At 42.3% G+C, this 250,985-nt stretch overlaps 1 protein-coding gene and 1 long non-coding RNA gene across 7 annotated transcripts; both read left to right on the top strand.

Moving 5' to 3' along the window:
* The first annotated feature begins 24,621 nt into the window (after positions 1 to 24,621).
* LOC132329258 (uncharacterized) lies at positions 24,622 to 30,026 on the top strand. The gene is made up of 3 exons (XR_009487002.1): positions 24,622 to 25,474; positions 26,010 to 26,110; positions 26,314 to 30,026. It is a non-coding gene; the product is annotated as an uncharacterized LOC132329258 (long non-coding RNA).
* Positions 30,027 to 36,956: 6,930 nt separating this feature from the next.
* On the top strand, positions 36,957 to 243,241 carry FOXN3 (forkhead box N3). 6 transcript variants are annotated; one of them, XM_059850126.1, is made up of 9 exons: positions 36,963 to 37,067; positions 74,942 to 75,066; positions 78,646 to 78,939; positions 112,237 to 112,793; positions 141,071 to 141,207; positions 171,828 to 171,892; positions 216,719 to 216,784; positions 226,141 to 226,249; positions 235,812 to 243,241. In XM_059850126.1, exons 4-9 carry the CDS (start codon positions 112,251 to 112,253, stop codon positions 236,359 to 236,361), a joined length of 1,470 nt encoding a protein of 489 aa, XP_059706109.1. In that variant the 5' UTR covers positions 36,963 to 37,067; positions 74,942 to 75,066; positions 78,646 to 78,939; positions 112,237 to 112,250; the 3' UTR covers positions 236,362 to 243,241. The 6 variants fall into 6 exon arrangements, with proteins under 6 accessions (XP_059706110.1, XP_059706109.1, XP_059706111.1 ...); XM_059850128.1 differs by lacking the exon at positions 78,646 to 78,939 and having other exon boundaries at positions 216,719 to 216,781; XM_059850124.1 differs by lacking the exon at positions 78,646 to 78,939.
* The last annotated feature ends 7,744 nt before the right edge of the window (positions 243,242 to 250,985 follow it).

The following is a 250,985-nucleotide window of genomic DNA, read 5'->3' as shown; positions in this document are numbered from 1 at the left end:
AATTGTTTCTGAATGCTGCCATGCAATAATATAACAACATGAAGGATAAAGAAAAAATAAGAAAAGTAAATTTCATCCAGTTGTCTCTGCCTTGTATTTCTGTTCTTACTCCACCAAAAGCCTGAGTCTTTTCTCTCTGTGCAGAGCAGCATTTTGGGAACAAGAACTTATCTGTGATGCAGCCCTGAGCCAGGCATGTCCCTCTCTTTCTTCCAAGTGTGTGAAAAAATATTGGCACCATTCAGTCCTTAGATCTCTGTCTTATTTATATAATATTAAAATAAGCCAGGATAACCTTTTTCCATAGATAAACATAGCTTTCTGACACCAAATGAAGCACAATGTTTGGGAACCTGCCTCCTTCCTGCTCCCATCTCCCTGCAGGGTACCTCCTTCCTTCAAGCCTGGCTTTTCCACCCTGTGGTTTTCAGTGGGCTGAGTAAGTCATGAAACTCTTGCCATTCCTTGAAGAAACCTGCAGCTCCCTGGGTCCCCAGAGCTCCAGGTCTGCTCCCTCCTGCCAGCCTCCTGGTGTACCCCAAGGCCTTCCCCATGGCCCCAGCCGGTGGTCCCAAGTGGAGGAGGCCCCCAGCAAGCTCTTCTACCAACTTGGATAAGGAAAGCAGTGATTTGTTAAGAATCCTGGTTTGATCCTGTTGAGTAAAAGACAAGACTTGTGTTTTACCCATTGATCTCATTGGGGATTTTTTTTCTTGGAGAAAGAAGTTGGCTGGCAGTTTTGGTTGTTACTAATGATGTTTTGGTTGTTAATAATGATATAAACTGTTCATTACATGATATGTGTTAATTTGTTGAAGGTTAGAAAAGGCCTTTTAAAAGAACGCCAGCAGATTTTGGGGGGTTATTAAATCATATGGTAAAAGGATGGATCCATACCTGATTCTAAATGGCAAGTTGATTCCAGGTAAGCTCCAGAGAAAGTGTGCAAAGAAAATGAAGGACACTTCTTACTTTTTAGGGGAAAAAAGCTGCATGAGAACAGGAAACCATTGCAAACCATTTAAATAACTTAAGCATTTTTTTCTAATAAGACTTTGATAATTGCAGTTAATTGTCACTTTTTCATAACTGTGTCTGAGTCCCTTTGCTGATCTGAGTGTTGTACCTCACACAGGGGGTCTTGTGTCTCATTTGTATTAAGATAAAAACTCATCATTTTCTCAGATTTATATAGAGTTTAGTTATAATGATGACTATCTTCTAATTATAGTTTTAAATAAGCCTGATTTTATTTAGGTATTTATTGGATCTTGTCACCAGAAATAGTGACATAGTAAAACCAGATTTGATGATTAGCTAAACCTTTGACAATATAACTCAAACAAAAGATAAGTTTTCTCTTTGAGTTAAGCAACAGAAAATGCAATTTCCATTCTTTTAGCCAGCACAATAATTTTAATTTGAAAACCTTTTGGAAATGTTCTTTTACAAGATTCTGACCTTTTTTATTCTCATATCTTTTAGGGACAATGTGAAAGAAGTAAAGGAGGAAATTCAAGTGCAGGAAGCAAAAAAAGGATGAAACTCAGGGGAGAGTTTTCTTTTTAGAGAAATGAAATTGGTAAAAATCTAACAAATCTTTTATGGGAAGCTGAGTAAGTAGACATTGTTTATTTCAAAAGTACCAATAAAAATAATAGTATAGATGAAAATATTTGCCATCATTACAAGCTGCCCATAGGCAGCCTTACTGTAATTATCTTACTCTGTGTCTAATGCTGAAGTGTCACACCATGGGGATAGGTGCTTTAGAGGTGCCAATAGACAGACTTTTGATATTAAATCACATAGTATTACCCCACAGGAATCAAAGTGAGAAATAGTACAATGGCAAGGGAATTACCTTTATTTGAGAGCTGGGAGCACATGTCCATAGCAGAACTGAGGGCAAAGCAGAGCATGTGCTACACAGCCCGTGTGTCCTTTCTGCCTGTGCTGTCCATGAGCAAAGCAGAGAGCCTGGCTGAGGTGCTGCTGGCACCCAGGGTGCTACCCAGCATCTGCAGTGCCCCACACCTCTGTGGGTGTATCAATAGCTCAATCCTGTACAGACAGGGCACTTTTGTTCTCTAATGCTTTCCAGGTATAATTTCAATGGGACATCAATATCCAGTTTCATCCACACCTGCATTCGTTCTGCTTTAATTATCTGATGAACATGGTAACTCCATTTATTTCATAAATTTTTCAAGTTATCAGGAAAGTAAAATCTAAAAGATATGTCCAAAGAACCAGAAAATGTACAACATAGACATCTTTATAAAGCTATATTTGTGAAACAACTACAGAAAATTATCTATCACAACATTTACAAAACAAGACTTAAACCAAATAAATTAATACTGAAAGACTTTACAAGCCTCACAGTAAATCTTAGTTTTCAATACACAAAGGAAATGTAAAAGCATTATCATACCAAGTAACAAATTCCCTTTTCCTCATCACATAACAAAATCTCTGACTGGAGCTGTCCCCCACAAGAGTCTGACATTATCTTTGTTTGTTGTTCACATTAAATCCAGTACCTAATTTTTTGACTTTTAAAATTAGGTTGACATTTTATTATTAGTGTCAGTGAGCAGAAAATATAATCAATAGAGTTTACCTTAACAGTTACTTACATTGTCCCACATGATAATGAAGACATAGATTTTTAAATATCCCTGCATGAGTGTATTCCAAGAAACAGAACGTTTGGAGTTCCAGAACTCTGTTCCCTTTCTTAATGAAAGATGTTGATGAACTGATCTCCAAATAAGCCAAGTCACTTCAATGGTTTTACAGTAAAGGTGGGTTACAGCTTCTTCTAATCTGATAAATCCTCTAAAATGCTGAGGAGATGCAAGACCACTCACTAGACTGAGGTAAGCGCTCCAAGGAATGCGAAACTCAAAAAAACTTACACATTTCTGTGACAAATGCTACATACTTTGTATTTGCTAAATTAATAATAATAACAACAGAATTATTAGATTGATTTTATTAGATATACAACTATTTTTTTAAAACCACCATTTTTAATATGCTTCAATCACTAGAACTAAATGTAAGCTGTGCTTAGGCATGTTTCAAAACTTACCTGTAATTATAATATGTGGAGGATGCAGGTTCCATCCCCCTTAAATTGCCTGATCACTGCACCACGTAATTGAGGGCAGAAATGGACCAGGATCCCTCTGCTCATGTATGTCAGCAAGGAATTATCTATAATGATTTTTTGCCCATTTATCCTTTGGTAGAAGGTTTTGCAATAATTTCTTCAGCTCTCTTGCATGCCTACTCCACAGCCACATTTGCAGTGTGTTTCTGTGGCATGTGTTGAAAACAATTATTAGCACGTGCTGAAGACAATCAAATGAGATGTTTGCAGCTGTCATTTCCCAGGATTATCTTTTGCCTCCCATTTGGGCTGATTATGTCTGTTGTCAACAGGCTGTTGGAGGATCATGTAACAGGGGCCAAATGCAAGACTCTTCTCATAAGACAGCACTTAGGGGTAAGAAACCCAAGGGAAATAAATGAAGGGGACATAAAAAGAGAAAATAAGCACAGAGAAGGAATAACGGAGTTTTGTTCATAGCTGAGTGATGTTTCATAACTTGAGCATAATTTGGCTTTTCAATGAAGCTAATGCTTCATTCAATGCAATTTTATCCTGAAATTACCTACAAATTCAAAATGATCTTCTGACTACATCATCTGGTCTGACTCAGACATGGCAAATACAATACAAGCAACTTCATGTCACTAAGGCACTGGAGCCTGCAGCTAGGGAAGCCTGAGGCATTTCCTCAAATTCCCATTGAAGTTGCTAGAAGGTTTTCCTAAATAAAGAAAGTGAAGTGCCTGTGATCAGACTGTGTTCCTCACAGGATGGGGATGTGCTGGGAAAAATTCCCTGTATCTAAAGGCTTGTCAAAAATACAACCCCCAGCACACTCAGCATTTCACAGCTGAGAGCCATATGGATGGTGGATACCCTTCACCCAGTCCCCTTTCTCCACCTTTTCTTTTTTCATATTTTTAAGGCAGAGAGAAGTAATTAACGATACGTGAGCTGGGAGAAGCGTAGGGTTATTAGACTCTAAGAGCTGAAATGCTCACAGGTGCTTGATGCCTTGCTGCACTGAGAGCTACTCACAAGTTGCTGCTCCCAAAGTCCAGCCATATGTGTTAGAAAAACTAGTGTTAATGTGCAAGTAGATAGTTGGGCAGGCGCATTAATATTTCATGGAGAATTGTTAGACTCAGATAAATATGCAAGAGGCTTTTGTTCAGATCCAAATTTGCCTTTACTCAGGCATTGAATTCAGTAGACAAGGAGTTCAATATTTGACACTTGAGTGTAGGTATCCATATAAATTGATACTTCTCAGCTGGACAGTGGGTGTTTCTCAATCAAATAAAGGCTGAATGTCACTGGCACACAGGATGTGCCGCAGGTAGGAGAGCTGTAAGACAGGTATGGCTCTGCATAGCATGCATTTTATATGTTGTACTCTTCAGATTGTGTCTGCAAGAGGAGTTTGATGCAATGTCACAACTCTTACAAGAATGGCAGATACACTAGTTATCTACCATAAGACAGAGCTTTGTACCACTTCTCCATTATCTTCCCCTCCTTGTCTGGCAGAATGAGAGTGAACATCAGTGCAGGTTCCTGTGGGGAGTTGTTTTGGCTCAAACCTGGCAGGCACAGATGGACAACAATCTGCAGTCCCTGGTCCTACTTGGCTGAACAACCACACTGGGTCATCTAATGGATGCTCAGAGCCATGAGAGCACTTGTTTGCTCTGAACTGCAGCTCCCCCAGTTTCCTTGGCTTGACAACTGGCACACTGTAGTCCCTCTCAAAAAAATTTCTCTCTGATGCCCATTTTAAGTCTGTGACAAGCCTTGTGGCCTACTTTTTCTCTTCCTTCTCCCACACACAGAGCCACGAGAAAGCCTCTGCCCTTGGTTCCCACCACTGAGCTTCAGGCACTGGTGCTCTATGCAGGACATGGTCATTAGGCTCATTCCTGGGCCTCTGGCTGATGATAGAACCTGGTCCTAAGAAGCCCAGATTGGCAGCACAGGCACAGGACGTGGTCAGTGTGGGTGCCCCAGGCACTGCTGATGCTTCCAGCCCACCAGATGTCCCTGTTACCACCTTGTTGGGTGAGGGTGGCTAGAAAGGAAAAGCCATGGGATAAGGGCAACATAGAGAAACACAGGGCTCCTGAATTAGAATTAACAGGATGAGGGAAATGTTGGCACTGTGGTGAGGCCTTGAGTATGGGCAGCTGATGACAGAAGAGGAATAGCTGGAGAGAAGGGCATCAAGGCCATTTTGAGCATGGGACATCTGAGCCCAGGGTAGGCCTCTGCTGTAGTGGCTGTATCTGCTCCTGGTACCTTCTTCTGCTGTCCCAATGGTCACACGAGCCTGCTGGTGTCCTGCAGGCCCCAGTTGGCCCCTGTTCTACCCTTTCTCCTGGGGCTACATCCCTGCTTTGTCCCCTCCTCTACACAGTCCTTGAACCCTGCTAGGCCAAGATCTTTTTCTTTTATTCATTCCTGCAATCCCACTTATTGTATGAAGTGAGACCAGTTTCCCTGCTAGCCCCCATGAAACCAGCAAGGCTGCATTCATCTTTCTCATCCTTGCAATCTCTAGTCCCCTCCAGACTGACAACATTGCTTCTGCTTATCTGAATTCCTTCTGTGTAGTCTGACACCAGGGTGTTAGATGAGTTTCTGGGAAGACAGGCTTCCCACTCCCAATGCCCTGAAGAAAGCTGGTCTGAGGGTACACCTTTCAAGTATGCAGTGTGGCTCCTCTAAAACCCATGATAACCATGGGTAGTCAAAGCAATCACATCTAGAGAGTGGCTAGCATTGTAGGTGCTTGGGCTCTTCCACAGTATTCCTTTTTTCCCTTAAATTTTTTTCTCCCTCCCTCTTTTGTACTTATCTCCCCACCATATCTGGCCCTTCACTCTCCTTGCCCATACTAGAAAAATGAGAAAACTATTACAATAGCACAAGAGTGTCTTGTGACTATGACACAGTGGTAGATGGCTCTGACAGCACAATTATGTTGAAGCCAGTGGAATTGAGCCTTTTTTATCCTACAGCTAAGAATCTGGCTACTATTTTCAAAAGATTAATTCTTTTCAGATTTACTGAAGTCATCCAATGTCTGCTTCTTGCTGCTCCTTCTTCTTGTCAAGAACTTTACTTTTCTGTTCTCACAACAATCTATTTTTTGAAAACAATGAATGAATTTTATAAGAATAATGGTCTTGTGTGTGAAGCTCAATCAATCCAATTTTCAAGCCTTTTCAAAGTTTGCCAAGCTCTACAGCTTAAAAATCCACACTTCAGCTTCTCACAAGTGTGAGATGCTTCTTAAATTTCTGGGCAGTTGGAGCATTTGCTGTCCTCAGGCAACATCAATTTGTACATTACCACAATGAGCCCAAATTGCTCTCCATGGTTTGATTCAGTTCCAGAGGCAAATTATAAGATTTAGGCACAACTGGGAAAATATAGGTGAGAATTTCAAATGTTCCTTCCAGCATATACAAGCTCAAAACTGCTAGCACTTGTGCTGCAGGTCAGTCTGTATTCAAGGTCTGCTCACATAACACTTTATTATAGCTCTGTTAAGGTGTGTTAGGAGAGCCCAGCAGGCATACTTCTTATTTCTGAATTGACTGCCAGCTAGTGAGCAGATGTGATTCCCTCCCTCCACTCTCCTGAAGAGCCATGCTGGTAATTTCACCTGCAGACATGCAGATTTACTCAGTGCAGGCAAACTGCTTACATCTGCTACACTGTTTCTTTTGGTTATTTTTCTGACATTGTCAGGAAGACCTTTACATTTCTTGGCTGAGGCAACCCAAACAATAACTCTGTGAATAATCTGAGAATGGACAATGAACTCTCCTGAGTGATTTGTGACCATGGCCTCAGTCAGACTAATGAGAGTGCACATTTTGCCATGTGGCCATTGCTCATGTATGTGTATATTCTTCAGAGGTACTCAAAACCTGGGTTTTGCAATTAAAAAACCCAAACCATTTTGGCATAAAACACATTAAAAGGAACAATTCATTAAGGTTTATGCAATGAAAATAATAACTAAATAAAAAAGGTACTAAACAAAAAATAAGAGTATGCATGAAAAAAAGGATAAAAAATAAGTTACAACTGTTAAGCAGAGGGATGAGGTACTGAATTTTAACCCAATTCTAAAATGGAGATTTCTCTGTATTTCTGTGAGAAATAATAATATTAGACAACATAATTTAGAGTTCCTATTCTCTTTTTCTTGTGACACTGCACCTTAGAAAACTGAGATTGGGTCTTTTACTTAACCCTTTATTTTTTAGTTTTTCCATTTTTGCATTTAGTAATATTGCACCTCTGTTGTATCTGTTCCTTGTCAACGTTACTTCTAGGCTCTCACATTTCAATGAAATAATGTTTTCATGTTCAATTAGAAAATGCTATCAGGACATACTTGTGTTTAAACACATTTCAGAGGAAGGAATTATAAAAGAAAGCCCCTAAAAACATGCCTGTTGATCTCTGATTATGTGAAGCATCTTCTATCTCAATTATTTGCTAGATTTGTCTCTTTAGCATTGCTTTTACAGGAACAGGAAAGAATACTATTCAAAACACATTAAAGAATAGAAAAAGAGCTGATATTTTCTCTTATTGTTCAAATGACATCTCAAGCATAAAACAAAACGTGAGGAGTGAGTCAATATCTTGAAAGCACAAAAACACAAAATTAATCTTTTTATTTGAAGTGGTTCCATGTGTTGAGCTGAAGTGGGAGTCCCAGACACTTTCCACTTAGGAAAATCAGACCACATCAGTTTAACCTAAATACCCAGGAGTGGGTTTGGTAGCTTGACATCTTTGAAAGCTCAGCAGTAAAGTTCAGCCCTCTCCCCAGAAGGTTCCATGGAGGAGCAGCACTAATTAAGGTCTTCTCACCCTATGCTTTTGCTTTTCCTTGTTCTCATGCACGTCTTTGCCTTAGGAACAAGACTGAGATTTGGTGCATTGAGCACATTTCATCCCTTGGACAGCAGCAGCTGGGGAGCAAAGCAAAGCCATGTAGAGACTGAATTGCAGGACATGCTGCATGGCCTGGGAGCCCCATAGAAGCTCCCCTAGCACCCCAGAACCAGGAGAGGTCTTCCTCCTTGCCAAGGAAGGCTGCCATGAGCTTTTCTCTTTCTAATCTGACTTGTAGATGTCCACTGTAGGGAAAGGTGCAGGAAAGAGATATCCCAAGACACACCAAACACCGATGGCAGTGATGCTGAGTATGTGAAGCATGACCTGGATACCCTGCAGAAGCTGTGCCCATGCTTTTAGGGAAGCAGCTGCCTTGTGATACCCAGAAGCACCAAGGTGGGTTCCTCCAACTATTCACATCTTCCAAATTGCCTTCAGAGGCAACTAGAAACACCTGCCCTGTTTGTGAGGTGTTGAGTGTTCTTGCTAATGTGCTGCCTCTTTAGCGGGGCACTCAGGATTGAGCTCCAGCCAAGGTAACTGTGAGCACCTTGTACACTTTAATTATTAATGCTGTTGCTGTTTGTTTTCTTATTTCATTGCTCTTTTAAGTAAATTGTTCTTATCTCAACCTTTGATCTTTGCCTTTTGTGATTCCAGTTCTCCTCTCCAGCCCCAATAGGGGTGGGAGAGGGGAAGGAGGGAGTGAATGGAGTGGTGCATGGATTGGAGTCTTGATGGGAACACTAAATGGGAGAATACCATTCCCAACATGGCACTGGATTCCTCTGGGCAGCATATAACAGACCACTGATAAGTGCATGCTGCTGCTAATGGAGTTTGCAAAGCTGTAATCAGTGTAAACACTTTGTGTCTGGCAATTGCCTACTCTGGGTGGAATGGTGTGTCCCAGACTTTCAAAAGCATCTTTTGCAATTGTGATGGGGTTCTTCTCTCCATGCTGGGTATTGCCAACTTAAGGGTAGCTGTGTTGTCTAGGGCAATAGAGTCCTGTCTAGAGGAGACACGGGAATGGCTTATATGCTTAACCTCTTTCAGGAAAATTGCTCTGAGCTGACCTCTCAGTTGGGCACCTTTGTGTAACAGGGAACCTGTTTGTATGGGAAGGGCCATCTGTGTAATGAGAGCCCAATATGAACAGCATGCTTGTCAGAGGCTATGCTGGAGATCTGGGGCATTACACATGCTGGCTGCATGTCTTCAAAGGCTCCTGCATGCAGAGACAACAGGTATGGGAGATGGGAGCCACCCTGTCAGAATGCTGAATGCACCAGCTGCCAGAGTGTGTGGCTGCCATGGGCTTGGGCCCTCTGATCCAGTGATCCTGAGTCTGAACTTGGATGATTTTCATAGCCAGAAGAGATGTAACCTGTGGTGTTTCTAGGCAGAGATGTTTGCTGATTAACCTTGATGACCTTGGATTCTAATAATACAGTATTTTAAGGCTAATGTAGCAAATTTAAGCAGTGAAGGCCTTTCAGGTGACACTTGTGTAAAGATTACACTTTAAAAATAAAGTAGGATTAGAAAGAACATATTAGGTAAAACATTTGCTGGCCATTTTGGACTTGACATCATAATTCTTGTGAATTAATGAGAATTATCTGTAATATTCTGGCAAACCTTTCCTTCTCTGTTCCTTGTTTATCAGCTCTATTATCCCTTGTCATGTTTTTAGTCTAAGCTGAGACTAATCAGAAGCCATATAAAATAGCCTGAAAGATCGCTGCTGATTTCAGACATCTCTGGAGCAAACTCTAATGCTAGTAATCTCTTAGAATATGAACCCAATTTTGAAGGTATTTATACTGATGGAATAACTGCTTGCTCCAGGAAGTTACTCTGCATTTCCATCATTTTAACTCTTCTCCTTTTATTCACCTGTGCACCACCAGGCAATGCTACTGTGCTTTATAAATAACAGTGAGTAACGGACAGTGATTGTATCCTCATGCCCTCTTTCTATTAAGTTTTGAGCAGATTTGGATGGGTAAAAGCTTTATGCTTCAGATTCTCCTTTTATTTGTGCCACTTAAATTTTTCATCTATATAAAGTTATTTTCCCTCTTCAGTCCTTCCCTGTCCTCTCCTGCCTCTGGCTGCTCCTCAGCATTTTAGTCAATAGGAGCTTCAATTGGTGCAAGCACATTAGGAATTAGCCCAAGAGCAAGTGTGTTATGAGAAAGTTTCCTATTATTTCCTAAGAAAAGATGAAAGCAAAGGAAAGAACCAAGTATACTGAGCAAAACAAGGACAACAGGCAAGTACAGGATCAAGGAGGGAAGATCTATTAAACTTGCATTCAACTCGGTGGAAAGAGTAGGCATGTAGTGTGTCTGCAATTATCATACAGTGCTTTGGGACAGTGATTTCCAGTATGCTCTTTCCCATTTTGTTTAATTTTTAATTCAAATTGTGTACTAAAAATAGGAAGCATTTTAGAGCTGAAAAGATTTGAATGGCATAGGAATAAAAACCAGAAACTGCAAGAGGAATGCTGCTGTAGCTGAAACAGCCCTGCTGGGATTTTTATCTTTGTGTCTCAGTCAGTTAGAGTTACAAAATGCAGATTTGCCTTATCTGGGTCATTTTGGCTGAGAGAACACATGGTAGTCCCTTTGTGAAATAAACAATTAGCCAGAGCAAGTGGTCATCTGTCTAATTCTCTTTCTGTAGCTACTGCTGTACCCTTCTCTTGTGTGAATTTGTTTGTACAGATGATTATTGATGGCAAGAAGCTTTTAATTTTTGCAAGTTTTATAAAAAATGCTGGAGCCTTTAGTTTTCAATTTGCATCACTGTAACATGGCTTGTTTGTCCAGAACCAGAAGGTCAAAAGACTTTTATCTAGATAAAATTATGAAACCTTATGCTTATTTATTAGCCTCCTCTCCAGAGAAGACTGGAGAATTTTTTGCCTGAAGTCCCTATTCAGCAAGTGCTCTGAAAAGATCCCTTTAAAAAGCAAAGCTATTCCTTTTCTAGGCTAAGGGAAAAAAAAATAATCAGAAAGCAGTTTCATCTAATTCTTAGGCAGCTGTGCTTTAGAAGCCTCACAAGTCCTCTGCCATGACTGTGTGCACATGGTGTAGGCACCACTGGAGGTGGTGCTGCCACCTCTGCCTTTGGGTGTCCATTCCATTGAGACTGGCATTGGTGACTTCTCATGAAACAGCTGATTTCATGTGATAAAGACACAAACCAGGAAAACTTCCACAACTTCAGCTTTTGTTTTTTGTCCAAGTTACATGTTTTTTGAATTATAATATTGGTAACATAATCTCATATCTTTGTTTAGATTTCTGTGGACTTCTGTTTGAAGGATTAAATGCATTTGCCTAATTCACATTTAAACCTTACACCCAGGGAAGCTAAGAAAGAATAATTACCCCGAATTTTACAAAATCACATCCTTCTTTCCAGAGCTTTTCTAAAATTCTCTAACCATGTCCAACTGGAAGGATTGTTACATCCTAATGAACCAGCTTCTCCTTTAGAAAATACTGGTTCCTTCAACTAGAGCAGAGGGTATTTTAGAAAAAAAAAAAATCCATATGTTTCATTTTCTGCCACTTTAAAATCTAAGAATCAATTATGGTTCAGAGTAACCAAGGCCAGTTAAAGGGCTTTAAGTGCTTAAGTCAAGGTGGTACTGGAGTTTTCTGTTTGGACTTACAATGGTATTGGTAGAAATTGGCTACCAAGTGATACCACCAAATATACCACCTGATGCCTGCTTCCAGATCCTGTTTAGCTATGTAGAATCTGCCCCATTGAATGTTAAGAATTAGGGGAATACTTGAAAACCTTCCATTGCACTGCCAGTCAAGGAATTTGCTTGCTTTTCCCAGAAAGCTTAGAAAACTGTTTTGTTTTGATTTGATTTTATGTTCTCCCCCTCATTTTCTTTCATCAAATGTGGCTCCCAGTTTCTAATAAGCTTTGGAGCTGACAGTTGTTCTAGAGTTACAACCAATGTTAAGCATACAGAGGTGAATGGGGATTAGTTTAAATTCTTAGAGGAGAATTTCAGCTCAGAAGTGAGCCAGGTCAGATTCCAAAAGCAGTGAATTGTATCCAGCCCCAGTGTGGTGGATGACTGGCACCTGAGCTGCAGCTTACATGTTACAAATAGTTTGTGATTATGTCTCTAGGAAGGGATACTGCAGATAGGTACCCTTATCATTCTCTAAGTTTTTATAGATCGTTATAGATTAATTGTTTGCCAGACCTGAAAACCTCTCATTTTCTGTTGCTGTTGGGGAAAAGATACTAGAGACAACTGAAAGAAAATTACTGTTGTGTGGCATATGGCTGGACCTGAGCAGTAAACCACAAACCAACCTCATCCCCCATAAGCTGCTTCACAGAGATGTCTGTTTGGACTAGTACAATATGTAGTTGCTGTGGAAAAGGAAGGCAGGGCTCGATGTCCTGCATCTGCTTTTCTTGACAACCCAGCAGTGTGATTTCTCCTGCAGTAAAGTGTGTTGGAAAGCTTAAATAAATCTTTTAGGAGCATGGCTCATGACACAGGCTTGGGGCAGTGGGGAAATAGCTCCACTGTAAGTGGCGGGAGCCTGGGATGAGAAAGAAGACTCTTGCATCTCTCACTGAAATAATTCCCCAAACAAGTTTTAAGTTTAGAACAAGTGGGAAAAAGTAGCTTGTGTGGGATCACCTGAATGACAGTGCCTTGCAGAGGAGGATATCCTTGATTTCCTGGTGATACATCAGGACAACGGTTCTTTAACACTTACAGAGTATATTTTATCTTCAAAGCTTCACTAACATTAGCTAATTAATCCTCATAAAGCCTGAGGGAGTTACTTATGTATTGTTACAAGCCACGGACCAACAAAAGACTTCACAGTTATCACCATGCCTCAAGCTGTGGCTACCGCTGGCATCATCCAGGGCAGGAATTAAGATGATTTTACTAAAAAGCATTCCCCTTCCCACCCCCAGCAAGTGGCAGTTCAATGAAACTGTCAGCAGTGATTTAGAAGTTGTGATTCAGAAGCTGGACTACTTCTATCTACCACAATGTAATACAGCCATTCACAGCTAATGAATGCTTTAACCCAGCAGGCTGCAGGGTGCAGCCTGGGCAGCTGGGGCAATGGCATCCAGGGGTGTACTCAGTCAAAATCACAGCAAGCCAGTGCCAGCTCTTGCTCTGCTGGAGCTATGCTATAGCCCTGAATGTTCCTCTTCACACCTCAGGGAAATGAAGTAGATCCATCTGTGTGCATCCATGCACAGAGAAAGGGAGCAGCACTGTAATTCTGCACAAACTGTCTGTAGCTGTATAGATGTATGTATGTGTATATAGGTACATAGTCCTGCTTCTCTTGCTGCTTCTAAAGCCATGATACCAGGGGTGAAACAACTTTTTTATCCAAGCATCTTGCTGCTTGGATAAAAAAACACCTGTTCCTCCTTAGCATAGATAAGGCCATCTGTGCACAGCTGAGGTGAGATAATATTTAGGAGCCTTCCAGGATACTAAAGACTGCACTTTCTTTGACATCTTATGCTGTTCAAGCTCATGGCAGTGCTCCCTTTGAACTTGCTTACTTGTTATGTAGCTCTCCCCACTTGCCTAAATTGAAGTAGAGTGCAATTAATGTAAATTATGTAGCCCAGGGAGGGCACAGGTGACAGAATTCATGCTGGTAGGAACCACCTGATGGTTGGGCATCACAGGTCTCTGCGCTGTGTACCGGCAGGTTTGACATCCATCAGTCAATAAAGCCCACACTGCCCACCTTTAGAGGGTGAGTTACATGTGAAAAACTGTTTTCTCTGTAGTTACCGAAAGAGACCACTGGGATTGTGGGGACCTGCATGAAAACTGCTGTGGTAGATATGCCTGACAGAACAGAGATAGATGTGGCTGCAAGGCAGCAGTTTTCTGCTTGGCTGAAAGTCAGACCATGCACCCTGAAGGATGTTTGCTTTTGGCCTGTTGTTAAAGGCCTACTTTAATGGCAATTCCACTGCCATCTCAGTGAATCTTTTCTAGTGAGTCTATATCCTCTTTATGTTTTTCTAATATTTAACCTAAATCTTTCAAATTGTCACTGTTGCAATTACATTCTCATCTGTTACTTCTCCACAATTACTTCCTGTCTAGTCCATCATGGACATGGAAATTATTTACTTTCTTTGTGTGACAGCTTGGTTGTACTTAAAGAATGCTGTTGTGTCCCAGCTGGGACTTTTCTTTGATTTAAACAACCCTGGGTCATTCAGCCTGTTCTTGCAGACTGTGGTTTCTAGAGAGCTGAGCTATTTTCATCCTTCCATCTGGTATGTCCCTGGTTGTTCCAGGTCCTCCACGGGACATAATGGCGCTGTGACCTCATCAGTGCTGAACCAACAAGCAAGAATTACTTCACTTGTTTTTAATGTTACCCAGTGAGAGAACTCTGCTTTTTGGGTGTGTCAGTGTGTACCGGGGGCCCAGGGTAGGCACAGACCCAGGTGTCACAGAGGAACAGCATTTCCCAGTGGTCCAGAAAACAGCTACATGATATATTAACCTGATTTTCACTTCTTCCCTTTTTCATTGTACCAAGAGTAGTAGTGAAGGAAACTTATCTCTCTTAAAAAAATTCTTCTCTTGTAACTTCCTAATTTAGGATTGCTAAAACACAGTAGCACTGGTGATATCACAGCTGTACTAGAAAATTCATTCCAAAATTAACATACCCAAGACTCGACCAAGTGAAGCAAACTAATTGTAATGGGTGAGTCACGATAAACTGTAGAAAAAAAGAAGTTCAGAATATTTAGCAGACACAGCAAAGGTCACATGAGAAAAAGGCAAAGGTTAGTATGAGAATTATTATGTTATTAACATCTTAAGTTTTGCTTCTTCAGAAACTGAGTCATGTAATCCCAATTCAAAGTGAAATACATCTATTCTTGTGAAGAAAGACAAAACAAGTCAACTAGAGAGACATAGAAATGTAGGGGGATACATGATGGGTAAATGAAAGTGGTATAGAAGATAATCCTATCCCCCAATGAGTTGCAGCTGGACCAATTACTAAAGATTAGAAGCAGGCCTGATTTTAACAGGCCACACCTGTAGCCAATAAGAACAAGTGGTATAAAAGAGTGGATTGGTGGGCTGTGGAGTCAGATGACTGCTGTAGGGACTAGGAATAGTCAGAGCTTAGAGGAGCTGCCTGTGAGAAACATTGAGGTGATATGAAGCTCTGGTGATACAAAATCCTTGCACTATAATGATGTTAGAACTTGTGCTAAGACAACATAGAAATACATAATTTTTACCAAAATACTGAATGTGGCCTAGGGGTATTGCACAGGCAAGTGGCCGTAACTTGACCAATGTTGATTTCCATGTGAAATGGAAGCACATTTTGATGAGAAAATGTAAAAAGGAAAATAAACATCACTGTAAGAGAGAGGGGATTATGTTTCATCAAAAGTGGTGACCAGAAAATTTTCTACTTTGGAAACAGTAAAGGGGGGGTCGTCTTAACTGTGGGTGAATGACCTTCATGTTTCAGCTACTTCTTCCCCTTCCCCAGTCTTGACAAAGAGGCTGATGAACTACATTCGTTATGGCTTCTCCCTACATTTGTCACTATGTGTTGCAGGAAATGAACGTAACAAAATTTGGTGCAGGACCCTTTGAAAAGGAAAGATGATTTATTTATAAAAAAATCTAATTCCAGTCCTTCAAGTTCATTCTTACAGATTGTTCATGTATGCACACACACATTTCTCATGTGTGTTCACACTCACTCAAGAACCTTGTGCTGTCTGTGGTCATGGAGGCAGGGACAAGAGATGCTGAGACTTGACCACTCACCATGTCTCAGCTTTTTCTTTTCTGGTCATGACAAACTCCTCTTTGGCTAATCCTTTCATACTTTCTAGGAATTGAGAAATTACTGTAGTGTAATAGATTGACCTCAAATCTTGCTCAGTTCTTGCTCCAAGGATGTAAAGCAGGGTTGCTCCCCTTTGTATTTGTTTCTGTTCTAAGATTATAATCCTATTTCCTGTTGAGACAAAAGGAGGACAGTGGCAAACAGCTGAGGTACATCCTTGCTCCCATCTTGCTGTTACCCAAGTGCTTGATTTGCACTGATGAACTGTCTCTGATGGGTTTTATTGCAGAGTAGACAACTGGTCTTCATGGGAATGCACTCCCCAGCATATACAGCTCAATTTTTGCCAATCATATCCTTGGTAATCAGCATGGGTTATTCTTTTAAATCTTGCTCTCTTTTCTTATAGTGTTCTGACACACAGGAATTTCTATTCATAAGTCAGCTAGGTTAATCTTAATGTGTCACAAATGTCCAAAGAGATGATAGCCTGCTGCCAGGACCTTGTAACTTGAGAAGTATTCCTCTAGACTTCCAGAAGCTCCTAACTCAGCAGAAGCTGTCAGATGGAGAGAGCAGGCTGATGCAGCCCAAACACACCTCTCATCCCAGTGAGGAAGGAGATTATTGCTGCCATAGTAGTCACAGTTAGCCTCTGCATAAGGTTAGAGAAGAAGGGCATATGTTTATTTGATTTAGATACAGTAAGGGCCAAAACGTAGGCTGACAACAGTGAAAGTTCTTACTAAAGAAAAGAGCTATAGGAGAAACCACAATTCTGTGTTATCACTGATTAAATAGTTTCATAATTTCCTGGTGCAGAAGATTTGCCCCTGTAGCAGCCCACACTGGCCAAGGACCAGTGTGGCTTTCTCAGGGCCGCAGCTTTCCCCTCTGCTGCTGAGGGTACCTCACCCCCAGGCAGGCAGGTGAAGAGGTGTCCCTCTCTTCTCTTCCCCTTCTGCAAGTCAGGCTATTTTGTCTTTTCTCTAGACTTCCAGGCTTCTTGTGTTAAAGATACACTGGCAAAACTTTATAAATTGCAGCCCTTCAAAGAAAAGACATTTTATAATCACTTTATTAGAGTTATGCTATCCATCCTACACTGAGCCTTTCTTAAAGATCAAATATGATGTGGCTGTTGGAAAAAGCATCCATCTCTGTATACCTATATAGTTGATTTTAGGGTGACACCCTTAGTCAGGTTCATGAGGAGGAAAAGGATAATACACTAATAAAGTTACAATTATTGTGTTAGGACCAAAATATAAATCCATGTGCCAGTAGCTGCAACCTAGCTAAAGAGGGGGTAGGAATCCATCAAATTATTTTTCTGGAGTTTTATACAGCTACTCATAAGAGTTAAATGAAAATGTGTGTCTCTGTGTGTGTGTGTGCACTAGCTAGATTTATAGACTCTCCTTAAAATGTAAGTATTTCAGGTCCTGCGGACAGAGCACAGAAACAGAAGCCAGGATTGTTCCACCCACATAGCTGGTTTCAACTCTCATTTATTTGGATGTATTTGGCAGTACTAGAGGGACTCATGCATGCTTCACACAGCCATTTCTCAGGACACTTGTGAAAATTTGGAGATTTGAGCCTTGAAGCACCATGAAGCAGGAAGGAAGCTAATGCTGCAAAAAGCATTTCCTTTGGCAAGTGCTACCCCTTCCCATGCCAAGACCCCTCAGTGAACCAGAGCCTTCAGGCCACCTCCTAGCTACCACACAAAGCTCTGGTTAATAGCTGTGTATTTTCCATGTATTTTCTTTCCCCTGTTAGATATTTTTTGCTAGATCTCTAGCCAGGCCAAGCTAATGTAGCTTTGCTGGTTTGGGGTACTTGAGGATGTAACCCTCAGCCAACAGAAATGAAATCCCTTATTCAGCTGCCAGTACATTATTCAAGCAGCAGGACAGTGTATACCTGTAAGTATGCACAACAAGCAAAATAAATCACAAATGCACTGAACTTCATTATCTGGGGTGGCAGAGAGGGAAAGGAGAGCTTTTGGCCAGTATCATGGTCCACCAGAGTCCTCAGCGGAGTAGGCATTGCAGAAGCATTTCTGTCTCTGCAGGAATCCCTGGTGGGCTCTGCAGGGCTTGCAGCTCCGGCTCAGGCACCACAGCCTCTGTGCCAGGTGCCTCCTCCCAGGCTGCACAGGCTTAACAGCACTCTGGGGACTGCTGCCTGCCATTGTCCTGTGCACCCTCCCTGGGGGACATGAAGTCTGCTTGGGCTCAGCGAGACCAGTGGCAGTGAGCCCCATCCTGAAGGGCTTTTCCTGCCTCCTTCATGCAGTCCTGCTGGGTCTGGGTGTCATTACCTCGAGCTTTGACCCATGCAGGACTGATTTACTCTAATATAATGAATTCCTTCAGTGCCTTCATATTTCCTCACTGTGTTCATTCCTCCCAGCCTTGCCTTTCTCTTAGCAAAGCCATTCCTTCTCCATGGACTCCCTGTGCAGGACAGGCAGTCCTTGGGGCCTGGCAGAAATCCCTTCCCATCTGTTCAGCTTGGAATTCCTCTGGTGTGACACCCGCTACCTGTATGGTGCAGAGCTCCACAGGGGGCCCTTCTCAGTGGCTGTGATGGGATGGCTGTTTCGTTGAGGATGAGAAAAATAATTTCTGAATTCATTTACCACAGTCTAGGAGTGTGTATGATCATCTTTTAGAAGTGCTCACCCTACAGCTGAGTACCCTGTGATTTTATCATCTTTAATTAATTTTCAGCTCTCCATCTAACGGCAACAGTTTTGTTACCAGCCTTTGCTTTTCCAGATAAATTCAGCCTCCTTCTGTTTTTCAAAGTAATCGAGGTCTTCCTGCATGACATTCCAATCCTTTGCTGTGCTAGCCTTCTTCCTAAACTTGTGACATCAAAACATTTATTGATATATATTTTAAAAATATATATTGATATAACTTTCTTTTTCATAAATTGCTCTGATGAAGTTATTGTACAAGAACAGTCCATGAGCATTACTCTCAGTACTTGCCTCAGCAGAAACCTCTTTCAGCACAGCCTCTCCTCCTTCAGAAGAATGTTATTCAGTAAGCTCAGGTTATATTTTATCTCATTTACTTTCATGTTCTCAAATTTTGTTTTATTTAGAAATTGTCCTAACAAATTGCACAGTACCAATCTCAGAAAAAAATTACATAAAATTGTCCGGATTACTTTTCATTTTCTTCCTAGAGGTGCTACCAGTGCTGTTATCCAGGGAGACAGTGCCCCTTGACAGTGTCATTTGGTGTCATGGTTACTCAGAACTGGGGAGGGACATCACCTCCTCTTGTTCCCTCCCTCTGCACTGAACACACCTTTAGGTTTGGAACCATCCTTGAATTACATTTAATCTTCACATCATTGCCACTTCAGAGCAGTTCTGCTTTTTCATTGTTGTCTTTTTACTGATATAGCTGAGGATCTATCTGTTATTTTAATTTTCTTTGCAACTGTGTTTCTAAACTCTGACCTTCTGTTTTCTTTGCTGATCTCTTTTTCCATTTCATCTAAGTGCTTTGATTACTTAGACTTCAGGTGATTAACTCTGCTTTGTTTTAAAAGGGACATGGGGTCTTGTGGCAAGAGACATGTCCCATGCCTTGGAATGTGTGACCTGGCAAGGGGCTGAAGCTGTCCCAGTCTTTCTGTTGCAGTGGTATTGTCTCTCTTGCTGCCTGGAGTGGGGAAAGTCCAGAGCTCCAGGGATTTTTTGGCAGGATACCTATAGGATCTATAGGATCTCTATATTTCAGGATGGCTGTGGTAATCTGGGATGTCTGATCTCCCTATGAGAGACAGCCATTTTGAAGTTATTATTCATACTGTTAGAGCTGAAGCATTTCATTAGAAGTTGGTTTTTTCCCCAACTTACTAAATTTCAAACCCTCTCCAAGTCAAATCCCTGAGTTATTTGGTCAGCTTGTTTCCACTAGTTGTGTCCTGGTAGTTAGTTCAAGAAATAGAAGCAGGTCTATTTTTGTTCATTATTTGATTTAATTTTAACGGAGCCAGCCCATGCCCATTCACTGCAAAATTTTGTCTATGATTAGCTCTTGTGTGATGCATTCCCCTGCTCACCACTGCATCTTGACTCAGTGTCTCTTTGAGGAAATCTGGGTCTCCTGATCCACAAGTATTTGGGCTGTAATAATGATGGTGGTGTTTGTTCTGCAATTGAGGCATGGGATGGGACATTTCTGTGAGAGCATTCCTGGGTATTAGAACCTTTCCTGGTGCTGTTCCCGGGGGCCGTCAGGGATTCAATAGAACCAATCTTTACTGTCATTCCTCAGATTTATTTTAGTCCTAGCAGATTTCCTCTTATCCATGCTGCCTATTCTCTTTCCTTTATGAACAACCACATCATGTTAATCTGCCATGATAATCTTTATTTCCTTGTTTTCTGAACAGCATGTACCTTCCAAGGACTTGTGAAATTTAAGTGATTAAATCAAGTCATTTTTAGGATAGCTTTTCCTTAGGCTTTTCAAGTCCTTTAATCTGCACTAGTAAAGACTAAGTAGTCCTTTCACTAACTTTTCTTAGCCTTATCTTCTGCCTTAGGCTGACAGAGAATAGAGGCACATACTTTCATCTGTGAATCATGCAGTGTTTCAGTTACACCCTTTCTTTTTCTTCTTGCACTGAAGTTTACAGGGAGATCTCAACAAAAACAACATTAATCATTCCCCCCACCCCTGCCTCTCTTTAAAGCTTGTTTTACAAAATTAAAAAAAAAAAAAAAAGAAAGAAAAAAATCAGTAAAGTCCTCTCTTGGAAACCTGTTTGCCTTGTGTGAGGAACAGGTATTTCTGGGTCTTTACTGGGAATCTGAGCTGTACAAGTACTATGCTAATGATCACCACCCCTTTGGAGGAAAGGAGTGCTCTTAGCACCTTTTCCACATATGGCCCCTGCCTGAGGCATGCCAGAGACACCAGCCTCCTTGGTTTTTCCTTGTCCTTTATTATCGACTCCACTATCCATCTTCTATGAGTCACTCATAAACATAACCTAATCGTGACAAACATGTGAAGAACTAATCTTCAGTTCACAAGATGAACCAAAGTGGATTAAATAATGAAGCATTGATGCCACTTACTTGTTTTGATTTGTATGTGTTTAGACACATTTTGAAGTCAACAGGGAAGTATACACAACTTGTTGAGCTCAAATATTTCCTGGTTATTATCTTTTCTTTTCTAATAAGTAAATTCATTTGCAAGTAACCACAATCAAGCAACCCAAGAAGAAAATATTTATGCCATCTTGGCAGTTGAAACAGTTATTTAATTTGTGATGGGTGTCTGTTGTCAGGTAGATCCTGAACAGTGTTTCTCATTTTCAGATCTACTCATTTATGTAATCTTTATGATTTACCATGTCATAGAGAAGAATCCATTATAGTTTCTGCAAGTAAGTGAGATGCTACATTAGATAACCAAGTTCCCTGGAACTGTTAGCAATATATATTCTAGGTAAATTGTTTTTCTTCTGTTGTGAAGTGAAAATAAACCTGCTAAAGCAATAGCAGTATTTGTCAATATTCTAAATTTCCTAATAAGTTCTCTTTGCCTGTAGCTCCTCCAGCTGGGGCGAGGCTGAGTTGAATGGCTCAAGAAAGTAACATTTCTAGAACCCTAATGCAAAACAGTGCAATATTGTAAAAAACAAAGCTCGTGTGTCATTAAGAAAGTTTTATTGAATCAAGAACTTGATGTCAATTGTGCTTTTCAGTTGTGGAAGCCTGTTGTTTATTGCAGCACCACATTTTGGTTAAGTTCCTTCCTGATTTACAATAATTCACACTGATAGACTTCTAGACTGACCCTGCCCCCACAAACCATAATTTACAACAGCTTCAGCTCTGGTCTTTCAGTGTTGGTTTTCAAGGACTAGAGCCAAGATCTATTCCCTACAAGTAAATCTGCGAGAAAGTTTACTTACTATGAATATTAATGAACGTTCACCTACTAGGGGTTAATTTGTTAAACAGAATTTTGGGGTTTTCATAACAGGTCAGTTTATATGACACTAAGTCTGCTGGCAACAGAGGGTGTACACCTGTCTCAAAGGGGCAAAAGTTCAAGAAAGACATTGAGTTGCTGGAGTGAGTCCAGAGAAGGGCAACAGAGCTAGTGAAGGTTCTGGAGCACATAAGGAGTGGCTGAGGGAAGTGGGATTATTTACCCTGGAGAGAAGGAGACTCAGGGGAGACCTTATTGTTCTCTACAACTACCTGGAAGGAGGTTGTAGCCGACAACCTTGGTCTCTTTTCCCACGTAATAAGTGATAGGACAAGACAAAATGGCCTCAAATTGTGCCAGGGGATGTTTAGATTGGACATTAGGAAGCATTTCTTCACAGAAGGGGTGGTGAAGCACTGGAACACGCTCTCCAAGGAACTGTGGAGTCACCATCCCTGGAAGTGTTCCAAAAAATGTGTAAATGTGGCACTTGGGGTTTTTGTGGTGAACATAGTGGTGTTCAGTTGATGATTGTACTTGAAAATCTTGGAGGCCTTTTCCAACCTTAAGGATTCTGTGATTCTACGATTTAATTCAGAACATTGAAAATGATACTATAGGGGTGAAAAGAAATGGCAGTCATTCTCAATTAATTTCACAGATAAACTTTGTTCTTTATGGTGAAACCTGAAAATAAGGAAACATGGCAGAATGAAGAGTGCATAAGCCAATGATAAGTGGTGCTTCTCTGCTCTCACTAATAGTGCAGTAAAGAGATATTCAGCTTCACCTTGAAGTCCTTCTCCTGCATTGCTCTTCCTATGCAATGGAGTGAACCTCTTCAATTTGCTACTTTCTTTTTATTCAGACTAATATGGAGATACTAGTGGAAGTGATTGAGACTAAGGGGTGTAGCAGCCTCTTGTCACTGAAAAGCATTCATGGAAGCTGAGTGCATGACTCCCCAGCAGAATGAGAGAATACACAGCAGAATCATATTTTTCTTTGAGTGTAAGAAAAACAGGAATAGCCAGGGCATTACAGACTGCTGACATCTTCCAAGTTATAGCATATAAATGTATTCTTTAGTTTTCCGTTTTGTTAATACAAAGCCTGCACTACTCTTGCTTGTGATCCCTGAAAAATATGTGGTTTGTGAGATTGTCTCTCAAAAGCACTCACATAAGGTCATGATGTGAGCAGCAACACCATTGGTGGAGTGGTAGGCTCAACAAGTCTCTTTTCTGGTGCCAGCTCTTCCCTTCCTGAAAGTATAACCTTAAAGGCCAGTACTCCTCCTTGAAGAGGGCTGAGTGGGAGTGGGTGATGCTGCTGCCCCCCTGCACCAGGGGCCTGTGCTGCCTTTGCAGCTGGTTTGCACTCCCCAAGCAGCACAGCTGCTGCTTCCCCAGCATTCATTATGGAGAGGTGTGGCAATGCTGCTGGAGAGCCTCCCTCTCTCATGTAACACCAGGTGTGGCTGGCTTTCTCTTTCCTCAGGCTGCTCCACAGAGTCACATCCTTGCTGGACAGCACAAAAATTCTGTGCTCACACAATGCAAATAGGCTTTCAGCCTAGCTCCTGTCCTCCTTCACAAGCCAGCCCCAAGTCAGAGTCTGTACCAGACAGTTCCCAAGGCAGGCCAGTCAATAGAGCCTGTTGGGCTCAGGCCTTCTTCACAAGAGGGTGAAGTAGCTGCCATCCCCAATAGGTGCTGTTGTGCTGAGATGCCTCTCTTCCCTCCAGCCCATGTTGTGCTGAGATGCCCTCTTTCCCTCCAGCAAAGCACAGCCCCTCCTCAGCCAGCCCTTTACAATTGGTTTTTCAAAGGGCCTCTTGCTTGCTGCTGCTCTCACCCAGCAGGCACAGCAGCCTAGTGAGGCCTTTCCCTGCAACTTCCATGCAATGGTGTATGTTAGAAAAGCCTTAAATAGACTGCACCTACTTCAGTAAGTAGCTTGAAAGTGTAGCATACCACCGAAAAGAAAACCCTTTTTGCCATTAAATTAGATGTTAGGCATAATGCAAGCAGCTTTCTCCTTCATCTACACTCAGATTTCATCATGGAAGTCAATTGGAGCTGCACCTTAACAATTAAGAAAATAATTTGACCCAGCTAGGTGTTACAGAACAGACTTCAGTGGATTGCACAGACTGAAGAGAGAGCAGAATGTTACCCATTGAATTTACTATCATGTTTGTTTTGGGAGCTAAATTATTCTTCCTAATTCTGCTAGCAGTGTAATATGCTGTCTCAGTAATGGAAAGCATATGAAAGCAAGCAGATGGTGAAAGCAGAAAAAAATCCCAGCATGTCCTGATAATGTAGTAAGCAAGTTCATTTTTTTGGCATTAGGCTTTCATAACCAAGGCATGGTGATAACAAGTACAGACACATTTTTAGAGCACAGTTCATCAAAAAATACAGCCAGTTTCATTGCAGGGCAATGGAAGATTACTTTTTGAGACTCCTATATAGATAAAACCTAGATGTGAATGTTGTTGAATTAGACCCATCATCTATTATTGCTAGAAGATGAGTGACAGAAGAGATACTGGTCACTGTGATTCCATCACAGCTCCTGTGTTCTCTCATATTGCAAATATAGAGTCTTTTGCCCATTGATTTGCAAATATGCAGCCAACCTGCATTACAGAAATACCACAGACCCTTCAATATAAGTTGTGATCACAGAAGGCACTATTAGAAATTAAAAATACTTTATTTTCCTCTAAAATTTCAACCTATCTAGGTTGAAATTTTGAAGTATGAGGATGTTGCTTCTTGGATATTTGTGTGTATCTGCAGTACATGAAGCTCCCAGTCTGACTCCAGCAGCCTCTTGCTTCTCCTACCCACATGTCCCACTCTTTCAGAACAGAAGGCAAAACAGTCTCAGTGGGAAAAACACCCATTTGTTTAGCAAGTCTGAGAAAATTGAGACAACCTTGACTCACTGGCTGAGCAAAAGGCCTGAATGTGCTTTCTGGGAAGGACACTATCCAGCCCGATGACCTTCAGACTACATTTTTAAGTCTCAGGACAAAACATGAACAGAAACAACACCAGATTCACCACTTATCATTTTAAGATTTGTCAAAGAAGGGATAAATTAATCTTTGTTATGATTTTTGTTTGAAGCAATGAGACCACATCTTCATATAGCTGCAACCTGGACCAACCTTCAGCTTCCAGGAATTTGTTTCAGACAGAACAAGTGAGGAAGAGACATGAAAACCACGGCTGCAGTGCTGAGTTCGAATGCCGGTGTACAGTTGTAGGGATAAATCCAGATCTGACCTCACTGATCTCTTCTGTTGGGAAAAGGGGTGAAGAGAGACAACCCCATTTCTCATTAAAGTATCTAGTTGGTTACAATCCTTTTTTTTCCCCACCTTGCACTAGTACAGCACATTGAGTAATGTGAAGATTTCATTGAAAAAAAAAATCTCATATGCACCGGTTCATTCCAGAGTTGAAGAAAAAAAGGCAAGATGTGGTTTTGATTGTTTCATCCACCGGAGAAGCCTGTGTTTTCTGCTTCCTGAGGTAAGTTTTCTCCCATTATAATTTTAGTAATGGCTTGCTGTTTTAACCTCTCAGGAGGTTTCTTCCAGATTGCTTTTAGTATCTTTGGGACGTGGTGGTGACAAAATTCAGATTTCTTTGATGCCTCTATGTCCCCTTCATTCCATTACTTGGGCAGGACATGGAGCAGAGAAGAAATTGAATTGACAATCTTGTCCTCAGGTCACAGCTGTTTTCCTGTTCCTTTGCCTGTGGCACCACTTCTCCTGATGTCACCTCCCCTTTCCAGGTCTTGGAGGCATGGTAGAGCAGGCAGGTGACCTTTGCTGCCAGGGTCAAGTGGCTTTGACAGCCTTAGCTGTCAAGCTGAGTATTTCTCCTGGCAGAGCCTTGGGCAGGGACTGACCTGGGGATGGGCCTAAAACACCTGCTCAGACCGCCATGCCAGGGCAGGGATGGGCTGGGCAGAGCCCCTGGCTGAAATGGCAGCAGGTCATGTCAGAGTATCACCTTCCTCTGCTGTGCTGGCATTCTGTAATCCCTGCATCTCTTACAGGACAAGAGCCTGAGGTCCCTCCTGCAGAGAATTGAGACCTTGATCCCAAATTGCTTAGGCTGAGCTCAGCAAGCCTGTTTTCAAAGCAAAGCCTGCTCTCCGTGAGTAAATTTCTCTTTCAATTTTTCCTTGAAAATCCTGCAGCAAATGGCTTTAAATGCAGTGTCTGTGTGTAACTGCTCTTTTTGGTGCGTTTCCCGTAATGAGCCATAACATATGTGTGTGTCTTTACACACCTCGGAACAATGCTATGCAAGCATTAGGGGATTTTTCTAACAACTACTGAATGTGCTGCTTTTCACAGCTCACCCAAACACTCCTGCCTGATAAGCCTGCCTGCAGAGGGACGTTATCTGTATTTCTAGGATCAGCAGAAAAGAGAAAAAAAAAGTGGGAGGCATATCTGAATATTTTAAACTGCTAATTCTGATGCAAGCAAGTTGCATAGAGGACACTTCTTGGATGGGGATGCCTGAGGAGGTGTGTTTGTGGAGCTGCAACACTGTCCAGAGAAGGAAGTTCAGTGAGAAGTACAGAACCTAACTCTGTTGTTTCCTATCTTTGTACATCCTTGAGTGAACTGTTCTGTTTCTCCTCTGGCAAGCACAATGCCAGTATATCCTCCAGGATAACTATCCCCAGATATTCTAATGCACAGTAAGTGAATTAAAACCACAGCAGCACCAGATGTACCTTGCACATGAGTATAACAGTGTAGGAGCAGTACTTGCCCCAGTGATGTCCTGTCTTCATTAGCACAGGGAAGTGCAGCATGCAGATGGTCAAGAGCCATCACTCACCACGGCACAAGCAGCACCTCCAGAGCTGTGCAGGCAGGGTGCTTTCCCTGAGCCCCTGACTCCTGAACTACCCTAGTCAGAAATGTTCTAGCCCTGGGGCTCAGAAAAACATCTTTCTGAAGAGTAAGAATTTTGCTGCGTTTCTGAATTTTCCCTGAAGCAACCCAGCCTGCGCTAGCTAACAGGCATTTTTCAGATGGATCTTTAGGCCAAGTCCTTCATATTTCAATATAGAGCTGCACTGTTACTCAACACATTGCATTTTCCAGGAACAGACATTTCCAGGAAAATGTAGCTGGATGTTTTTGCCCAGCGGTGGTTCTTCCATCTTTGATTACTGTCAAAAGCAAAAGATCCGGCTGTAATCCACCTTCCTGGTGAGGATGAGCCTCTGAGAGTTCCTGCAGGAGAAGTGAGGCAGGAAGCAACACTTGAGAACAGAGGATTGCATGGCTGGAAGGCATGCTTGCTGGGCAAAATATCATGTGCATCCTTTTTTTTTGAAAAATCATCTAAGTCCAATTCTAGCTTCAGCAGTCACACAGCACCAACCTCCTGTCCATGCCCAATGCTAGCACCAACTCTACAGCCCTGCCCCACTCTCACCCAGACCATGTTACTCTCTGCAGAGATTTTTGTCTACACTAAAGTCAGGAAATTCATTTACATTTCCCACAGCAAACATAAATCCAGGTATTCTGAACAAGTACTGTAAAACAGGTAGTTAGTTGCACAAGTGTTTCTCAGTAGATGCATGAGAGATCCAGTGGTACAGCAGGCTTGGAGATGCAGTCTGCAACCCCCACACCTGCCCCGGCAAAACCTGAGCACAGCTGCAAGAGGGGCTTGGGAGTAAAACCTTTTGACAGCTGATGCCATGCACCAGATGTTCTGGGGTAGCTGTGAAGTTTCTGGTGACTTGAGGATATAATCCTGGTATTGGAGAATGTGGCAACCACACTGTGTGTCAGAGCCAGTGAGCAACAGGTGTCTGCTGAACTCCACAGCAATGCAGACTAACCAGCATCCTCACACAGCTCTATTTGGTGCCCTTAAGTGGACTTCATTTTGGTAGCTGAGGGCTTCACACTTGTTAACATTTATCTCTGCAGAGGCTCTGTGAAGTAAGGAAGAACTATTATCCCCATTTCACAGGAGAAGACTGAACCAGCAGGAGGCCATACATCCACCCCAGGGTCTCAGAGAGTCTGCAGCAGAGTCTGTGCCTCCCAAGTCTCAGGGTCATAACCTCATTTTCCAGTAGTGACAGAAAAGATACAGAACCAAAATTTCACAAGTTAAGAAGTGCCAGGACCTGCTGGCTGGAGTCCACAGGCTGTGGCCTCCTGTCTCCAGCAGCATTCACATTCTCCTCTGTTATTTCAAATATTTTGTTGTAGCATTATCTTGTCTAGTCTAAACAATGGTCCCACTTGCTCTTGAGAGTTGTACTCTATGAGGGAGAAGGTTGAAAATTGTTATTATCCCCAGTGTTTGGGCACAGACGCAGAGGGGTGGATGCTCCACAGTCAGGACCCTACCATTCCTTTGCTACCCCAGCCTCCACTCTGTCTGCAGTTGCACAGTGCAAGAACCACCACTAGCCCCCCAGTCCCTCCCCACCTGTTCCAAGGCTGTGCTCCTTTCCCAAGCACAGGGACACTCATATCTCTCGAGTGACAAGGACGTGTGTGGCGTCAGTGGCATCAGTCCAGATATATATTAATGGCAGAAGACAGAAAAAACTGTGTCCCACATTTTGAGATGACCCACCACAGAGAAAGATCTGAGCTGTGATGTTCCTGCCTCTGGATATGCTGTCTCTTGAAGCAGGCAGGAGTTCAAATCTCCAGCTCTTTTTCAGTCTTATCCACTAATAAAAACCCCAGGTGTTACTGGGAATACTATCGATGCCTGCTTTGGGATGTGAAGTGTGCATCACTTGCCTCATTGCCTTAAAAACAGTAAATTTGTTTATCTTGCTGGTTACTTAGTAATGAAAAGCAGTGGCCAAATCAGTTGTCTGAAAGGGGCTAAACGGCAACTTGCTCCACACCCTATGTAAGTGAGGCAGATAGTGTCAAAGCCCTTCTTGGCTCCATATGACTGAGTCTATCCAGAGTGGTTGAAACAGGCCAGCACACAGTGCTCTGTCATCCTGGCATGTCCAAGCAATCCTGCTGCTGACCAACCAAGGACACATGGGTATTTCTTAAGTTCCCACTGTGATGAGACACAGCATCCTGTGACAGTTTATGAACAAACAGCAACTGTATTTACTCATGCCTTAAAATTTGGTAGATGTCCTACCCACGTATCTCAAAGCATTTCACAAACCTGGTCCCTCTCTTGACTCAGGAATTCATTGCAGTGGGCAAGATGTCTTCATAGGAATTTGTTGGGAAGAAGGCTATTGAGCCATTTTTGTGAAGGGATTTGGGAACTCTGCAAGGAGGGTGCTGCTTAGGTATCAGATATCAGTAGCAGCCTGTCACACTGAATTCAGCAAGGGAATGCTGTTGCAGCACTCATGGAGGACTCAACTCCCAGATGAATTAAGACTCTCCTGTGTGACTGAATGTTTTTGCATATTCCTGCTTCACTTGTAAAATGGAGACAATATTGTTTCCCTGACTGAATGAATTTTGAGAGATAGTACATTAATGGTACTGAGACCATCACCACGCAACACCATGCAATAAATAATTTTGCAATAGCCACACATACAGCATTCATCTGCATTTGTATTCAGCAGACTATGGAAGAAACTGGACTATTAACACCTCTACTCTAGGGCAAAATGCTTCGAGACCGCATCCAGACATCCAGGTGTCTGCTGAACTTCATGGGATTTGGTGTCCAAGTTTGGGCTTGAATATAGATTGCACAGCTAATTCCTATTTAATTTATAATAGCCTAAACCTCAACATGAATGCCAACCACTGACTTATTAGGAACCTGAATTAGCTGCCCATTTTGTGCCTTGGGTCTATCTCTTGAAATTACTCTATTGTCTGCTGCAATCTACTCTGAAGCTGGAGATTTTTTTCTACAGGAGGCAGGGAAACATTATGTTGCCAAACTACTTCCAGTCTTTTCCAGGATTACAAGTCAGGGAATGGTGGATAGACCTTGTGATTTCCATCCTACAATTTAAACCAGATGGGCTAGCCTTGCAGCAAAAACATTCAAGCAAGAAAAGCAAAAAATTGGCAGAAGAAGTTCTGTTTCCTGAATAACTGTGTTATTATGACTTATATTTTTTAACAAGATGCATATAAAGTTCATTTACAAGATAACTTGATCACTGTCTTTGATTTATCCCAATAAAATGTGGAGGTTTTGTTTTCACTGTACAATATTCCAGCCTTACTGCTTGTACAGGTACAGGTGCTAGTATCTGTGAGCTTTCCCTGTTGAGAAAAAACAAGGTGAAGACACAAAATGCAACAGCTGCTGCATAGCCAGAGCCATTGGAATGTGACTAGGACAGGAATTATTGCAGGCAATGAGAGGAAGGATTTAATCTGAATCAAATCTCAAGACAAAAATGATGAACCCACAAGTCCACAGTATTTTATTGTTTGTTGTCACCATGTTGTTTACTTGCAGTTCCTTCATTTTGATACAGGTATCAATACCTGAAAAGTATTGAATGTGTGGCTGGCATACTGAACTGTTAGAATAATGGTGAAAATCTCTTTCCTTTTCACTTACCCTTTACATACATGAAAGACAAGACAGTATCAGAAGCAGAGGCAAAAAAAAAAAAAAAAAAAAAGAGACACAGATAATTAGATGCCACTCATCTCAGAACTTGAAAGCCAGTAAAATAACTAAGGTGCTGTGAAAAAATATCTACCATAATTAAAATGGCTGATTGGTGAAAGCTGCAGTGAAGGCCAGGGTATGGGGCCATGCTAAAAACATTGCTGGAAGGAGCCAGATCTACATACCTGGGGAAACTCAAAGCCAGATGAATTTATATGGGAATTTCAAATCACAGGCTTGCAGGATGAATGCTTGCCTTCAGTGGCACACAGCAAATTAGCACAACACCAGAGCAGACTTGAAGCTCCTCCTCCACAGCCCTGGGCACCAGCAGAGCTAAAATTTACATCATTTGCCCAAGCCATGTCTTGGGAAGCTCTCAGGAAGAGCCATCATGGCAGGTAAAGCCCCAGGTTTTGACAAAACCCAAAGTAATGGAGATTAAGAGGTTAATGGTCTGATTTTCACTCTTTTGACTTTAATGCATGTGCTACCCAGGTCTGAGGCACTGTGGCAACCCATAGCCTCTGAAGCAGATTTGGGGATGGAGTGGCTGAATTTGCTGAGCTCTGGGAGATCTGTCAGGACAGTTGCAGAAGCCACTTGGAGCAGCATCATAGCACTTTCTGACTGTTCCTCAGCCATAGTGAACTGGGATGCTCTGTATTTTTAATCCATCTCTGTGTTAGATATTTACTTGAACCACCTGAGGAAGCAGTCTGAGCTGAGCAGGGTTACCTTCTGCTGAAGGAGACTGGTGCTGTCACACAGGGCATGATGGTGATTCAGCAGCGTCACCCCACAGGCAGAGCAGAGCTACACCAGGGAGCAAAATCCTTAACCCTGCCCAAGTCAGACACAGGAAAGTGCTGCCTGTGCTCAGCAGCACCGGGGGAGGGCAGCACGGAGGGTGCCACACGGAGAAGGATGAGGAGTGGGAGAACCACAGAGAAAGGAGAAGGCCTGGGAAGCAGATGCTGATGTGAACGAGAAGTTATAATGAGCATTTCTATGTCTCAAGCTAGATCTAGAACAGCCAGAAACACTGACTGAATTTTTGTGGTTGGAACAAAAGCAACAACCTGTTAAGTAAATTCCAGGATGACTGATCAAAGAATTGAAAAGAAAAAGTAATTTTACAAAATGTTGGAGACTACCATGCTTCCTAATAATTCTTTCAGCGAGACAGCTAGGACCAATGCTGGAAGTAGCAGAACAACTTCATAAATGTTTTCTGGTGGTTTTATATTATTCTAAATTCTGATTCTCAATACTTATCAGGGTTTTTTTTCCCCACTAACCATAAAGCATATGCTATCTTGTATCCTGGTTACATGAGATAAACAGATAACCTTATTTTTCACAGTCAGTTTTTCAGCATTTCTGCCATTGAAGATCCTCTTCTACAGCTCCAAGTTGAAAAAATCTTTGTGGCAGATTTGGCATTGCCTGTAATAATTTATGAATGTGATGTGTTGACATGTTTATTGTGTGCATACATTGAGCTACTTCAATAGCTGGATTGTCAAGATGTGAACCCAGGAGAGAGAAGATGGATCCAGGCATACATTTTTGAGGAAACACTTGGGAAAAAAAGCAAGCACTCCTCACTGTGATGTTTTGGCTGGGCCCCTGTTAGGCTCACTGGAGAGTTTTCCCTGGGAGAAATGTGGGTGCCTGCAAAGAGACATGAAAGACCCCAGAGAATTTAAGAGGACCATTTAAACAGACGTTTTTGTGAGCAAGATTCCAAAAGGGGTTGAAAATGCTCAGATCTGTAGATATTTAATTTAGTAGACGTTGGCAAGACTACAAGAAAAAGTGCATGTGAAATGTTTTTTAACCAACATGCTTTATTTCATTGGTTAAGTGGCTCTTCTGTTTTAAAAATGCTTCAGTCATGCAGGAAGGCTGAAGGTCTCTCTTCTCATGTACGTGTGTGAGCTTGGAAAATGCATGGGCAACGTAGGCTGGAGCTTGTGTTTAGTATGGTACAGGGGAATCAGATTATCCCATGCATGGAAAGGTAAAAGCTCAAGGCCAGCTATAAGCAGAAGGCAAGCCAGAAAGATCACTGGCAACTAGGGATATAGCAGTAACCATAAGAAGATCATCACCTTTCATATAAGTCCTTACATATAGTTCTACTAATGGCTTTTATTAAACATTTAATCCTTAGCATTCAAGAGATTCATACTTGTTACAAAAAAGCTGTCCTATTAACACAAAGTACAAGCTGAAACAAAGCTAATGAGCCTTAATACTTGCAGGATAATTCAAAGTTTAAAGGTGGTATTAACAAAAATAAAATAAGGAAGAGTGGAAAACTCCAATTTCATTGTCCACTAGAGAACCTGAAGTTTTTTTCCTTTTGGATCATAAAATTAAATCTATTGCTCAACTCTTACACTGTTCCTAAAGTAGTGCAAAACCACATATATGTGCATAATTAAGTACCCCTATGTGACCATAAAAGGTCTCACTGGCTGTTCAAGGGGAAGGCGAGTGGGATTTGATTCAGCAGCATGAAAGAGGGAATGGCATTACTGTAATCTCCCTGTATTTCTTTGATGGGGCCCAGCCTTATGTGGTAGAGTGATGGGCTGTACAGCAGTGGCAACTGTGTTCCAATGCAGAGTCTGGGCTGTGTGCCCTGTGCATCTGAGACACAACAGCAAATTGTCCTGGAACATAAATACCTGCACAGGTATTTATCCTATGGAAATCATACCTCAAATCAGACACGCAAAAAACCTGAGGCACTGGGTATATTAGATATACCTGAAGAGTTAGGTGAATTTTTTATTTATTTGTCTTCTGGTTTTGCAATGTCAGATATGAATGGTAAATGGTGAAGTGAAAAAAAGTCACGGAGTCCTGCCCTTGAAAACATGATCTATCTTAAAGCAGTGGCACTTCAATTTTTGTGTCCAAATGAAGAGACCAAACAAGTTCAAGAAACAAACAGGGTAAAGAGCACAGCTATAAAATGACATTTTGGAAGTGACAAGTGAGCAGTTGTATGGTGACCAATCTCCTATCACATTTATGCTCAATTTCATGTAGCCCCCATTAGCTACATCCCCTGTCCTGGAAGCTCCCCATACGTCCCAGTCTTGATAAAAAAATTTGGAAATATAAAAAGGGAATGGGTATCAACATAACACAATGGAATTGTGGGGCAGGGCACACACAGGAGCACTGTTCACATCTCATGCAACACCTAGCTCCACTCCTTGATAAATAATCACATCTTGCTACAGCAAGACCTTGAAGAGGCTCAAGGGGTTTTTAGAGCTACTCAGTAGATGCAGTCAAGCTCCTTTTGAGCTGCCTCCCCTGTGAGACTGGAGCCTTTCCCAGGAGGGATCCCTGTGGCAAAGAGCCTCTCATCTGTTTGACCGTGGAGCAAGCACCACATTGTGCTGGCAGCAGAGAGATTTTTTTCCTGAGGTAGGAGAAGAGTCACCTGTGCCCTGGGGCTGCTCTGGGGGCCGCAAACTCGGGCCAAGAGACAGAAATAACCCAGGAGTTGTTAGCTGGAGAGCTTGGATTTACAGATTCTCCAGGAGAACAAGGCTTAATGAAAATCTCCAAGGAAAATTAGATAAAATGGAGTGATGTGGACATCAGAAAACTTCTACAGCATAAATCATAAATTCTCCCCAGTTTGGAGAGAGGTAAGAATTTTATCTCCATTAATTTAATCCGGCAGATAGCGATAACAAAGCAGCCTCTACATGGGAGAGTTAACATGGCTTGGATTGATACAGAGAGACAAGATGCACTTGCAGGCATAGGAAAAATGCATCTCTGAGAAAATTTCCACTATTAATATTTTTCCCTTGCAAATGTGGGTCTTCTAAAACACTCTTTTCTTTTGGAAGGATCTAAATGAGGAGGAGGTGGGAAGTAGAGCTACAAAGCATGTAAGAAAGCCTCAAATACATGAGTGGGAGGAAGGAGGAAGAAATTAAAGAATAATGAAGCTTGCATCACTGAGAGCAAACAACAGAAGAAGGGAAATGCACGCACTTGCGGCTCAATTTTGAAGGAACTTAGGCTGAGGTTAGCATAGATGCAGGCACAGAGTAATTCAGATGATCTGATCAAAGAACAAAGAAATGTTAAAACAGATTTCATTAGGAAAAATACCTGCCTTAGAGTTAATGGGTAAGCACAGGACAAGGACTTGCTTTTGTTGTTGATATGAAGTAGTCCTGAGAGGATTATCAGCACCTATAGCATCCAGGTTCATTACAAGACTTGGGCATTGCTTCAGTGGGGCCAGGATTTTACCCTTCATGGAGTCTCTGCTGGCATCTGTGAGATTTGCTTATGTGATGATGTAGCAAATAGGTATCTATATTTTTAAAAACAATTAATATAAATCTTGTTATTAACATGGTGTCCAGGGTCCCCAGCTCTAGCTGCATCATTAGTTGAGCTCAAATGTTCAGCTACTCTTGGACTGTTGTCACTAAAACCAAATCAGACATTTCTACTTTGAGAGCTTCTCCAGTGACCATCACTCCAACAGTTATCCATCTGAACCAGGAAACAAGCCTGGAAGAGGAGCCTCGGGTTGGGTCCATTCCACACCTTCTGATTTTTGTCAGTGGTTTGCTGTAAGGGCATTCAGCAAGCCAGGCTGATCTATCCCAACACAGTCTTTGAAAATTTTGCAGAGCTTTTGCAGAGCAGTCAGTAGAAAACTTTCAACTGAACTGAATGAGGAACCTGTGTGTCTTACACAGGAATCCTGTGGGATGGGATTGTCTCTGTCTCTGTGTCACCAAAACCACCTACAAAACGAAAACTGTAACTCTTCTCAGGAAACCCCAAGGTTTTATATTCACTTTGGAATAAACTGAGCCCATGCATCCATTGAAGAGGCGAGCATCAGGGAATAACAGGAGGTTTTGCCATCTGCAAAGGCAAGTAATGCTCAGGGATACAACTAGGACCAAGATAGGGGCAGGGAGGAGTTTCATGCCAGCAAGTTTTACAAATGGAAAGGCTACACTGCTACTCCAACCTATAGTGGCTTTTTAAAATTAACTTGGAGACAGCAAGAAAAAAGGGCAGAGGAACAATTTTCCGTTTCCTAGTAGAGCCCTATTTGATACAGATAGAAACCCCTATTCCTTCTCTTTTTTCAAATCTTGTCATTAAAATTCAGAGTTGATACCTTTTGTACATTGTTGTGCAATGTGGTGGTGCAAAATCTGGGTCTCCTTGTATCATGCACACAGCAAAGCATGTTGATCTAAGGTTGGCAGTCCTGTAGAGTAGTGGAATCTGGGTAGGCAGGAAAAAGAATTGGGGGGGGGGATAACAGCTGTCATTCTGTCCTATGTCCAAGCTTTGTGTCCAAGAAAGAATGTATCCCTTAGGGGAAAAGAAAAAATCTCATCCCATCTTGAACCAGCCATTCCCATATTATGATAAAATAAATCTAAAAGGATAAGCCAGGCTTTTGCTGAAATCACCACAGCAATCCCATATACCTCGTGTTGTCCTTCTACAGGGTTAAAGAAAGCTAACCTAAAATTAATAATTAAATGCCCATTACAGGCTTGACAGTCTCCAGGTGTGTGGCAGTGCTGATGGCACCAGCTCCCTCTGAGATCCTGCCAGCCTTTGCACTTGCAGACAGGCCTCCGTTCAGCCCAAAGCTCCCGCTCACCTGCTTTCATGGCAGCAAGGCAGGACAAGCAGCAGGAGGAGGCTGAGGGGGGACTGCAAAGAGGCAGAGGAGTGGGCAGGAGGAGGCAGGTGCACCCTTGGCATTGCAGGCTCTTCTGGAATGGGGAGGTTTCTCTGTTTTCAGCCGTAAACACGATGCAAGGAGGTGTCAGGCCTCACTGAGGCTCCCGGCGGGTAAGAAGGTAAAAAAATAACAGTTTCAGTTCTGCATGTCTCGTTTTCCAACGTGTAAAACACCGGCTCCGGTGGCACGAAGGCCGTTCCCAGTCGCAACGCGACGGCCAAGGAAGGCAGCCGAGGCGTGCGGGCACCCGCCGGGGGTTGTGCCGCGACGGGCAGACGGGCCGGGCAGGCCCGGCCCCGGTGGGACAGCGGCCCGAGAGGGTTCCCCTGAAGGAAAAGGGACAGAACGCGTGGGACCAGCATCCTCCGCTGGAGCCTGCTGCATCCCCGCACACCGGCAGGAAAACACCCCCGAGGGAGCAGCGCCTCTCAACCCGCCCCCGCCAGCTTCCCGCTCCCGAAGTTTTTCCTTCGGGGAAGCCCGGCGCGGGCACCAGCCGCCAGCTGCGGGGGACGGCTCGGCGGGGCGGGGCGGGCGGGCGGCGCTAGGGCCCGGCGGGGCGCGGCGCCGCCGCCGGGGGCGGGCTGGGGGCGGCAGCGGCGGCGCGGGCTGCGGCTGCCTCCGGCTGCCTCCCGCCGCGGGGCGCGGAGCGGGGCGGCCGCGGGGAGCGCCCATCACCCCGCGGCGGCGCGGGAGCCCAGGACGCGGACAGAGGTAACGGCGGGGGCGTTTCGCGGTGTCATCAGGAACGGGTGCCCGCCCGCCCGGGCTGGCCGCTATCGCCGCGCTCCGTCCCTCCCGGGCCAGGGAGCTGCGGCCAAACTTTTGGGGCCTCTGGGCCGGCGGCTGCCGCGGGCGGGCAGCGGCGCCGCCCCGGGGCGTTTGTGAGGGCTGCTCCGCGCGGCTGCCGCCGTCCCGCCGCCGAGCAGCCCCGCCGGCGACGGGCGGCGCGGAAGGGAAGGGAAGAGAAGGGAAGGGCGCCCTGGGGCGAGCCGGAGCCGCGTGCGGGGCGGCTGCCGGGTCGCATCCCGGGCGGGCTGTGCCCCCGACAGCGCGGCCCGTGGGCTCCGGCCCCGGCTCGGCGGGCGCTGGTGGGGCAGCGGCGCAGCCGGCGGCGGGCAGCCCCCCCACCGCTCCCTTTTGTTCCTGCGTGCCGCCGGCGCTTGGATCCCCGCCCGGGAAGAAGCCGCTCGGTACTTCCCGGGCTCCGTCTGTGCCTGCACACCCGCCTGAAGGGCATCCTCCTCCGGTAGTGCTGGCCTGTCAGAGCCGCCGGGAAAGGGATTTTCCCCTTCTCACAGCAGCTCCCCGTTGCTTGTCGGTCTTCAGTGCCGGCTCTTCACTTAACTGGACTTACCGTGTGTTAATTCCTTCACAATGTATGCGGGTGTCTCTGCGCCCTGGAGAAGGATTTCCTTATTGACTTGCCGACTGTGATGCGGCCAGGTATTATTTACATCATCAGAAATATGCCTGTGTAAATCTGCTCTCACGGTTACAGTGCGGCTGCTCTTAGAGCCCAGTTTGCCGAAACTTTAATTGCAGCAGGCGATGTTGTACCGTGAATCCATTTCCGTCAGGGCGGACCGATACTCCGGTGGGATAACGGCCTCGCCGAGGCGATCGCGTGTCACGCAGGGACAGATCCTGCTGTTTCATGGGATGAATCAGAAACAAAAATCAGCCAACAATGACAATGAGTTTGTGTGGTTTTTAAAACAATCGGACATGGTAACGTCTGTTAAGGGTACAGTAAATCGGGCAGCAAACCCCCAGTTTCCTCTGGCACAGCCCATGAATCAGCCGGTAAACAGCGTAAACTGTGATCACTTTGCAGCCGAAAATATAAGGCCTTGCAGCTCTGGCTGCCGGAGCGTTACGTGTCATTAAAGTAGCTCTCTTGGAGGAGAGGGACTGTCCCAGGAGCTACAAAATCTATAAACACTTTTCTGATTGGTTTAAAAATTTAGACACAGGAAGCGGATGGTATCTAATAACAGACAAGTGGAGACACTGTTGTCATGGAAACTGAGAAGACTCCCCCCGCCTCCCCCCCCCCCCACTTATGTATTTAAAAAAAAAAAAATAGGCAGAAGAAAAAAGTCTGCATATCATCAGAAATGCCTGCAGACCGCCTTGGCTGCTGTTGCCTTTCCCACAGCATCTGTTGAAACCTGAGAACATGCCTGTCAAATCAAGGTCATTTTACAATAAAACCCTGCACCGCCGCCTCCCTCTCTCCTCCCTGGACGTTGTCCCACACTTTCCATCCAAGGAGGAGTTGAGGAGATACAGCCACCTGTCCCATGCCCACTGGTGTCCTGCCCCAGGCTGGCCTGCTGCTGGGGAACATGAGAAAAGGCTCAAAGGAGAAGGATCATGGGGCTTAAGAGGCAAAAGTAACAAGGGTTGAGTTTTTTATAATTGGATTATCAGGCCATGTTTCTTTCCATGGGCATCTATGGACCTGGGAAATAAAGCTGGGATTGATTTCCCTCTGTTCCTTTGTATTATGAAGCTCTATTAAGATGTAATGATTTGGACTTGCATATTAAGTCTGTTTCAGAGATCTGCATCACCTATGAAAAAAAAAGAAAGGTGGTGAATGACTTTGGGAAGCCCTTTGCAATGCTTTCAAGAAAAAAAGAAAACACAATTCTGTTAAAGCATGCTATGAGGAGAAAAGCAGAGATATGAGAATAAAATATACTTCATTGCTGCTGAATGCAGCATGAGAAAATCAGACTATTATTGTCGTAAATTGAAGTTTTACTTTGCTGGACTATTGAAAGTTTATTGTGTGTGAAAGGAGAGGCTATTTTGCTTTTGAAGCAGGAGAGAGCTATTTCACAGCAAACTCACAAGAAAGGTGTTAATGTTTTTGCTTATTTTCTTGGGCAGCACCCGTTGATTTCAGATGTTTGTGATTGAGAGAGATGCCTTTGAGTATTCACTGCATTTTCTCCAAAACATTTCCTTTTGTTCCTCTCTTTAATATTCATTTTGTAGTGACCAAGATGAGAAATAGCACTTTAGTGCTTCACCCACTGTATAAATCACCATAATTTTGAAACCTTGAATGACTGGTTTGCTTGCATATTACACATTTTGTATTATTATTTCTTAAGAGAACCAGAGACTGGTGATCAGGTTTTGCAGATCAGGAGGTAAATCTTGCAGGGGACTGAGGTGAAGATGATCAGTAACCTCTTTACCCACACCCTTGGATCTTGCTGTCCAAAAAACCCAAGCAAGGCCGGACTTTAAAACTTGGTTGCAGGCAGAGCAGGCTGAAGGGATGGTAGAGCCAGAGGGAGCAATGCCTGCTTCTGATTGAGGAGTCCCTGTTGGCAGCTGGGCTGGCACCAGGGTGCAAGAGGTGGGACCCCCGCTGTGGTCCCTGGGGTGGGCAGAGGCTTAGGGAGTCAGGCAGTTTTTTAATCCAGCTCACTTCTGGTGAGACAAATGCTGCTTTTAATTGCTGTGGAGTTCAGATGGAGAAAGTTTGGCTTGGTAGCAAAAGTGTGCTTTTGCTTCTAGAGGCGAATTTCCTGTTGTTGGGAGCACCCTTATCGGCAGGAAGGTTCACGGCAGGAAACGTGTCGGTTACTTGTTTTTAGACATTGAAGGAAATGAGCTGGATTAGGTATCTCCTAGGTTGACCCTTCATCACCCTCCATGTCTGTGCTACTTTATTTATCTCTAATGATTTTAGTTTGTGAAAGTTTTATGATGTCAGGCATTCCTAAGGGAAATGCAAGAAGTTAAATGCTTGTGTTGTCCTGTCATTTTTTTGCTGTTATAAAAAACTACCCCACCAGCCTCTCTGGGCTATGTTTTCAGATGTGTCCAATTTGCAATTTTTACCTTTTGAGCCTCATTGCTGATACTCAGCTAGGCTTTTCTTTTTCTTCCCCCATTAAAATGAAAGATCAAAAAATGCACCAGTTATTTTACTAATAGGAGCAGTTCTTACAGTTCTGAACTGCCTTTCATCATGGATCGTAAATCACTTTACAGAAATTAATGTTCTAATATCCACAGAAGTTGTGGGAGCATAGGAAGCTGAAACTTAGCATTTCATATGGACTGCACAAAGTTGCAAGGCCAATTAGGAGCAGAGCTGGGAGTCAAATTAATTGCCCCTTAATTAGCAATTGCTAATGGATTAAAACTTAGAAAATATGTTCGCGTTTCCCAAGTGTACTCATGCTAATGTACCAGTGTGGTGTGTGTGTGTTTGGGATGTGGGGCTGGGGGTGAGAATATAAACAGTGGTTCCAGAAAATGCCAGTCGTTTTCTGGTCTCTGCCCAGCATGGCTGGGATGCCAGGTTGGAGGCTTGTAAGATTAGACACGGCTTTGGATGAAGGTCCAGAGCAAAGGTGAGGGCTGCAGTTTAGGTCTGTGTGTTCTCATAAGCAGGGAGGCTCAGGGAAATAAACATTTCTCTGATGTCAGCTCACAACAGGGTTTTCATGGTGTTAAGCTTTGCAGAGGGTTTTGAGGGGGAAACATGGAAAAGTTATACAAATTTGTGAGAAACTGCCTGGCATGCTGAATAAATTCAAGTGGTGGGTTTTTGTTGTAGGAGATGTCTTGGTGTTAGGAGCTGTTCCTGGCAGGAGAAGCTGCCAGGGCTGTCTGGAAGCCTTAACTGGAGTGGAGTGAGACTGTCGTGGTTGATGCTGGAATTTGCCAGTTCATGACTTTAGATGTAACACAATGCAGTGTGACTTTGGCCACAATTTTGACATATTTTTAATGAAACTGGATTTGCCTTGTTACCTTCTGTCCATGACCAAGCCAAAGTAAAATTGTAACAAAATAATTTAAAAAAAAGGACTCCAACAGAGCAGTGTTTCAGTTAAGTATAAAATTACAGCTGTGTATTTTCAGAAGTGATCAGCTGATTCTGGGAAACCAGCCTGAAGCTCTGCAAGGCAGGGCAGTTTTTGGGAAGTGATTCTGTCCTAGAGTTTGGGAAATTCTGCTCCGTTTAAAATGCCTCAAGTTGAGCTGCCAAGCATGAGAGCAACTCAAGCTCTCCCTAAACTCACTGTAAGACTTTAGATGCCTTTGACATCCTTGGGACTTATAACTGTTCTGAACTGAAGCTGATTGTCTAGCCAAGAGTTTGTACCTTGGGTGTCAGCATAGCCCACGAAGAGTGAGGCTCCCTGTGTCCCGTTTTTTTCCCTTGAGGATGGGTGCAGAGCAGTGGGATCACCCTGTTCTGGAGATGGCTGGTGAAGGGGGCCTGGGGAATGGCTGAAACTCACCATGGCTGGACACACAACTTTCAGGTGGGCGGTATAGGACCACCTGCACATTAGCCCTGGCTCTGGTGGCCACTTGCTGGCTGGGGATCAGTTTTTCCCCACCACTCTTAGGGAGGTACATAGGGGACACATTATGCTCTTACAAAATTCTCCATAAAATGCATCTATTCCATAATGTCTGCGAAAGTTGGACAGGCTAAGTCTACTGGAGGCAAAGCTTCTGCCCATTATGTTGGACAGTATTTTGTTGCTCTTTTATTTCTTTTGTCTGTAGTCTAAGAGTCTCTGCTGGAGATGGTTTTCTCTGTGTCCACACTGACTGCAGGACAGACAGCCTGTGACCTCTGATCAGGCTTGCTAGGTGCCACTGAATGGAAAGATCTGCCTAAATGTTTGACACTGGGATTTTTTTCACAACATTATCAGGAATTTATATCAATGTTAGCTGATACAATGAAATTTCCAACACTGAATGTTTTACATTTTACTGAAAATAGATTAAAGCCAAATAGAGACAGGTATTCCAGGAGTGGGATGCATTTGGCCTACGCCAGTTTCTTCCTTTGCCTGCCTCCCATGTTCTGAGTTGTGGTGGGACCCTGCACTGAACTGTTTGCTCAGGCAAAGTGTGAGATTCCCTAGTGGGATCCTAATGGCAAACTGCTTACCTGCCATTAGCTTGCAGATAGAGCCCGCTCACCATGTCTGGGCATATTTACTTTTGTTGCAAAGAGAGCGCTCCAGATGTCCTAACAGACGGGACTTTATGTACAAGGCAATCCAAGCTAGACCCTAGAAAGCATTTTACAGAATGGCAGCTTCATTGGAAATTGCTTCTTAATACTATGTGGCAAAGCCCTTGTTCTTTTTAGTGTAGCTCTCTGCCAGACCTTTGCCTGCCCCACTGAAAGCAGTGGCCTTGTATTTCCTGTGGCCCTGCTTCTGGTTCCAGGCTCACCAAGGCTCCCCTCTCCACCCCCTGGCACCTCTGCAGGACCCTGCTGCAGAGCTGCTTTCTGGTTTAGCTCTTGGGCTTCACAGTGAGGCTGAACTTTTCCCTGGACACAACTTCTGGCATAGCACACAGACATGAACTCCCCAGCCCAACCCATCCGTAGAGAGCCCTGCTCCCTGTTACTTCCCTCAGTGAGATCTTCCTGAACAATTTAATTGCTGGCTGGGCTTGCTGTGGAGAGGAGCAGAGGCATTAGAGGGGTTATGAGAGGTTATTAGAGATGGGAGGAAGCTGTAGGTCTGACCCATCTAGATTTAACTGATTTATGTCTTATTTTATCCTCAACTCTAACTTGTTTTGAACTGGGTTTTACAGTAGATCATTTGTAGAAGCTACTCAATTAATATGTTAATTTTAACACCAGATTTTGTAAAGCTTTTATGTTGGAGGTGGTGAAAGGATCCAAATGTTTTGATCCTATTTCTATCATTATCTTCACTGTTCTTCTTACTCTGTACTTTGCAGAGAGGAGTGAAATTTTAATAATTCACTAATATACTTTCACTTCATTAACATTTTATCATTTTGGCATGGTGCATATGGTGAAGTCCTTAGTACTCTCATTAAAGACCTGATCTTGCCTCCACATTCTTGCAGCCCTCCAGGTGTGGAAAACCCTAAATGCAGATGCTATTCTACTTTTTTGGAAAGTGCTTTTCTTCTTTTTTAAATAGATACTAATCTGAAAAAAAAAAAAACCCCAACATGTAAGGTGTTTTTGGTCGTTTCTTTTTTTCTCTTTTTTTGATTTTTTTATAAACTGGAAACATTTATACAAAGATAGCTACAGTGGCTAGGTCAGATCCACTAAGTGCCAAGTCTTCAGCCATTACAAAACATCACTGTGTGGTCCAGAGAGTGGGAAGATGCAGGGTGTTATTGTGGTATCCATTGCATCATTTTATACTGTGGCATGTTTGGCTTAAGCAGAGATTTATACTGGTGTTAAATGGTTATGAAACTTTCAGCTCACCTGGGATAGCACAGTGCTTGGTGTTAGGGGGCACAAATAACATGTAATGCTTCATGTAATCTTGGTGATTCACTGCATACATTTGCAGTCGTGCCCACCTCGTGTTAAACATGTGCTTTTTAATTGTGTCTGAATTTGAAACTGGTGTTCAGCTTTCATGGTGGCTCTCCTTTCTTTTTAAATTTCTTTATTAAAATTATTTTTCCCTCTATTATATTGTAACATAAGTCTGTGAATTACTGTTAATTAAATATTGTTAGCATACCAGATTATTTCAGGTATATTTGGATGGCTTAAGAACGCAAGCACTGTCTTAGGAGTGGTCAGTGGGTAGATACACAAGGCTGGAGAGTGGAAGGGAATATTCTGGGTTGGGAACAGTGGAGAGCTAAGGGGTGTGTAAGAATTTCAGAAGGAGTCATGTTTTGAAAAGAATGTGGCTGTTGGGAGTCCAGAGGGCAAGAGATCACAGTAATAAATATGGGAGATGTTGAGGGAACTGGCTGAAGGTTTTTACTTGTCAAATAGAATATATTTGCTTTAGAGGCACCAGGACAGAAACTCATCTCTTGTAAATTGGTATAATGCCATTTGAGTTAGTGTAATTACACTGACATACACCACCTGATGGTGTGTCAGGTGGTATTACAAGAAGAGTGAGGCTGTGAAGAATGGTGGAACTGGAAGAGGTTATAGGCCTGGGCAACAGGGAGGGTGGAAGTTTGTTCAGAAGGGATAGAGAGGCTGGGCAAGCAAAGGAAGTTCACAGGGTCCATTACCGCTATATTGGGTTTGATTTGATGATGAGAGGCCCAGCAAGGCAGGCGGAGAGATGGGCTTGGCTGGAGAGGAGAATCAGTGACAGAAAGTACATTTCACATTGGCACAGTAGGAACTGGTGTCAGAGTGAATAAGATCATGCCCAGGGTGTGGAGGGTATACAGAACAGACCAAGACTAAGGCCACAGAGGAGCTGGGGGAGAGGATGTGGAAGAACAGAACGATTGCCAGACAAGGATCAAGAGAGCCAGAAGACAACATCTCACAAAGCCAAGATTGGACAAATGTCTTTCTGTCTGAAAGGAGGAATAGCAGAATCATAAAATATTACTTTGGGTTAAGAATAGAAAGGGAATGACATTGACTTCTTTAAAGACATGAGCCATGAATAATCTGTACTAGTTAGTAAACTTTGAAAAGCTCAACCATAAATAAGCTACATCTTCACAGGTATGTCTAATTTTTCCCCTCCTCACTTCTGTTACTGCAAAGTAGTCTCATGTAGTGGTGCAGCAGACCTTAATGTCCTGGGGGTGGTCACAGCAGCGTCACTAATGGGCGCTGCGCTGTGGTGCTGCCGCAGCTGCGCTGTGCCGAGCTCTGCACCAAGCTCTTCTGGGGTGACGTGGCCCTGTCAGCCCCAGCTTACCCTGGGGACCCCCAGCTGGGCACTGTGCCTGCTGCCCCTGGGATCCTGGGGCAGGCTGCAGACATGTTACTCGGGAAATTCAAAGAGGTGCTGGGAAGTCAGAGTGCCCTGATTAAATACACTGGCATTGTAGCTGCAGTTGCTGCACCCCATATATTAGACCCCAGGTCAGGGAGTGGTGCAGGGCTGAACCATCTGTGGGTACAGAGAAGCAGGGGAGGCAGCAGATGGGTTCCTGCTGATCTGCTGTGTCTGGCAAGAGCAGGGCTGGGTTGTGATGAGGAAGGTCTGAGGGAAACCTTGCAGTTTCAGTTTGTGTTGTGGCTGAACAGGAGATCTCACTCAGGATGTAGTAGCTTTATGCAAGGAGGAAGAAAACACAGACTGGAAGAAATGAAGTAAAATGTGGGGAAAATGAGATTAAAATATAGGAAAAATGTAGAAATTAGGCATATGTATCAGTATGGTCACCCTTGTTCACGAGCCCATCTCATTACTGGAGCAACTGTAAGCCATTCATGGTCTTGGGGCCCAGTGCAACAACTGCAGCCAGCCTCACTGGAAATGGGACTGACTTAATTGCACCAAAACAAGAAAAAAACACCCTAAACAATCCAGCACAAATTGTGAAAAGTTAAGTGTGTTTTAAAAAATCCTATGTTTTTGCTAAGCCAGGGTACCATTTCTGACAGGTGAGGAAATCCCCGTTTCCTGTTGGTGACTCTGGTGATCTCCCAGACCAGCACCTCAGAAGCAGCCAGCCTGGGTAGAAAAGTCAGTGTCTTTAAAAACAGAAGGCATTTTGGCTTTCCAAGTGGAATGGTTTGTTTCCTAGTTGTATGGAAAGCTGCCATTGCAGCAGTTTGAGAAAATAGGCTGAGCATCTTGAAGCCAAAATGGTTGAGAGGTGACTCCTGGGGAAGGCAAGGAAGGATGTGGTGGGCTTGGAGGCACAGTAACAGATGTGAAGCCTTTCGCTGTGGGTCACTTGTGGGTTCTCCCCAGAAAGCAGTAGTTCCCCTGTTGCAGTGCTGGGGCTGGGAAACTGCTCCTGTTGCAGTACAGCTGCCAGGAGGTGGAGGACTGGTGTGTGCTCCTGCAGCAGCCTTACTCCCGTTCCTAGAGGGCTGACAAGGAGGCCATGCACCCTCAGCTGTCACCCAGGCTGATTAGAGACTGTGGCTGTAGGATCAGGTTGTCTGGTGGTTTGTGCTTGTTCCATTGAAGGAGTGGAGCAGATGAGAGGGCTGGATATGAGTAGCCCCCGAGCCCCTTTTTAAGAGTATAATTTTACAATGCTAGTGGCAAAGACTTTTTTTTTTTTTTTACCAGAAAAGCAGTGTTATCTTCCCTCAAAGAGCTGTGTGAAACAGCCTTCGCTATGCTGATGTTGAGAATAGTATTAGTCTTGCCCACTTGCCCTTTCTCCCTTTGAGGGTTATGTCCCAAGCTGGTGGACTCTACCCACTCCCGATATGGTCTGCACTTGGTTTATTTGATCCAGGCTTCCTTCCATCTTGCCTTTTTTGCTCTCTCTCAAATGAGGATGCTCGATCACTGTGTGATGTGGACAGTTCAGGAAGTGCTTTGAAATCTGGAGCAGAATTTTTTGGTACTAATTTTTATTCTGAGTTTGTGTTCAATCTTGCTTGCTACTGTTAGCTACCGCTAGTTCTGTGGGGATACAAGGTGGGACCACAGAGCAGCAGGGATTCCAGGCACCCTGCTCCCTCAAGGACATAGTATGGAAAAACAATTTTCTTTCCGACCCGAAAAACTTACAGTCGGTATAAAGTATTTGGAGCAAAAATCTCTCTAGTATAGAAGTCTCTATACCAATATAATTATTTGTCCTGCTTTCATGTTTCGCATGCTTTATTTAAGCTCCTGTCACCTGCTAATAACTTAGGGACATTGGGGAAATTTGGAAGGTATGCACGGTGCTATTGGCATTTCTCAAGCAGCTGCTACTGGCCTGCTTATATTCAGTGGATTTCCTACTGTCAAAAACACTTTAACCACATGAATGAATGGGCAGGGAACCACCTAAACATTGATTAATGTTGACAGAAACTTCCCTCCCACCTTTCACTCATTCAAAACAATGATGATGAAGGCAGCAGAATTCTGCTCTAGGGCTATTGGAAAGAGATGGGTTTATTTCAGAAATAGAGCTCTGCTTTGATGGGGTCTCTTGAGTGCTAGTGCTGGGAATCATAGAACAGTCTGAGTCAGATGGGACCCACAAGGATCTTTGGAGTCCAGCTCCTGACACTGCACAGAATTAGCCCCAAGAGTGTGTTGTCCAAACACTTCTTGTAGTCTGTCAGGCTTGGTGCTGTAAACACTTCCCTGGGGAGTCTGTTCCAGTTCTCAGCCACCTCTGGATGAAGAACCATTTTTTAACATCCAGCCTAAACCTCCCCTGACACAACTTTGGGCCATTTCCTCAGTTCTGTCACTGTCATCACAGAGCAGAGATCAGTGCCAGCCCCTCCTCTTGCCCACACAAGGAAGTTGTAACTGCAGTGGGGTCTCCCCTCAGTCTCCTCTTCTCCAGGCTGAATAGACCAAGTGGCCTCAACTACTCCTGGTATGGCTTCCCCTCAAGGCCCTTCACCATTTTCATGGCCCTCCTTTGAAGGCTCTCTAGCAGCTTGATGGCTTTTTCGTATTGTCACACAGGACTCGAGGTGAGGCTGCTCCAGTTCAGAGCAGAGGGGGACAATCCCCTCCCTTGCCTAGCTGGTGGTGCTGTGTCTGGTGTCCCCCAGGACACGCCTGGCTGTCCTTGCTCCAGGGCACTGCAAACTCATGCTCAACTTGCCATTGACCAGGACCCCAGGTCCCTTTTCACAGCACTGTTCTCCAGCCTCTCATTCTCCAGTCTGTCCACGCATCCAGGGTTGCCCCACTCCAGGTGCAGAATCTGACATGGATTGATTGTTTGCAAATGCAAGGGGCAAGAGGTTCAGCCTAAGTGGGACATCTGTAGGCGAGGAGGTAAGCAGCATGACACTTTGGAAAAGCATCCATTCTGGTGCCAGTATGGGCACGAACACTGGCAAAGATTGAAGCTTGTCCCTTCTCATGCCAAGATCTATTGATTGTGATAGTCCTGGCTGATTTCAGTGAAGATTTTGCCTTAGCAAATAGCTTGGCATTTGATCATGTAAATAGCTTATATTTCAATTCCACCTTTGCGTATTCAGGGGGACTTCCCTAGGGATACAGTGGCAGTGGTTTCACGGATGCAGAATTTGGTGCTCCATTGCTGTCACTGATATAGTGATGGTGATAATGGTTATCACTAACTGGTATCCCAGTGGTAGGTAAAGTGTTAGAGCTTGGCTGTTCCTCAGAAATTTTTGCTCTGTCAAGTGCATCTTCCATAGATACCAAAGGTGATTTATGTGACTGTTCCCATTCTGGCAGTGTGAGTGATACACATATGGCTCTTTGGAGCCAGTGGATGAGAGGATCTCTTAATACACAGGTGTGCTGCAACACAGGTTTTTGTTGTTGTAACTGTGATATCTTTATTTTGTTTTGAACAACACCATTACTTGTTTGCACAAAATTCAGCATTTTACTGGCTGATGAAGGAAGAAGCAGAGGGCCAGACCTGGGCCCCTGAGAGCATTGTATTCGTATTTATTGACTTGCAATCTCTTAAGCCCATGGACTGATCTCAGAGTCTTGTGACAGTACAGGAGCAAGTGAAGATGGGCTGTCAACACACTTGTCTTGGGGTGGGGAACTCTGATGTGTAGTAACTGAACCCAGGTAGCAGCCTTTCCCCAAGTCACTGTCATCGAGTTTCTGTCTTGGCCACCATGCTGTACAGAACTGCAAGAACACAGTTGTCTTTATATTTGGTTGGCTAAACTTTTTAAGGAGGAAACAGACAGATGTGGACAGCAGGATCACTGAAGACTTTTTTAACAGCTAGTAAAGCTAGCTCGCCTAAAATGCCTAAGTATTAGTCTAAAGAACTGCTTTGTCTATGAGCTTCAGAAGAAGGAAACATGGTTAAGCTATATAAATGCATCTACAGAGTTTATTACAATATGTTAATTACCACTGCCTTTAGTTATCCATCATTAATAAAGTGATTTACTTCAACATAATGAAATGTGCATTTTCATGTATCTTTGTCAGAAGCACAAGAAGATATTCCTGTTCTATTTGTGGTATAAAATAGTGCAACTCCATTGAAGTCAGAGATGGATAGCTGGGGAGAAGGCAGCTTCCTTTTTTGCTAGAGAGCTTTAATGCAACATTGTTTTATTTCTGCACATTAAAATTGATAACACAGCCAGTGTATTTTAGAGTTAAGTCTTTCTAGGATCTCTATATGGTAAATATCTGCGAACAAACTTTATAGTTGCTCTATAGGCCCTCTCGATATATCATTTTGAGCCGCCTTCTATCTATTACATTTTATCTGCCGGCAAAATCCATTTCTAATTCTGGCCATATCTCCTTTGCGATCACTTGCCAGAAATCTATTCCCAGGATTCTCCTTATTTTAGTGAAATATCTCTGCTTCAGCACCTTTCCCAAGGTGGCTGATCTAATCAGGGCACTATCAGTTATCATTTCTCATTTCCTTTGCTAGCTCTGTCAAATGCAATGCACAGCCTAACAGAGTGACATTCAAATACTCTCAGTAACCAAGGCTATTTCCTTTTCTTCTACCCTGCAAAACTTGGTTTGTATTAGGCTTCTTAAGCATATGCCCTTTGCTCTCTGCATGTGACTTATAAAATGCACTCTGGGAAGAGTTAATGCTAAGCAGATGAAATAGCTGCCTCTTTATTCATCACAGTTAAGTTCCATTGATGGTGACCATCTGGATTTAAAATCCCATATCCACAACTTTGCCTTTTCAGGTATGAAAGAGCAATGCTTCATTCCTGCCAGCTGTGTAAGAGAGCCCTGCTTTGCCATCAGAGAAATGAAATTTTTTACCTCCCTGTTGCAGAAATTTGTTACCTTCCTGTTGCTGCCAGCCTCTCTTCTTGTCTTTTTCCATATACATGTTTCTCTTTTAAATGGGAAGTGACTGTATGCAAAGATCAGAATACACCAAACAGGGTGTTTGTGTTTATCAAATAGAGTCACCTGTGTAGTTGGATCCTCTGCTAAGGTTAAATGTGGTTTCTATAGACACAGGTGCAGCAGTAGCATCCACTTTTGGCCTCTGTTTTTTTTTTTTTTTTTGCCTTGGGTGACAAACCTCTTAGTGTTATCTTAGATTGCTATCACAGACTAAGGCTTGCTTTAATTAGTGTGTGGCTGACTATTCCATCTGCTCTGGAAGATGGAGTTATCCATGTATGACCTCACAGCCCTTCCTTCTTTGCATCATTGCTGTCACATGCCCTGCTTTGCTGCAGACTTGTTTCTCCAATGGTTTTTGTGAGGGTCAAAGCCTAAATCTTGCTTTTCAGGAGAACAGGGAGCAGGCATTCACCAGACTGGCTGGGAGTAGGAAGGGAGCTCTCTATGCACGTGTCCTGTCTGCAAAACACCATGCAGTATGACACTTACATGATTCTGGGAGCTTACCATGAGCTCAGTTCTTGATTTCTTTTGAAATTCATAGAACCAGTTTTTTTGGGTCATTTTTCCCTGCACTGTATGAATGAAACAAACCTGTCTTGAAGTCTGCATCAGACCAACACATGTATTGCCCCTATAGCCTGTTGCGGGCTACAGAATTAAATTTATTAGTTTCAGACAGGGAGAGGAAAAATTAGGAAAATGGGGTTTAAGCTGACAGTGTGATTTGTTATTTATGGCTCAAGATACAACACCAGCCAGGTGCTCTGTGTTCTGGCTCTTTGGCACATCTTTTGGTGAGCCATATCCCAGATTATTGAGCTTCTGGGGTAGGGTGTTTGCAGTCCCTCCAGGCTGTCCCCTGGACACTGTCCCTCTGGTTGGCTATGGAGCTGCAGACTGGAGAGCATGTGCCCTAGCAGGGGATGGCAGAGTGAGCATCTGGGTGTCCTTGAATGGTAATTTCCAGTGTGGCTAAATAACAAGGATGGTGTCTAATGGCTTAAAAAACTGCTCATAGCGGCATTTTTTCTAGCTATTTCTTCACTGTAGGAAGGTAGAGAAATCTGTGTTAAAATAATAATTAAATGCTGACAGTACTAAATTTCTACCCAGCGTGAGTTGGCAGCAGATGCAAACCAAAACATTAGGTCATTAAAGAGAAAAGAAAAACCTGATTAAATACCTCTGAATGTTTTTCTGATTAGGTATTCTTAAACAGAACATGTGGCTGTAAGAGAGGGGTGTACTTGACAGCAGCAATTGCTTTTGAGGGGAAAGGTAAAATACTCTAGTTTTAATGTGCATATGTGTGTATTTCAAAGGATTTCTTGCTGATCTTAGCTATAAGCCACCACAAAATCTCCCTGCCAGTAAACAGTGAAATCGCTTCAATGTTATGTTTCTGGAAAGAACACTTAACAGTGACTAATGTGCTCAGGGTTTTGTTTTGGTCTCTTTTTCCTCTTCTTTGGCTAGACAGAGTTGATTTCACACTTGAGAGTCCAACAGCCATGGTGGACCTTGCTGTAGCATTGGTAGTATTGAGGCACTGTGAGGCTGCAGTGTGCATCCTGCAGACACAGAGAGAAGGGTTTCTGCCCCAAGGAGCTTGCTGCCATGGGGGAGTGGCATGTGAAATCAGGTGAGGATTCAGAGGGGAGAAAGAGTGATATTGGGTTCAAAAACCCCCCTTTACTTCATGGTCACCTCATGGCCAAAGGTCCACTGTTCTTAGAGGTGAGCTGAAGGCTTTTAAGTCAAAAAACCACTTTTATTTAAAGCACTGTTAGCTGAGAAATCTGAAAAGTAAAACTTGTCAAAATGTACGTTTATAGGCTGCCACTTTTTACCTCCTGTTTCTTCCTTTGATGCTCTCTATTATGTATTTGCTCTGTAGTGATGTTTTAGGGGCTGATTCCTACAGCACATGTCTGGTGCTCCTTTCAGATCCTCTTTAAGGAATGTTGGTGGAGATAGCAAGGAGGGGAGTAAGCAGAGTTGCTGGGAAGCTTTGTCACTGTAGCAGAGTTGTGGCTGCTGGCTCTGTGGAAAGCCCTGGAGCTTGAGAGGAGTAGGTGGGATGCTGAACATCCCCTCTCCAAGTGTCAGGAGCACCTCTGAAAACTGTATGACCTCTGTGGCCAAAACACACTTCCCAGGCATGTACTGAGTGTGAAGGATGCTCTGGCTCTTGTGGCTCCTGCTCCCATTGTATCAGAGCAACTCTTTGGTGTGTGTATTAAGGTGCCAGCCCTGTGAGACACCACAGGGTCATCCTTCCCTCTCCCTGCCTTCTGCCTTCCCCCTTTCTCTGCATACTTATATTTGAGAAACTGAGGAGCACAGGGTATGAAAGAGGATTCACAGATTATTTCAAACTGTTCTGTTGTTCAGAGATTTAGCATAGGGTAATGCAACTTTTTCCTGTATTATTAGACTCTTGCCTGCACCCAGAATATGCATATGAACAATGATCTCACAAACATAATTTCTGCTACCTCCAGGAGGTAGGGCAAAGGTTCCTCTGAAGGAGTTTGAAGAAGGCACAGCATATTGTGCTTAAAATTTTGCTCAGCACTTCTACTGGACTTTTTAAAGATCAGCTGGCATAATCATTTTTCCCTTGGGAGCTGTATAAGTTACACTTTTTTTTTTTCTTCACTATGCATTCCAGAAAACAATTTCTCAGGAAGCATGGTTCGTGTTCTATCTCCAGATTATCTGTGGTTTATTTTTACTCCTAGATAAAGGGGCTAAATAATCTAACCATAATTAAGGCACAGCTGGGGTCTCTGTATGGGCACATGTGTGTCCAGATTTGAGAACTACCACTTTTAGTTGCAGTGTTGCAGCTGTATGGCCTCAGCACATCAGTTATTTGGAGGTGAGCACAGGTGCTTCAGTGAGCCTGGCCTCTGCTCAGGAGTCAGGTCCTGAGCCCCCTGGAAATACCCTGGATTTGGAAAGCAGAGCAAAGGGCATATTTCTGCAAATGTTAGAGCAGTGATTTTTTGCAGTGACCAAGGACAGCGGAAGATTTTTTCTGTATTTCTGTCCTGTATCGAAATATGCCAAGCAAAGAACAGATGGGGTCAGGGGACTGCCTGGGGTTGTCTGGGTCTTGGGCTGCCTCCATCCCAGCCCTGGTGGGAGCAGAGTGACCTGCTCTCATGTCTGCTGCCTTTGCTGCCCTGAAGTTCCTGCCTCAGTCACGATCCTGCAGAGAGGCACATGCCAGGGTATCCATCCAGCGTGTGCTGTGGGGGAATTAAACTCCCCCTGCATGGGGACTCTTCCTCATGAGAATTGGCCACCAATAGACCTTAGTGACAGAAAGTGGCTCTGAGAGCTTGGCCCTCATATCTCCAAGTTCATGGGTCTTTGTACTACTAGCACTGGGTTGAGACAAACTATTTCTCTACTGACATTAATGTACTTGACCCTATAGAGTGCAAGGTAGCCAGGCAGTTACAGGCCATTAATCTCCAATTGCTCTTGTCAAGTATTATGTTCATTAATCTGGGGCCAAACAGTGGTTTAGTTGTCAGCATGGACCATGATAAGATGTTTTATCTCCTGGTTAGTGCTGAGTTAGTATCTAGTTAGCAGCTTTTGCAACCCTTTATAAAAATGCCTTCAAATTCCACCAGTTGCTGCACCAAAGCTAAAGCTCAGCATTGGTTCTTCTACTAAATGTGCCTTCAGAACCAGTTCCTTTTCCTGTGCTTGGAGGGCTGGCTCAGGGAAAGCTGGCTGATGCACAGGTACCTCTGGGCAGGGGCTGCCTGCTTTTACTTCTACATGGTGCATCACTTAGTCTGGGACACCCAAGAGGCAGCTCCCAGATGGGCTGCTTTTTCACCCTGTGACCTCTTTAGGACCAACTGGAAAGCAGGTGGGTTGTGTTGTTTCTGTACACAATCACACACTAATTTTATTGATTCGCTTAGCAGAGGAGCAGCACTCCAGGCATCCCACAGCAGAAATTCCCCTTATTCTTGGACACTGCCCAAGGGTTACTTGTCAGAACAATAATTGCTAAAAAATAAGGATGCTGAGCAGCAAGACTTGTGAAGTGCTTTGATAAGCCAGGCTGTGATGATTGTGTATAGAGGGGTGTCCTTTTGTTGCTTGAATGGCTGTAAAAGGCTTCAATAGCCTTTCTCTGGCAAACTGCTGGTGCATGTAGTCGGGAGCTCGTCTGAACAAGTTTTGCAAGCTCAGTGCCACCATACACATACTGATCTGCTCTGCTGCTGAGGTGAAAACTGTTTATGTTTTAATGTATTAAGTTCTGCCTGCACCCTTCTGTATAGAAGTCTTGTTTTGAAAGTATAAGAAAAACAATAAGGAAGAATATAGAGATGTTTTAGCATAGCAAAAAGCATTTTCTTCCTACACAGTGCCATTTCGGAGAGGGAACAGCTTCTCCTGCAGTTCTGTTTTGGTCTAGGTCTCTCTCTTCAGAGATTTAAACATATGCTTATATCAGTTCCTCAGCTGGTGTGTATCTGTTGACATAGTGTATATACTGACATAAAGCATGGTCTGCATTTACACCACCTGATGTGTTTGCCATGCATCTTCAAACTTAGCAGAGTCCTCAGGTTTTAAACGTGGTCCTTTAACAAAGCTGTAGCATGAGGGCTTTGGGGTTTTTTGTTTTTGTGAGAAGAACATTGACATTAATTTCAATAGTAAAGGAAAAAGACTGGGAAGTTGCTTTTTATCTTGACATCTGTAGGATTGTTTTGGGTTTCACAAAGCAATTGCCCTTATGCAGCAGATGGGATCATAATGCTCCAGGTTGAACAGGCTGTGGCACACCTGGGGCAAAATCCAGATGTGCTGCTTGTTTGTGAAGAGTTGTCACTGCAAGACTTGTCCTTCCCTCGGGAAGCTGCTTGCAGGTGGATGCAGGTCCATGCTGGTGGGGCACATAACATGCTCTGTTTTTTCAGCTAGTGCTGCTTCAGGTCTGGGTCAGAGCAGGGATTTTCAGAAGTCCATGAGTAAAGCTGGAGCATAAACCCATCGAAAATCCATGTGTGTCCAGGTAAGTGGCCGCATTCACTCACAAGCCATCCCTCTACTCAGAAGAAATGGAAATTTGTGAACTGTTTGGGCTGCGGTGCCTGGCCATGGGAGGTTTTGCTTTCAGGTTTTATTTGTCTGTGGATTTTTTTCTAGCTGAAGTAACATTTGAGGAGATGGGGTAACAACTTTAACCTCTGTTCAGGCCATCTGTAAAGATCATCAGTGACTGGGTAAATCCCAGTCCTAATGAAGGATGTCAATGACTTTTGAAGATACTGAGATCATCTGTGGTGGTTTGGCCTCATCAGCTCTGTTAGATAGTCTGTAAAAGACTCTGTCAGGCCGCAGGAATACAGTTCTCTAATTTTTGTTCTCCTAATTGCTCCTGTTGCCCTGGTTTTGTTTCTTGTTTTCTCCCCAAATCTAAGCATTTGAATGTTTTCATCCTATGTCCCACACATGCATTCTTTTGCTAATGAAAGAAAGGAAATTATCGTAGTCAGATTTCAGTCTTTAAAAAAAATAAGAGCATCATTTTGATTCTGTTTTATTTTTGTTCAGGTTACAAGGGATAAAGTTGACCTTGTCTGAAGATAAAGGATGCTATTATACTTAAAGTTTACTAAGTGCAGAGTGATTTGGAAATAAGCTTGGAGATTTTTTCCTATAAAATTTAAAGGCATCAAATGAGCTGAAGTGATTTTGGATATGGTGTTTGGGACTCCTTTTTCCCTTCAGTTCTTCAAATGTGTGCTACAGAAGAGCAGGCTTTTCAAACTATTTAGTGGAAATAAGTAATGCCTTAACTGTGTTGTTTGGGTGTAAGACTTCAAGCTAGTTCAGCTGTTAGTAGGACCACTCTTAATAAGTTCTTTAGGCTGATGTAGGTGACTTCCTGCCATAAATAACATGAAGTTTCTATTTTATGTAGTTTGATTTCGTTACAGAATTTCCATTCGTTCATCTGCTCTGCTATGATTTATTTGTGTATTGTGAAAACAACATCCATCACAGAGTTTTTGTGGGCCTGTGTTACCAACTTGCTCCTAAAGACCTGCCCTCATGCCACAGTCGTTCCCAGTCACAGGATAAGGCAGTCACAAAGCATTCCCAGCTCATGGATGCATCCTTTGCTTCTCCAGCTTGGAGACTGCAGTCAAACAAGGGGATTTTGCCTGCGTGGCTCCATAAGAGTCAATGCATTTTGGTTGCAGCATTGAGGACTCTGTAATTGTCAGTTGTGGTGATGGGACTAAGACTTCAGGTGTTCTGCCAAATCTGACAGGGAATTGCCTGCTTGCTTTTTGTTTGGCAATTCATTGTAAAACCACAGCTACAAGAGGATGTTCCTTTTTTTTTTCTATCTTTTTTATTTTTTTGCCTCTTCTAGGCAACCTAGGGAGAGCTTGTTAGAGTCTGCACCTGTCAGTGGCTCATATCTGTCATCATGCTGTAGACAGACATACTCTCTTTTACCAAAGTATGGAAGATTAGTTAGTTGTGTGGGAATTGGGGAGGGGGCAGTATTTTTTCCAAGAGTCTTATGTTCACTGTTCATGCTTGAAGATTTTTAAGAGGAGGATTGATACTTTGAACCCTTAAAGAACAAAATTAGGCAAAGTGGATATGGCTTTGATTGCCAATTTGGTCTATGATGTTGTGCTCTTTTCACTGCACCACAGATGAAAGCCTGTGTTTATTCCTAAAAAAAAAAATAAAAAAATCTGATGCTCACCTGAGTTCATTTATTTACTTGGAGGAAAAAAGTTTCCTTAGACATGAGAAGGCTATTTAAAAATCTGTGTTGGATGTTTTAATTGCAGCGAGTGATGAATCCTTTGAAGTTTTATTACCTATTATATACTTGATTCAAAAGTTACCTTTTGCAATAGCTTAAGGTTTTTTATTTGCCTGAGATTATTAACATTTCTGTTTCAAGCTTTCAAAGAGAAACTTTCTGAGCATGATTATGAACATTAGGTTAATGCATAATCCCCACTCAAAGGTTCTCCTAGATTTTCATGTGCTTGTTTAGAGGCCATTCAAAGGTGCTTAGCTTTAATTGCCATTATGTGAGCACACAGAAGTAAGGACCCAAGAGTCTTATCAATTATTCTGTTCACAAATTCATTTTGAGATTGTCTCAGAGCTGTTCTAAGTTAAATTTACATTGAAGTTACAGGGACTTTTAAAGGTATTTATCCTATTGGGCTGAAGATTCTATTGTCTCCTTATTTAAGTGCTCAATGATTATACCTTTCTCGGTCTTCATGTAATTGCTGAGGATTTATTTTTTGTGACATTGTTTTTGTACGTATTCTGTCTACATGCAAGCTTTTAGCTGCCGACATAGAAATAATACAAGCCTGTTTAGAAATGGCACAAGTGTTTGAGTTTTTGTAGCTTTCAATGAGCTGCAAGATCTTAAATACTTGAGTTGGAAAGGTAAAAGAAACCTTGCCTTTTGATAACCTTCTCAAATATTACTTGGAGGACTATAAATGGGAAATGAAACTGAAAGATAGCTGGACCTACATCTTCCACCATCCAGGAGAAACCTTTTCTGTAGTAACAGCTCCTACTTTAGTGTCTTATCTAAAGATCTGTGAAGTTCACAAGGGAATTCAGAGTGAATTATTGTCAAGTAAAAAACTGGAAATGCATTTCTAGAATGCAGGAAAGGACTGGTGTGTGAGGAAGTCTCTTTGGGGCAGCCTGCCCACTACCAGAAGGTCACAGTGAGGCTGAGAGGGGAAAAAAAAAATCTACCATTCATTACACTCCAAAACAGAGTAGAAAAAATATTTTTATGTGCTTATATTGTAAAATTGAGAATAGGCTTGTAGGAATCATACAGAAGTACCCTGTACTTCATGCAGTGTGCTACTCAAATTATGAACAGCTTTCTAGCACTGCAGATAGTAACACCAATGCCAGTAGCAGTGAAACACAACAGGCTGAATTCTGTTACATCAGAAGATTTCAAGCAGTCCCCTGACCATGCTTGTCCCACTCAGGTGCATTACAGAGCATGGGGCATTCCAGAAGTTGGGCTCTGTGGTCTCTGACCTACCCATCTTCTCATATGTATATTGAAACCAATAACATGGGCTGGTGAGGAGTACAGAAATGCTGTTTTGAGCCCTGTCTCAGCCAGATGTTAAGAGCACAAGAAACATCCCAGTTAATTGGAATTAGTTAGTTGAGCTCAACTCCCTGCTATCAGGCAGGCAGTGGGAGATGCCACCCAGCAGCCTCCATCCCTGTCCCACTGGTGGTCCCAGCCTGGGTGGGGGGAGTTGGTGTCCCCCCAGCGCAGTCACATCAGTGCTGTCCCTGCTGCTGCCTGGGGGGAGCTTGCACTTCAGGTGATGCTGATCTTGGAGAAATAAATAATGCATGTATGGAAGGGTATCTTCATCAGCTTCCTTCACTGGCCTTGCAAGTCTTAAAGCTACTGTGTTGTGCCCAGCTCTTTATTTGTACCTGCCCAAAACCTTGTATGTCACTGTGTCCTCAGCACTGCATTCACCCAATGGCTTGGCCTGACACCTTAACCTCTGATTCCCATTCAGCTCGTCAGTTGTTTTCCACTTTGCCTTTTCATATTTTTTTAAAGAACACTTTTAAACTCAGGGCTTACTAAAACATTTTGTGTTCTGTCTTTTTAACATTAATCATTTTTGTTTAGTTAAAATTCTCCTTTTTCTGACCAAACACCCTGTGTGTGTTTGGTGAAAGAAAGTTGATCAGTTTTACAGTAAAAAAATTCTCTTAGAATAAAGCTTCTCATTTGCAAAAAATACTGAGGTTATGATTTTTTGGATCTCAAGCCCAGTACACATTTCCAGGTTATCATGGAAAGCAGTCTCCCCCAAATTTTCTCCAGGAAAAGCAAATGCAGTTTGTCATGAGTCCCAGCTAATTTATTCCTTGTTCCATAAATGTTATCCCCTACCAGTCCAAAGGCTGTCATTACACTGCTGTCATTAACCATCTGTTTAGCATGTAAAACTCCTCAGGGCAGGGATCACATCTTTGCTTTGTACTGTGTAAAGCTGAGCCTGTGGCTAACACTTGAGAAACAATTAATGATAATGCAGCTCAGTAGGGTACTGGGATACCAAGCTAATAAGAGTGGTATAAATGCTTGGCTGGATGGGATTAGAAGGAACTTCTGTGTCCCAGTGGTGTCTCTCCAGCAGGTGAAGGGAAATAATCTTAAAATATCGTATGACAAGGAGCAGTGAAAAAATAAACAGCATTTCTGAAGGATGTAAAAGAGAAAAGAATGCAAGAGAATCACAGTTTGGGTGTGTGTTATGCTTTATTATTATTATTTTAATGAGATTTTTACTAAATAAATATATTTTTCTCTACCTTAAAATAAGGGACCACTTCAGAACACTGGTATCATTAGTGCCTGCATTGTCCTTTTCATGGTCTTCTGCATGCATTATAAGTCGATGCTTTATTGTATTTTCTTTTGTATCTTAATGAACCCTGTGTGTCGGGGAGAGAGAGAGAAGCTCAGTAGATTTTCATCTTATGTTAATCCATCAAAATCAAGTTAGTTGCAGGAGCTGGAGGAGGTGCGTGTCTGCGTGCAGACGTCAGCGCCCAGCCAAAAGCTTGCCAGTTGCCCAGCAACCTTCCCGGAGGAAGATGGATGTCCTGCCACCCGCTCCCTTTAGCTGAGCTACAGTGTATTCACCCTGCTGCACACAGAGGGGACAGCACCGGCTCAGCTGCTGGGGGGATGTCGCCTCTCTCCATGCCTCGCTCTTGTGCTGGGGCTGGAGAAAATGCATTTCATGCCATCCTCCTTAAAACTATTAATTTGGTTGACTACATCACATTGGTTTGGGAGCAGGTGCTGTGAGATCGTTCGCATTGATGGTATTGCTCTTCCCCTCCATCGGGGTCTTAAAGCTGTATTGCCATCAGAATCTCTCCTTCCTTTCCAGAAAGGTCCTTAGCTGTATTAACAAATAAAATCATGGGCTGTAGGAGATCAGCAAATGCTCTACGTGTCACTGACCTCACTCTCTTTGGTAGTTTCTTTTGTTCCTGAACTGGGCTCAGCTGGCATGGCCAGCTATGACCTCTACATTGGCTGTGCTTCCCTGTCCTGTGGTTGACCAGCATTAGGACACTCGGGCACACACACAGTGCACCCGGCTGGGTTGCAGCCTAAGAAGCGTTTGGAGGAATCAGAGGGCTCTTGCTGTTGAAGAGTGTTGTGCAAAACCAACATTTTAATGCCAAATATGACTTGATGATGTCTCCTTAATTTTATGGAATATTTAATTATTATAGGATGCATTTGTTCACTATTTGGTTTCCTTTAGAAGATGTGTCAGTCTTGTTCTCAAGGATGAATTGAAAATGCTTGCACATTTACAACGGTTGGACTAAATGCTGCTGAAAACCTCGCACAAAATCCTCCCTGTGTAATCGCAGATATCTTTCATGGTCTGCCTCTGGTGCCTTTATTTATGTTGACAAGCTTTTTACTTAGGGTTTGATTCAGGAAAGCAGTTACGAATGCACTTGACTTTAAATCTTTTTATAGGCCTATTGAAAGTAATGAACTTCTCTGCAGGTTGAAACTTGAACGTGTGCTCTGCTGGATCTGGACGTGTGTGAGTGATGTTGAGAAAGCAGGACCTGGGAGCCTGAGGAAGGCAAAAGGGCCATGCTGGCCTAGGTGCTATTGTGTCAGGCTTTTTGACCACTGCAAATTAGGGTATAGAAACATGAAAAGGTATCAGGGAAAGCATCAATTCTCCTAAAGCAAAAACATTTTACAGCCCCTTAAACTGAGAAAATATGCCCCAACCCAAGAAACATTGCTCTGCTTCATCTGTGTTGCTCCCTCTCTTGGACTCCCTGGAGCAGCTGTTTGTGGGCATGCAGCTGCTGTGAAGCTGTTTCTTGCACCTGTGTCCTGGGGTGACTCGATCCATGTGCCCGTGACCTTAGGGGAGCAGGGAGTTCCCTGAGAGATGGTGTTTGTATGGGCAGGCAGGGAAAACTCACAGCAGCACTGAGCTGTATGTGGGAGGGCAACGTGGCTCTTACTCTGGGTTTGTGTATGTGGCACTTATGTGTCATTTCAAATGCACTTTCTGGTGGCAAGCTATTTATCAACTGGCTATTGAACTTGTTATTTCCTAAAGCATATAGTGTGTGGCTCGTGATTGAAAAGCTGCTGTTCTCTTTGTTCTTCCACCTTGCAAGGATTCTTTCTTATTCATTTTGTTAAAGTCCTTCAACTCCAGATTGATAACTTCCATCTCCTGGATGGTGGAGCTTTGTTCAGTGACAGCTGTTAGTTTTCTCTGTGCTGTTTCAAACATGGCTGTGTACAGTGTGGCAGAGGAAAGTACTTGGAAGTGGGGCACTGGGTGGCTGAAGTTCAAAAGAATGAACGTTTTTCAAATGCTGGTGTGCTAATTTCTTGGGAAATGAATAGGGAGCATGAAAAACTAATATTGAGTTTACCAGACAGGAGCCTGGATAACAGTAAAATGCTATATATTAAGATTTTAATTGAGTGATTCATGGGTTGTTGGGGAGAAACATTTCTTGCAGTTGAAAGTGTGATTGGGGAACAAGTGGTTCATGTCCCAGTCTGAGCACAACTCTTGTCATATTTATTCCTAATTATGAGGTTTGTGTCTTGTCATCTCTTTAGCCAAATTCAGCAGATGTGGGTCCCACTCCTTCTGACAGAGATAATGGTTTACTGCTTGTGGGTTCCCATTTCAGGACAGGTCAAGGAAAGACTTTCCTTCTCATGGTTAAATCAGCTTTCTTTTTCCACCTTCACTGAGGAGTCAAATGGGAATGTGCTGTAAGCTGCATACTGTAAAGAATGGCACCTGGGGTCTGGGCAGGGAAGTATGCTCACCCTTACTAGTGCTGGTCCTAAGGAGCACATCATTAATCTGTACTGTGGAGACTCCTGGTGAACCTGATAATGACCTATGATCCTGCCTTTACTCCGTGTTCTAAAACAGAAAGGACTGTTTCCAGTCTTAAATGGATGTATATTATAAGAAATTACCTTGTAGTAGGTGCAGATAAACTGTTGGCTTAGAGCCTTTGTTACAGATGTTGGAAGTGTTCCAACCAAGCTGTGCAGTGGGACTCACCTGGCTGGTGGCTGTGGGTGCACACACCCAGGCAGGCAGGCAGCTCCCCTTCAGTCCCCAGAAAGAAATGAGCATGCAGGGTGACTGCTCAGTCAAAGGAATGCTGCTGGTGAGATAATTGTCTCTAGGAATGCTGCTCTGCCTCTCCCCTGGAACCCAGGTGACCAGTGCAGTGATAGGCAGAGGTCAGCACTTTGCAGCATCTTGGATTATGTGATGCAGGTCACAAGTGTAACACCACAGCAGGCTCACAGTGTCATTTTACATAGCTTGGATATGTTCAGAGCTCAGTTCTGCTCAATGCTGGGTATTTCTACTGTCCCTTAGGATGGAAAGGAATTGAGAGCACCCAGTACAATCCATTGTGTCCTAGAGAAGTGTGGAAGGGTAGAGAAGCGAGGTAGCCAATCACAAAGAGCTGCTAAAGCAGCAACAAGAATATCTTCTCTTTTTTGAGACCTTTTAATCTTTTCGAATGAGTAATACAATATTTATAATATTATAGTAGCTCTAATAACTTGCTTAAAAATTAAAAATAGTTAATGGGTGAAGTGGAATAAGCGTGGTTAATGCTTCTCAGTGATTTGCTGCTGTACCTCCTGCTAGAACAGTTTTATTTAAATGTGTGATTTTCTCCCATTGAAACAACACTGACTGGAGCAAACATGCTGGCTCTGTATTGCCTTGGATGGTATTTATAAAGCTCCCTCTCAGGTGTGTGTCCCAGCTGTCTGGAGCCCCACATCCTTATGTAGATGAATTATCCTTTAGCAGAGGAGGGCTTTTCAGCAAAATGCGTTGATCTGTAAGGTCCCTTTTCAAGATGCAATACTGGGATCTGTTGTGATAGGTGAGTTTTGTGTATTATTTTATGTGTTATTAGATAAGATTCCCTTAATTCCTGGAAGTTAGCCCCAGACTCAGTTCAGCTCTCAGGGAAGTGCTGTTTCCTGCACTGCTTTCCCAACTAAACAGAAAGCTTTGCTGTGCTTGAAGACTCAAACTGCTGATCACAGTCCTCAGCTGGACACTGCTGGAGGTATTGTCAACAGCTTGGACCTGTTGTATGTGGACTTGGTGACTTGAAGACACAGGTCTGGATTTGATACAGTTGGGTGGTACAAAGCTTATAGGAGAGCTCTGTCTTATGTTGCTGAAGATGTGCACCAGGGTGTTTTGTGGCAATCTCCATAGCACTGAAGACTTCATGCCTGGTACATTGCATGGCTGTTGCTAAATGAGAGGTGATGAAACACAAAAAGTTTCAGTAAGGTCACCATCTGTTAGAACAGGGTGGAGATTCCTACCCAAAGTTGATGGCAATATTTTTTTTTTCTCAGAAAGAATTCAGAAGGATTTCTGTGGGATAGTTTAGTGTTGATGTGAAATGTAAGCCTGGCTGCAGACTGGGTTGGTGGATAGGGAAGGGTTGGGAGCAAGACAGAGCATTCCTTAAAATTCCTTAAAATCCTCAGTGTGAGCAGACTCCTTGGAGCACTGTCCGTGTTCCACCAAACTGATCTCAGGCTTTGACTGGTCAGTCTCTGTCCATGGTCTGACCCTGCTGTGCATGGTGAAGTCCAGGCAGAGCTACGTGTTGTCACAGCACCTGCAGTTCAGTCTGTGCAAAATGATGAAGTGAGGTAGTGCTTAAACATTTTCTGGTGAGTGACTATAGATAAGTTATGGTCAAAAATTCTAAAATAAGTTGATACAGAAGATCTCTGGTCTGTTTCTGTTAACTTCTTAAGCCTCTTGGAAATTCACAATGAGCAAACGTGTGCAAGAGGAAGATCCCGGGTAACTGCCAGCAGCTTAGCCTGACATCAATCCCAGGCAAAAGAATAGAACTGAGAGAGGATTTAGAGAATTAAAGGTAGGGAATATAATTAATGCCATTCAACATTCTTTTTTGGAGAATATGTCTTGTCAAACAAACCTGATTTATCTGATAAGATTGCAAGTTTGGGGGATAAGATAACTGTGTAGATATAATATACTTTAACTTCTGTAAGGCGTTTGATTTTATTCCACATGACATTATTACTAAAATATTAGTACTATATACTTTTACTGAAGCATATCTTAAATGTATTAAGAACAAGGTAACTGACAGAGCTCAAAAAGTAGTTGTCAATAAGGAATCTTTACTGAATGTGAACATTTTTTAATGTAACTCTGCAGGGATCAGTCAGAACCCTCATGCTATTCATCATTTTTGGCAGTGATATGGACGTAAATATAAAATGATTTCTGATAAAATTTCTGGGTGACACGAAGATTGATGAAGTGGGAATGAGGGCAGTAGGATACAGTGCTCTTGGTTAATTGTCCCTACTGAAACAAAATTCCAAAATTCCTTTCAATCGAATTAAATAAGGAAGTTTTTGTGCATCCAGAGAGGAATGTAGCACAGAGCTGTTGTCCAGCCTGGAGAGCAGAAGGTTTATGAGAAATGTTTCTGTGTGCTGGCCTCTGGAGAAATGGGGCTTTCCTAGGGAAGAGGCAGTTTGCCTGCAGGATCCCATGGCCTCCATCTGATCATGGTGGTGATCCATGGCTTGGCAGAGCTGCTGTTAGAGGAACCTCTGTGAGGAGGCTGCTGACACGAAATGACTCTTCATCCTCGGTGCTGTGGAAGGTCTAAGAGAAATGTAGATTGGACACTGGTTGCATTTCTGGTTTTGGTTATGTATCTGTGAGATCTCCAGTAACCTTTGTCCACTGGAAGGTTTTGAAGGTGCCCTGCATTTGTATCACAGGAACCAGACGTGGCAGTAGAATTTAGCCTGAATATAGAGCAGGATCCATACTAGTGACACTGGCTTGCAACTCCCTGCTAGCACCTCCAGACATAGAGTAGGCTGCAGTAGCAAAGGCCATACAGCACTGAAATGAGATCATAGATGGTTGTTGCATACCCATATTGTGGCTATATTACTTTAGTGGCTCTTCTTGACTGTACAAGCTCTTTGTACTCACATTACTTGCTCACCATAGGTGCACATTGGTGCAATCTATGTCGTGCCAAGGCTTTTCCTGCTGGCGAGATGAAAGAGAAGTTGTGTACCCAGGTGTCATGCAGTGATTCTATTGGCAACAGGGGCATAAGGTACCCCATTAGGAGGGCCTTACCAGTGCCAAGAGCCTTCAGCAGTGGCCAGGTGTAAGTTCACAGGAAAAGATTCTGTAAACATCTTCATGTTTGTTGTACTTTGAAGAGAGAGACTTTGAAAAGGCAGAGGAGGTAACTACTCTTTGGCTACTGTTTTTAGCTTTGACTCAGGCAGATCTGCTTGTGCATGCAGTGTCAAAACCTTCCTTGTTTCCAAAACCTGACCACAGCATCACAAAGTAATAATTTACGCTGGAAAGGACTTCTGGTAGTTGTCTGGTCCAACGGCCTGCTAAAGGCCAACAAAAGCCAGCTGCTCTCAGATAGAGATTTCACAGCCTCTCTGGCTCATCTGCTCAAACACTTCGCTACTCTCATTGTAGTTTTTCTGGATTTTTTGTTCATCGTCCAACTGGAACTTTCTATGCTCAGCCTGTGTCTGTTGTCTCTTGTCCTGTTCCCCTAGTCCTCCAAAGGAAATCCACTCAGCCTCTTACACCCTCCCATACCCCTGTGGTTGTAAACAGCTCTCCCTGGAGCCTTGTCTTATTTTGACTGAAGAAGCCCTGCTCCTGCAGCCTCTCCATACCTGTCCTGTCCTGCAGCTCCCTGGCCATAGCAGCCCACCACAGGTCTTGCTCCAGTACTTCACTGTCTCTGCACCCAGTGCTCTGAGGTTATCCCACCAGCAGTGAGCAGAGGCGAATGGCCATTTCTGTCAGCCTGCTGTTATGTTTTAAAAGGGAAAAAATGAAGGGAAAAAATTGGTTTTGTTGCTGTAAAGCTTAGCTTTTCTCAGCAAGATCCCAGCATGTGACTGTTTTACCACGCATACAGGGAAAGTGGGGGGCCAGTCAGACCAGGAGAAGGTGCCCTTGAGGCAAACCAACCAGCAGTGAAATGTCTGCTGGAAACGTCCACCTCAGAGCCAGCTATGGCTCAGCCAGCCCTCTGGGATCCTCAGCTGCGTGACTGCCTAGTACCAGAGGTGCAGGGAAGATGGAAAACCCTGTGATGAGACTGACAGCAACTTCAGGCCCAAATAGCAAAGTGCACCAGGCCGTGGTCTGTCCTTCCCTGCACTGCACCGCTGCTTGATGTCCAGTGCACGCAAAGAGCTTCTCCATCGCCGTGTGCAGGACCGGGGGCCGTTCATAAACAGACCAACTTTCAGCATAGCTTTCCAGCCGCAAGTTTGCCTAAGCTAAAAGAAAACAGTGTATCTTACTAAATAAATGATTAGACCTCAATGATTTTCTGCCTTCTAGAGCAGAGTTATTTGGAAGCATGAAAGGAAATAGCTGCAGCAGTATAAAACCGCTGCCCTTTGCACTTGCATCTTTCCCACAGAGTAATCCTTCATTCATTGTTTACTTAATGAGAAAAGAAAGAGGTTAATTTATAAAACCAAATAAAAAACAGACAGAGGACTTTATTTGTGGAACAAAAAACTGAATTAAATGAACAGTCTGTCCATTAATGCTGCTAATTGTGCCATGCTCACAGTGGAAAATACACAGGTCTGCTAGGATTCTGCTCTTGCTGGTGGAGCCCACAGTCTGTCTCCAGTGAGGGTTCAAGCCAGAACTCTGTGGCAAGATTTTCTTAAAAACTTTTCTTACTTGGTGAATTAATGTCATCTCCCAGTCTGTGAAAGGCTCAGCCTCTCAGAGGTTTCTTAAATTTAATAGATAAGTATAGGAATAATTGGCTGAGCTGATCTTGTTGGTGAATGCTGCTGTCTGAATCATTTGCAGATTCTCATGAACATCCGTAGAGAGCTGCGGCAAGGAAGAGAAAGAGGGACTGCCTAATTCATTTCTCCTGCTCCAGAGAAGTCTGTAGTAGCCATGCTAGAATTTAGCAGTTTCTAGGTTATTTCTGTTTGCTGTAGGATATTGCAGAGGTTGGAATTAAACCCAGGTGGGGGGAAGTTTTGCATTTCATCTGTGTGTTTCCTGGTAGCTGTCCCTCTTTGCTAGTCAGTGCATGTCTGAAATCTCCACCATCCTTGCTGGGGGTGGATGGAAGTTTCCCGATGTAGATGGGAACGTGTTAGATCTGCATGGATGAGGGTTACTTGATGCTGAGGCTGGCAGGAGGCTGAAGCTGCCCCATCTCCCTCTCTTTCCTCACTCTGCCTACAGAGGAGGGAGGGAACAGGGAGAACTGGGACAGAGTGGGTCTGTGATAGAAAGAGGGATCAGAATGTGAAGGCATCTACAGGTAGTTCATGAAGACTCCTAAGAATAACATTTGATTCTCCTTGTGAAGCTGAGGATTACTGCAAAGTGTGGATGAGAAAAAGCATGTCTGGAAAAAAAAAAAAGTTGTTTTGCTGGAATTCCCTCTGGTGATTTAGAAGATTGTGTTGGAAAAGACACTTTATTCTGGGCTGTAACTGAAATGAAAGGAAATACATAAAGAAGGGTAATCTATCAACTGAGCTATACCAGCTGCCCTGTGAATGTTGAGGCTTCATCGAGCTTTGCAGTCTCCACCGCCACCCTGCCAAAGGAAGCTTGGGACAGTTCTTCACTAACTTCTCATCACCTTTATCAGCCAGCTTGGTCTTCAGATTGTGATAGCAAGAGTGAAATGCTATTTGTGAAAACAATTAGTGAAAATTTAGATCAAACTGATACCACAGATGATGTGTAGATTTTAATGCAAAAGAAAGGCCTGGAGCAGACATTTTTTCCATTCTTACATCAGGCAGATTAATGACTTTTAAATTTCATCTGCAGTTTGTTTTACTTCTGACACTGTAGAATTCTACTTCTTAATTTTAAGTAAGACTTGTTTCTATATATGTGTATTTTATGTGTATATAAAATACAGGTTAACAAGTATATGTATTTATGAATATAAATTAATACATACTTATTGTAAGTGTGTGTATAAGGAAAAATATGTAGTTGTTGCTCCAACATATCTTACTGGCAAACAGAATTATATGAAGTTTTTGGAAAGTGGGTTATTTGAAATGCCGCCATCTCTTTGTTGAGTATTCAAAGAACAGTGTAATTATTGCTGTCAATATATTTTAAACACTCAGTGGAAAAAGTTGCAAACATTTTTGTTAGAACATGTATTTGTTTGTAACCTGTTCAATACATCACTTATTTGTATGCCAGCTGGCTTCTTTTCAAAAATGTACTATTGAGAAGATACATATGGGTTTTTTATCATATTTTTATGCTGTTGTCACACATTAATAGAGATCCAGCCCCTTCATAATATCTTCTGGAAATATTTGGGAGACATAAGACTATCCCTGTTCTGGATATATTGGCAAAATTGCTCTTGGCTTCAGTTTGGGAATGCAAGTGATTTTTTTCAGTTCAAAGTAAACGTAGTTGTGCTTGCCAATGGTTACATCAACATGGCAGTGTTCATTTGGTCTGGAAGGTGCTAAGCTGTGATGTCTTCATGTCTGAAACTGTGGCTCTGGAACAGATCTGGGTTCTGGGGATGGACAGATGGAGTCCATGGCTGACAGCAGCTCACACAGGGAGCTTTGGGTCAAGGAGCTGCCTCCAGGTGCCATGTGCTTGCTGGCTTCTTCTTGTCTTCCAGTGGAGCAACCTGTGGTCATGGTTCTTCATCTGATGATGCTGCTTGTGCCTTGCTTGAGGTTTTGAGCATTTCAGAGTGCTATTTTCAATATTTGTGTTTCAACACAGGGCTGCGAGTTGGGAGGGAAGAGTAATTTTACAGTAAAATCTCTTTAATTTTCACAGCAATCTCTGTGTGTGAACATCACCTCAAAGGAAGTCAAGGGTTGCATTGCTGAAGCTGAGCCTTCCTCCTAGTTGGTGTCAGCTTCAGCTCCTTTAGGCTGCCTTCTGGCTGTGCAGCCTCTTCCTGCTGGGGCACCACCATGGCTGGGCAAGTCCTTCTTCTGGTGAAGCCCAAATCAAAGTTAGGATCTGTAAGAAATCTCTTCTGGCTCCCCAGCCTGTGGGTGCAAGCAATCAGTGAGTTTGTCCATTCAGTTTTGTGGGGTTTTTTTTTGCTTCCTTTCTGAAACCAAAGGTGGTACATTTTTTTAGTGGAAGTAGGGGCAATCCAGCACCAGAGGTCATTTAGCTGGTAGATTTTCCCTGCTCACTTAAAAAGTGAAGCTGGCACCTCTTGGAAAACATCTTTCCTATGTTGAAAATACTTACCTATGCTTTCGTGCTTTTGTCCTTTACAGCTCTTCAGAGCCATAGCTGAACAGGGATGAGAAACCCACCTCTGTGGTGGGCTTTTTCTCTCCTAAACGCTCCATGAGCTCTGTTGTGATCTCAAGGGGGAGGCATTAAAAAAGGCTAATTTTTTGTTGGCTGTTCTGTTTAAATCTGGGAGCAAACTGTTATAGGTTGAGATGGCTAAAACTGGCTGTCTGTAGTTAGCATGGCAAGGGCTGTGGGCTGGGTATCTCTGGCCCCCGCCGGCCAGGCTGCGTCATCCTGCCACAGCAAGCAGCCAGAGGGAGAAGAGAAACCTGAGATGCACAACATGTAAATACTCCAGAAATACTAGGAATTTGGCAAGAAGGCCAGCAGTGGCTTCCTCTCTCCCTGAAGATACCGCCATATGCTGGGAGATGAATCCAGTTATTTCAGCAGTGTTGGCAAAACTAGTTTTTGACTCCCCACTGCACCCAGGCTGGCACGAGCACTGCCCTGTCTTCTTGGGGCCAGGGGGCTGCAGGGTGAGGAGGAGATGTGGGACACCAGGGAAAAGCAGTGCCATGGGGAATAGCAGGACCTGCAGTGTGGCAGCCAGGGTATGAGGCAGCTGCCTTGGGCAGAGGGCCTCACTTGGGCAGTGCATCTTCGTGCACGCCATCCCCCTGACCTGGTTTTGGGGTGCAGGATTGAGGCTGACGCGGGGGGTGAGCACTGGAGGCAGGACATACCTCCTGCTTGTGCCCTGTGCTGTCTCCCCTGCTTTTTGAGATGTGATGATATTGTGCCACAATATGGAATAGCTGTAGGCAGATCACTTTTGTGATATATTACTGCAATAAAATTATAAATTTATGGCAGTCAGAGAACTAGGCATGTGCCCATAATTTTTCCTTGCTGCTGTGTATTGTCTGGTTAGTTGGCACGTGAACTCAGCTGATCCATGGGAGAAAGAGATGATGTTGGGTGAGCTGCCCCTTCCTGCTCAGTGCCTTGGGCCCTGGCATTCCTCCCTGCAGCCTGGCACTGCCAGTGGTGAGGGGCTGGCAGAACACAGCGGGGCCTTTTGGGTTTGGACAGTAGGAAACAACGTACCACTGCAGCACCTCTTCTGAGAGATCTCCTTTTTCAGCTTGTGGCAGGCCTTGGGCTCCTGCTCATCAGTGGTACCACTTTTCTGGCCTTGTAACTGCTACAAATGGAAGGTGCATGGTAGGTTTTGGACTTGAGGCTTTTTTGTGGGTTTGTCTGTTTGTTTGGGGTTTTTATGTTTTGGGGATTTTTTGGTGGATTGTGGAGTTTGGTTTTAGGGGTTTTTGTTTGTTTTCTTGGGGTTTTGGTGTTGGTTTTTAAATTTTTTTTTATTTTTTAAATTTTTAAAATATTTTCTTCATTTCTAATGGGAGGGGGAGATACTTCACTGTATAGGAATGCCAGGGTCAAGAATTCACATCCAGCTTCTGGTTCCACTCTTCTCTACATAGCCCTTCTCCCTCTATGCCATCTGTCTTTTGAAATTAATGCTTTAATACCCTCTGCAGGGTAGCATTGCTATTTATTTATTCCAATGTTTAAGTTTCTTTTTGACCTTTGAGATTAAACTGGCGTGCCCAGACATCATCGTGGACTGTGAAACTCCCAAGATAGCATGTCACAGGCTCTTGAAAAGGGGGGAAATATGTGAAATGCTGGTTTTAGCTGTGTTTTCCTTGGCTTGCTTTCCTAGCTGTGGCTCCTGGGGCAGGGGAGGGGACCAAGGCCCTAGTTCCTGTGGTGTGACCCAAAGCAGAGAACATTTGGTGTGCAATGCCCCAGAGTCCTGATGGATACCACCTTGCTGCTCCTCTGCTCCTGGGAGCCCTTCCCTGCTGGCTGGATCCTTTAATTCAAGCACAGTCTCCTTGGTATAGCCTTGGAACTGCTAGGCTTCTGACTTGCATAGCTTTTTTCCCTTCAAAGGTAGCCAGAGCCTGAGACCATCCCACAACAGTATTTCTTTAACAGAAGAAAGATTAGATGTATCATAACCTAATTAGCAATCCTGCATTTCTCATCTTTATCTGCCACCAGGAGCATCTCTCAGGGTGGGCTCAGGGTTGTTTGCATCCCTGAACCTGCAGCACATCCTGAACCTGAAGCACATCCTGGGAGCCCTGTTCCTTTCTCTTGCCTTCCTTTGTTATATTCTGTTTTCTGTCTGTGCTTGGGGGGTGTTGTTTGGGTTCTGTTTGGCTCCAGTTTAGTGTGTGACTCATCATTGCTGTATGTTGTGTTCTGCTGCTCCTTACGGCATCCCCCAAAACCTCCTGGTGCTTTCACCAAAGTGTCTTACCCTAAATTTGTGGCTGTGATCTCCCTGCCAGCCACCACCCTCCTTTGCCTGCTGAGGTCTTCCCTTGGCCGTGCCATCCTATGGTGGAGACCATGTTTACCTGGAGATAGCATGCACATTAGCCAGTAATTGCTTTGTGATAACTGCATGGTATCAAGCAGGGTCCTGCCAGTGGGGTAAGCAGATTCCCCTGCTTACCCCACTGGCCTGGCTGCCCTGGCCCTCTGTGGGTACCCACTCAGCTGCTGGGGAGCTCACCTCCTGCCATCAGCATCTGGAGATGGTGCTTTCTTTCCCATGTGTCTGGATAGGATATGTCCTTTTTATTTTGCATCCTGGAGCCTTTAATTACTCCCAACAAGTCCTTTTCACACTTCAAAAATCCTGTAGCAATTTCAGTTTGAATTGCTTTCTCTGAGGCTTTGGTTTAGATGAGTGCACCTGCTCTGGGGTTCCAGTGGTAATTGGGCTGTAATAGTTATGGTCCTTTAAATGCACTTAAGGTACCGTGAGCTTTAAGAACTGATAACTGTGCAATCTGGCATCTCAGCACCAGTTTTGTCTTGTCTCTGAGCATTTGGGTTTAAATTGTATTGTTTTGCCGTTTGTGAAGATTACAAATATTCACAGATTTTGGAACTTGGATGTATTTAATCAAATGCTGCCCTGTGCTCATGTACCCATCCCACAGATCTGGGTCCTGGGCTGCTCCTCATTTCCCACTCTGCCAAACCCCTGCTGAGCTCAGTGGGAGTTTTGCCAGAACAAGGCCCTAAAAAAGAAGTATGACTCATTTGAGCAGTTGTGCTCATTTATGCACCCGTCCAGGCTCACGTTAAAAAGATATTAAACAAAAAATACTAAAGAATCTACTTGTCTTGTCCTTGCCTAGAGCAAACATTTATCCTGGGACTGGTCTAGCAGGTTAAAGATGGCTTTTCCTCTGGTTTGTGTATTACTTAGGATATTGTGGTGTGGATACCATCAGAGCTTTTACAGTTCTCTGCTGCCTTAATTCCCTTCTAAGGAGGCAGAACAGGGAGGGGGGTGAAGAAAAGAGAAATACATCTCTCTCAGGCACATACCATAGCAAGAGGTATGCAGCCTGTAGCCTGCTGCTGAACTCAGAATATAAAATTTCCAAAATTACCAGCTGTGAGTGTGATAATGAACTGAAAGTAAATATGGTTCAGGTTGGTGTGAATCATTCTTGGGGGATTTAATTGGACTTGGATGAGCTGGCATTGTTGCAGTGCAAGAATAGAGTTGTTTCAGAACTAGACAGACGTATCTGCTTGGCAGTGCAGAGCTGCAGCATCCCAGTAGTACAAGGGAAACTTTAACTCAAAGAGGCTTCCTAGGATGGCTTAAGGAAGTTCTCTGGGTGGGGAAGGAGCTCCCACAAGGCTCCAGGACCTGGGAATTCACCTGCTGGTACCAAATGCCCTCAGATGAACACTTGAAGTTAAGGTAGTCACTGTGAGATGGAAGATTTTCCTTCACCAAAAAAGGCCTCAGCTCTCCTGGCAGGGAATAGGGGCCATGAAATTATGATAATGGTAACTGCTCTTATGAGATGTTACTGTAAACAAAAACAAGCCATTTTTGTGCTTTTCCTTCCAGCAGGAATTTAAATTCCCAAAGCAGAACAACCTGTTCAGAATGGCTCAGACAATGTTCTACATCCAGGCAAGGAAAATACTTTACTTTCCTTAGGAAAGTGATTGCAGGTTAGCTCCATGAGAGGTACAGGTGTGGGGTGATGCCCTAACTTGGTGTTTGACTGGAGTAGCTTGACTAACCTGTGAAGTACAGAGAACTTGAAAATGGGAACTGCCCTGTCCTGTAGTGGGGAGACACAGAAATTGCATATTGCCCTCTTTAAAGCCATGATCATGATTATGGGATGAGGCAAAGAGATTTATATAAGCCATTCTCATTAATGCCAGTGGGAATTACCCAGAGCTATACAAGTACATCACAGTAAGAAATGTGCCTTGGCAGTTCACTATTAATATTTGAAGATAGTGCAAGCAAAGTCTCCTTCTCTGAGTCAAGTAGTATGACAAAAATTAGAGATTTGGTGGGGGGTGGGGGGGGGAGAAGGGAGGGGAAATTTTGTTATTTTAGTCCTTGGAGAGGTTATAGAAAGGTGAACCATTCATGCATACAGATCCTCAGATACAAGGAGTTGCACATGTATGTGGCATGCTAGCTGTTCCCATGATTGTAACTGCAGGTATTTAGCTGCTGGCTGCTGGTTACTGATGGGCAGGAGCCCATCTCTGTTTTTAGGAGCTGCTGACCATCTCTGCTGACCCACAGTGCTGGTGCTCACCAGGGGGCAAGAAAGGCTGCTGCTATTCTGCTTGCAGTTACATGCTGTACTTAAACAAGCTGGGGAGACTCTAGGCAGCAGAAACAGTGCATAAGCAAAATCAGAATTTGTGATTTTAGCCTAGTGAAGTATCTCAAAGAGCTTGGTTTGTTTGAAGCGGCCATCGAAGCAGGTAGAAGGGACTGCGTATTTATGTGAGGCACAGTGGAAGGCAGACATTGACCTCTACTTGATGTTTCTGAGTTAGTCATTATTCCTCTGTTTGGTTTGTATCAGTAACAAGCTTTCAAGTTGGTTTCTTCATATTTTGCCTTTTTTTTTTTTTTCTTGAGTTGGTATGTAGTTTCAATCATAGAATGTGAGTTCTAGTAGGAGTAGGAAGTGTTACTGTATTTATGGGTCCTGTCCTGCAGTTTACCCAGTACAGCCCTGCAGCCTTCTTCTCCAATTCACCCTCCTTCTACAGATGGCAGAGCTCGGGCTGCAGCTGGTAGCAGTGTGGTGCTGGGGTGCTTGTCCAGTCCCTCTAAGAACTGTGGCTAATTGCTGCCATGCTGTTTAAACTAATTTTCTTTATTATTCTTAGCATTATTTGCATATTTTTTATGGAAACCCATTCCACTCAAACAAGATAAAATAAAATTTACTATCCCTGACAGATGTTGACAGCTTTGGAGCAATGCAGGACACGCTGATTGCATCCATGCAGTGCCACTGGCTTGGAAGAAGGTTCAGCAAAGCAGACGAGTCCTGCCTCTCACCCTGCGGATGATAAATGCCAGAGGTAACCTTTATAGCAGCACCTTTCAGGTGACAGTCCAGCCCAAAGCCCAGGGTTCCCTTTTGACAGGTCCTTGCTCACGGCTGCACAAGCTGAAATTCATCAGTTTTCACATTCCCAGGAAATGAACCGTGATGGTAGAAGTTGGTGCTATGGATGCTTGGTGCAAATCACCTTCAGGACTTTTAGTAAAAAGTCCAGGGTCTTAGAGATCATCACCTGGTACACATAACACTGAGGGTGGTTGTGTGTACCCTCAAGCTGAAAGCAGAGGATTTAACTAGAGGACAGTGACAGAGAAGGCACATTTCTCTCCTTCAGCTGAGCAGTGGCCAAGTCGTGACCCAGTGTCTGTACCTCTTATCGCCCCTATATGGCAGGAACTCTGATAGGGTTTAGCAGCACAATGGTATGTGCTGTTTTGATACTTTAACAGAGTTAACAGAATGCCTAAATAAATCCTGTTTGATGCTTAAATAAGGATTTCATAGTGCTATGTCTGTAGGCAGATACCAAACAGAGTTTATAATTCGTTGTCCAAGAATTTGATCCTTTTTTTTTTTTTTTTTTTTGCATTCCAACTTGGAGTACTTTAACTAGGTAGTAATTATGGAAAGGAAAGAAAGAACATAGTCACATAATACTCATATGGAATAAAGCTAGCAGATAATTAGATGTTGGAAACTGTGGACCTAGGAAGGTCCAGTTTCTTCCTTAATACTGATATTTAATTGGACATTACAAGTAGAAATTCTTGAATGTTCACTTCTTTCCTGTTATTAAAAACCAGTCAGACATGTGAGGATGCATGTCTCCCATGCCTTGCTCTGTGGCAACCATTACAGGTTAAAGCTACTTGAACACCCTGCCTCTGTTACCCTGTCTGGTGCTTAACAACTGTTAGTGGGCCCAGCCAGGAGCACCGCACTTGTAAGGCCAGAGCAGCTTTTAGACTGCAGCTAAAACTTCTGCTACTTTTACTATTCCTCCTCCTCATAGTTTGAGTGACTGAAGCTGAGCCTAGCTGCAGGATGGGTAAGGCTGCAGGAGGCTGACTGAAGTGGGGTTTCCTCCTGAGTGCAGGCATGGGCCAGTAGTGGGAGCTGGGGACAGCTGTGAGCACCAGGGAGAGAACCCAGGTGAGGGCAGCTCGGTGATTGTTGGAAAGGGAAAAAGATATTTTTATTCCAGCAGCTAAAACCCTTTTGTATTTTGGTTTCTTTTAGCAGCTATTTATCCAAAACATTTGGGAGAAAAGCTGTCTCTTTATTAAATATTTAACACCCTTGCCTTCAGCTGTGGGCTGAGAATGCTCCCAATCCACATGTGAGTCACCAAGAACTCCTCCGACAGAAGCAGAGGAATTCCAGACTGGAGATTGCTAGAGGAAAAAAAAAAGCTTGCTGATTTGGAAAAAGTCCAGAATGGTTCACATCTCTCATATATCATAAAACGAGCATTGCAGTCAGTCTGCTGGGTGTGTGGACAAGGAGTCACAGAGTCCCAGATCTGAAGTGGAGAAGCTCTCAAAATGCCAGGGAGCATCACACTCTATATAATACAGATGAGAAGTACACCCAGTAACTGGTCTTTTATTAAATGCTGTCTGCATTTGGATCTTGACATGTCAGAGGTGACAAGGTATAGATCACTGCTTCCTGTAGTAGTTTGTTCCATTGCTGAATTAGTGCTAGTTTTAATCCATTCAGCTTTCACCTCCAGCCATCCGTTAGCAGGCATCTCTCAGCAAATCCAGGACATCCATGATTTGGAGGCGCCCTGCTCACTCAGGATGACAGTCTGGGATTCATGTTCAGAGAGCATGAGTGCAAGCTCCTGCAAAAAGAGCATATGGTAACAAATGATGCAATAAGAATGAGTTGTGATAACAAAAAAGGTCACGGCTGTCCCTAGCACTGCTGGTGGTGAGCACTGTGCTTACATGTGCTGTGCAGACATGGAGCGTGTGATCAACTCTTTTTATTTCTATTAAAGTGACAGGAACTGAATGAATAAAATAAGATAAAACTTTTTGGCAGGTTTCTCCCTTTGGCAAATTATTTTATCAATGTCCCAAAGAATTTTTCAGCTGCAGGTGTTATGTCAGTCTCTGTCCCATAGCCACTTAGAGGCATCTCCAGCAATGGTTTTACACCTCTTTCCTCTGTGGACTACTTAAAAATTTTTGCTGGTGATGAGAGTTCCTCGTATAGCAAACTTACACCTCCTGACAAGAGGTTTACTCCTCCCATTACTATTTGTAGATACTTAAATGGGGTTCACAGTATATAACAATATTTTCACTGGTTGAAAACCATTGGTCTGTGACACAGGTAGTTTCTGTGCACTCTGAGATCACTCCTACAAGGAAAACATGGCCATTAAACATTGTTTAGGCCATGTGCTCTGAGTACTTTAAAGGAACTTCTTGAAGCTAATGTGCCTGATTCTGATTTCAAAGCAATGTTTCTATATTGCTTTGTTTTGAGCTTATTCCTGATTTAAAATTATGAAAGAAAAATCCTTTTTATTTTGCCTCTTGAGCTTAGAAGTGCAAACCTTACAGCCTCACCACCTAGCCCTACATGGTGCCTGTTGAAAGATGAGGGGTGACACCAGTAGCACGCGTTAATAACATGTCCTCAGTTGGGCAGCACTGACTAGCCAACATATTCTGGTACAAGTCACTTGGCTCCCTTGGCCAGGACCTCTGCCTTGTGCAGGTGGGACTTGCACAGCTGCCTTTTGTATGTGCCTGCCTTTTGGGTGGAAAGGGTTAACAAATATGACTCTTTCTGGCCTGTGCTGCATTCCCCTATATGGGAGGAGTGAGTGAGGTTGTCAGAAGTCAGTTTGAGCATTAAAGACTGAAAGTGGTCAGATTTGATGGGCATTCTGCAAAAAACTGGAGACAAGATGACCAGGAGATGGTTTGTCCCAGCACTATGGAAAATGTTAAGACCCATTTTAAAACTCATTGACCAGATGTGCTGCAATGTGTACCTGAATGAACAGGTGTGTAAGGACTCCTTACCAGAGGGAGCTGGTGTGGCCATGCACCTTTGCCTGAGCTGGCCAGCACAGCTGGCAGCTTCATTCCCTAGCCATTGCTCAGATTGCCCAATACTGCAATCACCAGCTCTTTGATGAAAGGCAGGTTCATGTATCAGATTGTTGAGCATTAGGGATAGGGGATTAGATTTGCAGTGTAATCTTTCTGTAACATGCCTCTTGATCCAGAGACTGTGCCTTATAAAAGAGCTCTTTTCTCTCTGACATTGGGGAGGCCTCCTCAGGGACGACTGTCTTCTACCTTCATTTGGAGATAGTAAGGCTGCTGCTGACCTGATGTTTGTCAAGGTCACAGCTGCACCAGGCAAAATTAGTTCTGTGCAGGACAGTTAAGTAGATTGGATTTTCTCAGTTGTAGCTGATTTGCTTTCATCTGGCTTCCTCTTGCAAAACCATTTAAAGTCCATTCCCCTCTGCCCCCCACTGCCTATTTATGGGAAAAGACTGGAAGGGGGATATTCCTGCCTGAGGTCCAATTCTGCTTCAAGCCCTACTCTTATATCTTTCCAGGAAAGTGTCTACAGAGGCTGGGGCAGGCTGTGTAATCACTCTGGAGCCTTGGGCTGTATTTCATCCCATCATGAATGTTGTAGGGCCAGTCGGACTGGTCCTTCCCTGTGCCAGCTGACTGCAGCTTTGCACTGTCTGCTTTGGATCCAAAACTCTTCTGGGACCCTTCTGCACATTCCTGGTAGTGTCTGCAATTTTAACTGAGCCCCTTTCCAGTCCAGCTTCATTTCTGGAGCCTGATGAAGCCAGTTAATCTGGGTCAAAATGCATCAAAGCCCATGTCTTCTAATCCAGGTAAAAAACTTCTGATTTGAGTAGCAGATTTGGCTGGTTATGTTCTGGCCACTAGGAAAGCTGTCAGGTACCTGGCTGTGCTGGCAAAACATGACATATGGTTGTGCGTGGGAAGCCTGTTCCTTGTGGGCATGGTGAGCTACAAGAGGGAAGGGTGATTTTTAGCCGGCTGCATTTTATTTCAATGGCTTTGCCAACAGGATGTAATTATGGTGGATCTTTCCCTGCTTCCTCAGGTTGCAAAACAACCACCAATGGAAAAGACCTCTTGTTTCTAGGCATCCTCCTGTTTTCAATCCCTTTTATTTTAAGGTGTAGTGAAACCTGCAGTCTGCAGAAATTGTTGCCTGGTGCATTTGGGAAGAGACTGAAATTTGTGGCAGACAGCTGACAGAGTGCGGGCTCTGCGACACTGATGATAGACTGTATGATCCCAGTTCATCTCTGTGGTGTGAAGGGGGAAAATTCATAGGTAGATTTGCTTGAGGGCCTGGCAGGGGCAATGTGGTGTGTGAAGAGAATGTTTCCTTCTTTGCATAGTCACCTTCAGCCTATCAAAAATCTTTGCTAACTGGTACTATGTGGAAAAAGGGAGTATGGAGATAATTGAAACAGAGGGGAGCTATTCTATGATATGTTCCCACCTCCCCAAAACTGTAGCTGATCAGAGTTTAAAGGAGATGAGCTTTAATTGCTCCCAGAGCTTCATGTCTCTCCTCTCTGGATACCAGAACAGTGCTGGCAGCTCTTCTAGGTCCTGTGGAGTAGGGTCCAGCTGGCCTGAGGGAACCGAGATGGCCACAGAGAGCAGGTTTGTACCCCAGTCCCTGTGTGCCAAGCAGGTCCCCTTGACCTGGTTGCTCTGATTAGCTGTATTAACACAGAACCTTTGTAATTCTGGGACTGTGGCATTCTACACACTGACCTGGAGCTGATGCTGGAATGTCCTAGTGTAGAAACTGTTGGAAAAGAGAAGCACTAAAACAAGATTTTTCTATTTCATTTTCTTTCCTAAAAGCTTTGCTAACTACCCTGGTCCTGTACTGCACTGAAAACATGCAATAATTCCCGTTTGTCTTTGGCATTTTCTCTTGCTTTCTATTGGTATCTCCTCTGATGTTGTGACAGTATGTCCTGTGCTGGGTTACAGGTATAAATACTGCTTTGGGGTTGGGCTTTTTAGTCAACATGCATTTGGGAAAGCAGCTGTCAAGGGGACAATGCACAGCCTGTGAACGTGCAGTTGTTGGAAACATCAGCATCCTTTGTGTCTGTGTTTCAGAATAAGTCTGAGGCATGAGGATTTTAGGTTTTCTATTCAGAGAGTATTACATTAGGAATATGAAGTATTTGACAGTTCTCTTATATTTACTCTTTTAATGTCAAAATGTGTCACATCTGGTATTAATTGGTGGGAAATTATGGCTCTAATTTACCAATTTGATTGTCTGGGAAAACTGAAGAGAGTGTAACATAATAAATGAATGCCTATTAATCTTTAAATTTGTCTGTTTACTGTCTGCTAAAACGCCCTGTTATATGGTGCTGTCTGTGGCTTCCTGGAAATACTGATATTTGTGGAGTCACTGCCTGGGGGGGGCATGGCCAAAGTGGTTCAGAGTCACTGAGGAGAGGCTGCTGAAGTCCTGGGCCAGTGATGGCTTAGACACCTAGGTGAGGAAGGGTTTCCTCCAGGGAAGAAGGAGGCTGCCATTTGTTAATAACCCTGTGAGGGTGCAGGCACAGTGTCCGCATTCCCTTGTGCCTGCCAGCCTGTTCCACCCTGTCCTGGCTGTGGGGCAGGAGGAGCAGCACGTGGACATGGCCTTCACTCTTCTCTTTCCCTTCACCTGTGGCTGTTACTTCCCTCTGGGTTTCTTAGTCCAGGGCACAGGCTACTGTTTCATTGATGCCCAACACAAATAAACATATTTGTCCACAGTAATTGTTTTAATCATTATTAATGAACATTAGTTTCCAACCAGAGCTCTCCTCCAAAAGCCTGGATTTTTTCAAACTTGCCAACAGAGGAGCGTAGGCAAAAGAAGTTGGGTTGTTCTTCCTGGGGCTGCAAATGGAGCAGTTTGTCTCGCTGGCAGTGTGTGGATCAAGCCCAGAGCGTGGATACACTTTGGCAAGGCACTGTCACTCTGTCCTGACAACCGCAGCTCTGAGGAGACAGGCCTCCACTGCCTCTGCAACCAAGAGGCAGGCAAAGCAGAGGAAGCTGATGGCAGCACACTGTTACTTGGGTACCGTGTGTGGATGGTGACAGGCTCAATAGCTTTTCTATCAAAAGACACCCATGTGTTTGTGAAAATACGTTTTTGGAGGATCAAATACCAGGTGCTTATTTTAGTACAGAAAGCCCTGAAACACGCCAACTCTGGAATAAGCTGATTCTGAAAGCTGACATATTCTGTATGATTATTCCAGTATATGCCATCTGTCACTAGCATATCCAAATATTTATGTATTTTGATTATTATAACTCTTATGAGGGTACTGAAGCTCATAAATAATTTCATTTTCAGCAATCATTTTATTACTCTTCCGTGGTTTGATAATGACATTTTACATGTGCCTGCTCAGACTCTGACGCAATGAAGAGTCACAGCATGGCTATGCAAGTGACAGCCTTCTCACAAAAAGCCTGTGGCCGGGGGGTGCCTGAGCCCGTGTCCTGCCTGGTCTGTGCCAGTTTGCACTCCCTTCATCTCCTTGGGCTTCAGACTGCGCTGCGCTTTCATTCAGCTCCATCCTGCCTCGTCAAGTGACTGCACTTAGATTGGCAAATGATATAATATGACTAATTATGTTTAATGCAGATAATGTCTTATAATCAAAATAAAGAGTGGATTGCAAACAGATCCTTAAAGGGCACCAGGCGTAGAATTGACGCTGTATTTATTACCAATAACATCGCTGAAGTGCTAACAGCTGCTCGGCTCCAGCAAGCGCGGCCCCTTTGTGGAGTTTTCCAGAAGAAGAGCTAAGTGTATCAGAAGCACATTACTGCTGATAATAGTAATTAGTTCAGTAGAGCTCAAAATGTTTTGTAAAATATTATTATCTTGATTTTGCTCCTCTGCAAACCATGGCAGAGAAACAGCCTCCTTGGCTCAGAGGAGTCACTGCTGTCTATGAGGATGGCCCTGGCTCTAGTGCAGGGCTGTTGCCCTCTCCTTGGGCAATACTGCTGTCTCCAGCTGAGTCTAGAAATATAAGGGATGTGCCTTCTCTATCTCGGCCTTCATTTTCACCAGCGTTAGCAAAGAGACTTCTGTAGATGGAGGAGTGCACTGATGTGGAAGTAGATTTGGGTGTTAGATTTTTGAAAAGCCATTGTTAAGCTGAAAAAGGAAACCACAAGCTGCAAAGGTTGACAAAGCTCCTCTGTAAGGGACTCTTATTTTGCTGTGTACATTCATTTTCTCTTGCTTACTAAAGGGATAAAGTGCAATCTAGGTTTCAGAGAGAGATGGCTGATTAATCTGTCTGCCAGGTACATATGGAAATAAATTAGCAAATGGTGCATCTGGGATTAGACTACAGCAGAGATGATAAATTATTGCCATCTTCCATGGCTGTATTACTGAAGCTTCACTGGGTTCCCGGTACTCAGTTACTTGCTATTCACATGGTATTACTGTGGCTGTGGGATGGAAAGTCTTTGTATTTGATGCAGTTTTCTGTGATATGCTAGTTTGAGAACTGATCTGGTCAGACCCATAAGGATATGCTGTATACTTAGATTAAGTAAAAGCAAAGAGATTTGATCTGGTTCTTCTGCTCTGCATGAAATTCCGCTGGTTTCTGAGTAAAGGAATGCTCAGGAAGAAGAAAGGCAAGAACCTGAAAGAGGTTTTTCCACTATCTGCAGTCACCCTCCACCCTTTATCCCAAACAGCAGAGTTATTTATCTGTGCTAACACCAAGTTATGCTCTCTGAAGGAGAGCATTCTCTGGCCTAAACCTCTCCCACACTCCCAGCTTGACCCAGATGTAGTTCTACAATACCTTGCACAACTCCCTGTTATCTCTGAGATCAAGAGTGAAACACCATGAGGGCAGGTGGTATTTGCATTGAATGCTGATACACATTTTTCAGCTGTGTCTCTGCTTCTGCTGCATTTTTCATGTCTGTTTAAACTGATGTGTAGCTGATGGGCTGGCAGCTGAGACATACCAGCAATGCTTACAACAGGACATGCAAGTGGAGTAAATGTGACAGCAGACGTGATATACTGCCTTTCTGGAGGAAGAAAGGGTCATGCAAAAGTTCTCATCAAGTCTGTGGCACAAAACAGCTGTGGTGCAGAGGTGTCAGATCCTGTGGCACACCAGGGAGCTGTGGGAGTGGTGGTGGCATTGCTGGAAAAGCTACAGCTGGGCTTTTACCAGGAATTTGCAGCCTGGTGTGGAGACCTAATGTCTGCATGGGCCTTCCAGATCTCTCAAAACCAGTGCTTGTGCAGGGGACTGTTCCTGTAGGCTGACTCTGGGGCAGAGGGTGGAGATGAGCAGGACAGGATTCTTGTAGAGCTGCTGGGGGCTGGTTGCTATTCAGCTCCCACCTGTGGCACTAGTGGGTGAATGTAAGCCTGGGGCACAGGGCACAGACAGCCTGTGCTGCACCGGTCTGCTGCACCTTCAGGCTGGGCTAGGTGAAGTGCTGGCCTTGAGGGGCACTTACTGGGTGACTGTGGCCACCGATTTTCTTTTCTCCAGCCACTCCTTGTGGTCCGTGAGTCAAGCACAATTAGGATGTGTGTGTTTGTAATTGAGTAAGGCTTACAAGAACGGTGCCTTTCAGTACAAGATGCATGGGTGGGTGCCGTGCTGTAAATCTGAGCTAGCGAGGACTCTGAGAGCTCTGTTCAATTAATCCAAACACAGAAATGTTTACTAGAAATAGATTTATTTTCCAATGACTTCATTTGCAAGTTTTGGTTAACAACAACAGTTTACTCCTAATACGATCATGTCAAGCAGCAAGTGGGGCTTACTGTTGTTCCTGGCCTTTCCCACAAAGTGTTTTGAGCAGAATGTGGAGTGAGTCAAAGGAAGCACTGGCTGATGGATGAACAGATTGCAGCACAGCCATCTATTCTATTGCGCACTTCCAGGGAAACCCCAGCAAATTAGATGTGTGGTTTTTAACTATACAGAGAAAACTAAAGAAATTTCATTCTACATGAATGAAAAATTAGATGGAAATGTCTACTGTCTCATAAACAATTCAGGAATAACTTCCTCTAAAATATTCTGGTTTATGCATGCATTTAATTTGTGCTTTGAGAGCAAAATAAAGTTCCTAAGATAAAACAGTCTAATAATGACTTATGTAAATTTATTTGAACAAAACAATGATGTAGTTGCCTATAGTAAATAGTTTGGAATGTGAGATGGTATTTATGAACTGCTTCTCTCTACATGAATACAATAGATGATAGGGGCAGCTACATGAGGAAAACATAATTTTACATTTAAAAGGGACTCTGATGCGTGTCTAGTGAGCAGGACAACCAGTTGAACATATTGCTGAGTGTCTGATAAAATAATCTCTAGCTTGATTCTTCCTAGGCTATTTATAGCACATGTTTAATTTAAAATTTAGGTATGTGCTGCAGATGACCCTAACAATCATACCAGGCCCATGTATGATAATACAAATTGTTTGCCCCGTATTGCACATATGCCAAAATCTCAAGTTACTTTGCGTGCAGAAAATCAGGCTCTGTATCCTCAAAATATGGCTGAAAATAGGAAAACAATTGTAGTCCCCAGCTGCTATGGGCATATGGGGCCAAATTTATCCCATCTGTTGAAGGTTATGGAGTTCTGCCAGGGATGACTTTGATCCTGTATGTCTAGCAAAGTGGAACCAATATGTCAATATAAGACATCTTGCTACTTCTGATGTTCTCCCAATAAAACATCATCATTCAAAGTGGCGTGAATTTCCCAAGTGCCCAAGTCACAAACACTATCATGGGGGATGTTTCAGAAGTGCTCTGATTCTTGCTGTGTTGATGTTGAAGCAGTGAACAGCAAATTGGCTTTTTCCTCAATGAAGGCTCGAGCCTAGGGGCTGCTGGTGGAAGTGAGTGTGTATCAGCCTCAGGCACAGAAACCAGGGGCCGTTTGAAACTTTTTAGCAAAACACTGCAGAACAGAAAGCTGTTTCTGCATTCAGGTATTGCAAAGCACGTCTCACTTGAAAAGCTTTTTTCGAATCAGGAATGATAATGCCATGTAGAAATAGTAGTGTTATTTACTGTATTTGCTTTGGCATTACCAGGCCACCTCTGGATGCCTGGTGATGGGCAGACCCACAAAGTCTGCATTCGGCTTCAACCATTTACAAGTTTAAGAGGCATTTGAACCTCTTGATTTGAACAGGGCTAGTTTCCTAGTCCCCAGCAGGACTTACTCTCTTGGGGGCTAGAAAGATTCAAGTAAAACAATGCTTGTCATCTGACTAGGATTCTGGTGACATTTTTTTGCAGTTAAGTTCCTCCTGGTTTATTCTGAACAAGTTATAAGAGTCATGTTTAGGAAAGGTATGTCTTCTGCTCAGGCTTCACTGGTGGCAACAGAATGGTCTTTCCAGCATGAGGCTCGTGAATTCAAGGCAATAATGAACAGAAAGTGACACTCTTTGGTCTCATGCTTACTGTAAGGCTGTTCTTTTGGGCTCTCCATGCATATCTGAGCAAGGCTGGGAAAATCATATAAGTGCTGGCATAAGATACCTGCAAATTAGGAATCTCAGACCAAGCTGGTGTTTATTTTCAGCAATGCTACATTGGACTCTGTGAAAGGCAGATCTTGATAAACACTGTTCCTTAGCATAGCTGACAAAATTTTACATATGGTTATCCTGGAAAATGATTGTAGAGTTTAAAATGCAACTGCAGACATTTATAATTAAATTACTTTGCCCTCATTCAGGATATAGTACCTTATAAAGAGGAATGGCTGTGGACAGAACTCTTCGGTCTCTGTTCAGAAAGGACATAGGCACTGTTATCCTGGAGTGAAGAGGTATGAAAGTACAGTGGACTTGCCCCACAAGCAGCAAATGGAAGATCATCTATTTTGCTCTATTTATTCCTTTGTGATCACTCTCTTCTCCCTGGGGCTTTCTCATCTGCACACTCTGCATTACTTATGGACTGCTAAGCCAAATCTCCAAAGACATCTGAGAAAACCTGACAGGTTCAGTTTTGAATCTCAATCAATGCTGCATTTCCCTCCAAACCAGAATTAGTCTCTGGAAACTGGGGTGAAGGCATATCTGCCTTTTGTTTGGCCCTTTGGGAAGCCATTCCTTTGCTGCAGCGGATGAAAATCAGGGAGATCACCAGATCATTTGCTGAGATGGCACATCTTCCTCCAGAAATATGTGGTTAATTTTAATAGCTCAACTATTAAATGTGCCAGGTTATAGTTAACGCTGTCTATTGCTTGTAATGAGCTAAACTGGGGCATCTCTGTCACTTGAGGGTGCTACAGCTGAAAGGAGGGTTTCATAAGAAGCTCTTGATCTGTCAGTGGCGACCACAGCTCTCGCATCTTCAACTAAGATAAAAGCACTGTTTGCTTAACAGGATTGAATTTTCCTCAAAGAAATAATTGAAACAATAGAAGAATCACCCAAACCTGTGCTGAGCATTAGCAGATGAGCTGGTTTAAAATCGATCCATTTGGAAAGGAAGTAATGTGCAGATTGGTCAAGGTAATGATGGTATCAGATGATAAAATGGACGCAAGGACGGAGAAAGCTTGTAAGGGATATAGTGTCACCTAAAAGCTTTGCAGAAGTGCTTTTATTACCCTGAATCAGCTTGGTTTCGCACTGACACTTAGCTGTTTGCAAAGAATTATACCTGCTTCTGAGATAAATACATCTGACAGTGAATTCTTAACCCCTCTTTTTCAGGCCCCTTCTGGACAGTGGCCGTGGAGAACGAGATGCCTTCAGTTTTTCCAAATACAGAGTTAGAGAAAATGGGGTGCAGAACTATGGTACATAATTTACTAGTGAACAGAGCACTTCAGGAGAATTAGAGTCATTATTGAATGTAATGAAACCTGACAAATTAGAGTTTCATAGGCCCTCCCTGAGATTAGCATGATCCATTAAACATGCTCTCTGACTGCTAAATGGTGTTGTCCCATTTCCCCGTAAGAAGTTGAGAAATTCTGAGGTAACTCTGGCTAACAGCTGATTGAAAGCACCCAATCAAGAGCTCCTTAAAGTAAGAGGAGAAATTATCCTGATTAACATTATTTCCAAGAAGGTAGTCTCTAAGTAGGCTGTAAATTGTGTTAGAAGCATTTGGGTATTGCAGGGAAGGCTGAATTTGACACTGAAGTGGCCACAAAGTAGTGTACGAAGTGGAGTGATCAAGGGAAGAACATTTTGTTGATTGTGGTGGGAAAATTGAATTACTCTCAGTTGCATAGCTATTCAGAATAAGTACATTAAAGTGAGTGGTACATAGTTTAGAAGAAGAGCAAGCAAAAAGCCCCTTTCACCTTCTTGCCTCATTATTTATATCTTAAGATTGTTTTCACAGGGCTGGTCATGAATGCCTTATCCATTATGCAAAGACATCCCAGCGATGCAAGCTAAATCAATACAATAGTATTCCTTAAAATAATTGCTTTTTCCTTGACTGATTCTACATTAAAAGCAACCTTTAAATGACAGCCATTAGCATGAGACCTGGTCACTGGTACTGACTGAGCTTCATGAGATAAATGGTGAAGGGTCTGTGTGATGGAGTTGGTACTGAATTTCACAACAAAGCCTTGAAACTGGGAGTTTGTGAGAGAGTGCATAAGTTGCCAGTTTGGGATAAAGGGTCTTTATCTTGTGGAAGAGGTAGCACATGGATGTTCTCTAGTGCCTGGTGCTTCAGGGACCACCTTAAGCTTCCTTAAGCAGAGGAGATGCTGTGGCTGTAGTAGAGCACAGTAACATTCCAGCCCAAATTAGCTTCTCTGTTGGTAAAATGTCTCAAAATCCAAATCTCCCATCTAAAAATGTTGTATAGCGTATGTGTGCTGGAGTGATGAATCTGCAGTTTAGTTTTGCTTTTTCTGTGTCTTGGTCAAACCCATCACCCATCCCATGTCCCACTTTGGGGGTCCTGCACACTGCCAGGCACAGTCCATAGTGTCTTTCAGAAGCTTCCAGTGTAATGATGCCTGACACTGAAATGCAATAAAAATTAAAACCTGGAATAATGGCAGACATTAATAGATATTTCTGATATTTCTCCAAATATTTAAGTGAAATGCTAAATTACAAGTTAAAAGAGCCACATGTCTAAAATTTAATGCTAAGAGCTGTCTAGTGTGATGATGTCATCTTGTTTCATAACATCCTCAAAGCTGACCAAAACTGATCTAGAAGACTGATTTGTGGTTTTTTTCCAGGATCATTTATTAAAAATGGCTCAGCTAGTGGTGCTTTGGGTGGTGTTTCAGCCAGAGCAATGGGTACCGGTACAATGTTAAAGTGCCATCATGGCATGTAAAGAAGAATTGAAGGAAGAAGCTTTGAATGGTTGGAAAGGAAAACAGCCACTTGAAATACAAATAAGATTCCTCTAATCTTACCTCAGCCTAGAAGGAGTCTGTCAGCATGGCTCATGTGGTGCAGAGGAAAACGTGATGAATGTGAACATGGTCCTTGAGAAGTTAAGTTTATTCCCCCCTAATCTAACTGCTTATAAACATTTATAGTGCCCATCCCTGTAATATCTGAGCTCTGTTTGACATTGTGTTTCAGGACTGGCAGCTCATGCCTGCAGTCAAGAGGAGATCTTTAAGGAAGATCTCTTTTGGTTATGATGTAGCTTATACATAAAACCATTTACGGTAGCTGCTCACATGTATCCTCTTCTAAAAGATAAAGCACTTGAGTGCAGGCTGAATGCCTGCTACCTTCTCATCTCCCTGATGTTCATTATAAACCAAGAAGACAAGTTTTTAAAAGCTATTCAGATGTTTTGTGCCGTAACTTTCTCTAGTAGATATATTCCTATTGATTGCAATGAAACACACAGGGGTAGAAGAGAACAGATCAATTGAAAAGTAAAGTTAAGACAGCAAGCACACTTCTTTTCCACTTACAGTAATGCGGGCAGTTAGGGCTGGATCTATCCCAGGTGTAAAGCTGCTGAAGTCAATGAAGTAGTACCAGCGATGAATTTGGCTCCCAGTGTTCTGTTCTGACCTTTTCAGAAGGTTGCTCTGCAGGAGTGAAACTATTAAATACAGCCTGCGATACTTTAAGTTGAAATATAGAAAAGGCAAAGCTAGTGTGCATAGCACCTTTTTCATTAAGGAAGAGGCCTGACTTTTATAGAGTAAGGGGAAAAGAATTGATTCCAGATAAGTGCTGAAGTTAGTCTCAGGTTTCCCTGGTGAATAACAATCCCAAGTTGTCCTGACACTTGAATATCTCTGCGTTTGTGCATGGCTGTCTGGAAGGGGCTGCATTGTCTTTCTGTACACCTGGGCATCAGAACGGATTTGAGTTGGGTATCAGAGCCTGCAGAGACACTATTCTTCTACTCACCAATGATCCATGTAAACCAGGTGAACATACTTCTTCATTCAAGTTCAAGGGTCCTGAAATTGCCTGGCAGTGCTCAGTGTGACAATCTTTATTAGCTGGTATGCTTGGATTTCAGTAGACACTACAGCTTCTTCACACACTGCAGTCATCTCAGGAAGGCAGGGACTAGCACTGTGAGTTTGGAGTACTTGCAGTTTCAAACCGTTGTTTTACATCTTTGGGTGCACTAATCTTGGCTAAGAGAGAGCAGCATGTTCTATGGCAGCTGATAGGCTGCAGTGCAACTGAGAAAGGGCCCTCCTACTGCTTTGCCTCCACTGAAACGTCCAGTGGTCTCTGAGAGCAGTAACAGTGAGCACTGTCCAGAAGGACAGAGGCTTTGCTAACAAGGATGGAGATGGAAAAGCTCTGGCTCCTCCTCAGATAGCTGAATTAGCAAGGATGTCAGAAGTCCACAAAGGGATATCAGAGGTGTGCTGTAGGAGATGCCTTTGCCTGTAGTGGGATCAGGGCAGCTGGAGCAAACACTGGTGCTGCTGCTGTGGAAGGGAGAGCCCAGAGGTGTGTCACACTGTCACTCTGCCTTGGCCCAGAGTTGATGCTCAAGGGTCACTCCTGGGGTGGCTGGCTGTGTGCTCCTACCCCTCTTCTCATAGCTCCTTCTCTTTCTCTTCTTATGTCTAGACCTCCTGTGCCCTTTCCTTTTATGGCCCCTTCCCTCCTCCTGTCCTTGCCAAAGCTCCTCCCCAGCTGAGCTTAAGACTGATGGCCCTAAACTGCCATGTGCAGCATGTCAGTCTGCTGATGTCTGCAGCCCTGACATGGGCTGTGGGCTTTTTGGGGGCAGGGTCTGATCCCACATGGCCTGGCTCAAATGGACCAAGTGTCCCCTTCCTCCTAGCTACTTGTACAGTAAATGCATTGATTTGCAAGGAGCTCTGATTTTGCTGGTGGGACAGGGAGTAGGAATGAGTTGGTCTAAAGATTCCTTGATCCACTTGGACCTACTCATCCTGCAGGTGCATGTGAGGTGAGAGGATTTCAACACAGACAACTCTGAATAAGACCATTCATGGTGATGGAAAGTTTTTAGTCAAATACAATCTCAATATTCTCATTTGCCCTATTTCTTGCACCTTGTAATTCCTCTACTAGGTGAGGTTCAAGTCCCTGTCCCAGCAGAGGTTCCCAAGCAGCACTACGTCCCATGGAGTAGTCTCCTGCAGCAAGGGCTTTCTTACTTTTATAGAGTCTACAGCACTGTGTTTACTAGTTCCTTCTAAAGTGTTATCATAAATAATTAAAGCTAAACTGTGCTTGTTAAATAAATGAGGAATGCACATGTTCAGATGCATTATCTATGTTTTAGTTGCACTTATTTGTTGATGCTGTCCTTGGGTAAGGAGGCAGGAGACTTCTGCCTGAATGAAGGGCTTGGGGGCTGCAGGGTCTGGGCTGAAGGACTGGACCCTCACTTTTTTGCCCAGGAATTTTTAACATTAGCATAGTGGTGAACATCATCCAGTGCATGAGATTATGTTCTTGGAGACAGGTGCCATCCTTCTGCTATGGGCTTTAAAAGTGTGGAAAAACTACTTCCTGGGGTGAAATCTTTAGAGATGTGCTTTCTTACATCCAGGCTGTTGTTCAGGATGTGCGGGACATCCTGGTGAATCCCAGTGTCTGTCATGTTTGCAACCACGTATGTTCATGTTGAGGACTCTGCAGTGGACGCTGCCCACGCCTGCCCCCCATGCCTGCCTAGGGCTGGGCTGCCCCCAGGGCTGCCCAAGGTGTTCCTTGTGCTGCTTCCTGCACGGGGGGCTCTGGTTGTTTTATTTCCTCCTGTGATGTTCTCACGTGCTCTTAGTCCTGTGTGTGAGCCAGCAGGCCCCAGTCTGCACACACTGAGCCCTCCAGGGGTCACTCGTTCGTGGGCTTGCAGCATCCCTCCCTTTCAGAAAGCCAGCCAGCTTCATCTTAGAACTGGCTTAAAACTAATTGCTGCACAGAGTCTCACAGCTTATTAGTGATTTGAAACTTCTGGACTTAGTAACTCCATCTTCATTAGGAAGATCTGTTTTTATAATAATTGTCTGTAAAGAGGGCCTGGGGGAATATTAAGAGTTGGCATTCTTTATCAGTAAAAATACCATGAAGAAATTTCATAGACAAATGTTGATGTTCTGGATGATGTAGATTTTCTTCTGCAAGGAAACAATTTTATCTAAAAAGCACAATTATCTTAATAATTATCTTGAAAACTAAAGGGGATTTTGAGGCTTGGTCAGGGTTGTCTAGGTGGTTGACACTTGCAGTGCTGAGCAGCTGGGAAGGGTAGGGCTGGTTATTTGGGGAAGAAGCCTGAACACCAATCAACAGAAAAAAGGCTGTGGAGGAAGAGCAGCAGTAGTGTCATTGATAAGGAAGGGCTTTGGTAGAATCTGACATTTAGAAAGCAAGCTTAGTTGGAGAAGAATGAACTCAGGCTGCATACACCAACTTTGGAGCTTGAAGGCCAAATGCTAATAAAATATGGCAGGTGATTGTTTTATTTATTTGTTTTTCAGATTTATTTAACTAGGAGGTTACAAGAAGGGCTAATAGCTACAAGATCTACTGGACAGTATGATGGATCAGTAACCAGCAAGAGGGCTTGCTGGGGGGAGGTGAAGGTGCAGGGCTGCCCTGGGTTAGGAAGAGATGATCAGAGCAAGGTGATGAGCAAAAGGAGTGGGTTGCTTGCTGAATTTCGGGAGGTTTTTAACTACAGAAAGTAAAGTGAATATCAAAAGCATTTGGTGGATATCAGAAGCAAGAACAATACACTGATAAAAGGCAGCTGTAGGATCAGTCAGATGTCTGTAACTATGGTCACTGAAGGAATGTAGGTATCCTTAAGATACTTACCCACAACATCTCTACAGTGTTTTATTAAAAGACTTTTGTCTTTAGAGAGTGATAATAGAGAAAGAGGGAACAAATTGATTTGTTCTTTTTTTCTCTACTTCAGCTTTGCCTTCTTGATGTTTATTTTGGTTATTGTGGCTTCTGAGGCATTTTTAATTAGTATTTCTTTCTTAAACAGAGTGGCTGTGCATGGCTCAGGATCTCATGTCCGTCTCATGCAGAAAATATTATTTTTCTGAAAAGGAATGAAGAAGTGAATTTTCTCTGAGGAGATATGTTTTTGAATGATTGTTTGTATCTGCATCTAGAAGAAAGGAAATGATTATTTCGTATGGCAGCTGAGAGATGGTCATGAGGAAAAGGAAGCCATTATTAATTAATCATCAATTATTATTTTAATATTTATGTAGCACTGTGTGAGTGGTGCCCCACAGGGATGGCGGATCATCTCTCTGCCTGAGGAGCCTACATTCTAAATTTAGCCATGGTGATGGCTGCTCGTGGCAGATGATGTGTTTTCATCATTCCCTGCTCTGCCTCAGCTTTTCAGTTGAATCCCATTTTAATTCACCATCCCCAGTAGAGGGGAGCCTGCACTAAGCAGGAATGGCGAGATCAGAGTCTAAAAGAGTACAATCAATGCAGTAAACAGAGAGGCAAGATTAGAGGTCTGATCTCAGAGTTACATCTTGCAATCCTTACCCAGAATTGTAATAATGTAAACAAAATTTTTCCAAGAATAAAGAGTGCAGGATTTGGTGCCAGTTTGGAAAGACCTGCCCTTTCTCAGCCCTCAGACTGATGTCCAAGGGAAGTTTTGGGGTTTTTTTCAAAGTCCTTAAATTGACAACACTTAATGGTGAGACCTGGACTCCATGGAACTGTGGCAGCCATACTGGGATGTTTCTCTTACTGGTGTTTTCCATGACCTTACCTCTTGCTCAAGTCCCATTCCTATTTCTGGGCTTTGAAGCAGGTGTTTCTGGATGCTGTGCCTGTGCCTGATACTGCACTCCACTGGTAGCAGTCAGTAGGGTAATAAACTTTGATAGATGTATTCCAAAATACATCTAGATAAAACCCATATATAGATAAGCCCCATATATTTAGACCCTAAGAATTAGATACATCACAAGGGTTGTATTGTGTGAGGTGGCAGTTCTGCAAAGTGTCAAATTGGACTCTGTGATTCAAAAAATACATTTATGTGGCAGCCACTTGAAGTGGAGTGGATTTGAAAAAGCAACTGAAAATATGTAGTACTGAGAGAAACCAGCATTTATGTAAAGTACCTATTGTCAAAGTGTGGTGTAGTGGCTAGAACAGAAAATGGGAGTCAAACAGTCTAGGGTTTATTTTTGGCTCAAGCATATCTGAACTGAAGTCAAATTAATTGGAGCTAAATTCAGAAGTCTCTCCTTATATAGGATTTTTGATCCACTTTCAGAACTCTGTTAGAGATATGTGCTGTTTTGTTTTTCTAGAGGATGATGTAAAAGCATTGGAGGAAGTTGCTAAATTTTGTATTAATATATGCAAGATTTTTTCCATAAGCATGTGAGTTAGCAGGAGATGTATGACTTCTATGCTGGGAGGGATAAATGTGTGGAAATCTATAGCTATTGCCAGGTGCCAGTCTTAATCAGAAATCTGTTGGCTTCACTGAAATTTTGCATAGATATTTTCCCCTGTCAGGTGACCTACTTAAATAGAAGAATACTGTATAACCGTCTTACAGACGTTTCTTGGCAGAGACTCCCTTGCCCTGCAGAGTAGAAGTCCAGGACAAAAAGACAAGTTTTCATTTACTGGTACATTTTCATTCATTTAAATTAAAAAAAACTGAATAAAGGAAGTTTAAATATTTTGAATGTGACTTTTGCTTGTTAAAAAAGACTCTTTAAAGAACCAAACCAAAACAATCTGATGTCTCCAGGGGAATGTCTCTGCATAGTGCTCTGCCAAAGGTATCCCAGTGAACTCCAGGGGAGGTCTCTTGAAGAAGTGCAGCCTCCTGGACAGTGAGTTTATCCTGTTGTTTGCAGGACATGTCATGTTTTGGCTGTCCCTACACTGTACTGTGCAGGGGGTAGCAGATATATCCTTAGAGATTACCACACAGAGGATGTTGTGGTTCCCTTTTGTTTCAACTTTCTTCCAGGTCAAGATGGTTGCTCAAATATACTCCCAAGAGTGAGGCAAGACACAGTCAAAGCCTGTGGACAGTGGCTTCTGCAGAGACATGATTTGACAGTGGTTTCATCCCTCTGGGCTGGCTCAGGCCTTGTTGCACTGAGTGTCCTCTCTGCCTACACAGAGCTGGGCATGTTCCCTTTGGGGATCAGTACCTCACAGCAGTAGGACTTAATCACCTAGCCCACTTGCAATGCACAGTCCTGAAATAATCCACAGAATAAAGTGTGTAAGAGGGTGTGTTACTATCTTGTTCATCTGACTGGAAATAAAAAGCAGAGCTATCAGAGGAGAAGGAGACACCAGTTTGGTTGCCTGTGTTGCCGTCTCCTGCTGGCAGCAGAGCAGGATGGGCACAGGACTAAGAGCAGCCCCAGGTGGTTTGGCCATTCTGGTTAGTGTAATGGCCGAGGGCCAGATACACCCAGGACCATGTTCATTTCTGAGCAGGACGGTGCCCCTAGGCAAGACAAGCATCTTGTAAGATGAACATTCTACTGTAACTGCCCTCCCTTCTCACAAGCATTGTGCCATCAGGGAGAGAAGCAAACCTTCAGGCAGGGCTATAAAATGGCACTTTGGAAAGTATCTGAAGGCTGGAGCAATACTAACTTCACTGAAAGTCATCTAAAAGTCAGTGAGACTTGGGTGTTTAAATCTTTCTAGTGCTTTTCTTACAAGTTACCATCAGTATTTGAAAATCTAATCTATTAGCTGTGCCTCCATTGCACCATCCATCTGAGGATCTCTAATCAAAGCTGTAAATATCTATAAATCTGTAATAACACATGAATTCTCTATATTGACTTGAATTTTGGGATGTTTACTGTATGATTGTATTGATTTAGGTTAATAGGAAAAATAACCCAGTCAGTAATAAAAGCTGATGGTAGATCAGCCCAGTTCAGGTGGGTGACAGGCTAGGATGGAGAGATCCAGCAGGCAAAGGCCAGCAAGTCAGCAAGAGCCCCTTGTGTGGCCAGTCCATCTTTTCCTCACTGGGACGAGTGATAGTCCAAGGGAGCCTGCTGAGGGGAGAGCAGTGTCTGCAGGTACATGAATCAGCTGTAATCATGTTACCATCAGGTGACACAAGGTATATCTGTCTGCCTTTCTTTAACTCGCTGTTAAGCAACACATCGCGATTTAAAGGCACTGATGGAAGTCCAGCAGTCCTCACAGTTTGTCAGGTAAATAGGTTCATTCTCAGGGTCCTGCTTCCCATCTCAGGGCTGTCTGGCTTGGTAGGAGCAGCTGCAGGATTGTACCCTGGGAAAGAGTGATGCCTCACACCCCAGGCAGGTGCAGTCAGAGCAGCAGAGGTGTCACTCACCACAGCACACTTCGGGGGAGAACAACCATAGGTTATCCAGTTCAACAGCTGATATGGACCTGTACCATTTTGCCTGAAGCCATTCTGTAGACTGCAGGCAAAAATATTAGTGATCTGCAGGAAAAGACAGACTCCCTGATGTGGATGTAGCATTAGGCTTAGCTGCAAGACCAGAAGCAGTAGAATTTGCATCTGAGTATCTTCTTTTCTGGTTCAAGCTCCTTGAGATATTAACTCAGATTGTTCTAACTCAGTCTTTTATCCTTGTGGTTTATAAAGCAACAGAGCATTTTTTCTCTGTTAATTTCCAGTATATTGCTTTCTTGTTTTAAATAAAGCTCCTGCTCTATTTTTGAATAACATAATGAGTGAAAAATGACTTTATTCATCCTGGTGGCAGGACAGCAATTTGTTACACTGCCAGCTAGAGGACCTGGATCAGAAACAAATTTGGGTTCCCAGGCTCTATGCCAGAAGAGCTGAGACATATTTTTGAGGTGATGTACTTAGACTCTAGGGGGAGATTGTTGACTGAACTGAGCTGCTTTCACAAACATCCTGCCAGCTGAGCCTTGACACACTGCTGGTCTTTGCCTCAAATGGGCAGGTCCCCTGCCCCGCACTGCGCATGGTGGCTGGGAACTGCTCCCAGGGGCTGGAAGCACAGGTGAAGAATTGAGGATGCTTGGTGGAAATTAAGTTCATGCATTCACACTTACTTATCACTTACTATTCCATTGATCCAAGCACAAGGATCATGTGTAATGATGACTGTGGGTTGTTGGAGGGGGGTTTTGTTGCCCTTTTCACGTGGTGCCAGAGCTGAAACCGGAGCAGAAGATGACGCAAGGCCATTGCTTCCCATGTGACCACCCCAGATTTGACCTGGTTCCACATCACCCTTTGAAACCCTAGTTCCAAATCACCCTTTCCATCTCTCTCTCTGTTGCTCCCCTGTAGCGCTTCCCACCATGCTCCATGGTGCTTCCTCATCTCCCAGACCATTTCCACCTTGGCCATGCTCCTGCTATCTTAGGCAGATGCAAGTTGGAAGCCGGAGGCACGGACTTCTAGTGGAGCAGCCCTGAGAAGTTTGGTAGCTCTGAAGCTGCAGCTTTTTTTAAAGACTGAACCTGCATAGGGCCTGATCTGTTACAGTTATTGTTTGTGTGAGGCAGCATCTTCCAGCTGCTGTTCTCTTCATGGAGAAAGATATTGTCAGCTGGAATGATCTGCTTCCATATTTTGTATAGACATATTAAGTGCTTGGAAAAGCTCCAGGTACTTCAAGGGAGTCTGTAAAGGGAAAAGCTACAGGCTGAGACTACAAGGGAGAACATGTTGTTAGGACCATTTTATCAAAAAATAACTCCCTTTTCTTTTATCTAGGTAGATGCAATACTGATAATTTAAACTGTATGATTAGATGGTCATGGATAGGTGTGTTTATGTATTATTTTCTGATGTTTATGTATACCTGTAGTTATTTCAGAGGGTGAAATGCAGGTTATTAGTAGCACTGCTGGAGCAGTAGGAAGGTACTATAAAATCAAAAAAAGTCTGCATAGACCTGTCATGTGTCCTAGATATATGACAATTACCATAATAGACAAGAAATAGGGTTTTCAAGCAAAGCTATGAGGTGACACATTTAAAGCAAAGGAAGAATTTTTTTCACACAGTCAGTAGTTAAAGCGTGGAACTTTGCTACAGGCTGTTCTTGATGATGAAGCTTACAGGAACCATTTTGAAAGTTGAAAGGAAAAAAATATCTTTGGGTTTACAGCACACCACAACATCTGATTGCGTCTTTAGCTTCAGCTTTTAAGCAGCAGGTCTCTGGAAGTACAGGAGAATGCTACAGAGTATCACTGTGCATTTGCCGTTTTCTTCCTTAGGATTTGGCTGGAATGAGGACGTGGGCAAGAGAAGCTTTGCTCTGACTGGCTTCTTCGTCTCTTACAGTAAACATTAAATGGAGCTGTGTGACAGGGAGGTAAGGAAGAAATAAAGGTAGAGGGTTGGATGCTGATTAGCACTGGCATAAATCCAAGGATGCAATCAAATAGCTCACAGAGCCACAGAGCACTGGGATACCTGAGGACAGCTTCAGCCCAGCTCCCTAAGGACTCTGCAGGCGCCAGCATCACACTTCCTGCTCAGTAAGGCAAGCACAGGCATAAATTTCCACCTGGTCAATTTCAAGATCTTATTCCATCTGCCCAACCTATGAGAGAAGAAATGGTTCAAGGGGAACCCATTAACTTCAGTAAGGACCCCCTTTGGGTACTTGATGACTAAGGCTCTTGAACAGAGCTGAGCACACACTTGCCATGGTGTGTATTCACAAACATAAATGCATGTATCACCAAGGGCCCAGCTGCAAACCCCCACTTCACACATGAGCACAGCATGTCTCTGGCTCACTAAATCTGATGTGTGTGTATGGGAATTCTGAGTCAACCCTGGCTGCGCACAAGAAGTGTGCACAAGAAGTGTACAAGACCAGAGCTGTAGCAGAAGAACAGGTAGGAACTTACTGATGGCACTGCTTGTTTCAGCCCATTTGTTTTGCCTTCTGCATTTTTGTAGAGGTTTTGATAATGAACAGAAATACATAAAAGTAGGGGAGATGCTTGCACCTCATCTGGTCAGCACTTACAGATTTGTCACTCGGCAAAGTGACTACCCTGTAATCACTGGAGCATATAAATCTTGGCTTTCTTTTGACTGGGACCTGTACTTGGTAATGGATGAGCAGAAAGGCAGTTTCTTTCGTAAGAAGGTATTATGCAATTTAAAGGGGACACAGTTTTTCCTATTTGTTGAATCTATGAGTTTTTTGCTTTGTGAACATCTGAATTTTCTACATGCAGGTAAGAAATACCTACAGTTTGTTGTAATGATATGATCAAAGTACAGAGTAGCCCAGTGTTCCCCACTGATTGACATCCACAGGGATCTTGAGGGCTGTGAGATTATGTTGTTTGGAGAGCCAAGAGGAAGGCGGAGTAGCAGGACCAGTTTTCCAGTAGAGGTAACAGCCACAGGGTGGCTTTGGATTGAGCTGCACTTGCCCTGGTGCCCAGCATAATCCAGCTGGCCCCAAACTGGTGTTAGCGTTACCCAGTGCTGGCTGTGTGCCCTACCCATGGCATGGCAGTCTTGCAGGAGTTTGCAGAGACCAATATCTCATGAACCCTCCCAGGTGACCTCTTCGGTCAAAGCCATCCAGGGCATTCTCAGCAATTGACTGGCATCGACCAGTCAAGAGATTTACTGACATTTGTAGCCAGGTTTAGACTTTGTTGCACGCAGTTAAAAGCTGTCCCGCCAGTTTGTTTGCTGATACTCCCCCATATCTGGCATTCCTCTGATTATGTAGCCAACTGATGTTTGTTATTATTTAGACCAAATCGTGCCTCGGGCAAAACTGACATCACTGCTGGGCCTCATTAGGGAAATGAGGAGCAGGGTGTGGGGAGCGGGCTGCAGGAAGTGCCACTGTTTCCCACCACTGAGCTGGGAGTGAACACCCCTCGCCAGGCAGGTTAGTGGGGTCTGTGGTTTCAGTGTAGCCCTTTGCCAACGCCCTTCAGTTACAGGAGGGGTAAGAATCTCACTAGATGGAGAGTTTTTGTTCTGGTTTCAGCTGGGATGGAGTTAATTTCTTCCTAGCAGCTGGTAGAGGTCTGTGTTTTGGATTTAAAAGGGAGTAATATTGATCACACACTGATGTTTTAGGTATTGCAGTGCAGTGCTTACCCTAAGTCAAGGACTTTTCAGTTTCTTGTGCTCTGACAGTGAGCAGGTCCAGAAATCAACTGGCAGGCAGCACAGCCGGGACAGGTGACCCAAACTGGCCAAAGGGATATTCCATGCCATCAAACATCATGCTCAGTGTGGGGGGAGATGGCTGCCAGGGGCTGATCATTGCAGGGGTTATGGGCTGGGCATAAGTCAGCAGGTGGTGAGCAATTGTATTGTGCATCACTTGTTCATCTATTATTATTACTGTTGTTGATATCAATATTATGATAACTATTATTATTATTATTACCTTTAGTTCAGTCATTAAGTTGTTCTTAACTCTTGAGCTATACCTTTTTCCAGTTTTCCTTCCCATTCCAACTGGGGCTGGGGTGGCAGTGAGCAAGTGGCTGTGTGGTTCTTATCTGCAGGCTGGGGTTAAAACACAACAGCTTTTCAGAAGTTGGCATGCATGCCATGTGATGTAGGCTGCTCCGTTGCTGTCTTGTGTTTGCTTTTTTGTAGTCACCATTTTAAAGAGCAGTACTAACAGGGCAACATGGTTTCTGTGATCTCTGGTAATTTCAGAATCATGGATTTAAATAAATGAAGACAAATCACATAGTTGTTGGTAGGTGGTAAAGTCTTTGTCTTCAAGTAGTGCAGAATTTCTTAGTCTGCTTAGTTACATTGACAGTTTGGAGGAAAGACAGTGATTAGTGAAATCTGGAATAATTATTTCATTTCCAAACTTCTTTTGCTGGCCATTTTTCTTTTCTTCTGTTTAAATATCACCTTGCTGTCGCCTTACGTGTCCCTTACTTTACCTTACTTTATACCCTGCTGGACTTTAGCTATGTAATTCCAGTCTTTCCCTTTTATCTAGTTGTTCCGACCTTTGGAGTTGATTGTGTAACCAGAGGTGCAAGTAATGTTTTCCCACCGAAGATCAGATATGTCACATAAGACATTGTTTTTAATGTCACTCTGTAGTTCACTCTGTCTTGCTAGTTCAACCTGCAACAAGTTACTAAAATTAACTTATAAATAGTGTGAGTAATTTATCTTATGAAGAAAAGTACTGTTTGAAGAAATAAACGCCTGTTCCAACCACCACAGCAGCAAACTCCACCACTCCTACTGCTAGCATCCAAACATTATCTGCCTCTTAGTTCACACTAAAAAGAATAACAAAAGCATTCTTACAAATGGACTGTTTCTAAACATATCAGAAGCTTTTTGAGACCAGCACCTAAGAAATGAAACTGTGTTTTTTTTAAAACATCTGGTTTTATTTTGGTACATATTACAATGTTCACAGAAGTATCAGTAAGTGCAGGCTCTGGAGATGAGCTGCTTCTCATTAAACACTCATGTGCTATTGTCTTCTTACTTCTTTAGACCTGGCCTTCATTTTGAAGAATGTAATTTAAAGTTATGTGTAGTGTTTTGTGATTACCTGGAACTACTAAAGTAGAAGACTTGGCAGTGGCAAAATAAATATGTAGGAGTTGTAGCCGCCTTAACTCTGCTAGAGGTAGTAAAAAAGAAGGTCTAAACATTTGAGTGATTTTAACAAGGGGGCAGAAGCCAGTGAAGTGTCTGTTGCATTGCAGAAAGTTTTACAGGCAGAAGTTGACAATGCAGGAGGCTCCTGCTCTCTGTATTTAAAGTTTACTTTGCCATTTGTCTTCAGTGGGTTCAGTGTTGTAGTGAATAATTTATAGGCAGTATGAATGAGCTCATTAGTCACCTTTTCAGAGCTTAAGTGAGTTTTGTGGTTGTCATTACATGGGTCTTCTGTTCGCAGGCACGACAAAAGGATGGCTCAGCGGCTGCCTGGCACAGCCCCGACTGGCCTGTCTGCTGCTGAAACCCCAGCTCTGCTGCCCAGCAGTGCTCCAATAACCTGCAGGGCTTTTTCCAGGGGTAGCCTATTTCTTTCTTCTTAGATGTGGTATTTGGTTTGATATAGTGTTGTTTTCATGTTGGGGCTGTTTTGCGTTGTGAAAAAGAATATCAAAGATTATGTGACAGGTGATGTGGAATAAGTAAAACCCTCTACTTGCATACAAGCAATAAAAGTGACTTTTCTCCTCAAATGTTCTTACAAATTTTGTTACAGTGTGTCTTGATTTTGGCTATGATGGAGTTAATTTTCTTCCTAGTAGCTGATACAATGCTGTGGTTTGGATTTATGATGAGAATGACATTGGTAACCCACTGCTGGTTTACTTGTTGCTGTGCAGTGCTCAGCTTAAGTCAAGGGCTTTTCAGTTTCCCAGGCTCTGCCAGCCAGCAGGTGCACAAGAAGCTGGGAGAGAGCACAGCCAGGACAGCTGACTGCAACTGGCCAAAGGGATATTCCATATCAAAGAGCATTATGCCCAGTAGATAAACTGGGGGAGCTGGCTGGGAAGAGCTGATCACTGCAGGGGTATGGGCTGGGCATTGCTCAGCAGATGGTGAGCAATTGTATTGTGTATCATTTTTGTGTCCATCTGGGGACTTATTTCTCTCCCTCTCCCTCTCTCATATCTTCCTTTTCACTACTACTGTTAATGTAATATTGTACTTTATTTTATTTATTAAGCTGTTCTTAACTCACAGGTTTTACCTTTTTGTGATTCTCCTTCCCATCCCTGGTGGGATGGGAGGAGTGAATAAGCACATGCATAGTACTTAGTTGCTGGCTGAGATTAAACCACAACATAGCCATAACTTTTTTTTGTCCTTGAAATGCTTATGGAAGTGCTAAACTGTGCTGGAACTAGCTGAACCTAAGAAAAGGGATTAACTATCAATGCTTACAAGACTGCAGATTTAAAGAGAAAAACATTGTCAGTGCTTCAGCAGCTGAGAGACCTACCCCATCCTTGTGACATCCCCGTGAGAAACCTGTGGAATGTGAAATTAGCCTGCGAAAAGTCTGTGAGGTGCCAGATGCACCATACCTCCCAGATCACTGCAGCTGCTCACTGAAGTTACCTGTTGCCAGAAAGACTGGGGCAGTGCCAAAAGGCCTGGCAGAAATTAATGTCCCAGGGAATAAGTCAGTCCATTATAATAATGCACACTTGTCACCATAGAGAAGCCAAAAGCTGGGAAACTCACAGGGAAACCCACCTCACAGGACATGAATGTAGCAGCCAGGGGGGTGATTCTCTGGCCACGGAAATTGTTGCTGGGATGTGAGTACTTGAGCTGTGCTTTTTTTGCTATGCCAGGTTTCCTCCTTCCTCCCAACATCTTGCTTACCTGCTCTGCCTGATGGCTGCTCTCTGGTTCTCTGGCCTTGGAGGCCACCCCACTTGTGGCTGTGGAGGGGAGCACAGGACAAGACAGAACCTTTCTGCAGATGGTACTGACTCTTTTTAGTCCTTCCACTGCAGTTTTTCATTGCTTTCTATTCCTTGCTCCCTGTCACTTTCGGTGAACTGGTCTGTAGCACTAAAACCACACCAAGGATAGAAGTCTGCTTGTCCATTTTATGGCACTTGGTGTGTTTCCCACAACCTGCACCCTCTCAGCATCTCTTTGCAGACACAACAGTAGGTCAGCACAGCCATGCTTGTGCCTCATCCCTGCACCACCTCATGCAGGCTCTCAAAGTTGTCTCTGTGTTGTTGCAATATGGGAATCTGCGTTTCACAGGATTTCCTCCGGGAACAGTGTTCAAGAATCGTGCAGGAAGAGTAGAGCCAAGTAGTGAGTAGAGGAAAGAACCTTAGAATATCCTGTGCTACAAAAAGCTGGAAATCAAGCTGGGACTCACACAAGTCTAGTTATGGCTAGGAAATGCACCTGGCACAAGCAAATGGTCAAAGGACTTATAGCAGTAGTGATGGTAAGCTGTGTTTAGTGTCAGTTGCTGAGAACTTCAGTTGATGTTGATGAGATGTGAGCACAAACTTCTTGCAAACCTAATTTTGCATGCATAGATACACAAATAAAAGGCAAATTCCTAAAATAACTGATGAAGTGAACAGTTTGTATTCAGGAAAGCTGAGGCAGAATTTGAGAAGTTAACTTGAAATATTTTTGTCTTAGTTTTAGAAATTCCACTTGGCAATGCAGTTTGGGAATTTTATAAAAATAACATGGTTTTCAATTGTAGTTTTCCCCAAAACTTCTGATCTTTACTTGTCTGCAGTGTTTGCTGCTGCTTTTCCTCCACACTGCTTTTGAGAACAAAAATACAGTTGATTTCTGGTTCTCCTGATTACTTGTAAGTTTTACTTCAGCTGCCAAGTGGTGAATACTGATGTTGAGATAATGCCAGGCCACATCTTGTGGCATTACACCTTTACAGCAGATAGCAGAGTTTGAGCACAAAGCTCCAAAACATAGTTCCTTCATTTTTCAGCCTCTTTAAACACTGCACCTGTACCAGAAATACTGGCTTGTATTACAGTTAATGTACCAACTGAGTTACTTAGGTGAGTTCAGACCTTCACAGCTGAAGACTCCAGGAAAGATATGTTTACCCCAGCAACATTTTGCTTTCCACTACTAAAATAAGCTGCACTTGCAGAAGCTTCCCTTTCCCAGTATAAGCTAGGTTTGTGCTTGGGGTCCTTGTATGTTGGGTAACTACACTGTGAAAGCGTCTCTCATATGGACCCATTTTAACAAATAGATGTAGGACAAACGAGCATGCATGATGCTGTCCTCCCACCACACTCATGCACAGAAACACAATTGCTGGTAGCTTCTCAGCTCCATATAATTTTAGCACTGTGTACTCATTTTCCTGGAGACTGCAAGCAAGTGTTACTACAATAACATCGTAAATGTGCATACATTAATTTATAAAGGAACTGCTTAATAAAAACTGTGGATTTTATTGGAAGAAATTCATTTTATTTCAGCCTGTGAAACAGAAATACCGTAGATAGTTTTGTTTGCTTAGACTTCTGACAAAGCTTTGTATTGGTGCTCCTTTACTCACAGATTCAGTTCTGTTTCTGTTGGGTTTTGCCTGCTGGGGAAAATGAGAACTTGAAGACTAATTAAATGCAAGGTTGGGAAAATGCTTTGTAAATCTGATTCCATGTTCTGGAGTGAATGAGCAAAAGATAGATCTGTTGGTAAGCTGGGCCTTCACTGCATGTGCAGCTTATAGCTTAGTGCTTGTTGGGTGAAGAAATGGGAAGGCATGCTTGCAAAAGCCATGGGATGGGCAGGCAGGGTATAACTGCACTCAGAGCAGCTGTGAAGCCAGAGCTGCTGTCTTTCAGGGCAGCAGGGCACTGTTTGTCAGCCCATTAGGTGTGTTACCTCTGTACAGGTTAGAGACTCTGGCTGTTCTGGTGCTGTGACAGGAATTCAGACACTGCTGTTTCTCTGCCCCAAAAGCAGGCATAGTGCAGAAAACAAAACCAGGCTGGTCTGCTGTGGTTAAAAATAAAGAAGTGTTGATACTGCAGGAGAAGAATGCTGAGAACAGGAGTTGTGAAAGCAGAAATGAATAAACACTGTATTCATGATTTAGTTTTTATAAGTTCCTGAAGCTGTCCAATGTGCTTGTGCTCTGTACAAGATTAAATCCATTGCCTTAGAGAAAACAGAAGATTAGAAATATCAAGACTGATGGGGACAACATGTCATTCTGCATGGGGGAAGAATTGACACAAAATGAGATGGTCAGTGTACAGGTGCCAGGGCCTGAGCTGTGTCCCAACTGAGGGTCTGATCACAAGAGTCAGCAGCCCTGTGCACATCACTCTTTGAAAAGTACATTAGGACCCTTAAGAATTAGGAGCGTTTTTTGTACAGCTGTGTAATTCTAAGTCCTAATGAGCAAGCTTTGCTGCCAAACTTGCAGCAGACTTCAGGGAAGATATCTGACTGATGTAGAGAGAATAAACATTGACAAGGACACCAGTCAATAAAGACATGGTAATTGGAGACCATAGGAAGAGGGGCTTAAGGTGAGGATAAATAGTGCAGGACTGTTGAAGTGTGGCAGGTGAGACCAGAAGGCAGAAAGTAGAAGTATTTAATAAGGTTATGTGACATGGTGTCCTGCTTTTGGCTGAGACAGTGGTGCTGTATTTTTGGATTCAGTATGAGAATTAAGTTGATGTCACACTGATGTTTCAGTTGTTGTTGTACAGTGCTTGACTTAAGTCAAGGACTTTTCAGTTTCCTGTGCTTTGACAGTGAGCAGTGCACAAGAAGTCAGGAGGGAGCATGGCCAGGACAGGGGACTGAACTGGCCAAAGGAATTTTCCATACCATAGAGCATCATGCCCAGTATATAAACTGTGGTGAAATTGGCCAGGAGGGGCCAATTACTTCTTAGGGATGAACAGGGCATCTGTCAGCAGGTGGTGAGCAAATGTATAGTGCATTATTTGTTCCTCTTGGGTGTTACTTCTCTTTCTGTCCCTTACTATTACTATCATTATCATCACCTTTTTTTTTTTTTTTTTTTTTTTTTGAATTACAAAACTATTCCTATCTTAACCCAAGAGTTAAGGTTTTGGTTTTTTTGGCTTTTTTTTAATCTGATTCCTCTCCTCACTGTGTGTGTGTAGCAGGGGGAGCAAGCGACTATATGGTATTTAGTTGCTATCTGGAGTTAAACCATGACACATGGTCATAATGCTAGCAAAGAAAGATGTTCCCAGCAGACAGAGATTGAGGGGGGAAGATGAGCCTCTGAGCCCATGACCCTTGCTGTGCTTGTGTGCTCAATGGCTTGTGGGAAATTTTCAGGGATTCCAATCTAGAGGAGGATAAGAGATAAAGGAGTATAGAGAGATGGCTGGAAATCCTCATTAAATAAGATACTGCAACATCTGCAGCTGGTATTCTGAAATCTGAGTGGAAAGATTAGACTGTTGTATATTAGCCCACAAGGCTAAAGTGCAGCTCTGCACTGTTGGAACTTCTAATCAGCCTTCAGTACGGCAAGTACTTTGGTCTTGATGTACAAACAGTTTCATCTGTCAGTGTTGCAAATCTTATGCTAAATGAATTAGCATTATTGCTGTCTCAGAAATGGGGAAATCAACACCCTAATAAATTTGGGGGCTTGCCTGAGATTACAGTGAGTATTTAGTTACTTGATGGCCGTACATTAGTTGTTCTGCTGCTGCTGTAGTCTCTAAGCCGGCAGTTAATGTTCTTTCAATGGAGCTGCATGAGACTGTGTGCTCCTTTCTTCAATTAGTTGTATTAGGAATTCCAGCAAAGAGTCAGAAGTCGGGGAACAGTCATCCTGAGAGGCAAGATTGTAGTGTTTACATTGTTGCTGGTATTCTACTGCTCTGCAAGTCACCAGCTCCACTTGCTGTTGAGCTCAGGGGTAAGTGGGAGCCAGCAAGAGGCTGCCCCGCACTGCTGCCTCTCACGGGACACCTCAGCGGGGAGCAGCGTCTGGCAGCCCTCCGACCCAGCGGGCAGCCTGCCCCCTGCTCTCCTAACCTTCTCCGCCACCTGCTGCTGGCCCCTGCGCTTGATCATGCTGGCTTTTCTGTCTACACAGCAAATGCCTCACACTGGCCCTTCAATGCAATCACTAGTATGCACTCTGGGAAAACTCCTACCTGCCATGGAAAAACCAGAAAACTCTGAAACTGAGCATATTCCACCAATATTCATGGAGAATTTGGCCACTAATTCTGAACAGAACTGAGCTGAATAGAATGCATACATAATGTATTCAGGGTATAATTTTCTTTGCATACTACCCTGCATCTCATGAGGCTTCCCCCTTCTCACTTCAGAAATAATTCTCATTAGCTGAATTCTTCTTGGTAGTCTTTCAAGACACTTGACTTTTACAAGTGCTAATAAATGCAATAAATCTCCTTGCTTGCCAATAAAGAGGCATGTTGATTCACTCAGAAAAATGTCTGAAGCATTTGGAGTAAATTCAGGTGGGTGGAGTTATGACTTGGTAATTTAGTTTGGGTTTGAAACCAAACGGCCATGAGATAAGCATTGCGTAAACGAATGGTCTTGCTGACTGTTGGAGTGTTAGGGCTGGTGGAGTCACAGGGCAGGATTGCCAGTGGGTAATGATGATACCCTGCTGCCTGATAGGTATTCTTCCCATTCTACAATTCAGCTGCTGGTGTCTTCTTGAAAATATGCAAGAATGTGAAATAGCAGTTCACTGGGTAGGGGAGGGAAAGCTATCGGCAAAAGAAGTCTTAGCTAGTTATGACAGGAATTTCTAGTTCCAGAGAATCAATGAAATGCTTCTTATCCCTGCACTTTAAGAATGAGGTGCTTGCCACTCTTATCTAAAACTGGGAATTTCATGAGTGTTAAACAGATTAAAGGAGGTAACCCATCCATTGGGAAATAATGCAGAATTCCCTTAAGGTCTTAGAGCAGCTGTTCTAACTTTTCTAAATAAAACAGCTAAAATGTTCTCCTTCCTAGCTTAGTGACAATTTCTGTGTTGAGGAAGGACTGCACTGGGAAGGATACCTGTATTTCTGACTTAAGTGATATTGTTTATACATTTCTGCAGCAGGCATTTTCTATAGTGAAAGGAGAATTTATTTTATAGTATACTAAATCTGTGAGCATCATTTACCCAGAGCAGAAAATGTTTGATTTTTGTGGACCGGCTACGAAACAGTTCCATGTACTTGTTTTGCGGGTAGACAGCCATACTTTAATTTTGTGCTGCAAATCACTGAAGCTACTTGAGATCTGGCATGTAACGTATAGGAGACTGTATGTTCAGCTAGTGCTGTCTAGACTGAACAACTTCTTTATTTTTAAATCAAGTTAATTCCCTTCAATTAATTCAACTGATGGCAAGGGTGTTTTTACTCAAGTTAATACTAGTTATGTCAGGGTATGATAGCAGAGAAGAAAATGCACCATATTTCCTAACTGAGTCAAACCTTCTTTTAAAGCAGATTTCCTTCGGGAAATATGCCCCCCCCCGCCCCCTTTCCGTTGGCAGTTACTGCAGATTTCTGCAACACGGTTCTTTACTGTGCACCGCACACCACGGCAGTGGCCGTAGTTTCCTGGTGCCCGGAGCCAGCAGCAGAGCCGCCGGGCGGGATCCGCGCCTGTCTGCCCGCACACCCCGCAGGGCCCGGCTCCCGCTCACACCGCGGGGCAGGTGCCTGGCTCCGGCCGGCGGACTCGTGTGCGCCGCCGGGCCGGCAGGTTCGCCCGTTTTCGGCAGGAATTACCTGCCCACTGGGAGGGTGTTGAAAGATGCCTCCCCCGCTCCTCTTGCGGGAGAGGTAGAAGCAGGGCTCCGCTACGCTAAGCCGTGGGCTCCTGGGGCTCGTCGGTGCCTTCGGTGTACACCGCAGTTCAGCCGGGGTCGGTCTGGCCGGGCGGGGGGAAAGGAGACTCGCACAAGTGGGAGCGCCGCGGCTGCCGGTTCTCTGCGCACCGGGACTTCCCGAGTGCCTTCCTTCCGACCTCGGATACCCGCCCGCCGCCGGCCCGCGCCGCCGGCCCGGCACGACCCGGACGCCGGGCGGGGGCCGGGGTGGGCGAGCGCCTGCGGGGGGTACGGCCGGGTCCCCGCCGGCGGCCGGCAGGAACCGCCGCCCTCCCCCACCGCCGGCGGCCCTCCCTTCCGCGGCTTCTCCCGTCGCGGCTGGCCCAGCCCACGTTTTCCCTCTCTCCCCTCCCTCCGTGGTCATGTGTCGCCTTTTTTGTTTGCAGTGGAAACAATTTCTCGCTCTCGGGCTCGCACCGAGGCGGACCGCTGCCCGTCGGGAGCGCGGGGCGGGTGTGGGGCAGTCGGGCCCCATGCAGGCGGCGGAGCCCCGTGCGCCGGGACCCCCGCGGCACCCCCGGGGCTCGGGCTGAGGCGGGGGCGCGCCATGCCCGGCTCCGTCAGATGAAACTTTGTGCCACTGCCATGAAGGGGCCGCGGTGAAACCGCCGCCCCCCGCCAGGTAAGTTGCTGCTGTTGTTGTTGTTTCTGTTGTCGGCGGGGGTTGCGCGGGGCGGTGCGGGCCGGCCGCGGGCAGCGGCGCGGTGCAGTCCTGCCCGGCTCGGCCCGACCCCGCGCCACAACTTGGTCGGGAGTTGGTGCGCAGCCCGGCGTGCGCGCCGCCGTGACCCCGCCGAGCCCGGCCGTGCCCGCGCCGCGGGGCCGCGCCCGGCCCGAGCTCGTCCCGCCGGGGGTCCCGGCAGCGCCCGGGCGAGGACATCGGGGCACGCGCGCGCACGTGCGGTGGGGCGCGCGGGGCCGCGCGGACCGGTGACACCTGGCCGGCATTGGCGGGGTGCGCGGCGCGCGCCGCCCGGTCCGAGCAGCCCCGGTCGCCTGGCAACGCCATTGATTGGCTGCGGCCGCGGCCAATGGGCGCCCGCCCCCCCTCGCGGCGGGTGCGGTGGCAGCGCGGGCGGGGGGGCTCGCCCCGGTGCGCCCCCCTCCGGCCGCGGCGGGCGCGCGTGCGGGGCGCGTCCGCCGGAGCTGCCGCGGGTTAAACGCGTTCGTCCGGCTTAAACGTGTGCTCGCCGTGACCGCCGCTCTTTTGTCTGCCGATGGGGCGCCGCTGCAGCTGCGACGGGCCTCGCTGGCAAGCCCCCCCGTACCCCACTCCCCCGTTGTGGCCCCAGTCGGGCCCCGCCGCCGCGGGGGCTGCCCCGGGCACCCCGCCCGCCCGCGGCGGCCCCGCTGCGAGCCGCTGTTCGGCCGGGCGCCGCCGGACTTCCCTGCAGGCTCTCCGTGCCGGCCCGAGGAGGCTCCGCGGGGCCGCGGCCGCCCGGTCACCCCCGCTGCCTGGAGCGGGGAGAGAGAGAGAGAGAGAGACAGGGGAAAAAAAATCATGAAGTGATACGGCCCTTTGGGAGGATACTGGCAAATAAGGAAATTAAACAGAAAGAGAGCAGCGTGTTGTCATAGCAACAGTGCAATTAAATTACTTTACTGTCAGCCATCATATAATTTTCCTGTTTAGAAGCTCATGGGACGGAACTTCCATTTGGAGTCAAAGTTAAGTGTGCGGCTTGGGTAGGAAATGCCAGTGCCCCTGGACGCTGGCGATTCCCTTGTTTATCTCTGGTTGCGCTGGATGCGACCAGAGATAGGAAGTGGGGCCGACGCGAGTTTGGCTTCCTGGTGTTTACATCTGCATCGGTATTTTTTCTTTTTCCAGATACTTACTCACGTAAAACTGCACATTTTCACTGAACATGTTGAGTGTGTTGATGTGCTTTCCTGCAGAAAAGTTCTGTGTGTTACATTTTTAGTAAATACCTGCTTTGGTGTAACTTCGTTATAGAAAGACACAAAGAACTTAAAAGTTTTTGGTTTTGCCCCTTTATGACAGCTGAATTAAAGTCCATAATTTCTCTTTCCCATAATGGCTGCATTTCTCTATTTGTCCCTGCAGACAGCTAGTTCATTCTGTTGTTACCTGTAGCTTTTTTTGGCTTTCATTTACGGTATCGACTCTGTGACTGCATGACTTCAGGTAACTGCTGAGGTTATGTTTTCGGTGCAGGGAATCATTTCGTTCTTGTTCAATGTTTGTGCAGAATGTTTTGTGCATTTAAACTCTGGTATTAACTCCGTCCAATTTTTGTTCCACTTCTGTTCACATCTCCAAGAGCTAATTCCTGGCAGTTTGTTTGTAGAAGCTAAGGTAGCCTGTCTCCTGCATCTGAAGTAGAATTGTTGGGCTCGTCTGCTTCTCTTGAATTGGGCAGGGGCCCAGCTTCACTTTGCTCCGGAAGTGCTCAGGACATTCCAAGTATTAGTGCTCACAGGTGTCCCCCCAGGGCTGGCTGATGCAGCACCCTCAGCAGCCCACCCCACCTCTCACAGGCTGTTGTTGAGCATCACAGCAGTCTTTCTGACTCTTCTTTTCTACCGTGTTTGAAATAAGTTCAGCTTACGTTAAAATCTTCTCTGTTTACATGCATTTTTAAAGTGCTCTATTGCTCTGGCACTTGCTTCCCCATTTTTTGGCCTTGGGCCCAAAACTACCGGGTGTTGCTTTCCCTCCTACTTTATCCTGACCTTGCTGGTTTTGAAGTTCTGCTCTCATTTCTGAGTTTTGGTGCAGCTAAGTCAGTATGGATGTTTGTCTGCCTATGCCTTAAGCCAGCGTGATTTTAATCATGGTGCTATTGTATTGTCCTCAAATGTGAAACAGCTGAAATTAATCTGAAGCAACTGGCCATAAGTCACTCTTATTATTTTTTAATTCACATCCTTATTAAAGTGATACAATTGGGGTATTCAATGGTTTGAAAACGCCACTTCCTCTTTAAAGAGACATGGTTTGGAATTTCCTGTGTGGGACTCCATGTGCATGCAGAACTGAGGTGTATCTGGATTATCATCTTATTCCATCAACTGAAATTTCTTCCCTTGTACTGACTTTAGATAATTTTATTCAACAGTTGTGGATGAGTATTATGTGAAACTGTCATATTTAATACAGGTGGCAAAAGGCCAAGTGACCAGTTAAGGAAAAGCTGTCAAATTGTTACGCAGGAACTTTTTATGAGCTAACTTTTCTCTCTTTCTCCCTTTTCTTTGGATTCACTCTCCCAGGAGCTGCTGTCTAAATGGGTCCAGTCATGCCTCCCAGTAAGAAGCCAGAGGGCTCAGGAATTAGTGTTCCCAGTGGATTGAGCCAGCGTTATCAAGATAGTGATTTATCAAAGGCACTTCATGATGACGAGGACCTAGATTTCTCTTTGCCTGCCATCAGATTAGATAAAGGGGCCATGGAAGATGAAGAACTAACTAATTTGAACTGGTTACATGAGAGCAAGAACTTGCTGAAAAGCTTTGGGGACTCGGTGTTAAGGAGTGTTAGCCCTGTTCAGGACATCGGTGATGACACGCCGCCGTCTCCTGCCCACTCTGACATGCCCTACGATGCCAAGCAGAACCCCAACTGCAAACCTCCTTATTCCTTTAGCTGCCTCATATTTATGGCCATTGAGGATTCGCCAACCAAAAGACTGCCTGTAAAGGATATATACAACTGGATCTTGGAACACTTTCCATATTTTGCAAATGCACCCACTGGATGGAAAAATTCTGTGCGACATAATCTGTCCTTGAATAAGTGTTTTAAGAAAGTGGACAAAGACCGAAGTCAGGTGAGTTTGGAACTATGGGAATCTCTCTGGCTCTGAAAATATTCACCTGCTAATCTCAGAATGTCCTTAACAGTGAAGTATAGAATGTACAACCCTGTGCCTGGTAATGTCGTTGATTAAGTTAAGAGAGCCAGCATTTCTTTCGCATTGCTCATTCTGATTTTATTAAATTCATTGTCTAGACATCTGTAAGAGAGTGTTCAGTGTGTGTGTGTGTTTTTCCCCCCAGCTGGTGTCTTCATGCATAGTGGTTAAATATTGTTTTTAGTTATCATGCTGTGGTAATGGTTTCCAGCTATTCTAGATGAATGTAATCATGTTATAAATAGGCTGCTTGCTGTTCTTGGCTTATACAAATGTATAGTGAAAGGGTATGCCTTATGTAAGGGTCCATTTCTATTGCCATGGTCTGTGCTGTAATCCAAAAGAACATTTCTTTCTTTTATACAAGGAAGGTAATGGTGATGAAGCTTTCTTCCATTTCAAGTGAGTTTTAGAGAAACTCTTCAGAGAGCGGAGGCAGGTGTAACATCAAAGGTGAAGGTTACCATTCACCAAAATCTCTGTCGTTCTTTGGGCTCACATAACTTTTGCAGCTGGTGCAGAGCAGAAGCCCTGGGAGCACATCTTTGCTTTTGGATCTTCGTTGTTGTCTCCTGGCTTCACTGCTGATTCCCCAGCAGCGCCTGCAGGAAGAGGCTGTGTGCAAGGGAATGGGAAAGTGAGCAGAGCAGTGTGGGCAGTCCCTTGCTTGGCCTTCTACTCTGTCAGTCTGCCTGGGAGCAGGAATCAGTTTCCAAAGGGGACCTTCTGAAGAAGCAGTGGACTGGATGAATCTTTGGCAAAGTACGAGTATACTGATAAAAATACCAGCTTGCAGATTAATTTCAGAGGCCTTCTCACAGGTTAGAGAAATAAATAGCAGGTAAAATCATATCACTCATGGTCTGTCTCTAAAATTGGCTGAAGATCAGAAAGTGAACACTTTCCCCTGGCAGAAACAATAGGTGCACTCAGCTTTTGTATTTCAGTGAGTTAAATGCTGTGATTGTCTTGTAACTTGTTACCCTGAAACTAGACTTCTCTTGGTGGTGCTGTTCTCCCTATTTTGTGTGCAATTTAACTTCAAAAGCTCTGGAATAGAAGCTCAAGTATCTCTAGAGAAAGAGTCATGCACTATCCTAAACTAGCAACTTTTCATTTTAGATGAGTTAACTTTCTTTTCTACAGAGCTTTCATTTTTAAAGGATTGACATGTCTATTTTTCTTTTCTTTGTTTTTAAAAATTATTATTACATAGAATCCACTATCCCCATATTACTGATCACACACTGTATGTTTGTATTTTTATCAATTAATTGCTGTGAAAGCTCGTGTGTGAGATAAAAAAAAATCTGTTCCTAAACTTGATCTTGTTTAGGTTAAGCCAGAGTCTTAAATTCTGGTTTGGAAGTGAGACTATAATAACAATGCCACAACAAGACTTTTATGACCCTCTTCCAGACTGTGAGAAATCTTCACACAGTGCATTTAAAAACCCACCAAAATAAGGTAACTGGCAAGGCGTGTGTTTAACTCGGCCATTTGTGTTTTGTTCTGACCCTCTTCCTCTGTTTACAAGTTGACTATTTAGATTTCAGCTTCCTTCCTAGGAGGAACTTGTCTTCATGTCTATCTGTCAAATATCCGGCCATCCACTGAGCTCATCTGAACAATACCACGCTGCACTGCTGCTCTGTGGGGACGAGGTGCAGCACAATGCATGACTGGTCACCCGCGTCTCAAATTCCTCATTACGGCCGTGCTTACATTGCCAGACAGCAAGGTGTGGTGGGAAGCCTTGCCTGTATGAATCACAAGGTGGAGTTTTATTAATTCCAGGAAAATCACAGATTTTGAGAAAGAATTTTCTTCTACTTCCTGAAGATGCTAATAACTTCAGGTAGCCAGCTTTAAGGTGAATGAAAAGGGAATCTCAAATGTAAAATGCACCACAGCAGGTCATTCAAGTCCCCTGCTGGGTTTTTCGTTGTGTCCTGGCCAAGGGATGTGGCAGACAGAGTCCTGAGTGCAGAATTGGCCCTGGGTCAGAGTTGCTGAATCAGGTGCTTGACAGCTAATTGCGGACTTGGAAAGCAGTAAATGTCAACTGATGGCTTTGAAAATACCTTCGTGTGTGTGCACACACACTCGGGCTTGATTTGGTACCTTGCAGCAAGTATCTCTGCTGTTCAGAAGGAAGGTGTCCATCTAAAGGGTTCTCTGGTTTTGGTATGGGGCTTGAGGCAGGGGAAAGGGGGGCTTTCATCTGTAAGGAATCATTTTATGCTACTTCTTGCAGACAGTTATTGCAAATTGCAGGGTTGGGGTCTGCCTGTTTTACTGGTTTTACATGGAAAAAAGAAAAAAGCAATATTTAGCAAATGGCATGTTATGAAATGCTAACAAGATGGGCTCTGAAACATATACAGTATGGGGGGAAGGAGTTAGTGCTGGGAATTGCAGGCATTTCTGGTTGCATTGACACATTGTGAAAAGCTAGAAGCTTTTCCTCTCATAGTTGCTTTCCAGTGTTTGTTTATGTAGCCTTTCAGTAATCATTTTTCTAAAAAAAGTTCTGCTGAACACTTTATTCTTTTTTGAACTCCCTCTGCATAGTAGTTTTCTCAGTCTTGAGTTTCACTAGTTTATATTCATGAGGCTAAATATGAATCTAGTAGTCTGCAGCTTTTTCTGCCTGCATATGAACGCTTGAATTTCCTGATGTGAGATCATTGTAATGGAGAAGAAAAAAAAAAAAAGGACAGGATTCATCACTTTTTTTTTGACTTGCCCTGTCCTGGTGCTTTTAGGTCTGATGTGGAATGTGGAAGAGAGGATTTGTTTTTACATTGCTGCTATTCCACATCAGCTGCAGTGCCATCAGGCTTACCTGGCAAACCAAAAGCCTGTCTGTTCATGGAACTGCGATGAGGCTGGTCTGGATTGAGACAGAGCTGGGCTGAAGAAGGGAAAATGCTGAGCCCTTGATTGTACAAACCTCTCTGCATTGAGCTCAGCAGTTTAATAATAGTTGGCCAGAGTATGAAGTTATCACATGATGGGGAGTAGATGTGGAGTTCCCTGGCTTTGTTTATACTGCCAGACCTGTGAATTCACTTGTTCAGATTAATCCTATTGTGAACATACAGATCTAAATGTCCTGTAGTCTGTGTCCCACTTAGTATAGCCCGTTAGTCCATGACTTCCCTACCATCTGGTCCTTGGCTATAGAGAGGAATTTTTCTTGTATATGTGTCTCCATAGCAACGAGTTTGCAGTTGATATGGAAAGTAAGCAGTTGCCCTAGCAACGGAGTTACTGATGTGGCAGCTTCTCTGCTTGCAGGGAAAGGGCTAAGCTAGTTCAGACCCATTATGTAGGTTTGCTGTGATTATAGCTATGCCCACTAGTGCTGCTCAAGCTAAGGGGCGGCTGAAAAATTTTGTTATAAGCCCTATTTCTGCCTCCCTTGAAAATCTGATTTATTCTTATAGAGATTCCTGCTTTGAACAAAGGCTGGTAGGATTGTCCTTCCAGGGTGTGTGATGTGTGTGTGCCTTTTATGAATTCAAACTTCCTCAGTCATCATTATCAGATGAGGGGAAATGATGTTTGACCTCGCTGGTTTCGCTGCAGTATTTTTGTCTCAGTGAGCAGCCCACGGTTATAAAGGCTGGTCCTTTTGTCCCCATGCTTCTCTTTGCTATTCTGCTGGTTTTTCCCGGGTCTCTGCTTCTTTGGGCATCCATCCTATGCTCTTTGTGTCTGCTCTGCATTGTCTGAGATAGGGAAACACACACATGCTGTGTGCATGCTGAAGAAATTCAAGTATCTGAAACGTTTATTTGGCACTTATGCTGAGGGATGTCTTAATAAAAATGTAATGAGGGTAAAGGATATGTTTATGGGGATGGGAGAAGAAAATTCTCCTGGCTTGATGTGGAAGTTATTCTTAGAAGTACGTGGTCCATAACTGGGTCACAGAGATCCAGCCAGGCTCCTCCTCCGTCTGGAGCAGGCTCTGAGATTGGAGGACTCCTGAGTGGTCCTTGAGCTTTGCAAGAGCTGATGTCCAACCTGTCCCTGTCTAGTGCACTGTCTCTCGTAAGTGCTCTGCCAGGGCATCTGACAGGGGCCGTGGGAAACCCTTTGGGCATGGGAGGCTTTTCAGGAGTGCCTCCTGCAAGTGTCTTTTGCTCTGATGTGATGCTATCTGGGCTTTTGACAGTTAAAATCCTGTGGAAAGATCAGTGTTAGCTGGAGTGAGAGGAAAAGGACCCTGCTTGTTCTTTGTTACAATCTCCTGATCCAATCTGCATATGCACAAAGGTGAGGGAGACAGGACCTTGTCCTCCCTATTTTAATGTCGCTGAGGTTTCCTGTGAAAGTTCAGTTTCACACTGGGGACAGGAAATAATCTCCTCTGTTTTTAATGTTATCACCTAGACTGATCCAAATAACAGAATTGTCAGAATTTCACTGCATTTATAACATCTGGGGAAGCTAAAGTGAAAAAAACCAAAAATCAAACCCAACAAAACAACCCCTCAGATTCATGTTAAAGGCTTTATGTGTCATGGACTCCATTAACAAATTAATTTCCTAAATAAGCTGGTGCAACTGTTAATTTAATTATTAAAAGGATACTTTGTGGTTTCAAACTGGAATTTGTCTAGTTTAACTTGAAATGCATTTTCTTAGACTTTTGTCTGTCCTGTGTAAAAGCTCTCTAATATCAGAAATTTTCTCCTCAAATTTATGTGCAGAGAAACAAGGGTTATCTCTTTCTAGAAAAATTATAAAAATTTCTAGAACCATACTGTAAATGGAGTTGCAAGATATTAGACAATTTATGGAGAATTTTTCTTGAACCCTTTTGGTTTTATTTTTGAATTGCTAACCCAAGAATTATACAGAATATTTAAATAATAGATTTCCTAAAGCTGTGCATGGAAGTAACGCTCTTCATTTCACTGGCTTCCAGCTGCTTGACTTAACATCAGAGCTAACGCTTTCCACAGGAATCTACCTGAATTAACTGTTTTAGAGCTGTACAAAGCACAAGCAGTTCTTTTCAAGTAATGACAAGAGAGCTGGCAATATCCAGGGAATCCTCTGAACCTTATATCTAAGGTATTTGTGTTCTCTTGCTCTCAGGATAGTCTGCAGGCAGGTGTCTGCTGTATAACTGAGGTGTTGGTTGCACAGTGACAGGCCATTGACCCACCAGAGGAGATTGGCCACTTAGGTTAAATAAACTGGCCCTGTCTGTGCTCCTCACCCACAGCCAAGGTGATGCAAAGTGTGTTAAGCAGTACTGAAAGAGTGCAGGAAATCAGGAGCAAGCTGCTCTTTACCCATTGGGTTTGGGCTGCGGTGAGGTTGGTGAATCCATTTCCCAGCTGTGTTTGCACTCCCTCACTTCTGACTGTTTGGTCCATCACCTTCCTGGCACGTGAACTTCTGTGTTTCTCTGACACACAACTGATCTGGCTGGACTTGTGTTTCACTCTGCTTTTAATTCTTGTGTTGCTTTTCAGCTTAAGTCCCCAATTCAGGTTACATGCAGTCCAGGTGACAGTTGTGCTGACATGACAAGGGGACTAGAGGTGATGAGGAGGCTGGGCATTGTCATTTGGGATTGCTGAGACAAGCCATTCCTTACAGAAGAAGGGCTGGCAGCTGCATGATGCTTGGTGGGGTAATGGATGAAGTCCCTGCCCCAAGGTAAAGATAAAATGTGAACAGAAGTTTAAAGGCAATGGGACACTTTCTTCTGCTGGAGGTGTTTGTTTTGGTTTGCCCTCAAGAGCAGGACTGTGCTGTTTGCTGTTCAAGTGGCCTGGGTTAGTGACTCTTCTTGGTGTTTTACAGCAGATTTGAAGTGATCAGAGTCTGGGCTGCCATTCTCATGCATGAACCCTGCTGAACGTGACTGCCTGTTCCCTTTCCTGGAGGTGAAATGGATCTGGGGCTGTATTGCAAGCCCCTCTTCAGCTCAGACTTGGGACATCCATCACTATGTAATGAGCAGGCTGAAGACTCTTTGTATGATTTTTGTTTAGGTTATTTTTCATTGGGCTGGTTTAGCTGGATTCATTTTCAGCTCCCTGTTTAGTTCATGGTTACTGTGGTCAGGGGAACACCAGTGTCAGCACAGGCTGTAGGCTCAGCTCTGTTTAATCTGGCATGAAGCTGTGCCTGCGGCTTCCAGCCAGCTCAGAGCTGACCTGGTGACAGCAGGAGAAGATGGGGAAGGGAAGGGGTGAGAGATGCTCTCACCTTTGAGAGCACAGGCTGCACCTAAACCACTGGGGCTGCTTGTATGTTCAGTCAGATACATACTTGGTGCTGGATTGGGTCCGTAAGACGTGGCTGAAATGGTGGAACAAAAACTGCACCAGGATGTGTGCACGTGTGTGTTTTTTCAAGATTTGTTTCTGTCGCCCAAGGTTCTTAATTTTGGCAGTAGAGGTGGCTCTGTGTGAACCTGTGTTGTGCATCCTCTGAAAAGCTGTTATGGAAGAGGAAAGGATGTCTATAAAATCAATTGCCAGGCTTTTCCCATGCTGCTGTCATTACGTGCTCATCACCTCCTGTGTTTCTTTCCAATTGTCAGAGAGATAATGAAGTGCCTTTGTCACTGCCAGCAAAGGAAGCCCAGATCTTGGAGCTTCACTGTGCTTTGAGCACAGGAGGCCTCACTGATGATGGGCTGAAGGATGTGGGCACACAGGAGCACTCTGACATGTCCATTAGTGAATGTGGCAAGGCATGCCCCTGAGCACCACGCCCACGATGGTGGCTGCGCTAACTCCAGCTGTAGCTGAACATCAGAGATTAACTGGGCTTGCTGGTGTGGGTGAGCGTATGCACTTCTGTCTTGCGCTTCAGTTCTTCAGCAAAACATCAAAGGATCCATTTTAATTACCAAATATGTGTCCCTTATACTTCCCCCTTCCTTTTCTAAAAGGGAAGTGAAGTGTTTTACATTGTCTGAAAGTGCCCAGCAAATTGTGCTGTGTGGCTCCTTTTCCTGGGTGAAGACCTTAAGAAAAAAACATTTGAAAGTCTTGGTCATAACAGTTGAAGAGTTAAAAATAGTTGAGGATACTGTTCAGGCAGCCCAAAGCAGGCTTTGAGTTGCTGGAGAAGCTACCTTTCTTTGCTCTGGATTCAGGCAGTTACTGTGTCCCCACTGAACCTTAATTCAGTCCTGCAGCATGGTGGTATTTCTGGTAGAGTCATTCACATGACAGGCAGGGTCATGTGAATGACTCTACCAGAAATACCATGGACAGACCATGCCTGGCAGGGTCTGGGCAGCAGTCTGAAAGTTGCTTATACCTGCTCCTTCTGTGTTATTTTCTGCTAATTGCTGTATCCTCATAAATCCAGTTAATACAAATGAATGGTATAGAATAACAAAAGCCAAAATCCTTATGAAGAAGGGACTATGTGTGACTGGTTTTAATTTAGCTGGTTGTCATTTTTGTGTTGACCAGTGTTAGAGTTAGCACATGAAAGTTAGTTGACTACTCTCATTCCAAGACTGGGCAGACTTGCTAGATGAGGTCACGGTGCAAGCGCTGCATGTAGCTATAACAAAGCAGTATGTCATGAAGCTCAAGAAGTCCAAGTGCAAGGTGCCCCATCTGGGTCAGGGCAATCCCAGTTATGAGCACAGACTGGGAGATGAGGTCATTGAGAGCAGCCCTGCGGAGAAGGACGTGGAGGTTCTCATGGCTGAAATGCTCTACATGCACCAGCAATGAGCACTTGGAGGCCAGAAAGCCAACTCTCTGCTGGGCTGCCTCCAAAGCAGCGAGGGCAGCAGGGCAAGGGAGGGAGTTCTGCCCCCCTCCTCTGCTTTTGTGGGACCCCACCTGCAGTGCTGCATCCAGCTCTGGGGCCCCCAGCATAGGAAGAACATGGACCAGTTGAGGAGGGCCGAAGATGATCAGAGGGCAGAAGCATGTCTCATGAAGACAGGCTGAGAGAGCTGGGGTTGTTCAGCCTGGAGAAGAGAAGGCTACAGGAAGATCTCATTGCAGCCTTCCTTTACTTTAAGGGGGACTTAGAAAAAAGAGGGAGAGGGACGTTTTATACAGGCAGAGAGTGACGGGACAGGGCAGAACAGTCTTAAATGAAGAGATTTAGATGAGATGTTTGGAAAAAATTCTTTGCAGTGAGGATGTGAGGCACTGGCGCAGGTTGTCCAGAGAAGCTGTGGGTACCACATCCCTGGAAGTGTTCAAGATCAGGCTGGATGCAGCTTGAAGCAACCTGGTCTGGTGGATGGCATTGCTGCACATGGTGGCTGAGTTGGAACTATATGATCTTCAAGGTCTCTTCCAGACCTAACTCTTCTGTGATTCTATTCAGTTACTTTTGTGAACACAGATTTGTTTAAAAGAAAGCCCCATGTGGCAGCCTCTGGTTAAGTTTTGTTTAGCAAGCATCTAGGGAAAGACATGCTTATATGTATTTTTCAGCTAATAAAGCTTTTTATCTCTAAGTAATTTGCTTTTATCTTTTGATACATAGTCTGATATTTTTAATCAGTACAAGTCTGGTAAAGGTCTTCTAGGTAAAGGAAGATACTGAGGAAAGTTCATTTTTATGAGACATGTAACAATCTTGCTGATTTTGTGATACTTTTAGTTTGTCAATATTTAAATAGTTTAGCAACTATGAGATTTTGCTTTCTTTAGTAGCAACAACTGCCATGTTATGATTCAGTAGTAAAATTTTGGTCTCAAGGAAAAAGCTATTTAGTTTCCTAACATCTGTCATTTAATCTACTCTAACTCCCAGTTAAAGTCCCATCCCCAACCATTCCTCACCTGTTCTAGTATCTCAGAGCTGGCTTAAAGCAGGATACCCTCTCAGCTCCAGAGACAAGAAATTATTATGGGTGGGCTGGGGAAGAGAGGAGTTGCCATAATTAATTGTCTGGCAGTGCTTCATTGACAAGCAGCAGAGAAACATGGGTGGTTGGTTCAGGTGCAATTGTGTGTCCCTGTTCTTGACACTTGAGCTCTGACATCCTTAAAGGTGAAGTGGATCTCGAATATGTGCTTGGATGATTTTTTCAGTCTTCTAGCTTAGTTTTTTTTAATTAATTCCTGTGTGTCTTTTCTCTGGCTTGGAAGAATTCAGGCACAGAAGTAATACCATATGCTTTATTTAATGGTGTGGGCAAAGGCAGATATTCTGGAGGACCAGGCATGTTGCTGTTGCAGAGTGGCCCTGTGGATGGTTTCAGCAGTCTGGCTGCCCTGGGACTGACTGGCCTCATAGATGGGGGCAAGAAACACCTTCCTCAGATGTGCTGCTTTTAGCAAGAGCTTCCTGAGATGTTTTTCACTTGGGGCAAAATCAGCGTCCAGGACTGAAGCTCACAGCAATTCTTACCTTTAATTACAAAAGAGAGCATAGAACACTTTGGCTCTGCCATGCCGTCGTATCCATGATTCTTCTTAGCCTGCAACCTTTGGATCTCAGTGATCAGGTGGCTGGAGCTGATGAGTTCTTTGGTAGCTGGGGTGGTGCACCCACACATGCTCATCATCACTGCTGTGTTCCTTTCTGGAGAGTAAGCACATTTATAAGAGTCTTGATGCTGACAAAGTTTATCTACATGCTGGCAACAAAACTGGCTTTTAAAGACTCCAGAATTTCTTGTAGCTCTAAGTGATGTCAAACTCATCAGTGATAGTGGTCATGTAAGGTAAGCAACAAGGGAGGGAAAGAAAGGGAGTGACCTTCCTGCTTTGGCATACAGCTTTTTTTCCTCCTGAATTTTTTTTTTGGGTCATTGTTGGCCTTTTTTAGCCTGAAACATTGCTTGTGGGTTTTTTTTTGGTTTTTTTTTTTTTTTTCCTGTTCTCTCACCAATTTGGACTCCTGAATTCAGAAAAGCTGCTTTTCATTTATTCTTTTGAGTATCAACAACAGAATTGGGACTGAGAGCTGTGGAAAGTAGCTGTTGTGGCCATAAATGATGCCTCTGGCCCCTGCTTAGTTATCCATAATAATAATTTTGGAGACAGTATGTTTTAATTAATTTTTTTCAATTACTTTATTTCTGTTTAGTTGTTCACATTCCATTCAGACTCTTATGGAAAAATTGTGAACTAGTGTAGGAATTTGTGGGAGGACTCATTCTAAGGATCTTAAATGTGAGTGGGTTTTACCTTGTTGCAGTAGAAAAGAAGCCAAATTGCTGCCCTTAGCCAGTGACTTAAGATACCAAAACACTATCTACAGCATGCTGAATTGCTATATTTCATTGCAGTGCTGAAGAGTAGCAATTTACCACTAGCTGAGAGCTCTCAGGATTTTGAAGCACCAGTGTAACTTGCTGAAAGACAACTGTTGGTAAGCAGAGGAGTGAACAGGCTTCTGTACAGGGAAGTCTCAATGGCATGGAGAATTGTCTGTGGCAGTACGTGGAGCAGAAACTTACTGCTGGAATTTTGCATAAGAGAATCCAGTTGAATGGTGAATTCACGCTCATTCAAGCTTTGAGCAGAAAATTAGCCCGTGTTACAGAGCTATGTTTATAAGATCTCACAGCTGCCTACTTGTGGGAAGGTACTCACTGAGATGAAGCAACTATTATGAATATATTTCTGAGTTTACAGTTGAAAAAAAGTGTCTACAGTGCAACTTGCAGGGGCTGTGGGAGTTAATGCAAGATCCTAGGGTTAATTGCTGGCATACCTTATCTTAAGTTTTTATTTACCTATTTTTATCGTTTTTCCTTGCCGTTTAGTGTGGAGAGTGGGAACACACATCTCGAAGGTTCTGCATGCTTCAGTAAAAATAGGGAAATCATTCATGAAATGTTTTGGTTTTACATTAGCAGGAGGGATGTTAAAATCACTGTTAAGGTTTAGTGGTTCAGAATGTAATAAATGTAGCACTTTTGCAATCAGTTCTCTTGAAATAGTTGAGAAGAACTAAATAGACCTTGCAAGGACAAGATCTGCATCTTTAGGACTGAAGTCCTTGCCATGAAGGAAAAGCTGTATTTGAAAGATTCTCCTGTGTACCATTGCTTTGCACTGCCTGGTTGCAGCCTTCTCAAGCCCCAGAAAAACACGGAATCACTGCACTTCCAGAGATCATCACTGCTTCTAGGAGCACTTTGAAGGCTTTTGGAGAGAATGTTTGACAGGTTTAAGAACTGCCTGCTACTGGTGTATATGGAGCTACAATTATACTTAGGCTTTGGGAGAAAGCCTAAGTATAATTGTAGCTCCATATACACCAGTAGCCAGCAGTGGGTCAAAAGATATTCAGTTCTGCAGGAATTCCCTTCAGACATATTACTTATAAATAAATTTACCTGGAAATAATGATATTATTCTTGCATAATTCCACCCTTCCTGAAGTACTGTAGGACTAAGGGGCTGTACATTAATAGAATCATAGAATCATGGAACATTCTGAGTTAGAAGGGATCTTTGAGTCCAGCTCCTGGCCCTGCATGGGATACCCAAGAATCACACGGTGTGCCTGAGAGTATTGTCCAGACACTTCTTGAACTCTTCAGGCTGATGCTGTGACCACTTCCCTGTTCCAGTGCCCAGCCATCATCTGGGTTAAAAACCTTTTTCTGTATAATATAATATAATATAATATAATATAATATAATATAATATAATGGTGTAAGTAGTTTGCTGGCTTTCCTGCATAGCTGAAGTATAAGAAGGAATGCATGGTGTTCATGGAAAGTGCAGGTTTTCAGTCTTCAGTTGGGAGAGATGGGAAGTTGGAGGGTCAGGATGTGGCTGAGATGGCTGAGAATTAGACAAATGCTGGCATTTGTACTGTTGCATGATTTGCTTTGAAGGAGTAGGATGAACTTGTCCAGAATTTTTTTTCCTGTTTTGGCAATTAATGTAATGCATTTATTTTTATGTAATTGCTCATTACACTAATTTATTTGTGTTTCCTCTCTCTTACCCTTCTTCTATACAACTGAAGGTTTTCCCCTTCAATGCTCAGGGTTAAATATACAGACCTTGCTTTTGTAAAAGAGTGTAGGTTTGGTTTACAATTTTATATTGATATGTAACACTTTCTAGACTTGTGGCTGCATGGCAGGAAAAGAGGAAAGACGCTATCACAGAGACAAATTGCACAGAAGATTTAGTCTGGTGCTAGCTCCCAGCTCTGGAGGCAAATGCAATTGTATTGTTTATGATGTGCCTTCCTTTTCTGCTTAAATTATTTTTTTAATCTATCTGTATATGCGTGTATAAATACTTTTTATAAATAAAAAGCACTGCAGAGTCACACTGGTTTTTAGATCATCCAAACACTTCTAAGGTAAAATGGGTGCAAAAATTGGGTTGTCAGATAGAGCTTTCTGTCTGCTTGTTTCTCTGTGCCAGGAAAACAAGATGCTGTCATAGTGGTACATCTTAAACCACAGAATATTCTGTGTTGGAAGGGATGCACAAGTACCTTCAAGCCCAGCTCTTAAGTGGATGGCCCGGACAGTGCTCAAACCTGCAACCCTGGCATTATTAGTACTACCATGTTCTAACAACCTGAGCTAATCTCTGCAATGTTTCCTTGGGAAAGATGTGTTGCCACAACTGCTTACTAGTTAGTCTAATCAGATGACTCTAAATTAAGAGTCTTAACTAACCTGAACCATCTCTCTTGTTTTTTCCAAAACAAATCAGCATTTGAAATTCAGTAAAACACCTCCACTTTGTCTAATTTTTTGTTGTTTTATGTTTTGCTAAAACACCTGTAATATTTCACTGCCTCTTGGGCAGTGCTGCATTTGTTTGGAGGAATAAAGTTCCTAGTTCTTGGCTTAGCAAGTGTGCTTTGATGTGTCATTTGCTGCTAGGTTTTAGAGCTGACTAATTTTGAATTTGGGAAAGCAGAAATGTAATTATGACCCTTTCCATTAAAAGACAAGGTTTTCAGTCATTCTTGTTTGAAAAAAAAATAAAGTTTTCATTTAGAAAGCTTTGATTTTAATTTGTAGCAATGAAATTGTAGGAAAGGTTTTGCTTTTTCATCCTTTTCTTCTGTGACTAGTAAAGTGTCTTCCTGCCAACTAAAATACTTGCATTATTTTAGTTTCAGAGTAAATATGCTTATGATCTAACCACTTTTTTAATTATCTTCTGCTCTTTCACCAGCACTCAAGTTGCACTCACCCTCCAGCGGTATCTCGTGTGCCGAAAATGCATTTGTCTGGGTTGGGCTGATGGGACAAGAGTCCATGCCTTAATTATGGTAGAGGTATCCACTTGTGTGCCACATCATCTTATATTTATTCCCCTTACTATTTATAAAATAGGGTTTGCAAATTCGTTGCATTGGCACTTTGAATCTTTAATTTAGACACGCATTTAAAAGGGGAAGAATTTGCTTCTTCAGTGAACTTGCCTTTTTTTTTTTTTTTTGGTGTGTGTTTTGACTATATGTTGATTCCTCTTGAATCAGGTGAAAAAATTGAAACAGTTTTAGAGTGTTTTAAACGGCTTTTCAGTCCATGCCATGTGTAGCTTCAGACTTCTTGCAGTGTGTACCAAGACATGCTTTTGTTTGGAAAGGAAGGGAATTTTGCAATTGCTCAAATAAATTTTCTGTTTGTGTTGCATGGCTTTTAAGTTACACCAGTAATGTTACCATCTTAGGGTGTGTTTGTGTAATAATATGAATGGATATGATAATACTGGTGTGGGAGGCTATTTATACAGAGATTTGTATCTTAAAAATTATGAAATTGGCTTAAAAATCACGTTGTCATTTAAAGCAATGAAGGGAGGAGCTGTGTACTTTATTTTAGAGCCTTTAAGAACTTCTATAAGCTCTTTTATAGAAGCAAAGACAGCTGGAAAGGTTTTTTCATTTGCCCCCCTCTGTGATTTTGCACCATCTCATGACTTTCTAATAGAAACGTCTAGAATACCAACATGCTAAAAATGCTATGAATCAGCAACATTAAAGCCAGATTCTGGAGGTTGCAATAAAGCTATAATGTCTCAAGTTTCCTTCAAACTCTTCTGTTAGGGGTGTGTTTAGTATTGCCTGAGAAAGTCTTTTGCAAGAAAAACACAGTAATTACACAAGTCCTTCACCATACAGGGCAGATGTCAGCATTTGTGGTCATAGGGTGCAACTGTGAAGAGAGAAGGACCCTTTGGAGCAGCCAGCCCTTTTTATGGGCTGGTGCTTTGGAGGTGGTGTAAATGGCTTCTTGCAGGGGCAAGCAGTGGTGAGTTTTTACAGCACCAGCATCCTCAAAGGCTGGTTACTGGTTTTCAGCAGGGTTTGGTACATGATGCAACTCTGAAAGGTAAGATGACTGCTGTTTAAGTGTTTCAGTATTGGTGGGATGAATGGAGTCAATATAAGACATCCATTCCTTTTTGTTCAGCCTTTAGGTGGGGCCTTCAGCAGTTTGGGCTTATTTTCTAGCTGTGCATTTTTCTCTGTAGGGGTATTTGTATGTTATTTTTGGTTGCTTTTCACCTTCAGCTATTCAATTCCAATTGCTGTTTTTGTGGTTTCCCCCCTGACACACACACACACCCCTTAGTTCTCTTTTTTTTCCTACCTGCATCATCTCTAAATGTAACTGGTCATAAGTGTCTGTCTGAGGAATGCAGGGACAAGTGCTTTCAGACGTCGTTGCACTGTACTGAAAGCGCATTTGCATTTTGAAAAAGAAAAAAAGTTGCAACCCTTTTTTGAAGCAGGATTTTCATTTGTACACCGTATGCTATTTTTGGTCTGTCAGATATGAAGGCTTCCTGTGTGAAACTGATCAAGAAAAAGATCACAGGAGACTTGGAGCAGTGACTCAGGTCACAGCAGGCCTGGTTGCATGACACCTGTGTCATCAAAATAGCCTTGCTTTGGCATCCCTAAATGAGATTTTTCTTTTCCCTTAGATGGTAGATCTGTTCAAAGGCATATTTGATCATGAATAATGTGGAGGAAAGCAGCTTTTTAACCTTCTGAGAATATCATACATTTTCTCTTTCTTGTTACTTCTGAACTCCTCACATCATCATCTGATTTTGAGTAAGTTGTCGATTTTCATCACTGAAGTCTGCTCAGAAATTGTTTCTCCCTGTTTCCTTCCACTCCAGGCATGTTAAGTCAGATAAATTCATACACTGATGTTTAATCACTGATCACTTACCACTCTTGTGCAATATTGATCAGCAGCCTTTTTGTTTGCAGTGATCAGAATGAGTAATAGCTTCCTAGTAAACCCCGAGGAGTCAGAGGTTGAAGATGGTGACTTAGCCCCAGGTAGAAGTTACACAGCTTTTTTCTAGAAGCTTCTAGACTCCATCCAATTTCTTTTCCTTTGCGCTACTCCAAACTCTGTTTCTTTCCTTGTTCTGTTCAAGCCAAGCATCAGTCCTTCTTTCTGTAGATGGTGTGTCTTTCAGCAAGTGCCCCAGTCCTCTTCTCAGGGCTGCTGGTGCTGCTGAGGTTGTCCAGTGTCTCATTTTTCTGAGGTGCCTGTCATTCTCTCAGAACACTACAAACACACACAGGCTTCCTGTTTCACAGGGGCGTCCTGTGAACATCGTACCTGAAAATGAAAAATGACGGCTTGTGAGATAATTCAGTTAAAAAGAAGCCAGGGAAAACCCAAATAGGTAGGGCTGTGGTGTGTAGGTTGAAAGCTGTTTTCCCCCCTGCTTCCTCCCACTCTTTCCCTACCGGGTAAAAGACCCGGTCTGTGCCTGAACTTGCTATTCTGAATAACCTCTTATCTGCACACAGTGACTGATGCTCACATCCTGTTTGCTACCAGCTTACAACACTCTGAAGAGGGACATTTCTATTTCTGCTGGGTCTGTTTCAGTGAGTTTGTGGGCTGGCTCTCTGCTGCTGCCTCTGTCATAGGCCTTTTGATTCTCTACAGAGAATTTGAGGAAACTCACATTTTCTTTACTGTTTCTATGAAATAGCAAAATTATTGTGGGATTTGGAATGGTATCTGGAAAAATGAGGTAGACTTTTAAACAGAGGAATAATTTATATTGAGCCAGGATTTGGTTAAGTATTTAGACTTTGATTAATGCTCTGCTAATGTAGAACTAGTATGCCCAGGAAATAACATGAATAAACCTGTGAATACTATTCTTGCCAAGATGTAGGTTTTGATTAGGGACTTGCTAGCTTCCTTGGAAAAATTGTAGATTTAAATACTCCTTTTTTTGCACACCAATGAGTTCAGTTATTATTTCTCTAATCACTTTGCTGTGTTTAATAGTAAACTATCTGTGCAATTTCAAATCTGTTTTACTGATGGAGGTGCTCGGGATGCTGATTATCCACTCTAAAATACACTTGATTCAGTGGCTCACGCTGCAGAAGTTTTCCATGACGAGCTTTGTTGTGTCTGCCTCTTAGAGTATTTTACCAGTTGCAACCTCTGTGTAGCCATGCTTGCAAAAATGTGTAAAAAACCCAAGACAAAAAATCCTATAGTTGTCAAGTCTATTTTTGAGATGGCTATGTGGAGATAAAACTGTAAGAAGACTCCCTATAATATTTAATGAAGCTTACTGTGAATTAAACTTTGAAGACTAAGCAAGTCCCATCTTCTTGTTCTTTTTACAAGCCTTTGCCTCTGCAGCAGACTTAAAGTGGGAGAAAATATATCTGAATGGCTCCAACAACGAAAAGTTCCTGCATTGTTCTTTTTAGCTTACTTCACCTTGAGGAAGATTTTGATGAGACCTGACGATGTAGCTTTGTTTCTTACCTGTTTCTCCCTCCCTGTCTTCATGGTAGGCTGCTCATCTCCTGGGGCTGGGTGCAGGTTCCCCAGCTGTGGCACAGTGGGGGCTGGTGCCCTGCACTTTCAGGGAGGGTGAGGGGACTGTGCTTGCTGCCAGAGTGGAAATGCTGTGTTTAGCCTACACGCCACTGTGGTCTCCTGTTTGTGCTTGTGGTGATGCCATGGCCCTGGCTATCTCCAGCCATCCATGGGCTGGAGCTGGTGTGGGAAGAAGCTATGTGCACTCACGCACTGCTGCCAGAGGAGACCAAAGGTACAGCTACGACTGGGTGAGGGTGCCTGTAGTCACTGTGAGTGACATGGCAGTCAGTGGAGACAGGTAGGTGGCTTAGCAGCCTGCTCCCTGTCTGATTGCATATGTAAATTCCTTGCCATCTTGAGATTGGAGCCTCCCTATGTTGGAAGGCTCCAGTGCACTTGAGGTGTGTTTTTGACTCTCCCTGGAAGACTTTTATGGCCAGCACTCCAGAAGATGCAGGAAGAGGTTATTGCCATAGGCAGTAGTGCTCTGATGCTGCAGATGGTCCCGATGAGGGCTTGCTGCTCTCTGACAGTGTGTGGGTTTCAGTGCTGTGCCTCTCAGGTGAGATTTCTTGCTCGGTTTGCATTACAGTAAAAATGAGATGTCAAATCCCAGTAGGTGCAGAAAGCCCTTTCCCACAGGCACTGCAGTTCTAGTCCCACCAGGGTGCCCAGTGTCTAAAAGGGAGTGTGTGTACTGTAGCTGCTGGGTTTCGACCTCCCCACAGGAGACTAGTTTGCTCCTAGAGCTAAACTGGTCTTTCCCTGGTTTGTCTTCATTGCAGAGCCATTGATCTTACTGTTTAATTTAGGAGGTATTTCTCCAGAGGCTTGTGGTGGTACCTGGTGTTTGGGTGGAAGGAGGATTCGTGTAGGCTGCTTACAAAAATGCCAAGTCGTGGTGAAGTCCCAGGTTTTTTTTGAGTCTGTGAGGTTTTGGGTTATAACATTTGGGCTGTTGAGGCTCCTGAAGCCAGGCCCTGCCCTGATTAGTTTATGCTGATTTGGGCTGTGTGAACAAGATGAAAACTTCACTGCAGTCATGAGTTGCTTCATTTTGGAGGGTATTTGCAGCATGGGGAGGTGTTTTGTTTTGCTTTCTGAGGTTTCATTCAGCCATGAGAAAGAGGAGGAGGAAAGAGGAAGATAGCAAAAATCAGGTATCTCTGGACCTAGCATAGAAATGGGACAGAAGCAGAGTGGAATGTGTATGTAAGTAGCCTAAGTAATGCGTGTGTTGATGGATGTGGGTAGCACTGAGGTCTCTGTTGCAGGAGGATGGTTATTCTTCACCATGTGCCTGCTAGAGGTGACAGGGAGGCAACTGAGTGGGGCTTGGCATGGAGCACAGCTTTGTTTCTGTAAATAACCCAGGAACACTTGGAAAACCCCACATCCAGGGAACCTCTCAAATGATTTATCAAAGTGCCTGGTTTTTCTCCTCAATGCATCCTGCAAACCAATATTAAACACTAAGCAAGGAAAAATAATACATTAAAAAAACAGTTATGAGGGAAATAGTGCAAATCCATTAGCTTTTGTCAGGTCTTCCTTATTTCTATTTTTATTTGTCACGGATAATGGATTTAGTACAACCTACTCCCTCTCACACATTTCTGCTAGCTGTTAACCCCTTTCCCTGGAAATTCACTCACTAGCTTATTTCGTCATTAATACAGCAGTAGGCAAAAAGTGACCTGTAAACCTTTAGCATAGATATAAGTGTTGAATAATTTTTTAAATATTGGTTCTCTGAAGGGTTGTGTTTTAAAATTGTCCCTAGGTTTTTATATATGATGTAACTGTACATTTGTAAGAAAAGACAGTTTCCAGTTGTAGATAAAATGAAGGGCATGGATAACCAGTGGGTGTTTAAATGAGTGCACCTCTGTTATGAAATTAGCGCACCCCACTAAATGGACTGTTGGTCTGAAGTCTGGGTAGTTTTTTTCCTTTCTGCCATGGTTTTTATAGGTGACCTTGAGGACTTTTTTTATTCTTTTGTTTCTGTGTCTTCTCAATTTTCTTTTCAATAGTGTAGAGATAATTATGCTTTCCATGTATACACAGAAATTCTATAGGCTGAAACAGCATTATTAATGCTACTTGCTGCCCAATCTCCCTCAAGTATGCCTGTGATGGCCAGTCATGATGACAGGCTTGTCTTCTGGGCTCTCCTGGTTTCCCAGCCCAGTCTTTCTGCATCTGTTTGATCTTGCACTTCGTTCCTCCCTTGCAGTGTCTCAGCCTGTCTTCTTCAGCGCCTGGACTTTGCCTAGCCTGGGCAACATCTGGGGTTGCTAGGTACTGGCAGGGAACAACATCAACTTTATGTAGGAGGCAGGCATTGTTTAAGGGCAATTAATGACGCTGCTTTCTTCACCTGCTTGCAGGGTTACTGTGTGGCAGCCTAATAGCTTTAGAGGGTGGCTTGCATATAAACTCAACAAGGAGATATCTAACAAGCTGAATATGACTCTTGGAGTTGGGTGACATAGTGCAACACCTCCTGAGCCTGTTGGAGGAATTGTTTTATGATGAGAGCAGTGGGAAGCTAATGTGTAGGAGATCCACTGCTGGCTGTTAGCAGTCATTTTGTGTGAGCTTGCTTGGACTAATGGACACGTGCTGGTGTGCCGGAGGAGCAGAGGACCAGCTGTGCCCACGGGCAGTGGGTTACCATGACTGAAATAATGGCAGAGAATCATTCCACACCTGGTGTTGAAGTGCCCCTTGCAGGATCAGGAACCTCGACTCTGGAGACTTGCTTTGGGTTGACAGTCTTGGCTGCAGCTCAGCTTTGCTGGGTGTCTAGGTCATGCACTAGAAGACATTGCTAACTTCTCTGTTCACAGGAGGGGAAGTGCTGAGGAAAAAAACAGCTTAAAAGCCCATGAATGCCTTTATTTGTGTAAAACCCAAAAGCAGTCAGTCCCACGCCTACTGTTGCTTTGCTCTGCCTATGGCAGATAGACAAGGCCACAGGCTCTGTGCCTGTGACGTTACTAATGGGGCTCTCTGCAGGTCTGGGGGCGAGTGGGCAGCCTCAGAAGGCACTGCTGCAGAGGGTAGGGCCTTTCACTCTGGTAACACATACAAGCCCAGAGGTACAGAGAAAACTTCTGATATGTCTTGTGCTGGTGAGACTTGAACTCCTTTAATATTGGAAGACCGCTGGACAGTGTGCATTTTGGTAGCACTTTCTTGTGTTGCAGCATGTTGTGCTGCATCTTGCCTCTGAAATAGGTTGAGTATTTTTTACTATGGAATACCACAGCCTTCCCTTTTCTCAGCTGTTACTTCTCTGTGCTGATCTGGCCTCTTTATTCCTTTATCATTGTTCATTTGTATGCTTGGCTTCCTTTTTGTTTTATTTCATTTTGAGACAACGTAGTCCTTTTCCTCTCTGACCGTACTTCCATTCTTAGGGAAGTAATATACCCACCCAGCCTCTCCAGTCAGAAAGACAGTGCCCATTTTGTGACTGGAAGAACAGCAGAGACATGGAGGTGGTTCATGTGGCTGCATCACCTGGGGAAGAACCAGACTACTTTCATAAAGTCAAATCAGAATAAAAGGTTGATGGCTGGGTTGGTGTCTGGGGTAGCTCACTGAGCAAGTGAACTAAAATACCAAGAGAGGAGTGTGAAAACAAAGACTTGGACTTGCATGATTTGGAGTAATGGATGTTTTTACTTGGAGCAAAATAAGATTTAAAAAGCCCCAACCTTTTGTTTTCTTGAGAAATGCTGATGATTTTTTGATGCAGCTGGCATACTTGGGTTGAACACTGTACTCCAGCAAGCTTTCGAATCAAAACTTTAATTTCATGCATTAGATGAGCATATGTTTATGGTCATGTAATTGTGTTTCAGCTAGTCTCTTCTCGTCACGCTTCTTCACCTTTGTGCTTGAGCTGAGCTGTGACTGCTGCTTTACTGAGGAAAGGTTGAAAACATGCAGAAGTGTTTGTGAGGGTTTTGTCATGCTGCATGCAGATACTACTACAGATTTACTTCAGCTTGGTGTCAAGCTCTTGCGTAACATTGCTAAACTTTCCTTGGAAGAGCAGAGGAAAATTCTACTTCTCTTAAGTTTGTAGGTCAGGGGTTTTTTATGAAAATTAAAAGCTTAATAAGCAGTTCTCACTGTCATTAAAATGCAGTCAAGGTCTATAGTGCAATTCTTTAAAGCTGGATGTAGATAATTTCACTGGTCTGTGCTAGAAATGTTAAAAGAGAATGAAGAAAATCTGTCCTTAAACTGCATGAATAGTTATTTGTAATTTTTATGCAAGATTGCAGTGAATCTGAGGAATGCATTTTGTAATAATAGGAATTGCTGGCAGTGGCTTTGTTTTTCTTTCTTTCAGAATTCCTTAGCTGTTGTACTTCTCAATTTTAAAAAAACAACAAAAAAGAAACCCAACAAAACCCAAACAAACAAACAAAAAAAAAAAAACAAACAAAAAAAAAACAAAAAAAAAATCCCAGAAAAACCCTATCTGACCTCAGATGATCCAATGCTTTGTTTGTGTGTTTCTGCAAATAAGTTCAATTGTTTATAAAAAGGAGTAACTAGAGAACCCCCCAGACTCATATGCAAGGTATAGGCAAGCAGTTAGAGATTATAAAGTTTTAGTATTGTCTGTGATCACCCATAAAAAACTATGTAAAATGGGAGAATCTGTGTAGGAGAGCAGAGCAAGCAACATTATGACTTTCTTGATAACTTGAAATAGCAATGAGTAAAGATAAGCAATAGAGTTTTAAACAGACCAGCAGACCAGCTTTGGCATCTGATCTTAAATCTTCCTGAGTGCTTGTCAAGCAAATAGTTTAAAATTTGTTATGTAATATATTTTCCAAGTTTTGATACTAGTATGCTAATTCTGCTGTATGTAAATGAAGGAACTAGTTCTGAGTTGGTTTTGTTTTGGGAGTGATACCCTTCATTTGGAGGAGCATGATACTAACATGAGAGATGAGTAGCTGAACTAAAAAAGTAAGGTGTGTTCTTGTCAGCACTGTCTGCAAGTGAACGGTATAGAGCTGGCCTTTGAGCAGTGTTCCTGGTTGCACAGGTTCTCTCTCCTTGGATATTGAAAAACATCTCTGCCCTTACCATCATAGTGCTAATTCAACACACCATCAGTCGTCACAACAGGCTTGCATTTTCTAGTCTTGGTGAATTTTACAGTCATGAACCACTTCTTTCCCATGGTGCCAGCACAACGTTTGCAAACCTTCAAGGGTAGAGGTATATTTAGTGAAGTATGTGTAATCTGTGTTGTGTTGTGGGATGGCTTTGAAGTCGCTTGGCAGGTTTCTTTGCTTAGTACAAGAAAGTTATTTAAGCAAGTCATTCTCTCCTGAGGTGGACTTTGGAGTGATTATTGTGTTCCTCTCAGTGCACTTCAGAGCTGAAGACAGTGTGTCATAAGGTGCAACTTGGAAAGTATTTTACTTGCCTTCTTTCTTCTCAATTGCTTCTCAATTTCCTCATGAAAATACCTCACTTTTCTTGTTAATATATTTTTTCATTGGATGAGAAAAGAAGAATTTGTGTTTAGGAGGAATTCCTGATGATAGTTTGCTGTTCCTGGGAACCAACCAGAAACTTGTTTTAGTCACAGTTTCCAGAATTGCTCTCTCTTCTGTGTGACTGCAGTGTCAGGTGGCGAGTGAAGTACCCTGCTCTTTTTATGGATAGACTCTTCCATCAAGCCTTGTTCTCTGAGGTGCTTTTGCAGGTCCTTGCTTCCTGACAGCCTTGGGTGTGCTCTCACCACCCTCCAGAGGCTTCCTGCACAGGTGTGAGCAGTCAACAGTGACAACAGTGTCAGCAAGGTGGCTGATGGCTTCGTGCTGCTACATTAGATGTGGTGCAGTCATTATCTTTTTCAGATTGTCGTCTTGGATGTAGTTACTCAAACAGTTGTTTTAAATTCTGGGGTGAGATGCATAGTTCTATCCTACAATTCTTTTTGCTCCTGTAGAAACCGTTCTGTGATCATATTGAACAGTTGGACCTGTAGAAACTGTTGGGCATTCCCATGCATAAGCATGGTGGCAAATCTGTGTGAAAGGTTTGCTTAAAGCCTGCTGTTGCAGCATTACTGGACACAATGAGCTCAGGATAAATATTTCTTTAAAGTAAGAACCTTTAATTACCCAGTAATCTCTCCAGTATTACTTGCAAAGAGATCACCTGTTGTAACAACAGGAGGTTTCATCCAGGAGAGAAAACCTTTTGATGGTGAATTACTGACAACAGAAGGTTCCTCATGACTGAGGAAGCTGATATTAGTGATATTCACAGGTCCTGTGTTAACAACTGCAGCAACCTCCACTGGGTTAAGCAGGGACAGATGTCACAGTGACGTGATTTCAGTATTTGATAGCTTGGGGCTGCAGATGTTAGTTGGTAATGCCCTTTTTTGAGTAATAGGAGATTTCTGCTTTTTGTCTTTGCTTTTATGGTTAGTGAAGCCAATGTGACATACTTTTCACGTGGTGTACATCTGCACCCCTTCAGTCTGTGTAGCTGCCTGGTTTATACTGCTGATCATTTTGGTTCAAGAAAGCCTAGCCATGGCCACTCAGCCCCTCCTGATCTGATAGTGGAGAAGTAAAGTACAGATCTGCTCAGTGGGCAGCTGTTGTTTGGGAGTAGCAAGGTCCTTAACTCAGAGCTGTGTTAAAACTCTAAGCCTGCTGGCATAGTTTAGGTGCTTGAGCAGAGCTCTGGAGTCACTCGTGGGTGTCTTGTTTTGGTTTCTCTCCTCCCAGCCTCCAGGCACCTGTGTTGGTGCCCAGCCTCTCGGTGTCTCTGGTTTCCCATGTACAGCCTGGCCTTTCCCTCAGGGCTGTCTGCCAGCCTTGCTGCCCAACTCACCCCAGCCCCTGTACCCCTACTCTGTGTCATACTGGTTTTGCCATTTGTCTTACAAGCTGCTTTCTGTCCAGCCAGAGTCCTGGTTTTCCTTTTTCAGTGTGCTGTTTCACAAGGTGCATCAGGATGTCACCAGGGCTCCTGCTACAGGAGGGAACAGTTCCCATTCCCCTCTCTGTGTCCCCACATCCCTCCTCTGCTTTGCCACAGCTCTCTGGATGCTTGTCACACCCTTCATGTGAGCCGACTAAATGAATGTAAATTGCACCAAATTGTGTGAGAAAAAGTTTTCTTTGAGGAAAATGACTGAAATGGGCTTATGGAAGAAGGCCCAGGCACATGCAGGGCATCACAGAGGAAAAAAAATCTCCCTCTTGGCAGATTTCCCTTAGGGTTCTGTTCCCTTGGGGACCATCTTGGTGGTGATGCTGCTGCAGGAGATGTGGGTACCTGGAGCTGCTCCTCCAGGCAGATTCAAAGTGAACATGTTACCAGAGCTTCAGAAGGGAAAATTTGGAGATGCCAACATCTCCCTGAGCCTGTGTTTTTTGGTTTCTTTATCTTCTCTCTTTCCAAAGCTTTGTTTTGGCCAGACTTGTTTTTGTGGCAGTGAAAAGAACAGCTCTGTGAAAAAGGTTGTGTTCCTAACAGCTTTCAAGTCTGTGCTAAAATAACCAGGGAACAAAATTCTTCAAATAAACACAGTCTGGAATTTTTATATAGATGGATGTAGCAGTACCAAAATTTGACCATGCAAACCCAATACAATGGGTTGTGTACTTTTTCCCAGCTACTGGTCTTGGAAAGAGCTTAACACACAATTCTTTTAGTTAAGCTTTGGACAGACAGTAGCTGATGTGTGAGGCCAGGTAGTTGCGAGGTATATGCAGGCAAAGTCTTTACAATGAGGAGTTTTACTAGTGGATAATGCTATTAATTCCCAACTATAGCACCTGGAAGAGCTGACAAGCAGCATTTTAATTATTATTAATTTCAATATTTTTTCAGTTCTACTAAAAAAATGACCAAACATAGTACTAATAGGTAGTGTAAAGTAGTATTTAAAAACTTCTATGTGCAGTCCATTGGAAGAAAAAACAAGTGAGCATTGAGTGTATCATGTACCTTTTCATGTCAATGCACTGACTTTAGTTGCTGGGAGGGAATCAGAATTGGATATTTGAGATATGAGAGAGCAAATTTGTTAATAAATTGTGAGTTAGTACACAGTATTGTGCACAATCTACATATATATGTGAAGTGATGTAACAAGGAGTAGCAATTTCTCCATATAAAAGATAATCAGAATTTTTTTAAAATATTCAGTCAGACTTTCATTGGGTAACTGTATGTTTCTCTCTCTCCCCATTAGCACCTCTGAAGTAGTTTACCCTCAAGTATAGTTTACTCTTGGACCACATGAAGAGGACTTGTAATAACATTCCCCAATTTTTAATCACCTTAACCAGGAATCAGTGCAGAAGCTGTAACCTGTGTTTGGCAGGAGGGAGGTGGCTGTGCCTGGCCCTGGGAGGAGGTGGTATGTGGGGAGGTCTGAAAGCGCTCCAAGTGCTGAGGAGATCAGGGGGCTGTTATCCACTCCTCAGTTACTTGTTGCCTGGGAGACAAATGTAATCCAGAGCTTTTTTTTTTGACCCTTCCTTGCTGGTTTTTGATTGGAGTCACTATTGACTTCTGGCTTGGAGGAGGTAGTGAAGCAGCACGCCAAGTGTCATAAGATGGAAATTAATCACTAACCGATGGGTCTGAGCTCCAGTGATTTCCTTTCCCGTGATTGCTCTGTATATGGGAAGACTAATGACACATCTGAACAGACAGTTAACAAAGCTCTTCACACCCAACAGTCAAGAAGGTTTCTTAAGCAGATGTCACTTCAGTTTTCCTTTTTATTCATGCTCTGTTATGTGATTGTGGAAAAACAAAAATAACTGTCTTAAAAGAGAACATTGCAAAGTTGGCGAGCTTTGCCTTAAATTACATTTATTTTTGCTGGGAAATTATAAGTCAGTTCAGTTGCAGTGAATATATAGCAAATCTGCCTTCCCAGTTTTTTTTTTTTTTATTGCGGAGTGTACTTCTCAATATTTTTTTTGTGAGAGTTCCTGTTTTTCAGTGAGATTATTTTTGGCTTTTGCAAGAATATGGGCAAGACACACAAATTTATCTTAACAGTAATGAAAGGTTTTGAAATCACTCTTCAGTAGTGACTTCATATTGTAAGACCCTCAGCTTAAACTAACTCATGGGTTTTGGGGAGTAATATCTTCCAGGTAGATGACAAGTCTGTCTTGGAAGTAAATGAAAAAACAGAGAAGTTTGAAAACAATATGTTGTGTTCCAGTAAGTACAAATAAGGTAGATGGTATTTAAGTGTAGCCGTTTTTATAAGCTTATCCCATGCTGTAAGAAGTAAGGAATCCAGCAAAGGTTTTCTCCTGAAAAATTTTCCTAGTTTTGCTCATTGCTTGCTTAAAAGGAAATTTTATGTTCTTAGTCTGAGTCTTGGATAGAGCATGGAAGTGGAATTTGGGATGTTTGGATTCTATTTTTGACTCTGTCCTTTGCCTAAAAATCACTTACTGGGCTTGTCATGTGTCTGGCTCATTGTCCTGTATTTTAAGAGGGCTAAGCGTAACAACCTTCTTCTTGCAGACTGTGTGAGCAGTGTGGTGCAAAGCTTCCACAGCTGACAGCAGCACTGCATCTCTCAGCTATTGACTGTGGTGCTTTGCTGGGATCAGAGCCAAAGAGGCTTGCTTGCTTCTCTCCAGCCCTTTAGTCTTGGGCTTTTCTGGCCATAGCAGGACCTTGCTTCATTTCAAGTGCTGGAAGATGTCTCCCCTTAGACTCTTCTGTGGCCTCCTAGTAGGGCACCTTTAGGCAGTAAAAGGATGGATGGGCTTGAACCCTGGAAGCCATCCTGAAGAGTCTTGACCCCATGCTCCTGTTTCACCAGAGCAGCATGCAGCCCTGCTTCTTTCTGACAGAAGACAGTCACAGCTCCTGGGGGTTGTGCTGGCTGCTCTCCTTTTCCTTCAAGCCAAGTCTTACATGGTGCTGGAAACTTTCTAGGTGCACACACAGCCATCCAGGGACATTGGGGAAGACTTTTGTTTTTCATTTATTTTTGGGGAGGAGAATTTAGTGCACGTTTGCGCTTTGCATGTTGCACTGTGTATCCTAAAGCTGTCTGTGGGGCAGAGGAGCGCTCAGGAAGTGGTAGGGCGAAGATACAAGTTTTCAAAAGGAACAGGTGTCTGGTTTTGGACTTCTATATGGTTTAAGAAAATAATGTCCTTCTTCTGATGTGATTCTGTCTATGTGTGTGTGTCTGTCTTTGTGTACTTGTTCTTTAAGACATTAACTGAGAGCCTTGTTTCACTGATAGAAGTTGAAGCAGAGGGAAGGAATGGTCCTGGGTTGAAAAGTAGCTAGAGGCAGTAACGCAGCTTCCCCGACCTGTTCCACAAAGCATCAACATTTACCAAAAAATCTTAGCATAATGCCTTGAATGCCTGTCAGTTGAGTTCAGTCAACAGTTAGGATTGGTATTTGTTTTTATGTATGATCAAGCAGAGTAAGACTGCTCCTGAACTATCATTCCATATGCTTTCACAGTGAAGCTGAGGCAAAGTTTTCATATTTGTTTGAGAACTCACACAAAACAATCCACAATATCCTCAGCCTGACCTCTGATGGGATTGAGACAAGAAATGAAATTGCACTGCTTGTAACTGCAGAATAAACACTGAATTTTAGTGTAATCTTTGCTTTACAGATTAACTGCTGGTGTTGTTCCTTGTGTCCAGAAAGGGTAATTACAGTAACTGTTGTTTTAGCTGATCACAATTTCACAACACACTTAAATGGTTATATTCCGATTATACTGTGGGCTTTTTTTTTTTTTAGTTTTGGTTTGTTGGTTTGATTTGGGTTTTTTGGTGTTTTTTCCCCCTCTGGGGAGAAAAGATGATTAATTTCCTCTTGTAGTATAATGGTATTGATGTCATGTGGGTTGGAGGATTAAGTCCTTATATTTTTAAAACAGTTGCTAGGGTGTTTAGCCCTCTCCTTTTTAGCCTGGTTTCTGTTTGTATAACAGCAAAAGGAAAAGAAAACTACTTCCAAAAACAAGATACTTCTCATCAAAGTTTCTGTTCAACAGTTAACTGTAGCTTCTTATTTTTCCAATATGAGATGATTGGAAAATTGCCAGATATTATTAAATCCTATTAACTAGTAACAGGAGGGTGGGGGGGAGAAAAGCAACCAAACATTCATTCTTTTTTTCCCTCAGAATTGTGATTTAAATCATACAGTCATAAAACATTATTAATGGAGCAATAATCTCTGGCAAGCAAGTTATATTCGCTTCTGTCAGACAAAAAACTCAAACCCACTGCTTTTCCTGACAAAAACTGCTAAATAATTACGGCTGTGCCATTAGATCAAATATTTGATTTTTTTTTTAATTCTTTTCTCTTTGCAGAGTATTGGAAAGGGGTCCTTGTGGTGTATAGACCCAGAATATAGACAAAATCTTATTCAGGCTTTGAAAAAGACACCCTATCACCCATATTCGCATGTGTTCAATACACCTCCCACATCTCCTCAGGCATATCAAAGGTAAGAACTAGATGCATTTTACAACTGTAAATGTTTTCCTGCAGTGTTGGGTATGATTCTTGGGTAAGACTAAATGTAATCAAGGGATGCAGTTTGGAATATGTGAGCGGGGAAAGCCCGGGAGCACTCGGTGCTGGCCCGGCCTTTTTGGCGTGTCCAGGGCACCTCTTACCTGCTCATGGCCCTGCTGGCAGCAACGCGTTCCTGAGCTGAGCCTGCAGGCTTCCTGCAACAGCCCTCTGGCAGAGGAGTGCCTGAAATAAAAATGCAGATAAGCAAATGGAGAGCTCTGAAGTGCCCACTTATCCCATTTGGTGAAGGCATAATTCCCTCACTTGCTCAGAGGAGATGGGCTCATTTTTTTCCTGGGAGAGCTGAGGGCCGATGTTGCTTGTGCAGCCACAGGATGTCCACCAGGTTGAGCCTGGTGCCCGGGTGGCTTGACCAGCCCTTGGTGGTGGATGGGCACCTGTGGTGGCCCTTAGGATTAGCCTGGATTTTCTCCTTTGCTTCCCTGAAACAGGTGTGGGGTGGTGTTTTTCTGTTCGTTTTGCGATTTTTTGATCTGGCATTCATTTACGACCAGCGTTAGCAAAGAGACATAATCTATGGCTGCCATCCGCCCAGCAGAAAGCAGGCGCTGAGGTTTGGCAGAGCTGCTTTCTCCTGGATGCCAGTAAGGGCCGGCAGTGCGGTTCATGGCCCGTGCTGGCCCACCCCCCTCAGGACGGGGAAGGTGTGATGAGCCAGCCGCAGCAGGGCCCGCAGCAGCCCCGGGACTGAGCTGTGACGCTGACGGCTCTCTTGGCGGCTGAGGTGATTCTGATTATTTTTCCGCGTTAGCGTTGGGGCTGGCGGCCAGGCAGGGCAGCGGCCGGGGAGGCAGCGTGATGGTCGCCGTGGCGACGGGGCGTCTCCCCGGCAACGCGCGGCCGGGCCGGGCCGGCGCTGCCGCGTCGCGGGGCCGCGGGGCTCGGCCGCGCCGTTGCCGCGGTAACGGCGGTCCCGGCACGGCGCTGGGAATGGAGACCCTGGGCCCGCTCTTGGGTCGGGGCAGTGCCCCGGTGGCCGGGGATGCCCCTGGCCCCCTGGATTTTATTCTGGAAACCAGGGCGTGACCAGGGGTGCGGGGTGCCGGGGCGGTGCAGCTCGGCTGTCCCGGTGTTCCGTGGGGTGCTGGGGAAACGCTGTCCCTAGTACCACCTCTGGAAGTACCCCTCACTACTGTGCTCGGCAGAAGGACAGATAAATAATTTAGGTAATAGATTAAAACTGTAATTTGTGCATTTGAACAAAGCATGTTTCTTGGCCCTTGCTTTATTGTTACTGCTGCCTTTTTAAGAGTATTTGAATTACGTTCATACAGATTTATTGATAAGTTCTCATATTGAGTAGAAGTGTAATGCACATCTGACATACAAATTGAGAGATTTTGATCCCTTCTAATCCCCACAAACAAAAAAAATCTGGCATACACATGCAGTGAAAGCCAGAGGACTCCCATTTTTTTATGGGTGAAGTGGCTGTTGACTCAATGGGCTGGGTTTGCCAGAACCGCTGTGTAATTTGGTGGCAGATATTGGCAGCAGGAGCAATGACATGGGCAGCTCTTCCAGGCTAGGCTGAAGGAAGCAATGCAGCAGCACTGCTGTGGGCAGTCCTAGCAGGGATGAATCCTTAGAGACACCCTGTGTGGGTGCCAGGGAGTGCACAGGGGCACAGCTACCCTGTGTCCTGCACAGCTGTGTCCCACTGCTCCCCTGTCCTCATCCTGCACAGCCGTGTCCCACAGCCGTGTCCTGCTGCTCCCCTGTCCTCATTCAGCACAGCTCTGTGCCCGCTGCTGCTCTGTGCTTGCTGTGTGTGGGAGAGGATGGCTGCAGAGTCACGGACCTTGGGCAGAGGTTGTGCTGCCCTCTTCCAGTGGGGTGTGAGTCCAGAACCTCATAGCCTGTTTTCATGAGTGGGAGAAGAGAGGTCTACTGGCAGGTGCCAGACAGTATGGGATTTAAAAAGCGGGTTTCAATCACTACCTGCTTTCACCACTGCCAGTGTAGCTGAGCAAGGGAGAAGGAAAGGTCTAGTGAAACACTGACAAGCGAGTCCCAAAACTGAAAGGGAAGGTTTTTCTCCTTGGAGCCCATGCGATGTCTGAGCTGCTGCTACACTGCTTGTGCTGCCAAGTGCTTTGGAGTCTTCCTTGTAATGACTGCATCATAAAACAAAGAGCTTGTGTGGTTGAAGGAGCAAATGCCTTGCAAATACAGCAAAGACCAGGTTTTATATGAAGAAATTGTGGTCTCACTGTTACTTTTACTTGGATATCTTTCAGCATTTCCAATGTTAAATGAAACTTAATATCCCCATAGTATTCTAAAATATTTATTCATTTTGCTGCTAATGACTGGTGAAACGTCAACATGAAGCTGGTCTAGCCTATCAGTGACTTTTGAATTAATTCTGGATTGGCAGTTACATGGTAATTTTCTGAATATATTTCCAATATATTCTCAACAAGTTGAATATTCCCTGTGCATTTGGAAAAAAACAGTAATCCCATGCGTAAGTGATTGCTTTCTCATGTGTACAAAGACTTCAGTAGGGGTAGAAAATGTAAATCCACTTCACCATAGTCAGATCTCCCGAGCAATACATCGTCATAGTAACAAATTCCAAGGGGAATTTTTCTTATGGTGAAGACAGTACATCTAGAAAAAATCCTTGGGTGGCAGAGGTTTTGCTGTCTGTCCATCTTATGTAATGGAAGTCCACAACTAAGAGAAGCTATGTCCCTTAATATTAATTAAATATATCTGGAACCAGATAATTTGCCAATATTATTCCTGCCTCTAGAAACAAGGGTCGGTGAAATTCCACAGGGGCAAATTGACCTATTCCTTGTATTTATCAGATGTTTTAAAGGAATAAAGATGCACAAATGAATGAATCACGTGTTCTGTTTAATATCTGCATAAGCAGCTTAGGGTCAAATTGAGCACAGAGTGGAGGAATGCATTGTAAAAATATCCCAAGCACGATGATTACTGAATACGCAAATTCCCCTTTTCCTGAACTGAGTTAAATTAATTGCATCAGATAATTCAGTTTCATGACTTCAGTAGAGCATCCTGCATAAATGTGACAGGTGTGGACCTTTTATGAAGGAGTTTCATGATGCAAACTCATACATTTGGCTGAGTGAGTGTTATACCAGTATCATTTGAGATAAAAATTACTCAAGCCATGACATTTGGACTACATTGGGTTCCATGTATAGCAGACGTTTTGGGGGGAAAGGCAACCTTGCTGTGTTTGTACATAAGAAGGAACTTCAGACTGCAGTTGTCTGAATTGCTGCTTCAATTCAGGGCAAAGATTACCTGTAAGCTGTAAGGAGAGGAGAAGTAAAATATCACAAGGTGAATTATTTCATTTTAATTGGTTTGGATGTGTGTTCTTAAAAAAACAATACTCACAACAAACAAAACCCCTTGGGTTTTTATCTGGTTCTTCTAATTGAAGCATGTGTCATAAAGCATGTCATTTATGATGAATTTCAAGAGCAAACTAACACTGATACACATCATTACAAAGAAAAAGCTCTCCTTGGTGTCGAAAAATAGGTGTGTTAGACTAATGTGTTTCTTCTTAAATTTTACAATTATTTTGGCAATAGCAACTTTGAAATATATTTATAGATACAGACTTGGTTAAGTAACTGTACAAGTCAGTGCCCTGATACTTCATCTATGTGTTTTATTTCCAGATTTCTGCCTCTAACTGAAGTGTAGGTGGGATTTATTTTCTAATAGTGCTTGAAGGAGGTCTTAAAATGTTTTTTTCCCCTGTGTAAATTACATAGGGCTATTTCTCAATTGTATTTCTCTTTGTACTGCTGAAAACTATCAGGAAATGTAATCTAAAATAACAGAAATTATTACTTTCACAGAGTAATAAAAATATTTGAAAATTTGGTGACTATCCAGGAATATTGTCTTTGTAGACTTGTGGATAATTATTTAATGGCTTTTCATTTGTTCAATGTGTCTTCCTAGTTGTAGTTTGTTAGAGCAGTGTCAAATGTTGACAGATCTGTCCAGCAGTTGATGAAATTGCTAACATGTCCAAGAAAGAAACTAAAGAGGTGTTTCTTTCTTGAGCTGCTCCAGACTCCTTGTTCGTAAGGGTTTGATTGGTTCCTTGTTGGCTTGTTCCTTCCCATTGGAACAGCTCCTTGAGTGAGGTTGGTTCTGCTTCAGGAAGGATCGAGACCCCAGACCGACTTGAAATTGATTTGTGCTTGGCTTTGGGCATGGAGTCCACCTGTCCACCTGTGCAATTTTGTCAGAAAAAAACATGTGGCATCCATGACTACATTTCAGCCAGACTGCCCTCTGTAGAGAGGATTTGAGCCTTGTAGGGCTGGAGCCAACAGGAAACTATGAAACAGAAACTAACCTGCAGCACAGTTTTGGTGGTTGTAGCGTGTTCAGTGTACATGGCATCTGCTGGTGGCTGTGGAGTGGATGCTGCAGAGCCACCCCACCATGCCCTGGGCTCCCAGACACACGGCTGGAGCTGTGGTGATGGGAGAGAAACAGGCCCTGCACGGAGTCAGCAGCAAACCACCTCTCCTGCTTATGTGGAGTCACTTTCCAGAACATTTCATTTGAGTGTGCGTGGCTTCGTCTTCTGGTCTGCCATTCTGCTTCACTTGTTGAAGTGTAGGTTAAAGAGGTAGGCCAGAGAGCCTGCAGGTCCATGAGTGACCATATGTTTTATGAAACAGTGCTAGCTTGGGATTTGAAAAATTTGGAGTGGTTTCTGTTTTACTGAATTTAGTGTCTCTTTATGGCATTTCTGTTTGCTACTGTTGGATTTCCGAAAAAAGCCATGAGTTCCTTAAACATTAATCACTTCTCCATTGTCTTGTCTTTTGATACCACTTTCTGATAAAAATATTCTTTATCCCAAGGTTGAGATTAGAAAAAGGGACTTTGTGGTTATGAACCCTTGTCTAACTTCCGAAATTTATTTGTAGAGACACAGAGAAAGATTTGTGAAACCTGGTGGCTAAAGCTTTGTTCCTGAAAGTCCAAGTTTTACAAATCACTGTGCGAAAGTGATGGCCATCACTGTGAGCTCTGTGGTAAATGGCAGGAGAGGTGACCTGGGCATGCGTTTATTTGCATTTGTCTATTTTAAGGCTGAAAGCCCATAGTCTTACCCCACTCGGTCCTGCCCTTCTGCTCCCATCTCACCAATCGGAGCCCTCGCAGTGCAGCGCAGCCCTGCGGTGGGAGCAGTGCAGCCCTGCGGTGGGAGCAGTGCAGCCCTGCGGTGGGAGGAGTGCAGCCCTGCGATGGGAGCTCCCAGGCAGTGCCCATTCCAGCCTGGCTGGACCCACAGCCCCGGTCCCGGTGCACCGCTGCAGCAGCGCCTCCAGCAGTCCTGTCGGGATGCCACGTGCTGTTGGGATGCAGTTTGAATACAGCCCCCTTAGGATGGGGAACTTGGAAGCTGTTTTAGGGATGTGAAATGGACACGTGTTCCCAGGAGGGCAGCTGTTACAGATCAGCTGCTGAGGAAACCGCTGGAGGAACAACTTCAAATATTTACAGGTTTTGACTTTACTATCACAGCTTCCACCTTTTGCAGTTGTTCATTGAAGCTAAACCTGCATTGAAGTTATAGGTTATCATATTAGACATACTGTAAGCACCCTTCCTATCTGTATACTTTATAACTTGAGATCAGATTTGATCTGTGACCATTTGGGGAAGCTGGTAAAACAACCTTTTCCTATTCACTAAATGACTTTGCAGGGTGTCTCTTGTAGAAAATACATTATTTGGTTGTCCTTTGCAATCTGGAAACATGGATTTAATTCTGTATTGCTGTTTTTGCTTTTGATAGGAAATGAAGCTGATCATAGGGAAGTCTAATATTAATTTCTGTGCATGTTACAACCACTTTATCAAGAACAATCTACCTATTTTACTTGCTATGCAGAGTCAGAATGAGTTTTCTTCTCTTGGGGTGGTGTTAAGGTGGAGTCTTCGGGGAATTTTTGGTTTGCCATTTTCATAGTTTTGTAGTTTGTGAGATCACAGAGGATGCAAGTTCTTCTGAAGTGTGCCCTCTGCCACCATCACATGCCTTAATTTGAAGACCATCTACACTTTGAGATTATGTTGCTTTATTTCTGTTAGATAATATTGGTTTAGTTTGTCGTCAGTTATGAACAGCAAAGAGAACTTTTTCTTGAGTGAATGCACTGATAAGTGCATAAATATTTGAGGATTTCTCAATCCAGGACTTGATTTCTAACATATTCTTATCTCCAGCCATTAGACTTCTGTGATCCCACTGAACATAGTTTCAGGAAACAAAACAGATCAACTTTTCTTATGTCTTAAAAGGCTTTTTTTTTTCCTTCCTTTTTTTTTTTTTTTTTTTTTTTTACCCCTTATAGCATGAAGGATGTGTAGGGAGGAAAGATAAATTCAGAAAGGTGACCAGAGATCGTGGATGGAAAAAGAGGAACAGAAAGTCTGAATCTGATCTCTCTAACGTAATAGTTTCATGCAGGAATGGCTGGTAGAAATACAAATCACCCTCTAATCACATCTTCATTCCTCTCAAAATTAGTCACATGCTTCTGAGCCTTCTCAACTGAAATGTTTTCAATTCTTTCTCATTCATACCCCCAGAAAGAAGAAATACCATTTTTTTCCATCTGCCAAATACATGAAGACTTGGTTGAGTCTTTATTTTGTTTGCATGTATTTAAACTTTTAGTAAAGTACTGTAAAGCAGAGTCCTTAGTCTGTCATCTTTCTCTAGATGTCAGGCAAACACCAGCTCATTGCTTTATGTTGTTATTTTTCATGGTTCCATTTGTTGAACAGTCTTTCCAGTTACTTGGCTTCTTAGGCTCTTTTTCCCCTCCTCTGTGCCTTCTGTAGATAAATATAGCCTTATTCAAAGATAACTTGGAATGGTACAGTACATATTTCCACTAAGTTCATGGGAAAAAGAAAGTGTAGGGATGTGTTTTGAAATTTTTGTTACTTTGTTTGTAAAACCCTCTGTAGGCCTGGGTGTTTCCCTATGAAAGTTTTTAGGGTGGCCTCATGGGCAGAGCTGTGAGTTGCTGACTGCAGGAACTTGAAGCATGTGGGTGCTGTGCTTCTGAGACTGTTTCTCTGCAGCTCCTCATTCTGCTTCCTTGCTGCCCCCGGACTGTGGGCTGGTGCAGGTAGGGCAGGGTTGCACAGTGCATGAGCTGTGTGGTGGAGCAAAAGGCAGAGGGTGTGAGGGACATGTCACTTTTGGTCCCTGGGCAGTGAGTGGATGTGTCACCCTTCATCCCATTAACAGCCCTTGCGTCACTGTGACAGCTGCAGCAGTTGTGTGGATGGGGAAGCCTGTGCAGTGTTCAGGAACAGTTCACTGAAGTTTTAGTAGTTGAAAATTCAGACTCAGGAAGGAGTGTTAGTGCAATGAACACTGGTCACCATGAGCATCACATTTGTTAATCATATAATATTACAGCTGTGTAAATAATTTGACTTCTGAATTTGAAAACAGACTCATGAAGCTTGGGAAGCCAAAAATGGTATCATAGGGTGTCACATCTTGCTGCTCTTGGATTATGAAAAGGTTTTTTTTGTATTTTCATAACTAAAGTTAAATTTTTAAATTTAGTTTTAATCATGCTCTTGTATTTTCTTTCAGATTTTCTTCACTTCTCTATTAGTTATTGGACTTTGCTTTGGTGCTTGTATAAAGAAAAATTGACAGGGAAAGTCACATTGTTTGTAGTTCTATTGTAAGAGTGATGTTCATAGAACAATTCCTAATGTTATGCTAATAGTGATTAACTACTAGTAAAAAAATATTAAGATAACTTGAATCTTTCAAACAGTGGGTAAGGGATGGCTTTACATGTAATGGTTATGATTTTAAGGCAATCTACAATTTAACTCTTTACTGTATATTTAATAATTGTTTAAACTCAAAGTTAAGGGGCATTGACTATTTCCAAGAATTGCAGCTCTGTCTTAAACAAAACCTGTGTGGACCTTTCATCATTTCACCTAGCATTTTAATATATTTTAGGGAATAGAGAGCATGTTTAAAATGTGAGGCAGCTGTTGTAGTTTATGCAAAACTCTGAATATTTGTGTAACTGATTTGTTCCATATGTAATCTTTCTTTGATAATATCAGTTTTGCACACAAGTTCAAAGACCTTGCCAGACTTGGAACAGTCCCCTTGAATCCAAGAGCTGTAGGAACTGATTGCAGGTGACCCATCTTCTCTCCAGGTCATAATAGAAGGTGACAGATGTGCTGAAAATCCTGGTTGTCCATAGAGAAATGTCCCAGGAGGTGAGCATGGCCAGTGAGAACCATTTCCTCTTTTGTCTGCATGGTGTTAGAGGGAAGCAGAGCATAAGAGGGACACATTTCATTGCTGCTCGCAGTATGACTGTGGAGAATGCTAACATGGTGGCTTCCAGGTGACTGAGGTGGCCCATCAGGCCTTGTGTTAGCCAGCAGCTAAACTGAGCTACATGGTGCACCATCAGCTTGGGCTCTGGGCCATTGGACCTTGCAGACCAGCTGGTCCTTGTCCTGAACAAAATCCTCTGATTGCCTCGTCATCATTGCCATTTATAAGGGTCACCCATGTGCTAAGCCAGGCTTGCTCCAATATTGTTTCCAGTTATCTTACACTTACAGTTAAAAGAAAGTGCAGTTTCATTTCATGCCTGTGTTGGGTGTATCCATAGTCCCTGTCTGTATTAGACACAGTATTTCTCAAAGTATCAGTCAGTCTTTCTGTGAATTATTTCTTTTAAAGCACAGATGTCCTATTTCTTTAGTATCTCTATGTTTTTTTAGATAAAAAGCTCAAAAGATGTGTGTTAGTTATTTTGAATCTTTATTGACCAATTCACTTTTTCTGGGATGTGTGTTGTATGCATATGTGTATATACAGGGTGCTGTATGGTGGTGTAGTATCTCTGTATCATTTGATATCCTTTCTGGAGAAGGCAGGTTTATTAATTTGTTTAAAGAAAGTACATTTTGGCATAATTTCTTTTGTTATAATATTCTTATAGTATTTGAGTGCTTGAATAATAATTTTTGTCATTGTCAGGTATGACTTAACTTCAGATGTCAGAAAGCCAAGATGTCAGCTCAAGACTGGAATTGTCTCATGCAGGTTGTGATTACTGACCATGTTTTTCTGGCTTTTATAACTATCACCTGGGTTCCTGCTGTATCCAGTTTTCAATGTGTGTGAATCTGCCCTCTACTTATGATCCCCTTATGATCATAAGTAAAAGTGATACTCTGCTATTTTGGTGGAACTGGCTTTTGTAGGAATAAGACGTGCAGGTTTTGCTAGAGTTTCATTCCTCAGGAGTGTCCAGGGTTCAGATGAGTAAAACCAGAAAGGACTTAAATGGTATTAAAATGATTTTTTCTGGACTTTTTGAACAAAAAGCATGGAGTCTTTCTTAATACATAAACTTCTTTACACTTGGGTTTTTAATTTTGACTTGGAAAAATCAAGCTGCTTGTTTCATCAGAATAAAGTACTTATATAAAAGCTGCTTTTTGAAGGTGTTGGAGGGTCCTTGGCAGAGAAATGTCTATTTTCCTCATAGTTCTCTGTGCCTGGGAACTGAGATTGTTTTCCTTACCACCTTTTTGTCCTGGAGTAAAAGAATGGAAGGTGAAAGGTATGTCTCTTTGCCTGTCCAGTGCAACAGTGACTTGATAAAATGGTTGTTCCTCTTTCCCCTTGCTAAACAGAAGTACTCAGCACTTGCACTTCTTGTTCTTTTTCAGTAGAGCTCTGATGAAACTCTGGAGGTTATATTTTACTTTCTGTAGTGTATTTTTTCACAGATGTTTTGACTTTCTTATGGAAACTCCATGGTTCTTTCAGGCAGTTCTGTTACAGCAAAAAGCAAGTGAGAATTCAGGGGCCATGTTTTAGATAGGTTTCAAGAAATTGAGTTCAACCATTTTTTTTATTGGCTTTTTTTCTATTCCAGGTATCCCTGAGACCAGTCTGTATGTGTGTGGTACTCATTGGTGGTATTTGTGCTGTTTCTGAATTGTGAACCTGTTTGTAAAATGCAGCATTTTCCTCTTTGGTTCTTGGGGTTGGTTGGTTGGTTGGTTGGTTTTTTGCTACTGGTTTAAAGAGTGGAGATGGGAGCTACAAGTGCATCTGGAAGACGATTCTACTCCTTGTGGGATTTTTACATTTAAATCAATCTCTCCAGTACTTCATGTCCATATGGTCTGTAGAAGCAAATGCAAATTTACTGTGCTATGTTATGTTGCTCTTCCACTTTCTGTGAAAAATTAATTTTTGGCATTTGGTCATATAAATGGACTAAACAGGCTGTGGGTTTACCCAGTTTGGTGGGTTTTGTGTTATTCTGCTTTTGATAAGATTCCCCATTTTGTCTGGGGCTTTTTTCCCTATGACTGCATATGGTTTTAGTAATAAATGTGCAGAGATCTCTGGGGGTTTCAGTGCACAGATATGTGTATATACTGCAGTGTACTTTTTATGTCAAAAGACAGCCTGGCTGCTGGGGAAGCTGTTCTCTCTTGCACTTAAAACAAAAATGTACTGGTTTAGGGCAGGTGACCTATTTTCATTACAAAAGAGCAAATACTCAGAGAACAATGACGGGAGAATTGTTTGAGACAACTGGTCTGAAGTGGGTTTGACTGGCAAACATGTTAGGGAAGTTCATGTTGTTGATAAATAACTTGGGGATACAAGGTGTGTGGGTAGGGCTGCAGCCCAGCTTCCTCTGTGGGGTGAGGTTGTTTGGATTGTCACATACACATGTGTATCTGTTTACAGGGAAGTATGATTTCCACCTCCATGTGTTAAGATCCTTTCTTCCTTTGTGAAAGGCAAATGACTGAAGAGGTTGGCCAGCTCAGATATGAGTGTGGATCAGAGCGTTATAAAAGATCTTTCCTTCTTTACATCCTGACTCATTCCTGCTTTGTTGACAGTCCCCTCCTGTTAATTGCCAGTACTCACTCTGCCAGCTCATATGAACAGTGCAGTTATGTATGATAATTTTTTATTGCTCTGCTCTTAAAGCATCCAAGATAGCACAGCCAGTGGGTCTTGCTAGTACAATTGTAAATGTATTTCTTTCCTGGCTTGCTGCAGCATGTGTGCACTTGTTCAGTTTTTCTTTCATTAGCTTATATGACATATTTTTGGTATTAGAATCAGGACTACATGGACTTTATTTGAAAAAGTGGAATAACTGTAATTTATTATTCTGCCCGCTTTTAAAGGTAGTAGTCAGTGTCCAATTTTATGCAGCTGGTTTATGCAGGGGTTTTGCATTTGTTTCTTATGGCCCTGCTGTTGTCAGTTGTTCTCTGTGCTGCAGTTTTTAACCTCACTGATGGGTTCTCTGTGTTGTCTGCCTGGGTGGTATAAATATTGCAGAGCTCTACATCTCTCACTGCCTTTTTTTTTTTTTTTTCCTGTAACTATTTTTATCACCATTGCATTATATATCCTTCCAAAAGAAATTCTGTTGAAACAGTGGTTACAGGCTAAGGTTAGTTTGAAAAGCTAAAGATGCTTAGAATAGACTCTCTTTTTGGCACTTCCACTTGTTTAGAAGTGTGTAGAATTCTGTGGTTTATTCTATTGAGATGGTAGAGGGGGTGGTGTTTTTTAAGACAGAATATATGAAATTTGGAAAAATGAATTGCATAGTATTGCAGATACTGAAAGCTGGGTTATTAAAAATATAACAATGCTTTCAAATGTCCATGGAACATTGGAAATTCATAACTGATGGAAGTGCAGGAGGCAGGTCCAGTAAAAGTGTATGAAAAAGAAATGTAAATTTAGCAAATTTGACATAATTTGGGTTTCATTAATTTTTATGTTTAATCTGGATAAGTAGATGGAGAAAAAAATACAAACAAAAAGGAATTGGGTTACCTTTAATTATGTAACTTTCCTGAAAAGGCACTTTTTTTTCAGGCAGCTGTCTGATCAATGGCAAAATTCATAACAGCTCCCCATGTATTTAAGATCTCTATTAATTGGAGTTCCTTCTCTATATAAAAAATTCTTCTTTCTTCAGCTGTTTTGCATATGAAAGATGAAGAAGACCATTTTTCTCATGAGATTAAAAAAATAAATAAAACAAATAATTAGAATGAAATAATTTTCTAAACTTAAGGGAATTAATAACAAACAAAGCTTCTGGAGTAGCCGGCTTTTATTTTGCAACTTGCAAGTATAATATAATGTAAAAGGAAGGCTTTATAAAAACACATTTATTCCCTGATATTTTAAGAGCCACAGTCAGCTTTATTGCTAAAGCAGGGTAGATGTTTTGATTATTAAGTACATTTTGCCGCCTTTGACTTCATGGGTAGAAGTAGACTTGGTCAGATTTGGCGGGAAAAAGAAACTGGAAATTTCTCTTGGAAGTGTTAGAGCAGATCCTTTTCTGTTGCCCTGGGAATCTCACCATCAAAGCTCTGCTTTGAAAATAGGGCAGTTTGTATTGATGAGCCCTATATTTTGTAATTACATGGAACAAGAGCTTTAGGCGTTTGGTTTGTGTTGAGCTTTGAAGACCCTTGGAGCAGTATCACCTGGTTGTTCAGTAGAGGGTTGCTTTTGGGCTTTTGGAGAATTGTTGGGGGATTTTTGGTGTGTTTTCTTGTTTTTTTCTTTGCAAAGTCATTTTAAGATGCTTTTGCTGCCCTTGTAGAATAGCAAACTGTCCTCTAAGTTGTGCTGGTGAAGACGCTTGTGTAGTTGTGCTTTAAGTGTGATCCTGGTGATTTGTTGTAGGGTTTTTTTTGAGGTATTGGGGCTTGTCAAGGACGAGGGCCTTCTTAAAGCATTCCTACCTGTGAGAACCCGTCATTGAGCCGTAATCTTACTGAGGTGGCACAGTGCTGTGCTAGTAAATTTATGGTATGCTTGGCTCCCAGAGGAGATTCTCTCCAGAAGAGCATGGAAGCATCATTGTGCTTAGTATTGACTGTTATAGTCTGCTGGGTGTGTGCTACAAACCTCCCTTAAAGGTTTCTTGACTTGCAAACCTGATTTTTCAAGTCACTTCAGTGCTATAGAAAAGTCTTCCAGTGCCAGGAAAAAGAGGGGAGAAAATGCTTTACCTCAGCTTCATGATTTCTCGGTGTTCACAAGCTTGGTGAAAAAGGGTCATTTGCAAGGCACAGCTTGGCATTCTGCTGCATCTTTCAGCCTGGTGTTCTAATGCAGTAGCAGTGCAGCAGCCTGAGCTGGCACAGGCATTTGGAGTGCTTTGGAGCAGGCCAACACTACCCAGGGACTCTGACCTGAGGAGAGGGGACTGGCAATAGGAACTGGTCTTCACTTGCTATCTTCTGATTACCAGGTTTCAAACTGTAGTGTAGAAAAGGGAGGTTGCTTTGATGCCATAAACAAGTTAATAATATCTCTCTGTAGACACAATTGCTTGATTTTCATGGGGATGTCTCTCTGCTGCTCTTGTGTTGCTACTGTGAACAGATTTTGACAGTAGGATGGAAAACTTCCCATTTTAATAGCATATGAGAAGGAGCCAAGTAAACAGACCCTGGATTATCTTCCCTTGGTCATTGACCAGGTGCAAATAATGAACTTACTAGACTGAATTAGTTCCTTAAAGGAGATTGTCTGAAATCCATCTGGTAGAGTGCTGAAAAGCAGACTCAATAAAATTCTAGAAAATTGACTGTAGGAAAGAGTTTTCTGCTGGCAGGAAGCTGAATTGGATGACCTGAGAGGAGCCCTTAGTCTGAAATTTATGACATGAAGGCAAACAGAAATAAGTGATGGATCCCAAGCACATTTGCAAACTGCATTTTCAAGACATGGAAAATTTAAATACCTTTATTCCAGCTGAACTATAATATGAATTCCTCAGCAAAGTGTTGCATTGTAGATGGCTTTAGAGTGGTGGGAGAATCTAGCATTCTAAGGATGGTAGTATGTGCAGAATTTACTTATTACCCATCTTAATTGAGCCACTGAGCCACCACCCTACCTCAAGCTATGGTGCAAACGAAGAAAAATCATCAGTAAGTTTAGGTCTGTGTTCATACTTGCTATCAATTTCTATGACAGGAGATAAATGCTGTGTTCTTACTGTGTAAAAGTTACATACCCATGCCATTCCAGAAGGTTCTTGCAGTGACAGACTGCTTTCTTTTCCAGCGAAGTGAGATGCTAGCTGAGCATTCCTTTCTACACACGTGTAATTGTTGTTGTCTCTTTGCAGTAATGGTAGATTCCCTAAATCTAGTGAGACTTGAGCGTCGAGTGTGTTGACTTCTGCAGGAGTCTCAACGTCTGACAACTTGTCTCTCACTGATGCTCCACAAGAAGTGTTTATCTTTCAGGAGAGTGAAGCAGGTTGTATCATTTTCCTTTTTTGATGCTTATTTGTTCTTCATGACATACCTCCTCATAGATGTCTGAAGACAGTAGTGAACAGGAGTGTGGATTTAGCCCCCGGGTGGTTAAACTGCAGAGCACTGCTGGGGGGCACGATGGAAGCAGTGTGTATCTCAGATGGAGTTTCTTGTGTTGACCTTCAGCTTCAGGACGGTAGAAGGCACTATACAATATCAAAATGTCAAAACATGATGTGTATACTTGGTGATGTAAAAACCAAAGAGAAAGCATCTGAAGCCTTGAAAACTTCAGAAGCTTTTGGCTTATTTTGCCTGAATCAAACTCAAAGTTAGCCTTAGGTTTGCTGGAAATGAACGTCCATTGGAAACAGCTTTTTTATGGTTTTGTTTTAATGCACTTCTTAGATTGAAGTTTCCAAATACAGAAAAACTAATTTTGCTTCCAAGTCTGCTGCAAGTCTGAGAAAATTTCAGAAAATGGAAAATGGTCAGCACTGCTATTCCCTTGGTAAGAGAAATAATTGTTCCTTTTTGGCACTACCTGCAAATATAGTCATGAGCTGAAAAGTAGCAGGCTTTCTTAAATCTCCTCTTACTTGTTGTTCTTCTGGGAGTTGTATTCTGGAATATTTCTTAAACGCAGACTGTCCTTTCACCACACCAACTCAGTCCATCACGTTGATGCTTTCCTGGGCAGCTGCTGTAGGTGACGTGCGCACCATGCTCCTTGTTTCCCTCCTTCCTGCCACGGGTAGCTCTGGAGGGGCTGGTGCTGCCTGTGCCACCCTGTGTGCCCAGCTGGGAGGCTTGGCCCCCTGCATGCTGCCCTCCAGGCTGCACATCACCCACAAACTTGGGGAGCTTCATGAGCAACAGTGAAACAATTCTCTGGCTCAGTGAAATTGTGCTGCTCATGCTGTGCAATTTAAAGACAAAATGCTTCCTGCTAATTATTAACAGTTAGTCTGTAGGAACAGACTCATTACAGGGGCACTGAACCCTGGCCTGCTGTCCTTTTCGGCACCTTAACAATGCGGTAGGGAGGGGACAAAATGGCAAGAGAAACAGGAGTGCTGGCACCAATTAGTCCCGAGATTAGTCCTGAAAGAGGATTGCAATTTCAAGGCCAAAAAGAGAGGGGAGTGGGTAAAAGGATTTGAAATGAGATTATAGGACCTAAAAGCGCCTTTCTTTTGTTAGGGAAATAATTCAGCAGTTTTGCTCAAGCCAGTGAGACAATCCAGTTTAGTAGCTGAAGCAAGAGATGTGTGTCCTGTTGATTTTTAAGGTTCTTTAACGAAGTTGATCCCCAGTTGTGTTTGTTACTGCTTCCGGTGAAATCCAAGTGTTTTCAACAAACAAACAAAAACATGGAGGAAAGCTATTACCTCATCAAAAGGCCTGTTGTTTTTCAGGAAGCTTATTTGTATTCTTTAAAAGGGAAGCCAAGAAAAGGAGGCAGATTGAACTCCCTCTTTTCCTTTGGGGAAACTTTTTTCCCTGGTGGTTACTGTGAAACTGGCACTGAAGTCACCCTTTCACAACCCATCCTACAGATGAATTTCAGTGCCAGTTTTTGTTTCTTGGCTACTCAAAGATGCAGATCAGGCAGTTCCTACTTCAATTAAAAGCACCGTCTCCGTTCAGTGCCATAGTGGTGAACATCACTCTCTTCCTTGGAGAGGGAAGCAGGCACTAAGCCTTGCTGCCCTGTTGAAGAGACCATAATACACACTCATGTATAACACCATAATGGTCTGGGACTGAAGACTGGAGCTTGCTTGGAGACAGCAGAAGGAGGGGTCTTCCCTCTTCCTCTCCCTCAGAAGGAGAATTACAAAAGGGAGAATTACCAAAAAGAATTGCAGATGTTGTGAACTTAATAGGAAATGTTTTGATGCAGTCTGTTCATGCAAGACTGTGTGAAATAGTGACACTTCTGCCATTCCCAAGAAGCTGTTTCTCTTGGGATGGCTTAGAGTCAGCAGTCGTGTAGGGATCACACGGCTGTTATGTATTACCAGCTTTTTCCTTTCTTTACTTTTTCAGTGGAACTTAGTGCAAAATACCTATGCAGGCAGGCTTGAAACCTTTGCTTTCAGTTCACTGTGCCTGCAAGTAGCGGGAAATTTCTCATCATGAAGGTGTAATGAGTTCTGCCATGTTCTTGATTTCCCTTCTGCATTTCACATAAGCCTTTGTTAAAACTACTTTCATAGGCAAGTAATAGAATCATTAAGGTTTGAAAAGACCTCTATGTACTTAGAGGTGCTTAAAGCTGTGCTTAAAGCTGTTTTCCAGTGTGGCACTGAGAGGTTAGCAAGCATCATCTTCCCACTCAGGCTGCTGTAGGCTGAATAGTGGGCAAGATTGGGTTATATGGGGAACACACAGAGAATAACCTTTCCTTCAAAAGAAGGGACCCTTTATCTCTAGACAAAGGCATTAAAATAGTGCATTCTCCATATCTTTCTTTGAGCTGAATTGTCATCTTTGGACTTGTTTATAACCAAGTATCTTAGTTCCCATCCAGAGCTCGTGTTAAATGCTAAATCTTTGTCCATTTTGTTTTTATTCCATTATACTTCTCTCACACAACCTGGTGAATCTCACTTGCTACTTTCTAGTTTTCACAAGTCTAGCTAGAGTCCCTCCAAGAAAAGAGGGGGAGACTTGAGACACAAACCTGTCAGCTGAGTTTCCACACAAGTTAATGAAGAAATACAGGCCCTTGTCCTGTCCATAGGAATTGTGTGAATAGCTTTAATAAGATTTAGTTGTGAAGTTATCCCATGCTGAGATGCTAAGGGCTGTACAAATGAGCTGTAAAATTTCTGAAATAGAATGAAGACAATAATAAAACGCAAAAACAGGTTCAGCAGAGGAGCTAATGTGAAGGAGGAGATGGGTTATGAACAGGGATTGATAATGACGACAGAGTGACAGGTCCTCTTAGGAATAGGACAAAAAAATGGTTTCAAAAGGGTTAAGAATGGAATGAGATGACAGCAATTTCTGCTGAAGGTATCCAAGGCTGCTTTGCTTTGAGTTGTGTTTGTCTGGGATCTGAAATTTAGGTGCAGAGATTTCTGAAAAGGAGCTGTTGCTTGAGCATGTTCCAGCTGACCTGAGAATTGCAGGTGTATTGGCCACATCCAGCAGCTATCTGGGTGGTTCAGCCCTGCAAATGGCTGAGCTTGCTGCTTTCCAGTTCATGCGTATTTACTGTTAGCCCTTTGTGTGTTGGCTGGAAAATTCAGTGATGTTCTGCACATGACATTTAAAAAAAGAATTAACTATCAATGAAACCACCAACAGGAGAATTAACTGGAGTGATTTGGCAAAGTAATTTGTTCCATTTTTTCCTTCCCTGATTTGTCAAATTTACAATTGACGCATGAAGAAAATATTTTTGCTTAATTGATTATAGTAAACAGATACTTTATAAATTATTGCCTCTTGAATGTTTAGAAGATTGTGTCCCATTCATTTTATGACTGATTAGTTTCATTTCACTAGAATGAACAAGCTTGCATCATCTGATGTTTGAAAAGTGTAGTTTGATACTTTCTGTGATCTGCAGCTTTAGAGGGCTCAAATGCTGTCTGGGGATGTCAGGGTGTCACTGTCTCTTTCTAAACACCAGTGTACCATAAGTAATTGTTTCCTGTAATCTAGCTCACTGCTTTTCTGTACTTGAAATAATCCAAGGAACAGCTTTACTCCAGGGATTAATTACACAGAGAGAGAGTGCGTATACATTCTTTAACATATTTTTTCTAGTTAATATTAATAAGGGTATTTTGCAACTGCATGGAAGATACCAATTCAACTGAAAGGAGAATTACACAGTGTGTGATAGGTAACCATGCCCATCTTAGCAGCTCCTTTTGGTGCCTCCAAAGATTGTGCTCTTCATTAGTGCAATACTTCTGGTTTTGGGGTTGCCCACCAGCTGATGGGCCTTCCAGAACCTTTTGGTTTGTTGAGAACTTGTGGTCTCCTCCACTGGCTGCTAAACCAGAGCTGTTTAGGGAGGGGCACTGAGGATTGCTGAATTGCCATATTTGGGTTTATTCTGTAGCTTTCCTGGGTTTTGTCAAGAAAGGGTAGATGGCCTAGACTCTCCCTCTACGATTTTGTGTTTTGGTGCAAAGTAACTTGCTAACAAACTGCTGTAAAGATATGCTATGCAGAAAAAAGAAACTCTGATATTTGTGACTTTCTGTGACTTTTTTTCACGTTCGTAATTATTTTTTTTCAACCTTCACCACGTGGAGTTGCAGCAGATAGAAATGTAGAAACAAGTATCTCATTGCAAAAGCAATTATAAAACTTCACCTTCTTCATATATCCTTTATTTCTACACTTCTGCTTTCTACCGCAAATCCCCAAATGAAGAGCCATGTTAAAGCCTTGTCTTACTGAGACCATTCAACTTCTGTACAAACAGCTGAGGAGAAGCAGCAGAGGGAAGCAGACCACATCATGGATTCCACTGGGGAAGCTGAGATTTGTTGAAATGACAGTGTTTTAAGACAATTTTGGGAAAAGCAGTCTCCTTTTTAGCAATACAGCTTCATCAGTCATATGAGAAATCACTGGCCTAAAGGTAGAAGAGAGACTTCTCACTATAAATTCTGTGAAGGTCAGCTTTTCCTCACTGAGTTCCGTCATTCATGTAGATAACATTGTAACTTGAGAGAATTATTAGAATATTATTAAGTACAATGTTAGTATTCTCAGCAGGCTGAATAGCTGTTGATAGAGGTAAGGATTAGGGATAAAGATGCACACTGAATTTTATTTCCCATTACCAGTGGGAGGTTTATTTTTCTCTTAAATGAAAGTGGCTAAAATGAGTAAAATTAAGTCCTCTGTGTATTTGACTACAGTTAGGTGTACAGAACATATGAAATTCTTTATTTCATACCTCTGCTTTGAAAATTTTAAGTAGAAGATACTGGAAGTTGGGTGCTGTGGTTATTGCTCCTTGAAAATTAGCTAGGAGTGCTCTTGTTTCAGAGACCAGGGAAGTCCAAATCACACACACTTCCCAGCCGTAGTTCAATGGGGTTCTTCATTTTGGCAGAGGCTCTAGAGAGGGAAGGGACTTCTATAGTGTAGGTATCCATAAGATCTCACCTGTTCTGCCCCTTGAATATGAGGCCTTGTTGAGTTGAAGAGTTACCAGGAATAAGTGGAAAAATCTCACCTTCTCCTGACTGGACTGAGCTGATAGGATAGAATTTGGTCAAACTTGTGCCATTTGCTTTAAATTTATTGTTAAGTGGAGGGCATATTAGAATTTGGCTTTTAATTTCTTCTGCAACCAACCAGAAACATTTGGGATAACTTTAGGAGAAAAGCTGAGCTGCTGTTAGGTGCAGCTGATGTCAGTCAGTGATGAGGAGCCCTGACAACAGCAGTGTGGGTTGTGGGTTGTCAGGAGGGGCCCAGACCTGAGGGGAGTCTCTGGGGGGCTGGTCCTACTCTCCCACTGTTTACTGGGTGTTTTTGGAGGTACCTTTTACCTCTGTGTGCATGTTTTCCTTTCTCTGAATGGAAATTATTTCTCTCTATCTCTGTGGATGGGAGAATTGATATAGATGGTGTCTCTACAATGCTTCTGAGTGCAAAAAATGCTATATTTTGTTGAGTCTGTAGACCCAGATGCCAACGTGAGACAGCCCGTTGTTGGATGCTGTAGGATTTTTTGTGTGTGTATTGGGATGTCTCTCCCTATCCCTAAAATACAGCTCTCAGTTCTTCAAAAGGAATAATCTTGGGAGTATGAATGAGTGAAAACTGACGTATTTTGATGCAAAATTTTTTATGCCTTAGCAGTTTATTTATAAAAATGTATCTCTAAGGATAACACATTATTTATGCATTAAACTTTTGTGTTGATGATATCATCCACAAACTATCTGTCATTTATCTTTTGAGCACCTTGCATACTGTGCAGTATGGTCCTTAGCTCAGGTCTGCTGTGGTATAAGAGTATTAGCATGAATGCTAGACTCATGTAGTGGATATGCATGAAGAGGTAGAATTGAGATGATGAAATATGTAATTGGGGCTACTTCTGTTTTGATGCTCTTGTTGTCATCATCATCACCATCATCACTGTATTTTCTTTTACATAACTTTCTGACATGTGCATCAAACACTTTTGTGTGTGGCCCAGTGAGTACAAATCTCTGCAACCTCCTCTGCAACAGTGTTGCAGATCCTGTAAGCACATTAGGGTTCCCAAGGAAAAGTACCATTAGCATCTGGGAGAGGTTAAATGTTTCAGGGGAGAGGTTAAACATTTGTTTGTTCTCTGCTGCTCTAATTCCAGAAGCCAGATTAGTTCTGAATCATCTGAACACATTCATTCAAGATTAATGAGAATGACCAAGTATGGAAAATTTCAGCTGGTAAGCGCCTTGGTTTTGAGCAGGTGGTGGAGGGGGAGTTCATACTGGCAGCAGCCTGCAGTCATGCTTCGTTTTAAGTTCCCCTTAGTTCTTAAATGGGTGAAATGGGGAATCACACCATTCCAGATAAACAAGAATTTCAGCAAGCAACATGAAGCAGTTGGTGGAGCACACACACACCTACACCTCCCACACACCACTCTAAGGCCTCGCCTCCTTTTTCCCATCTATTTCTGTTTCATTTGGCATCAGATTGCCCTTCTGCATATGCACATTTATAACCTCGTGCATGTTCAAGGTACGTTGGTGTCATTAAAACAGACAAGTGGGCTGTTCTTGGGAATGGGTGACACGCCATTCAGCTGAGGGGTGCTTGTTGTCACTCTCCAGGCCATGGTTAAGCCATGGTTAGGGATGTGACTGGGAGCCTGATGTAGGAAATATTTCTGAAATCCAGGCAGGTCTATCAGCAAAGCTGTTTGAAATTCTGTAAGATAATAAATGAAACATTCAGGACTGGAGTAACAGAAGTCAATTGTGTGACCCTGGACTTTTAAAAAAATTGATTAGTTTTGATTTGGGAGGGTCCTTCTTTTAGGATAACATTACAGTGTTGTGCCCGGTTAATAACTCTGCAGTTTTGCTGCAGTTCAGTTGTTCAGGTGGTCAGTGTGGAGTCTAGAGCCTTGTCTATACTGTAGCATTAACTATCCAAGCAGACTCTTATACATTAAGTTTAAAGTGAAGGTGGGCCTTAGGTGGTCCTTAGTCTAGGACTCATTTGTTTTCCAGAACCTGCGATTCAGGAATTCTTTCCAGTGCAATTTTAAACAAGTGAAACCAAACCAGAAATGGACTTCTTCTTTCCCACTTGTTTTGCAGCAAATGGAAGCAGAAAACTGAAGTGCTCCATTTTTGATTTTGTAGAATAGAGGAGAATCAAACTTCTCCCTGTTGGCCAGGTCAGTGTTTGGTGCTGCTGTAGCCCAAAAGAGGCCGCAGTCCTCTGTAGTCTCAGAGGCCGGTAGCTGTCTGTAAAAGGAATATTCTATTCATCTGGGCTTTAGGGCACTGACTTGTGGTTCCTGCTTGAGCTGGCACAGGCATGCTCTGTAGCTCAGGAGTGAGTTTAGGTAACTCCAGAGTTTGCCCTGCTTGACCACTACCAGTTATTCACCCAGTAATAGTCTAGGAACCATTTAATAGCAGTTGTGAGAAAAACAGCACTTCAGCAAGTCAAGTAACCTTGTATTTTTCCTTACTTCGAAATAAGGGAAATAAGTGGGAACAAATAGCAGCTGTGCTCTAGAAGTGAGCTGTGTTGGTCCTTCCTTAACTACATGCACTTCAAAAGACTATTCCCTCACCTGTTGTGTTGTTAACAATTTTTTATTCCTTCCAGAGGTGTATAGTCTTGTGTCAGTAAGCCTGTTTTTAGTACAAAAGAAGAAAAATAAAACTCAGACAGAAAGGATGAAATTACTTGCCTGGAGTCACTGTGTGATTTCAGTGGTAGAGGCAGAATTAGAACTGGAGGCTGATAGGCAGCCTCTCCCAATTCCCAATGGAGACAAATCTTTTTTAATGAAAAGTAACATGGGATGGTTGCCTCACCATGAATTTTCAAATATATCTGAACTTTCTCCTGTTTCAGTATTCAGCCTAGAATTATCTTGTGTTCACAAAATACATCTTAAAATATTTAAACCCAGATTAGTGAAAGATTTTCGTTTAGCTCTGTGAGGCTGGTGGCCTCAAATAGCCATCTCTCTTTAAACAAGTGCTCTCTACTGTAGAAATTATGATAGTTTCATTTATTTAAACAAATCCTGTGTTGTTGTCCATAAATATAAAGTATTTGCCTCTCAGCCAAGACCAATATTCTAGCCAAAGGCTAGAGAGTCTCACATAGGGGAGAAGAAGGCTTCATATATCACACCATCAGTGAGAGGGGCCTTTTGAGCACCATAGTAGAATTGTTGATGGGCTTCAACGGACACATGACCATATTTTTCTTGAAAATAGGAATTACCATTTTTATCCCTGATTCTGGAAATTTGAGAAGTTTTGTTTTAACTTTTTTTTTATCTGCCTCACCCCCCCCCACCATTCCCCTGCCATGTTCTTGCTTAATTACTTAAGTGAAGACCATGGCAGGAGAATGGATTTGGCTGTTTGGAGAACATGAAGAACTTTTCACTTCATCCTTCGAAAAGCATTAAATTTTATTTTCAGGCATTTTGTTCGTGAGTAGCTTTCATGAGCAACTTTTCTTGAGTCCTTAATGAAATTTAGATGTAATCCCTCTGGCAGTTGTGTCATATAGAAAACTCATTTAGAGTTCACAAGGGATCAAAATGTTATTGTACACTTGAAAATGTGTTAGACACCCTAGAGAAACCAGGAAAGACTCCAGCTAGGAGCTTAAAGTCTTGATCTCACATGTTGCAGTAAGTGAGAGATACCGAGAGACAGTAAAAGAGGGAATTGCAGAGGAAAGAGAAGCATTGCCAGAATATTAGATTAGCAGTCATAAATTAAAAATCTGTATTGTGAATTCATAAATCTCTTTAACAGTAATGTTTTGTCAGTTATGGAAAGTTCGAGAAGATGGAGTAATGGGTTTGTATATTTAAAATCTCTAAAGTATTAATCAGTTTTCATTGAAGTGAGGAAATACCTTATCACCAGCCTTCAAAAATTTTTTATGTACTGGCCCAGGTTAGTAGAGGGTTTTTTGCTTTGCTTGGAGAGGAAGCTTGCTTGTTTTGTTGCTGGGTGATGACTAGTTGTGGTATTAACTGCCAGCACACTGCTGGCAAGGATTAGATTTTTCTTTTCCTCATTAGCAAAAATTAACAAGTATTACAGGTCCGACAGTATATGAATACTTCTGTATTGCCCAACAGGTAAAATGGCAGTGATCAATTCATTAAAACAACTATGGTTATATACCCAGATGGACAGAATTAGACCCTCTTTTCAGTGCAGTAGTGTTGTTCACCCCCATGTAGTAATGGCATTAAAACTGACTGTAGAAAGGGAAGCTGATACAACAGTGGAAGGATGTGAGGTCTCCAGTGTAAGCAGTGAAGAGCTGGCAGGTGTTAGAAGAGTCATCAATCAGAAGGAGGTGCTGTCTGTCGTGTGTTCACTCTACAAGCTCATGGCAGTGTGATTTGGACCAAGTGACTTCCTCCTGTGCCATTGAACACCATTCTGCAGGCCATGTTTGTTCAGCACAGGAGCCAAGAAGGCTGCTCACCACTGTAGTTGGGAACACTTCGCATGCCTTACACAGGGTGATTGCCATAAGGAAGTACTATTCATCTTCCAGCATCAAGGAATGCTGGATTCCCACAAAATCATACTTAACCTTTTTTCCTCAGTTACAGCAGTGCCCTAAATTAACTTCCCAAGTAATGGTAAAAGCCAAAGTCTTCCAGCTTAGTTGGAAAGCCATTTATATACCTTATAGTAGCAGTCTGCACCCTGCTGGCATCGGGAGCTGATTGTGCTTGCCAAGAGCATCACTCCCTGCTGCCTGCAGATACAGGGTTTAATGGGCTCCATCCAGATAAGGAATCTACAACTATTGTTATCAGCAACTTGAACATAAGACTGACTAACTGATTTAGTTGCTTCTCAGAAACTTTGGAGGTGAGTTTCTAAGCCTGCAAGATGCTTCATTGGTTGCTCTTTGACAAAATGCTTTATTGCTTCTAGGTTTGGTGTTCTTGACATGTCCTTCAGTTCACTCTTTGTCAGAGGTGTTGGTGAGACTTGGGAGAGAAGCATTTTGCACTGTGGATGGTTGGTAAATGGGTACAGCAGTGCCTTCTTTCCCTTCATCTGGTAGTGGCAGCTTCTGTTCCCAGAAATTCTCAATTACATAGCTGTCCTCAGAGCTGGTATTGCTGCCAGGGCAAAGGGGGATAGTTGCAGTGCATTGGGTCGAGCTACAGAGGCAGTTCAGTCAATCATCTTTTCTTGTTCCCATCATTTTTGCATCTGGTAATGGATGGAGAGGACCTCTGTTTCCTTGCTGCCTGTTTATGGTCTAGCAGCTGTTTGCTTACTGCAGACTGTGTTGGGTATTTTGTGTGCCACAGCTTGTTAATTTACAGCTGCCACTGTTCATATTTCTGTCCTTTACTGAGCTGTCCTACCTGTAGTCCAGGCTTTCCTGAAAGCCAGGAGTTAGCCAGCAGCTAATTCCACTTCCTCTTGGCCATGGTGGGCTAAGGTGTGTGTGTGGAGCAGTTTCCCTTCCTCTCCAATGAGCTGTCCTTCATTGGGCTAATAAGTATCAGCTTCAAAGGCCTTTGAAATGTGTGTTCAGGGGCTGGTGTTGGCCTGTATGTTTGCTTTCCCCTCATTCTGTGTCTTCCTGCTTTACCATCACTCTGGGGACATATTTGGTAACATAGTCATTGGCCTGTATTTATTGCCTGGCTTTTGTGTTTTCATAATCCCTTAATTGTGGTGTGTAGTGCCACACAATTGAATTTGGTTTGAATTTTTAGTTGTTTGGGTTTTTTAAATCTACTAATCAAGCCTCTCTGACAAAGAGGCCTGTGAGAGCTTTTGGCATAGTTGTGAAATACTGCAACTGTGCAAGAGAATTCTTACTCTTGCTTTTTTTAGTGCTTGGCTTCCAGACTGTAGTCTCTTTGCTCTAATGTGAATTCCAGAAGACAAAGGATTTATGTTTCCTTTTTTTAAGTTTCTTCAAGCCTATGCACCTTTTGAAGATTTTTATAAATGTCCACCATACGTTTTGGTAGAAATAACTGATTGGGGGGCTCACACACATTATTGCTTCTGTGTGCCCTGGGAGCTCCTGGTTGGGCTGGCCAGCTGCCATGAGCCCTCACTGCCTGGACAGTCTTCATATTGGCCTGGTTTCCAGCAGAAACAGTATTCAAATCAACACATTCCTGTAGAATGTTGCTTTGCTGAAATCTAAAACATTTTCCTATGGAAAGCCTTCCCTCAGAAAAATCCCTGAAGTCAATAAGCTTCCCATGCCTGGGGCCCAGTGGCACAAAAAAGTTTCCTGCTGATTGTGTCTTGAGAGACAGAACGGCTCATTGCTTGTTTTGAGTGGAAATCAAGTCCCATTTGCCATTAAAAATTGCTAGCACGTCCATGGGAATGGTGGGCTTTGATCAGAGGTGACTCCCAATTCTTCAGGAGTTAAACACCATCCCCCATCAGTTCTCTCAGATACAGGTTCAGCAGGCTGTGAATACTTCATTTGCTTCCTGTGGTGGTACACAGATGCCACAGTGCCAATGACTGTGCTTTGGAGAGAGGTGGATCGTGCACTGGATGCCTCTGGACTTGTACTCCTGGATCCTGTTTTATGCATTTACTGCAAATACTGTTGCAGGCTGGGTATCCTGTTGGCTGAGTGTATGCTTTAAACAATAGTATTTTCTGAAAATCAAACCTGTGGTTCTTGGCAGTTAACTGTTGATGTTTCACGTGTTGTCTGAATTGTTCTTTCAAGATGTTTGCTTGAAATCTCAGCTTACTATGGTTAATCAAGGTCCATTTTCCACCCACTCCTGAAAGTGCCATGTGCTCATCTGCTTCTCAGAGTTAGCCAGTCCAAACATGTCCAAAGCAAAAATGTATTAGGCCCCAAGTTTCTAAATAGTGAGATAAGAGTTCGGACTACTTACTGCTTTTCTTCCAAGAGATACTACTTTAGTCAGTGTGTTTAGTTGGTAAATTTGGGGAAAAACTCTTCCATCAATAATTCTAATGGAATAAATATTAATTTTGTATCAGGTATTGATTATGAAAGAAAATCATAGACCATCTTTTCTTACGAAAGAAAATCACAGATTTTGCATTTTTATTTTGCCTAAATGCAGAATATGCTGTTACTTCTGTAGGAGAACCAGCCATTCTTCTCTTGTAGCTTACAGGCTACACTGAAGAAACAACTTGTTTGAAAAAATTGCCTGAGGTGGACCAAATTATTTGGGTTTTTATTGAGGGTCTTTAGAAGAATGAACTTCTTCAAATGGTTTCTTAATCTGGAACATAGAGGAAGCAGCTTTTGAACACTTTAAAGTGATAGTTCAACTCTGTCATTTGTCAACTTGAAATATGTTTTAATAATTAATACCCTCTGAGACTTCACATACAAAAGTTTGGGAACAGAAAAAAAATTTACCCAATGCAGTTCAGACGTAGGTAAACTTCTGCAAAGCCATGCAAATACAAAAGTTTGTTGTTTTGAAAAGCTTGACAGTTGCTGCACTACATTATTTACATGCTTTAATTCTTTAGCTTCCTTCCCTGGGAAGACACGGGTGATTTTCTCGGCTCATGTGGGTTTGTGCTGAATCAGATGGAGATTTTTATGAGAGCCCTGGGCCTTTTTCAAATTGGAAAACAAAATAAATCACTATGGCTTTGTTTCTCTAGTGGAGACATTTTGTCTATTCAAATATATACATTTTTCCCACTCCTTTCTTTAACCCTCTTCCAATCCACTGATGACAGCCTGGGAGTGAATTTCTTTTGCAGTGTCGTTTCAGAATTTCACTCTTTTTTTTCTCTTGGGCTTTTGAAAGGCATGTAGTTGCCATGCTGTGATTTCTGATTGGTAAATCTCACCGTGCTGTGGCTTTCTATTTGTGGTCTGATGGGTGCCATCCTGGAGATTATGGGGGACTCTGATACACTGTAACGTGTGACAGGAGTGAATGCTACAGGAGTGTGAATGCCCTCAACGGCTCTTGACCTTCCTATGAGTTGAGGAGCTACCCTGAAGAGCAGGCTTACTACAAGGAATGCAAACACTTGGTTGCTTAAGCACTGTGAAGTGAGCATGTGTTCAGACAAGTGTGTGCCCCATGCTCTCCAGCACTTAGAATATAGACCTCCTTAACTTCTTTTTGATCATTTTGTTTTCTCTCTCTCTCAATTCCCTTTTTTGTCAAGGAGTACTGAAGGTTTTTATTACTCACGTAATTGGTTTGGATTTATATAGTCCTTATTTTAACACAGTGAATTTTTACCATATTAGCACAAGACTATGCAGAATAATTGTGGGAGAAATGTTTTTCTTCTATATGGCATTTTAACAGAACTTTGCTAATGCTGTCAATGACAGCACCTGTTTTCATTTCATTGCATTTTGTGTAGCAGTTGTCAACTCAAGAGGAGACAAAAGTGACTTTGAGTAGAAATGAATTGTAGGGCTTTGTTCACACTTCGCATCCGCTGAGGAAGGATAACCTCCTTAAAAATGCAGAGTGCCTTACAGCAATCTTACTGAACAATGTTTAGTCTTTTACTTATAAATGGTGCCCAAATTTGGGCATAGGGCAGTTATTTATATATTGGTAGCACAGTTTCATGGTGCTAATTTCAGTAAAAGCATAGCATATTAGAACACCTATGATTGTCTTCAAGCTGTAGAGGATTTTGAAACCTGTTTCCTGACTACAGGAAAGTTCTGTGGCAGCCTGTCTCTACCACCTGCCTTGACAATGCTGCAACAAATAGTTACTTACCCCAGGTATGGTGGTTTTAAAATACTCGCTGTGCCTGAGCCCTTGGATCCCATCAGCACATCCTACAGGCAGTGTCTCCTGCTGAGAATTGCCCACAGAGCAGGAATGGGACTAATGGTGACATTTCTGCTCTGGGCAGCACAACCTGCAGATGGCAATGGAGAGGATGAGCTGTGCCGTAGGGCAGGGAGGAGTGCGCCTGGAATGCAGTCAGCAGTGCTGTTAGGAAAAGAGTGTGTTGATTTGTAACACCAGCAACAAATTAGACTCCAAAGAAGCCACTCCCCCTTCATTCACCCCTCCTGGTAGTGGAGGGACAAGAGCAGAGACTGGCTTGAAATAACAATTTACTGAAAGCAAAAAACAATAGAATAAGAAATGCACTCTAACAATAACAATATTAATACCAGAAATATACAAAGAGAGAAGTTATTTTATCCACAATAAAGGTATTCACTACCAGAAACAAATACAGGATGGTGGATGCATCTTGTAGGTTGTATCCATGTGGCTTCCCCGGACAAAGACAGTATGGTGATCCGTACTGTGATAGTTGAGAACACAGGCAAGATGGTGAGGGAGCTCCTGTGGGTAGTGTTTTCTGCCACCCAGCCTAAAACAACTAAAAACAGTGACAAGCAAACCTCCCAAAAGCTAGGTCATCTGAGTTGGGTTGTGCTGCCATTCCACTGGTTTCAGTTCCTTGCAGGTGCCTGTGCTGCCATTTCTGTGTCTCTGATGTGCTGGATGTCAGCCCCAGGGTTGCTGCTGCTTTCCATCCATTCCGCTGTGCTCCTTTGTGCTTGGTTTGGCTGGGCTCCTTTCAGCTTCTCTCCATGGTCTCAGCTGGGTTGGGGTCACCCTCCCACCACTCCTTTCCCCAGCAGCCTCCATGCTAGCACTGTCTTTTCAGCACTGCTGTGAATTCACATCTTCACTAAATTTTTTCATCACTATGTCTCATAACTGTGTTCCGCTGCAAACAGGAGGGAGACCAATGGTGGTGGTAGGTTCTGAGTCCTCAGAGGCTGTCCCCAGCAAGTTCCCACTGTGGAGGCAAAGGGTGCACTTCCAGTGGGGCGTCTGGCTTTTCCTCCCAGACCATGCCCGCAGTGGTGGTGCAGGGGGTGTAGAACTTGTCCCCGCCACCTCCTGCAGCCAGGGCTGTAGCAGGGTCACCTCACCTCAGTCCTCTCACCGGGAGAGGTGGTGGTGGGTGGCTGCTGCAGGGGAGCTTCCTCACAGCCTCTCCTCCCCTCTTGTCCAGCTCGCCAGCACCGCAGTTTGTTGGAGCAGATGCTCCACACTCTATTTCCCACAGCTCTGTGGGGCTGCTCCAAGGCATCAAAGGAAACAAGGTTTAGATGATTGTGCCAGTGTTCCCTCCTCTTCCCCTTCCTGTGTTTGTTGCCTTCAGCTGCACTTGTCATAGGAGTGGCCTCTTGGAGGCCATCACCTTCGGGCAGCCTCTGTGTGAGCAGGAGGCAAAGCAGAAGAGGGGCCTGGCCCAGTGTGAGTTCAGGGCAGGGCCTTGGTTCAGGCGGGCAGTGACACCTGCCAGGCACCCGGTGCCCCTGTGGCCACTGCCCTGGCAGGGTCTCACAGGAGCTGCCGTGGTCACCAAGCGCAGGGCAAAGGCTGAGGTTTGTCAGTGTGGTGCTGGCGGCCGATGTGTCGCGCTGTTCCTGGTGCCGGAGGGGCTGTGCGTGCGGGGCTCGCTGCGTGAGGCTCAGGAGCTGCCCGGTGCCCAGCCAGGGCTGTCCTGGGCAGACAAACAGCTGGGGCAGCATATTGTCACAGCTCAGTGAAACGTTGGAGTTGTTAGCAGGTATCTTTGGCAAAGGGCATGTATTTTTCTGTAGCATTCAGTAAATAATTTTGACATTGATTTGAGGTTTTTTATTATTTATTCGAAATTGCTTTATTCTTTCTTCCTCCAAGAGGGTGTGGGTGTGTGCTCTGCTGAGGAGGTTTTTCCTCATGAAGAAAATGTCGATCTTGAATCAAATTAACCTATTTTTAGCATGAAATATTAGATCCTCACTTGAAGGCAGAAGTGTCATGATGTTGCATTAGCTTTAAGAACAAAACAGAATTTGTGCAAATAGTAACTTAAAATTGCACCTTCTAATGCAAATGTGATTTTCTTTACACTTGTTTCTTATTCCCTTTAGCACATCAGGTCCACCCATTTGGCCAGGAAGCACCTTTTTCAAGAGAAATGGAGCCCTTCTACAAGGTAGGTGGTAGATACTGCATCTTGGAGTAACTGTTCTACTTGAGAAATAACTTCTGCAAATTGCACAGCTTTTTGGATACTCACCTGGCAAGAAATAACCAAATGTTTTTTTGTTTCCTTTACCCTTTCTCCTTTATTGCGCATCTGGTGCCTTGAAAATGACGGTTTACCACGTACAGTGAGTGTAGTCTGTGAAAGTTGCTGCTTTTTTCTTTCCTCAGATCATTAAATTGCTTGCTGTAATATATGGTGAAGGGTGGCTTTTTGGTTTTTTCCCTTTGTGTGGATAAAGAGTGCCCAGAAGGAAATGTTCCAGGAACATCACTTTTAGCTCTGTAGATTAAACGAGGTTGTTCTTTGAGAGAGATCTTTTTTTACTCCTTAATTGTGTTGATAGCAAAAGGTACCAGAAGGTAGGTAGCCATGATGTAGTGGGAAAAACAGTGTCAGAGTGTTTGTCTCAAGAAATCTACCATGGTTAATAGTGCTTATATTCATAGGGCAGTGTTAAATACAATTTCCATTGCATGGACAATATATAGAGAAGCTATATGACTGCAGTTTTGATAGCTGAAAATTTTCAGTCTACTTTACCAGACTTCTTAAAGTAGTTTTTCACTGCTGTGTCTGCTTATATTTCTGCCATTGAGTACATCACTCTTTAAAGAGGTGTCTTAGGAACACAGAAGGTTGTGTCCCCAGACTACAAGTGTTTCTCTGTGGTGCAAAGTAACTTACACCATTGAGGATCATTTTATGGTCTTTGCAAGGATTTATCCATGAGTTGTCTCAGTTTCCTTTTCATTCTCCTGGTGCCAAGACTTTTCTGGTCTTTCTTCTGACAGAAAATGCTACATAATGTTCTCAGGAGCATTTATCCAAATCACCTATGGAGCTTTACTCACAACAAAACACACAAGCAAATAATTCATTGTCAGGCAGTACTACCTTTTACACACCTAAGGAATCCAGTATCTGAGGTTTACCTGCAAATATTTTTCAAGTTAGTTCCTTGCACATATCTAAGAATTTGCATAACTCTATCTATGCTGAGATTTGTTAAGCGAATTTTAAATACATTAAAACAGTCAGATTATTTCTTAGCACTGGGAGATGGTATAAATTGTAGAGTTTAGGTGCTTTTGGCTTTAGTCTGATCAGATAGATCTGCTATGTTTACAGTCCTTCCTAATGAGAAGAACTAGATTTTAATTTTTTTCTTTTTTGTAAGGAAAAAGAACTACTGTGAAAGAGCTTGATTTGTTTCACTTTTTCAACAATTCTGATTTTAAATGGGTATCTGCACATACATAGTCTTCATAATCTGAGTTGATAAAATGTAAACTGCTCTGTCAAGTCTGGATGGCAGAAATGTTTTACCTTTTCTTAAGATGCAAGATACCAGGAATTAATAACAGCTGTTTTTTTGTAGTCCTCCCTATCTCAGTTGTTGCTTAAAGCCTTCTCTCAAGGCTCATTCTTCTCAACAAAGAAGAATGCACTATTCTCTACCCTCTTCTCCTCTGTCCTCTTCTGTCTTCCATATTGAGGTGGAAAATCTAAAAGCCAAAGCTTTTCAACATATTAAAGAAATAAAGAAAAGAGATTACTGCCTTTTCAAGCAACTGGCAAAGCCTTACAGACCTTTAACTGAATTGGCATTCTGCATTGCCATTTCAAGTGGAAAATGCAGTCAAGTTGTACTGGAATATGCATGATACAACTGAGGTTGGAAGGATGATATAGTATGAAGAAAAACTTCATTAAAGTAATCTTTTAACACTTCCTGGTTATAAATTTAAAGCAAGAAGATAAATCAATGAAGCCTTCCTTTCTGTCTTTTTGCTTTCATTTTGGTCTTTGGATTTTTCCCTGCAATAGGCTCTTTAATATGTAGTCTTTAGCAGGTTGCACGGAAATAGTGCATCCACCTCTTTGCTGCTTTTCTGAGTGCCTTTTTCCGGAAGACCCATGTAAGAAATGGTGGCAGTGCAGGGAGGTATGAAATGAGGTGTAGGTATTTGCCATGATGCCTTGAGAGGCTCCCTGGAACAGAGGCTAGACAGTGTTAAAGGAATAGAGTAGATACTTATTAAAAGGCCTTCAAAGGATTCACCTTGGGCAGTACAAGAGCCCAGCCATGGCTACACCCAGGATGGATGATGTGTCACAAGTTTTCACACTTTGCTAAGTTTGGTCCACTTACATATTGGGGTAATTGTCTAACTGCAGCTTCAGGTGATAAAGTCCCATCTTCCTAGACTGCTCTCCTCAGTCTGCCATTGTTGATACTTTTTGGACCTGAAGCTGTAATGGTAACCTTGGTTTTGGGCTGGAAAAGGATTGTTTTGTCTAACTGAACTGTGAGAACTTCCTAACACTTTATATGAAGTTCAGAGTTATATACGAATGCAATACAGAATCTGGAAAATACAAAAGCTGAAACTTAAGGCATCAGTCAGAACTTATGTTACATGACCATCTGAAGTATTTTTCCAGTGCTTATAGTCAGCTTAATGCAATCAGGAGAATGAAAAATTGACTCAATTATTTGTTTCAAGTTATAGCCCTGCCTTTGGATTGGCAAAAGTTGAGGCAACAAAGGGATTTTAAACTATTTTTACTTGATAATTGTTCTACTGTGTTGAAAGAATGTTTGAAAAGAATGTTTGAAAAGAATGTTCACTGTGTTATAGACAATAATACAGAGTACTTCTGTAATTATAGTAAATGTGATATTCATGTGCACTTGTCACACCTCATTTCTTCTGAGTTCTTAAGAAAAATGTTCTTTTTCTGGTCTGAGGAATGAAGAGAAAAAATTCCACAGTGTAAGTAGTGCTTTCTTTAGCCAAGAAGACTTGTAGATGCTCCTGGTTTCCATTCATTTTATATCAGAACTATTTGGCAAAATAATCTTAACCATTGTAAAGAGTTTAACATATTTCTTCTGAGAAAGTTGCTGAGAAAACAGTTATCTGTGTACCTCAAAATAGCAAAGGAAGAGAAAGGGAGGATAAAATTCATTTTAGCTATTCTCTGTCCTTAGTGTTTTTAACATGAGCGGGATTAGTTCTCTGTTACTTTCTGGCTTTGTATTTTCTGAAGAATTTTGAAATATATTTACTCCGTTCTCTTTTTGCCTATGATTTTATTAGATACGAGATGGCTGCCTTAGGTTTTTGTTTGGGGGTTTTTTTGGTGAGGATCATGGTTCTGTTGTTCTTAGCATTCAGTCTCTAACCAGTTACTCTGTATTGAGTCAGTCACCTGCCTAGGTACTTTTTGCAGTCTTGAACTCCTTCTGCTGGGTGACAGTTGCTCCCTATATCCCTGTGCTGCTTGGTCTTCTTGAGAAAAGTCCCATGCTTCATTTAGGTAGGACCTTCAGTCTTACCAGGCTCTAATATCTTCTCTCAAAACTTACCTGTGTGTCCATGGAAATTGCTTTATCCTGGCTTTCAGGATTTCAATATAAAACAGGTTTTTGCTCTTGCTGCTTTTCTTTTTCTGTTGTTTTGTTTGTAGCTTGTTACTGTACATATTGTATGTTTGTTTAAAATCATGGCTTTTTTTTTTTTAATCTGCTGTATGGAGAGCCTTTGTTCCTGCTGTTTTTTCTATTTTGATCTGTCATAACACATTCATTTTTATATAATAAAATATATGTGAGGAAAGAGTTCTTGTGGTGGAAAATACCTAGACATATTCTAAACTCTTAAGGAACTTACACTGTGGAAGATATGTGGGGCCATAGTCACATTAACTTCAAGACCTCAAAACTAATATATGGTGTTCTGAAAAGAGCAGTTTCTCTGCTCTGATCTTGGGTGCTAAGTTCGTGTTACAGACTTGAGCATGCAGTTGCTCACAGATCAGTGGTAATAATAAAACTATTTTGCTGTTGCTATGTCTGATATTCTTCTTGAATAAACTTAATGTATATATTCAAATTACCTTTTAACAGCAGTCATATGAATTCCAGTGGCTGTGTGCCACCTGTAAGATGTAACTGGACTGTGGAGGGGTTTGGTTTATTTTCTTAAAGATGTAACTTATCTTTTGAGGGAAAAACCCCAAAACAACAAAGTTACTACTCTTCTTTTAATCTTACTTGCCCTCATACTTTAATAAATTAAATGCAGCATATTACAATGCCTTTTTGTATCAAATTTATTCTGTCTTGATTTGTCTTCATTGTCTGGGGAAGAAAAGTGAACCTGGGTCATCCAGTCTCTGTTGCTGTTGAAAAAAAAAATGGAGATGGGCCTACTCACTGAGACTGATGGTCCACCTTCCAGTTGTACCTGACCTACTGTAAGTAGAGCCACAATCCTTACCAAGTTGTCTGTGTTCTGGTGTGAGCAAGGTCCTCCACTTCTTCTGACAGCACAATCTAATGCCTGTGGATCTTACATCAAAGATATGAACTTTTTCCTCAAAGATCCTGCCAACCTGGATTAACTTCTGCAGACTGGATCGCAGCAGTCAGTGAACTGAATTCAGACAGCATGGCTTTCCTTGGAAGCCATAATTCTCTCTTAATGAGGATGGAAAGAAAGATTGGAAAAATCCATTCCCTTGAGAATGCAGAAGGGGAGCAGTGAGGATTTGCATGTGGCCTCTAGTCCCTCTTGGCTGAGGGAGCCTGAGAAGGGAGGGATTACCCTCCCCAGATCTCATGGTCTGCTTAGTTTTTTCTCTACCAGCAGCTGCAGAGAATAGGCATCCTCATGCTCCAGAACAGAGCCAGGGATAGGATGTTTACCTGGGGATGACTTGCCCTCTTCTCCTCTGGGAAAGCACTGTATGAGGGACACACTTTATTCTCTGATACTTGACGTAGCCCGTGTGTGACCTGTCGTGGTCCTGCTGCTATGGCTGTAGCTGGCCCCACCTGTGAGAAGCTTTGATGGGAAAGAATTGGAAGACACATTCTTCAGAGGGTCAGGTGTCACCAAAACCTGTGTGAGATGGAGACTCCACAGTTTGTTGCAGAGTAGAAATGGAAACTCTAGGCAGTGCTAGTCCATTAAGCCTTATTGCCCCCAGTCCAGGTTGGTGGCTTTCATGTTTTATTGTGCTGACATCTGACACCTGGCCATAATGTGAGACTTTAAGGAAGATACCAAAGCCCATGGATTACTTTATTCTTAGTTGATAATGGTGACTTATTTGAGCTAGAAAATTGCATTCCTAATAAGAAAGTTTATTTTGTGTGAACAGACCAGAAATGAGATGTCCCACATAAAAAGATGAGGAACCAGTTTATTTTGAACATGTGCATACAATTGTACAGAGATCTTTTTCTTCTCTAATAAGCTTGAGAATCCTTGAAATGCCCAAACAAGCCTTTTAATCTCTTTCCCATTAAGCACTTGTAAGAAATAAGAGAGGAGATATGGGACTGCACCTTTCCAAGCATTAGCTATTAGTAGAAGCAGTTGCTGAGGTGGAAATAAACCAGCAGGGAGGAGGCAAAAAGGAGGCATTTATTGCTTATTTCCCTTGAAAACACTAAATTAGAAACTTTCACTCTTATAAATGAAGGCATCCAGCGTATGTTTTTATGTTAAAAGTGCCATTAGGATAAGAATGTAACAATAACAGGGCCTGGTTTCTTTGGACAAGTAGTGCCCACACTGACTACTCAGCCTTTATCTGGAGAAGCTGGGAGGAGTTGGTTTTTTGCTTCCAAGAATAAAGCCTTTCAAAAGGGAGCTTGACAACAAAATCACTAAGAGAAGATGCCTGTGTGCATGCAGCCAGGTGTATTTTCTGTCTAATAATGGGAAAATTTGGAATGTGTTTGTCAACACTGCCAACAAATACCCAGGAGCCCCTGCCAGCACAGTGGGCTTCTTTCTCCTAGTGGAAATTCAGTTCATCTGCTCTTTACACTGGGCAAGCAGAGCAGGTGCAAGTCCTGGGCATGTAGGGGAGAGGCACAGCCCGTCCTGGAACACAAGGTGCCTGTACCTTCTGGTGCTCACAGGGCTGAGGAGAAGGAGGAACAGGGGAGAGCTGAAAGACAAGAAACTCCAGCGAGTGTTATGTGCGTTTAACCTTCGGAACTGTGTGTCACACCTCAGAAGAAAACTAACCTTGGAGAGAAATGCTCTCATTTCTTCTACTGCCTAGAGGTGCAAACAAAAAGAGCGTGGCAAGGTACCATATGTATTACAGATAATATTGTATAATACTTAAATGTCATGGTGACCATAAGAAAAAGGCCAAAAGCAATGCAAAATAATCCAGCCTTAGGATTGGTAGATTTAGGTGCTGTGATCTATAACACAGTCTTGTGCAAAACTCTAAGGCCCAAATCCAACTAAATCTATATTACTTAATGCATATTTGGGCATCTCCTGTTCCCAAGAATCTAAATACATTTTCTTGCTTTGGGGTTATAATTTCTTGATTTTGTGCTCTGTGAGATGAGCATAATAATGGTGCTTTTCACTGCCCAGAGCTGTCAGTCTACAAAATACTGGCTCTGCATCATATTCTGATGCTTCACTAATGGAAGAACTTTAAACAGGGGGAACATAACTGTAAAAAGCAACAGAGCTGTCCATTAACTTTTGCCGGGAAGTGAATTTTGGTTTATTTTTCTTTCCCCCCAGTTGAACTCTTTACTCTGAGAGATACAATTGGAAAATGACTGTTTTCTGTAGAGACCTGAGGGGGGTTGAGAGTCTAGTTCAAATGTAGTTACTTTCATCAGCAGAGCAATAAACCTTTTGACTTCATCATGTTTTCTCTTCAACTTTTTCTTCTCTGGGCTGCCATTCCATTGTCTTTGAAGAAAATGGTGACAGTCATACTTTGTTTGCTGGTGAGTTGGTTTGGGTCAACATACTGAATTAACAGCAAAGCTGCTATCTGTCTTTGTTAAAATAAATCACTTTTCATTCACATAGCATAATTATTTAAATCAGCTTTTTGTTCCCCTGTTTTTTTCCTCTTTTTTTTTTCCTTTCTGCTTTTTTCTTTTTCCCCCACACACATGAAGGATACCTGACAATCTCTTCAGGAGTTTCTTTTCAGGAAGATGATTCGCATGGTGCTTCCAGAGAGACTGAATATTTGAATAATTTATTTATTATTAGCATTCAGTGTGTTTGCAGTGGTATTATTGAAGAAGTAGAATTAAGTCAGAGGGGTTGTGCAGTGTGTCCCTAAGGGAGTAATTTGAACAGCAGAGCTCTCCTTTGTTTGGGAAAGTGGGTAAACTCCTAGAGGGGCTTCTAGGGTCCTGAGGGTGCTGGTAAGGCCTCCTGTTTGTGAGAGGATTTTGTAATGGCCTTAGCACTGTACAGTCAATTAAAAAATCCAAATGAGTGACTGAATTTTGCAATGATTCCTACAGAAATGGTGACTTTGGCATGATGTTTATAGCTCTGCATTCTGTGTAGGGTGTGTATGTAGCTGTGCAGTTTGTATGTAGTCTTTTTATTCCTATTTTTTCTAGTTGAGTGTCTAAAATATATCAAAAGCTGTTATTTATTAAGTGCCTGAAGTGTGGTCCTGCTAACAATGGTGTTAGAGCCATTAGTATGGAAATGGGACCTCTAGCTGTTTATATTCCCTGTGACCAAAAGGTCTGAGCTACCTTTGGTCTCTGAAGTTGAGAAGGAAGAAAACTGAACTCCATCATACAGGTTTCAGTAATGGAAGATCACCTTGCAGAGTACAAAGGTGATCAAAGATCAGTTGAATTCCTGATGTGTTTAAACTCAGTAACTTATGTTTCATATCTGCATGGGTGTCTTTACTGTCTTTACAGATAACTCTGCTTATTTTGTAACAGTCCTGTGTAGTGACTTGAAATTATTACGAATGAGTGACTCAAGATGAAGTTTACTGACTTTGTTTACTTCCCTTGACAACCGGAGTGTGGATGAGTGCTGCAAGGCAAGTTCTACCACAGTATTAGGCTTGGGCAGAGGTTCTGGCCACAGGTCTACTCACCTGTTCTGCCTTCAGTCAGCTGCAGTGTGAGTGGTGGCAGTAAAACAGCACTTTGCAGAACACACCAGAAAGGGAAGTAACTGCTGCAAGCTCCTGCAGTAGTGGCCTGGCTGCCTCAGTAAATGTTGTAGTGTAGGAAAGAAAAGATACGGGAGGTTACCCCCAAAGCATGAAGGAGTTAAGGAGCTGAATGCTCCTTGCCTTGGCAGGTCAGTGCTGAGGTAATCTGCAGGTACTGTTTTTCCAAGGATGCTGTTAAATGGCTTCATATCTGTTTGTAGTTAATTTTCAGGTTGGTCCTGCGGGTGATGTGGCTATGACTTTGCAATCTGAACACTGGAATCTACTTCCTTTAAATGGCAGTAGCTGATCTCAGCTTTTTAAGGAAGAGTTTTTTCTATGACTGACCCTTCTGTAGGCATCAGCACAGGTGCTTTTGTCTAGAGACATGTTCCAATGTTCCTCCCACAAATACGCATACAGGGCTGACTTAAAAATGGAAAACTGACCGTGGTGCCCTTGGGTTTCAGTTGGCTAAAGGAAGGTGGAGACCAGATAGAGCAAAAGAAACTACAAGTTCCTGTTCAGTGACTTTTTCTTTTACTAAGACTGCCAAATGTCCTCCAATGTTTTCCTTTCCATGCCAGGAGTTGTAGTCTGCTCAAAGAGTGAGGGCTGTTTGCCTGTTGTGATTGCCTGCATCCAGGATTACTGGGTGCCTGGTGGCACAGTGAGAGCATCTCCTAAGGGGCTGTCATGTGGCTGGGAAGTGTACTGGCTGTGGTCACTGCAGATATGGAGACAAGTCTGGCAGCAGCTGGTGTCAAACCTTTCCTCTAAGTGAAGTTTGGGGTGAGGCTACTTCTGCCTAGGCTGGGGCTTAGAGGAGTAAATTTCAGTGGCCTGTGGCAGGAATATAGCACACTGCCAGTTAGATCCCATATTATAGGAGGCGTTCTCTGAAAAAGTTCTCTAAAAATTAGCGGTGAAATTTGTATAGTATCTTGGGAAATGGTAGAGTATGGAAAGATTTATTTTCTGTAACTGTGAAATTATTGTGACTATTGCTATCAAAATCTCTGGGCTGATGAGCTGGAGCATATGCTCCGTGCTGAGAGCTTGTGAATGTTTGGCATTCCTAAAATGTGAAGGTGGCTGATATTAGAAGCAATCTTGGCTTTCATAATTCTAGAGTCTGAGAGCACAGCTAGAAGAGAGGCATATGCCTGTGCTTTACATGGAGATTACTAAAATAAGAATGTTATTGCAGTTGTGTTGCTATGAGCAGTTTTGGTGATGTGCACATTGCTATGAGTAAGGGAACGCTGTTGTCAAGTCGGGCTGCTCCTTGACTATGCCAGATTTCTTGAGCCAGACCTGCGTTAAGAAAATTATAATAGAAGGTCTAGGAATTTTTAAAATGCTCTCTTGCTATGACCTGCTTGTGTGATGGGCAGTCACCTTTCTTTGGATCTCTGGGGAAGCCAAAGCTTCGTAACTAGTAAAAAGAGGAAAATTATGGGACAGACAGTGATGGTGATCAAGTCTAAGCAAAATTTGTGTCTTGTGAGTTTCCTTGTATGCTGTCTGTGTTAATGATGATCATGGTTAACATTGGCAATAATTTTTCCCCTCTAACATGCTTGAAATTTCTTCCTGTCAGTCAGAGAAGATCTCTGTTCTGCTGGGAAGTTCTTGATTATATAGAAGGCATTTCTTAAACATCCAAAAAATGGCAAATTAACAGAAATGGAATATTACTAGGAGAGCTTCATTTTGTTTGAAATGTTGAGAAAAGGAGAAGCTATCTTAAACTGATTGGGTGGTCAGTGGCTTGCACATTTCACTGCTATGCCTTAGTTAAGCTAAATGTGAAAAAATCCATTGGTTTCAGATATTGGAATAAATCTTGCTGCTAGAAATGCTTGAGCTGCACACTTGAGAGTGTGAAGAGCTCTGGGATGGCACAGTTTGTTCTTACAACCATGAATTCATAATTTGACTTTCCTGAAATTGATAAGAGACTAGTGAATGAATTGGGGCTGCAAGAGGAAAGGAGGCAGGATTTTTTTTCTTTTTCAGAAGTACAGTGTGTTCAGAAAACCAAAGCCAGGGCATCTTTAGGGGTAAGTAGTACTTTATATTACAGGTTTCAAACTATTAGAAGTACGCCTGCCAAGATAGTAGCCTGTGAACATGAACCTACTGTTCAGAGCACTTCTTCCTCACATCCTTTGTAAAAAAAGCAAAGTTGCATCGAGATCTCAACAGACAAACTTTTACAGAACAGTCGTCTCCAATCAGCAGAGTGAGATAAACTCATTTTCTTACAAGTGTAAAGGTCTGTAAGACTTTTAGATTATAAAAGATTTTATCCTCTGTCAAATGCATTTAATACTGACCACAAGTTAGCATAGAAAATGTAACTTTCCTCTGAATTGTTTTAGAACAACTTTCGTCAAGTTGGAAATAAGATTATAGGACATTTGGCTTCATCTACTGGTTATTTCTCTTAGTTTCCTCTTTTTTTCAGGTCAGAATATCATAGTGCTTGGGATTGGATACAATAAAAATAATAAATTCTGTTTGTTTCTGATAATATTTATTTCTGTGTCTAGCCTGTCATTTTGCTCTCTAGTGCACAACAAGGATAAGGTGAAATTGAAATTAAAATTACACATACAGTGATGGGTAATTCCAGTCCTGATTTTTACATACACTCATATTTTGAATCAAGATACTAACAACACTTCCTGCATATCTTTAATTTTAATATTTTAACATCCATGCTTTGCATCTTTTAAACACAGTTTATTTATTTTGTATGAATACATGCATTGTTTTTCATTAAATAAAATAAGAAATCTCCTTTGGGTACCAGAAATTGAGTTTCAACACTCAGTTTCTGATATTAATACATTAAGTAACTTTTTTCTCCTTGTTTCTTTTAACGAGAACAATACATAATTTTTCTTGGAGATGAAAAAGTACCTAAGGCCAGACCCGCTTGATCAGCTGTGTGTGTACAAATACTTCTGTGCCTGTGTGTATATTTAAATGCATTTAAATACCAATATAGGTAGTTATCTAATGTATTGAACATGTACAAAGACTTAGACAGTTTTGCAGGAAATATTCCCTTTTTGTGCTAAAGATTTGGTGCATCTGCCCTGTTCTGATTGTCGTAAATGAGTGGTTTGGCTGCTTAAGGAAACATCATCAAAGATGTTGGCAAAAGTAGGGTTTAACATGAGTTTGTGAACGTACAGCTTTATAGAGCTGGATGGCAGCATTCACTCCATGACCTACTACACAGGTTAAAGCAAGCAAAGGAGGATCAAATTAGAAGCAACTTAGAATTTTGAACATTAGATTTACATGGAAGCCAGGAATGCAAAAGGGGCTCAGGGTGCAAAGGATACGGATGCAAAGATAAAGGTGCAAAGGGGTTTGGCAACATTTAATCATTGAGTGAGTACTTTAACATGAACAAAGTGATTCAGTAGGGCTCACTACAATTATATCAATGACTTAACTCTAGGTTTGGGTTAGTAACCTTCATACCATGATCAATTCACACACACAGAGGTAAAATAATTGGTACATCTCTTTCTGTGTGTGTAAAGGTGCCTATCAAAGGTTCCTCTCAAATACGTCTAATCCCTTTGAGTTTCCTAGCAGGCAAGGATTGCACCTTGAGGAGCACAGACATGTCTGGGGGGGGTGACTTTCAGCCTAGGCCTCATAATCCATAAGGGTGCTTCAAGTATCTCAAGCTTCAGGTTTGTGAGCTCTATAACACTTTATCCTCCTTATTATTTTGTGTTCCTATCAGTTCTTCCTTTCAGTCCTGTGGAGCAAAAACGAAGTTGTTCCCTTCATGGTTTTTCTTCCCTACTCCCCTTCAAACAGTTCAACTTTTGATTACTACAGTTGACATTGCTAATGCTTGAGGCAGTTTGGAGTTGAATAAACAAGGTATATAGTAAATTTTTTTTGTTTTTAAAGAAATTGTTTAATCGTACAGGACCATGAATTTGTGTTTACATTCTGCCCATAAAAACTTACTCTATTGCCAAAGATATCTGTGTCTTAGGTAGCAGACACCTTATTTGCTACGTTCAGTCTCTATAGGGAGGTCAAGGATCTGTCTCTTGCAAATTTTGCTAATGAGAGTTATTCTGTTTTGAGGTTTTTTTAATAACAATGTCACATCTTGCCCTGGTGAAACCACAAGCTAGATCTGCATGTTCAAACTTCTGTAGAAATGAGTTAGTGGCTTAGAAATATAAATTAGCAAATGCTGGCCCAGACACTTTATTGATTAATTAATTGAAGAATTTAATATATTTATTGATTTCATTGGGTTGTAGTCAGTTTATGAGATGTTCTGGCTATTTGGTTTTGCTTTTTGCTTTCCAAGATAGTTCCTTTTACTGTGTCTGTAACTTAGCTGCTGCTTTAAATAGTTTACAGTGTCTTGCACAAATACAGCTCTTTCTACTCTTCCTGTGCAAATGAAGCTGCTGTATTATTTGTAAAAAGATGAGGCTTTAAACCTGTGAGTTGTTGTCTGAGTAAAGGCTTTGATATGACTGGTGCAGAATACAGCACTGACACTTGTTCTTAGTACCTGGACAATATTAATCACTGCCAAGGCAACCTGTGTACGACACGGGTGCTCAACAGACAGTTTCATACAGAAACACACTTCTACTCAAATTGATTCTCAAAATACCCAGCAAACCCTTTAATTTCCCCGTGCCATCTGTTGAACAGCTTAATGCTTGGAGGCAGAAATGAGACGGGGCAGAACTGGATGGGGACAGAACTGAGTGAACACACAGTACTGCAAGGTCATGACTCCCTGGCTTTTCGGGTCAGTCACGATGGGGCTAGCAGGGCTCCAGTTACTTCTGAAGGATAGGATCCAAATTTACTGGAAGATTTCTGAAATTAATCCTTCTGAAATTTTGTTCCTAGGATCAGCAGTTACTCTTTTGCCAGACTTGCGAGTGCATATAGGTGCATGGCATCATGATTTATTTTGTAAACATTCCACAATTTGACTGCTATCTTTAGAGATGCCCCTCTGTCTACATGGAGATGTTTTTCTTGAAGAGTGACACATATTAAACTCTTCCAGGTAGCTCTTAGTTTTCACTCTTAGAAGATGACCAGCAAAGATTATAAAACAAACATTCCTGATTTTTTCCTTAGTATTTTGCTTTCTCTGTGATTACCTGGAGCAAGAAATTTTTTATTTAGGAGAGGAAGAAAATGAAATATAGAGGTCCAGAATGAGACTTGCTGGTACACAGGACCACTGAACAGCTGTTCAGCAATCTACAGATTGAGTAAAATAGCTTAAGATGATGCTAGTAAACTACTAGTCTACTAAAGGCATTTTTTTTTCTCAGGGTTTTGTTTTTTGGGGGTTTTGGAGAGTTGGTTTTTTTGTGGGTTTTTTTGTACTTTATCTGAACAAAAAAAATATGTAGGCAGTACTTTGAGTGGAATAATAATCTTTACCACTGAAAATTAGGTAAAAATAATAACAAGGAAAAAAGTATAACTTAGAAACATAATCTTCTTCACAGTTACATAAAAACAGTTTACAGTTCCTCTAGATGTTTTATTCAGCTGGTAACCCTGTTTTATAAGCTGAAATTCTTTTCCACATTATATCCTATGGGAGTGTACTCTGTAAGCCTGACAGGAGGAGGGACAGCTTTATAGACACAAGACAATATGCAAAGAATCTGAAAACTGCTTTTTTGAACAGCCCATAACTTGCAGTTCAGGCCACAGCCAAGCATTGTAGCCCATGGTCAAGGGTCCTGAGAGGAGAGTGGAGCTTCAGCAGTGCTGCCTGTCTGCTGCCTTGGAAAACTTGTGTTTGAAACAACTAGCTCTGGTCTGTAAATGTGTAATCCCTCCACCTTGCTTTTCATATGTATTTATTGTACATTTATTACTTTACAAGTAACTTGATGAAGGATATGAAGGGCTTGAATCACTCACTGTGGCTGCAATAGCTGGCATTGTGAGCCTCCACTTCTATTTGTTTGCTGGTGAAAACAGCCATCTACACTGCTTTTAGGGACTACCTGATGTGCTCAAGTGCAGCACCCTACAGACCTGAGGCAGTTTCATATTACAGGTATCTCTTTCAACCTCAGCTCACCTGGATTCTTTATTTACGTTGTTTCTCCAGTATCTATTAACAAAAAATCAGGAAGGGAAATGCTGTTGACTTTACATAGGAAGCCTGCAAGCTGAAGCCTGTAGTTCTTCCCTGAAGGCATGACATTTGGTCGGTCAGAAGCAAAAAAAAGCCTTTATCATAAGTACCTTTGGGTATGCAGACCGCATGCAAAATAATAAACAAGAGTTTCCTGCTGACCCTGCTCGCTGGAAGGCAGCAGTTGCCCTTGGCCAGGAGACTGCCTGCTTAGGGAAGTCAGTCCTTGGGGAAGGTGGTGATCCTCAGCTGGCCAGTGCCAGGAGGCCCCTTTGAGGGGCAGAGCGAGGTGGCCTCTCTAAAAGGAAACTGTCTGTCAGTATGATCCCTCAGTTCCTGTGAGCAGCTACTGTTTTGAAAAGAGGCAGTTTAAAAAGCAATGTTGGAGACCTGTGAAAGGAGAAACTAGGCTGATTGCTAGTTAGAGTAAACCATGGATGTCTTTACAAATGCATCTGAGACTCCTTTCTGAGAATATGGATGTACTTTTTCTTCTGTGCTTGGATTCCCTGAACTAACTGGCAGGGAACAGTTTTACATGAAGTGCTAAGTTTCTTAAATGACTCAAGATTTAGTTAATGCTCATGAATCCAGAGCAAATGCCGAAGTTTGTGAAGATTTTGACATGCTGTTCTTGTTATACCAGCACAAAGATTCATCCCAGCTTTCACTGCAACTGCTTTGTGATGGTGGTTTCACAAGTCATAATTCTTCTACACTTGCTGAACCCTGCCAGGCTGCTGTTCTGCCATAATGCATTCTACTGACAAAGCTGACTGTCAGCTACGTTAATTGGCTATTGGTAGTGATTTGTCTCCTACGAGTCAAATATAGGCTGGAAAAAAATAAGCTTAAATCTTTCCATACAATTTTAATTCAGCTCTCCTGTTATGTGTACTTTAGGATACAGATCCTCTTATTATATAATTGCTTAACCTGTGGGGTTTTTTTCCCATTAGTCTCCTGCTTTTTTCAGTGCATTAGCTGTAGAAACAGTGATTTGGAGGACTACTTCAATTACTGAAATGAAGCATTTTCTAGCTTGAGTGCATTGGTGGGTGGAGTTGGTTAGGGGTTTTTTGGTTCTGCCACCTTCATGGCTTCCATTTAGGTTTGTTACTTGATATGGAAGGAATTCTAGACTCAATTCTATTGCACTTCTGCATCCTGCTTGTCAGTTCTGTATGAGATGGAATGAGTTTATATATTGGATTATCTAAGGGGCTTGAAAATAATAAAAATGGGACTCTTGAGCACCCATTCTGAAAGTTTAAACTACTCAAATCGGACTGAGGTATTCATTTAACAAAAAAGAGTTCTTATTTGTTTAGGTGGGTGTTGTTCCCTTTGCCTTTGCCTATGCAAGTGTTACTACTTAGTATTTCATTCACTAAAATTGAAACTCTGGGTCAGTTATCAAGGAAAACCATTTCCATTTTTTAGGCCTTCATAAGCTTGTTACTGTAATAGAAATATATGATATCTAAGTTTATTCAGGCAGGGCTTTTCTGTAATTGCTATGGCACATGGCAAAATCAGAATGAGCAACCCTGACCCTGTGATATCCAGTGTCTGAATTTAACATGTCTAAACAGGACCCCTTTGAATTTTTTTTTTTTTAATTTTCCAAAACTATGAAATGTTTTCAAGAATGATAAATTACTTGGATTGTGATAATAACTCAGAGCCACATACTGCACCTCTCGCTCTCAAAATACTTTCAGGCATTGTCTAATGTCTAATTAAATCACTAATAATCCCTACTGGTTTAGATGAGCACCAGTACCCCTGGCTTAAATGGAGAGTTTGAGCAACTTCTTCAGGGTGAGCCTATGCCTGTCAGGTGTGGCAGGATCCACAGGATTGCAGAGCCCTCCTTGGTTCCTGCATACTTTTTTAAAATTCACCTCGAGAAAGATTCCCATCATAGTCTAGAAACGTGCCCCAAAATTGTTAATTGTTAATTATCTGTTTATACATTTTGGACATGGAGTCTCCAATGAATGAAGAATTGCATGGTCTCTCCGTTGGGTAGGAAACTTGCCATAGGTTTTCGTTGCTGGTAATGGGCACTTACTGCACGATTGCTTTACAAAAGGCCAGAAATAGGCAGGTGTTAGAGGGGGTGAGGGACCTTCTGCACTTGTCCAAATGAGAAGATGCCTATCATGGCCAAGGAGCAGAGAAAGGAACTGGGGAGTAACAGGTTATCTGTGAGAATTTGTTGTATATCTCATTAGCACTTCCATAACTAGAGAGTGTATCTTTTTATCTCCAGTAATCTGTATGAGTCTTTTCTGCAGCCATAGCTGCAGTGTAAGAGCTGGGCTAGCTTTCATATTTCAAACCCCAGTGACACCTTCTGCTGTGGATTCCCAAACTTTGGCATGTGAACTCTGAAATTTCTGCCAGGACACTCGGAATATCTCAGGTGTCATCCCTTGGGTGTCTGTACTGGCAGCTGGGGCTGCACATACGTGTGCAGATCCCTCTGTCTGTACAGCTGTTGGAGCAGTCACGTAAGCAAGTTTGAGGTCTGTAATTTCCTGCAGTATTTTCTCTATTTAAAGTACTTGAATCACAGAGCACTCAAATTAAGTAGTTCATGCACTTTGGAATTGAAGAGACTGCCTTGGAGAAACTCTCCAACTGCAGCTGAATTAATGCTAACCAGGCCTGAGGATTGCTAGAAATAAATAATGAGTGGATGAGGGGCTGAGAAACCTGGCAGAGTTTCAGAATGCAAAGGTGGGGTGGCTGGGGAGTATTATCTTATCTAAATGGTAATTTCTATTCTGTACGTTAATTAAAACACATAGTGTACAAAGTAGCATTTAGGAAGTCTTTTGGAGGATCTTTTCCTAAGGGGATGTTTTGCAAGTAAATTGTGAGTTGTACATGCCTGCTCAGTGCAGCCTGTAAGAACTGCACTGAAGCAAAAAGTCCAAATTATATGCTCTCCTTAAGCAATGGCATCTTATATATGTTGATAGTTTGGGATAATTGTTTCTATTTTGTTCATAATAATGCATTTTAATATCATTATGTCAGAGAAAGAGCAAAACTATATTCATGAATCAGTAGAGATTAACAGTGTGATATTGAGGAATATGGTTCAAGAATACAGAAAAGAGTCATCTGTTTCAAAAGAACATTTTCTGTAGAAATTAAGACATTTTGCATATTTCTTTACTTATATCCTAATGATTTTTCTCATGAAGACTGCTTAAACAAACTGATTCATGCACCAGTTTGGAATAATTAATCTTAAATATTACTGTCTATTTATTGTAGGTGTAGAAACAAGGTTCCCATCTAGTAATCAGAAATTATTTACATGACAGGCATGTTTTTTGTTATCTTGTCAGTTGCGTTTTCTTTGCTGTCTTACTGTACATTCATGACTGATTTGTATTCATTCTTGCTTCTGGGTATTATCCCTTTTTCTGCATCTTTGGTGGAATGATCTCCTGCCCTGGAAGAGATAGCTACTACTGATACTTCATTGGTTGCTGTGCCTTATTATGGAACATAGGCACACACTACCTCAAAAAAACCAACCAAACAAACACAACAAATTCCCCTACAAAATGTTTCTCCCTTGAAAAACGGTAGCATTTCTCAGCTTTGTAGTAATTTCAATGACCTCAGGTGCAGCAAGTGAATAACAGCGAGAGACAAAGAACAGTCTTCCACTAGGTTTAGAGGCAAGGATTTTGGTTTTTAAACTTTTGCAAAAGGACAAATATTTCCTGTCATGGGAAGAAGTTACGAATGCCTGTGTGGAATTAAAGGGGATTTGGAAATGAAATGCAACCCTGTGCCCCAAATATGAAATTGCGTGTGGCTTGCCTGGGCATTTCAGGAAAATCCACTGATCCACTGTCCTAATCTAATCCAAATAATTAGATTTTGGATTAAGGTAGGTATAGTCATCAAAACCAGAACAGGTAGAGATAATTTTTGTCCAGTCTGAGCCCTCTCTTATTATGCGTAGGGTTTTTTTTCTATTTTTAAACCTCTATATCTTTCACTTCAGTGATTAATCTACAGGCAGAGAGCAAAAGTTATTAAGGCTAGAAACAGACAAAAAGATAAATGCTGACCTTTCTAATTGGCTCTTGAAACCTGAAATATTTACCGCTCAAAGGATTTATAATGTTTGTGGAATGATCTGTCATCCAAACTAAGTATTTCTTGCTTCTTCATGAAGCCATGCTGACCTCAGATAAATAAATATCTGTTGGTGCCTCCACATAATGGATTTTTTTGGCATCATAGTAGAAAGAAATCTAACTTCCAACCAATTCACAATAAACTTCAGTAGCCAAGTATACTTTACTGTTGGTTCCCTCACTTGCTTTGCTAAGTGCAGTCATGGCTGGAAATGAATGGTTTGCTTCTTTATCTGAAGTTTTTGGCACCAGGAGTCAAGACTTAATCATTCTCTGCATTGATGGGTAGCAGAGCATAATGGATCTCCCAAAGCTGACAGGGTGGTGTTTTTGTTGTTTGCACGTGTTCTCTGGAGTTACTGGAGAGGGCTATAAAACCTGTGATTCTGTGCTCCACTGTGGGTTTGGGATTTTCAGGTCTGCCTCTGGGGTGGGTGGAGGTTGTTTCCTGCTCGTACTGGAGCTGAGATGACTGATAGTACACTAGAAAGCATGACTGTCACCACTGAGAACGTGCTTGTTTTAGCTGTGTTCTGCAGAGGAGCTAGGATTAACTATATGCATTTCACTGTATTACAGCACATTTTATTAACAGAGAATAGTAACTTCAGCATTTCATTGACAAATCTGTAGTCTCTCCTCACAATAAGGACTCGGTAAATGTGATGGAATGGATTGCCTTTGTTGGAGTGTTGGTCTGTGAAAAGTGGCTGTGAAAAGAATGCCAGAAAGCACTGCATTTTTACAAAGAGGAGGAAAATAGACAAGCATAAAAAAATAAAAAAGACCTTTCCTGTGGCTTTGTTGCTGTGACAAATGCAGTGCATTCCAGGGACTCAGGAAAGTGAGTCTTTAAAACTGGCCTAACATACAAAAGTGCAAAAGCACCGAGCTAATCTTGCAAAGTAAGTAAAAACACTTTGACTTTAAAAGTGAGTGGTAAGCTATCCTACTGGGCCCCTGATGGATAAATCAACATTGATGTTTCAGGATCAAAGTATCCCATGTAAACTCATTATTAAGTATTATATAAAGCCAAGGATTTTAGGAGAATTATGACGTAAAAGCCTGGTGCCTATTTAATAAACTGATCATTAATTACACTTAAACAATTTACTTCTGGCGTGAATTGAAGAGTAGCTTTACAACTCTTTTCATTTTAATTGCAGCATCTGTTGCAAGCCTGGGTTTCTCTTCCCTGCTGCATTGATGCTGTATGTATATTTTTGGCAGTGCTTTGGCATGGCTTGATTGTATTTTGGAGTGGTGATATGTGCCCACGCCATGTGGCACTGACTGGTTTGCTCAGGAGAAGGACCAGGAGGAAATTCTTGAGTCACTCTTAGCTGTTTCGGTCATGGTTTCCTAGCTGTGCTTTCCCCTTTTTCACCTATCTCTTCTACCACTTCCAATTAAATCATGTAGAGGAAGGCACCAGTCATTGTACTAGCCTTATAAAAAGATGTGTTTCTAGGTAAATTATGATTAAATTTGCTCAGAACCTCTGCTGTGGCTCATGAAAGAATATGTCAGTACCTAGCAATTTCTGCAAAAAGGTGCCAGCTACTTAAAGTTTGGGACCAGCTTTCAGCTGTGTATTTGAATCCGCCATGTTCCGTGACAGCAAATTCAACTTGGAACTTGTTGCTCTGAAGCAAGAAGTAGGCTCACACTCAAAATATTTGAACTTCAGCATTCCCTCAAATTCCATAGCAAATGCTGTCTGAATCAGAAGAAGAATGGGCATTTTATAGTTATGCTTTCCAAGGCATGAATGTCCTGACCTTGAAGGACAATAGGTTGGTAGAGAAGGAAGAGTTAGTACCTTACCTGCCATCGGGTCAGCAATGACCCAAAGCACTACATGGACATTCAATTAAAAAGGAAAGAAAGTCAGTGTCATCTTGTTGAACTAAAACCAGAATATCTTGCAACATCATTTCTTCCTGAAAAATCTGGTTTTTCCAAGAAAAATTATCCCCAAACTTTGCAGTGAAGACCTGAGGTTTTTTGTTATGCAGAGGTAAGTATAAAATTTTCATTTCCTGAGAGAGTAAACAATTTCAAGATTATGATACTCCAGGTTTGATGTAATTCCTGCAGTTTTTTCTCCTGTGGCCGTTAGTGGAACAAAACAAATATGTTTGCTCTTACTTGAGCCAGTGGTGTGAGGCAGTGCGCTCAGCAAACGTTGCTGGATGTTGGTAAAAGCAGTTTGGGGGAAATTTTGACCAGTTCTTTTTAGGTAGAAAACACTGTATTTCTTCCTCCAACCAACCCTTTGAATAGTGTTGGTTTGCTTCGTTTAATTCATTTCACACGACATGAATTAAGGAAAACCACCTGCACAAGTTCTGCACTGTGTCTGTTTGATACAGAGAACAGCGTTCAAGTGTTGCCTTGTCTAAGAACAAGTTTTAATTGTTATCTTTCTTATATAATGGGCCTTCAGGATGTGATACATCAGCTGATAGAGCAGAACAAAAGTTTCGTGTGTAAGGTGTGGGAATCCTGGCACTGAAGCCACTTCTTTGTTACCCATGGGCTGAGTCCTCATAGCAACTTGCATGTCTGCTACACACAGTGCATGATCAGCTGGGAGCTAATCCATGGAAACACCAGCAGTGACTGCTCTGTGTCACATGACAAACTAGCTGTTCAGCCCCTGGAAGTCTGTGAAGTTACAGTAGCTTTCACCAAAGCATTTAAGACTGCATGTGTTCTCAGTGAAAGAAATTTTGAGAAAACTTTCCCGTAAGGACTGAGAGTTTGCTGTGGCAGTGCTGACACAAGTCCTTCAGGTAGCTGTAGTTTCAACAGGCAAAAACGAGCTTGTTTCATAATACTGGCATACCTGGGGGCTTTAAGCTTAATTAGGGCATGAATGTTGTAGTATGAATTGCAGGAGGGGAAAAGTTTCCAATATTTAATCATATTTCTACAACTTTTTACACAATAATTATGTGTTTTACTCTGAACATCAAGTTATATTGGGAAGTAAATGGTATAGGCCGTCTGAATTTTAAGTGTGAGCCATATTTAAAAAGCAATTAACGCAGAGAGGTGTACTGAGTGATAAATGGGGAGGAGGCAAGCAATTGAAAATGAAATTATCTTCCTGTAACAGTTTCATGTTCAAGAGATGCAATGGGCAACCAACTCATGCATTGCCTGAATTTCTGCTGGGCTTTTGCACAAGACAAATCTTGGGGCAGCACAGTGTATGCAGAACTTCGGCTGGCAGCTTTGATTTTTCGTGGTGGCTTTCCTCTCCCCACAGTAAGGATGAGTGTTTAATTACATAAACATCATTTACTGAATATAACATAATCAATTATAAAAAGTTTAGGTGTTACTCTGGGTTTGGAAGACATTAAAGAAGTGAGATTTGTATGGGTCTAACCTTTTCCCCCCAGAGACTCATGGACCTGTTATGCAGCACTTTGACAGTTGTATAATTTACAGCTGAAAATAAATAGGGTGGAACTTGGAAGAGGTGGCAGCAGTACTGTTAGGTTATCTAAGAGGCCTTTTGATTACTAATCAACTTAAATACTTTCTTTGTATGCGATTCTGTTGCTGGTGCAGGTGTGTCTGACTGCCAGTCAAGTTACAGGGGGCAGCACGTGTACAGGAGCAGAACAACCCCCTGGAGTTTTTATTTAGTTGGATCTCTAAATCAAGCATTTCCCTTCCCTCCAGAGCTGACAGAGCTTGACGTAACAGAACTTGTGAAATAAATTTAGAGAGATGCAATGGGTGATGAGTCACTACTTCAGTTAATTCAGTAAATCCTTTCTGTATTTTAAAATGTTTATTTTGTCTGTAACCTAAGAACTCTTCCAAAATGTTGGGCTGGTTTTAATCCTTTATGGTGTTCAGGACAGAGAATGATTTACTGAAGATAGCGAGAGTAAATTATGATTCAGTTTGCCAAAAGAAAGAAAACTAAGTTTCTGTACTGTATTGAAAACTAAGTTCTTTAAAGACCTTCCAGATTTTAAGACTTCTAATTCTTGCAAGTGCAATTGAAATTATTTAATACGTGAAGCACCAATGTTTTGAAATATGAGTCACTTTTAAAAGCATTGCTGCAATTGCTATATTTAAAAGTACTTATTTGGAAATAATTCAGAGCTTTTTTATTTTGCTTTATGGGTTGTGCTATATTTTATTCTACAAGAAATGCAGAACTGTAGCTGTACCTCCTGAGCACTAGGCTTGGGCAAATTTTGCCTTGGTGTTTATTAATGTGGTTTTACAGGTAAATTCTCCTTGCAGATAGATTGTGTACCACCAAAAAGCATTTTCCTGGCACAGTTGCATTTACTAAGTAGAGTAACTTACTTCACAAGCATCAGCAAATACAAATTGGCCTGTGGTAACTCTCTGTGTTGCACTGTCCCTCACCAAGCCTTGGTAGTTACAGAGAGCTGACTGTGATCTGATTTCTTGGGAATGTGAGACTGTGCCTGCTAGGATCATGCCCAGCCCTGGCTGCATTCTGCTCACACCTGGCTTCATCCAAAGGTGACATGGATGTGTCCCTGTGACATGGTTGTATCCCTGGCTGGCGGTGGGGCAGGATCTTGAGGCACTTGGCAGCCCATCAGCAATATGCCAGCCATAACTGAGGTAGTTGGAATTGGAATTGGCAAGTATATTAATTCTTATTTGTCCTTATTAAAACTGGAAAATATTTTAGTGTTGTTACTGCTGAACAGCTTTTTGGCCATGCAGGTAAGACTGCCTTTTGGTGAAGAACTGCCACTATGTAAAGTGTTTAAGAGCAAAGTGATAGGTATATGCAAGAGACAAAACTCCTAGTAGTAGATTAGATCTCTGATGGAGAGTTATTACTGGGAAGGACTATGTTTTCTGACACAGTGCTGCACACCTTGGGTTTGTTTGGGTGGTTTGTTGGCTCTCTGCTGTCTTGCTCCAGACCACTGTTGCTGAAAATGGAGCACAAATTTGAATCCAAAAGCCTTTCTGAACTTGAAGTTCAGCAGTCACCAAGGAGGACAGAAAATCAATACTGCTTGTGGCAATGTAACAGGAAACAGAGGGAATAAATTGGACTTCAAGTGTCAGAAAAGGAGGTTACGAGGGTCGCCTGTGCCTTTAGTTGTGGTGGAGTTTATTAAGGAACAAAAATGCCATATACATTTGAAATCCATTGCTTATATTGTTGAGAAGTACATTGTTTAAGTTGGCATTTCTTTGCCATAATTAGTTTGGAATACAGGTGTAAAGGAATAGGGCTTGGATGGTTTTTTCAAGGCTTTGTTTTTTAATATTTTTTTAAATGTTTTGTTTTATATTGCCAGTCTGAAGTACAGATCAAGTTAACATTGCAGCAGCTACCCTGTACGGGTAAATGATGATTTCCCATTTTGTAAATACCAGTCAGGGATCTTTGGGTGTTGTATGGAACATAACATAAAAGACACATTTTTTGCCAAAACTGCCTTTGTGCTGGGCTTCTCTCTAATGTAATTTCCATAAGTAAAAGAATAAAGAGAGCATGGTTTTGGGCCCATTTTGCTTGGCAATGCACAAAGGAAAAGCAAGTTAGGGTGGGGGATTGAGAGTATTATTTCTCAGCTACTTCACACAAAGAAATACTGTAGTGCTTTCAGGAATCTCTTGGTACAAATGCCTGCTGTCACAGACAATCAGTGTTATGCCATTTTGACACAGCTATATGGAATACTGTGGTATGTTATAACATTGTTGTCCTGGACTTAGTACAGGAGGTCTGGAACTGTGCAAGAGATGTAAGTGATTTTTCAAACTAACATGGTTGCTAATTGTGGAGTGAAAATTGTTTCAGTGAGCAGCTCTTTGGAAACAATGTTGTCTAACATAGTGCGCTTAACTCACCTAGTGCAGAGCTGCTTGGAGATAGGCTGGCTTAGAAGGGCTCAGCGTGTCTCTATGTCTTTGGGTCTGTGCAGTCATGGTGTGCTGTTGTACAGGAGGGGTAAGAGACAACCTCTGCCACTTGCAGAGCACCCAGCTTGGCTTGGCCTTTTGATTTTGTCAGTGTGTTTTATCATAGCCCTGATAGTTTAAAATTGGGTTGGTTGGTCTTTCCCTAGTTTGAATTTAAACAGAGCAGCTTGTTTGAAGGCTCCATCTTAAAAGGGATGCAAACAGTGTAGGAGAGCTGGGACATTTTGGGAACTTGTTATTTCAAGCCTTTATGTCCATAACAGTAGATGTCTGTCCTACCAGTGCGTCATCCCAACGTGATAAGTTTGACTGTAGAACATGGAGTGCGTGGCTCTGTGTGGTACTGGCAGAAGTGTTTTCTGCCAGTTCTCTTAGCAGTAGTCAAGTTTTACTGTGTAGGAGAGCTGAACCCTCACTTTGGAGGGGTGGGGAGGGAAGAAGTCAGAGAGCCACGAGCTCTTTCTAGAGCAGGCAGTGCTGCTGCCGAAGAGAGAACAGCCGTGACCATGAGCAATTATCCTGGTTCAGCAGCTGCCTAGAGAGGTCGAGAGGAGAGACTGTGCTGTGTGCTTGGCATGCACTAAAGTTGTTCTGCTGTCGTAGCCCCACACAGGGAAAAAGCAGAAGGTAAAGAGCTGAAGTTCCCCATGGCTGTTAGCATAAACATATGCACACGGACATGCTTCATGCTTGGTGACTTATATCCCTGTTGCCCTCTTTCAAATGATCTGTGTAATACTGAAAATGAGATAACAGTAAATAAAATGCTCAGCCTATTCTGCAACTGTCAATAAACAAATGTCTCCATTTTATGTTATCTGCACACATTTGGTTATCAGATGTTTCCTGCAGCAGTCCTGCTGCTTGATGCTTTGTACACCTCTCCTTTTGGGATGAGCACAGACGAATTTTCTCTCCTAATTACAAATTGCATTGCTTAAGCTAGTTTAGTCATTGTAGGAGTGGCCATTACTTCATTAATGTGTGAAAAGAAAGAAAGATTCAACTCACTGTAGTTCTTCTGGTCACAAGTATGTTGAGGGCAGGTGATTTTATTCCCACACATAAAATTTGAATATACTGTCTTCTGTATGCTTAAAACATGACAGTTCTTCCTTAGTTGACTTACGGTGAGAACAACCTCTAGATCTGTCTCTTTGACATAAAAGAGAAACTGAAAATTTTATCCAACTTATTTGTGTTATATTGAATTCCATCAAATTTTATTGGCTTTCTTTCATTTTTCAGTTTTCAGGAAAGTGGTTCATTCAAAATTTAATTTTAAGATATGTTTTCTTGATGTTGGTTCAGTATTGCAGCCTGTTCTATTTGAAGTATGCCTCTGGTACATGGCCCAATACATCATGCTGTCGGGCTGAGAGGGGAGAGGATGTTTGGATATTCAAGAGGAGGTACAGGCCCGTCTGTACATTTTCATATTTGTTGGGGCTTTTGTTCTTATCAGCCATTCAATTTCCAATGCCAGTTTAGTTTTTTCATTCTTGAAGTTGAGCAAACACATCAATATGTGTGATTCTAACGTATTTTGAAACAGAATTGGCGTATTTGTTTGCTGGTATATTCTAGGAAAATTGCATAGGCATTGCATGATGGAAACAACTGATTTTGCCTCTGGGCGTCTCATTTTATTTACAGCAAGAAGGGGAATTGTGATGTGTGAATGAAGGGCACTCTATTTGTGTGAACTGTTTCCTTTTTTAGTCTTTCAGTGTGGTGTTTCCCTGCTATTTTCTTTCTCTCAGGCATTTATATATGGTCAGTTTAACAGTTTCCTTCAACAGCGTGTGAGGTTTTGCACGTTCTTTTTTGTGCCTGCTCTTGTATTTCCCATTAAAAGAATCTTCTCTTTTTATAGATAGTTTTGCAGCTTTGCTGTAACTGTGAGGTCACAAATCCTGTACATTGAGGTGAACTGTAACTTTGTGTTTAACCTGGGTCCAGGCTTTACTTTATTTGCTTTTAAACATGGTTCGTGCTTTACTTTCATAGTAAAGTCTTGCTGGCTGTTTCTCTCTCATGGCAAGTACACCATGTTCCTTTATATTTGCTGTTGGTGTGGATGTAGGCTACAACTAACACAGTAAGAAGGAAGGTTTTTATCAGTATTGATGTAAGGTGTGTGGTTTATTTTTCCACACTGGATATATAGTTCAATAATCACCGCTATAGCTCAGTGCTGCTTCTAGGTATGTTCATAAGAGAGCACACATCACTTGAAGGACCAGGTGAGGTTTTTTCCCTAAACTGATGCATGGAGAGTGTTCAGTATATCATGAGTTAGACTGCAGTGTGTTCTCTAGATGGAAAGAAAGGTATGTATGATGCTCTGGTGACATGCATATAATTAGTTCTGGGGATGCAAGAGTGAGTTATGGTTTGTGGTAATCTGTGTATTAAAAGATGTTTGTGTTACTTTCTTAAACAGATGTAGAATGGTTTAACCAAATTGAAATAGTTCTGGAAGCACATTTTTCCTCCTCTTGGGTAGAACAGCCTGTACTTAAGAGCAGAAGGGAGCAGGTATAACTTACCTTAGCGTGGCACAAGAAACATTGATTGCTCCTGCATATTATCTATAGCCTAGGTTTTGTTTTGCCTTATACTTGGCTTGATGTGGGGGGCTTTGGGACTGCCTTGCTGCTTTGGTGACTAGCTCCTCCACAGAGGATGGGTCTGCTTTGCCACCAGCTGGAAATTCTGTGAGGAGGAGGGATGTGCAATTCCAAGTTGGTTCACAACTGCTTAAAAGGAGAGATAAATGCTGAAAAAAACAGGGCTGCCTCCTGTCTGGCTGAGCAAAATGAGGCCAGATGGGTATTTCAGTCAAATAGAACACGTCCCTCAGAGTGATTTAAAGCACAGTCTGAAGCTGAATGTGCGGGGTAGAGAAGAGGTTTGTGATGAGCAGATTATTTCATCCAGCATCTGCGAGAGTCAGAGTGTCTCACTCTCTTCTGGGTTATTTTGTTTTGTCTTTAAGGAAGGTGACTTTAAAGTATGGCACTGTGCTTCCTGTCCTGCCGGGGTGAGGGCTGCTGTCCTCTGTGGTGGTGGACTGCTGCTGGTTGCCATGGTAATGAAAGACCTCCCCAGCCAGGCAACGCTCCATTGCTCCATCGCTGTGCCTTCCCTGGGAATTGGCTGCAGCGGCTGAGACGTCTTCCCTGCTGGGGAGCTGAGCTGCCTTTGCCTTTCTCTCATGGATGATTGAAATGTACTGGCCCTACCTGACGTGATTGGGATTATAGGAGGAGGATGTTTATTTTTAGTCTGAAAGGGTATCATGGCATATTGAAATACATCTCTGCTCTCATGTGGAAAAACATACATTCCTGGAGTAATGTGTTTCTTCTGCTTATCAGGATTGCTTTCCCCTCACCTGTTCCCATGTCAGAGCACAAGTACCACACTGGACTTTCTTAGCTGGATCAATCAAATCCTGTATTTACTGTTGTTCTCATGCTTTGTAAGTTACATTTCAGTACTCCATGAGCAAGTATAAAGACAATTCCTACATAAGCCACTTTAATTGAGCTTATCGACTTCAATATTCCTTTCTGAACTCATTTGCTGCTCTTTGACTTCAGTGGCTTCAGCAGCATTTCTGATGCACAGGATGGTGAGGGAGGTTCACATCTGAATGCCCAAGTACTGCAGTGAGGGGCAGCAGCAGGGAGCACTCCCTTGCATGTTGCTGTTTTTGTGATGTGGCCTTTCCATCGGAGGATCATCTTGGTTGGCACATGATTCACACATCCATTGGTTAGAAGGGAAACTGATGGCTCCTTCTGTTTACAGACAAAACATATCTTGAGTTTCAAAGCTGTTACTCTCTCTCATTCTCTGTGCACGGAGGAATGTTATACCATGAAATTTGTAGACCATGGCCCATATTTTTATAACTTTTTTACCTCATTTCATCTGCTCTAGAGGTTGCCACAATATATAAAGCAAACAATGAAGGGAATCTTCAGTAGGGTTTGTTTGAAAAGCCTTTATAATAGTTTATTTAAAATCTTTGCCTCTGTGTGGATAAAATGTAATTAAAGCAAGAGTGCATAGTAGATGACACTAACTCAGAAAATACATTGGGTATATATCATCAAAGTTTTTATTTCTGAAAGTTCTAATTCTTTAAAAATATGGGAAAGCAATGGAACTAGAAGCCTGGTTGTATTGTTAAGTAGTGCAGAAGTATTTTAGTAACTCTAGTACTAATGAGCAGAACATTTTTTTTTTCTTATAGTTTTTTTTAAATGGCATTAGTATTCCAAACAGCAAAATCCCTGGCTGGAGAATTGTAGAAATGATGATTGCTCATTAGCAAATAGAATACAGATGTTCTGTTCAGTTTGCCTGAGTGCTTCACATAAACACCTTGGGGAGTGACTGGCACAGAGTACAAAACTTGATAGCTTAACAGTGTGCTAAACACTTCGGGGCTGGCAATAGAAGCGGAAGCATACCATGTAATTTTGTAAAATTTCATGTAATTTTTAATTCTTTGTGGTGTTTGTGTAACACGACAACCTCGTGTGGGAAGTGCTGGGGGAGAGGTGTTTCTGCAGGCCTGTAGTGAACACCAGAAACTAGAGTTAGGTCAACTCTTTGGAGGGCTGTTCATGGGTTTTTAGTTGGCTTTCTACCTTCAGCTTACAGAGAAGCAAATTTCTATCCTCCCTTGATGTCTGTGAATCTCGTATCAGTTGTACATTTTTGTATTTGCCTGACCAGTTGCTCAGAATTTCTTGGGCCTCTGAGACAGCATCATTTTGGTTTTTTATCACACATCTCCATGTCTCCACTCTGTTTCTTTTGTTCCTTCATCCTCACCCCCACAACAATAATCCCAACAATGTTTTTTTCGTTGTAATTAATTGTTAATTGTATACATGCAGCAACTGTTTTTGAGGCTAGATTAAATAAAGACTGGATTAATAAGGCACCATTAGGAGCTCACTGATAGTGGTGTGTTAGTGACTGTGGGGTTTTGCATCCCATCGTGCTGTTACTAAATTCAGTTTTCTGCCAATGCCAGCAGTGCTTGGGGAACAGCTGAAAGGGGAGATGCCTCATCTCTGCTGAAGGAGCCAAGTGAATTAAGCATCTCTGTGTCCCTTGCTCTTGGACTCTGCTCCATGCAGGATTTTTTAAGAGAGAGTTCCCTTTGAGTGAAGATGCAGGAATTGTTTGGGTTTTAAAACCCATTTTAGGAATTAGAAATCTTATTCATGCAATTGGGTGGACTTCTAAAGAAAAGGAATTCCTAGCTGTGGTGTTACTTTGGCCTCTTGCCATGATGTGCATTTGTGTTGCACATATTTAGTTGCCAGAGCCTGGAAAGAAGCTGAATGAATTTTGAAAGCTTCAAAATGCATTTATTTTATTTAAGAACATGTTGATTCCATTGGGTTCTTTTGGGTTGCTTTGGTTGGTTGGTTGGTTGGTTGGTTGGTTGATTGGTTGGTTGGTTGGTTCGTTTGGGGTTGGGGTTGGGGTTGTTTTTCTGGTTTGTTGGGAATTTTTTGTGTTAGTTTTGTTTGGTTTTTTTACATTGGGTAAGAAGTCTTCAAATTGCTGCCATGAAGGCATGAGCAGCACAATTAGCTTGAAGGACTTACCTGTTTCAGACTGGAGCTGAGCTACCATAAGCCAGATTGCCTGCTGCAGCTATGCTGCAAAATTAATATGCATTAGTACATCCTTGGCAAGCAGTTATTAAATAATTGTTTTGTGGGGGCTTATTAGACCATTTAAAGTAGTGGAAAAGTCCTCAAAGTATTGAACAATGTCAGCACTGGAAATTGATCACATGATACAAATGAGAAGATGGCATTGGGTACCCAGAGAGCTGGTTACAGCCTCAGGGTTTGTTCTTGTAAGCTTCCATCTCTCCTTTTAAGAAAATACTCTAAAGTAAATGGAACATACTTTTGTTAGCTTGTCCTGCTGAGTTGAAAACAATCTGTCTGAATGTAAAAAAACATGGTAGGTATCAAAGTTATTCTAGAGGCAGAATCAAATTAAAGTAAATTGAGACAAGTTGCATCAGCATGAAGTGACGCTGTCTGTAAAGAGTACTTTGCATTCCTATATCTTTTTACAGCCATAATTGAGAGAAGAATATTGGGTAACTTCACTTATAAAGCTCTTGTTTGCTTCATTCACTTGCCCTAAAGCAAACAAAATAGTCAGACTCATAGTTTGGAGTTTATTGAATGAACCCAAATCATTTATGTGTTGTTTAGTTGTAGTGGCAGCAAGGCAAATAGATGTAAATATATTAGCACAAGAAAAGACAAAAACCTTGGCCCATTGGTAAGCATTTGGAAACTCAGTTAAAAAGTTCATCAATAATTTGGGCTCCAGGATAAAGACACGTAGGAAGAAGCAAGCTGAATGTAAAATGCCTCAGCTGGGAGATGTGTGAGAATACTTGTGATAAAAATTTCAATTCTAGTGTTATCTCTTTGTTTCTGTTTCTGTTTCAGTGCACCTTCAATAAGTATTGAAAATCACATTAACAAATAGCAAGGGTGTGAAGGAAAGCATGTTAAAGAAGCAAATTAATGATTGTGTTAGCTTGATGACTGAGGCACTGTCCTGTGTTGCAAAGGTGTATCCAAGGGAGATTTTACTGGGGACATAAGGTTTCATATTCAATCACATTTTAAAAATCTGAGAAATTGTAGACTACAGGCCAACTATAGCAGTTGTTATCAGCCAAGACACATGTAGTAAGAGGCAGTCTTTACCTCAAGAAGTTTGCAGAGTGTGTACACCAGCCAGGCAGCCCACTCAAAGGAGAAGAGTTAAGATTCATCCATTTGGAAGAGAGGATGAAACACATTACCTTAAACCACAATGTCTGCTTGGAAATAGGAGGTGAATTTGAGGCTGTACTACTCCCAGTTTTTTTTCTGGCACAGGTTTACATCTAGTCCCGTTGGTCTTTGATAGACCTAGATACTGGTGAAGAATAATTGTTCCCATCCATCTTACTATAGGGTTCATCCTTCAGTAGGGATACAGGGTTTAACAGAGTGTCCAGATGGATTGAGCCTTCCCATCGCTGCTTGGAGGTCTGATGTACCTTACTTTGAAATTGATAAATGGAGTGGTAGAGAATTGTTGCTGTGATATGAATTATTCCCACTGTTATTAAATAATAAACATGACCACAGTGACCTACTCACCCTCTGTACTGGATTCCTTCGGTGCTTTAATCTTGGTAATGGCTTCATATCTGAACTACAAAATGTCATGGGTGAGCTGTGGGCTCCTGAAGACAGTGGCAGCAGAAGGAAGTTGGTAGATTGATACCATATCATGTGTATCATAAAATAAGGTAGTAAAAAGCCTCAGGAAATTATATTTGTTAAGTAATGCAATCAGAATTGCTCTTAGACAGAGAAGATTGTTTTGTATTTACTAGCTGTGTTTACTGCATTTTCTAATGTGCCTAAGGAAACTTCAGGAAGTGGAAAATGGAGTTCCAGACCTGAATCCGTATAGTTACTTTTGGGAATAACAGCAAAAATGAGTGAGCTTGATTTGCTGCATAGCAGATGCCAGGATTATATGATGTGGAAGGAATGTTTTACTTTTAAACCCTTTCAGTGTGATGACATGCAGGAGAGAGGAAGGAGCGACTGACATAAGTGCCCTTATGTTTTTTTAACCTCTTCAGTGCTCTGAATCCAGAGATAGCAGTTGATTCATGTAAGTGCAGCCTGTCTACATAGGTGGACTCTACCAAAACAATAATTAAATATAGTGTATGTTTCTGGATTAGAGCTAAATGGGAACAAAAAATAATACTAATTATTCTGTGGTTTGAAGCCACACTGCTATAAACAGAAAATGTAACAAGCAGAGAGAACTGAGTTTGCATGAAAATAGATGAAAAGTACAGTGTGCCTTTTTTGGTATTTATGTATTATTTAAAACAAGTTTAGCAGACTATAAAGCATTTGATTATCGTCAGCCTGTAAGTGTGTTCTGCTACATTGTGCAGCATCTCAAAATAAAATGGACCAGCAGTTGTTTACAAAAGCTGAAGACTTTCCAAGACAAAGCTCATGGGAGGAGCAGATGGTATTTGGGCATTGTGTTGTGGTCTTGCAATCCACTCAGTGCCATGTTGGGCTGATTCATAGAGTTCCATTTGCAGAGGCATCCTAGTGAGCAGCTTCACCAAGAGAAGAAACATTTGAATGAACTTTTTTGTCTTTTGTGCCGTCTTCAGTAAATGCCGTTGACTGCTGCTATATTTAAAGAAAGTGACAAGAGTCTTTTTTGAAATGAACCAGTGTCCTTTGCAAGCAGGGATCCTTCTGTTCAGGAGAGCTTTCCCATGTTAGCTGTGGTAAGGTGAGGAAGCCATGCAGGTAAGGTTCAGCCCCAGGTGTTTGGGGTGGGATCACTCACAGAGGATTGTCAGTGGCCTGTGGAGTGCAGACAGCCCGGGTGTGTTCCTGAAGGGCAGCGTCCTGCCTTGGCACCACGTCACTCTGGGATCTGCTTCATTGTGCAACTAAAACTCCTAAAAGGGAGAAGGGTTCCTGCTGCCCTGCAGGCAGGCTGCTGCCCCCCACCTCCCCTTCCCACACTGTGTGTTGGGGGAATTGACAATTTCAGTTGGACAGGAGGGGAATGTGTTCTTCACTGATTTAAAGGGGGTGAAAATACATTCTTGCCAAGGGGTGGATAGTGGGATGCAGGAAGGGGGGGGGGAGGGGACAGTGTGAAACCTCAGGTGAGAAGATCTTTGTGGCATTTCTCTTTTAGGCGCTAATAAATCTAAGGATGACTTAATATGCAAAACCTGTTGAACCTGTTAGCAAGAACCCCAGATCCTCATTGCAGAGGGTTTGTTTGTTGCTACCAACTGCATTTCAATTGCCTAGTGATAGTGTTTGCTTTCTTGGAATTTGCTTTCTGGCGCAGTGTTCCAGCAGTCCTGACAGCAGCCCTGCAGAGGTGGAGTTGCTGTGGGCCAAGGTACAGTGGTGCTGCAGGCACCCCAGGAGCCCAGCCCTGCTGCCAGGAGGGTAACAGCAGAGGAGTGTCATGGCTTCAAAGGGGCTGAATGTGACACACGGGGGGAAACTGCAGTCTCTTCCTACTCTCACTGGCAGGCACGGTTGGCGTTAAACCCATTGCTTTTATAGGAACAGGCTGACCTACTTATTAAGGCATTGTGTTTCAGTGTTCAGCTATGGCTGTCTGCCCCAGAAGGGTTGTGTTTCCAACCCTGCTGAAACTCAGCCCCCAGCCTTGGCAAGTCTTGGACAAGGCATGTTGATGTGTCTGTCCGGTGTGAGGAGCTCTGGTACCATAGCAAGGGGCACTGCATCTTATCCCTGTGGAAAAAGGGGAACAGCCTGCTGAAGGAACTGATTTATGCCCAAGAGGAACAGGAAAATAGAAAGAAAATTGGAGAGGGTGATATTTAAATGACCTTTTTTAACCAGAAACTTGGTTTTTATTGTATTCTGTGGGATAGAATGGCAAGCCACTTGTGGCAATAGCTGTGGTGTGCTTGGGGTATCTTAAAGGAACACTGCTTTTCCAGCTTGTGAAATTCAGAGGTGATTGTAATCAGCTGCCCTTCCCTAGCCACAGTCAGAAAACACAGGGAAGGGTTAGTTTGAGAAGAATATATGCAAATCAGCAAGGTGGGAGACCACCAAACATCTCTGTGGAGTCAGGGAGGAGCTCCCTCTGCATTTGGTCAGCTGGTGGCTCTGTGCTGATGTCAGATTTGTGCATCTCATGTCAAGGAGATGATGGCATCAGCCATCATGGGAAGCAGTCCTGCAGCTCTTTCCAGCCAGGGGCTTTGGACTATTATAGCAAGTCCAGATTTCTGAGAGCAGGTGTCAAAACGTGGTGGTGGATAAGTTGAGACAGAACTAAGAAATGTCCTTTCTGTGTCAGGCCATTCCTTCTGCCTCTGCTCTGGGGGCTTTTCATTTTTTCAGAGCTGCTGGGTGTCATGTTACTACAACAGCAAGAGGTATCTGCTCCATCCATCTGTAACAGTGAACTTAAGACTGTCTCTGCTGCTCTGACTGGAATATATACACTTACATGGCTTTAAAATAAAAAACAGATTTGTCGCTCTGACAGGATGTCCCCAGCTGATTTAAAAGAAAATTTTCTGCTCTTTTTATAGAGGCTCTTATGAATATATCTGTTAAGTTGCCATCCTGGAAAACTGAAATATTTGTCCAAATAGTCAAAGCTTTCTGAGAGATTTCCTCCAGTTTTGCCCCTGAAAAGCTGTGATGTCCTTCAGTGTTTGCCATGTAGGCTTGGCTTTAAGGACCACGGAAGAAGGAGTTCATGTAGACATGCTCAGCCAGACTGTTATCACTGATTTTGCAAAATCCACTTTTCTGCCTTTTGTGCTTTTTCTACAGTACCTTGTACTTACATGCATTCTCTTTTTCTTTGATGTAAACATATACCCTTGTCAAACTACTTAATATAAAAGTTTGGGAAAAAAAGAGAGAATTTCTATGTTTAAATTCTTGAGAGGCAGTCTGCTATCATAATGATAGAGCTGTAGGATTATTACCCAGAGATACAAAATGACAGACATCATAGTTAATACTCATCAGCATCCTTTCTAGAAATCTCAAACAGTCCCGTTAGTAAAAAGCCTAAGCAAGCTGTGCTGCGTTATCCTGATTAAGGGCCAGATCATATTTGATGTTGCTAGCTGACATGAGTAGAAAATAAAGTTTTTACACTTCTAAAACTAACTTTATAAAAAATCTCTTTGTTACATTGCAAATACATCCTCACACTTGTGTTAAAATACCCAGTAATGACATTAAAACCAACCTCAATCATGTTCCCAGATACTTTGCCTTGAAACTAAAAGGAGCTCTGGTAAAGGAAGATGTAGCTCAGTGCATACACAGCACTAAAGAGTTTGTGGGTTTATGAATTCCAAGTCTTTTCCAACCAGTATCAGGTCTAGCAACATTGATTTTTAATCAGGCAAAATTACCACTCTTAGTCTTCTTTGAAACGAGTGACTAATGACTTCTCCCCAGCCATTTTAAGGCTTTTCACTATTTTCCATAACTGTATTGTAGTTGTACAATGTACCACTTGCTTTTTTACTCTAAGGAGTCCTGTAACTTTCAGATCTGTAACTCTGCTAATATTTCACTGACAATTTTGCATAAAAAAGAAACATCTTCATTCATATATTCCCGAAGAAGATTATATTTGTGGCTTTTATAACAAAAGCCTTACAATTCTATAGAATATACCATTAGCATGTTTGTCATACTGGATGAATTATTGTTCCAGATTTATGAATATTTGTCTCAAAATCAGGGCATTAGGTATTTTTAAGGGGAAGAAGATCTCTATGATGTTTTCAGTTCTGTTCCTGATTATGTGCAGGGCAGCTGTTTGCTGTAAATGATGGCACTAAAATGAAAAATAAATCAAAGGTTTTTTTTCTTTTTGCATTTGCTTTTCTGGAGGTTTGCAACCCTTATCCTTCGAGATTTCCCTGCACCCTGCTGGAGACAGGAAGGAGAGAAGCGGGGAAATGTGGACTAGGAAGGGAAATCTTCAAAAGGCACACTGGGAAGCTTAACTGCTCACCTTGTGGCCACACCAGGGAGGAGATGTTTGCATTGGGAGGGCCTCTGTACACATGGTGGGTCCATGTGGCATGCCCAGGAGAGGGCAGGCACTCATTAAAGATGAGTGTACAGAGATGGGAAAGGGACAAGGCAAACGTGTTCTCTCTGCTTTGGTTTGTTGTAATCAATCTGGTTACCCAAATTATTAAAATTCATTTGCCCAGACAGCCCATGTTTTGCTCTCAACAGACGCTCAGATCTGATGCACAGATCGTGGTAGTAAATTGATTTTGCACTGGCAGGGGTAGTACAAACTGTGTGCTATACATATGTGAAGTAGAACCTCTGGCAAGGATTGCAGAAACTGCTGCTTAAAATCAGTAAAACAGCTCTCTCTAGAGTTTGTTGAAATTTTGGAGTGCAAAATGAAATGTGGGGCTTTTTCTCTATTTGGTTCTAAGCACAAAATTGACAAGATGACTAAATACTTAATAAAAGCACGCTCCGTGTTTCTTCATGGCAGCTTTTGCTTTGCCACCCACTTGGCGGGAGCAAGGACTGCTCCTTCCCACCAGAGCCACGGCTACCTGGTAGCAGGAACTGCCTTTGGTGGGCTGCAAAGAGGTGAGATCTAGCAACATTTGAAAGGGGTTTTCTTCTCCAGCCTCATTGTATGCCCACGAGAATTGTGCAGAACATGCTTATGATTGTTGTTGAAGAAAGCACTGGTCCTTTATGGAACTGTCCTGAGCTATAGCTAAGCTGCCCAGCTGTTCTAGCCCGGCTAGAACTAACTTTATACTCTATAACTAACTCTAACTCTATACCTCAGCCAGTGTTGCTTTACTGAAATTATCTTTCAACTTAATAGTCCTTCTACCTTGCTTTTTACCCCTGCATCCCATGATTACCTCATATTAATAGTCTTACTTTCTCTCTGCCTTTGTTTTGCTTAACTGAGCAAGCCAAGCTCTCTGCTTTCTGTCGTAAAGTCAGTTTCCATGTTGGTTTAGTTGTCTAGCTGTTTTTTTAAGGTTTTGTGATTTTATTTTCAAAGAATGCTGCTTCCCTGCTTTTCTCCGGATACAGGGTTGATCTAGGTCTTGGTGCAGTGACTTGCAGAAGCTGCAGCTTTCCCCAGGCTGAGGTATAGAGTTCTTCAGTCCAGTCTGTTTTCCAGAGGTTCCACAGGAAGCATTTAGCTCATCAGAACTTGCTCTTTCAAATAATAGATCTTAAACAAAATTAGGCTTGCTGTTATCCTTCCCACTTAATCTAAACTGAATCACTTCATGGACCCCTGTTCCAAAGTCATCCTCGTTATTTAACATAAAGAGCAGAATAGAATCTATTCTTGTTCATTCAGCAACATGGATAAAGAAACTTGTCAGCTGTCACATCCAGGAATAACTGGTCTTACCATGGTTAATAACATTTGTTCTCCAATCTGCACTCTGAAGTTAGTCTCCCTTGTTGACGTAATTCCCATTTCTTTAATGATGCAGAGCTCTGTCCAGATCTATATCTGGTGTAAGAAGTCAAGAGCAGACCCAGAGTCTCTTTCTTAGAAATCTTCTTTGACCATCTGTCCACAGCATTGCCAAACATTTTCTTTTTTATTCTGTTTCCAAAGTCTGCTCTTTCTTTATTGCATAACAGTATCCTACCATATAAAATCTGTATTTTCTTTGAAAAACACAGACCTTTTGACACCTGTTTCACTAATAATTCTGTTCCACCCTGTTTGTGAATTTTCCTGTAATAGCACTAGTGCTTTGAGTTCCTCTTCCATTATGGCAGTCTGCCTGTGTTATTAGCACACAGCTATTTTAGCTGCTGGATTTTTAGTTCATCCTTTCTGCTCTTACTTACATTGGTTTTAGACTGCATTTGGTGCTTACACTATATTCACTGCTTTCATTGGCAGTGTCACGTGCCTGACCTTTCTGTCATCATTAGCAGCAACTTTTTTTCCTTCAAATCACTGAAATACCCCCCTCACTGTTGTTTTCATGTTTATCTGATATTTACCCCTTTGCTTTCTGGATCCTGAAACCTGTGGGGAATTTTGGTTCACCTCCCCAGGCCTTCCCCTCACTTTGTTCTTGGTGTGGATTGTGGCATGGCCATTCCAACAGTTGGGACATTTGGGTGAAGTCCTCCTGAAGACTCATCTTGTGGTAAAAGTACCCAGAAGCCACCTTTCCCTGCAGAACTGCAGGAAACTGTAGTGGTTGAGGGAGGCAGGGGGACTGAAGACATTTCCTCAAGGGTCACTCAGGCTAAGGGAAATGCATCGGGTCTTTGCCAGCTGGCTCATCCTGTGCTTGCTGGACTGAAAGAGGTACTTGGTTCTCAAGGCCTGGTGGACACAAATATGTTTTGTAATAGCAGTGAGAAGGAAATGAGTGCTTAGAAAAACACTGGTATGGGACAATATAGGGTATGGTTTATTTGGTCTTAAATGGTCAGAGTTTTATAGAGGACTGCTTCCTGGTCACAGTTTTATAGAGGACTTCCTCTGCTGGCCATCCTCCCACTTTGCTGAAAGAGAAACCTATTGTTAGCAGCAGGGACATTATGAAAGCTTGAGCAATAATGACCTCGATGTCCCAGAGATAACAGACATCTGCATACCTGGGTACAAAGAGCATGTGTGTTTATGTGTATGTGTATTCTTCAGTCAAAAATAAAATGTTTGCAACCTGTAAGGCTGCAAGGAGTTACAGCCTTCATAATCACATCTTCCACTGTAGAAGCTGAGGCTGCAGCAGTCAGTCGAGAAGATGGTTGAAATTCCTGATCAAAAATTAGGTAAGTACATGATGGAACAGCAAACTCTTTTATCTCTCCTGTGCTAGCTCACTGGCCAGTGTTTTCTCTAGCTGATGTTCTCAGTTCCGTACTCCAAGCCACACAGGCTGGATGGAGTCAAAAAACTTTACTGTTGCCTTTGTGGTTGGTAAATATTTTCACCACGTCCTTCTGCACTGAAAATTAGGCTTGCCAGTAATGTGCATCAAAATGAAAAAAAAAATTAAAGGAACAAAACCAAAGCAAAAATCTCCAACCTGCTTTTAAGCTAAATATGCTATAATGCATCATCTTTATGTGTAAGATGTATATCTCATCTCTCTTTAGTCAGGTGTCTCTTAAAATATTTTTATTTTGCACTGGTAAAATGACTATCAGTATTGTGAGTCCGTCTTTTAACAGTTAAATGATCTCAGTCTTTACTCCTGACATGAAAAGTTAGGATGCTTTGGTTTCCCACAGCTTTTTGAATGATAGATGAACATCTTTGAGTTAGTGCATGTATAAGACCTACTGTAACTCTTTCTATTATTATTCTTTTTATTAAAGGTAGTATTTTTAACAAGAACACATTGTAACTGTATGTGTGGTTTACAAAGTTTTTCAGCTGATAAAGTGGTATTGTTAGAGAATGGAAATCCTATGTGTTGCTTCATAACAATACAAATGTAACAAAATAGAGGAGCAGGAAGAAGGTTTCTGGGAGAAATGTTCTGTATTTTTTTATATTAGACCTTTTATGATACTTTTGCCATAGCTTACTTGGCAGTGCCAGAAATGAACTTAAATAGGAAAAATTATTAGTTCATTTAGACCTGTACCTTTCTTCTTCTATGTCTCATACCAGATCTATTTAAAGGAGTGTGAGATGCTCCACTGTGACTTGGCATTACTAATGAAATTGCTTCCTCCTGACCTCTATTGTATAGCTTCCAGAATTCTCATGCTTGGTCTTTTGTGCACTGTTGTTGAGATATGAATATAATTTCTTGTTTCTTCCCAAGATCTTGGTTCTGAATCCTACTGGTTTACTGTGCGCTTCCACAAGTATTCTGTTTATTTTAAGAGAACTTCTCAACCTTATTTAAATATTTCAGAAGTGGATTCAGTGGCATCCCACATGAAGGAGTTTGACAGAATTACAGTACTTACAATTCTCTTCAGGTATTTCTTTCTGTCTTGCACATTGCGACTTTATTTTAACCAGCTGTATTCTTATTCTGTCATTAGGAAAATAAATTAAAAATAGAAAAGAAGAAAAAACAAATGGGGGAAAAAAGCCTCCACTCTGTTTATTATTCTCTGTGTTTTTGACCTGACTTATACCAAGGTTAACCATCATGATGTGGGAAGGGAAAAGGCATATCTGTTCACAGAGAAGTTAAACAGGGGCAAGCTGCTCTTTGCTCTGTTGCAGCTTAATAAGCCTGGAGGTAAAGATGGAAGACAGTGTTGCTTTTGCACCATTTTACTACTGATGAAAATTGAAAATATCAAAGAATCAAATAACCAAAAAAAAAAAAAAAGTGTAGGAATGGGCTCTGCTAGAAAGTGAGGCAGGAAGGAGCTTAGACTGATTTGTAGACAAGGAATAATCTGAACTTCTGCCTTTTGAGTACAGTGGCACTAGGTTTTAGGCATTCTATCTACACTAGGAACTTATAAATGGGAAAAAGCAGTGGAGGACGCTGAGGCAGAAATAGAATGGGCCACAAACTAGCATACTGAATGGTAAAGTGAAGTACTATATAAAAGTAGTTCTATTTTAGATGTAGTAACTTTAAATTAAAAGAAGATCTTATAAATTCCTTCCTGATGAGATAACACAGCAATGGCTGTAGTGTACAGATGGTGCAGTTTATTTACTAACTACATTTTTTACGTCAGTTGGCTGTAACATTTTCTTAATACCTAAATATGCATTTTAAGTGCCTCTCTCTAGGCATCTGTGCTGGAAAATTCAGGCCATGGTTGCTTTGAACTGCTTTAGCTGCTATTTTCTTTAAAACCTTATGGTATGTCTGTAAAGATAAATTTCCTTCTGCACAACCAAGAAGGCACTATGTTATCCTAATTTTATTTAATTGGAAGGGGATGGATTTGAAGGGTTTGATGAAACGAGATCAAAGTTTAAAATAGTATCAAAATAATACAAATTACTATAAATCACTTTCTCTCTCTATAAAATGAACTCTGATCAGAGATTGCCACATAAAAAAGAACAGCTGTCACATCTGGCTTTCTCAGGTACATGACTGATTTTAATTATTTTTTTGTGAATTCTAGAATAGTCTGCTACCTGAGGGCTATCCTCTGCATTGCTTGTATGTAACCTCATGCTAAATATTTCATGCCTACCATTTCACCACTTCACATGTCTGTGCAAGACAGATTCTGATCTATACAGGTAACATGCAAAGCAAAGTTTGGCTCAAAGTACATCTTGACAATTTGTGTAGAAGATGTAATTCCAGAGTTATATTGTAGGTTATTTTTTCACTGAAAGAACTAGGTGCTGTTTACAGATTTGGTGTTCACTGCTGAAGACTCTGCTGACAAGGGGCATGAATCTAAAATGCAGCAAACAGAACTGCCATGAGGTTCGTACCACCATCTTCACGAAAAGAGGTTTTGTGTTTAAGAGCAATGCTGGCCAAAACAGTGCAAGGGGAGGTACTGCAGCTGTAGTAGAAGTCCAGCCCCTTGATGCCTTTCATGCCTTAGAAGATCTTTTGAGTGCTTAAGGCTTCTTCCAGGTCCTTTCTGGTACCTTGTGATGGACCCTTGGTGCGTGAGGGACCAAGCACTGAAACTTCAGAATCCCGCATGAAGTACCAAATGTATAGCTAGACTGCAGTTGTTTGTTAGCAAGAACTGTGGCTGCTGGCAATATTTGTCATTATTTTCTTAAAACTCTCCAGTATTGCCTGTTTAAGCCTTTGGCATACTCTTACTTCTTTGTATAACACCTGCAATCCTTTTCTTCATTGTTCCTTACTTCCCTCTTTCACAGGGAAGGCTGGACGTCTGCTTTTCACTGATGAAAAATTAACAGTTCATGTATGCAGTCAGTTCACCATTTACTTGAATTAGCAAAATAAAGAATCCAGAATGCATTCATTTAAATACTTAATTTTTTATATTCCAAAACTTTGTATGTAGTTATTTTTAACCTGGTTTCCTAGGGAAAGATGTTCCTGCAATCATGTTTCAGTAACCACCCACTGTTAATAACTTCAGGAGCCTTTGTGTTGATCACAGACTGCAGGTAGGGCAGAGATCTCAGTTCTGAAATCCACAGCTGCACGAACACAGGCCAGGTAGAAGGGGCAGGATCCAGTTACCAGCTGGTGGGAATGCAGCAGTAATCAAAGTCAGGCCTTACAGCTACAAATGGGAGCATCCACGTGGAAGAGACTTCAGAAGGATGGCAGTGGGGAAAGGGCTGTCAGCCTGGGGGCACTGGTGGGGACCGGCAGCCAAAGCCAGAAGTGCCAGTCCCAGCAAAGGTGCCTTTCAGTCCCATGCCTTTGGTGCTGCTCCTCATGGCTACTTCTTGGCTCTTCTTGACACACTGCTTATGAGAAAGCCTCCAGATTGTGGACTAAAATGCTGCAAAAGAATGTGCCAACTTTTCAACCTGCCTCTTTGTGTGGGCTCAGACAGCTGGCCCTCGGCCCTTGTCTCACTTGTGCACCAGTCCCTCCTTTTTCTTTCTTCCTTGCAGTAGGAAAACCAAAAGCTCATTTTCCTGGATGCTACTGACACCACCATTCATTCATGCCTCTAAGCTCTCTTACCTCTGCCAAGGCATTATGGAATAGCTGTCTAGTTTCTTCAAGAATATACCAGCAGAAACAGAAACATAGCAGGCGTGGATGGGCTTGAGACATGGCTGTGCTTTGGGAGACAGCTGCTGCAGATGCAGCCCTGCGTTGTGAGCAGCTCGTGTTCATGTCTTACGTCATTGCAGAAACACTGTGGTCCAAAGGCTAAGAATGCACCTTTCAACAGAAACTGGTTGCATCAATTTTATCTCAAATCACAGAGTTTATTGCACAAACAAAACCCAAAGTCATCAGGAAATGTGCTTTTCCTGGTAGTGTCTTTTATTCTTTCAGCAGCAAAAATTTGCATTATACTACAGTGTCATCCACTGAAGTAGAACAGCAAAATTCAGGAGCAGCCAATAAATAATTGGTGAAGTTGTCTGTATGAATTATTATATGCTAAATTCAGCTTTTAACAATCTCTTAATTTTATGGTATGAAAAAGAGGGAAGAATTCTGGTGAATTTGGTTTGTCTTTCTCAGTCTTCTTTTGTCTTGTTTTTTAACATTAGATGGATTATTCCTCTTTGGTTTGGAAGCACGCACTTGCTGTGTGGTGTGTGGATCGAGTCTTGCAACATGGCACATATTTGGGAATGATGCTGTTGGGAAATGGCATTTTCAGTATAGATAATTGCAGCAGGAATTCTGCTTTTGAGGTATCTTCAGACTTGAAGGTGAACATAAGTTGGTAAAGCTGCTTTTTCTTTGGAAAATGTTGACCTGTCCAGAAGACACAGGCACCTTTTATATTCAGTCTGCTGCAGCTGCTTCAGCTTCAGTTTGACACCCACTACACTGTTTCTCTGTTTACTGTTTTAGCAATTAAATAATAGAGTAGTCACCTTTAGAAGAGTGCTTGCAGCTACTCACAGAAAAGTAGTACATACTTAAACAAATAAAAAGTCCCTTTTTTAAATTCTGCAGCCAAGTGAATTTCTGTTTGGCTTAAGCAGATTTTGAAATCCTGTCTGCGTCATTTGTATTGTTAATATAATACAGGGCTTTATACCACATTACATTACTGGGAATAGATTTGAAATATATAAAGATCAAAAATACAGATATTTTTAACAGTGGTAAGTAATTTTCTGTCATAATAGCCAAAATAAAGTGCCATGAAGCTATTAGTAGTAAATTAATTTTTTTGTATGTAATTTGATATAAATACTGACAAGCTGAAAAAACCCCCAACTCCAAACAACAAATGCATACTCATTAGTCATTCAGTTTAGCAGCACAGAGGCAGCAGTCAGCTAGGGTGTGCGTTTTTATGTCTGCTTCAATTGCACACTTCATTTGTTTGGACATGGCATAGGCGGCTTTCTCTGTCACACGGCATCACTGCACGATTAGCAAGTTGCGCCCCAGGGCAGCTGGGACGCTTTGCTGGGGCAGATGTTCTTTTCAGCTTATTCAGTGGCCGTTGTGGGGTTGTTTACTGTTGTCATAGATACCTGCATTTCCATAGCAGGCGAGCTGTTGTGTGTGAAGCAAGTGAATATAGTTATAAAAGGATCATATTTTGTTCTGTCTCTATAACTTACCATCTGTCAGCTGACTTTTCATGATGGATTCAGAAACCAGTTTAAGAATAACAGCAGCCAGCTGATCATTTTTGCTTATATTAAAGTGACAATGGACAAGAATGCAAATAAATTGATGCTTCAATGAAATGCTAGTTTCTTTGTTTTTTTTTCTTAATTGCAGCAGTTTGTCTTCCAACACTTTCTCAAACTTTGCTGAAATCTTTCTTGACAAATAGAAATGACCAAGTGTCATCTTCTGTACTTGCTCAGGTATTCCTTGTGCTTTCCCACTCCTCAGCTGTCAGCTCATCCCTCTCTGTTGCTTCCAAATTGTGATGTTTCTCCTGCTTTCATAGATCCTTTTGTAATGAAATCTAAATACTATCCACAGAATTAAACAGGGAGTTGGTGAGGCTAACAGCAAAGGTTATCATGCACACACAAGCATAAGTATGGCTCAGTGACATAGATCAGCACTCTGTTTAATAGTAACAATGGGATCACATGCAAGTTTGGGGATAAATTTAATGTGTAGCCAACGAGCCCTCTGAGTGGTGACCTCTCATACCTTTTCACTCAGAGACGTGGTCAAACCTGTAGTTTAGCAGTGGGGGTGAGAAGATTAGCCCAGTTGTAAATAATGTATTTATTGGTTGATTTTTCCAGATCCTGACATTGATGCTGCCACTGCCATGATGCTTTTGAATACTCCCCCTGAGATACAAGCAGGTTGTGAGTAGATATTTCTATAGCATATAGCAACATAGACGTATAAAATTAATATTCTCTTTTATAAGTATACAGCATACCAGATAAAAAGGATGTAATAAAGCAATATAACTTCCCTTGTAGACCCTTGCACACTTCCTTGACCCTTACATGAGTATAATTTTGTGGTTCATATGACATTTGTTACATGAATAATATTAATCTGTGATCTCTTATGTAAAAGAGAGGTTATTGTTATTCATGACATACACTTAAATGAGTAACATACTATTATCCATACTGATAGAAAGACCTGGGGCAACAGCCAGGAGAAAGGCAGGGTGAGAGAGAAAGAGAGCAAGAGAGTGAAGGATACATGGCATATGGTTCTGTTTTCATTTTGTTTTGATTTGACTCCTATAGTGTAAGTTACCACAGCCATCTGGATACTTTCCCTTCACTTGGGCACTGTTTCAGCTCCTTCCTTGCGCACATCCTGTCTGTTTTGTTGGGTTTTTTTTTTTTTTTTCTCTGACTGATGCAAGGTGGTAAGCAGGTGACAAGGAGCAAAGAGAGGTCTCATTTCCTGCCAATACTCTCCTCACTGTTCTGTGACCAGACCTAAGGTTTTAATGCTGTGTATTAACAGAGCACTGAAGAGGCCTGGGCCCCCACTGTACTGGGCTGTGCAAATACTGCAGGAACCATCCTGCCCCACAGAGCTTGCAGTGAAGGTATTACAGGAATCCATAGTGAAATACAGCTGCACAAAAACAGAGAATACAAGAAAACAAAACATATCACTAGTCAGCAAGCATGGTAGTAATGCCAAATGACAGGCAACTGTAAAAAATAAAGGCAGAAGTTAAAATAGAAACCATTACCAAGACTGTCTAGCATCACTGCTATTGTTCTAGCCTGGGCAACCAACTCCAAATTCCAGGGGAAGCCTTGATTTGCACTTTGATACTCTGCCTGGGGAAGAGAGTCAATTACCATCAAAGCATTTCCCATGCAGCTGAGGAAAGCTATTGTCAGCCTGCTTTGTGACCCTGCCAGAGGAATGCTTCTTGAGAAGCTGCTCTCAGGAGAGTGTGCTGTACCAAGAAACTGTTCTGGAAAGAGAAGAGTGGTCCTTGTCCTCCTCTCCTAAGCAGCTTTCAGGAACTGTGCATGGTAAAAGGGCAAGCAATACCTGCTGTGTGTAGGTAGGAAAAAGGGAAGATTTTATTGGGAAGAAGAGGTTAGGCTTTGTAACGGATTAATTAGCTTTACGGTTTTAAATGACCATTTTAAATTCCACACCCTTGTGTGAAACACTGCTAACAATCACAAATCAATTCTAAAATCAGCTTCTGCTTTTATATGAAATCTTGAAATGGTATCTGACAAACATTAGTTACCATTTACCCCAATTCCACCATTCTTTAGTTTTCATTCAGAAAAACAAAAAGGGCATAGTAAAAGAGTCAAATACTGTTATTAGGATTATTTTGTGTTTGTGTAGGTTTTACTGTATAGACCCATAAAACTGATTGTTCACATTACTACTAAAGGTTAGGAATATGCAATTATAGTTAGAGTGTTAATGTCAGAAATCAGATTCTCAATTACTAACATCTTGCAGTATATTCACAGACCAAATAAAGGCAGAAGTTCAAAGTAGCCAGCTGTGTACAAGTTTCTACTGAAACCTGCAATCCAGCTGGCACCAGGAGTTAAAGCATGAAAGATACTGTGATATGCTAAAAGAGGGCATGTAGGAACATAGATTTAATACTTTTTGCTTCAGTTTATTGAAGTTGTGTTTCATTGGGTTTTGTAGGTTTGTGTTTGAAAAGAAACAGCAATTGAAACACCCACTTCCTTTAGAAGCAGCTATCACAAGTTACAAATACTTGGGATTTTTATTTGTAGTCAGTTCATGAATATTAATTGCAAAATATTTGACTTGCACTGAAAACTGTATCTTGACCTGCAAGGCACTGAGTACTGTCTGGGCCATCTTGGGCAAGTTGCATCAAATTTATGGGCCTGTTTCTCTCTTGTGAATCTAATTTGGAGAGAGGACAGAAGAAAACAGGATGGTGAACAAATGGTAGAACTCAGTTTAGAACTCATGGGTACTAAACCAGTGAAGTTTAGAACTCATGGGTACTAAATCAGTGAAGTCCTTGAGTTAGTTTTGTACAGCTGGTTTTTGTACAAAAAATTCTTAGCACTTCAGTTCCTACCAGTGTCTTGAAAGTGAACGTTGCTAGCTGTCATTACACTCCTGCTCCTAAGAGTGTGGCATCCTGGGCATGTCATTGAATCTTGCCAAACCATGATGTTTTGTCATGATTAAAACGGGAGATAGGTTTTGGTGCTTTTGCAGTGTGTTTGAATTCCTGAGATTCAAGTCACTGGAAGCGTGTAAGCAGCAACACCTTCTTAATTGGTGAGGTCATTTTGAACTTTGAGCCACTTGCTTTTACGAAGGGATGAGTAAAGAAGGGACAGTGTTAGTGTATGGCTGCTACTGCTAGTGAACAGTGCTGTGGTCAGAGGGATTATCCTGGAAATACTGATTTAATTCAAGAAGCTTCTCAGTGCTGTTACACATAGCTCCAAGTTCATGCATAGTCCTTTGCCCGTTGCTATATAATTTGTGAATTGCACACAAATGCAAGTACATTGCTCAATCTAAAGTTTAATACTGCAAACAGCTATTAAACAGTGCTCACAGAAAGGATTTGGGTAGAAACCAGGAAACTGAGAGTCTTCCCAGCTGTGACATCTACCTACTGGTTTCAGTACTCTCATCACCACTCAATTGGTTGGGTTGGCTAGAAAGTGGTGGCCTTCAGAAAACTTAGCAACACTGGTTTTGTGAGTGGCTCCTTATAGAAGACTGAAGTGCTGTGATGTTTAGGAAGATATGAGCGTGGAGTTTTGCGGGGTGCTTCTTAAAAAATAGGTTTTCTAGGGTTTAAACCAGTGTCTCTCTGATTTTGAAGTCTTTATTAATCTTCGTCTCAAAACATATAAAACCCAGACTAGATACATATACTGTAATTTTGGTGGGAGGAGAAGTAATTCCTTAAAGAGATCTAGTTTACCTCTATACTTCTAACATTGTACCCCAATAAAATTTGCTTTTTAAACTAATGCAAGTGGATTGTATATGAGAAAGATACAAATGCAGGAATGAAGACCAAAAAAAATTGCCTTAATGACAGTCCAAAATTCTCCAAATAGGATAAAATAGAACATGCCGTTTTGTTGGGACATTTTTATTGTACATGAAACTTGATCGATGTAATGTTCTATTTGTACTGCTTATGGACAAGTCACTTATTACAACTGAGACAGCTTCCAGCCTAACTTTGAGTATCAGAAAATAATAAATTCTTGAATGTAAAATGTTTCATAAAGCTATTTTTACTGACAATTTTGTATTAAAGCAAAAACTAGGAAAAGACATTTTCATAATGTTCAAACTTTCTGTTGCTGGATTTTGGTTGGGATTTTGTTTTGGTTTGTTTTACTTTGGTGTTTAATATTAAGCCATTAATGGGATGAAATAAATTTGGAAAGAAAGCTTACTTTTATGAAGTACTTTCTACTTCTTCCTGCATACTCCTCGTAATAATTTTAGAAAAAGTAAAAATAGGATAGGATTATCAGGATACATTTGTCTCCCCCACCTCAATTTTTGTTTAGAATAAATGGTTGTTGGATGCATCCTAGATTCATAGTTTGTAAGGACTACAGAGTATGGAATTTAAAAGCTGTAAAATTGTCCTAGAGCCGTAAAATACAAGTTGGGCAGATGTCATCAAATTTCTGCCTGGGATTAGATCGCTGAATAAAGTTACACATTTGGCAGAAAACATTTGCTTCTGATGTCCCATCCACTATAGATCATCAGCAATTTCCTACTTTCAGTTCTTGTAGCCTGATCTAAAGAGTTCTGCTAAACACTGTACTGAAAGAAAGCTTGGCAGAAAAGAGCTGAAGCTGACAGATATTAGCCAAAACTCAGTACCTCTTGTCTATGATGATTTCTTCTGTGCTACAGAAGCTGGGTGAGGGAGGAGAGCCCTGAGATGAATGCATGTGCTGTATGATGACAGAAGAGGCAAAGAACCAGTCTGTCCCTACAGGATACACTCACACATACCACTTCTTTAAAATTCATTTCTCAGTAAATACTGTTAAGTCTTCCTTGCTAAGTATTGGCTACCTTGAGCTAGAGAGTTTAATGAAGTGTATGTTTGTTTCCTAGATCACACAAAGAACATGTTTTTTACCAGTTCATTGTCTTGATTGACAACAAGGCTCACTCCTTGCTTATGCTTCATTTAACTTTCACATGCCAACATTTAAGCAAGAAGTTAGTTTCCTTTTCTAGTGAGCTTTTGGGATGTCAGTGTGTCTGGTAACTATCCGTTATTTCATCCTTCTTTTGCATTTCAGTTTTACCAAATTGCTACATTGTTTGTTTGACAGTCTAATCTTCAGGAAAGGTCCCAGTCTGACATGGTTTTTCTGACACTGTTGTGAAGATCTTGGATGAGGTGGTTATCTCAGCCAGAACAGGGCTTGCTTCACCTGCACACCCCTGCAAGTAAGAGATCAGGGTTGAGAGGTGTGATGAAAGTCCATAGTTGGACTAATCTACTCAGCTAATGTGCACACAAGAGCATGCTCTGGATTAAAATAGTCCTGCACTGGCTGTGGAGTGATCTTGTAGCCCTCTACTTACTTTCCACCTACAGACTCTGAGTACAGGCTACAAAACAACACTGGATTTTTGAAGGGCTTCTGTTGGATCCTTTTAACACTATGTGAACATAGTGCCTTGATGGATTCACGTGGTGGTATGTTCTCCTACATGTCATTCACTTTATTGTCTGTTAAACTATAGCATGAAAGTTCACTATAAAAGGAAGCTTCCCCCCCCCACCCCTTGGAGAATTTCAGAGGTGTAGTCTTGATTTTTGACATTGGATGCATTGCTCCACTCCAGTGTTAGCCAGTGGAGACTCAGCTGGCTGAGTCTACTCAGGTTGTGAAATTCCACCAGGGCAGCATAAGATCCAAAAATAATTTCCCCATTCATGCAGCAGATTAGGGGCAGATTCTCAGTACACACTTCGACTCTACTCCAATGAAAGTGTTTCCTGGATTTAAGTTTCCTGAGAGCAGAGTAGACCCTTGAAAACATAGCAGTGATGAAAGTTGAAAGGTGAATAATGATTTTGTCATTTCAGACTCTTTGTGTTTCACTGGGAACATTTTGTGAAAAAGGAAACCTTCATCACAGAGATGCACAGGTCTTCTTGTATTGTTTTCTTGAGCTGAGTTTCTCAGACATAAACGGCTTTCGGCACTTGCTCAGAAAAGGTGTAAATTACATTTCACACTTCTGCCTAGGAATTGGGAACCTGTAACCTGCCTGTACTGTTGGTTAAAGAAGCATTACAAGAGAGGGGTCAGGACTGTAAGGTGTTCATCCAGATTGGCACTGATTGATGATATGGCTTGGAGTAAATTATCTTACCTCCACACCTTGAATCTTCAATCTAAACTATAAATATCTCACCTCAAAGTATGGGTTGGAAACGTAATTAAAGCTTGTAAGGCGTAAATGTATCTTTGGAATAAAAGCATCACATAATTTCAGTAAATAATCCACAACCCTTCAAAAGCACCAAGATGTAGAAATAATTCCTTGAATATAAGTAGCTGCACAAAGTTGGAAGACTACACGAAGGCTGGGAGACTCTGTAGGTACCAGGGACAGAGTAATAGCAGTTTATCCGTAATCTTTTTAAAATTAAGTAATTAATGTTATTTTTGCAAGAATCAGTTTTGATGCTTTAAATGCTCTAAGTAGAGATGAATGAGCAAGAAAGATCAATCTTATGGTAGCACATTGGTAATGTGGATAACTAGAAATTAATACCTTTTACTACTGACATATTTTAATCCTGCTTTTCATTTTAGATTTAGAGTGCTACAGAAGCTGATTTACCAAAAAGTTGGGATGTTGTGGGTTTTTTTCTTTATGGTTTCATATATTTCCTGAAGGGATACACTACATAGTCCAGTGTCTTTCTTCAGTGATCCCTTGCATACAACATTTCTGTTTGTCTGAGTGATGTAGTGGTTGTGCTGAATCATAATTCAGAGAGTCTGAGGAAACAAAACCAAAAATCAGTAGCAATAACACTGCTGTTGCAAGCTGAAATAGTTATTGAATTCTGAGTGATGATTTCATTACCTAGAGCTGTGATGTACTTTAGAGAAAAGTTAGAATCACAGAATCATGGTTAAGACTTCTTTTGGCCTGAATAGTCTTATTAAAGCCTTTCAGTGAGTGGTGGCATGAGGCACAGACTGGCCATGATTGAAGAGAATTTCATAGGCAGGACAAGAGACCAAGTTGTCTCCTAGGGGATATTTTCATAAGACAGCAAACTTCTGTGCTTTCTTTTTTTACAAACATTTTTGCTTCTTGAAGGGAATATGTGGAGGGCGAGGGAGAGTTTGTGTGTGTGTGTGTGTGTGTGTGTGTGTGTGTGTGTATGGATGTGGGAATGTTTTAAATGTGAAGCTTTTGAAGAGAATGTTTCCTGGATGGTGCTCCGTGACTTACAAACCTGCAAAAGGTCAAGGAAAATGAAGGATGGACTCCAGTAAGGGTGTCAATGTATAGAAATCCTAAGTTGTGAGACTTGACAGTGTATTTGTTATAGATATAGGTATAGATACATACATAGGAGTGCAGGGAAAAAAGGAAACTCAGAACTGAGATAAAGAAGGAAAGACGGGAAGCTAATTTTTGAGAATTAGTGAGGAAGCAAAGGGGATGTTCTAAAGAAGCAATGGGAGTTGTCAATAAGGGATAGAGGAGAAGAAAAGTAATAAAATAAGCATCAGTTAACTCTGCCAGGACACCAGGATAATTAGGTAATCTGGGGAAAGAAGAGTTTGGGCGTCAAGGAGCCTGTTGCTCTCTTTTTGCAGTAGCACTTCAGTATGTTTGCTTTGAAGTTTTGCAGTGTATATTTAAACAGTATCAACAGTGCATATGCATAAATGTTTCATTTCAGTATAAAAATATGGTTTGTATCACAGTGAAGAAAAAATTCCCAGATCTTCCTCAGTCAAAACTCCTGGTTCCTTTCTTTTGATGGGACTTTGTAAACATAGAGAAGTCATGTAGTGCAGTATAAAATGTGTCCCTCTTAAAAGTTTCTTGGAATAATCATGCCCATTTGAAATTATGTCTTTTTGTTGATCTTTTGGTGTTCAGCACATTTATCTGTGGCTTTGAATTTTCCTGTTACCTTCGCGTTTCTGCTTAGCCATATCTTTGAGCAGACTGCTTTTTTTTCATGACACTGGTGTTTCGGCCATCTCAAGGTTATGCTGTTGGAACAAATATAATGAGAAATTCAGCTTTTTGAGTTTTAACATGATAATATTGCTCTTCAGTATCTCCAAACCAGAACATTGGAGCAGAGAAAGCCTTACATTGTCCCCTGAGTGAAAGAAGTTTGATCAATTCCTCATAAGCTAGCAATGAAGGGAAAAGTGTACAGAGTATGGAGGTATAAATAGCAAAATGCTATTTAAAATTATTCTGGTCATTGAAAGCTGACCCAAGTTGTTATAAACTAGGTTCTGTAATTTTAGCCATTTGAGGCTGTACTTAAGCACCTAAATATAACTGACCTGTTCTTCAAAGGTGCTCAAAAGCAAGAGTGGGTGTAACACAGTGACAGGATTTGATCGGGAGAGTGATGTGCTCTCACAAGCAGGAGAAAGAAGATTATTTTCCCAGAACTAATCTGTGTGGTCTGGAGTGAAACAAGGTGAGCACCAGGAAAGCAGGAGGGGAGGTGTCAGTCTGGCTTGATGTTTATAGGAAGTTGAAGTGTACCTCAGCAGCTTAGGACTAGCATACTTCTGAGCCTATACTGCTCTGCCTCACAATACAATAGTATTTTGGGGTGTGAGTATTTGAAGTTGGGGATGTAAAGTATATGTGTTGATTCTGAATAATTTTTCTAGTCTCTGTGTAATTTGTTTAAAAATAAATTCTGTGGGTGTATATAAAGTAATATGGTTTACATTTATCTTACAAGTGTTTATATAATATCTGTATATTTAAAAATAATATGAAAAGAGTAATGATCATCATTCTCTTTTTGGACATTCCCTGTGGGGGGAAGTTATGGTGTGAATAATGACTTCTAGTAAATAGAATGTGTGTCAGCTGGTTGGCTGTGGATGTTAAAGAAGCAAGTTCTGGTGGAGGCTGTAGTGAGGTGACTGTGCCAGCCTGAAGGGACGTAATAGCAGTGCAGACAAATGCTATTACATGCAAGTAGGTCCCTGATGAGGGCCTAGACTAAGAACTCTTTGGTAGTCTTGCATCTCACAGTGGGCAGAAAAATCCTGAGACTTGCTAAGGACACTCTTGCTGTGGTGGTGCCTGACTAGAGCTTCTCTGCTACTTGTTCAGCTGTCTGCCCTGGGCTGAGCAGTGTACAGAAACATGCCTGGGTAGAAAGCAAGTACTCGGGTGCAACCTAAAATCTTGTTGGCCAGAGCTGCAGTTTTTGATGTAGAGCCAAGTTGAACAGCCCAGTGAAATGTCTTGTCTGTAGTGGTCAGTACTGAGGAGTTTGGTGTCAGTGGCACCAGCACGTGTTGGGTGAGGGAGGCTGGGCTGTGACCCAGCCGTGTGCAGCAGGCACGGGACTGCTGCCAGGCTGCATGACAGGGTCATGGACAGCCAGAGGCAGGGCCTAATTAGTGCTATGGACATAATGTCTTTTCAGCCTCTTCTCATTCTCTTCCTGCTAAATACATTTTTGTAGTTAATATTTTGTTTTGCAGAGATGGGGGGGCCAAGATATTGCTGCTCAGAAAGTCAACTAGGATGATAAAAAGCTGTCAGCTGTGATCTTGCAGTGAAATACTTGTGTTCTGTTTATCTGTAAGGGGTCATTGTTTGTTTTTGGAGACAAAATAGTTACATCTGTGCTCATAGCTGGTTTTGACTCTAAGCACATGCATTCGCAGCAGAACAGCAATTACAAAACAAAAGTGATTCATTTGTACAAGGAATGATCTGCAGCAACTAGGTCAGGCAGTGGCTTTGGCAAGCCACGTTATCATTGTTTGCCATGAAAATAGCTTTGGAAATAGAATGGCTCAGAAGACTCGAGGCTGAGGTGTCCAAGGTAAGCAGCGTACTGCACGAGCCTCTCTAATGGTTTTCCAGTACATTGAAAAGCTCAAGTTCCACATTTTGCTCCTGTACTTTTCTAACTTTTCCCTTAGAAGAAAAAACATTCTGTGTTTTGTTTTGTTTTTAGTTCCTTCGGGAGTGATACAAAATGGAGCTCGAGTACTGAGTAGAGGAATATTTCCTGGAGCCAGGCCATTGCCAATCAACCCTATAGGGAGCATGGCTGTTGCAGTAAGGTAAGATTGCATCATTGTGGGATCTGTATGAAATAAATCATAATTTTGCAAAAAATGTAAAAGTGTATGTGAGCTCTGGGTATTTTGCTGCTTTGCAATGCTTCTGAGGTTCTAAATGAAATAAAATTCTGCCACCTAAAATTCTTGGGATATCATCCTTAGCAAGATAGTCATGGAATATCTGTCTGATGCATGGTGGTTTGTGAAAAACCCTTCTATTTTCACTAGCAAATTGCAGGCAGTTAGTGGTGAGAACCTCCTATAGTGGCCTGTTTTACTAAGTGCAATTGCTTTTTCCTGCTCCTCCCCTCTCTCCCTTTTCTTAAAGACTTTTTCCTGCATTAAATACCAGAGAGAAGAGTATCAATATTAAAGCAAATCCTGAAAGCTATTTGAATGCAGAACTGTCATTTTGTTATTAACTTGGATCTTTGTGAGGCAGTTTCTTTCACGACAGTTTTATTTCAAGGTTATACTGAAACATTCAAGGGTAAAATGTTGTTTAAGATGCTCAACTATCAAGAAGCAGGGCAGTAAGAGACATCTAGTGATGGCAGTAGGAACTGTGGTTCAGTGGTTTGTTTTGCTTAAAGCAGTGCTGGCTTATTGGTGGAAGAACAATTGGCCCCGGGTGTAGCTCCATTTTCAGTCAGTCACAACAGAGATTAATTTGGTCAAGTGTACTGCCAGTGCCCTCCTCTTTCAGAACTCTCAGTATCTGCAAAAGCTATTTCAGCTCAGGCAGTTGGGTATTCTGGGTGGGGTTTCATAATTAGTGCTGACCTCACTTCATGGTGCTGTTCCAATTACACTCTCTTTTCTCAGGAAAGGGCTGCAAGGCAGTGAAATAAAGTATCTAGGTAGGTCTAATTCTATCACTGTTTACATGGGTTTGTTTTTTTTTTTTATCCCTTTTCAGAATCAGTGTTCTAGCCCCTTGGGTGCAGTATTTCTATCCAGTAAATGGAGAGAAAGATAGAGAGAGCCTATGACATTCACGTAGTCTTGATGCCTGAAATGCATAGAGGGGAAGACACTCATTGGAATAAAATCCATATTTTTTGATTAGCAAGTTCTTCAGCTGTTTTTCCCATTTGCTACACGAAGGGATGCAACCCCAAGGGTCATCCTCCAGAATTCTGCAGACTTCCTCTCCATCTCTCTTTACCACAGCTTGGCCTTGCTGGCAGCAAGGGTCAGCTCTCTTCATCAGCTTTGCCACTGGCTTCACCCAGGACTTGTAATCTGCTCCAGTGGGGATTGCAGAGCCATAGGACTACTGGATCATTAATTATATATAATTTTTATGAGGTTTTCAAGCTAAATGGAGGATATAGAGGTCCCAATATTCTCTCTAGAGTTTATCTGTATTTCCTGCTTAGACTCTGTTTCATAATCAGAATTGACTCATGGAGGAAATAAAATTGTTTTACTTCCAGACCACTTGAAAACTTACTTCTGTGTAGGCATCCTCAAAATGCTGTATTGTAAATCTGTATCTAGTTGAATTTTATACATTTTCAAAGGACTGTTTCTCATGTCTTTTTTTCCCAGCAGGTAGAGAACAGGATCTTTACCAGCTCCCTGTTAATGTAGATATGGGAAATTAGGGATTTTACCCCTCCCTTGCTTACGTTCTTTTTGCTCTGTCTCACAGAAAAGTATTTCTCATTAGTTAATGCAGACATTTCTAATTCTTTTTGTTCTCTTCTCCAGCCTTAGGCAGTATTAGAAATAGCTTGCTATGAATATATTCCTGGTGTGCATAATGTCTGCTCATATTGAAAATCTCCTGCAATATCCCCTCTTTTAATTCTTGAAAGGCAGAGGGAGACATGGACAAGAGGCTTTGAAAGCTTTTGAGAAGTCAGGGGACTCTCTTCAACAGAGCGAGTTCAGCAGGCAGTTTTGTCTTGTTTCCCTCAGGGATAATACTATTCAGAATTTCTTTGGGAAGAAGATCAATCTAGATTCACAATGCCTCTTAGAACATCATCTGGTCCTTTCAAAACTGGATACCTCTGTTATCAGTTCCTGTGAAAATTGCACTGTTTCTTGGTGCCAACCCCTTCAGATGCACAAGACTAAACAGGACCTGTCATGTTGAGCTTTCATGGTGTCTCAAGAGAATAACTTCTGCTTATAATGTGCAGCAGGGGAAATTTACCACAGCATCCATACAGCCTTCTTTAGCAATTTAAGAGTAGGTGGACTGCTCAGATTGAGCTGTCATTCCTGCACAGAGGATGACGGTCCAGTCAGGCTGGCCGGGGATGTTTTCAGACCTGTTCAGGTGCAGGAAGGTTGATTTTCCCCTCTGGCTTTTACCAGGAGGGAGGTTTGGGCAACCATGGTAGGTGGTACAGTCTCCTGATAAGTTTTCTGCTGAAATTGTGTGCCTCTGCCTGTATATTGAGAAGCCAGACAGCTTCTTTCTACGATTTTTTAAATCAAATGTCTGTTATTGAGAAGTGTTCCTTTGGTGCTGTAAATGAAAGTCCTAAAGCCACCTGAAGAAGGTAGTTTTCACCATTCTTATAGGGGACCATTAGCATTTTCTTGGTAGCAGACAGTTGCATAATAAATTAAACCTCATAACTGTTTAGTTACCATATGTAGGAATCACAGGTTCCTCTGTAAGATTCTGGTCTTGGCACTTCCTTGCTGTCTGAGCTGTTTATTTCATTTTGTGTTTTATTTCCTCAATATCGTAATGGTCTTTGGTTTAGTTGTCCCCCAAGCTGGTGCAAATAGCTTGTTGTATGTTGTTCTGTTGTGCAGTGCCATTAGTGCCAAAACACAGTAAGAAAAAGTGTGGTCTTGGGTTAAACTTGTATTTATGTGGGGTGTTTTGGCTGATCTGTTGTTCAGAAAGGAGGCCAAAACTATAGCATTGGACTAAGAAGCTGAAGTCTGTGATTTCTGATGTGTTAACTCCCATCAGTAGAAAAGTTTACTGTGCTGTTCGTCTTCAGCAGTGTGACTGAATGCATTGACATATTTTGTTCCTGTACAAGGTATCAGTGTGTTGCTCTTCCCTTGTAATTACATGCAATTACTTTATATTTTATATATAAAATAAGGTACAATTGAATTAAGTCCTTTGGGTTAAAAAACCCTTCTGGAAATTATTTAACAAAGATGATCCATGAATAAAGAATTGCAGTTGAGGAGATCATCATTATTTTGTAGTGCATTTGGCCTAAATTGCACAAATAGGCCTTTCATTCTGAACTAATCTACAAATGGAAAGGCATCCCACACTATTTTTACTTTTAAAATCATCCTCTGGTGTTAAATCTCCACAGCAGAGCATAATTGGATGTGTTTTGACAGTAGCTTTTTATTTACTTTATTCACGCCACTTTTAGCTTGTTTACCATCCATATTTTCCATGTTGTGGCTGACAAGTCTCAGACCCACCCAAAAACAGCAGGGAAAAATAACGCTTCAAAGCTGCACAGCGTGTAGCATGTCTCTAGCATGAGATCCATCGTATTTTGGGGATATTTTTGGCAGACCATTTCCCTATATAGCTCCCTGAGAGAATCTAAAAGCAAATGCAGTGGCAGTCTGGATATGTAGAGGATAGTGACTGACAGAGCCAGTAGTTCCTTACATACAGCAAGGATTTGGTTGGGAAAGTGAGCTCTTGCTCTTCCCATCATCATCCATTGGAAAATACCTTTTAAATGTTTTCCTAGGAGGACTTCTGGGTTGCTTTGGTAGGGATGGTCTGTGTCAAAGTGGCCAGTGCATATGACATTCACATGTCTTGGCAAGCACATGTCTTGGCAAGCTTTTACCATATGTAATCACCTTCCACAGGAGTCAGGTATGACCTGTTACATCAACACTTGGGAAGAGCACAAGCTTGGAAGTTGATCTAACATTTGAGATTGTGTAACGTCAACTTCACCATGATATTTGTCATTTTCTGCAGTTACCCATAGTGTGTGTGTGATTTATGACTGTGTCCAAATCCTGCTGCTGTGCAGTAGAACTACTGAGCCTAAGCCTCTCATATGCCTAATGTGGACAGATCCACTGAGGTGAGGTTGATGGAAATTCACCCCACAGAGAATCTTACCAGCTGTTTAGCATAGGCCTTGTAATTTGGTTCAGGTTATTTTGCAGAAGATGTTTTACAAAATATCCTTGGTAATTTTTTTAATAATATTTACTTATATGCTACATATGCCTAGGTAATAGGTTAGATTACTTTTGGTACTGTTTGTTAGAAATACCTTGGGTTTTAAATTACTGCAGGTTAAAAATAAAAATTAATGGGAAATCACGTGGGTTTTTCCCCACTTTATCCAATTCTTCTTCACCAGCTTCTTCTCTGTCCTGGTTTTGGCTTGCGTGGAGTTCATTTTCTTCCTAGTAGCCAGTACAGAACTGTGTGTTGGCTTTAGTAGGAGAATAATGTTGATAATCTGCTAATGGTTTACTTACTGAGCAGAACTTGTCCCAAGTCAAGGACTTTTCAGTTTCCCATGCTCCGCCAGTGAGCCGGTGCACAAGAAGGGAGCTGGGGCAGGGCAGGTGACCTGAACTGGCCAAAGGGATATTCCATACCATAGAGCATAAACTGGGAGAGTTGGCAGGGTGGAGCTGATCACTCCTGAGGGGTGGATTGAGTTGGGAGCAGTTGTGTTGTGCATCCCTCATCTTTCAAACAAGCTGAAAGACAACAAAAAGTAGGTAAGGTTTGTTAGTGTTGCATTTTGGGGTACCAGAGTGCAACACTAACAAACTTTACCTACTTCATCTTGAGTAGATGTGAAAATACCTGTTCTTCTGCTATTAATGCCACAATTCCTTATGCAGCTCCTGATCACTGGGGCATGACAAGAGCGGCTTCTGTGCTTAACCTTATCTGAAGATGGAAAATGGTTATTTAGGATTATTTGCACTTCAAAATTATAGAGCAATTACTAGATTATTCCTTGGGCATAGCTTTTATTATTGTGACTTTATTTCTCATGCTGGCTTTATTTTTGCTTCTATTTTCCTCCCTTGAAGCAGCCATTCAAGCAGTGAATAAATAAAACAAACATTGCATGTGCAGAGTAGATGCCAAAGCATAAGTAGAATTATTATCATTCACTTACATTATCTGTGAATTACTATTGTTGCTTAGATAAAGGAATTGGTAGGTATTTCCTTTCATAAACTCTTAATTGTATCTTTGTAGTGCTTACCACTGGTGTGATCAGATTAACAAACCCCAGATCATCCCACCTGCATTGCATTCCCCTCCCCACCTGTAACGGGCAGGATGAGTTATCCTCGGGAGCCAAAGGAATCCTTTAGTAACTAAAGGACAGTAATGCTGACTGGCTTGATTATTCTTTCTTTGCAAAATGCACGGGGCTCCATTTGGTTTAATTTCAGATCTGCTGCTGATACTGCTGGCAGTTCATGAAGTGTATTTACTGTGGTCCTTTGCATACAATTTTTCTCTGAAGTACCTTTGTAAGAGCTTCTGTCACTATTGTGAGCAGCTCACTGTTGACTTTTAACTCAGTAACCCCTGACAGAATCTCATTGTAGAGCAAGTGAGCACCACTTACATTTCATATGCTTGCTCATCCTTCTGTCTGCTAGTCTGTAGTGGTTTTAAGAAGCAGCTCAACTAGCTGTAGCCAAAAGTTCTGGCTGTTCTGAATTTCCCTTTGAAATAAAAAAAGTAGGTTTTTTTTCTTTTTTTTTGCGAACCTGGAACATGTCAAAATCTACAAACCCAGCTTACCTTTACTGTTTTTGTTGTGTCTTCTAACTGTGTGCTTCCAGTTACATCTAAAAACTGTCATCTGTGGGTACACAGTATCTGTCATCCAGAAGGATCAGAGGTAGATTAAGGTGATATTTAAACTCCACATAGGTTTTCTTTGTTCATCAAAGGAATATACCTGTCTCCAGTGTGAAATGCAGTAAGTTTTTTTCAGCAAAACCTTTGCCATTTTGCAAACAGAATGTGATTACCTATCTTTCTTTCAAGCTAGCAGAGAAATTTAAGGAAGATATGCCTGTACTTGGTAAAATGACAGACTCACTTTTGTCTCCTCCTGAGGAAGGCCTCTCTGAAAGGCAGAGGCACTAACACTATGCAAAGGACATTATTTCCTCTAACTTGAGACCCAGCTGCCATGAGTCCTGTCTGGCTTCTGATGACATTGGTAGAAGAATTCATATCCATTAACAATGGGAATGAAGTCAGACTTTCAGAAGTCCAAACTTCCATCTGCACTGCTTGAGGATTGTGTCATTGTGCTACAAACAAATGGAAATATTCTAAAAAGAATCTGTGCACATTGCTTTAGGCTGAGATCCCTCAAGCAAATAAGATAGTCCATGTCAGTAGGATGAAAAGCTCTAGAGACTGTCCCATCAACTTTCCTGAAGGAGCAAGCCACTACTTTAAAACATGAAAATATGTCAGTTTCTGGAAATTTTGAAATGAAGTTCTGAACAAAAAAGGGGAAAACAAAGTGAGAGTTACAATTAGAACTGTGAGCAAAAATAGATGGAGCTAGCCAAAATCTGTGTCCTGAAACCCAGGAGAGTTCTGTCCACTAATGGTCTAGATTGAACTACATAAATCACAAATTCATTTCATAGTGAATATATGATTGTCTAAGAGCAGTGTAGAACTTGAGAATGTCTCAGAAGCATGTGTGGAATATTAATTGTTTAGATATTAGTTCATTCAGCTCTTACTAATCTACTAATATCAGTTACAAGTAATTTATCTAATGTTTGAGCTATTGCATATTAAGATACAGATCAGATTTACTTTCAGGATACATGACTTTTGATGTTATGAATATCCTAAAGCATTCTGCCTGTATAACTTTTTACTTTTCTGCAAATATCCTTTGCTAATTCTCTCCTTGACCTGCTTTCTCTTCCTTTTGTATTTCCTCAAGCAGAACTGGTTGGAAATCTTTCAAAATGTAAGTGAAACTCAAAGATTTTTCTGAGATACAAATGCTATCCATTTCCTGACCAGTTCCACTTTCTTCTGAAGTGTATTGGTATTTTCTTTTCTCCCTTTTTTTTTCTTTTTTAAGCAATTCTTTTTTTGCAGCTCTTTGTAAACTTCTGTTTTTCTTTACCAGCATCTCTGCTTGCACTCACTGTGGGATGCCAACCTCACAGTATCCCCTCCCCTGGGACATCCCTCTCTACTCCCTGGGCATTTCATTCTATTTTTATGCTGATTTGGAGGAATTGGGATCTGGAGTAAGTCCCATGGGCAGAGCTTTTGAATCCAAATGATAGCCCCTTTACATAAAAGGCAACACTAGAGACTCAAGAGCAGGGTAAATCAGGGATGCCTCTTTGGCACGTGGTTGCTGTGCTGCTCGATGGAGCTGTGGCTTTCCTTTCACTGACAGTCTCTTGGTACAAACTCACAAGAATAGATCTAAATAGCATAAAAATGGGTGTCTTGGTTCAAATCACATCCATTAGAAGCCTTGTTCACTTGCAGTCAGTAGGAATTTCATTTGAGTTCCCACCTATTCTGTCCTGTATTTGTTTCCTTGGAGCAAGAATTGATTGTTATTTTTTAATGGAAAATTACTAGCGTGTGATTTTTAGTAAGCCATATTGCTCTGACTTTTAGCTGCCTTGTAAAATCAAGTAAGTTTAATTTTATGCTAATTTATGATAATTTTTAACATCTTTAAATGTAAATTTACCCTAAAAATGAAGAATCTGTCACTTAAAATGCATCACATGCTTCCTTGTAATGGCTGATCTTAAGGAGTTGGTTATAAATTCACCTTATAACTAGCTTAGTATGGATGATTTCTTATTCTAAGCATTTGGCATCCTCTAATGACAACCCCTGCAGTTGCAAGCCATCACAGAGTAAATGCAGCTGGCTTGCTATACAATCATGAATGACATTGCACTTAGTTATTAATAATTGAAGGAGCTTTGTGTATTCCTTCTGGGTTCTATATGGAATTTATGGATCATACATCTACTCAGAAAGCTAGGCAAAAGTAATTTTGTTGAGCAAAAGAGGTTGGCAAGAGGCTTTCTTTGCTAATAAGTGTACCTTCTATTCTCTACATTTCTTTGAAAGCACTGTAAATAACATTTGGAATGACTGATGAATTTGCTGCCTTCTAGCATTGTCCTGTCACTGGTCCATAAATGCAAGGGACTTTCTTATCTCAGCGAGCTCTTGCAGACAAGGCCATTTAAATGAACAGGAACTGTGGAATTACATACCACTCTTATTTTTCCCACCTTTCAACCTTACCTTTCAGAAATGGGTAATAGTCTGCTGTTTCTTGTGTAAGGAAACCATACATGAGGTCCATTGCCTGAAATCTAAAGTACTTTCCCATTTTTTAAAGTAGAAGAGCAGTAATACTCTGGACTTGCCACTTTGCCATTGCTCTTAAGAAACATCCATGTTCAATGTGTGCCTTTAAGAAAGAGGTTTAATCCAACACTGCCCCAAGTGTGCAAAAGCACTCCAATGGTAACACAAAGATGGCAAGTTTAAATCAGGTTATCAAGTGATAGTTTAAACAGCTTGCTTATTTGTTGGATTTTTTTTAACTGACAGAGAGGTTCAAGGCTGGTAAACTGGCAGGTGGCAGTGATGATGGCTTTACTCAGTGAGGAGCATCCTTATTTTCTCCTTTTCAGCAGGAGTTTTGCATGGCACAGAATCAGTGCCTTCTTTAATAGTATTGTAAGCATTGTATTCTGTTTTTTAAAGTCAGTGGCAATGCTCTAATACTTTTCACTCCTAAAAAAAAATAAACCCTGTTCATTTTTAAACACATCATGCTGCAGTAGTTCCCACTGCACAGGGTGCCATAAAACCAAAGGAGAAAATGACAGCTTCTAGAGCAAATCCAGATTTATTTTTTCAACTGCTTGTTTTTGAACACGTTTTAATATTTTCTTGGCAGCTAGTGGCTTAAGATTGTATTGCTTTTAAGGTTATTTATTGACTGATCAGAATCAGAACTGTGACTGGACCTGGTTGTTCCTTCTCTTGCAAAGAGTCCTAAATAGAAGTTGTGCTACTTCCCAGGTGAACCCTGGAATGCAAGCTCGAATTAGAGCTGTAAAGTGTCTTTCAGCGGAGGCGAGGAATTGCCCCAGAAAGCTAGTGTCTCTTCCCCACGTTTTTTGTAGTATCACTTTAAATGCAAAAGATGAGGGGCTATTTATGCATCTTATCAGTTTACTTACCCAGTAGATAAAATAATGTTGGGGAGTTTTCTTTTTAATTTTTGAAAGTGTAAACTATTAATTGAAATTTAAATCAATACTGTTACACGTCATTTATTTGTAGCCATCCCCTACTTGTTCCTGCCTCTTGTGCTATTTTGCATCTTTTGGCTTATTTTGTGTGTTAAGGCCAATCCACGAGCAATTAGGCTTTGAAACCAGCTTGCATGGATAGTCATCATTTCAGATTGTAATTTCAATTTATCTGTCAGTTGGTTTTATCATCTTTTGCTTTGAAGCAGGATCACATCTCTGTGGCTGCTAAGACTGCTTGGATTTGTTTTTACAGGAATGGAATAACAAACTGCCGGATGCGGACGGAAAGCGAACAGTCCTGCGGCTCTCCAGTTGTTAGCGGTGACCCAAAGGAGGATCACAACTACAGCAGTGCCAAATCTTCCAACCACAGGAGCACATCACCTGCCAGTGACTCCGTTTCCTCTTCCTCTGCTGATGACCAGTATGAATTTGCAACTAAAGGTAGCCAAGACAGCAGTGAAGGAAGTGAAGTTAGCTTCCAGAGCCACGAGAGCCATAGCGAAACAGAAGAGGAGGACAAAAAGCAAAGTCGGAAGGAGACCAAGGATTCTTTAGCTGACAGTGGATATGCATCCCAGCACAAGAAAAGGCAACATTTAATGAAGGCGAAAAAAGTACCAAGTGACACACTGCCTCTTAAAAAGAGACGTACAGAAAAGCCCCCTGAGAGTGATGATGAGGAGATGAAAGAAGCAGCAGGATCACTCCTGCATTTAGCAGGAATTCGATCCTGTTTGAACAACATCACCAATCGGACGGCAAAGGGGCAGAAAGAGCAAAAGGAAACCACAAAAAATTAGAACAAATCAATGATTTGTTTGAACTTACAAAGTTTTGTTTCAGCACGTCAGGTGAATTCTAATGATTTGTGGCAATATCAGCAATTTTTTCCTTTTTTGTTTTTCTTCTATTTCTTTTTGTTCTGTTTATTTGGGTTTTTTTGTTTGGGGTTTTTTTTTTTTTTTGACCCTTAAGATTTTTATTTTTAAAGGAGATTGAAGCCATAGAACTCATACTGACACTCAGCTAATTTACAAAAGCTTTTCATTACGTGAAGACAAAAAGTTAACAAAAAAAGAAAGCCAAAATCGCCATTGCTTTCTCCAGCTTGTCAAAAATGCATGGTTGAATACGCAGTGATATCAACATTAATGTGATGGGAGTAAAATTGGGCACTTGGAAATCCCTCTTATAGTAGAAGAGCTGTGCATAATTTAGTATTCATTCAGGCCTGGCCCTTAAGAATTTTTTTAATGGCCTTACAATTGGGTTAGAAGTGAATGTGAATAAAGAGATTTGTGGGAAAGAGGAGGCACGTACTTCTCAACCAAGAACTGTTTAGTGGCACTTGGAGATGTTGTGCCACACAAGTCTTCAGACAGCCACTGGTGGCAACTGGGCTAGCAGTAATGCACTTCTAGTGTGTCACATATCTTATGTGGCTCATAATGTGAAGACTGATAACTCTAAGTCTGAGGAAATTTAAACTATGTATGCAATGGGTTTCAGTGAAATAATGAAATAGGAGGGGTGTGACTGTTAGTAGCAATTTTAACCATTGAATTCTGTCTTCTATATTAAATTGAAAGAATGTTCAAAAAGCCATAAGCCTGAAGATTGGCACTGCGTGCAAAAAATAATAGTAATAGGGAAAAACAAACTATGTCTTCTAAACTGCCTGAGTGAAAAGTAATCAAGTCTAAGAAATTACAGTAGATACAATGTACATCAGAATATTTTTCTGTGGATCGCATCCTTGATCTAACAGGGGAAACAAAGCTACAAAACCTGCCATTAGTAGTATTCTGTATTTTAAAATAGAAAGAAGGCATATTGGTGAACAGTAAAATTCAGAAGTTCAACAAAAGAGCTCCTACACTGCCCTCAGAAGTGAGTGTGCAGTGACCATCAGTCAGGATTCGTCTGTGCAAAAATGACAACAAATTTCCAGATTCAACCAGCATAGCCAGCAGAAGAAATTTGATCCACATTGCATGGATTCTTTAGGGAAAGGGGGAAAACAAAAAGCAAACGATTTTTTTTATTCAAAGATGACAAAGTTCTTGTAAGGTAAATAATGTATTTAGCATGAAGCATGAATTATTTTCATATAAATATAGAAAATAGAGAAAAAGGCTATGCCTCTAATTTTTAAGCCCTTAGGCTTAGAGTTTGTTTTTTGGGGGTTTTATTTTTTTGTTTTGTTTTGTTTTTGTTTTGGTTCTTTTTTGTTGTCGTTGGGGTTTTTTTGAAGCAGGTGTTTAAGGTTTAACCTTCTTCAGGGACAAACACTGACTGTTGGGGAACTTACTCTGCAATATTAAAAAATAAAATCTTCATGCTCTGGTAGGGCTTGGATGGTTGAATTATACTGCCTTGTCTGCACATTCAGCCCCCTCTCCCTACTTCTGTTTAAAAAAAAGAAAAAAAAAAGAATAAAGTAAAAGTGTGTCTTTTCTTCGTCTGTACATGTGTAACATGACGCAATAATCTGAGGGCAAATTTAGTAGTGAGTGTGTATGACAGAATCAAGAAAATAATGGGAGGTTAATTGAGGAAAACTCTCTGATTTGATTCAGGAATAAGTAGACAAGAAAATAGCTTTGCTAATTTGCCATGAAAAACTGAAGTTAGTTAAGAGCCTTATGGAGGTGTCCGAATAAAAACCAGTGTTACAGAGAGTGTGATTCAGGTACAGTGCTACTCTGGCAAGGATGACTATGAGACTGAAAATCACTACAGCACAGAGAAGCTGTGAAATAAACAAAACAGTCTCTCTCACCTGGATTCTTGCATTTGGCATGAAAAATTCTACACTTATAATATCCTAGAGGCAAAAAGAAAATTCCAGAAACCAACCACTTAAGAGAACAAAATGGTTGGTTTCTTAAAGAGTATAGGTTTAGATTTATCACTAACAGCTGTTTCAGGCAGCAGTTTCACCAAGATGGATCTAGTTTCTGAAGAGTGAGTTAGAAAAGGGTTTGACTTCCTACTCAGTGCAGTGAGCTAAAAGTTGTATTTGGAGATGCCTGTGATGTGTGCTCAGTTAGGAGGTGGAAGGACTGAAGGACAGGCTGGTCTGGACCTGGTTCTGTGCCTCACAAGCATTTTGTAAAGAACAGGGCAGCACAGCAAAAGTGTGCCTCTCCTCCATCTCAGCCAGCATGTCCTGGGATCCAGAGGCAGCTTGATAGCTGCCAGAGCTCAGCACAACTGCCAGCTTAGGAGATAAGGAAGGAGAGAGCCATGGATAGTGTGAGAAACAGCCTTGTTCCTCTCAGTCTGCAGGGGCCGATGCATGCAGCATTGATTCCCAGCATTAGTTAAGTCAGGAGTACATAGAGAGTACCTTCTGTTGGCTGCCTGCAGCCCTTTAGATAACGTTGGGGAAAACAGGAAGGACCAGTCAGTCCCTTGACCACATAGCACAGAGATGAATGAGCCATAACATTTCCCTTGTCTGATCAGACTGGGATAATCTGCTTCTTCCCAGGTCCATGCTCTCTACAGCCAAAGTCTGTAGGTGGTGAAGCACACAACCCTGTACAAGAGAACTTGGTCTTCATCTTTTACAGACTTTTGGGAGAGTCATTTGAAATAGAAGATACTACAGTATCACTTTGCCACCACCTTTGCTCATTAATGCATAGTTGTATCAGCTCGGGAGCAGCTTAATATTTACCAAAAACAGCACTGAAAAATCTAGTGGCAGAAAATACAAACCATGGCTCAGACATCTCTGTCCTCCAGGAAAAACAATGTGTTTGTGTGCCAGTGGCCAGAATCTGTCCACAACACTAATTCCAGAGCAACTTCTCTGATTGCAGTGTGTCAGTGCAAATGAGATCAGTATCTGCTGAAAAACAAGTACCATTCATTAATGTGGACTCTTGGTGGCTAAATATATAATTACCACTAGTATTACTCATCTTAGAAAACAGTCATTTTGCATAAATATCTAATTAGGCAGGTTAACTTTATACAGATATATATATAGATATATATGTATAACACCTATCTAAGACTTCAACAAGTTCTCTATATACTTCCTGGTAAACCTAAAATGTTGGCAAGCATCTATTTTCATATAAAATTTGTTTCTCCTAGTGTGATCTGCTAGGAAGGTATTCTTTGGTAGGATTTTACAAAGTTATGTTCAGGAACTAGCAGTTTGGGCTGCCATCAATGGATTATTTCTGGTCTTTAAAAAACAACTTGTCCTTATTGATGCTTACTCTGACTGTTGATGAGAAGTACATAATTTGGATTGTATAAGGTATTTAGGAGTCACCTTTTAAACCATATTTGTGCCTGGCTGACAATGACAACTTTGTCAGAACTGGTACTACTCCATCAGAGAAGTTCTCTTTTTTTGTGTAAGAACTGAAATTGATTTGTTTTCCAAGAAATACAATGTCAGCTTTTAATCGAGTTGTCTTTACTTCAACTGAATGATGTCAAAACATAATGGTAATTGCACTGTATTACAAACTCTCTCACTTGCCAGATAGGAGGTGGTGTGGTTTTGCTTGTTTGCTTTCCTTCTAAGCCATTTTGGGGTGAGAAGTTGTCAAATCTGTAACTTCCCCTTCTTCTCACTCTAAGTATTGCCAAATTAGCGTTTCTCCAAGACAGGTGGGGGCGAGGTCAGCAGGTGTTCAGTGGTGAGTTTCACATGGGCATGAATTGTAAGGGTTGCTGGACTTCATGGCGAGTTCCTTTGGAATATGCCTTTTGCAGCAAGAAGCTCTTGCAGGCCAGAGCTAATGCCATAAGCAGATTTCACCAGCATCTCCAGGGAGGTGAAATCTGCTGATCGTGCTTGCATTCTGCAAGCAGTTGGATGTCCTACTGCATTTTGGTGCAGATTCTGCTTGCATTTAAAAATGCAAGCACAGGTCTTGAACAGCTTAAATGTATCACCCCATAGCTGTTTCTGAAAGCAGTCTGCTTCTGATCTTCTCCTGGCAAAATTGGCAGTAGTTCTACAAAGATCACAGGGCTTTACAGCTGACAAGCTGAATGTGGGAGTGAGAAGGTGTGCCCTGTAGGACTAGAGAACTGTCCTGAGACTGTTCTCTCCAGCAATGGAGGTTCATCTTCTGGTTCCTCTCCTACCTTAATGAGAAGGGAATGCCAAAGGAGATGCATTGGCTCCCAGTGTTCAGCTGAATTACTGTCTACTTGTGGAAAAGATACAGAAAAAAGCTGGAGGCTGCATTCTTCACTGGAGTGAGGTAGAGATACGTCGACATACTTTAGCAGAAAATGAAATCATAAATTGTATGCCAAATGGCACCACGGATAAAATTACCAAAACAACACTTTGTCCTGGTTTCTTAGTATTGGTAATTTATTTTCACTGAGATTTTGGCTCCCATCCCAATCCATCTAAAGATGTAGATCATAGAATCATAAAATATGTTGAGTTGGACGGGACCCATCCGACTCTTGGCCCTGCACAGGACACACCAAGAATCACACTGTGGGTCTGAGAATGCACAATCTGAGGTCTTCTAGAACTTGAAGGTGTCTGGTCTCCTTTGCAGTTAGTGGAGCTATAGACACCCAAGTGCTCCTGGAAGCCTTTACCATTTCACTATCACTATTGTTACTACAGTTTTTGCTTTAATCCAACCCTAGGCATTTTTGAAAACATTACTCTCCCATCCTCCAGGATCAAAATAAAACTACTGAGAAAATGCATTTCCAATGCAATTTACTTCACTTCCTGGAGAATGCAAACCCAGCTCTTTCAGGCGCATCACTACTGCCTGACTAGCTCATTGGCATATTTTATAGGAAATACTTTGAAACATTTTCTTAACTTTGCCACCAAAAGAGCATTTGAACCATACATCCTCCTGATTGTAACAGAGTATCAGTGTTGACCGTCTGACCTGTTAAGTTTTAGTAGTGTTCTTCACAGCCCTCCAGTAATATATCAAACACTGTTATGCACATAATGCAGCACTGTGATCTAATTTAAATAATACTTTTTTATTATTTATACTACTCTATGTAATATACATCAACACTTTGCTATATAACCTAAGTGATAACCCTCTTAGTTACCTGCCAAACTCTGAATTTCTGTTTGATTTATATTGCAATTAGCACAGTTACCAAGTTGTAATGATGTCTCTTTTCCTTTGAAATGGGATGTGTAAGTCAAACTATACATTTTGTGTGTTTCTGTTTTGAGATGAAGTTTCTAAGGATTTACACACAACATTCAGTGTTCTGTATAAATCTGCATACACTTGTAAATTCATCTGTTAATCCCCTTTTCTTTAGAAAGTATTGATGGTGGTTTATTAGGGATTTTTATTTTTGCATTTTTATTTTTAGTACTGGTTATTCTTGAATTAAGCAGAGACTTGTCAGCTGGGTTGCTTTATCTTTGATGATGTACATGACCTTATAATTCTTCCACAGTTCAGCAAACAAGTACTAGCTTCACTGACCAAAAAAAAAGTCTCAACCTAATGTGTCTATGGTGCTGTATTTTGCTGGTATACATTTAAAACCAGAAATAATTTAAAGGTCACTTTTGAGTTCTAATAAGTAGCCTTTCCTGGTTTGGGGAGTTTGGGTTTTGTTTCAGCATTGAAAACAAGGTATATTTATCTGAAGCTATATAATGGGTTTTCTACTGTATCACATTTCCTTTTGCAAAGAGGGGAATATCAGCCTGATGCAACATCCTTTCACAATCAGTGGGAGGGGGTTTTGTTTCACTTTTTTATTTTCAGTGGATTTCGTGAGGCTTTGGATCAGGCCAGCAGTTACAGGAGCTCATCATCCGAGGGTTTAAGGGATAAATGACAATTGTGCTGGCCTTTAGTGCTAGAAGGGATTTTACTGAATACTAAAACTACATGCTGGACTCTGGAATGGCTGACAATCTAAAATGGGAATCTTTTTCATTTGTTTACTCTGGCCTGAAATCCCAAGACCTTCTTTTTTTGTTTGGATGACATTGAACTTGAGTACATTTTTAAGTTACTAGAGCATTGTACATTTCCTGAGTATGTGTGTGGGACAGCAGTTGAAAGTCATACCTGTTATCTGATAACCAGTTCCATGCCTGCATCATTCACACTCACTACTTAAAACTGCCATGATGTAAAATGTTGGGGGGAATGATTTGTGTGTGTATGAAAAGCATTATGAACTTGTACATTTTTTTATACTCTGATCTGTAATTTCTGAAATATTTTGTTTTACAGAAAAAGTGATAAAGCAATCAAAAGACCAAGAGATTTAGTATCAATGCTTAAGGGTCACAGGACCTTAACTGGCCAATAAGTTAATTTAGTACAGTGATAAGCCAATTTTTTTTCCTGTACTTGGCATCTGAAACTGCCAATTTCATCAATACTAAAATACGAACTGTGACGGGGAATGAACAGTGATGTTAAGTTGTATTTGTGTTTACCTAAATGAGCAGTCCGAAGGCAAGTGCAATCAGCTGATCTTTAGGAAATATGAAATTGTTGATTTAGAGGCATACTTGCATTTTACATTTTCTTGATGTGTAATCATATTGCCAAAGACAAACTATTTCATCAATTATTATTGTAAATAACACTTTCCCAAAACCTACCATAAAGTTTCTGTGATGTATTGTCTTCCAGTTGCAATAAAAATTACTGAGTTGCATCAATTGAACAATTGCATTTGTGTGAATATTAGTTTCAGAATATGCTCATATATTAGTCGTTGTGTTGTTTGGGAATTTTTAACAAATTAATTCTTTCATTATTAAGTAGTTCTGGCCCTTGTGGGATGTTACCTGGATCTTTACTGCTGTTGATACCAGCTCACGTTAATTTCCTGCAAATGGCTAGACACACTGAGCTGATGTTAAGTTAGAATCTGATCTTCCTTTTTCATCAGTTTTGCAGCCCAGAAACAAAGCTGATTTCATTGGGAATTGGTGGGGTTTTTTTGGGTTTTGGTTTTTGTTGGGTTTTTTTTGTTGTTGTTGGGTTTTTTTTCTTAGTTAGCAACAATCAAGAGATCCAGTAATAAAATGTCTAATGGCATATATATAACTTCCTGACAAACATACCTTTGTAATCTGTGCATTAATCCTTCCACCTAAGTCTAGAGTTGAAGAAAACAGTGCAAAAGGATTCTCTTCAGAGAATGAATAATAAGGAGTACAAAAAAATTGTAATGGGTCTCATAGCTTTCTCCAGTTAAAAATAAACTGAATAGTACAGTCTTAATAGTCACAGCATTCCTCAGACCCCGTGTCTTTGAAAGTGTTCTGTTAACAGCCCTATGTATCTATAGGTTAATTTTGAAAAGGACTGAGAAGAAAGAAAGCCCCTCAGTTCTTCCATCAAACTTTCTCACAACTGGTTTGAAGCACTGCTGAGGCAGAGAGGGTGTTTTCTCAGCCATGTAATGAGAATGCATGGCTGCTGAAGCTGACCTAAGAGTGTCCCCCCTCTCTTGTCTTGATGCCATCCAGAGTGGCTGGTATGGGAGACTACTGCACCAGGCTTCTGAGGGACAAGATGGATGTGAACATCCCAGGAGAAAGTGGAGCAGAAGAAGCAAATGTCTGAGATACACACAAAAGTGCATAAAAGTGCCCAAGCTCAATATCTGTCCAGGCAATTGCTACTTTCATGCATTGCCTGGAAAAGTTTGTTTGTAACCAATCCTCAGTGCCCACTGCTGTGCAATTGAACAAGGAGAGAAAAAACTTGGCCAAGGAGGGAGACAAGATGAGAGTTGACTGATGAGAAGGCAGAACCTCTTAACTGTGCTCTGAACCATTTCCTCTAATGGATTCCCCCTCCCATCTGCCACCAGTTAGGCAGGGATCACGTAGCAGCCAGCGGATGGATCCGTAGTGATGTGTGTAGAGGAGCAAGGAGACCTGAAGCCTCCACAGAACATGTTTTAGCCTTTATGTACAAGCCAGCAAGCTTGCCAAGAGCCTGTGGACTTGTTTCAGCACAGAGCATTGCAAAAGGGTCTTAAGCCATTTAGCTTGGGCATGCTGTAAGAGATGTGCTGAATGCCAGCTATGCTACCAACTTCCCGTGCAACTGCAATTTCAGCAGTCACACACTGTATTAACACCTGTCCTGCCTCCTCTCCAGACTCAACACCCTTATTTGCACCATGGATTGTACTCAATTTGTCAAAATGCCTCTGGCAAGCCCTTGGGCAGCACGGGCAGGCCAGCTGATGTATGTAGCAGGCCTTCCTGCTGCTCTTTCTTCAGGGTTGTCCCTGCTCCAGCATGCGCTGCCTGCAGCCAATCCAGGAATTCCTCCCCTGGTGTGGGTTCCTCAGGAGCGCACAGATCCCTTCTGATCTCACGTGGGTCTCCAGCAGCCCTCTGTGTGTTGGTTCCTTTGTAAAATACATCCGAGGAGGAGCACTCCCCGCCCCTCTGCCTGCCTGCAGCCGTAGCACCCACTGGCTTGGTCTTCCCTTTTTGCTGACCTCAGCCTCCAGTGGGCTAAAACCAGCTGTGAGCCACCCCTGGCCAGCTGCCCCTGGGCGATGCTGCCACCCTTGTGCTGAAAGCTCATCTCCCCTGGCCAGTGCAGCACCTCGGTCCCTCGGCACCAGAGCCATGGTGGTGTTCAGCCTGCTGAACGGGCCCAGAAGAACGCAGAGGGGCAGGTGCCATGGCAGCGCTCTTGGAGAGCCCTCGGGGCCTGCGTGGGCAGAAGAAGGCCATGGCTAAGGTGCCCACCCTTGGTAGGGGCTGCCAGCTGCCTCTGTCCTCCCAGCCCTTACTCGTTGTCCCTTCAGCAGTCCCTAGGCAGAATGGCACGGCAGGGCTCCTGCCCCTCCTCACCACGCAGGAACAGAAGGGGTCGTGTAAGTGTGAGATGTGAGGCCTATGAGATTTTGCACTGCAGATTTTGGCTACGGAGGTCCAAAGAGCCCGGGCAGCCCAGGCCGGGCCCGGCCCTTCCCGGCGGGGCTGTGGATGTCAGGCCTGGCCCGTGCAGCCATCCCCGGCTGAGCAGCGCTGAGCCCCGGGCACGAACGGACACGGAGCTCGGAGCTCAGGGCTCTCAGGGAAAGAAAACACCGCCCCCAGGCTCAGCCGCCTTGCTTGCCGGGGCCGGTACTCGATGGGTGCGTCGCACAAAATGGTTACACACAAAATGCCCACGTTGGTGTGGCCTCCGCACTAAATTCCTGTGCTCGCACAACAGCGCCTGCTACTACAGACTCTCTGTGAAGGGGTGGCAATCATATACCCGGGAATGCTGGGGAAGTTGCCGAGAAAGAAAGAAGAGAATGTAAATAACAGCAAAAGGCTTTGTTCTGGGTGCTCCAGACCTTATGTTATGCCAGGGAATGAAGTAACAATTGATTCTGTGATGTCTGCTTCTTAAAGAAATATTATAAAAGAATAAATCTTCAACAGAGTGCAATACTTTGAGTGGACACATTCAATCCGTGTAAGATAATTAAAGGGGTTTTTAAACTTCATCATAAAGTACAGATGATTAACAATGGTGAGAAACTTCATGGAAAACACTCTACAGCAAACATCTGTCAGACTTAATAACAAGCATACACTCTGCTTTTCATCATATACTGTTTGACATAATTTTTATTGGCTATAAATCTGCAGGGTTTGTTTATATTTCTGTTTGCATTAGGATTGGTTGCCACTTTATATTTGATCAGCAGAGCTGCTATTCATTGTGGTGGAAGGAATAAAATAATGATTGTGTATATACAGCAATCTGAGCATTACAGTGCAGGAGACTGTAAACAAAATTTTTAAATCTCTGCTTATCATCATAACCAATGTTCTCTCTGGGTCTTTAATGACAATCAGTTTCTAGAGGCTTTTCCCAAATAACTGTCATTGAAAACATCAACATATTTTTTGGTAGCTTGGTCTTGAAATGCAGCATCTTCCTGCTGCTGAGATACTTCTCCTTATCTGTCTGTTTTCAATCTGTTAGACAATACACAAAGGTAGTGACCACAGTTTACTTTTCCTGCTTTTTTTAATGAGTGGTAGTACATCATCAAATAGGGGGAAAACACTCCTGGTAGGTGCACCACAGGAGGCAAAAGCTGTGCATCAGGGACACTGCAAAATGGCCATGTAGTGTGGGATGATGCAGCAGATCCCTCCTGAGCTGACATTTCCATATGTACAAACTCAATTGTAAAAAATAAATGGCTTATTGGCAAAATAGGATAGGAAAAGTAGGATGGGTTAGAATGACAATGAAAATATTGATAACATGGCTCCTTTGCCCTTAATTAGGGCAGGCAGAGAACCTTTTAAAATAGTACAGTCTCCTCTCATTCCTTTGCAGCTTTGTTTTTTCATCTCAAAAACACAGATCAGTCTGTGATGCAGGGACCTGGTTTTAATCATCTTCTTACATAATCTCTGCAATCATAGTAAAGTGCAGTGCTGTTCAGTGATTTTAAAAATAGCTTTATTCAGTTATCAGCATACTAATTAATACACTTGCTTATTCCAACCTGGTTCATTCACCATCTCAGTCACAGAAGCCACGCTGCCTGGGGTGTAATCAAATACAGCTGGCTTTGCCTGTTACACCACTGCAAGAAGCAGATCATCCATCAGGAGGAGAGCCACAACTCCTGCTCCTTGTGGCCAGTGCCTTCTGTCTGCTCCTGGCACAGCAGCAAGGAGCCGCGCTGCAGTGAGATCTGTTGGGTGATCCACCATACCAAAACAAATGGATTTGGGGAATATTGCCTGCAAGGCTGCAAACAGCATTCAGGCAGCCATTTTGGGCTTTGCAAGCAGGGTAGGGGGGCAGGGGAAAAAGGAAAGGGAAAGCAAAGCTCCTACAAGGAAAGGAAAGCTCCTTCTCTCTGAAGACAAGGAAGAGATGACAGCAGGGGAGACTTCTGGTGCTACCTGAGGCATAAAGGAGTTGTACAGAGGAAGAGGGCTGGGGAGAATCCCTGAGAAGCAAGTGCTCAGCATCTGATATAGGAAGTCAGTGTGGCTTTGTCTCTGTTAACATTTTTTCCTTTACGAGGGACTTCTCTCTCAGCACCTTTTAAAGTGTTTTGCCCACTACAGACCATTGTGGCTGCCTGGTTTCTGCCACAGCTCCTGCTGTCCCAGCTCTGTGTCTGCTCCTCACCATGTGCCCAGCTGCCCTGTGCGACTTCTGCACCCAGGTACCAAGCTGAAATGACACTAAAAAACCGCCTGGAGGGCTCTGCTGAATCTCACTCTAAAGGCCATTACCTCTGTGGGATGGATGGAGGACTTGAATGGCTTGGGAGAGAATTATCAATCAGTTCCCAGGTACCATATTAGGATACACCTCTCCTGCTGAAAAGTCATGTCTCCATCCTCCTTTCTTCTTCTTCACTATCCTGCTTTGCTTTGTTTTGGGCAATCCTAGGTGCTGGCAGACTGGCTGCCCACAACACAAAATCTAGGTTCTAAGGGCCTTTCACCATTTTTATTATCTCTTTTTTAAAAACAGCTATTTGCAAAGACTCCGTGACTTAACCCAGCAGCATCTGACCTCTGAAACAGCTCTCACCTTACACAGGCATTGCCTTTGCTTTAGTAAACTGGAGAGTAAACAAATGTGAGGTCAGGGGGCTGCTGAGATTTGGTGAACTAGAACCCTAATTGTTTGGGCATCTAGTACTCCCACGCTGACAGGAGCTTTTTGCTTGCCCTGCTGCTTTACCACTCCCTTCCAATGAGGCTGCAGTAAAATTAATAGTCTGTGACAATGTGTCTTACTGGAAGCAAATCAGTCACTGCATTGCACTGGCAATGTCTCCACCGACAGGGCTGCTCCCGGCGGCCAGGGGGAGCATGGGGACCCTGCTCTGTAGGACAGGTCACTGCTGAGGCTCACAGCTGGGCATGCCAGGGAGCTATGGGCAGCCAGGTGCTGCAGCCTCTTTGGGTGGCCTGTGGGAGGGCGAAGGACCAGTGGCCACAAAAAAAGGATTAATAGTTTCAAAAGCTGTGAGATTTAAATTTTTTTTTTAAAACAACTCATCTTGAAACAACAAAGTAATAACTTGTGCCTGGCTGTGTTTGCAAGGTAGAATTATAATAATTTCTTGTTCAGGGACAGAAGAAAAGATTATTTGGCAGACAAAGGCAGACAGAGCTTGTATCCCTTCAAGTGCCTCCAGTTGTTTATTCATGCAGACTGTGAATGCCACTAAAATACATGAGAGCTCACTATGAAGAGAACTGTCTGATGCATATAAAAATAAAAAGACAAACATATTTCATTTTAGACAGAAGACATGTTACTTTAACATACAAATTTTGAGACAAAATGAGAAGCGGCTGCTGAAAGTGGCTGCCACAGGAAAGGGTGGGTTGCCAGAAGGATTAGTCCCTCAGAAGTTTTGCTCACTAGGGCACGGCCAGGGTTTGCCAGAGAAGACTTAACCCACTCCTAATGTTGAGGTTAGGGTTAGGAGGGAGAAAAAGCTTCAGCACAACTCAGGCTGTCGAAGGGAAGGAGTTTGTCACCAAGACAGAAATTATTCTTGCAAGCAAGCATCAGAATTCTAGGGCAAAGGCTCAGTCCACGCCTGCACAGGGAGTTAAACAGAGCTGGAGCTGCAGCATGAGCAGGGATGCAAAGGGGCTGCCAATGGACAGGATAATAAGCTGAGAGGGTCTTGCACTGACAGCTTTTTTATCTGGCCCAGAGTGCTTTGTTTGCATCTCCTTACCACTGATTCTTACCAGATTGCTGTGTTACATCTCCTCAGTCTGCTGCTGATGTGTGAACTCATGGAAAAGACCCCATTCCCAATCCCTAAATTATCCAAGACATCTCACTGCCTGTCTTTCAATTTGAACTTTCAAACTGCAAATTTTTGTCTCGCTCTCTGGCTGTCACAAAAGCAAATACTGTGTGGATTTCTTGCAAAAAAATAACTTCTTTAAAAATACACAGCTCATCTGGCTGAGTTTTAGTCACCTCTGGCAATAAAGGCTTGTGTTTCCTCTTGCACTGGAACTCTGTAGTGCAGAGTCTGGATGTAGAAGTTAGTTACTCAGAGGAGTGTGGGAAGGTGGTGCAACTGATGAGGAAAACCTTCAGCCTGTCAGAGCTAATGCCACTCAGGCTGTGGGGAGGGCAAGAGACTGCTTGGTGGGACCCCTGCTGCAGGCACCCAAGGTGGTTGGTGTGAAATGAACTACCCAGGGGACACATCAGCACAGCCCAGCTGTGCAGGGGTGGGTACTTCAGGGCAAAATCCTTTTCAAACATAAAAGTCTCCTGGCATACTCATTTCATTCTCTTTGCAGCTTTTCTGGCACGTGTTAATTTCCATGACGTGGACAAACACCAGCTCCAAACTGACATTCTTGCTGAAGTAAAAATGCAAATGTTTGTCTTGCACAATCAGATTAATGTCAGGGCACCTTCATGGGCCTGACCAGTCTCATCTGGGGTCTCCACCGACACCTGCCTGTGGACTCAGGAGCCCCATTTCAGCCAAGCCCTGGGCTGTCAGTCTGTGTCTGAGTGATGCTACAGAAGCATCAGGCTCTAGCTCAGGCAGAGCTGTGCCTGTGCCTGTCCAAGGATCCTGTTGATCCAGGCCCTGAGCAGCAGACTGACTTCCCAGCTTGACAGACCTGCCTTGTCTCTGGGGACCACTGGGTACCCAGCCCTGGTTACCTCACTGAACTTGGCTCTGATCTACTGACTGACTTCCCAGCAAGATTTTGGAGCTGCCTTATAAGCACAGTGTTGCCTGATACAATCTGAATTCTGAGCATAACCTGGCTACTGTCTGCAGATTTGCCTTGCTCACCTTGCTGTGTGGCTGGGCCCTGGCTGGGGAGCTCCCTGACTCTTGGGGAGCAGCTTGGCTTTATGGCACAAAGTTGGGGCTCTTTGGGGAGCTACAGGACTTGGGGCATTGCAGATGGGGCACACTGTGCTATGAAGGTGGCACATGATTTGCTTGTCTGATCTGTTCGGTAGGCTGGAAAATATAACTAAATCATTTAAATTGCTACTGCAAAAAAGTTTCTTAAATGTCTAATCAAGTCCAATTTGAAATCTAAATGGATTATGTTTTCCATTGGGATACAAGCAACAGCCTGTTCCCATTCCCTCCCTGGGGCTGGTCTGGAAGCCATGGTTTGGCACCCAGTAGCCCTGGAGGTGTGTAACTAACCTGGGAGGTGAAGCAGGAGGAGCAGAACCGAACCTGTGCTCTTCCCCATTACCTGTTTTACCTGTTGCATGTTCATATTCTCAGGTGAGAAAAAAAATTCTGAGCTGATTTTATTTTTGGCTTTTGTCAACTATTACCTACTGGTCAGGCTTAAGTTTTCCTAATCTTAGTACAAATTATTATAATTTTGTCAATATTGGCCCACAGATACAATGCTGGCCATCTTGCCAGAAATGAT

This window comes from Haemorhous mexicanus, chromosome 6, assembly GCF_027477595.1.
Source record: "Haemorhous mexicanus isolate bHaeMex1 chromosome 6, bHaeMex1.pri, whole genome shotgun sequence".
Lineage (NCBI taxonomy): Eukaryota > Metazoa > Chordata > Aves > Passeriformes > Fringillidae > Haemorhous > Haemorhous mexicanus.
Note: the sequence above shows the minus strand (reverse complement) of the source record. Positions and strands in the feature narration are given on the sequence as shown.

Excerpts from the sequence above, each read along its gene's own strand:
- FOXN3 (XM_059850127.1), top strand. The coding sequence starts at position 112,251 with ATGGGTCCAGTCATGCCTCCCAGTAAGAAGCCAGAGGGCTCAGGAATT. Across the intron at positions 141,208-171,827 it reads TCTCCTCAGGCATATCAAAG|CACATCAGGTCCACCCATTT; the intron begins GTAAGAACTAGA and ends TATTCCCTTTAG. Across the intron at positions 216,785-226,140 it reads CCCTGAGATACAAGCAGGTT|TTCCTTCGGGAGTGATACAA; the intron begins GTGAGTAGATAT and ends TTTTGTTTTTAG.